The sequence below is a fragment of the Bos indicus genome, chromosome 6 (genome assembly GCF_029378745.1).
Source record: "Bos indicus isolate NIAB-ARS_2022 breed Sahiwal x Tharparkar chromosome 6, NIAB-ARS_B.indTharparkar_mat_pri_1.0, whole genome shotgun sequence".
NCBI lineage: Eukaryota > Metazoa > Chordata > Mammalia > Artiodactyla > Bovidae > Bos > Bos indicus.
This window is the reverse complement of record NC_091765.1, coordinates 66020449-66283975: the sequence shown is the minus strand read 5'-3', so window position 1 is coordinate 66283975 and position 263527 is coordinate 66020449. Positions and strand designations below refer to the sequence as shown.

At 37.6% G+C, this 263527-nt stretch overlaps 3 protein-coding genes across 5 annotated transcripts; all 3 read left to right on the top strand.

Annotated features, from left to right (window-relative positions):
- Window positions 1–20730: 20730 nt before the first annotated feature.
- GABRA4 (gamma-aminobutyric acid type A receptor subunit alpha4) lies at window positions 20731–258909 on the top strand. Of its 3 annotated transcripts, XM_070791382.1 has the most exons (11): window positions 20735–21291; window positions 21704–21822; window positions 37019–37086; window positions 38015–38235; window positions 38396–38478; window positions 40810–40953; window positions 42395–42547; window positions 51093–51352; window positions 125124–125246; window positions 177453–177508; window positions 258833–258909. In XM_070791382.1, exons 1-10 carry the CDS (start codon window positions 21206–21208, stop codon window positions 177465–177467), a joined length of 1272 nt encoding a protein of 423 aa, XP_070647483.1. In that variant the 5' UTR covers window positions 20735–21205; the 3' UTR covers window positions 177468–177508; window positions 258833–258909. The 3 variants fall into 3 exon arrangements, with proteins under 3 accessions (XP_070647484.1, XP_070647483.1, XP_019818249.1); XM_070791383.1 differs by lacking the exons at window positions 177453–177508; window positions 258833–258909 and adding an exon at window positions 165170–165302 and having other exon boundaries at window positions 20731–21291; XM_019962690.2 differs by lacking the exons at window positions 125124–125246; window positions 177453–177508; window positions 258833–258909 and adding an exon at window positions 95212–100045 and having other exon boundaries at window positions 20737–21291.
- LOC109560439 (histone H4-like) lies at window positions 172142–172612 on the top strand. Its single transcript, XM_019962689.2, has one exon. It carries the CDS (start codon window positions 172268–172270, stop codon window positions 172577–172579), a length of 312 nt encoding a protein of 103 aa, XP_019818248.2. The 5' UTR covers window positions 172142–172267; the 3' UTR covers window positions 172580–172612.
- COX7B2 (cytochrome c oxidase subunit 7B2) lies at window positions 258892–259354 on the top strand. Its single transcript, XM_070791384.1, has one exon. The coding sequence runs from the start codon at window positions 258892–258894 to the stop codon at window positions 259129–259131; it is 240 nt and encodes a 79-aa protein (XP_070647485.1). The 3' UTR covers window positions 259132–259354.
- The last annotated feature ends 4173 nt before the right edge of the window (window positions 259355–263527 follow it).

The window sequence follows — 263527 nt, the reverse complement described above, 5'->3', positions numbered from 1 at the left end:
GATATATATCCTTTATTGCTCTCCCAATGCTGTTAGGATATGAATACCTTAGGATGACTTAAGCCTTCTTATAATCTAGATTCTGCCCATCTCTCTGGTTTCTTGTTCCGTCTCCCTAATTTTTCTCCTTTCTCTAGACGGAGTTTCTAGTTATCTATTTACTATTAACTTCTACCTTAATTTCATACCCATCAAAGAGTACAGTTGATACGATTTCAGTCTCTTGACATTTGTTTTGGTTTGCTTTAAACCCCAGCATGTGGCCACTGGGGGTGGTGTCCCATGTCATTTGAAAAGAATATATACTTTGCAGTTGTTAGGTGAAACGGTCCCCTATGTTTTTAAGATCCAGTTTCTTAAGTGTGCTATTGAAATCATCTACATGCTTATTATGTATTTTGTCAGTTCCATTAGTTTTGGAGAGAAAGTATGTTAAAATCTCCCACTATGATTCAAAATTTTGATTTTGTCAATGTTTCCTACGGTGTTTTTAAGCCTGTAAATTGAAGTACAAACAAATTCAGAATTATTATATCATTCTGGTGTGTATATGTCTTTTTTCAATATGAAACATTCACCTTTATTTCTAATGATGTTTCTTGGAGATTAGGTTTCTTTTATTTGATATAATGACACTTGAAAACATGGGGGTATACTTTACCTTAAAATTATTTGTGTTTTACCTTCAAAGTAAGCCTTTTTTTTAAGTGGCATATACTTAAGCTCTTTTTGTTATTCAGTCTAACAACTTTTATCTTTTTTAAAGAGATATTTGTTTGTATTAATTGGAGGATAATTACATATTGTGATGGCCTCTGCCATACGTCAACATGAATCAGCACCCTTATCTTTTAGTTACCATATTTACTTTAAAATTTTAATGTAATTATTGGAGTATTTGGTTAAAATTTAACATCTTACTACCTTTTCTATTTGCCTCACATATTGTATGTTTCTGCTTGAGTTCACATGTCACAAAATTTTGTTTTACAGGCAAAGTCAAATATGCTGAAAACAACATATTAATTATAGAATCTTATGCCAAACACATATATAGTACTTTTTAACACTTAGCCTTTATAATTCCATATTTCAGAAGACGTTTGCCTACGGGATACAGGCTTTATCATAACTAAAGTCAATGTAATCAGAACCAAGTGAAGCAATTTGATTTTGGACTGATTTTGTATTCATGATCCAAGACAAAGTATAGATATAGTAGATGTGCCAGACCCATAAAATTACAGTATTCTATCTTTATGATTATAACTGGGTAATTTTTATACATTTTCATTTTTTACTGCAAACTTTGTGGGAATATACAATCTGGAATAATGAAATAAATTATAATATGTTAAATATCTTTTCCAAGAGCCAGACTATTTCAGTATAATATAATGAGGGGGCTGTTTGTGAGGGTTAGGAAGCCTTATGAAATTTCTGGAAGCCAATCCTGACCTAAAATAAAAATGTATGGTCATTATTCGATATGGAAGGGAACAGCAATAACACAGTTTTTATTATAATTCTGTTGTAAACAACTCAATTGAAAGGACTCCATTTCAAAGAACATCTAAAGGAGTTAGAAAAATAGTTTTTATCTTACCCAGGAAGGAGAAGACAAAAAGAAATCACTACTTTTTTATTAGATGACTTAAAAAACATAACAAAAGTCTCCCTGAATCAGATACTTCCAAGTTTCAAATAATTTTTAAAGAACAGCAAGAAGAAAGGAGAGAACATTTATTCTCTTTGTTGTTGCTCAGTCGCTCAGTTGTGTCTGACTCTTTGCGACCCCATGGACTACAGGATGCCAGGCTTCCCTGTCCATCACCATCTCCCAGAGCTCACTCAAACTTATGTCCATTGAGTCAGTGATGCCATCCAACCAACTTGTCCTCTATTGTCCCCTTCTCCTTCTGCCCTCAGTCTTTCCCAGCATCAGGGTCTTTTCCAAGGAGTCAGTTCCTCGCATCAAGTGGCCAAATTATTGTAGCTTCAGCTTCAGCATCAGTCCTTCCAGTGAATATTCAGGGCTGATCTCCTTTAGGATGGACTGGTTGGATCTCCTTGCAGTCCAAGGGACTCTCAAGAGTCTTCTCCAACACCGCAGTTCAAAAGCATGAATTCTTTGGTGCTCAGCTTTCTTTATAGTCCAACTCTCCCATCCATACATGACTATTGGAAAAACCATAGCTTTGACTAGACATAGACCTTTGTTGGCAAAACAATGTCTCTGCTTTTTAATATGCTGTCTAGGTTGGTCATAGCTTTTCTTCCAAGGAGCAAGTGTCTTTTAATTTGATGGCTGCAGTCACCATCTGCAGTGATTTTGGAGCCCAGGAAAATAAAGTCTGTCACTGTTTCTCCACTGTTTCTCCATCTATTTGCCATGAAGTGGTGGGACCAGATGCCATGATCTTAGATTTTTGATTGTTGAGTTAATAGCCAGCTTTACTCTTAGAAAACCAAAATGCAGTTGTAAATAAGTTTTGTGTGTGTGTGTGTGTCCTCCATCATGTCTGACTCTTTGTGACGCCATGAACCGTAGCTCGCCAGGCTCCTCTGTCCAGGGAATTCTCCCAGCAAGAATACTGGAGTGGGTTGCCATTACCTACTCTAGAGGATCTTCCTGACCCAGGGATGGAACCCATGTCTCTTGCCTCCTGCATTGACAGGCAGATTCTTTACCACTGTGCCACCTGAGAAGCCGCAAATAAGTTGAGTAGAGGGCAAATTAAATGACAACATCTCTTAACTGAGCTCTATATGCTACAGCTTGCCCACGGTCAGTTTTCGGTAGAAGAACTGATAGTCATCACAGAGACACTGGCTCCTAATTTTAGAAAATTTGCAGAGGGAGAAGTAAAGTTCTCTTTGACGGAAAATTTAAAAAGGCACTTTTAGTTCTTGTATCTTTAGAAAGCCTTTTAAAAGCTGACTATAAGGTAAGATAGGAGTTCTCAGGTAAAGAATCCACTTGCCAATGCAGGAGATACAGTAGACTTGGGTTTGATCCTGGTTTGAGAAGATCCCCTGGAGAAGGGAATGACAACCCACTCCAGTATTCTTCCTGGAGAATCTCTTGGACAGAGGAGCCTGGAGGGCTACAGGGGGTCATAAAGAGTCCAACATGACTGAGCAACTGAGCACAGCAAACACAGAGCGTAAGTTAAGCTGGACCATTGTCAGTCTCTACTTTATAAATACCGAATGTGCTGCTTCACTACTCTCACTTTCCTGTTTCTTTCAGTATCAAAGAGTTCCTTCCCAGAGATTCTGTTCAAATCACATTTGCTACATTTCTAGCATTCACTAAAATTTAAAATCTTAGTGAATTTTATTCTTTACCAAGAACCACTTTTTTTACTTTTAATCACTTGGGGAGTGTTTCTGTCTATGAGATATTAACCCTTGGCAACACGAAGTCAGATGTTGTTTGGCCTCAGCTGAGGACTATGCTTGGCTTAGACCAACAAAGTGACTGGCTCTGCCTGCTTCCTGGCCTCTCAGCATCCACTATTTATGTTTACACTTTAACAGAAATTACAAATAACTGTGTGCCAGACACCATGGGAAATGCCAAAATTAGTGAAACTATAAATGTTAAGGCTGAAAATGCCAAAACATTTTTTCCCTAGAAATGTAGTTTCCGAAGATGAAGAAAAAAACAAAACAACTGGATGATATGGCAGCAAATATACATTCAAAGATGTAAACTGATTCTGGATTTTAACCTGCATATCTTATTAAAAACACATTCCAAAAGACTATGTCATTTATTTTTATAGTGACATTCTGTGGATTTGGTTAAAAAACAAGGTATGGACTTCCCTGGTGGTTCAGTGGTTAGGAACTGGCCTACCAATGCAGGGAACACAAGTTTAATCCCTGAATCAGGAGGATTCCACATGCCATGGGGCAGCTGGGCCTGTGCACCACAATTACTGAAGCCCTAGCACCCTATAGCCCATGCGCCACTGCAACAAGAGAAGCCACTGAAAGGAGAAATCCACACACTGCAAATAGAGTAGCCCCTGCTTGCCACAACTAGAGAAAGCCCTCATGTGGCAAGGAAGACACAGTGCAGCCAAAAATAAATAAATTAAAAAAAAAAAAACACAGCAAAAGCAAGGTAAGTTTGGAGAATCTCAAAAACCTCCTACTCAGCTCTAAAGGATATCCCTTAATAGTCAAAGAAAGATAACAGAAATTATATTAGAGAGTCTATACTTTTCAGAAATATTAATAATGGGGACTTAGCCGGAGGGTCAGTGGTTAAGACTCCATGCTTCCACTCTAGAGGCCATGGGTTCAATCCCTAGTTGGGGAACTAAGATCCTACATCCTGTACAGTGTGGCCAAAAAAGAAAAAGGTATTAATAATGATGATATCCTAATGCTTATTGTGCTCATAATCTTGACATGCATGACTTGCTGTTTCCTTAGGGTAAATTCACACAACAGTTGGCACAAAATCAAGCACTTAAGAAATTTAAATATACAGTTGACCTTTGAACAATGAGATGCAGTAGAGAGGTTTGGAGGCATGGACACCCTCACGTAGTGAAAAATTCCTTTATTACTTTAGAGTCGGCCCTCCTTAATGGCAGTGCCATATCTTCAGATTCAATCAACTGTAGATCTTACAGAACTATAGAATGTATTTATGGAAAAAAAATCTGCATAAAATCGGTGCAGTTCACACTATATTGTTCAAGGTTCAGCTGAATTTCATATTGTCGTATAACATAATTAACGATTTCTTAAGTTGCCTGTAAATATGTATAGTTTAGGTCATGAATCAGGGCTTCCCTGGTGGCTCAGATGGTAAAGAATCCACTTGCAGTGCGGGAGACCTGGGTTCAACCCCTGGAAGAGGGCATGGCAACCCACTCCCGTACTCTTGCCTGGAGAATCCCCATGGACAGAGGAGCCTGGCAGGTTACAGTCCATGGGGTCGCAAAGAGTCGCACACGACTGAGCGACTAAGCACAGCACAGCACAGGTCATGGATCAAGTACAGAATTCAGATCCCTAAAAGAGTATTTAATTTTTACAATCCAGTTCTCTAGAACTAAGATTTCTCCTAAAAGAAGTCGGGGATTAAACCAGTAGAGTAAAAACCTCGCTGATGAAGTGTCAGTTGATAGGGGGTCCAAATACTAATTCCAGTAGTTATTAGTTGTAGAAACTTGGGAAAGTCCAAGATTCTTTCTGAGCCTCAGTCTCATACTTAAAATTTTGTAGCATAACTAGGTGATTTTCTGGTTCTAGTTTGGCTTTGTGATTTGTGATGGAAGTGGGAAATTTAAAACATCAATATGTCCATTTTCTTTCTCCAAAATCTCCTTCTGTCCTTGTTTCATCTGTTGAGTGTAAAATGGGGAAGGTTTCCTTTGGTTTAAATTTCCTAAAGAACAATGAACTTCCTGGATTCATTCCTTACTGGAATATTTATTCCTTCCTGGATTTATTCCTTCCTGGATATATTTACTTAAATATATATTAAATGCTTAGAACTCGGATCTTAAAAGGATAAGTAGGGCACCAACACCTCTCCTGAGGAAGTCAACCAGTCATGAATAAAAACATTATGTAAATGATAACAGACTAGCAACAGCAGTTTCTAGGGATGGATAACTGAGCCTTCAACTAGGACTGCACAGATGGACTTCTCCAGTGAGGTACCATTTAAGCTAAATTTCTAAAGGTATACAAGTGTTTGCCGGGTAGATAAAATAGAAGAGTATTTCTTGGCAAATGGCATGTGAAGATACATGGATGACCAAAATATTTAGTAAATTCAGAAAAATGATTACATCTAATTTACCACTAGAAGAAAAAAAGTACATTGTCTTTTGTGCTGTAAAACAACTGGGTGATATGGAGTTCTTATGCTGTTCAAAGTATTATTTAGCATATATTTAACTTTTGTCCATTATAGATTGTTTCCAAAAAATAACTTTTTATGGTATACTTTTTTATTGTAAAGAAAGTTCCAAATCCTTCTTTGGTTTTTATCCTCATTCATTCTTAATATTCATCAATACTACTAAGGTTTTCTCTAAAGTATTTAGTTCTTCTAACTTTCTTTTAAAATTATGGTTAATGCCACTCCATGCAGTAGCCACCAGATGGTAATGAAGAGCAGTCTAGCTTCGTAGTCTTCTGTGGACCAAATATAGTAAAATTGCTATTGTGTCATGTTATGCGTTCCTAGGTTTGTTTGGAAAATTTAGTTCCAAATGCTGGGTTGATGGCCAGTCAGTATACACCTGTGATACTTTAATTGTTTACTTTGTGTGAATCTGATTTATGTGTTAGATTCTGTACTGAAGTTTAAAAAAGCACTGAAAAAGACATACAAATATCTGACATTATGCCTGTCTTCAAAAGTTTTTGGTATTAAGCATTTTAAAAAGCTAATATATTTGTGTCTACAATGATTAGTGAAAATAAATACATCCTTTAGGTTAATTTAATTTTTCTTCTAGTTATGAATATATTTTAAGTAGCAGGTCTCCTCATATCACTAGTAAAAAATTGATAAAATAAAAGTAATGTAAGTACATACAATAAATTGCATAAGATACACAATGTATTCCACATCTTTACTACCTGGACTTATTCAGTTGCTAAATATATTCACTATATACAGTTTTTGTTAAAGTTTATAAAGCAGATGGCAATAATTTTTTCAAAGAGTTAAGCCCTTTTTTTCCTTAAACCAAGTTAAGAAGTGCCTTATTTGAATAATTGTATTTTACATAATTTTGGGGGGGTTTGCTAGTTCTTTGTATTCTCCAAAATTTCATGTGTTATTTGACTGACTTAAAAATCAAAAAGACAAAATTCAAATAGAGTGATTTATCTAAAGCCTCAATTATGACTCATCTATTTTTAAGATTCGGAGAAGGCAACGGCACCCCACTCCAGTACTCTTGCCTGGAAAATCCCATGGATGGAGGGGCCTGGTGGGCTGCAGTCCATGGGGTCGCTAGGAGCCGGACACACTGAGCGACTTCCCTTTCACTTTTCACTTTCATGCATTGGAGAAGGAAATGGCAACCCACTCCAGTGTTCTTGCCTGGAGAATCCCAGGGATGGGGGAGCCTGGTGGGCTGCCGTCTATGGGGTCGCACAGAGTCGGACATGACTGAAGCGACTTAGCAGCAGCAGCAGCAGCAGCATGTTTAAGATTTATATGTGTTCACATATCACGAGTGAACCCTTACCTGCATCACAAAAAAACTCTCCATCTTAAGAACAACAATGGCAATAATATATCATATTATAAGATAATATTCAGGACTCTAAAATCATTTCATACTACTTATTTGGGGAAGGATTTAGTGGCATTTGAAAGGCAAGAATATGTTTACTTGTTGAATGGATACAACATTAAATATTTCTCATACTGCAGAGGTTCAACAAGCATTTAGTCTTGTATCACCATACCACTTGTGTTAGATTAGGGTTCTGCAGAGAAACAGAACCAATAGGAACTGAGAGAGAGAGAGATTGATTTTAAGAAATTGGCTCACACAATAATGGAAGCTGGCAAGTTCAAAATCTATAGGAAAAGTTGGCAAGTTGGCAATCCAGGGAAGAGCTACAGTTTAAATTTGAAGGTCTCCTGGCCGAATCCTCTCTTCCTTTGGGTAGGTCAGTCTTTTTTTCTTTAAGGCTTTCAACTGATTGGGTGATTTACTCAAAACTTCTGATTTAAATATTAACCTCATCTAAAAAGTACTTTCACAGAAACATCTAGAATAATTTTTGGCCAAATATCTGGGAATTGTAGCCAAGCCAAGTTGACACAGGAAATTAATCTTCACCACTGGTGTAAAATGCTATTCAGTTTTTCCATGAACTATTTCAGGCCTAGAGAAAAGTATATATGGTAGCTAGTCTTCAAAGATGGCCATTCAGTGAACCATGCCTCCCATGGGTATCCTATTTGCATGATGTGGTTTGGTCCTGTAACTTGATTTGACCAATAGAATGCAATTGTGGTGACACTCTGTCTTCTAAGACTTGTTTTTAAGTCTCACAGCAGCCAATTGCCATGTAAAAAAGTTTGACTGTCCTGAGACCATCATGTTGTGGGGAAATCCAAGCTAAGTAAGTAGTGAAGCAAAAGATAGAGGAAGAGAGGGATCCAGTCAGCCCTCCAACTGCTTCAGGTATTCTGAATGTTGTGTCAGTGATGTGAAGCCATAAGTTATCTTCATAGCCAGCTCAGTCAAACCTTTAGATAACCACAGCCCCAGTTAGCAATCTAACTGCAGCCCAGTTACTGCAACAAGGTGAGGCACTTCCAGAAGTGCCAGATGTTCTGGGAGAACTGCCAGATGAGCCTGGTCAAACCATGAACGCTGAGAGATAGTCATAAATTTCTTGTTTCCAATCAACAAGTTCTGTAATGGTTTTTTATATAGCAATAGATGGTCAGAACAATACCTAAAAGTAAAAATATGGAGGCTCAGGTCTTTACCACTGAATTTGTCAGTATGTAACATTTTGCCATATGTGCTTCATTAGATAAATAATTGAAGTAGCCAATGTTCTATTCTGTTCCTCTCCTCCACAGACAGCCATTATCTCTAATTTGGTATTTATTTTTTCATGCAAGTTTATGACTACATGCATACTCATAAACAGCATACAACATATTCTTGGCATATATCTAAATTGATATATATATATATATATGCACCTGATTTTCTTAATTTTAATTTCTTTATTGCGCTTCATTTACAGCACAATACAATGTATCCAATACAATACAATGTACTTAACTACTTAAGTACTCTTTCTTAAAGAATTCCATGGACAGATAAGCCTGGCGGGCTATATAGTTCATGAGGTTGCAGAAATCAGACACAACTGAACAACTAACATTTAACAGTCTTCATTGTTACAAGCAATACACTGTTTTGTAGGTCTCGTTTGAGAGCTTCAGTTCAGTTCAGTTGCTCAGTTGTGTCCGACTCTTTGAGACCCCATGAACTGCAGCACGCCAGGCTTCTCTGTCCATCACATATAGGATGTGATTGAATATTTAGGACTGATTTCTTTTAGGATTGACTGGCTTGATCTCCCTGCAATCCAAGGGACTCTCAAGAGTCTTCTCCCACACCACAGCTCAAAAGCATCAATTCTTCAGCACTCAGCTTTCTTTATAGTCCAACTCTCCCATCCATACATGACTAACTGGAAAAACCATAGCTTTGACTAGATGGACTTTGTCAGCAAAATAATGTCAAAAAATATTAAAAAGCAAAACAATGCTTTTTAATATGCTATCTAGGTTTGTCATAGCAAGCATTTTTAAATTTCATGGCTGCAGTCACCATCTGCAGTGATTTTTGAGCCCCCCAAAATAAAATCTGTCACTGTTTCCATTGTTTCCCCATCTATTTACCATGAAGTGATGGGACTGGCTGCCATGATATTAGTTTTTTGAATGTTGAGTTTTAAGCCAACTTTTCCACTCTCCTCTTTCACTTCATCAAGAGGCACTTCAGTTCATCTTTGCTTTCTGCAATAAGGGTGGTGTCACCTGCATATCTGAAGTTATTGATATTTCTCCCAGCAATCTTGATTCCAGCTTGTGCTTCATCCAGCCTGGCATTTCACATGATATACTCTGCGTGTAAATTAAGTAAGCAAGGTGGCAATATACAGCCTTGATGTACTCCTTTCCCAATTTGGAACCAGTCTGTTGTTCCATGTGCAGTTCTAACTGTTGCTTCTTGACCTGCATACATATTTCTCAGTTAGTCACTCAGTCCTGTCTGACTCTTTGCAGCCCCATGGACTATAGCCCTCCAGGTTCCTCTGTCCATGGAATTCTCCAGGCAAGAATACTACAGTGGGTTGCCATTCTCTTATCCAGGGGATCTTCCTGACCCAGGGATTGAATCTGCATCTCCTGCATTGGTAGGCAGATTCTTTACCATCTCAGCTAGCATGGAAGCCCATCTCTTTAAGAATTTTCCAGTATGTTGTGATATACACAGCTTCAGTGGGCTATAAAATAGGCATGGGATGGCCTGATCATACGTTATGATCATGTTCAATGTGTGTATATGTATCACTAAGTGACTTCCCAAATTGTTGCATTAATCCTGTGTTACTCTTGAAACAAGATAATTCAGACAGAGAAAGACAAATGCTGTATAATCTCACTTATATGTAAAATTTAAAAATTGAACTCATAGAAGCAAAGTGGATTAGTGACTGTCTAGGGCTGGGGGTGAGGGAAATGGGAAGGCATTGGTCAAAGGGATTTCAAGCTTTGAATTAAAAATATGTTTTAAGGATCTAAAGTATAGTGTGATAACTATAATTAACAATGCTGTATTGTATACATGAAATATGCTGAGAGTAGATCTTATCACACACATACACACACAAAAGGTAACTGTGTGAGGTGATGGATGTGTTAACTAACATCATTGTGGTAATCATTTTACAATATACACATATATCAAATAAAACTACAAAAGTAAATTTTATTAAGTAGTTCCACAAGGAAATAGAATAAAATCTTGACCTTTCCATTTTCTGGTCATGTAAGTACAAGCAAAATTTTTTAGCATTTTTAAGCTTTGGTTTCCTTATCTATAAGATGTGGGGAATAATACCTAACCAAAAAATTTTTTTGAATATTCAAATTAGATTAACTATTAATAACTAATTGATACTATCATGGGCTTCCCAGGTGGCCCCAGTGATAAAGAACTCACCTGCCAATGCAAGAGACATAAGAAACAAAAAACAGGTTTGATCTCCCTGGGTTGGGAAGATCCCCTGGAGGAGGGCACCTCAACCCACTCCAGTATTCTTGCCAGGAGAATCCCATGGACAGAGAAGCCTGGCCAGCTATGGTCCATAGGGTCGCAAAGAGTGGGACAGGTTTGAAGCAATTAGTATGCATGCACACTCTCTTCATTGTCCAACTTCATCATGGACAATCATAAAAATATTTAATCAATAATTTTATAATTTTAATATAATAGCTGACTTTCCAAATTTCATGTATAGAAATTATTCAGATAAGATACACATATTGCTTAAATTATTTTCTCTTTCAAGTAATCACATTGAAACAACTAAACCTGCATTAACTATATGGCAAAGAAAAATAAATATTTTGGGAGAAATAATCAATTAATTTTATGATTTATTTGTTCAAATAGATTCTGTTAAGATACCCCAGATTATGCCATTTTTAAAGTAATAACTATTAAAACAATAGACACAGTTTTGAGATGTCTTAAGAGCAGAAATACAAATCTACAACTAGACAATAACAACAGGCCAGCATGCTGGTCAATTTTTGTAAAATCACTGTTTTAATACAAATAAGGAAAGACATGACCAGAGAGCATCAAACAATTCTTCTCACCTATTTTAAATATTTAGTGCAGAGAAATGCATTAATGTAAAAATAGTGAATAGCTTTTACATTCTCAAAACTGAAATGTTTCAGCTAGGTGGATATCCATTCCTTCAGAATTTACAGTAATTCACACCATTACCCTCTTCAAATAGTTTAAATTGGTTCAATATTTTACCAGAAATAATTAACAGAAAGAAAGAGAAACAGATTGAAACTTTTCAAATTATACATTTTATTATTGCTCAAAACTCTGTGTGCCAATTAAGACCATTGAATAAATTGACAAAAATTGGGCCAAGCACTTTCAATGTAGACTCAAAGTCTACATAATAGTCTATAGAAACTGGTTGTTGTTTATCAAATGAGGTAGAGATGTTTGTCACACATTACCTACAAATGGATATTCATTTCTTTGGTTAATTTTTCTATTATATATGTCATCTCTTATGTGAAAATATTAGTCCATACTGTAGTTTTTTACAGGCTTTGAGAATCTAATAAAAGTTATGAAGAGCACACAGAAAAATGCACATATTTACATGAATACAAAATTTTTTATTAATTTTCTGGACATTTTTTAGGCATCATAGACAAAGTATCCATCCTAAGACTTTAACAGTAAGGTGATACGCATTATTTGCATCCCTCCATACCAAATGTAAACCTTTATGATACATTTATAATATGTTGCTGGCTTAACGTCATGATGTTTAGGGGGTAGTGCATTTGAATATAGCAAGCAGAGACTTAGGTTAACTTTAAAGAAGGAAATTATGGGTATAATTTTAATTTCTTCATATTTCTACACAGCTATTTATAAGAAAAAATTATTTACAGCCTGGATCTTAATGGATAGGAACATTATATCATGTTCATAATATAGCACATAATATCATGTGCTGTGATGTTCTTACTTGCTCAGTCATGTCCGACTGAGAATGGACTGTAGCCCTGTGGACTGTAGCCCTCCAGGCTCCTCTGTCCATGGGGATTCTCCAGGCAACAATACTGGAGTGGGTTGCCATGCCCTCCTCCAGCAGATCTTCTCAACTCAGATCAAACCCAGGTCTCCTATATTGCAGACAGATTCTTTACTGTCTAAGCCACCAAGGAAGCCCAAGAATACTGGAGTGGGTAGCCTATCCTTTCTCCAGGTAAACTTCCTGACCCAGGAATCAAACCTGGGTCTCCTGTATTGCAAGAGGATTCTTTACTAGCTGAGCTAACAGGAAAGCCCCAAATAATAGCATATTGAGTGATATTTACAGGAGTAAATTGTAATTTTTGAATACTGGATTTATTTTAAAGTTCATAGTGATAAGATATATGTGGGGACCCAAGGAAGAAAGAGCAGATAAAACCAAGGACGGTCTTGGAATGCAGGAATGGAAAAAATAGACCCTTATCATCCTTCCCTTCCCCATGTTGTCACTATGAACAGATTTCAGGTTCTCCTGAGCCGTATAACCTGTCTCCCCTCCTACCCCATAGGGAGAATATATCTTCCTTACTCCCCCACCCAACACAGGATATGTACCTCATCCAATCAGCAAATGGCCCACAAGACCCCTATCCCACTCCTTGTACCCTGGGCATAAAAGTGGATTAAGGACCCCTGTTCAATATCGGTTCTGCCTTGAGCTGGCCCATTGTTCTAATAGAGTCTCCCACCGTAATAAACTTTATTTCCCTCTCATTCTGTCTATTGTCTGGAAATTCTTTTCCAACTTGCCCCCAGACCACGACTATATATATATATATAATGCCGGGCTGGATGAAGCACAAACTGGAATCAAGATTCCTGGGAGAAATACCAATAACCTCAGATATCAGATGACACAACCTTTATGGCAGAAAGCGAATAAGAACTAAAGAGCCTCCTGATGAAAGTGAAATAGGAGAGTGAAAAAGTTGGCTTAAAATTCAGCATTCAGAAAACTAAGATCATGGCATCTGCTCCCATCACTTCATGGAAAATAGATGGGGAAAAAATGAAAAGAGTGTCAGACTTTATTTTTGGGTGTGCTCCAAAATCACTGCAGATGGTGATTGCAGCCATGAAATTAAAAGACACTTGCTCCTTGGAAGAAAAGCTATGACCCACCTAGACAGCATATTAAAAAACAAAGATATTACTTTACCAACATCTAGTCAAAGATATGGTTTTTCCAGTAGTCATGTATGGGTGGGATAGTTGGACTAAAAAGAAAGCTGAGTGCCAAAGAATTAATGCTTTTGAACTATGATGTTGGAGAAGACTCTTGAGAGTCTCTTGGACAGCAAGGAGAACAAACCAGTCCATCCTAAAGGAAATCAGTCCTGGGTATTCATTGGAAGGACTGATGCTGAAGCTGAAGCTTCAGTAATTTGTCCACCTGATGTGAAGAACTGACTCATTGGAAAAGACCTTGATGCTGCAAAAGATTGAAGGTTAGAAGAGAAGGGGACGACAGAGGATGAGAGGGTTGGATGGCATCACCAACACAATGGACATGAGTTTAAGCAGGCTCTGGGAGTTGGTGATGGACAGAGAAGCCTGGCATGCTGCAATACATGGGATCACAAAGAGCCAGACCCAAGTGAGCGACTAAACTGATGATACATACATGTGTATCAGTTCAGTTCAGTTCAGTCGCTCAGTCATGTCTGACTCTTTGCGACCCCATGAATCTCAGCACGCCAGGCCTCCCTGTCCATCACCAACTCCCGGAGTTCACTCAAACTCACGTCCATCAAGTCAGTTATGCCATCCAGACATCTCATTCTCTGTCGTCCCCTTCTCCTCCTGCCCCCAATCCCTCCCAGCATCAGGGTCTTTTCCAATGAGTCAACTCTTCGCATGAGGTGGCCAGAGTACTGGGGTTTCAGCTTTAGCATCATTCCTTCCAAAGAAATCCCAGGGCTGATCTCCTTCAGAATGGCCTGGTTGGATCTCCTTGCAATCCAAGGGACTCTCAAGAGTCTTCTCCAACACCACAATATACATGTGTATAGATACATATATTTTAAACATTTAGACTGTAAATCCAACATGTAACTTCTTTAATAATATATGAAAAAGGTGAAACTGAAAGATGCTCGGTCGTGTCTGACTCTTGGGACCCTATGGACTGTAGCCTGCCGGGCTATTCTGTCCATAAAATTCTCCAGGCAAGAATACTGGAGTGGTTAATCTTTCCCTTCTCCAGGGGATTTTCCCAAGTCTGGGATCCACCGAGGTCTCCCGCACTGCAGACGGATTCTTTACCATCTGAGCCAACAGGGAAGCCCTTCAGTCCAGTTCAGTTGAGTTCAGTCGCTCAGTTGTGTCCAAATCATTGTGACCCCATGAATTGCAGCACTCCAGGCCTCCCTGTCCATCACCAACTCCCTGAGTTCACTCAAACTCATGTCCATCAAGTTGGTGATGCCATCCAGCGATCTCATCCTCTGTCGCCCCTTCTCCTCCTGTCCCCAATCCCTCCCAGCATCAGAGTCTTTTCCAATGAGTCAACTCTTCTCATGAGGTGGCCAAAGTATTGGAGTTTCAGCTTTAGCATAGGTCCTTCCAATGAATACCCAGGACTGATCTCCTTTATGATGGACTGGCTGGACCTCCTTGCAGTCCAAGGGACTCTCAAGAGTCTTCTCCAACACCACAATTCAAAAACATCAATTCTTCGGTGCTCAGCTTTCTTCATAGCCCAATTCTCACATCCATACATGACCACTGGAAAAATCATAGCCTTGACTAGACAAACCTTTGTTGGCAAAGTAATGTCTCTGCTTTTCAATATGCTATCTAGGTTGGTCAAAACTTTCCTTCAAGGAGTAAGCGTCTTTTAATTTCATGGCTGCAGTCACCATCTGCAGTGATTTTGGAGCCCCCAAAAATAAAATCTGACACTATTTCCACTGTTTCCCCATCTATTTCCCATGAAGTGATGGGACCGGATGCCATGATCTTCATTTTCTGAATGTTGAGCCTTAAGCCAACTTTTTCACTCTCCTCTTTCACTTTCATCAAGAGGCTTTTGAGTTCCTCTTCACTTTCTGCCATAAGGGTGGTGTCATCTGCATATCTGAGGTTATTGAGATTTCTCCCGGCAATCTTGATTCCAGCTTGTGCTTCTTCCAGCCCAGCATTTCTCATGATGTACTCTGCGTATAAGTTAAATAAGCAGGGTGACAATATACAGCCTTGACGAACTCCTTTTCTTATTTGGAACCAGTCTGTTGTTCCATGTCCAGTTCTAACTGTTGCTTCCTGACCTGTATACAGGTTTCTCATGAGGCAGGTCAGGTGGTCTGGTATTCCCATCTCTTTCAGAATTTTCCACAGTTTATTGTGATCCACATAAAGGCTTTGGCGTAGTCAATAAAGCAGAAATAGATGTTTTTCTGGAACTCTCTTCCTTTTTTGATGATGCAGCGGATGTTGGCAATTTGGTCTCTGGTTCCTCTGCCTTTTCTAAAACCAGCTTAAACATCTGGAAGTTCATGGTTCATGTATTGCTGAAGCCTGGCTTGGAGAATTTTGAACATTACTTTACTAGCATGTGAGATGAGTGCAATTGTACAGTAGTTTGAGCGTTCTTTGGCCTTGCCTTTCTTTGGGATTGGAATGAAAACTGACCTTTTCCAGTCCTGTGGCCACTGCTGAGTTTTCCAAATTTGCTGGCGTGTTGAGTGCAGCACTTTCACAGCATCATCTTTCAGGATTTGAAATAGCTCCACTGGAATTCCATCACCTCCACTAGCATTGTTCATAGTGATGCTTTCTAAGGCCCACTTGACTTCACATTCCAGGATGTCTGGCTCTAGGTCAGTGATCACACCATCATGATTATCTGGGTCGTGAAGCTCTTTTTTGTACAGTTCTCCTGTGTATTCTTGTCACCTCTTCTTAATATCTTCTGCTTCTGTTAGGTCCGTACCATTTTTGTCCTTTATCAAGCCCATCTTTGCATGAAATGTTCTCTTGGTATCTCTAATTTTCTTTAAGAGATCTCTGGTCTTTCCCATTCTGTTGTTTTCCTTTATTTCTTTGCATTGATCGCTGAGGAAGGCTTTCTTATCTCTCCTTGCTATTCTTTGGAACTCTGAATTCAGATGCTTATATCTTTCCTTTTCTCTTTTGCTTTTCACTTTTCTTCTTTTCACAGCAATTTGTAAGGCCTCCCCAGAAAGCCGTTTTGCTTTTTTGCATTTCTTTTCCATGGGGATGGTCTTGATCCCTGCCTCCTGTACAATGTCACGAACCTCCATCCACAGTTCACCAGGCACTCTATCAGATCTAGTCCCTTAAATCTATTTCTCACTTCCACTGTATAATCACAAGGGATTTGATTTAGGTCATACTTGAATGGTCTAGTGGTTTTCCACACTTTCTTCAATTTCAGTCTGAATTTGGCAATAAGGAGCTCATGATCTGAGCCACAGTCTGCTCCCGGTCTTGTTTTTGCTGACTGTATAGAGCTTCTCCATCTTTGGCTGCAAAGAATAGAATCAATCTGATTTCGGTGTTGGTCATCTGGTGATGTCCATGTGTAGAGTCTTCTCTTGTGTTGTTGAAAGAGGGTGTTTGCTATGACCAGTGCATTCTCTTGGCAAAACTCTATTAGCCTTTGCCCTGATTCATTCTGTTCTCCAAGGCCAAATTTGCATCACTCCAGGTGTTTCTTGACTTCCTGGTTTTGCATTCCAGTCCCCTATGTGGAAAGGACATCGTTTGGGGGTGTTAGTTCTAGAAGGTCTTGTAGGTCTTCATAGAACCATTCAACTTCAGCTTCTTCAGTGTTACTGGTTGGGGAATAGACTTGGATTACTGTGATATTGAATGGTTTGCCTTGGAAACGAACAGAGATCATTCTGTCCTTTTTGAGATTGCATCAAAGTACTGCATTTCAGACTCTTTTGTTGACCATGATGGCTACTCCATTTCTTCTAAGGGATTCCTGCCTACAGTAGCAGATATAATTGTCATCTGAGTTAAATTCACCCATTCCAGTCCATTTTAGTTCACTGATTCCTAGAAAATCGACGTTCACTCTTGCCAACTCCTGTTTGACCACTTCCAATTTGCCTTGATTCATGGACCTGACATACCAGGTTCCTATGCAATATGTCTCTTTACAGCATCGGACCTTGCTTCTATCACCAGTCACTTCAGGGCGGCGGCCAAGAGGAGCTACCACACGCCCAATGTCAGGGGCAGCAGCCGAGAGGTGCAACTCCAGGTCCAAGGAGCGGTGGCTGTGCGAGCTTACGAGGGCTGAGAGGAGCTACTCCACGTTCAAGGTCAGGAGGGGCAGCTGGGAGGAGATACCCCTTGTCCAAGGTAAGGAGCAGTTGCTGTGCTTTGCTGGAGCAGCCGTGAAGAGATACTCCACATCCAAGATCAGAGAAACTCAAGTAAGATGGTAGGTGTTGTGAGAGGGCATCAGAGAGCAGACACACTGAAACCATAATCACAGTAAACTAGCCAATCTGATCACACAGACCACAGCCTTGTTTAACTCTTGAAACCAAGCCACGCCATGTGGGGCCACCCAGGGTGGGCGGGTCATGGTGGAGAAGTCTGACAGAATGTGGTCCACTGGAGAAGGGAATGGCAAACCACTTCAGCATTCTTGCCTTGAGAACCCCATGAACAGTATGAAAAGGCAAAATGATAGGATACTGAAAGAGGAACTCCCCGGGTCAGTAGGTGCCCAATATGCTACTGGAGATCAGTGGAGAAATAACGCCAGAAAGAATGAAGGGATGAAGCCAAAGCAAAAACAATACCCAGTTGTGGGAAGCCCTTAGATAGTGTAAATAAAAGTCTGTGATGTAAAAAAATGAAATATAAATGTCTCTACTATTATCTTTAGTTGATTTTAAGTACTAGACGTCAGTCAGCAAAAATAAAATTGGAAATAGCTATATGAAGGAGAAATCTTCTTTTTATATTTTGTGAGGTTTTAGTTTTACGTACTTAAAATTAATATTTTAAGATGATTTGTTTTAACAATATGGAACTTCTTTTCCCCAAGGTCATAGTTTTCTATTGTTTATTTTATATATAAGCAAGTAAGTGTTAGTCACTCAGTCGTGCCCGACTCTTTGTGATCCCATGGACTGCAGCCCACCAGGCTCCTCTGTCCATGAGATTTTCTGGGCAAGGATACTTGAGTGGGTTGCCATTTCCTTCTCCAAGGGCTCTTCCCAACCCAGGGATCGAACCCTGGTCTCCTGTACTGCAGGCAGATACTTTACCAAGTGAGCTACAAGGGAAGCCCTGCGGTTTTGTATATGCATATTTAATGGCAATTGTAAAGAAAAGTAAAGAATACTGAATTAGATTTTAGAAAGTGTAGGAAAGCACTAAGATTGGAGAAGTAATATAGTTTGATATAATAATACAGTTTGATATAATAATAATATAATGTATTAGCATCTTTTATGTAGATAATCTGAGGAGACAAATGTTTTCATGGCTTATTTGGGAAATACACTAGTATTTCCATTTTTTTTCCCCAAGAGCTTGCCTGAACTTGAGTTTCTTCCAAGTTAATTAAGATGGACTTGGAAACAAGCTATTCATTCATTTAATTGTTCATTCAATAAATATTTTTTGTCCTTGTACTAGGTGTCATTCACTGTAATAGAAAAAAGTAAACTCAGATAAGAAAAGTTACCCAGCTCCGGACCTCCAGGAGATTACAGTCTTTAAGAGAAAGATACAGACCGAATTAGAGTGAGATGTAATAAAAGCCAGGAAGGAAGTAGTACAGAATATAGTGAGAGTGTATACCTCTGGCTCTTCTGCATTTTTGGCAATCAAGAAAGTCTTCCTCTTTGTAAGAAAAAATTTAACTAGAAGACTGAAACAAACAAGTTTCAGTTTTGTATTTAAAAAATATAAATACAACCTGAAACTAGAGAGTTATTTTATTTGGTGGGAATGTTTGGGACTCTGATCCTAGGAGACAGCATCTCAGTAGCTCTGAGAAAACTGCTCCAAGGGGGCAGGGGGAAAGTCAGTCTATACACTAGTTTGCAACAAAAGGAGCAGGCAGTCTGAACATCAAAGATCAGGTATTAAGGAATTTAGCATTCTACGTATAGGAAGATGCAACCCTCTAGGCTCCCTGAGTTCATTCCTTTCATATGCATCTCAACTATCTGGAGCCATCCTGTTTTCCTTAGTCACCTAGCTTCTAGCATTCCCCGGGCTCCTCAGCAATCACCCTGGGGGTGGCAGCATCCAAAGCCTTGAAGCTAGTGGAGCTTGCATTCTCATTTGGAGGCCAGAAGTCGCTGATGGCTGTGACATTTCTTGTTGATTAATATGGCAGGAGAAATTTGCATTTTACACACACACACACACACACACAAACCCCAAACTCCCTTGGTTTGATTGTTTCCATATCAAATAAGTCCACCAGTCATCAAATTGTGAACAAATCATCAAAGGTCTAAACAGAACATAATTATTGGTGGTTCTAGGGACCTATACAGAAATTTACTTAGGTCACTGATTCAACATGTAAGTATTTCCATAGGAATCACTATTAAGATGACAGACACCTTTCCTTCTTGGAATCAATAACTAAAGTTTTTAAAAGTTCTCCTGAAAGTGCTTATCTCTGTTCAATACAACACTAAAGTTATACTGCCAAGTGTTTTCAAGTCATGAGTGAACTTTGAGGCGTCCCTTGATTATCGGCTCTCTCTCAGACACACACACACACACACACACACACACACACACACACACACACACACACTCTTTTCCTACTCTCTCCTCTCCCTTTCTCCAGACATCCTTTCCCTCCTCCCGGATGCGTTCTGGATGTGGAGTCAGCTCTGCAGTGAAAGAAAAAGTGTCAAGTGTCTCAAAAAGTGAAAGTGATTTTGACCTGCTATCCCTTGTTTCCACTTCTCTTCCCTGCAGGGAAAGGATGGAGCAGCAAAGCAGGGGGCATGCGCGTGCCAGGCGGCGGCGGGTAGCATAAAGGAATTTGTTATCTTTGCAGCAACAGCTTGGCAAAGGAGTTGACAACACAATGAGGCTCAAGTCCACCTTCTAACAGTTTGGCGAGAGAGCACCAGTGAGTTGCAATCCCTTTTACTAGGAAGATTTTTCTTTCCTCCGCCGCCCCACAACACCTGAAGGGGAGAGTCCCAGAGGTTGTTTCTGTCCAGACTTGATTTCCTCCTCCCCATCAAGATGTCCCACCCCTTCGCCCAGAAAGCCCATCCATCTCGCCATTTCTCCACCTCCAGCCTTAAAAATGGGTACAGACAGGTCCTCGACAACCTAAAGAGAGAAGGGCTTCAAGGGTTAAATCCAAATGCCACCGGAGGGAGAAGCGGAGGCTAAGCTTAGCCGTGGGCGGGGACACACTTGGCGCCGGGGCTCCAGAGCTCGAGAAGAGGCTGCAGCCCCTGTCTCACGCCCAGGAGTTAAACGTCGGAAAGAACTCGGCTCAGCCTTTCGGTATCAGTGCTCCAGGTGTTAACTCTGGCCGCTTCGGGGTGCGGGCAAGAAAGAGTGTGAGCGGTATACACAGCTCTTCATACACTAGAGAGCTCGGCGAGAAAAGGAGGGGGCGAGGAAAGGCAGGATCCGCCTCCCCGGCCCGCGTGCACACACGCGCCCACCGCGGCTGGGGCTGGCTGAGCGCGGGCGAGTGTGAGCGCGGGCGAGTGTGAGCGCGAGTGTGCGCACGCCGCGGAGAGCCTCTGCCCTCGCCTCGCACCCTGCTCAGGGCATCTGGAGAGCCTGGAAACCTGAACAGGCTTAAAGTATGGCATGTTGCAAAGATGGTTTCTGCCAAGAAGGTACCCGCGATCGCGATGTCCTTCGGGGTCAGTTTCGCCCTCCTGCACTTCCTGTGCCTGGCGGCTTGGTGAGTTCCCCGGGGTGCTGGGGTCAGGGGAAGATGAAGAAGGGGCCAGTTCTGGGTCTCCTATGGCCACCTGCCCCTCCCAAGGCGAACCAGACCCTCTGGTCTCCGCTGTAACGTCAGGGTCGCGGAGCCCGGCTTTGCTCTGAACGCGTAAACGCCAAGAGCAGCAGGGGCGCGGGGTCCGAGAAGAGTGTGGATACTGGGGTCCGTGTGTGCGGGCTGCGCCTCCCCGGGCCATTTCTCTCTCCTCCATCCCTCAGCCCTGACTCCTATAGTTTGGAGCGAGAGACTCTTTTCCTAGAACATAAACCTGTTTCCACCTGTTCGTTGATCAATTCTTAAAATAACCCCTCCGCCTGTTTTTTTTGTTTTTGTTTTTTTTGTGTGTATGTGTGTGCGTGTGCATTTGCAGTTTAAACGAATCCCCAGGACAGAACCAAAAGGAGGAGAAATTATGCCCAGAAAATTTTACCCGCATCCTGGACAGTTTACTCGATGGTTATGACAACAGGCTGCGTCCTGGATTTGGGGGTATGAACGATTTCAAACGCGCAAGTGTGTCCTGTGTATGTCTCTCTCTGCGTCTGCCTGTCTGTCTGTGGGAATATCATTAGGTATGCCTGGAATGCAAAAATGAAAAATCTGTTAGTCTCTCTCTCTTTCTCGCCACCTCCCCCCCCCCCCCCCCCCCCCCCCCCCACCCCCCCCCCCCCCCCCCCCCTCCGCCTTTCCCTCCCCGTCTCTTCTCTCTCCCTCTCCCCTCGTTTGACAAGACCTCTGACAAGAAGACCGCCCCCACCGGTACTTTCCCATCTCCCTGCCCGCTCAGCAGCTTTGCGTCTCCCCCACACTAATTACCTCCTGGGACCTGACTGCTGGGCGGGGGAGGGTGAAGGGAAAGAGTCAAAAATGGGAACCCGGGGCTCAATTGGCCCGCTGCTCTGCGCCCTGAGAATGGACTTCTCCCAACTTGGCCACTTTGCTCCGAGCAGGTTGCACTTGGACAGCTGATTCTAAGTCCCCTGTCCCCCCACGTGGTGTTAGTTCCTCAGCCAAAACCTCGACCCTGTTCTACCTAGGACACGAATCTAGGGCACGAAGCTGTCTGCTCTCCTAGAGAACCCAGTCCTTGCCTATTCTTTTCTACCCTGGGATCAAATTTTACTTTATTTGGAGAGGTGGCTGTTTACTTCCCTCCTAAGACTTTGAAGTCAGGGATGTTTCTGCTATATTTCTTCCTAAAGTAAATATGTATAAAGGGTCTAATGGAGGCACATCCATTCACAGCATCGTTGCTCTCTTTTTCGTATTCATAGTCCCTTTGCTTATGTAATGAGAATCTCAAGCATTGTGCTAGGCACCAGGTTCACAGAAATCTCAAGATACTATTCTTAACCTTAAAAACCCTCTCAGTCCAGTTCAGTGAGAACAATCTTCACCTAAAGCCTCAGCCCATGTCTCCTGACCACCAAGTTCCTGTTCTTTCCACTAGTCTGATCTAGTTACTTCTTGGGAAATGAGTCGAATAAGACATAGGCTCTACCTTAAAGGATAAGGAACCTTACTGTTTAACCTTACAACAACCCCGAGAGAAAGGTATTACTATCCTTGTTTTACAGGTGTAGAAGTTGAGGCTTGGGAAGATAACCAACTGGTCCAAGTTCAGACTTAATAAATGGCATGGGCAATATTGGAACCCACATCAAGCTGTGTACTTAAAAGACAAACCCACAAAGATTGGGATGCCATCAGATACTTTCTGATGAATATCATAGTATTAGAAGCACTGAGGCATTTGTGCTTCCTTTTGAGGGTTTTAGGAGATAAGGATGGGGAGTGTAGAAGGTAAATGGGAGCAGGATGTTTCTGAGAAAAAGAACAGAATTAGATATTATTCCAGAGGTGTTTGGTCCCAGCTTAGAAAGAATTGTTGAAAATAAAAGAGAATTGTATGGGTTTTAGGAGTCTAACCAGTCTTGTTTTTCTCATGTAACAAAGGAGAATGTTTGAAAGAGAAAGTGATTTATACTGAGAAACAGCATATTAGGCTTCTCTGGTGGCTCAGGTGGTGAAGAATCTGCCTGCAATGCAAAGGACACAGGAGACTCAGGTTCAATCCCTGGGTTGGGAAGATCCTCTGGAGGAAGGGAATGGCAACCCACTGCAGTATTCTTGCTTGGAGAATTCCATAGACAGAGGAGCCTGGCAGGCTGTAGTCCTTGGGTTCCTTAAGAGTCAAACACGACTGAAAGACTAGCATAGCATATTAATGATAGACTGGAATCCAGTCTTCTGAAACCAGGAGCCCACTTTATTCCTTATTTCTGGATTTTATTGAGAAGGTTACTGGGAGCCATTGAGGGATTTAATTCATTTTTTTGTTTGTTTTTGCATTTTGACAGTGATAAAGATGGGTCAGAGGATGAAAGATTCTCCCAGTTCTTCTCATGTTGCCTCTCTAGGGGTAGGATGCTTAGCCCTGCATTTGCCTTCATGCAAATCTGAAAAAAGGCTTCCTTACAGAAGTGAATCATTTGTCAATGCACGATCTTTCATAAGTGACTGGGAAATTATCACTTTAGATCAAAAATAACTGTGTGGAGAAAGTTTCAGATGATGTGATGCCATTTAAGGCTGTATTATATCAATAAAAAAGGATTTATCTGCCCATAAAGTTTTTAAACTTGACATTTTAAGTAAAGGAAAAAAATAATAGAAGTATCAAATCACATGTAGTTTAAATATTCATTAGTGAATTGATGTCCCTGAACATAAATTAAAGCACAAAATTATTGAAACTGTATGATTTTATTATTAAATGTGGAAAATTAAAATCACATCTGCCCAGTTGGTTGTAATGCAAGTTGTAATTCAAAAGGGAGAAGGGATCCATTGTAGATGCATCATTTTTTTACCAGCTACCTTCTCCCATGATAGTATATAGACAATAAAATAAATGAAATCCACCTATAGAAGCCATTGCTCGATTTTGGTTAGCTGCAGGACTGCTAAAATGTTTCAAGGGCATTAGTCATCTTGTTTGTCTCTGCCAAGTGATATTCGTTGCCCACTTGGAGGTTCTTTTATAGCTTTATGGGAAGGGGTTGAATTTGCATTATTTTAAGTGTTAGTAGTCAATTCATTATTAATAATTTACCATGTAGCACAATTTTGGGGGTTGTTGCTCATAAATATTTGTGGTAAATGTGATTCATTAATTAGAAGTGGGTCATTCTCTGTAAATATGTAGTATTCCAGATGTAACAGAGGAACAGTAATTCTCACCTGCAGAAAAATGTGTAATCTGTTTACATGGTGTTATAAATGAGCATCACAGAAAATAATAAGAACATTCATTGTTAGCAGAAACTCTTGAATGCCACAGGTTTGATGCCTTCCTGGACATCTTATATCTTGTGGAAAATTTGGCATTTTTGAAATGAAATGAAAATAATTCAGATTTTGACCATTGTGCTATAAATACAGATTTACTTCCTGGTTCCCTTAATCCTACTTCTGCTCTTTGTAGATCATTTACTTTATATCTGTTTATACAGCTTAGCAGTGTTCCCTTTAAAATAAAGCTAAAAGCAAAGATCTGAACTGAGATGGGAGGGTTTGTGATTGCTCAGTAGGCCAGGCAAAGGTTGAAATAGACTTGGAAATGAAATTACATATTTTTAACTCAGCAGCACAGCTTGCAATGGGGAAGTAAAAGGAACTGAAATGGTTCTTTCTTTTCGTCCCTCCAGGATTCCCTCTCCTTTGTCTCTGTTGGAAGAGGAAAGGAGAAAGGTGAAAAGGGAAGGATGGGGGCAGAGTGAGGGCACTTAGACTGGGACATCTGAAAAGGCAGAGTTCTTCCAGACTGCTACCATCTGGAAGGAGCTTGCACCAACCTAGAAGCAGCATACAGTAAACCATTCCACAGTAAAGAGCATCCCCTGGGCCTCTAGCCACTTCAGCACTGTTATACACCTTCTTAAAAATGCATAGCTAAGGTACTAACCACCTGTAGGAAGCCAGTCCTTATCCACTTCCATTGATCGAAGGATTACACAATCCTTTCGTGCATCTCTGCACAAAATCTGGAATAAATGAGGCACATGATCTGGAATAATAAATGCTTCCAGAGACATACAGATAGAGATAATTGCCTTGGTTCATCTTCCACAATCTCTCTGAAACGGCAGTGGAGCACTAGGGTTTTGCAAGGTTGTTCATCAACACTGTAAGACTTCATGTGAGTAGGGTTTTCTGCACTTTTGAAAACATTTTCACATACGATTTCTAATAAGATGATCACAACCAATGCAAAAAGATAAGCAGGGCATGCTTTTTTCTTCTCTTAGAGAGGAGGCTGGGAAAATTGCAGTGAATTACCCAAGAATCCTGCGTCTTATAGTTGACAAGACAAGATCAGAACTCACACTTCACTCTTTAAAACCTTAGTCAGGCAGCTGGTCTTTTGCTTCAACCACTTCTAAGACATTTTTTGCATCCTTCTGTTGACCAAGAGTCAAATTTTCATGAACATACCTTCCTGTTACAAAGTAGGTCATTACAGTAAGCAAAACACCATTGCCCCCAGAGGAGTAAAATGAGAACTTTTATTTTAAAGACTTAATAACAGTTTTAAATGGAAAAGTAAACATTGGGGGAATATATCGTTGTTGTTCAGTCACTCAGCTGTGTCCGACTCTTTGTGACCCCATGGACTGAAGCACACCTGGATTCCCTGTCCTTCACCATCTCCTGGAGCTTGCTCAAAGTCATGTCCATTGAGTTGGTGATGCCATCCAACCATCTGTCCTTTGTTTTCCCCTTCTCCTGCCTTCAATCGTTCCTAGCATCAGGATCTTTTCTAATGAGTTGGCTCTTCGCTTCAGGTGGCCAAAGTATTGGAGCTTCAGCTTCAGCATCAGTCCTTCCAATGAATATTCAGGATTGATATCCTTTAGGATTGATATACATTAGGTAAATTTGGAATAATTTTCCCACAGAAATGCAAATATGCTTGAAATGTTTTAAAATGATCTGTTGTTGTTTAGTCGCTAAGTTGTGTCCGAATCTTTGCAACCCTATATCTCAAGCTAAAAATTAAATTGATATATCATGCCAGCTTTATTAATTGAATGTTGACAGAGAATATATTTTTAAAAATATATAAATGAAAAGAACATTTGAAGTCCACAGTTCAGTTCAGTTGTTCAGTCATGTCCGACTCTTTGCGACCCCATGAATTGCAGCATGCCAGGCCTCCCTGTCCATCACCAACTCCCGGAGTTCACTCAAACTCATGTCCATCGAGTCCGTGATGCCATCCAGCCATCTCATCCTCTGTCGTCCCCTTCTCCTCCTGCCCCCAATCCCTCCCAGCATCAGGGTCTTTTCCAATGAGTCAACTCTTTGCATGAGGTGGCCAAAGTACTGGAGTCTCAGCTTTAGCATCATTCCTTCCAAAGAACACCCAGGGCTGATCTCCTTTAGAATGGACTGGTTGGATCTCCTTGGAGTCCAAGGGACTCTCAAGAGTCTTCTCCAACACCACAGTTCAAAAGCATCGATTCTTCAGCGCTCAGCTTTCTTCACAGTCCAATTCTCACATCCATACATGACCACAGGAAAAACCATAGCCTTGACTAGATGGACCTTTGTTGGCAAAGTAATGTCTCTGCTTTTTGAATATGCTGCCTAGGTTGGTCATAACTTTCCTTCCAAGGAGTAAGCGTCTTTTAATTTCATGGCTGCAATCACCATCTGCAATGATTTTGGAGCCCCAAAAAATAAAGTCTGACACTGTTTCCACTATTTCCCTATCTATTTCCCATGAAGTGATGGGACCAGATGCCATGATCTTAGTTTTCTGAATGTTGAACTTTAAGCCAACTTTTTCACTCTCCTCTTTCACTTTTATCGAGGGGCTTTTGTTGAAATCCACAGGGAAAAAGAAAAATAAAGCTTCATTCTCTTCAAACTTGTCACTTTCATTCATTGGTTAAATCAATAGATAGTGAGAAATTGTTTCGAGCTAAGAACAATGGAAAGTTGTAAAGATATAATTCTGAATCAGACACAGGCTAAGCAGTGTAGAGAGAGAAAAATAACAGGGAAACAAATAATTAAAGATAATGCTATGGAACAATCCAAATGCTAAGATAAAGAATAAGTTGAGTGAGAGATCTATTTCAGATACAGTGGATGAGGTAGATGTTTAAGCTGAGACCTAAAGGTGACAGACTTGGGAAGAGTAAATAAAACTTGTCTCAGGCAGAAAAAAAGAAAACAAAAAACAAATGCAAAGATTCTAAGTTAAATAATAATGTGATTCAGACAGTGAAGGGTGTCCAGTGTGCCTGGAGTCAGAAAGCAAGAGGAAGAATCTCATAGGCCTAGCTTAGTGCTGTTAGAGGAGGTCGCATTATGTAAGGTCTTTCATAAAGGAGTTTTCTTTTATGAACCTCAATTCTATTGGAGTTTTTTAGGTAGAGGGAATGACATGGTATGACTTAGATTGTAATATGATATCTCTGGCTGCTGCATAAAGAAAAGAAAGGCCTAGATATGGAGTTGAGATGATATTAGAAGCAAGGAGACCAATGGGGGGAAAAAAAAAAACCTTTTATTCTCTGGTTGTCTCCATTTAGTTAATGATGGCTTGGAATAAGATGGTAAATGCAACAAAGATGAATATAAATAGATAAAGGTGAGATATATATTGGAGGTATAATTCAACAAAAAATTGGTGATGGATTCCTATAATGGTGGTAAAGGAGAGGGAGAAACAAGAAATGAGTCCTGGATTTTTTATTTTGAGAAAATGGACAGGGAATAGTGTTATTTAAATTGGAGAGGATTGGAGGAGGAACAGTAAGGGGAGAAGGGTGAAATTTAGAGATCATGTGTGGATATTTGAACTATGCTCCTAAGTAGAAAAGAGCCTAAGTTGTCTTTAGGTGGGGTCTTCTGGTGACAAGGAACTACAGATGCAGACTTGCTGAGAATGGAAGTGTCACTGCATGAAGGAGTGGAGTATGTCACTGCATGGCTGAGGAGTAAGAAGGGGTCAGTGTGATACAAGGATGAGGTTGTATAAAGCTTCGCAGACTGGTGAGAGCTTTGCTTTTACTCTGAATCATATCAGAAGTATTTGGAAGGATTCCACTAGGGGTGAGACCTGAACTGGCTAATTTTCAAATGCTCACCTTGGTTGCTGGATTGAGAACAGTAAGTCAGGGTCAAGGGCAGAAAGGTTTTTATGATCAACCAGGCAAAAACTGATGGCCATTTTGACCAAGTTGGTGGCAGAGGAGCCTGTAAAATTGTAAGAAATGGTTGGCTTTTGGCTATTTTTCAAAGTTATAGTCTACTGGTGACAGCTAGGCTATGAGATGTGAGAAAAAAGGGACACATGAGGTCTGACTCAGGAGTTTTAGATTGAACAGCTAGAAAAATGGAGCTGCCAAAACTGGCTGAAGCAGCTTGGGGATGTAGTTGAACAATTTGCATGTGGATATGTTACATTTGAGCTGCTTATTGGCTGTAAAATGAAGATAGTCTTGGAATGCAGGGATATTGGATATGTCAATGTGTGTGGTATATAAGGCCATAAGACTGCAGAGAAAACCAAGGAATTAATGGCGATAGAGAAGAAGTACAAATATTGAGCTCCAAAGTCCCCAGTGTTAAGAGGTAGGGAAAGAGGAGGAGGAATTTCTGTCTCAGGAAGACTGAAAAGGAATGGCCTTTGAGGTCAAAAGAAAATATCCAAGAGAGTGTTTAGATTGGATGTAAAGAAAAAAAAAGGTATTTCAAAGTGGAGGCAAGACTGATCAATTATATCTAATGCTTCTGACAGATAAAGAAAGATAAGAACATCAAGTGGACCTCTAGATTTAGCAGTATCTACATCTCCAGTGATTTTGACAAAGGCAGCTTTGGTGACGTGATGAAAGTGAAAGTCTGATTGCGTGTGTTCTGGAAAGAATGAGAGGAGTTTCTTTCTGGGATCTGTACAGGGGAGCAGAGAAATGAGCTGGTAAACGGGAGAAGTAGCATCAGGAGATCTTTTTTAAAAATGAGAGAAATAAGATTATTTTAAAACTTTGAGGGAATGATGCTGTAGATAGGGAAAAAAAACCTTATAATACTGACAAAAGCAATTTTAGTGGATCCTAAACATGAAAACTAGATTGTAATAGATGATGGAGTGAATAAAAAGAAAATTCCAGGCAGTCAGCATAGCCTTCTTTTCCCCTCAAAGTTTACATATGAAAGAGAAGAGGAAGAGGGAAGGTTACCTTTTCCAAATAATTAGAAATACCATAAGCTGTTTGTGTACCACTGGAAACAGACAAGGAGAGAATAACTTAATATTAGAGTGGAGGGAAAGGATAACTGAAAGAAAGATGCCCTTGAGACAGCAAGAGACTGTGGAATCCAAATCACAAATTTACTTTCTTATGCTCTTGATTTAACAAAAAAGATGTACTGGTGCTAATATACACATAGGTTCCTTAGGACAAGAATATGCAAAATGTATTTTTTTGTTTCCTAAGATAGGCACTAAAAACCTGGTTATTAATAACTGTTCATTTTCTCTTAGATGAAAAATTGCATCAACTTTATTTTATATATCATTAAGCAAATAGCTGCTTTATTATCTAGGCCTTTTTATGTATTTGTTTTAAAAAGCTTCTGCTACACATAATAAGATTCTGGATTAAAAATCCTTGGTTCATGATACATTTTCATTATTGGTCCACAGATAGCCTTCTTTATATCTATCCATCTATTCGTTCATTTGCTCTAATAAAATAAACACCCACTTAAATAACTAAACAGCACAACCTTGATAACTTACTCTGCTATATGGTCTCCCTCATCCTATTTGCCTGTTTTCCCCACCCAAAATAACCATGATTCTGAGACCTTTTTAAGTTATTCCATAGCTTTATTTGAATATTGCTTTAGCTCAAATTTACTCTTTTAATAAAGACATTGAAATTTAAAAATTTTCATTTGTTTTGAACATGCTATTATCTTTTGATGCTTTTTCACTTGTGTATTTCTAAAATCTATTCTTACCATCGTGTCTTGCTATAGATCATTCATTTTAACTGCTGTGTGATATTCCCATTGCATAGGAACTAGCTGATTCATCTGCTGCTCTGTTGGCAGTAGGCATTTTGCTTGTTTCCAAGATTGTGTTTCTGTGAATATTCTGGCCCAAATTCCCTGCTGTAAATGTGCAAGAGTTGCTTTTGCATATATATCCAAAAGTGGATTTTTCTGGATCTTAGTGTAAGTGGGAGTTCAATTTGATGAGATAATGCCAAACTGTTTTCTGTGGTAGTTTTACAAATTCAAATCCATTTACAGTGAATATGAGATTCAGGATCCACAAACCTTTCAACACTTTAGAAAAGAAATGGTATTTTAATGTGAAATGACTTGTATTTTCCTGATTTCTACTCTGATTGAACATCTTTTCAAAATGTTATTGCTCACAAGAATTTTCCTTCTATGAATAGCATTTTCATCTTTTGCTCATATTTTTTTTTTGTTTAGGTACTGTTATTTGTTTATTTGATAGCTTTAATATTTAAGAAGTAGAGCTGGATTCATGGAAGGATCATAGCATAAAGGAGGCACTAATCTTTAATGTCATCTAAGTAAAGCTCTATACTTGTTTGCTTTCTCAACAGTATCAATAGACATCTGTTCCTTCTTTAATATACAGGAAGGCTAGTTTTTCTATATTTTGTAGGTGACAGAGAATTAGAGATTTCTTTACATATTACACTGAGATTCATTGTTGTTATCATACATCTTAAATATTTTAAGTCTCTTGATTTGGGGAGACATTAATAGTGTTTTATGAGATGTAGCTGGTGCACGGATTTAGGTGACTGAAAACCCAGAAAACTTTCAAGTGCACAGCTCAGAAGGCGATTTGGAGAACAGGAGTTGACTCAAATGTATCTGCAAAACAGCTTAAGTGTTTTTTCCTGGGTATGACAGCAAGTTGGACCCTTTTACTAGAGAAGAAATTAAAAAGTGATATTTTTGTCCAGGTCTCTAAAGCTAAAGAGTGGGAAATTGTCTAAGACCTTGTTAATTGCTTTCCCACTTTCCAAGCAAATTGGATTCATTAGTATGATGGGAGTATTCCTATGAATTTGATCCTGGTCGTCTCGGTTCCTTTCAAAACTGTTGAAGATCCCTTTGCCTTAGGAATTGTCCACTATGTTGGGGGGAATAAAAACTATTTCCTTATTATCAAAGAAGCAAGATTTTAAAAGATTCCTTTATGTTACGCAAATGCATATAAAATTATGAGAAGTCCTTCCAAGATCAAAATTATCTGGTTTCTATGTAATTATACTCTTAGGAACATTGATCTGAACATCCTAAACTGCAGTGTTAGAGGAAGCGTCTCTAAGAATTATTCTTAATTGCATAGCGACCGTTGTTCATTGAGCACTGATTTATTAGAAATCTATTACATTTAAGGCCTAAAATCTGTTCAGGAAGAGGATACAAATATAAATAAAACATGGATTCTACTTTAATCAGGAAACATTTGTAGCTTAGCTAATGTAACGAATGAATCCCAGAATTTTTTTCCTTTGGTGAGATTTTAAAACCACTACTAGGGTGATAACTGGGAACACAATCAAACACATAGTTATTCACCACCTGGTATGTGAAAAACACTGTGCTCGTTTGGGATTTCCAAGAGAATTAAGATTCACCTTTGCTGTTAAGGACAGAAAGACTCAAGCAGGCTGTAATAAGAAGAAGAGCAAATGCATACAAAGAGCTACAAGAATATAGTTCAGAAACTACTTATGAAACAAAACAAGAAAGATAGGTATGGCATGTTATGTACTAGATAGAAAATTATATGTATATTATTAACAATGGATTTACTATTTAATGACATCATTAACATAGTAAATCTAGAATATGTCTTGTAGATCAACACAGGAAGGTTATAATTCTGGCTCTGGAATATAACATTTAACCTCTGTGAGCTCAGTTTCCATATCCATAAAATTCTCTTAAAATATCATTCCTGGAGAATATTATGAAGATTGAATGAAAGAGCATATGGGAAGAATTTAGTACCCTGCTTGGCACATGCAGGCATACCTGCTCAGTCTCTCATTTGTGTCCGACTCTTTGTGACCCCATGAACTATAACCCACTAGGCTCCTCTGTCCATGGGATTCTCCAAGGTAACAAATCTGGAGTGGGTCCATGCCTTCTTCCAGGGGTATTCCTGATCCAGGGATCAAACTTGTATCTCTTGCATCTCTTGCATTGCAGGTGGATTCTTTACCACTGAGCCACCAGGGTAGCCCACTGGCACATAGTAGGCCTTAAATAAATACTAGTATGTTTGCTTATTGTTCTTTGGAAACAGCCCGGTCGCTTGGGAGCAGTTCCACACATACATGCCCCTTGATTCGTCCACTCTCCATCCCTACTGCCACATCCCTTGTCCAGGACACTGTCACCCGTCACCTGACTTAGTACAGCAGCCTCTTAGAAGAGATTTCTTCAGTTGGTTGTGTGTGTGTGTGTGTTAGTCACTCAGGTATGTCCAACTCTTTGTAATCCCATGGACTGTAACCCGCCAGGCTCCTTTGTCCATGAATTTCTCCGACAAGGTTACTAGAGTGGGCTGCCATTCCCTTCTCTAGGGGATCTTCCCGACCCCAGGATTGAACATGGGTCTATTGCACTGGAGAAGGAAATGGCAACCCACCCCAGTATTCTTGCCTGGAGAATCTCATGGATGGAGGAGCCTGCTGGGCTACAGTCCACGGGGTCGCAAAGAGTTGGACACGACTGAGCGACTTCACACGCACTACTGCATTGAAGGTAGATTCTTTACTGCCTGAGCCACCAGGGAAACCTCCTTCTACTCCTGCTTCCCTATAATTCAGTGCCCATACAAATGCCAGAGTGATTCAGATCATATATTTTCCTTACATCAAACTTTTCAGTGGTCTCCCAGTGATTAAGGAATACAAATCAAACTTCTTACCATAGCCTATAAACAGAGGCAGAGCTGGACTGCCTATCAGAGGGAGAAAACTTGGGGGGAAAAAAACAGGACAAATGATTAACCTCTGTATTCATTCGCTTCAGCTGCCATAACGAAGTGCCATGGACAGAGTGGCTTCAATAACAGTAAATTCATTTTTTTCACAATTCCTTAAGCTAGAAGCCCAAGATCAATGTGTCAGTAAGGTTGATTTCTTCTAAGCTCTTTCCCCTTGGCTTGTAGGTGGTTGTCTTCTCTTTGTATCTTAGTTTTTCTTCTGTGTGTTTCTGTGTTCTATTTCCTCTTTTTATAAGGACACCAGTTATATTAAATTCAGGCCCAGCCTAATGACTTCATTTTAAGTTTATTCCCCTTGTAAAGACCCTATCTCAAAACATAATCACATTCTGAAGTACTAGATGCTCAACATATGATTTTAGGAGAATATAATTCAGCTCATAACAATCTCTTTCACTGGGATTTCTACAAGTTTAAAACAGTGAACTTAACATATAAATAAGTTGCTTAAAAGATACCACTTTCAGAATATGGACAGCGAAGGAGGTGTTCTGTCTGAGTTTTTCCCCTTGAAGTTCTCCTACCTGAAATGCATTTTCTCAGCTCTTCCAATGTCTTGTGATCATTCTTCAGCTCTGTTTGAAAGTCACTGCTTTGGAGATTGGTATGACATTGTAAATCAACTATGTGCTGTGTGCTTAGTCGTTCAGTCATGTCTGACTCTTTGCAACCCCATTGATTGTAGCCTACCAGGCTCCTCTGTCCCTGGGGATTCTCGAGGCAAGAATACTGGAGAGGGTTGCCATGTCCTCCTCCAGGGGATCCTCCCAACATGGATCGAACCCAGGTCTCCTGCACTGCAGGTGGATTCTTTACCATCTGAGCCACCAGGGAAGCCCACTATACAGGAAATCAATTATACCTTAATAGAAAAATAGAATTTAGAAATTAAAAATAAGTCACTGCATTGAAGAGTGGCTAAAAAATCTACAATGGCTTTCCCAGACTATTACCAGCCTGTTTTGTTTCTTTTATGAATGATAGCATTCTTTCATTTAATTCATTTCCTTATTATTTATTCTTTGACTCCCCCAATAGCATGTTAAGTGCCTGAGGCAGGAAACTTCAGATTTACCACTGTAACACCAGAACCTAGCATGGAATGGTGTACATCAGGTGGCCACTCAATAAATGTTGAATGAATGGGTGTCCAAATGCAATTTTTCTACCAATTATATATTTTTAGGCTCTCATTCAATCTCAAAGACCTTTTTGATTGTGTAAAGTAAATACTGAATAATGTCACAAATAATCAAGGTTGTAATTCTGAACATAAAGCATTTTTCAAGAATCATTGAAAAAGTAACAATGTTATGTCAGAATTTGAAAAGATTGGTTATCATGGAGTCATTATAACTTTAAGAATTAGCATAAACCCACACACCTTAAAATAAATGTATAAGGAAAAATATGATTGGCTTAATCCCTCCCTTTCCTACCTTTCCTGCATGTCAATAGAACACCTGTGGTATTAATGTTTTACAGGACACAATTAGCTAAATAAATACTGTTCTAGGAAACAGATAAACATTTTCTGTGAACTAAAGTGAACAGCATCACCTAGGAACTTGTTAGAAATGTAAATTTTCAAGCCCTACTTTAGACCTACTTTACGGCAAGTCTGAGGTAGGCTCCAGCCATGTGTGCTTTAATAAACCTACTGGGTGGTTCTGATCCAGTTAAAGTTTTAGAACCAGTTTCCTAAATTGATCTTCAAAGTAACTGAATTTCTCAAGATTCTCATCAAACAGTCTCACTGTCGAGATCTACTCAGCCTTAATTGTTCTGGGTAACTTATCACTCCTTGTCCTGACTTGCACTGAAGTAATGTTTTTAACACTTTAGCAATTGTCCTTAAGAAGCTAGCAGAGTGATTTCTCTCACTTTTGAATTTTTTTGGATGAAATCTCCATCTAGTAGGGTTTGACACACATTATTTGCTTCCTGGATTACCTATTTCTGAAGCACTTTGGCTTTCATAAGCTTATTACTATCATATTTTTGTTGTTGCTGTTTTCAATTTCTCAGTCAACTTCTCACACTTATTCTCTGTTTTTTTTTGTTACTTTTTAAAAAATGAAAAAATTTTTTAACATTTTAGAAAATATTATTTTTACAAAATGAAAACTCGTGGCAGATCAGCATTATTTATACTTTTTCTCTCACTGTACTTCCAAAGGATATATTTTTCTTAGGATACTTATTTAAGAAAGAATTTTCTTTCTCCTTCAGACTATTTTTCTTTCTGTGGTTCAGTCTTCACCATGTAGAGGGAGAAATACTCTCATTTGTTTTATGAAGATAACTTTAGACCTAGGGCATAAAGCTATTCCAACTGCTCTGTGTTCTTTTTGGCATAAATCCAATTGCCTACCCAGTATTCAAGAGAAACAGTCCATCTTGATAACAGATGTTGTTCTTTCCAGTATGGAATAGGTAGCCCCTGGCCATCCAGTGTTATAAACCATCATATAAGAAATGATGTTCAAGAGTGCAGCAATTTAAAATTTTTATTAGTAATTAAAATTGCTATTATGTACAATAATAATTACTATCATTATTGAGCATGTTATGTTCTGGAGACTGGGACAAGTGATTTACATGTATTATTTCAGCTAATACCCATTAAAACCTCCTCTGTATCTGATGATGTATGACTTGACTAAGATCATGCGATTAGAAATTATTAGAGCCAAATTTAAACTATGGAATTTCTCATTTTAAGCAACATGCTAAACCTGGATTGCAGCAGTTTCCTCTAGAATCTGTGTCAACCCTATTGTCATGATGCTCCCATATTTTGCTTCTGCCAAACACACCCATACACTTGTTCCTGAAACAGTCTTATTTAGAGGTAGGAAAGACCCTCAATAGCAAAGAAAAGCTAATACTTGATAAATACTTTCATGAAAGTGTAACTGTGTTCAGGATCTCATAGGAGAAATTTCATCTGATCCCCATCAATAGTCTTGTCTGATAGGTGAGGTTGCTGTCATTGAGGAGTTAAGTAACTTGCCCAAGATCACACAACAAGTAAATGGCAGAACATACATGGGTTTGACTTTTAGGAGAGCTTGTTTTTGATCTTAATTACCAGTGGATGATCTTCCTATTGTTAAAAGTGACCTGAATCATTTTTGTGTTTATTTACCAATATCCTCAACTCACTGAAAATGTGTTCCTTACAGCCATTATGGTTTTTCTCTACTTTACTCTTGTGGTTAAGTTCCCTCTTTTTAACAGCTCACTTCTTTACTAAAAGCCAATCAGATGATGAGCTATAAAAAAAAATCACAAAAGCTAAAAGCTTTTGTTCCCCGCACTGCCTGTTGTAACAGTGCCCGGGGGTGATGTATCTTTGAAGAACTAAGAATCACAGTAAGTAATTGGGGTTTCTTTTTGCCTGTAAGTAAATATTGCTTTCTGGTTTTGTTGTTCTTTTGTCTACATTTTTTGGAGAGATACATAATCTCACTGAAAACATAAGATGCTTGTAAAAACATGATTTATCTGTCTTTTTAATTATCAAACCCTCCTTGCCTGTAGGATTGGTAATTATCTTTTCACACTTGTTTAATTCATGCCTACTAGGTCCTGTTACAGAAGTGAAAACTGACATATATGTCACTAGCTTTGGACCTGTTTCCGATGTTGAAATGGTAGGTATCTGGGAAATTAAATGTACTTTTTGAGGTTTGGAGAAAATATGCAGAAAAGAGGGCAATTAACATTTATCTTATAATCGATTACACAGAACTAGAAAGTGAAAGAACAGCCTAAAAAGTTTAAAAAAGTGAGACATTTAATTTGCATTTCAGCTGTAATAGTTGAGGTTTTTTTCTGGTTTGGAGTCATTCTCAACAAAGAAAAGAACATTCTGTCCCCACAATACAATGTTGTGTGTAATATTTTTTCCCTTAGAAAGTTATTGCGGAGGAGAAAATTAGAGAGTGTAATTAGTTTTGGTATGAAACTATATTGTAGTCTTAATTGCATTTAGAATTCCTTGTTGGCCCTCTTGCTCACCACCCCTCCTCCCACTTCCATAGAACATTAAGCCCTGGTCAGTATAAATTCAGTTTTGCTTTCTAATATTAAATATTTTCAGTTTCCAGGTCAAAGAAATGACCCTAGGTGAACGTTAATAAAATCTGTGGATATAAGATTTCTCTTTTACATACTTTACATACTTTGTCTTAAAGAGATGCCTATAATTTTATGATTAATTATGCAATGTTATTTGTTACACATAAAGTAATTTTGCCACTTGATTTAAAACAAAGTACAACTGTAATTACCTGGTGGCTGGCAGTTTTATTAAATTAGAGTAATTATTCTGGAATGATTAATATGTATGATAATTTATTTATCTAACAAATGTAGAAGATTAACGTATCAGATGGACATAACATGCTTTAATTGCTGACACTCCTTTTGCTCCATTGATTTTTTTTTTTTTTAATTTGCTCTTATTTGTTTTCATCTGGGGTAGTCTTTTCTGAGGGCAAATCTAGAATTTAATGAATTTTTCTGCATATTTATGTGTAATCATCTGTGATTGATTATGTCACAAACTAACTTCCCTAGGAATACACAATGGATGTGTTCTTCAGACAGACATGGATTGACAAAAGACTAAAATATGATGGCCCCATTGAAATTTTGAGATTGAACAATATGATGGTAACAAAAGTGTGGACTCCTGATACTTTCTTCAGGAATGGAAAGAAATCTGTCTCACATAATATGACAGCTCCAAATAAACTTTTTAGAATTATGAGAAATGGCACAATTTTATACACAATGAGGTAGTCTTTTAAAAAATTTTTTTAACTGTTTTTTCTTTCTTCCCTTCCTTCCTTCCTGTCTTTCTTTTTCCTTCCTTTCTTCCTTCTTCCTCATTGAGGAATCTATAAAATTATTTTTTTTTAGTTTTGATTTTATTTAATTGCCTTTTTTCGATCATAGACTCACCATAAGTGCAGAATGTCCCATGAGATTGGTGGACTTCCCCATGGATGGCCATGCCTGCCCTTTGAAATTTGGGAGTTGTAAGTTACAATCAGATTGTGGTTAGGATTTATGGTTACCTCATGCAAGCTGATGTTTTTGTATGTTCATGATTTTCCATAGTCTAACATTTAAATCATTGTCCATGACAATGACTTGTCTGAGGTTTGACTTTTAGGAGACAGTTTATTACCTAATATATTTAAGTTAAGAGGTAAAAACAACCCCTTTCCCCTCACCAGAAGCAAAAATTATTTCTATTTGCTACCTAGATAGCCTAGGTAGATTGAGTCATAGTTAATAGGTTGGTGATCAGTGGTGAAATTTAGGGACCACTGAACTCCTTGTGTTGGTAGTGTATCAGAGAAAGAGTAAATGATTTTTTTCATTTTTTGAATTTAACAGCTTCTGTTACAACCAGAAACCTTTATGGCAGACTTGAAAAAAAGCAAAAGAAGGTTCAGGGCTTCCTGACATGACATGGGTTAGAATAACATAAGCAGCGCTATTAGTACAAAAATGGCTGAAGCATGACCAACACAGATTAGGAGGGATGGTCTGATATGTAGGCAGAACAAGATGGTATAGTACCTTATGGGCTACATTAATTTGTTTAGATATTATTCTAAGTGCTATTGGATGCCTTTGGAAGGTTTTACTAAGGGTGGTTGAGAAAGGACTTTACCTAGATTAGAGCTATCTTGAGTGAAATGTCAATTATTATAGTACAAATAGTTTTCAGTTCTGGCCCCAGTAAGATCATGCTTTCTGTTCATTCTAGGGAGACTGGATTGTAGAAACAGAGACGAGCTGGAGGCTGTGTCTTGGTGATGATGTAGACTAGATTATAGTATCAGAGGAGGTGTAAGACACATGGATTTGGGATATTTTGTGGTGGTGAAGGCAAAAGGATGAAATGAATGGGTAGGACAGAATAAGGAATCTCTTTTACCCGAGCTCCCCTCTCAGAGATGGCAGCAAAATGTGCTTGCCTCTTCTCACGTCTGCCTCAAATATTTGACTCAATCAGAAGCTACCAAAAATAGATGCTGACTTTTACTATTGCTTCAGATTCTCAGTCACAATGATTGTGAAACCGTTGCCTGCTGTTATTATTGCTTATTGCTTAACTTAATGAGACTTGGCAGTCGTCATTCTTTTTATAACCCTCAGTAATCACAATATTCAAGTTGGGTTAACTTGAAACTAGAGTGAGTCCTTTGCTCTCCAACCAGTGATTTGATGAGAAAAGATAAAAACAGAAAAATACACGGACAGAAAGGATACCTGACTTAAAATATCATGGACAGGGTCTTAGCATTCTGAGACTTTAAATGTATAATTTAAGCATGAATATACTTCAGAAGATAAACCTTGAGACCTGATTGTACACCACTAAATGACAACACAAGCCTTATAGCTTGTTTTGCAAAGTCGTTTGTAGAGATAGTCTCCCTAGGTACCAACCTCTTTTGCAGAATTAAACATTTTCACTGAGGGCCTACTGTGCTCTAGCCATTTTAGGAATCTTTGCAGAGGGCAGCACACAATTCATCTTGGTTCTTTTGAACTCATTTGTGTATGAGCCAAGCTATCTGTTCTGGGTAGGCTGGTAAGCAAGCAGCTGGTCTCCATGTGCACTGAACACCAAATAATAGAAAATGGGCTTGAATTGCCGCTGGGAGGGATTTGCTGAAGATGGAAGGGAAAATGTTCTGATTGTGAGAGTTTAAAGGTAGTGGAATTGGTTCTGTAAGTACGTTCCCTGGAGAGCTTTACAAACTGCATAGCCAGTTGTCACCCGCAGAATGGTTCCCAAACAGCATGGGTATTGCCCAGAGGCAGAGTCTGGAATAGGTGACCCATGGAGAGCGCTTCCAAAGTAGGATTTGCTTTTGTTTTTGTTGTTGTATTATTATAGGCAGCATCTGGTATGTTTCTAATTGAGAGAGCTGTATGAGGAAGGAAGATGTCAATATTGGTCAAGTATTAGAAGTGAGTTAGAAGGGAAAGGAATAGCAGTTGGACAGTACTTTGGGTGGGGGTTATTTTTTCTGCTTTTCACCTGTTTATCCTATTAGTATGGAAACATATCCAAGGACACTGATGCATAGATCACATTTTAGTTGCCTTAGTTTTAGTCTCTCCTCCTGTAAACCTCTGGCATAAAAATGAGAAATATGCCCAGTTGCAAGACTGCTTATTTAATCTCTACAGTTTTCTCAATCTTAAACATGTTTGAATAAATCATAATGATTCTTGTTTTCATTTATTCCATCTTTCTTGAACATGTGTAATATTCTTAATCATTGACTGTCAGTGCAGATGGAAAAGGAGCCCTGACTCTAACCACCTTCTCTGCTGTCCTCCAGATGCCTATCCGAAGAGTGAGATGATTTATACCTGGACGAAAGGTCCTGAGAAATCAGTAGAAGTTCCAAAGGAGTCTTCCAGCTTAGTTCAGTATGACTTGATTGGGCAAACTGTATCGAGTGAAACTATCAAATCCATCACAGGTGAGACATTCAGTAATTTAAACCAATATGCAACTTGGCACTAGCTTCTTCATTGAAATATCTTGTGTTTTCAGGGTCCAGCTAAAAGTTTCCAGAAATAGAGTTGATGCATAGCTCACAGTTGAGAATTCTCTTTATTTATATTTAAATCTTATTTTAGTTTGAAATAAATTCTGAGTTGGTGAGATGCAAGAAATGAGTTGGTTTTCTTTTTCATAAAAAAAGTCAATGATCAAATATATCAAAACTATTTTCAACAGAATTCTCAGATAGGAAATCTGATCATTGATTTTTTTGAACACTGAATTTTCTTTGTTTTTTAGTACTTTCTCCAAGTCTGTTTTTTATATCTTGCCAATTTTTATGGTGCTACTCTATCCTCTTTTCAAAAATAAAGGCAAAATATAAAATTTAATTATAAAATATGTTAAGGGCATATATTAAAGCTGTCATGTGAGTAGATGGATGATTATTATTGAGGATTCTTGGTCTGTATTTGTTTTGGGGATGTGAATGGAAAGAATCATAGGACTTAGTTTTTGTCATATTCAGTGTGAGAAAAATAGCTGATTATTGCTTGTTCTTAAACTATTCCTTATGTATATGTATCACCAGGAAAAGTATTTTTTGAAAACATGTATTTTCCAGCCTGTAAGTGATTATAAAAATATGTTTTGGGAAGATTTGAGTCTTCAATCTGAGAATAAGGCTACTGCTTCCTGAGTTACTTTCTTAGCATGTTACTTTCAGATGTAATATTAAATATTTTATCAAGAGCTACGAGAAATCTTATGATATATTTACTTATTATCTTTTTTAGGTTTTTGTCTAAATGCTAATAAAACATACCTGAACTCAGGGATGTTATGGATGGGTCTATATGTGTTTCTTTATATATTTTTTTCATATATATCACATTTAGAAAGAAAGTTTTTTCCTGAAACTAAGACAGTAAGACAACCTTTCTCTAAGCATATATGTATATACAATGTATAGCTGTGTATTACAATTCTTTCTAAAATGAGGCTTTATATTTTCATACAGGTGTGTGTATTTTCATGGTTTTTTTCCAAGTGATTTTCCATAAAAGTTAACTCTAAAATCTGCTCTTACAAATGCTGCAAATGAAGTCTAATTGCTTTTGCAGTGTTAGATCTTTAAAATAGAAGGCACTGCAAGAATTTTTATAAAATTATAGCCCAACTTACTAAATTGCTTAATCACAATGCAACAACAGAAATGTTTTTCTATGTAATGATGCTCAGTATTGTTTTCCCCTTGTTGGGAACTTCATATTTCTCAATGCTTGTGCTGTCATGCCGAGCAGATACTTTCTTTGCCTAGAATACTGTTTGTTATTCTGAAATATGATTATAAAACCATTGAATATTTGCTCACAGAACCTATTAATATAACAATTTTCCTCATGCTTCGTTCACAGGTGAATATATTGTTATGACGGTTTATTTTCACCTCAGACGGAAGATGGGTTATTTTATGATTCAAACATACATTCCATGTATTATGACAGTAATTCTTTCTCAAGTTTCATTCTGGATAAATAAGGAATCAGTTCCAGCTAGGACTGTATTTGGTAATTATAATTCATTTCTTGGTTATTTTTGTTCACTTTACATTTTGATTGTGATTCATGGGACTAGCCTTTAGATATATCATCTCTGAGAAGATATTAAACAGTAATATATCTAGCTGTGCTAAGTAAAGAATCACAAAAGATTTCATTCTTATCAGCTAATACAAAGTAATAAAGCTTGAGAGGATAAGTGCATTCCTTTCCTTCATTTGGGTCCCTATCAGATTTACTTTATTGTAAACTGGCAGGTGAAGACCAAGTATGAATCTGGATATAATTTCACTGTGGGTGATATTCTTGGGTACCTAGCTTAATGCTGTGTAATTGAATTAAAATCATGTCTAGGTGTTAAAATGAAATGCACCGGGAGTTTAAAATAAAAGTCATGGATGAATGAATATGAAAGCCTTAGAAATATTTGCCTTTTAATGAAGAGGAACAAAAGGTTTAAATGCATTGAATTGAAAGTATTATATGCTTAGTTTGTTAACTCATTGTTGTAGTCTATCTACACTTTATTTTCTGAATATGCCACATTTTTTCTTTTTGTTTATATACTGGCTTCCTATATATCATTCGTCATTGTATCAAATCCAGAACACTTGAGTTTTAATTTTTTTAGCTGTTAATAAGCCTTTGCATATCAGCCATGCTTTTGGCTGATTGTAAAATATTACAATTAGTTATAATAATATTTAATTTAATATTTTTCTATTCTTTTTCTATTGATTGTGAGTGGAAAAGGCATTCAGTTGTAGGACAAAAAAGAAAATGATCAGAATTGCTCTGGAATGGAGGTATAGTCCCCATGAAAGATGCCAACTTCCCATTGCTTTTTTCTCTTTGGTAGAAAGCCATGATATAATACCCCTCATCACACAAAAGCTGAAAGAATGCTGGTAAGAAGGAGCTGAAGAGCGTGGGGACTTCTCACTCAACCCCAATCCATTGAGAGACTTTCTGATGAGGGCCATCTTAGTGTTCTCAGAGGACCTGAATGTGGGGACATATTCCATGGACACCGCCACCGCTTTAAGCTTAGGTTCACTCAAGGAGGTTTTGGAATCCTACTGGGGAAACTCTTAGAGGAGGGTTAGTGCTCCAGGCAGAGTGTGACCCCAAGAAGGCGTTGAGCAGGTGTAGTGGGACTGTCTACTTCATAGAGTTGTGAGGGTTCAATTAAAGAATGACTGCACATTGCAAGTGTTGAAAAATTCAGCTATTGAAAATAGATGGGAAAATGAAGAGAGAAAACAATGTAGTGAAGTTTATTTTCCAGTAGGTCAGGTTTTAAAACCCACATTTGCCACTTATTTTCTCCATCCATAACATTGTGATAAAATGTCTCTCCTTCCTAGACTAGTAAAGATGTAGAGTAATGTGTGGTGGTCATTACAGGGTACATAGCACACTTAGCACATACTTGTTACTCCCAGATGTTCTACTATACAGGGGAGAATAATTCTGCTTTGACTTTGTTGCCTTGATTATTAACTGCTTTTAAAAGAAAACATGCATCTTTCCATTATGTAATGCCATACACTCTGCTAAATTCTTTTCTTTAAATTGAAGTACAGTTGATTTGCAACACTGTGTTCAGTTCAGTTCAGTTTGTGACCCCATGAACCGCATCACGCTAGGCCTCCCTGTCCATCACCAACTCCCAGAGTCTACCCAAACTCATGTCCACTGAGTCAGTGATGCCATCCGACCATCTCATCCTCTGTTGTCCCCTTTTCCTCCTGCCCTCAATCTTTCCCAGCAACAGGGTCTTTTCAAATGAGTCAGCTCTTCACATCAGGTGGCCAAAGTATTGGAGTTTCAGCTTCAACAACAGTCCTTCCAATGAACACTCAGGACTGATCTCCTTTAGGATACACTCGTTGGATCTCCTTGCAGTCCAAGGGACTCTCAAGAGTCTTCTCCAACACCACAGTTCAAAAGCATTAGTTTTTTGGTTCTCAGCTTTCTTTATAGTTCAATGTCGCGAACCTCCGTCCATAGTTCATCAGGCACTCTGTCTATCAGATCTAGTCCCTTAAATCTATTTCTCACTTCCACTGTATAATCATAAGGGATTTGATTTAGGTCATACTTGAATGGTCTAGTGGTTTTCCCCACTTTGTTCAATTTAAGTCTGAATTTGCCAATAAGGAGTTCATGATCTGAGCCACAGTCAGCTCCCAGTCTTGTTTTTGCTGACTGTATAGAGCTTCTCCATCTTTGGCTGCAAAGAATATAATCAATCTGATTTTGGTGTTGACCATCTGGTGATGTCCATGTGTAGAGTCTTCTCTTGTGTTGTTGGAAGAGGGTGTTTGCTATGACCAGTGCGTTCTCTTGGCAGAACTCTATTAGCCTTTGCCCTGCTTCATTCTGTTCTCCAAGGCCAAATTTACCTGTTACTCCAGGTGTTTCTTGACTTCCTTGTTTTGCATTCCAGTCCCCTATAGTGAAAAGGACATCTTTTTTGGGTGTTAGTTCCAGAAGCTCTTGTAGGTCTTCATAGAACTGTTCAACTTCAGCTTCTTCAGTGTTACTGGTCGGGGCACAGAGTTGGATTACTGTGATCTTGAATGGTTTGCCTTGGAAATGAACAGAGATCATTCTGTCATTTTTGAGATTGCATCCAAGTATTGCATTTTGGACTCTTTTGTTGACCATAATAGCTACTCCATTTTTTCTAAGGGATTTCTGCCCACAGTAGTTAATATAATTGTCATCTGGGTTAAATTCACCCATTCCAGTCCATCTTAGTTCGCTGATTCCTAGAATGTCGATGTTCACTCTGCCATCTCCTGTTTGACCACTTCAAATTTGCTTTGATTCATGGACCTAACATTCCAGCTTCCTATTCAACATTGCTCTTTACAGCATTATTACAACATTATTACAACATTGTGTTAGTTTCAGTTATATAGCACAGTTACTCAGATATATATATGTAGACATATATAAAAATATATATGTATATTTTTTTAGATTCTTTTCCCTTATAGATTATTACAAAATACTGAGTATACAATAAATTCTTGTTGTTTATCTATTTTATGTATGTAGTGTATATGTTAATCCCAAACTCTTAAGTTGTTCCTCCCACATCTTCTTCTCCTTTGGTAACCATAAGTTTCCTTTCTGTCTATGCATCTGTTTCTGTTTTATAAATAAGTTCATTTTTATCAGTGTTTAGATTCTACATGTAAGTGATATCCTATTAATATATAGTTTTCTTTCTCAGTCTGGTTTACTTCCCCTCAGTATGATAACCTCTAGGTCTATCTGTGTTACCAACAAAAGATTAATTTGCTAAATGCTTGGTGTTTATTGTCTCATTAAGTGCAGTGAACACTCAGTTAACCTTGGCTGTATGCATCATCTATAAAGACAACCTAACTGGGCAGAAAGTTAGGGGCTGAGAATAAGGTCAAAGTCCCTGAACTTTCCCTTGTACAAATAATATTAATGTTTCCGGAACTATCATCATTGAAAATAAAAATAAAATCACTTCCACATGTATTACCATCTTTATCTTATGCTCCTAAATAATTTCTGCAACAGAAAATATTGCCCCATTAATGATGCCTTTGATTAAGAGGCATCCACGTCAAAAAGTGCAGACTTCGGAGCAAGATGGCCTAAGTTGTAACCTAAAGTCTACCGTTTATTAGCTGGGAGCCTTCAGTGAGGTATTTCTGCCGGTTTCCTCAAGTGTCACAACAGGGTGAATTGTCACTACTGCATAAGGTGGCTGTGAGGATTCAATGAGTTTATTTGGATACAAAGACTACCACAGTGAATACTGTTGTTAGTGTCATTGACTATTATGACAGTCCGTGCTGCCTTCTCTCTCATTTTGAGACTCGCTACTTGATACTATCATGTGAATGTTCTCTTTATTTTATAGTTATTGTGATTGCTTGATGAGCTTTGAATGCTTTCTTGGTTGATTACAAACTCATAGCCACTGTTCTGTCTCATTTGTCCCCAAATAATAGAAATTTCCAGTGGTATGTGTGTGTGGGGGGAGAGCATTAGTTATAGCTGTATCCATCCAATATTTCCTATCCAGATAAGCCAGCGTAAGGACATTATGTATCATACAGTAAGGATACTGCTTCTGCTAAGTCGCTTCAGTCGTGTGTCCGACTGTGCGAGCCCATAGACGGAAGCCCTGGTAACACTAATAATAATGATAATAAAATTTGCCATGTACTGATAGAGATCATCTTATTTAATCTTCAGAATAACTCAGCAAGTTAGGCATTAGTAATTTTATATGGATAAGGATATAGACACAAAGAGATTAAGAAACTTGTATAAAATCATATATTGAAGTGATAAACCCCAAACAATTTCTGCCTGACTTTGAGAACTCCCTCATGTCCACTCTACCATTCTGTCCTTATGTGGTAGGGGTGGGGTGGGGGAGGCAGTCTGGGGACCTGGGAGCTTGTGGATGATTTCAGAGCTGCTGAGTGGATGTGTATGGCTGTGTGCTCTGCATACTTTGTGGGAACTCTTCCATTTGCTTCTGATTGTGCTCAGGCACCAAGATACTGGTTTGGATTGACCAGGAAAATTATGCCCAATAATGAAGTCTTCTAAGACCTAAGATGTGCCAGAACAGTAACTATTTAATTGTTTGTTGAGATTTTCAATGGTATTTTCTTAAGGAAGTTAAGTTTTAAGTATGTGGGGAGTGGGGAGTGAACAGTCTATTTCATATGAGATTCAAATAAAAAGAAATAATTCTGGGCTAGCATTTATCTGTCCCATTTCTCATTTTTCTCTTTACTCAAGGAAGAATTTGCTGAGTAAGAGACGTCACTCGAGATCACGCAAAAAGAAAAACTAATAAAGATTAGTGTAAATATGAGAAGTAGCATGTGCCAAATTCTCTGGAAAGGTCTATTACTAAAGATGTATGCCTCTTAAGTTTTCTAATTATTCCAGTATAGTAAAACATGAAATCTGCGTAAATGCCAGCTGGCACATCTACATCATTACTAGTTCGTTTTCTAGGAGTAGCTAACCCAAAATTCACTCCTGTGTATAGTCTTAGCCTACTTTTAAATGTCCTCTTCCAGCTCCTGGGCCAGCCAATATGGTGCATATTCAGCATTCTAAAAACGGGGCCTGGCATCAATATCTGAACTTGTCAAAAAAGTTCCATGGTTATTATTTTCAGGATAGATGTGGTGACAGATATACTGCCTTCCTAGATGCAGAAGGAGCATGGCTTCTTATCTGAGAGGTTACGTCTGCTTGCTGTTTTGTTGGTGTCCATTTAACCAACTGCTTCACCTAGACACAGGTGTAAGAAGCCCATTCCTGTTGTGCTAGTTCTTTCTTAGAATTGAACTCCAGACAGAGAAACGTTTTAATGTCTAAAGGGATGGCAATTTCAAACACTCAGCCAACTGTTTATGCCAGTTACTTTCTTAATTTTCCCAAGTCATAAAATAGGAACCATAATATCTGAAAGACCGTTCTGCAAACTTTTAAATCAAGTGTACTCTAGACAATAAAAAAGAAATGCAAAGCAGCCACATAGCCATATATTGTTGAAAGTGTTCATAAACTTGGTGATGTACCCTCCTTAACAATCAGAAAGTCATTTTTGGATTCACAACTCAATAATTGCATTAATATTCTGCTTAGTTGTCATTAATGATGAAATTTCTTCTCATACTGCAGGAGAGAAAAAGACCATTACTGCTTATCCTCAGGAGAAATTGCTCTATTGCCAAAAAAATGTTCAAAGCAACATGAATAATCTTAAATTGTCTTAAATAATCTTAAATAAATAATCTTAAATTGTCTTAAATAAACTTATATTTGAGTTTCAGATACCTTTTTGATTACATTATGGTCTCTGTAAAACTTTCTGATTTCTGAGTAGTATTCTTAGTTAAATGGCATTGTTTATATTTTATTTTCAAGCTCTTTCAGTATAATTTCTATGCTATTAGAGGAAATGTACCTAATAAAGTTGTAGAACAGTTTTGAATTCTTAATAGGTCATTTAACCTGCTATGAATAAGAAGAAAAACTTTGATTTATATTTAAATTTTGCAGCTAGAAGTTTTCAGAATTAATTTAGGGTTTATTCACTATCTCATAATGACCATAGGGATGGTGCCATTTTCCTGAGATTTAAAATAGAAGCCTATACATCAGTGTTTCTTTTGCTGTCTCGTACACAGGGTTATTGTTACCATCTTTCTAAATTCCATATATATGCGTTAGTATACTCCAGTCCAGGTTCAATGCATGATACCGGATGCTTGGGGCTGGTGCACTGGGACGACCCAGAGGGAGGGTATGGGGAGGGAGGAGGGAGGAGGGTTCAGGATGGGGAACACAGGTATACCTGTGGCGGATTCATTTCGATATTTGGCAAAACTAATACAATATTGTAAAGTTTAAAAATAAAATAAAATTAGTTAAAAAAAATAAAATAAAATAGAAGCCTAAAAATAAAAATAAAATAAAAAAGAGGCCTAAAAGTCCTGTGGTCTCTTTCCAAAACAAAGTCTAATAAATTCACAATATTTCATTTTCATAGGCGTTTAGGTATTTATATATTTGATTGAATAAACATATTTTAAGTCTGTTTTAAACTTATAAAATATTAAAAATATCACAAACATTTCTTTTCAAAAAGAATACAACCAAATTCTCAACTTGTTCCCTCTGTATAGTTTATGGAATATTTTTGAAAGATCCATAGCTCAGAAGTTGTTCTAATTTCTCATGTTTTAAAACTGACAATTCAGAAAGGATTAGAAAGAAAATGGATTCCTGAAGAGCTGAAAAATGTATTTTTATTTATTACACATTTATCATGTGCTTGGCACTATGTGAAATACGGTAAATTCCAAAGCGGTGTTAAATATTTCAGCCCTTAAGGAGTCAATGCTTAACGAAGTTGTGGAAACAAAGCTCACACAAATGGAAAAATTAAGAAACAATACAAGGTAGAATATAATTAAGTGCTGAGTTGAAGAGACAATGTAATTTCTCCCTGCATCAAAATATTTTTATTCCTTCATTATTGCATGGGGCTCACTGTCCCTTCAGTTTAACATGTGACTTTAGGCTAGGGATTGGCATGGATTGGAATAAATAGTTTATGCCTTCATCATTGTTATTGTCTTCATCATCATCATTCCCAAACATCTGAGTGTATCAATTCAGGAGATTTCCTAGGTATTACATAGAATGATTTAAATGGATATGGTAAATCTCCAAATAAATTTCCAAACTTAACTACATAACATGGATTAGATCCACAGAGAAACAAAGATGCAGAAAGGGGCAATTGTGCAAATATTTAGCATTCTTAAATAATGCATTTCTCTATAGTTTCAGTAGCAAGTGGGATTTTTCCATTGAGAATGGGGAATGACATTTTTCCAGGCTCTGCAGAAAAGGTTTTTCTGGAGATGATATGCTTCAGAAGCTTATTGATGGGAGAGAAATACTGTTATTCTTGTTACCAGTATTTTCCTGCCAACCATAAACTGAAGGGCAGTAGATGTCCAATCAGAGGAAATCAGTCCTGAATATTTATTGGAAGGACTGATGTTGAAGCTCCAATACTTTGGCCACCTAATTTGAAGAACTGACTCATTAGAAAAGACTCTGATGCTGGGAAAGATTGAAGGCAGGAAGAAAAGGGGACGACAGAGAACGAGATGGTTGGATGGCATCACCAACTCAATGGACATGAGTTTGAACAAGCTCCAGAGTTGGTGATGGACTAGGAAGCCTGGCTTGGTGCAGTCCATGGGGTTGCAAAGAGTTGGACATCACTGAGTGACTGAACTGAACTGAGATGTCCAATATTTTTAAAACCAAATTGTTCTAGAAATCTATTTCTTGGGAGCATCCTTCTGTTTTATATAAATTGAGCTATTTTATAACTAGTACATTTATTATTTTAATTAAATAGGTAATATTCAGGTAAAGATTTTGAGTGTATATAACTTGTGATTTTTCTGGTAGAGAGTTTCAATAACATGGGCCATGCCTACCCCAGACATGAAATTCTGATACTTTAATTTTCAGTGCTACCATCTTCCCACTGCTGGTTGAGAATCAGTGCTTCAGTGAGTCACACTTCCTGTTAGGTGTTGAGTTTCTCAGGTATATTGGCCTGGGTACTAATATCATATGTACCCATATATGTACCCATAATAACATATGGGTATATGTTAGTTGCCTTACATACTTTAAGTCTTCATAGTAAGCTCAGTAAGTGGGCATCAAGTGAAACCCAGTGTGTTTTCCTAACTTAATCCAACTCACACTGAGCCAGTGATTGGAGGAGTAAGTATTTGAACCACATCTGTCTCTCACTCCAAAGCCTGTGCTACTTTTACTGAACCATTAGGATTGGAATCCTATCAAAGATGGTTTGTTTTGAGTTATAAACTTTGTTACTGCCATCCCACCAAATTTCCAGATCTGTTTGTTTGTTTGTTTTTTTGCGTAGAAATAACCATAAAGTATTTTGTCTCTTTGTTCTTTTCCCTTGAAGGAATAACCACAGTCCTGACCATGACCACGCTGAGCATCAGTGCACGGCATTCTTTACCCAAAGTGTCCTATGCAACTGCCATGGATTGGTTCATAGCTGTCTGCTTTGCTTTTGTATTTTCGGCCCTTATTGAGTTTGCTGCTGTCAACTACTTTACCAATGTTCAAATGGAAAAAGCCAAAAGGAAGACATCAAAAGCCCCCCAGGAAATTTCAGCTGCTCCAGTGCTGAGAGAAAAGCATCCTGAAACACCTCTGCAGGTATTTGACTTAATATCCTTTAGCTCATGATTTTAGCATCTTGGTCAAATTTCCATTGCCAGGGGAAAAGCTAGGAAGTTGTTGAAAATCCCAATGACAATTTGTAACTCATTTAAAAATTCAAAAAAAATGTTAAAGGATAATCATAAATTTCAACTTTGAAACTATGATTAATGGCTTAAAAATTAAACAGCTCTGGATGAGATAGATGTACACAGACCTGTTCAAATGAAAGTTCAGAATTTAAAAATTTTTAATTTTTAGGGGGCAAAATCTTACGTATGCACTTAAGAGAAACCTGTGGATACCCTTAAGTAGGTCGGAAAAGCATCTTAGTAGAGTTCATTGAACAAAATAAAGCAGTGATTCTTAGCATGGCTCCACATTAGAACTGCCCCCATGGGGATGTGCCCTTGTATGAAAAAAGAAAAGAAAACCAATGAACAAGAAGACTCATAGGTGCAGGTGATATCCTTCCAAGACTGAGAATTTTTGTCCTAAAGAGACAGATCTAAAAGGATATGAAAGTATATAAGAGCTACTGTAATTTACATTGGGCACATGAGTGATTCTGCAAATTAAAAAAAATTAAAAAGTGACTTTTGGATACCAGTTGTACAAAAATAGTAAACCATCATGAAAATGAGAAAGCAAGCAATCATCACCTCCTCTTCCTCCTCCTCCTTCTCTTCTTTCTCTTCCTCCTCCTCTGATACTCTACTATCTCTCTCTCTTTTTCTTTCCTGAATCAAAGAAGTATCTATGGTCAGTTATACACAGCCTTATTGTAGTTGCCACAAATGAGTCAAAAGCTCCTTTTGTCTGCATGTACCCAAATCAAAGTGTATGAAAGTCACCAACTCTATTCTCTATGGTAATAACTCATCCCCTTAATTATTCAAACATGCATTCATTCTTTTTTTTCACTCATTCACCAAATACACATTTAGCATCAACTATGCACCAGACACTGTTGATGATCTGAGAAACAAGGGCACACAAAGCCCTCTGACAATTATCTTACTCTATGGACTTAGATTTAAGTATGTAGGACAGGGGAGACAGAAAATTTACAAAAAATGTATATATATATAGCAAAACCGGTACATTAGATGGTGCATTGCTTTGATAGTGCTGAATCACCAAAGTGGGAAGAAAATGTTAGGGCATTGTGACAATAGTAGAATTCAGTTCCGGGACCAGGAAGTCCTCCCAGAGAAGATGCCAGTAGAACAAATTAGGTTAGCTGTTTACCCTGGGCTTCCCTGGTGGCTCAGACGGTAAAGCGTCTATCTGCAATGCGGGAGACCCAGATTGATTCCTGGGTTGGGAAGAGCCCCTGGAGAAGGAAATGGCAATCCACTCCAGCACTCTTGCCTGGAAAATCCCATGGACGGAGGAGCCTGATAGGCTACAGTCCATGGGGTCGCAAAGAGTCGGACACGACTTCACTTTCACTTTCACTTTACCCTGGTAGGTATAAACTGTTAAGGGTCCTTCACTTTATAGCTGTCTTTCCCAGTGCAGGGATAAGGGCACTGGTTCTCTAAGAATGACATATGAGCTGATAGAAAAAATTATTGTCCTTCCATTAAAGTAAGTTTGGATAGCTTACATTTTCTTCTAAAGAAATCAATTTCATCAAGATTTTCAAAATTATTAAAATGAATTTTGTTTACTATTGTCAGATAAAAAACTCATTATTTATTCCCTTTCCCTTTCCCCATAAGTAATTTTGTGTCCTTTCTGCCTTTTATTGTTGTTTTGTTGTGTTTGTTGTTTTGCTTTGTTGTATTGAGGCCTTGGTAGAATAATTCTATCTACCGTTCCTTTAAAAAATCATCCTGTGTTTATTTATTTGCTTTTTATTCTTATTGTTGACTTAAGATTTATTTTAATTTCATCTTTCTGCAGATTAATTTTGTTACTCTTTTTCTAGCATTTTGAGTTTAGTTCTTAATTTATTTTCACTGTTTCTTATTTAATAATAGTGTTTCCTTTATTGCAATGAGATTTCCTTTGCATACAGCTTTGGCCATAATTCATAACTTTTTGGTGATGTATTATCATAATTATATAATCATATAATTCTGCAATTATGCTGCTATTTTTCTATATAAGCTCGTAATTATTTGGAAGATAATATTATAAGTTCCAAATGGGATATTGTTTGTTTATCTAGTTTCATTGTATTTTTAGCTGAACCACCTTATATTCAGAAATGTTACCTGTATAGATTTGAATGTTATTGATATTTTCATTGTGGTCTGAATTATACTAAAGCTTATAAATGTTTGATGGAAATTAAGGAGTTGACTACTAGTTACTAATTTTACCTAAAACATTATTATGTCACCTCTAGTCACTTCTTGTCTTCTTGATCTTTCAAATACCAAAAACGTTAAGAAAAATTCTCCAAAAATGAGATTGTTTTAGTTTTGCATTTTAACTAGTTTTGTTTTATGCATCTTGATGCTATGATACTCAACATGTAAAGATTTATAACAGCTCTATTTTCATTGAACTCTGTGAATTTGATCATAAAATAACCTCTTTGGGGAGATTCCATATAGTACCCCTTGAATTCTATTTGGTCTGATTTCATTAACTTTTACATTCTTTCTTAATATTAACTTTTGTAATACATTTTTATTGCTTAATTTTCACATTCTTTATTTTTTCATATACTTTGAAAGCTATCTGTCCTATTATAACCAGTGTTTAACTTTTAAAACAACGTATTTCAAATTATAATTTTCTAATATTGTGGAAGTTATTAAATATATTGACTTTTCCTTGTAGCTATTAACTCGCCCTGATCCCAGGATTGCTAAAGTGTAAAGATTATGCATTTGGAGACATATATATATAAATACACACACACACACATATATATAAATATGTAGTTTTTTTCTGTTTATAATGAGTTAATGTGGTTCTCTTTTCATTTTTGCAAGGTGATAAGACTCCTTGCATAGTGTTATTGTATTTACTTGAAAGTACTGCTTAACTAGCATAAAACTATTCTGCAGAATTTCCAAAGGTGGGATGAGAACTAATACCTCCTTGAAACATTTTTTGACTGTAACAGTTGTTATCACTGATGAATGCTAGGTTTGGTGTGTCCAGTTGGCTAAGTCCGCTTGGATTCAGTAACTCCTCTTGGCAGCATGGGCCTCATGCTGTGTGCAAATGGCATAATAAAGAATAAGATGATGAAATTTGTTTGTGAAGGGCATAGAGTCACAGTCTTTACAGGTTTGGAAGGAATTTATAATAAATTTCATCAAAATATGTGTTTCACATCCTCTACAGTGTGTAACCATGTATGTATTACAACTTAGATCTCCAGAGCAGTTTCCTTGAAGAATCTGTGTTCTAAGGACAGTGATTAATGAATTGACCATCCATCCTCCAGAGTACATATTGCTGCCAGAACACACCTGGCTTTGGGGCTTCAGTTGTCATTGAATACTTTCAGTATTAAGTTTAGCTTTGAAGGTTGAGAATGCATTAAAATTGAGGAAGGGAAGGAGACAGAGAAAAACATAGATAAATAAGGAGAAGGAAATCAAGAAGGGGAAAGAGTGTGTTAAGAGCAAAATTTTAAAATATGTTCCTGGTAGGAAATATTCTAATTATCTTAGTAAGTTGAAATTTTATTATTCTAACGTGTTCCAACTTGTGTAGCTATTTGCTTATTTGAATAACGCTGCCTTTGTTTAAAATGTGTTTAAACTCCTCATTTAAAATTGCCTTCAGTCTGCACAATATTTGATAGTTCACCGGTCCTTTGGGTAAGCTCACTAGTCGTTTGATTCATTGTCACTATATGTGACCTATGGACTCTTAATGGCCTAGCAGAGTATTATGGTTACCATTTTTATTTCTTGGGAATTGGAAAGCTTATGCTTTATGGAATATTCATGAAGCAAGGAGAAAAGGCCGATTGGCAGACTCTAAGAGCAGCTACGGGCAGCCTGAGTATGTTTTTAGGCATCTCAGGAGGGAAAGTGGATGTTTTGCTTCTGCGACATTACTGTAATTCTGACTTTGACTTTGCCCTTCCAGTATTTAAGCTGAGCTCTGTTTTTGTGGTTCTATCTTTCCATATCCTTACTGCTTCTTAGAGTACCTACTTGCTCGCTGACACAGGTGATCTGGACTAATAGGATGGTTTGGACAATAAGTAACTATAAAATGTGGAGATTTCTTAATAAAATCATATTTTAACAATTATTTGAAAATATATTTCACAGTTCTTGTTCAGTCAGAAAGTATACATTAATGTATGCACATTATATATTGTTAAAAATATCCCATGATACAATGACTAAAATTCCTTGGACTTTTATATTGTGTCAGGTACTGTGTGATATGCTTAACATGTGCTAATTAGTTGCAAACTCACAATAACTATTTGACAGATGAAGGAAGTGACCCTTGAAGTTGTTAAGTGATATATTCAAGATAACGAAACTAGAAAATGGTAGACCCAATATTTAGCTTAATTTAGTTGTGTCTGAGTGTAGGGTTTGTTCTCTTAAATTCTGTTTTATAGTATTTAATTTATAATATAGCTATACAGATAGACATTAGAATGTATGTGTGTGTGTGTATAATACATGTGTATAAAATGATGAGCCTAACACAGAGTCTTTTGTTTGTGTTTCTATGATTAAATAACAACAGCAAAATATTCCAAATGCTTTTAGTAAGAACTTTTACAGACATTGTAGATACATTTTAATTTTAACAACTTATAAAATACATTCTATTTTTGTCCATGTTTTACCAATGAGGATATTGCTAGTTAGGGATCAAGCAATCCGCCCAGAGTTATTTATCTGGTAAGTGGTAGGACTGGGCTTGCAAAACTCAAACTTCTCATTTCACATCTTAATGACTGATTAGATATTGGGACAGGGAAATGAAGGATGAGATAGATGGTGGTGGCATCATTCATTAGAACAGAGAAGAGCAGTGAAGCATGTTTAATGAAGACGATACTTAGTTCAAGTTTAGACAGGTGGACTTTTCCATAGTGGGACATTTTCTCCTAACCCGTGATAGGATGGGATGTAAATGGGTACTTTTCTGAATACAAGTGCATACATCTCCACTGTGCACCTTTCCTGTCCCATCTACCTAATTGCTTTGTCTGTTTACATTTCACTGTAGCTATTCTTCATGGACTTTTCACTGTTAAAGTGCTCATAGATTCTTACAAGGATATTTGTAAATTAAATAGCTATTTGCTCCACTTATAATCTTTAAGAAAAAGATGATATTAAAAGAGTATATAAATAATTCAAGATGCACCTTGAATTTAGTAATTCAAGTGCATTCCTGAAAATCTCCTTCTTTACTGTCTATTCTTCAAAGTCAAACTCTAGCCCTATTTCCCAGATGAGGATCATTTTGACCAAACTTAAGGATCTCAAGAACATTGTGGCAAGAGTCCACATCTACATAATGTGGGTAATAACAAAATAAGAGAAAAAAGAATAGAAAAAATAGGAACTATTTGTCTTTCTCTGTATGACTTATTTCACTAAGAATACCCTCCAGACCAAGCCATGCTATAGCAAATGGCAACATTCTTTTGGTGGTTAAGTAGTGTTTCATTGTGTGTGTGTGTGTGTGTGTGTGTGTGTGTGTGTATACGTATATATATATATATATATATATATATATATATAAACATACACATATATACTACATCTTTTTAATCCATTAATCTATTGATGGACACTTAGGTTGCTTCCATATCATGGCAACTGTGAATAGAGCTGCAATGAACATGCGGGTACATATAGTTTTTCTTTTTTTTTTTTAATTTTATTTTATTTTTAAACTTTACATAATTGTATTAGTTTTGCCAAATATCAAAATGAATCCACCACAGGTATACATGTGTTAGTGTTTTTATTTCCTTTGGAAATATACTCAGGAGTGGAATTACTGGATCATATGGTAGTTCTATTTTTAGTTTCTTGAGAAACCTTCTTGTTCTTCATAGTGGCTATACCAATTTACATTCCCTCCAATGGTGTACAGGGCCCCTCACTAAACAGGGTCTCCACACGCTCTCCAGCGTTTGTTATTTGTGGTCTTTATGATGATAGCCATCTGACAAGTGTGAGGTGCTATCTCAGATGGTTTTGATTTGCATTTCCCTGATGGTCACAGTAGCTGTGATCATTATCATTGTTTATTTCCTTAAAGCATCTTTGATATCTAACGCATGCACCACACATAAGTTATCATCTGTAATATTCTAAAGTATTTTGAATAAATTATTTCATATGTGATTACTTTGTTTACCTACATGGATGGTGAACTCCTTAATAAAATTGATTATGGCTTCATTCTGTCTTCCCATACAGCACATAGCACAGTGTCTAATAGTCACAGTTGTTTATTATAATCAGCCAACCATAGTAATCAGACAGTAGGAAATGTGGTGCCTCTAAAAACCAATACATTTATCACCAATTTCCAAAAGCACTTGCATTTTTATGTAAAATTCCTCCTTACCACAGTTAAGTGTGAACTTTAGGTGGATATTAAGTGGTGAGCTAGAATCAGGTCACTGTGAGGACCAGGAACAGCAGATAGTCATTCTGAGACATGCATGTCAACAGTTGGACTTAGCTAGTGGACAACAACAGAGAACTGAGGAGGACACTTTGAAAACAAAATCAAGCAAAATGAAAAGTCTCTGTAAATCTATAAGTGCAGCCATGCATTATGAGGAGAGTACAGTTTGTTGTTCTTGGATCATTTTTGTCATCTCTTTCACTGAAAGTGAAAGTCGCTCAGTCTTGTCCAATTCTTTGCGACTCTATGGAGTATACCATGCATGGAATTCTTCTGGCCAGAATGTTGGAGTAGGTAGCCTTTCCCTTCTCCAGGGGATCTTCCCAACCCAGGGATCAAAGCCAGGTCTCCTGCATTGCAGGTGGATTCTTTACCTGCTGAGCCACCAGGGAAGCCCAAGAATATCGGAGTGCATAGCCTATCCCTTCTCCAGAGGACATTCCCAGCCCAGGAATTGAACTGAGGTCTCCTGCATCGCAGGTGGATTCTTTAGGAGCTGAGCTACCAGGGAAGCCCACACAGATATCGGTGTCTGTGAGCAACACCAGTGTTAAGTACAATGATTTCCCAGTGCTTGGTAATCACAAACCTCATTGCCTTCTAACAGGCTCTATAAACTAGGCCAGTTTCAGATTTTCATCTCAATCATTCTCAAAATTCCTCTTAGAAATGCTGTGCTTTAAATAGTTTAAGCTAGCACGCAAAAAAAAAAACACCTAGTTTTCTCATTTATCCTTATTTCTTTCACTTCTTAACTTAGTTTAAAATCTCCTTCCATGGCAGTTTGAATAAGGATGTGAAGAGGTACTGTCATTCCACCTGACATTTCAGTTTGTTGATGACAGTAGTAGTTTAATGACTTCTTTAAGTCTTATATAAATTGTACCTCTCTGAAGCCATACTTTTTTCTGTACTGAATGTTCTGTAGTTAGTAATGCTCTTTAGGCAATGAGTAATTGTTTAATCGCACAATTATTAAACTGGATGATTTAAGTGTCATGAGTATCAGAATTTTGTTTAATTTCCAACCATGTTTTTCATCTGTTACTTTTATTATGTGTCACATGCTGACTCATGAGAAATTGTCATTTTGCTAAAGCAAGAGAGCCAAATCTCCGTTAGCAATTTAACAACTGTTTCCAGAGCAACTACTGTGCACTAGTCATTATGCAAGGTGCTGAGGAGTCAAAGAATAGAAAACCTGGGAGAATAGTCTTAAAGTGAAGGAGAGAGGATATTATTCTTATAATTGACTATATGTAATATGTAGAATCTTGGTTTTAGAATAATTCAAGTATGTTTGTAGTAGTATAAGCTTACCCTCAAATATTCACTGCTACTTTAGACCTATGTGCTGGAATATGGATCCATGAATTCAATTTCCTACTGGGAACCTATTTATTTATGGCTATATTAATGGAACACTTGTTAAGTGTAGTAGTTTGGGAATACTCTGAGGGTAGTGTAGGGGGTGACATTCATCACTTGACTTCAAATATTTAAATAATGATATGTATGTGAATGTGAATAAATGAATGTGAACGTGAATGAATAAAAGTGAAAAATGCTTTGAAGGATGTTTGAGAGGGTGATGATAAATTAAATCAGAAAGAGTTAAGCTGAGACTTCAAATTAGCCTTTGAAATGCAAAAAGTGACAAGGTAAGAGACATTATTCAAAATGACAAAGGGAGGAGAAGCGATCAGTTTTAGTAGCTTATTGAAGTAATACTATGCATATCTTGGTAATTATTTGTAATAACATCACATGGGAAGAAAAATGCCAACATTAGCATCATAATTGAAAATTTAGGCTATTTTCTCCTCCAGAAGGGGAAATGCCATAATTTCAATGCTGCATTAGGAAGGCTAGATATTAATATATTAGCTAGTATTTAAGGAAGTATTAAGGCATCTTGTAAACCTAGTATAATACAATGTAGGAGTGTGTGTATGTGGTATGGATATAGATTACTAGTAAACTTTTCCATTTATTTTCATGTATTCTATGTTTGCAAATATGACAAAGGAAGAAGCTGGAAGTGTATTTATATAATATGTAGAATTTTGGGATTTAGTAAGTAGCTTGTCACCATCATAATCCTCATTGTTATTTTAAAAATTTTATTTATTTTTGATGTCAGGTTTTAATTGTGGCACATGGGTTCAGTTGCCCCTTGGTATGTGGGATCTTTAGTTCCCTGACCAAGAATCAAAACCACATCCCCTGCATTGGGAAGTGGATTCTTAGCCACTGGACCACCAGAGAAGTCCCCATCATTGTTACTTCTGTGCCCTATAGGGCTTCCCAGGTGGCCATAGTGGTGAAGAACCCACCTACCAATGCAGAGACATAAGAGATGCATCCATGGAGTTGCAAAGAGTTGATCACAACCGACACGACTTAGCACACACACACATGTGCCGTATATATATATATTGTGCTAGTTACTTTACGTGTGTTATCTCTGATTTCCACAAACACCCTAAGATAAGTCGTGTTGTTACATATACAGTTTTATGGTTGAGGACACTGAGCCTTGGTGAAGTGTTTTGGATGCTTTCAGGTGCACTGTGCTGACTCTCAACTAGAGAAACCAGCCAGGCATTGAGGGATTTTTGTCTCTACTCTCAGTTTTCTGGCTTTTCTTTGATCACACAACCTAATATCTGAGTGTACATTTCTCTGTCTGTTACCTGATGATGTTAACCAAGATTATATCCAAATTCCCTTCTAATTTAAAAATCTGTTACTACAAACTCATCCGTATCTGTAACCAATGCTAGCTTGCTTTATACTCTTTAACATATGTTTACTTTCATAAGCATGGCTACAAAGAAGGATGGTTCTTTTTGGGTTCACTGAGTCAGGTCAAACTAAATATTCAGGTTATTTTATGTACTCTTACATAGCAAAAGTCCATACTGTTCCAAAAGCAATAAGAACATCAACTGATCCTGTGTTTAGTAGCACCAGGGAGTATTTTAAATATTTTGCATATATTACCTTATATAATTGGCATAGCAATCCTGTTCTAGTTTCATCCTCTTTTGTAGATGACTAACTGAGACACAGAGAGGTGTAAGTGATTCGTCCAAGCACACACCTCCTAAATAACTGAGCCAGGATTTAAACCCAATAGTCTGGCTCCAAAGTCTAGATTTACAACCTGTATAAATTGTTTCCCCTCTCTTGTAACCAAATACCACGACTGGTGACTCTTTCCTGTGCCTACCCCCACAGCTTCACTCCCCACCCCATTCCTCATTTTTCTGAAGGTTGTCAATGTTTATATTGTTGAAAGTGTAAGCCAGACAATAAAACTCTATCCCATTTATAATGAAGCCCAAGCAGTTCAGGGCTGGCAGTTCAGTTTACATAGAAGCTAAAGTCTCAGAAAATTAGACACACTCTCCAAATGTCTAGCTTTGCACAAAATATATGTGGATTTCCTCAATGCTAAAAATCACCAATTGATTTAGCTCAGTCACTTTGACTATAGGCCAATCCATAGTTTTTCCAATTTTTTGACATTTTAAACATCTAAAAAATGTTAAAAGGTATGTCTTTGAATTTTTGGTTTGAAATAACCTGCCTGATATGTACTAGTACATTCAATTAACAATATTTATTTATAATATATTTCAAAAGAATTCTATTATAAAGGTGGAGAGGAAAATTTTAAAGGATCTTAAAAGAGAGTTTTTGCCCTTACTGAATTTATACTATGTCAGGTGACAGCATAGGTATTCTGTAGGGGCCAAGAGATGTAAAAAATGTGGTGAATTTTGGGAGGAGCTGGTGAGAGAACCTAGCCTGGCAGTGAGGTGTATTTTACTGATGGTCAGCAGATAAAGGAGAGTATCAAAGAAATGAGCCACCTCATTACTATAAATATCATCAGTTTAGTTTGTGATTTTTATGCGTTAGCTTAAGGATTGCTGTAGAATTGCTCTATAATTAGTAAACTTCTGTCACGTTGTTGATATTTTTATTACTTCTCCATTTACTCTGTTCCTTCTCCAGTACATCTGGCACAGATTTGCTAAGAATCTAGCAGGTGCTCAAGAAACAGCTACTGATTAATTTCACTTCTCATATAACTGAGATAGGTGTTCAGTTGTCAGGGAGAGCAATACATGAAGGAGCCATCCATTTCCCCGCGTGAAATTTTTGCTCAGTTTTTTTCTTAATGGTGTTTCCCATTATTATTAACTTGGTGAATCTTTTTCTGTGTTACTACGTGAGTGGGCCAGCACTTCTTTTTAGGGGGAACACTGTCAGCTTCAAAAATATGCAGATGCTTGAAACAAATTCCCTCAATATTTGGCTGTATTATCCAGCAAGTTCTCATCCCTCAGCTACTAAGTAAGAGTATTCGTTCCTTCTGGTTTATTTGGCTAAGCGGCCAATTTCCCTTCTGCTATTTTGAGGGGCTAATTTCCCCACAACATAATATACATCGCTAAATCTCCAGCCTTTCTCTCAGCCTGTGATAATTTAGAAGTTTCAAGGTGCATCAGTTTGGGTATTACTTGTTTCATTTCATTTAAATAAATGAGAGGATATTATGCATATAAATGTCTTTGGTAGAGGAAAATTGTTATGTATTTTGGCCAATTAAAGGAGAGGGCATTTTCTTTTCAGATTGTGTGGGATGGTGTGTTTTTCTTAATATTTGCTACTATCTCATCTTCCAGGAGACTCTTACCCTACCTAACTTCTTTGTTTGAATAATGTGTCAAATTCTTTCCCAATGTCTTTTTTGGTGCTTTTATTAGTGAGCCTGAATTTTCACATTCCTCTTGCTTAATTATTCTGTAGAACTATTCTTTCCCCTTCATTTGCTCTATCTTTAATTTTTTAGTTGTTTTAGTTTTCTTTTAGTTTTAAATTTTTATTGAACTATAGCTGATTTACCATGTTGTGTTAGTTTCAGGTATACAGCAGAGTTAATGAGATATATCCAAATATATATATATATATCTCCTCTTTTTTAGATTCTTTTCCCGTATAGGCCATTATAGAGTATTGAGTAGAGCTCTCTCTGCTATACAGTACGTTCTTATTAGTTATCTATTTTATATACAGTAGTGTATATATATCAATTCCAAACTCCCCATTTATCCCTTCCCTTGCTTATCGCCTGGTAACCTAAGTTTGTTTTGTACATCTGTGATTTTACTTCTGTTCTGTAAATAAGTTCATCTATACACTTTTTTTTAGATTCCACATATAAGCAATATCATATATATTTGTCTTTCTGCATCTGATTTACTTCACTCAGTATAATAGTTTTTAGGTTCCTCCATGTTACTGTAAATTGAATTATTTTGTTCTTTTTTATGACGAGTAATTTTTAAAAATCTAATGTTTTCATGTAGACAACTAGCTTGGGCATTTCTTTATTCCCTCCAGTCTCATGACTCCCTAACAATGTAGTCCAGTGAATTTTGCTTCTTTCTCAAACTCTCTCCCTCTTTTAGGAGTAGTTTTGCTGAAGCCACCTTTTTTACTTACTTTTTGTTTGGCTAATTGAAAACAGTTGTAGATTTCTTTCAAAGAAAAGTTTGCTTATAAGGAATTCTAAAAGAAGGTTCAGTTCAGTTCAGTCCAGTCGCTCAGTCATGTCCGACTCTTTGCGACCCCATGAATCGCAGCACGCCAGGCCTCCCTGTCCATCACCAACTCCTAGAGTTCACCCAAACTCATGTCCATCAAGTCGGTGATGCCATCCATCCTATCTCATCCTCTGTCGTCCCCTTCTCCTCCTGCCCCCAATCCCTCCCAGCATCAGGGTCTTTTCCAATGAGTTAACTCTTCGCATGAGGTGGCCAAAGTATTGGAGTTTCATCTTCAGCATCAGTCCTTCCAATGAATATCCAGGACTGATCTCCTTTAGGATGGACTGGTTGGATCTCCTTGCAGTCCAAGGGACTCTCAAGAGTCTTCTCCAACACCACAGTTTAAAAGCATCAATTCTTTAGCGCTCAGCTTTCTTCACAGTCCAATTCTTACATCCATACATGACTACTGGAAAAACCATAGCCTTGACTAGATGGACCTTTGTTGGCAAAGTAATGTCTCTGCTTTTGAGTATGCTATCTAGGTTGGTCATAACTTTCTTTCCAAGGAGTAAGCATCTTTTAATTTCATGGCTGCAATCACCATCTGCAGTGATTTTGGAGCCCCCAAAAATAAAGTCTGACACTGTTTCCCCATCTATTTCCCATGAAGTGATGGGACCAGATGCCATGATCTTCGTTTTCTGAATGTTGAGCTTTAAGCCAACTTTTTCACTCTCCTCTTTCACTTTCATCAAGAAGGTTAGGGGTTTGCAAGTAAGGATGGGGGTTAGTTTCCCTGAGAGTGCTTCTATTTTTGCCTCCTTAAAAAATTTTTACTGAGTCCAGGCAGTTTAGTATAGATATCAAGGGATCACTTAAAAGTAGAAAATCTCATACCATGAAAATATTAGACAAAGGGAAGAGGGAGGGAGTACTCCACTGTTTAGGACATCTGCATTTCCTTTTTGGCCAGTTTGTTGGCATGCGTGGGAGCTCAGTCCTGTTTGATTCTTTGAGATCCCATGGACTGTAGACCTCCAGGCTCCTTTGTCCATGGAATTTTCCATGGAATCCACTAGAGTGGATTATCATTTCCTACTCCAGGGGATCTTCCCCACAAAGGAATTGAACCTGCATCTCTGGCACTGGTAGGCAGATTCTTTACTGCCTGTGCCACCTGGGAAGCCCCCAGTTTGTTGGCACCTGAGGATTAACATTCCCAAAGAGGACTTAGCCAAAGGTGGTGAGACCTCTGTAGCCAAGGAGCAGAAAGTCAACTCTTCATATATAAAAACAAGCATGTTATCCTCTCCAGCTTATCAAACTGTGGACATTTGTGTACATCTGGGATTAGTCTGTTGAACAGATTTTCTTTTAAAGAAGCAATTTGAAGAATACAAATCATAAGACAAATGCTTAGCACAGAGCCTGGCACCCAGTAAATGACCTTCCAACCTTTGTATACTGAGTTAATGAATGAAAGAATGAATGCAATATAGTCTCTATGAAATATTGTTACTGCTAGTAATGATAGGAAAGAGAAGTCCTAGATGATAACAATAATAGAGAAAAATCCCATAAAACCATCCCAGCATTGCTTTTTTTATTTTTTGAGGTTCACACAGAGCTTTGGGATTACTGAAGGAAATCTGGATAACACGACCTCAAACTACCTGGTTTCTTTGGAACTCTTCCCTGTGAAGGAGCTGCTTATCCCTGCCTTTTAATTGTCCATTTGTTTGATTCTTAGTTTTGTTGTTGGGTTTTCTTTGTGTCCTAATGTAGATGGGCTGCTAGAGGGGAGATGAGAATCGTGCTCAACTCTGCTGTTTAGGCTAAATTAGGCATGTTCTCTGGTTGCCTATGGAAAAAGGGAATAATCAATACTCTTCTGAGAACTGGTTTAAATGGAGAAGCTCTGGGAAGAGCATTTTGCTTGGAAAGTGATAAAAAGAAACCTCTGTGGAGCTTGGAAGGTACTTCCCTGGAAAGTGAGCAAGAGTCTAACAACCATTTAGAAACTTGCTAGCTATAGTCTCAAGAGCTGATCCTTAACTAAAGCAGCATTAACAGCAGCAATGAGTTGACAGCTGGGCACTTGACCTTCCCTGGCTGTCTCTTCCATGAAGCAATGAGCCTGTGGTTTGTTTTGAGAAAAGCCAGGTTTTATTTGTTTGAACCATGTAAAAGCACTGTTTTTGCTTGGTTTAAAATGATTTTTAATAATTAGCGATGTTGAGTATCTTTTCATGTGTTCATTGGCCATCTGTATGTCTTTTTTGGAGAAATGTCTCTTTAGGTCTTCCTCCCACTTTTTGATTTGGTTGTTTGCTTTTCTAATATTGAGCTGCATGAGCTGCTAGTATATTTTGAAGATTAATCCTTTGTCAGTTGTTTAATTTGCAATCATTTTCTCCCATTCTGAGGGTTGTCTTTTCATTTTGTTTATAGTTTTCTTTGCTGTGCAAAAGCTTTTAAATTTAATTGTTTATTTTTGTTTTTATTTCCATTTTCCAGGAGTTGGATCAAAGAGGATATTTATGTGATTTATGTCAGAGTATTCTATGTTTTCCTCTAAGAATTTTATAGTTTCTGGTCTTACATTTAGGTCTTTGATCCATTTTGAGTTTATTTTTGTGTATGGTGTTACAAAATGTTCTAATTTCATTATTTTAAAAAATATTTATTTTTTAATTGAAGGATAATTGTTTTACAGAATTTTGCTGTTTTCTGTCAAGCATCAACATGAATCAGCAATAGGTGTACATATGTCCCCTCCTTGTTGAACCTCCCTCCCATTTCCCTCCCTATCCCTCCCCTCTAGGTTGATACAGAGCCCCTCTTTGAGTTTCTTGAGCCATACAGCAATTCCCATCGGCTATGTATTTTACATGCCGTAATGTAAGTTTCCATGTTACTTTCTCCATATATCTCACCCTCTTCCTCCCCTCTCCCTGTGTCCATAAGTCTGTTCTCTATGTCTGTTTCTCCATTGCTGCCTTACAAATAAATTTCATCATACCATCTTTCTAGATTCCATATAGATGTATTAGTATACAATATATATTTTTCTCTTTCTGACTTACTTCACTCTGTATAATAGGTTCTAGGTTCATCCACCTCATTAGAACTGATTCAAATGCACTCCTTTTTTATGGCTGAGTTATATTCCATTGTGTGTATGCACCACAACTTCTTTATCCATTCATCTATTGATGGGCATCTAAGTTGCTTCCATGTTCTAGCTATTGTAAAGAGTGCTGCAATGAACATTGGGATACATGTGTCTTTTTCAATTTTGGGTTCCTAGGGTTCAATTTTGTATATGCCTAGGAGTGGGATTGCTGGGTCATATGGTGGTTTTATTCCTAGTTTTTTAAGGAATCTCCATACCATCTTCCATAGTTGGTATATCAGTTTACATTCCCACCAACAGTGCAAGAGCATTCCCTTTTCTCCACACCCTCTCCAGCATTTATTGCTTGTAGACTTTTTGACGATGGCCATTCTGACTGGTGTGAGGTGATATCTCATTGTTGTTTTGATTTCCATTTCTCTAATAATGAGCAATGTTGGGTACTTTTCATGTGTTTGTTAGCCATCTGTACATCTTCTTTGGAGAAATGTCATTTTCCCAGTTTTTGATGGGTTGTTTGTGTTTCTGGCATTGAGTTGTATGAGCTGCTTATATATTTTGGAAATTAATCCTTTGTCAGTTGTTTCATTTGCTATTATTTTCTCCCATTCTGAAGACTGTCTTTTCACCTTGCTTGTAGGTGTGCAAGGTTTTTAAAAGTTTAAAAGCTGTGCAAAAACTTTTAAGTTTGATTAGGTCCCACTTGTTTACTTTTGTTTTTATTTCCATTACTCTAGGAGGTGGGTTATAGAGGATCTTGCTTTGATTTATGTCTTCAAATATTCTGCCTCTGTTTTCCTCCAAGAGTTTTATAGTTTCTGGTGTTACATTTAGGTCTTTAATCCATTTTGAGTTTATCTGTCTGTATGGTGTTAGGAAGTGTTCTGACTTCATTCTTTTACATGTAACTGTCCAGTTTTCCCAGCACCACTTATTGAAGAGGCTATCTTTTCTCCATTGTATATTTGTGCCTCCTTTGTCAAACATAAGGTACCCATAGGTGTATGGGTTTATCTCTGGGCTTTTTGACTTGTTCCATTGATCTATAGTTCTGTTTTTGTGCCAGTACCATACTGTCTTGATTGCTATAGCTTTCAAAACTACATTGAGATTCACCTCACACCGGTCAGAATAGTCATCATCAAAAAAAAATCTACAAACAATAAATGCTAGGGAGTGTATGGAGAATAGGGGGTCCTCTTGGTTGGAATAGAACAGTATGAAGAATCCTTAAAAAACTAGGAATAAAACTGCATGTGACCCAGCAATTTCACTATGGGCATATACCCTGGGAAAACCATACTTGAGATAAGACATAGGCACCCCAATGTTCATAGCAGCACTATTTACAATAGCTAGGACATCTAGGAAGCCACCTAGATGTCCATTGATGGATGATGAATGGATGAAGAAGTTATGGATCCATGCATACAATGGGATATTACTCATAGCCATAAAAAGGGACACATTTGGGTCAGTTCTCATGAGTGGATGAACCTAGAGCCTGTTATACAGAATGAAGTAAGTGAGAAAGAGAGAAACAAATTTCTTATATTAATGCATATATATGGAATCTAGGAAAATGGTACTGATGTACCTATTTTCAGGGTACAAATAGAGATGCAGACACAGAGAACAAACTTTGGCAGCAGTTGGGGAAGGAGAAGGTGGGATGGATTAAGAGAGTAGTAATGAAACATACATTACCATGTGTGGAGTGGGTAGCTGATTGGAGGTTGCTGTATAGTACAGGGAGCTCAACCTGGTGCTCAGTGATAATTTAGAAGGGTAGGATTGGCTGAGGGATTGGGGAAGCTCAAGAGGGAGGGGGCATGTGTATACTTATGGCTGGTTCACATTGTTGTATAGGGGACGCTAACACAATATTGTAAAGCAATTATCCTTCAATTAAAAAGAAATTTAAAAAAACAGAATGATTTTTAGCAAGTCAAAAATGATCTTTTGAAGTGAAGATGAAGCCAAGATCTGGCTTTTAATTTCCTTTACCAGCTGTCTCTTTCTGACAGCAAAACAGGTAATTAATAAGAAATTGTGCTAGTGATTATGGTGATTAGCATTTTAAAATGTATTAGTTTGTTTTTAGGACAAAGCTTGAGTTTGGAGCTAAGGATGTCAAAACCTTGGAGCTGTACTCAGTGTGCCTGGGGCTGATGGGGATACATCCTCTGTGGGCATCTTAATGCTCTCGGTAGGACTGTTTTGTTAGTTTGTTTATTTGATTTTGACTTGAAGCTGTTCAGGCTTGTGCAGAGGAGGAGCTTCAACAGTCACTTTCCCCTGTGCTGAACTCACTCTGGCTGCTTCTGCAAGCAAGAAACCACTTTGCTAAAGCCTTAGCTGATCCTGAAAAATGTTAACATGCTTTCTGCTTAATGTTTGCCAACGGGCTGATCTAAAAATGGCACCAAGGAGGTTACCTATTATCCACAGAACAAGAATACATTTCAGGACTGAAATAGATTATGGTCAATGGAGACTTGATTTGCTGACAGGAAGTTATATTAGTATCCCTGAGCAATTCATAAAAATAGGAAGAGATTTTTATGTGGTGAATCTTGTTTTTTTTTTTTTTTTTTAATTAAACAAAGACTCTCTCCTTTAGTAGCTTTCAATATTTAAGTTTTTTTTCTTATTTTTTCAGTTTTCTTTATTGAATTCATATGCATTCATGGTTCAAAACTCCATAAATCGTTCATTTTTGCACATGTGTGATGGGTTTGTCAATGGCACCCCCACTTCAGTACTCTTGCCTGGAAAATCCCATGGGCAGAGGAGCCTGGTAGGCTGCAGTCCATGGGGTCGTGAAGAGTCGGACACGACTGAGCGACTTCCCTTTCACTTTTCACTTTCATGCATTGGAGAAGGAAATGGCAACCCACTCCGGTGTTCTTGCCTGGAGAATCCCAGGGATGGGGAAGCCTGGTGGGCTGCTGTCTATGGGGTCGCACAGAGTCGGACACGACTGAAGTGACTTAGCAGCAGCAGCAGCAGATGGATTTGTACAATAGTCACATTTATTTGATCAAATTCATTATTACATATACTTTAAAGATGTGTACAGAAGCACCAAATTCTATAAAATTTGGGATGATTTAAAAATAACTTTTTAAGTGAAACTTGCAATTATTTCCTGTGTGACCTTCAAGTTCCATGTGATAGATTGGAATTTTTGATTATTTTTTGCAGTTAACCTATGATGGATAGATTGTCTTTGCTTGTAACAACCCACATTTATACCTTTTGACCTACCAGCTAACATTTGTTTAGGACAGAAGTATCCTGGCTTTTGTCCAATAGAGTGGATAGTTACCCTAATAAAAGCAAATATAAAAAGCAGTCTTCCTCTAGGATTGAAAACTTGTAATGTATTTCAGTTGAATGTTACCAAACGGCAATCTTAGTATATATGACATATGTTGAGTTAGTATTTTGTTGTTGTTCAGTCGCTAAGTCGTGTCTGACTCTTTGCGACCCCATGGACTGCAGCAAACCAGGCTTCCCTGTCCTTCACTGTCTCCCGAAGTTTGCTCAAATTCATATCCACTGAATCAGTGATACCATCCAACCATCTTGTCCTCTGTCGCCCTCTTTTCCTTTTGCCTTCAATCTTTCCCAGCAGCAGGGTCTTTTTCAATGAGTCAGCTCTTCACATCAGATGGCCAAAGTATTGGAGCTTCAGCTTCAGCCTCAATTGTTCCAATGCATATTCAGGATTGATTTCCTTTAGGATTGACTGGTTTGGTCTTGCAGTATAACAAATATAATAGGCATGCTAAAATGGAGTTAAAGGTTAAAGTTACAACCCGTTAGGAATTTCAGAATCTGATGAGACAGTTTGAGATAATCATTGGCTACAGTTAACTTCTTGGTTACTATCCAGTCATTCTAAAGCCATTAAGTGGAACTAGCTACTCACAGTATTAGAAATTATAGTATCTAAGTGATGTAAATTCTTAGTTCTATGTTCCAAGAACTAAGAATTGAAGAAAAAAGAGGAAAAAAAGTCTCAAATCTTCGTTGTAGGTGAGGTAACAATTGTCCTAAAAGGTACTGTTGGCTTTATTCTCAGGGATTTTGTTATCAGAGTATATTCCTCATTTTAGGGGGAAAAAAGATGGAGAAAGATGTAAAATTTGGAGCTGAAATATGTGGGATGAAATCAGGAGTATGAAAGTTAGAAGAGAACTACCGAAGAAAATATCTTCTCTTCTGTGTCACTTGCTGGGCTGCTGCCCATATATTACCTAAAGTAAAAGTGCAGTCGCTCAGTTGTGTCGCCTCTTTGCTACCCCATGAACTATAGCTTATCAGGCTTCTCTGTCCATGGGATTTTCCAGGCAAGAGTACTGGAGTGGGTTGCCATTTCCTTCTCCAGGGGATCTTCCCAACCCAGGGATTGAACCCAGGTCTCCTGCATTGCAGGCAGATGCTTTACCCTCTGAGCCCTTCATTTTTTTTTTCCTCCTTTGAAGCACTAACTGAGGAAATCATAAAGTTTCAGCATATGTGTTGACCTGAATGAGAATGGAATGCTGGACTTGTACTGGGAAGAGAGAGATACAGATCCAGTTGTCATGTTCTGGATAGAACACTGCTGTTATTTGGGATTCTGGGATTCTGTCAGATAGACCTGAGTTTGCACTTAGTATAGCCTGATTAGTTATAGAGCTGCTCATTTTAGCAATAACTGTATTAAATATGAACATTGTATATGTTTTTTTTCCAGCCAATCTACAAGCACAGTAAAGCAAGCACAATCATACACTCTCAGCAAGACAAGCAATGATACAGATTTTGTTGTTGTTTTTTCACTAGCTTGCCATAATGTACTTCTCCAATTTGAATGCTTTGTGCAATCTGGTTATTGTGTTTACTCCATGGTGTTCATTCTTGGTGTCAATAATATCCTATTTTCTGGCTGAGGTTCTCTTTATTTATGATAATAGTTTGTTAGATTTCTAAAGGATAAACAAATGTGAATACTTTAATGGTTCAAGTACAAATTGGTGTTGAGTGGCAGTCTTATGGCTGTTTCAGATCAGCTGGATATATTCATGGCCTAAACCCAGCTAGGTTCACTATTAGAGTCATGTTAAAGAGTGCTAAAAAGATAAAGACATTAGCTAGAAGCCTCTTGATATATTGATGGTAGATGATAAAGATGACAAGAACAAATGACCAAGGGGACTATGTTATCCTTTGTAACAATTCGTTTGGTGATACCATTTCCACATATGCACTCCCAAGCTCAGCAGTGCATGCATACTCAGTCGCTCAGTCGTGTCTGATCCTTTGCAACCCCATGAAGTATAACCCATCAGGCTCCTTTGCCCATGACATTTTCCAGGCATGAATACTGGAGTAGGTTGTCATGCCCTCCTCCAGGGGATCTTCCTGGCCTAGGGATGGAACTTGTATCTCTTGTGTCTCCTGCATTGGCAGGAGGATCCTTTACAATTGTGCCACCAGGACAGCCCTATGCCAAGCAGGTATACCTGTAATTCATGTAGTAAACTCACATCTATTCAGGTACCAAAAAGCCCAAAAAGCTAAATTAGGTAAAAGCAACTTTTTGGTAATGTTGTAGAGTGTTAACATATGTAAATATGCCACAATATAATTTTAGTGCAGTTAGTGTTTATATCCAAATGCTTTGAAAGGTGACAATGCATGAGCAAAAAGACTCTCTGTTAAGAACAAAAAAATTAATCAGAAACTCATTCCAAAGTTTAATTTCAGTGTTCAGCTTCTTCCCTCCATAATTCATCAAGATGGCATTAAAAGTTGTTCCATTCCTCTTTTTAGACTGATCATTTTAACTGTTCCATCCTTAATTACTCCACCATGCAGACAAAAAGAGCCTGTGAAGCCTCACTCCCAGGCTTTTTGAGACATTAACGAATATTGCAAAAATTGTGTTGGGCCAGAAATCATTTTTCAAGATGGTTGTAATGAGAACCCCATTCCCCACCCCCACTACTGGCCATCCATCCCACATGCATTTCTTACAATGTATGGTGGACTCTTTGTTCCCTTCTCCTTAAAACCTGGGCGGACCTGTGGCCACAAGAGAAGTGGTGCTTTATGACTCTGAGGCTGGCTGTCTTGGGACTGCTTTCTTGGATCCAGCCAACATGCTGTGCTCTAGGGAAATCCAGTCCACATGCAGAGAGCACAGGTAGGGCCTGCCAGCTGACAGTCCCAGCATCAGTGGCCAGACATGTGAGGAAGGAGACTCCAGTACCAGCTGCTTTGACTGAAACCAGGTGAGAGGTGCTGAATGACGGAGAGCAGCCTGAGTCCAGCCAACCTCCAAACCTGTGAAAGATGGTGTTAAGATGATTGCCATTGTTTAAAGAAAGACATGATCATTTGGAGTGATTTGTCATGCAGCTCTAAATGGCTAAAAAACACATGCTTTTAAGTCAGACCTACTCAAGTTTGAATATTGACCCTACTTCCTGCTAGTGAGATGTGTCAGCCAAGATCTCAAGTTTCTCTAATTCTTTTTGTTCCTGTTACAGATGTTTAATCTGGAATATTGCAGGTGTTCAATGAACATGAGTTTCCCCTCCACCTCCCCTTCTGGTTTTCCTCCCTTCTTTCCCTCCCTTTTTCCTTCCCTCCCTCTCTCCCTCCTTCCCTTCCTTCTTTCTTGTCTTCCTTCCATCTTTTCCTTTTTGCTTACTTACTCCTTTTCTTTCCTTTCCTTCCCATGTAAACCATGTAAATTTAACGGAGTGCAGCTGCTTTGGTGGTAGGCCATTTTAGATTGGAATATCTTAGGGCCAGGTGTGGATTTAATTGGACCCTTACTTAAAACGCAAGCAGACAGAATTCAGGATTTTTTTTTTTTTTTTTTGGTGAAAACTGCTGAATCACTGGTTCCAAAATTGGCAGAAAATATGCTCAGACCTTCCACAGACAGTGCGTGTGGTATGATCAAGTGCCTTGGGGGAGTGGGGTAAACACATTTTTTAAAAAAGAAATGTTTCCATCAGTTCACAGTGAACATTATCTGAATTCAGTTCAGGCGAAGAATATCTTAAAAAGCTAGATAAAGGAAATGAAGGCATGAGCAACATGTTATTTGTAGGAATGACATACATTATCTCCTTGGCAACTGCAGGGTGGCATGCAATTTGGCGCTCTCCGTTGTGTCATCTCGGATGCCTGGAAGTCACTGTTTCCTATGGAAACAAAGGAAAGAACAACATGAGAAAAAGAGTTCTGATTTTAGTATGCTGAGAAAGTATTTTAAAACTGAGGGACCAGCAGGCTTCCACAGCAGAACCAGAACTCAAAGTGGCATTCAATTTTCATTTATTAATTCCTTAGTGCTTTAGAATATGAGTGAGATCCAAATTTGTTTTGACCGCACTGAACTTTTTATTCATGCTTTGTGATCAAATGATGACTCCAAACATTTGTGTGGAAGTTTCAATGCCCTGGCGTGTAGTAAGTCTTTCATAAACATTAGGATGTCAGCATTATTCATGTTCATTTATCTATTCATTCAACAAATATTTGTGGACTGTCTAATTTGTGCCAGGCATTGTGCTGGGTACTGAGGTTCCATAAACCCCTTGCCTTACGTCTTATGACATTATTCTGCCATATTCACGGGATATTGTGGTAGTTCTTTGCTTGAAGTGACTCAATAATTTAGCCAGCATTCATTTAGCCTCAGCCTGGAGAGGTTATTATTACATAGGAGCTAAGAGATAGCGAAATGAACCGCATGGCCTCACACTATTGATGGGATCTCATCATGGCTTTTCTTTGGTCAGTGATTTCGGGGAACTTTCCTAGGTGCAGTCAGCTTGTTTTCATCACCAACTTCCAAGTAAATGGCTCCAAAATATTTATGATAGTGACTCATGCTCAATATAATTTCATTTGGTAGGTAATTTGATGAAACTGAATGTCTTAAATGAAGGAAATTCAGATTGCAATATAGCTGGCTAAAGTCGTAGTTTCCACCTTGATGACATTCAAAGAGTTATCAACATTATAGAATGCTGCAGGGGCAGCCAACACCGTTGCAGTGGACTGCTTGATCACTGCAGGAGAATGATACACCGGTGACATGAGATTAAAGCCTGACATCGATGCTGCCAGGATCACCAAGGGGCTCCTGGGAATTTGTCCACAGTGGTGCTGGAGAGAAGGACTGTGGAACAGAAACCTGGATTCCAGAGTCTGTTCTTTCCAAGGATGATCTTGCTTTTCATTAATCTATCCAGTATCTCCAGAACGTGGCCTTTCCTGCTAATTCTATATTCGCTCCCTACCTCATCACAGCAGAAGGTTATGTGCATTTATTCACATTTCTGAAACCTATTAAAGAATGACTATGAAATAGACAGCTAATGTCCACCAAAGAGTCTCACAGGAAAAACCTTCTAGGCTGACTATACTAAATAGTGATTTCAGGTGTTCTTTTAGCTCTAAGGAGTTGAAGCCATATGGCTGATTTTATAATTTCAGCATTAAAATTAAAAACCAAATTTCACTTCCTGGATTATTCTTCCCTAGGGTCTTATTTTACTATGTCCCTCTCTAAGAGCAATATTTTAGCTTAGAATTTTCTTGGATTTGTGGATATATTCATGGAAGATTTAAATAGCATTGCAGCTGTACAGAAAAGCTGTTCTTGTGTGTGCTTTGAAAATCAGCTTTTCAATAACTGATAGCTTTAGAACTGTGATTGAGAGGAAAAATCCAGTCCTTGTTAAACAAGCTATTTCAGCTACTGGATGCATGCTTCAAACCGTTTGAAGGAAGAGAGGCTCACATCACCTCATCACTTTGCTCCCGGAGAGGCAGGTTGGTGCCCATGGCCCTCATGCATTTTCTGTGTGGGAGCAGAAGGCAAGAAGAAGGTGGGGCTGGATCTGGGAGATGACTCTGCTGCTCCATAGCAATCACTCAGCCATACTTTTAAACAGGCAAATTCATGAAATGGGAGAGGAAAGGCATTTAATTCTGGTTATCAGTTAATATTCCAGGATTGACTCATTAAGCAGTCCATTAACTACTGTAGTGGTCCAGGAAGTATAATCTGGATAGAATAAATGACTGTCATCTGGTTTTCAAGTGGATTTAAATGGGCTGCTTTTGGCTATATAGCTTTGCCAACTACTTATCTCTCGAGACATATTGTGTGAGACTCATCTTTGCTGTTTTGAGTGTACAGGAGGGAATGATTATGTTGTTGATTTATTTCAATACAGTTTATTCATTATTATTTCTTCATCGGACTAATTTTTATTGAATATTCATAGTGCTTAGTACTGTGCTAGTCACTGGGGGGAAGAAAATGATAAGACCATATTGCAACCCCAAAGAAACAGTAGAGATGGGCTCTCATACAGCATGCTGCATTGCTAGGCTGGGAAGAAACATCAAATGCTGTGTGAAGATGTCACAGCCCAGATGAGCCATCTCTGTGGTGGGAGATTCTGAAGAGGGTGGTGGGGCTGTCAGGTTAAATTTCTCAGAGGAAGCAATGACTAAGTATGATATCAGAAAACAGAGAATGGAGGCAAAGGAGATGAGGAAGCAGAGTGAGAAGAAAACGTGCCAAGACCCAGAAGCAAGACAATACAGCTCATCCTTGTAGAACTAAATGAAGACATCCTGGCTAGAACCCAGGTGTTTTAATTGGGTTTCCCCCAGACCAGACTCTGTTTCAAGAATTCGTGTGCAGGCAATTCATATTTGAGGTGATCCCAAGAAGCACTGCAAGGAAAATGAGATGTCAAGGAAGACAATCCAATAAAGTATGACTAATGGAACAGATTTACCACTGTGTGCTCATCGCCAGAGGCTCTCCCAGAATATGTGTGGAACACACCTCAGAATTGTCCTGTTGCGGGGCAGAGAAGTTGAGGTACTTATTTATCAGCTCTTGCCTCTTGTTCATTATGTTTATTCAGGAGATATTAACTTTCTTCTACTTCTGGTCAAACCCTCTCTCCCATTCCAGTCAAGCTCCTGTAGACAGATTATTACTTAGAGCAGAAAAAGGTAGGAAGCCATCAGTGATGTCTAAGTAAACCAAACAAATACAGACCAGGCACTCATAGCCTATGCTACACCAGGATCCCTGGAGTGGGTCCAGAGGAGGGTTTGGGAATAAATGGGGAGATGTACCTGGACTTGGAGGCAGGACCAGGTCAGGGAGAATGTTTTGTTATATAAGTGTGCTTGTTTCAGGAAAACAATAGGTTCATAAGGATGTTAGTTCTGAGAACTTTAATAGCCTGTGTGGTAGCTAAGTGAGAGATGTTGAATGCTATTCTGTGGCTTTGAAGAAGAATAGGCAGATTGGAAAAATCCTGAGGAAGTTGGATGGAAAGGAATAACACAGAGAGAGGCAAAAATCAAAGTTTTGTGGCTTGCAAAGTTAACTGGATTGTGTGCTAGTCTCTAAGATCTAGCATAGAGTACGAAGTTTGTGTTTGTTTGGATAAATACACTGAACTCCTTGGATATGAATAAATTTGTACCTGGTTTGACTTTGGTCACGAGGGTTTCTTAAGGGTAAGAATTTGGGGCTTTTCTCCACCTTTCATATCACCAGAGTCAGAACAGTGCCTGACATACAAATCAGATCAGATCAGTCACTCAGTCATGTCCGACTCTTTGAAACCCCATGAATCGCAGCACGCCAGGCCTCCCTGTCCATCACCAACTCCCGGAGTTCACTGAGACTCACATCCATCGAGTCAGTGATGCCATCCAGCCATCTCATCCTCTGTCGTCCCCTTCTCCTCCTGCCCCCAATCCCTCCCACCATCACAGTCTTTTCCAATGAGTCAACTCTTCGCATGAGGTGGCCAAAGTACTGGAGTTTCAGCTTTAGCATCATTCCTTCCAAAGAACACCCAGGGCTGATCTCCATCAGAATGGACTGGTTGGATCTCCTTGCAGTCCAAGGGCCTCTCAAGAGTGTTCTCCAACATCACAGTTCAAAAGCATCAATTCTTCGGCGCTCAGCCTTCTTCACAGTCCAACTCTCACATCCATACATGACCACAGGAAATATAAATAGGCACTTAAATATTTGTTGACTAATGCCTCTTGTGTTCCATAAGCCTCTTATCCTTCTCCATCAGAGGGCAGACAGACTGAAAACCGCAATCACAGAAAACAATCCAATATGATCATATGGACCACAGTCTTGTCTAACTCAATGAAACTATGAGCCATGCTGTGTAGGGCCACCCAAGACAGAGGGATCATGGTGGAGAGTTCTGACAGAGTGTGGTCCACTGGAGAAGGGAATGGCAAACCACTTCAAGTATTCTTGCCTTGAGAACCCAATGAACAGTATGAAAAGGCAAAATTATAGGAACACCGAAAGATGAACTCCCCAGGTTGGTAGGTGCCCAAAATGCTTCTGGAGATCAGTAGAGAAATAAGACCAGAAAGAATGAAGAGAGAGAGCCAAAGCAAAAACAACACCCAGTTGTGGATGTGACTGGTGATAGAAGCAAAGTCCGATGCTGTAAAGAGCAATATTCCATAGGAAACTGGAATGTTAGGTCCATGAATCAAGGCAAATTGGAAGTGGTCAAACAGGAGATGGCAAGAGTGAACATCGACATTTTAGGAATCAGAGAACTAACATGGACTGGAATGGGTGAATTTAACTCACATGACCATTATATCTAGCACTGTGGGCAAGAATCCCTTAGAAGAAATGGAGTAGCCATCAGAGTCAACAAAAGACTTTGAAATTCGGTACTTGGTTGGATGCAATCTCAAAAATGACAGAATGATCTCTGTTCATTTCCAAGGCAAACAATTCAATATCACAGTAATCCAAGTCTATGCCTCGACCAGTAACGCTGAAGAAGCTGAAGTTGAACGGTTCTAAGAAGACCTACAAGACCTTCTAGAACTAACACCCAAAAAAGATGTCCTTTTCATTTTAGGGGACAGGAATGCAAAAGTAAGAAGTCAAGAAACACCTGGAGTAACAGGCAAATTTGGCCTTGGAATACAGAATGAAGCAGGGCAAAGGCTAATAGAGTTCTGCCAAGAGAATGCACTGGTCATAGCAAACACGCTCTTCCAACAACACAAAAGAAGACTCTACACATGGACATCATCAGAGAGTCAATACCGAAATCAGATTGATTATATTCTTTGCAGCCAAAGATGGAGAAGCTCTATACAGTCAGCAAAAACAAGACTGGGAGCTGACTGTGGCTCAGATCATGAACTCCTTATTGACAAATTCAGACTTAAATTGTAGAAAGTGGGGAAAACCACTAGACCATTCAAGTATGGCCTAAATCAAATCCCTTACAATTATACAGTGGAAGTGAGAAATAGATTCAAGGGATTAGAACTGATAGACAGAGTGCCTGAAGAACTATGGATGGAGGTTTGTGACACTGTACAGGAGACAGGAATCAAGATCATCCCCAAGAAAAAGAAATGCAAAAAGACAAAATGGCTGTCTGAGGAGGCCTTACAAATAGCTGTGAAAAGAAGAGAAGTGAAAAGCAAAAGGGAAAAGGAAAGATATACCCATTTGAATGCAGAGTTCCAAAGAATAGCAAGGAGAGATAAGAAAGCCTTCCTCAGTGATCAGTTCAAAGAAATAGAGGAAAACAATAGAATGGGAAAGACTAGAGATCTCTTCAAGAACATTAGACATACAAAGAGAACATTTCATGCAAAGATGGGCTCAATAAAGGACAGAAATGGTATGGACCTAACAGAAGCAGAAGATATTAAGAAAAGGCGGCAAGAATACACAGAAGAACTGTACAAAAAAGATCTTCATGACCCAGATAATCATGATGGTATGATCACTCACCTAGAGCCAGACATCCTGGAATGCAAGGTCAAGTGGGCCTTGGGAAGCATCACTATGAACAAAGCTAGTGGAGGTGATGGAATTCCAGTTGAGCTATTTCAAATCCTAAAAATGATGCTGTGAAAGTGCTGCACTCAATATGCCAGCAAATTTGGAAAACTCAGCAGTGGCCACAGGACTGGAAAAGGTCAGTTTTCATTCCAATCCCAAAGAAAGGCAATGCCAAAAATGCTCAAACTACTGCACAATTGTACTCATCTCACACTCTAGTAAAGTAATGCTCAAAAGTCTCCAAGCCAGGCTTCAGCTGTACATGACCCATGAACTTCCATATGTTCAAGCTGGTTTTAGAAAAGGTAGAAGAACCAGAGATCAAATTGCCAACATCCATTGGATCATGGAAAAAGCAAGAGAGTTCCAGAAAAACATGTATTTCTGCTTTATTGACTATGCCAAAGCCTTTGACTGTGTGGATCACAATAAACTGTGGGAAATTCTGAAAGAGATGGGAATACCAGACCACCTGATCTGCCTCTTAAGAAACCTGTATGCAGGTCAGGAAACAACAGTTAGAACTGGACATGGAACAACAGACTGGTTCCAAATAGGAAAAGGAGTACATCAAAGCTGTATATTGTCACTCTGCTTATTTAATTTCTCTGCACAGTACATCATGAGAAACCCTGGGCTGGATGAAGCACAAGCTGAAATCAAGATTGCCGGGAGAAATATCAAACACCTCAGATATGCAGATGACACCATCCTTATGGCAGAAAGCGAAGAAGAACTAAAGAGCCTCTTGATAAAAGTAAAAGAGGAGAGAGAAAAAGTTGGGCTTAAAACTTAACATTCAGAAAACTAAGATCATGGCATCTGCTCCCATCACTTCATGGCAAATACATGGGGGAACAATGGAAACAGAATAGACTTTATTTTTGAGGGCTCCAAAATCACTGCAGATGGTGACTGCAGCCATGAAATTAAGATACACTTGCTCCTTGGAATAAAAGTTATGACAACATAGATGGGCTGTTAAAAAGCAGAGACATCATTTTGTCAACAAGGTCCGTCTAGTCAAGGCTATGGTTTTTCCAGTAGTCATGTATGGATGTGAGGGTTGGACTTAAAGAAAGCTGAGCACCGAATAATTGATGCTTTTGAACTGTGGTTTTGAAGAAGACTCTTGAGAGTCCCTTGGACAGAGAAGAGGTCCAACCAGTCCATCCTAAAGGAAATCAATCCTGAATATTCATTGGAAGGACTGATGTTGAAGCTGAAACTCCAATACTTTGGCCACCTGATGTGAAGAAATGACTCATTTGAAAAGCCCCTGATGCTAGGAAAGATTGAAGGTGGGAGGAGAAGGGGACGACAGAGGATGAGATGGTTGGATCGCATCACTGACTTAATGGACATGAGTTTTGAGTAAACTCCAGGAGTTGGTTATGGACAGGGAGGCCTGGCCTGCTGCAGTCCATGGGGTTGCAAAAAGTCGTACATGACTGAGTGACTGAACTGAACTGAATTGAATGAATATATGAATGGATAAATTAAAACTTTGTTATGTTCCTGAATCCTGTTGCTGTATGGGTCTTCAAGTTGGATAAAAATTTGAGAAATAGACATTGATTTTATGATACACATATAAAGATGGTAATCTAAGCCTCTGGACTAGTTTATTCATTTCCTGAAGACTGGAAGAACTGAAATGTCTGAGGGTTGAGCCCTCTGGAAATGTAACATTTTAGGATTCGTATTTGAGGAAGAGTATTCCACACTGAAGAGAGTATGTAAATGGAACATGCCTGGATTGTGGAATTTATTGGACCCATTTAACAGAGAAAGAAATAATCAGCAGTGTTAGATGCTGCCAAGGCAGTATGTAAGTTGCAGATATTTAAAAGTTCTTATTGGATTAAAATACAAAAAGTTGCAAGGGAAAGATGGGAAGGGAAATTAATAAACAGTGGGTTGAAGAGTAAATGACCAGGGAGAAGTGGAAACATTAAGTGTAGAAGATGTTTCCCTAAACTGGCAATGATAGAGTGGAATCTGGAAGGGATCAAAGGTTAAGGAGTTGTGGGACTTGATATTTTCATCCCCTTCTTTGTAACATGAGATAAATTTTAGTATGTTCTATGTTGGGAAAGTGCAAATATTTTTTAATTGCTAGCATGATTAAGTAAAACAATATTCCCAGGATTGTTGATTTTATGCTCTCCTCAAACATCCATCAGCCCAGAAGGAAACCTTTTAAATGGGAGTCCTTACTTATCTCTTCCTACAACTGTCAGATCAAGGCAAATTGGGTTTTAGCTGATGCTTAGAGAAGGCAATGGCACTCCACTCCAGTACTCTTGCCTGGAGAATCCCAGGGACTTGGGAGCCTGGTGGGCTGCATCCATGGGGTTGTGAAGAGTCAGACACAACTGAGCGACTTCACTTTCACTTTTCACTTTCACGCATTGAGGAGAAAATGGCAACCCACTCCAGTGTTCTTGCCTGGAGAATCCCAGGGACAGGGGAGCCTGGTTGGCTGCCATCTCTGGGGTCACACAGAGTCGGACGTGACTGAAGTGACTTAGCAGCAGTAGCAGCATTGCTCTGAGGAATGGAGATGATTGTCTTCACCGAGGAATAGGAAATAGCATGAATTTTGAAAAGGACACCCAATGTAGTGTTCCCATATATTTCCAACATTTTCTGAGGTAGATATTTACAGTATTCATTCAACATTAGTTCTATTGAAAAAAATACAATGAATATCTGAGTATAGAAATAATGGAAACTTCTATTATAATAATTTATCTCACAGGGACTATCTACATTTTTGTTCTAGAATATGAATAGCAATATCAAAATGATATTTCACAAGTATTGATCACTTACCAACTTCAGGTAAAGTGTTAAGCACTTTATGAATACTACTCCATCAATAACTCTAAGAAGTTATGATTATTATCTTCATTTTAGCCAGGAGAAATATGTAGCACAGAGAGGCTAAATAATTTCTCCAAGGTAACCCAGCTAGTATTTAGAACCTACAGTTCTGACATTGGTTTTTAACTTTCAATATACTGCCAACAAGGATAAAAATGAGGATAGATATTTGGCAGCTTTCAGTTTTAGAATTTATTTTGTAGATGTCTGTAGAGGGCAAGGGCTTCCCTGGTGGCTCAGTGGTAAAGAATCTGCCTGCCAATGTAGGAGATGTGGGTTCCAACTCTGGGTCAGGAAGATCCCTTGGAGAAGTGTACAGCAACCCACTCCAGTATTCTTGCCTGGGAAATCCCATGGACAGAGGAATCTGGTAGGCTACAGTTCATGGGGACCCAGAAGAGTTGGACACATCTTAGCAACGAAACAACAACAAATAAAGGGCACATTTCCCTTGCTGCATACCAGATATTTGTGTCTTTTAGTTTCTGGCCTGCTAGGCTGAAGTAGTTATGTTGGTGATATACATTAATGTGCTGATGAGCCATTTACCATAAATTGCAACTCAGCTACTGGTTTAATTCCTGCTAAATTTGCAATCTGCCTTTACTGAAGTGCAAAATTGGCTTTCTTGTCCTAAAGTGGTAGAACATGCAAAAGAGTCTAATACCTTATTTTCTAGCTCAAGTAAGATTATCTAGGCTCAGAGAAAGTTTTAAAATTTTCACTTTGGATGAACAGCTGTTTCAACATGAGAGCCTTATTAAACACCAAATGGTCTTGCTAATACCTCATTGAAAACTGCAGGTAATAGCATGGCACTTCCTCCTCAGGATAAGTCACATTATTTCCTGGAGAAAGTCCAAATGACCTCAGCGATTTGTGGGGTTATCTGTTTGACAACTGGTGTTGTGGTAGAATATCAATTTGTTCTGCTGACTGAATATGCTGTTTTACTATAGATGGAGATTTGTAATGAATTGTGTTTAAAAGGTAATTCAACATACGCTTTTATGACCAATTGACTGTGCTTCCATTCATAAAGTCTAGGGAATGGGATTGATGTTTAAAATACAAAAGCATATGCAATAGGTACTTAATGAGTCCTTTTCTGCTACATGCACATGTGTGCACACATTTACTTTATATATAATTTGGCACATGCGTTGTTGAACTTCATTTACTTTAATTATTTGCAGATAATTACATGTTCTCTTCCCTTGTGGTTCAGATGGTAAAAATTTCTCTTGCAACGTGGGAGACCTGGGTTTGGGAAGATCCCCTGGAGGAGGGCATGGCAACCCATTCCAGTATTCTTGCCTAGAGAATCCCCATGGACAAGAGGAGACTGACAGGGATGGGAGCCTGACAGTCCATGGGATCACAAAGAGTTGGACACAACTGAACAACTAAGCACAGTTTGAAGAATCATTTTCAAGTCAGAAACTAGAGCTAGTGTTTATGTTGATATCTTCCCTGGATTACAATTAAAGTTGAAATTGCAGTGTCCTATGAACCCGAGGGGGAGATGTTTTAGTTTTTCCATAATTTTGAGTAGCAATTTTATAAGCATCTTTCGAAAATTATATATTCAAACCGAACGTAAAGTCTATGGAAGGAAGTTGGAACACAGCTTCCTTTTTGCAGAAGAACTTCATAAAAATGGTTCATCATACAGAAGATGTGTATTTTGAATGACGGTGATGGTTCATTTTTCACACAACCCAAAGAGAAGTTTTCTTCAATTAAAAAGAAATTTTGCACTGCTAGTTTACCTTTGTGGTTAAGATAAAATTTTCTATACAGTAAATCACCAAAATGTGGACCTATTTGTAAATATTTATTTAGGTCTGACTGTAGACTATAGAAGGTATATGGGAAACAACGTATTATCTGTAAGCATATTATGACAACTAAGCACCAAAGAAGTAGGGCAAATATTAGGAAGAACAGAAAAATTCGTAAGAATTTTACAATTTTTACACATACTGGAAAGGAAGGATTAATCAGAGGAAGATTTTTTTGTGGGATAATGTGGGTCAAACATTAGTACAGTAGTTACCTTATAATAGAAATTGGATTAATGTAACTAAAATCCAAATCTGAAAAACCAAGCTGTTTATAAATGTTGCTTAACCTGGTTTGGGTTGTGTGCACATATTTCAGATAAGTTATGCTTTCTTCCAACTCCATTATGGTAGCTTTCTAACATGGCAAATTAACATATATTCTGTAAGCAACTTCCTGAAGTGGCTAAAATTGTTGCTTTGGGATGCAGATTATGACTGTAGCTCATTTTGACTGTCTGGTCTTAGAAGTAACCAACTTTCCAAGGCTTCAGTGTCCTTATTGGGAAAATAAGAATATTAATACTATTATATTACCTGGGTGGCTGTAGATAATGTTTTAGGTTATTAGTGTAGGGCTTGGTCCATAGTAAGTGCTCAATACATGGTAGAGATGTTGATAAAGATTCAAGACTTCTGTTTGGCAAGTGCTAATATCAGACATTAATTATTTAGAGTAGCCTGTGAATGTGAAGCATTGCTTTAACAGTCTATTTCAAGAAAATACAAGGGTAAAAAAAGAAAAGGAAGATTTTAGAACGTCCTCAAGGGATTTCAAATTTTAACTGACAAAGAAGGTTATTGGCCTTCTTTATCCTTACACCATAGAGAGAAATCTTTGAAAATTGTCCTCCTGCCAGCAGGCAGGCCAATTTTCCTTCCTCTAGCATCCCTCTTCCCTATGGTTAATACTTGTGCATGCGTGTGTGTTCGGTCTAGTCCAACTCTTTGCGACCCCATGGACTGTAGCCCACCACGCTCCTCTGTCCATGGGATTTCCCAGGTAAGAATACTGGAGTGGGTTGCCATTTCCTTCTGCAGGAGATTTTCCCAACCCAGGGACTGAGCTTGTGTCTCCTGCATTGACAGGTGGATTGTTTACCAAAGTTTACCAAGTCTTAACTGCCATCCAGGAATGTGGTTAAGACTTAATCATCCCTAAATTTCAGCTTATGTGTTACTTTTACGAAGAGACTTTCCCAGCAGTCAGGCTATGTCATGTACTCCCTAATTAAAAATTTTTTCCATGATAGAATTTATTGCTTATTATAACTTCTTAATAATTCCTGGTAGAAGTTGTAAGGCCTGTGCCTTTTCACCTCTGTACTCCCCATGCCCAACAAGATACTTGAAAATTTAGACACTCAATACATATTGTTCAATGAATGAATGAATTGGGTAGATCAGTGCCTTTGATAAGTCCTTCATTGCTTTTCAACTTAAATGTAGATATTCTGTTACTCATTTCCAACGAGAGAGGAAGCATGCAACCTGAGCCTTTTTTCCTAAAAATAAATCTGTTAAAGTCATCATGAATGTTTAGATTCAGTGGGTAAACATTATCTAATGTTCCAGAGAAAGTCGGCTTCCTTTAGGTAAGGCTCTTGGCTCATCAAAGGCTTCCTTAATGCAGAATGGTTGTGATTTTACTAAATGACTTGGCTGCTAATTCTTCAGCTTTAGAACTTTCTCCCCAAGCAGAAGTACACTGCAGATCTAGTCCTGATAAATTATTTCTTTTTAGACATTGCCCCTGTTGTCTTTGCTGAGGCAGATAAAATTGTGACTCAGACTGCTTGCTATGCCAGCCTCCTATAGGATTGGCAGGGATCTGAATTTTTCTGCATGGCTATTTATTATAGCACAATTTCATTTTGATCAAATCATATGAAGTCTATATTAAGAAAAGCATTGTCCAAATGTTTTCTAAGTTCAAATACAATTTTCTGAATATTTTCAAGCTGAAACAAATCATTTTCATAGGATGATGTGGTTTATTAAAAAAATGAATTTGTTTGGACACCCAAGTTAGAAATTAAAAACCATGGTAAGATTTCTTTTGTAATATTTTATCAGGTATCTACATATATTACCTTTAATTTTAAGTATTAAAAATATCCTTAATATAAAATATGAGCAAAAGTTATAAATTATTTTTAATGACATTTTTTCAATACTTAAACACATGTATGTTTTGAAATCCACGATACATGTACATACATTGTCACATGAAAATCATCATCTGAAAGGAAAATAAAAATATTTTATGAAAAATATTGAGTAGTTAAAGAAGGACCTGGAGCTAAGTCCAAATTAGAAGCTTAAATGAAAATCCTGGTTGACTCAAGTCCTCTGATTAGGATTAAGGAAAACTGAAAGGAACTCAAGAGATATCGTGGAGAATTCATATCTAAGCAACTTTGACCAGTTTAGAAAGATGATGTCGATGCCCCCCTGGTGGATATATGGAAGTGTTTTCATTCGTTAAGGACAAAATTTAAAATGTTACAAAGAAATCCATGCTTAATTCCTGTCAAAAGCATCTCAATTTCTCTACATATCTTAACTCAACCTAGGATTTGGGGGGTTATCAAAAGAGGATACTCACTCAGTGGAGAAGAGAGAACAAACTAGAAACAAAATACCTGAGAAGAGAGAACTGTTTAGGTTTTGTTTTTTTTTTTTTTTTCCTATGAGAAAAAGTTAACATTCATTATTTTAAAATATTAAGATGTATGTCTTAAATGTATTAAAGTTAGATGATTATCTTAGATTCCTGAGGTTGCCATAGCCAAATAAGATAGATCAGTTGAATTAAATAACAGAAATTTATTTTCATATTTCTAAGGACTAGAAAATCCAAGATCAAGGTTCTGGCCATTCAGGTTTCTGATGAGAGCTCTTTTTCTGTTTGCAGGTGACTGCCTTCCTGCTGTGTCCTCAGATGACACAGAGAAAGGGTTTGCTGGTGTCTCTTTCTCTTTCGTAAGGACATTAGTTCTGTCTGATCAGGGCTTCATTCTTATGACCTCATTTAATATAACTTCCTTAAAGATCCTATCTCCAGTATAGGACCTTGAGGAGTTAGGCTTCCAACATATGAATTTTGAGGGGCCATAATTCAGTCCATAGCAATGATTACAACTTTTTAATGTTTCACTCTACCTTTTTTTGACATTTGTTGCCTTCTGCTATCCCCAGTTTGGTGTCTTTCATTGTCTCATTTCTTCTAATTTAAATGTGGAAAAAAGTCCTTTGGCTACTGTCATTTAAATAAAAAAAAATAAAAAGAGTGATACTATAATGCCAGACCAGTATTTCCACAGATACAACTCTTTTTAATATTCCATTATATTGAGAAAGTGGGCCAGCCAAACTGAGTTGCCAAAGTTCTAATTGTGAGCCAACATTCTGGGTATGTCTTTTCATAGCATAGTGAAGGGTGAATATCATCCTATAGGTTGGATTACAACAGTTCCTCCAGTCTTTTCCCTGGTTACCAGTTTCTAGACTTTACTGGTAGTTGGAATGTTTCAGAAAGAGATCAGTGAACTGATATGTTAATACATGAGACGCTTTTTAAAAAATATAATTCACATCTTTTCTGGACATTGAAATACTTGTGGCTATTGTTTTTCTTACATATAGCTTTGGCATATGGTTGTGTTTGTGGTTGTTGTTCAGTCAGTAAGTCATTTTCGACTCTGCAACCCCAAGGATTATAGCATGCCAGGCTTCCCTGTCCCTCACCATCTCCCAGAGTTTGCTCAAACTCATGTCCATCAAATCGGTGATGCCATTCAACCAACTCATCCTCTGTCGCTCCCTTTTCCTCCTGCCTTCAATCTTTCCCAGCATGAGGATCTTTTCCAATGAGCTGGCTCTTGGCATCAGGTGGCTAAAGTATTGGAGTTTCATCTTCCACATCAGTCCTTCCAATTAATATTCAGGGTTGATTTCCTTTAGGATTGGCTGTGTGAGTCACTCAGTCGTGTCCAACTCTGTGACCCCATGGACTGTAGGCCACCAGGGTCCTCTGTCCATGGGATTTCCCAGGCAAGAATACTGGAGTGAGTTGTTATTCCCTTCTCCAGGGGATCTTCCTGACTCAGGGGTCGAACCCAGGTCTCCTGCATTACAGTCAGATTCTTTACTGTCTGAGCCACCAGGGAAGCCCAGGATTGGTTGTGGTAGTTGGTTAATTAAAAGCATGTTAGGTAAGTGTCAGGTGCAGAAGAACCACTCGGTAAAAATTAACCATTATTGCTGCTGTTGCTGTTTTCCCAGATGAGCTTTTTATATTTGTCTTATACCATAGGATTTACTCTAGAATTAATTCTTACCTTTATTATGTCTAAAATCTGTTTTAATTTCATTATTGCATTTTATATTTCCTTGTATTTATTCTAATTTTTGCCAGCAACATCCTTTTCATGGCTGACTTCATCACAGACTGTCTTCAGCTCCCTCTACCTTTCTGATTATTCAAAGCAGGCACATTACTTTTATAGAAACATAGAAAAAATTTTCTAAAATCTTGTTGTCTGTAATGATTTGTTCTTGAATGACATATCTTTTTATTTCAGAAACAGGATCTTGTTATCTGCCTTCTGAATTATTTCTATACAATATCCTTTGATGCCTACTAGGTACTGAGTGCCTTGCATGCATTGTCTTATTTATTCCTTATGAGGAAGGACCATTATTACTCCTGCTTTAATAAGAACTTTGAGGTTTCAAGAGATTTAGTAAGTTGTCAAATATCCCACAGCTGATAAATGGCAAATTCAGTGTTCGAGTCCAGGACAGTCTGATTTGATGACTCACAATTCAGTTTAGCCAACGTTTCCCATTTTCTAATCCCTGATGACTGGCGGTAGCATAACTAATAAATAACATGTCCTCCAAATAGGGTCGGAGAAGGCAATGGCACCCCACTCCAGTACTCTTGCCTGGAAAATCCCATGGACGGAGGAGCCTGGAAGGCTGCAGTCCATGGGGTCGCTGAGGGTCAGACATGACTGAGCGACTTCACTTTCACTTTTCACTTTCATGCATTGGAGAAGGAAATGGCAACCCACTCCAGTGTTCTTGCCTGGAGAATCCCAGGGACGGGGGAGCCTGGTGGGCTGCCCTCTATGGGGTCACACAGAGTTGGACACGACTGAAGCGACTTAGCAGCAGCAGCAGCAACAGCCATCTATTTAACCTACAAAGTCTTGGCAAATAAAAAGAAGCACTAGGAATCACTGTGAAATAAAACTAACCAAAGATCACTTATCTTCAAGAAACCCTACTTCTTTCAACTTCTAAATATGCAAGACAACATGAATGAATTCTGTAAGACCATATTCTCTGGTAATTCCAAATTGAAAACATAAATTTCTTATCCCAGTGCCTGATATTGAAAGTAATATTTCTACAGCTTATGGAAATGCAAACACTGAATTAAAAGCTAACATTGGGAGGAAATGAAATACAATAAATAGAGAACTCGGCATTTTCATTTCTACATTTTGTTGTTCAGTGTGTGTTGGAATCCCCTGGTAACAACTGATGAAATATTTAACATGTTTATTTGTAGGGAATGTTTTTCATTTCTGTTCGGTAACATTTAAAAAAAAAAAAAACACTACTGAAGGTCTTCCATGAATCATTACCTTGGGATTTAGTTTTTCATCTGCTCTTACCATTTATTGTTTATTTCTTTATTAAATAAGATGTGTGTCTGACCCCTGAAGCCCTGTCAGAACAGGCCTTGAATAAATGTCTTTGCATGATTGGATTTTTTTTTTTGGTACGTGACTCATTGATATTCTAGAAGATAAACCTGTTCATTATTAGCCTTGTTTGTTTTTAATTTAGAAGGGTTAAATTACATTTTATTAAACTTCATTAGCTTTTCAAATAAGCAAGATGAATGTGGCTTGCGTTCTGCATAGTCACTTTATCTCATTGCTGCTAGAGTAATAAGTTGAGATGAATTTTCTCTTTGCAGTTGATAATACTTCTTTAGAAATCGTGTCAGATCACAGTCATGATTGACGAATTGCTTGGATTTGCTCCTGTTTGCCTGTTGCTGCTTTAATTTGTTGGTAATGTTTAAATCTGCCACCTCACATCTCTATCCGACAGTTTCCCTTGCTTCAGGCTATTGTGACTAATGAAAAAATGATCTCAAACTAAATCATTTTTTAAAATTCAAGTGAAGCTTAGGTGCTTTTCTTGTTTGTAACCACTGTACATCTGCTGAATACTGATAGAGATACTCAACCCTGTGCATGAAACATAACCTCACTCTGACTGACACATTGGTGGCTCCAATACTTGAAGGCTGTGTGGATATTATTCCTAGCGAGTCCTGTGCCAGTTAGGTTAGCAGATTTCTCAATCCTTTTAGAGTTTGTCATCAGGGAAAATGACAACTACTTTTTACATTGAGGACCTTTAGACATCAATGCAAAATAACTTCAGTATCATTTGACTGCCTGGCAAAGAGCAAAGATTTAAGCCTTGAGTCAGTCTAGTTCTTCTCTGCTTTTGTAGGTTATGATATTTAGAGTATTGAGACTTCTTAGGCATTCTTAGTCAGACCTGGGTTCAAGTCTAGATAATTTATACACCTTAGGTGTTATCTGCAATATTATGGACATATGTGCGTAAACAAAGAGATAGTCATCTGAAGGTCAGATAGAAAGTTTCTGAAACTTGCTCTTTAATCTGAAAAGGAATCTTGACTCTGTATTATATCCATTTCAGTGAAATTTATTAAAAATGAAGTAGATGCCTGCTATGTGCATTAGCTTACTATGATTAATAAGATAGCTTTCTATCCTAGAAGTTCACTAATACTGTAAAACTGGGAATAAAAAGATTTGATTTTTTTTCAGATGGTAATCCTAGTGGCATACTTCATACTGCTTCCTCTACTTTCATAAAGTCTCATGCTTCATTGATTCTTTTTTCCAGTCACAGACTGATTCTGCCTCTTTGACTTGAACTCACTGTTTTCTCGAGACATATTCTTCAAGTCTGTGCTTATATTACTTTGATATTTAAAACTTGCCAGGTAGTGGGTAGTGTCAATATAATTTTCAAAACATCAAAAACATGAGTCATACAAATATGGAATTAATCTATGTCAAGGTTTTGTCTAATTCATTAATTAAGGGGGATACTGCTGCTGCTGCTGCTGCTAAGTCGCTTCACTTATTAGTAAAACTGGCTCAAAATCTTTTTGGGAGGAATGCCTATAAGTAACCATTATTATTGTCATTTGAAAAGAACACTAGAATGAGACTGCTAGATTAGATACAGAATTAGTTAATATCCTTCAGGGAGTCAAAACCATAACCTTTGGTGCTCCTTTCCACTGAACAGTAATCTAGAAGTTAATATGTAACTCACAGTGTTTGGGGTCAAATCCAATATTAAATAGCAGAATCAAACTCAAGTATACTCTCCACGAGACTTGCTAATCCTTGGGCAGACTTTTTAAACCATGCTCCACAATGACATTGCAGGGACATGCTGTATTCCTTTCTGATTTCCAAGTCTTGAATAATTTTTAAACAATATACTTGACTATTACAAATACTTGACTAACTCCTGTAGGTGTAGTTTATGAAGTTCTTTAATGTCTCCCCCATATTTGAGTATCCAGAGGCTGTACAACATGGCAGAACACTCAGTTAGTCACTCACTCTGTGACTTTCATGCACCATAACCCTTCTTCTGTGATTCTTTTCTACTGCTGTGAGCTGCATGCATGCTCGGTTGTGTCCCATGGACTGGGGCCCGCCAAGCAATTCTGTCTATGGGATTTCCCAGCAATAATACTGGAGTGGGTTACCATTTACTCCTCCAGGGGATCTTCCCGACCAAGGAATTGAATCCGCATCTCTTACATCTCCAGCATTGGCATGCGGGTTCTTTACAACGAGTGCCATGTGGGAAGCAATCAGTTATATTAGAACATAACTCACAGTTGGTATTTCAGAATATTTCAAAAGGATTCTAATCTGGAAGAAAGGAAGACAGGGTCCTACAAATGTTCTTGTGCTTCCTTCTGAGGCACAGTTAAGTCACTTATAGTTTCGCCTTTTAAGATCTCACTTTTAAAATTCATTAGGCAGGATTGAAACAGTCTGTGGAGCTAACTATTCCATATTACTGAGGCAAGGCTCTTCTGAGGACTCCACCAAATGCTACCTAAATGTTGAGATTTTCCACTATGTCTGGAGGGAACATGCGCTCTTCCTGGCTTGGTATGTGCTGTGCACTGTTTTTTCTAATCCTGTCAGGTGGTTCTTTTTGCCTTGGGTAGTTAACTCATGCTCAAAAGTGGATCTGTGCAAGCAAAATTCTCACTGGGGACTCTTCGGGATTTTGGGGCATTTTTTTTCCCCCAGTATCAAATTCTCTGCTATTTTTTCCTGTGAATTCTAGCCACCTTGATTTCATCACGTTCTCAGCTTCATCTCCTCAATGTAGGGGGTCTGTCAGATTGCTCGTGTATTCTTTCCTCCACCACAGCATGTAAACTGAGTTTTGTTTTTTCTCTCTCAGTGATTGTGTCCTGTGTTCTCTAATGCTCAATCTCTTAAAAAACAGTTGTTTTACAAATTTTTTTTTTGTCATTTCCTATGAGACAGTAAATTCAGTTCCTGTTGCTCCATTTTGGCCAGAAGCAGAAATCTCCAATTCTTAGAATTTAGTCTGAGGGAAAATAGGAGTTTCTAAAGATTATGGGCAACCCAATTTTTGGTGGAAGAAGGCAGTATGCAAATATCATGCTGTATTTGAAAAGATGTATTTCTCTCTTGCTTCTCCAATCAGCCCTTTATTACTTTCTTCCCTTCTTTTCTTAGTATATTTAATATTTTGCCACAGCTTGACCCTTCATTCTATTTTACTTTTTCTTATATTTTTGATTGCATCATGTGTGTGGGAGTGCATATTATCTTCCCAATGATAGTATAAACTCTTTAAATGTTGTGGATATACCTTATTATTTATATTTTTCATCTTGAATGTAACATCTTAAAATTAATTCTGTAAAAAGGGATTTAAAATCTGAGGATTAATCAGGTGATGTTTATTTTTTTTTAATTTTATTTTAAAATTTTACAATATTGTATTAGTTTTGCCAAATATCGAAATGGATCCGCCACAGGTATACATGTGTTCCCCATCCTGAACCCTCCTCCCTCCTCCCTCCCCATACCATCCCTCTGGGTCGTCCCAGTGCACCAGCCCCAAGCATCCAGTATCCTGCATTGAACCTGGACTGGCAACTCATTTCATACATGATATTATACATGTTTCAATGCCATGCTCAACATCACTCATTATCAGAGAAATGCAAATCAGGTGATGTTTATAATGTATCTTGTACAGGAAAAGCACAAGGCAAATAATGATACCTTTAGCTTTTAGGTTGATGTTAATTTTGGTTTCACTTGTTTCCACTCAAATTATGTGACATATGTGAGACTACAGTTTTTCATGAGTTCAGCTGCAACCTGTTTAGAAGAATACTCCAGGCTGACATGAAAAATACTTCCTAAACCTTTTCAGATCCTGCTTTGCCTCTGCCTGTTGCAAGGCTTTTTCTTCTCTCTCTACTCAGGGAACTTGAGGCCATAATTCACAAGTCTATGAGATATGTATGGACTGAACGCTTTCAACTTGTTCAATAAGTGTAGTATTGGAAAAATATTTTACATGTAAAATAAATATTTCTCTGTAAAGGGAGCTCACAAGTAATTTTGTATAATATTATCCATAAAGTTCCTTGCAAGTTGGCTCCTAATCATCCACTTGTGAGCTTTTCTTCATCATGTGTCTCTCTCCTCTGTACTTCTCCATCTCCTTACCCACCATTTATTTCATAAAATGGTGGGAAAAGAGGGTGGAAAAAGCAATTACAATATACCTTTAGTATAACTTAGAATAAACATAATCAAAGAGGAAAGATTGTTGCAAAAAGTCACAGTATCTTCTAAAGATAGACATGATTATTTTGGGAATTGTTTGAGCAATTGCTTTCCTTCATTAGTATGGACAATCTATAGTTGGCTCTATGGTTATTTATCATGCCTGTCAAAATATAAGAATTTTAATGCTTACCATCTGTATTCAGATACAGTCTTATTCTATACATAAAATCATTTTATGGAAAACGGTGAATTCCATTTTGATTTAAACACTATTGGTAAATAGTTTGAACTCAGATATTAATGAATGATATGGTGATGATATTTATATTATAATACAACAGTTTATTTAAAAATTATTTTCCTTTCTATTCACATTATTAATTGTGGTGAAAAACTAAAATGCATTAGGACTTCTAGATTTTATATAATAATGTCAATGTAAGATTATGAAAATAATTCCCAGAGATTTAGAAAGTAAGGTTTTGGAGTTCCTGTCTTTTTAAAGGAATATTATACACATATAGATGGCTATTGTTTTTATTCTGTGCACAAAAATAGATATCATTCTTGTTTATAAAGCAAACATTTACTAAACTCATTGAAATGTATACAGCATATCAGTAAAACTGTAGAAAGATGTTGTACAGTTATCATCATGAACCCTTAAAGTAAAGTCAAGTATAAGTCTAGTTCAAAGTTCTAAAAGCCTAATCTTTCCATAGATTTAAATTCTAATTATTCATAAGAATGGAAAATATTTTGAAATAGAAGATGCTTCATTCAGAGTTTCAAATATATATGTGTCCTTTTTAAGTTAGATATTCTTAAGCTTTCACAAAAAGCTGAATGACTGTAGCACATTAATAAAGGCTTATGAAAACAGCTAATTTGTAAGTATTTGATCCATTTAAATTTTGTATAATTGCATAAAATTATGTAACCAATATAATTTTTAATATACCTTTTCAGAACACAAATGCCAATTTGAGCATGAGAAAAAGAGCCAACGCCTTGGTTCACTCTGAATCTGATGTTGGCAGCAGAACTGATGTGGGAAACCATTCTAGCAAGTCTTCCACGGTTGTTCAAGGATCTTCTGAAGCCACACCACAGTCTTACTTAGCTTCCAGTCCAAACCCATTTAGCCGTGCAAATGCAGCTGAAACTATATCTGCCGCAAGAGCAATTCCATCTGCTCTTCCTTCTACTCCTAGTAGAACTGGGTATGTGCCCCGACAAGTCCCAGTTGGATCTGCTTCTACCCAGCATGTGTTTGGATCAAGACTGCAGCGAATTAAGACCACAGTTAATAGCATAGGGACTTCGGGGAAGTTATCAGCCACTACTACTCCCTCTGCTCCACCACCTTCTGGATCTGGCACAAGTAAAATAGACAAATATGCCCGCATTCTCTTTCCAGTAACATTTGGGGCATTTAATATGGTCTATTGGGTTGTTTACTTATCTAAGGACACTATGGAGAAATCAGAAAGTCTAATGTAATTTTGTTGCTATAGTAGTTTCCTAAAAGATGATGAACTTCACACAGAATGTCTTTTTAAATGTTTTTAAAGATAAACAATTGTTCTTTACAAAAATAAAAATTCCATGTAATTTTTCCATTTAAAAAATTCAAGCCAGTCATTGGGAGAGTTAATTAATTCCTTAGTGAAGGGAAAGTGAGCTATCTTTCATTTCAGAAAGATGATTTAAATAGAATCAATTCAGTATTCAAATTAGATGGAATACAGACTATCCTGAAAAGTTGGGACAAGCGAAACAGGGCTATTAGAGATCCATGGTGCATATTTATGCATTGAATTTTGAAAATAGTCTATGGTATTTTCTAATGCACACTATGAATATCAACCAACCACTCTAAATTTCCCAGTGGCACTGCTCTTAATCAGAATCGTTGGATATGATATGCCACAGTAACTTCTGGAGATCCTCTTAGTATCTTCAAGAAAAGGACTTTTCCTCTTATATGAAACAATTTTAAAAGGCAAATGGAACACAACAAATACTGACCAATAGAGTGAAACCTCTGCTGCAACAAAGACAGAGACCAGGAGAAATGTGTTCCTGCCATGTGCTGGCCAAACAAGAGTTAACAGTTGACTAGAAAATCTGTACTTTGAGCCAAAGTTTAACTTATTGTATGAATTCCTTTTGATAATAGTTCATTCAGTTATATATCCTTTCAACATATAGTTATTCAGAGCCTACCATGTTCCAGGCACTATGTTAGACACTGTCTCTCTAGAAAAGCTCTTTCACCTTTACCTGCACTTTTACTCAAATAGGAGAGTGAGTGCATGCTAATGAGCCATCAACTAGCAGAGGACATTGCTTTCTTTAGTGTAGGAGGTTTATTTAGAGTCTGATGACATAATATTCATTTCTGCTATATTGATAGAGGATTACAAGTGTATTATTCACATAGCCACTTTTGAGATTAGTACACATTAACGCAACTTCAGCAAGTGACTTCAATGTATAATTAAAATGTGGTAAAGATTGTTCTCTTAGTGAAAAGCACTGTGTACCTCAAAGTAGTAATCTGGGCACTGTAGGACCCTATAGATTACCTGTCTCAAACTTGATCAGAATCACATATAGAATTTGAATAGAAGCAGAATAGAATTTGATTAGAATCACAGAATCATCAGAATCAGGAATTCAGTACAAAGCCTTTTAGATACTTTTCCCAACATAGAGCTATATCAGCTGGTGAAATACTAAGCTTCTAGGGAGTTTTTGTGTCCATAGTTCATATTTTTGGGAAGTTTTATGTTTATTCTTGGGGGAGTTTTTATATAGTTTCATAACAAAGGTGAGTATTTTAAAATTATAAGAACAGTAAAAGAATGGAGTAAAGGGAAAAAAAATCATGACTTGGGGGTAGGATGCTACTGAGGCTGTTATGCAGTTTATCAGGATTTTCATGTGCTGATTTTCCTTTTTTTTATTAGGTAGGCTTAACAGCTTTATTAATTTTCTTTCAGCAGTCCTATGCCTCTAAATCTAGGCCTAGTTTTTTTTGTTGTGTTACTTCCAAGATTTTTCTTCTGTACTTCTCTCTTCCTGATCTGGGGTATGTGAATGAATGTGTTCTGGATGTTTGGGGACTATTTTGATAGAAATGGCCACCTTGTCAACAGTATTTCTTATTTTTTTAGAAAATATATATATTAATTTGCATTAGTTTTTTAGTTGTTGAATTGCCTTGAAATGGTTGTATATGAGACCTATAAAACGTGCAAATACTAAATATTAATTTGAATCATATCTGAGAATTCCTTCTTGGCTATGTCTCTAGGTGTTTCTTAGAATCATCAATAATTTTAAGGCTGAAGAATATTTTAGAAATCATCCAATCCAAACTCCTCATTTACAAATTGATGCCAGTAGTATGAAGCCCAATAAAATTTGTATATGTGTATATATTTAATAAAGAATACTTATAACAAAAAAGCTGATAATAAATTATTTCATGAATGTGAGTAGATTTATAGCCTTCAGGATGATGTTTGAAATTGTGGTCAGAAGCTATGATTGTTCTTTATTCCAACAAAATGACCGTATTTTTTTGGTGAGGAAAATGCTCCTTGCTTGTCAGTTGGCCTATTCTTAAGAATAGTTCATTGGCTTTCTTTTTTTTTTTTAAAGAAATTCTTCTCCTATCAATTCTTGCAGATTTTTAGGGAATAAAAAGAAATGGTTTTAGATTTGTAGATCAGTGATACAGGTGGATTCATAATTTTGTCTTTACCTTTGTATGTGAAGAAGATTTTTAAAATAATTCAGGTAGCCAAGCAAAGAGAAAGGACAAAACTAACCAAAGATTCTTAGTTGTTAAATGGAAGAATAAATTGACCAGAATGTTTAATCATTCTTGTGAAAAGGAATTATTTCTATTGCCCACAATGTTAGTAGTAAAAATATACAGTTTGTTTTTCTTAACTCAATTCCATCAAATTAATTCAAAGCTAACTTTTTAAAATGATCTTTTCTATCTTTTCAATAACTCAGAGATGCATTAATGGAACATTCTTGTGAAGAACCAGTCACATTTCACCATGAGAAAATATCACAAGTTATTAGGAGAGCCCAAATCCTGGCAGTTTGTGGAAAAGAATGACTATAAATGGTACCTTTTTATGTCTCTATCTTTTTATTTTTGGCTGCATCTTATTTGCGGCACTCAGGATTGTCATTGCATTGTGCAGGAACTTTTGTTGCAATGCACAGACTATACATTTGTGGCAAACAGGCTTCAGTGTGCTGCGGGCTGTGGGATCTTAGTTCCCCGACCAGGAATCAAACCCACATCCTCTGCATTGCAAGGCAGATTCTTAACCACTGGACCACCAAGGAAGTACTTATCTCTATCATTTAAAGATGAAATTCAGAATTGTTTCCTTCAGTACCAGGATCTATATTCACTAGCTGCTACGTAATTACTTCCAACTTCCAGGTATGACTAGGGATGATAATATATACTTACATGATTAATCCACAGTTGAAAAGGGCTTGCATTTTGTGTATATACAGAGTATTTGAATAATGTGTACTTTAAATTGAACCTCACAAACCTTGAATTTGAGTTGGCAGAGAGTAGAATCACCCTGTTTTACAAATGGACATGAATCATAGAGAAGTTAGTGACCAAGATAAAAGCAAAAGTGCTGGAAAGAACTCTGAAAGGTCATTTTTCCATCATTTAAAATCAAAATTAATGCAAAAATTGATGATGAACAAAATGCTTAAATTTTAAATAAATATGGGATTGGTATTAATAATTTATCTTTTTGCATCAGCCTCTAATATTGCTTGGCATGGCACTGGTATAGACAGTGAAAAAAGAATGCAAGTAATTGTATGTCTGTTGATGGAGAGAAAAAAAGAGTGATGGCAGGGAAGGCTTCACAGAGATCTTAAACTGAATTTTGTAGAATAACTGGGAGTTCTTATCCCTCTGCCTACTCCCACAAACAACAAAAGCATATTTTCACCACCCTCTGAGGCATGAAAAGAGATACAGATTTTGAACTTCAAGAGGAAACTCTTTCAACAGATTGTTCACAGTACTGGGAAGCAAGGTAAACATGAGGAAGTGAGAGTTGCTGATGTTGGAAAGACCTGCTGGGACAGAGAGAGTTTTGTGTAAATTACTAAAGAGAATAGATATGATCCTGGATTAGTGGGAGTTTAATGAAAATCTTGCAGGATAATAAGATGAAAATGAACATGCTATGCTTCTGTTTCAGAGAAATTATCTAATTGCCATAAGAGCTATGAAATAGACGGCCATAAATCTAGAATTAGTAACAGAATGGTGATATCTCATTTTTCTTTTCTCTCAATCTTTGCCTTCTAATTCTTTTTTTTGTACCCCAATGAGTTCATTGTCATTCATAAAAATATGTGATTTAAAAAAAATAAATATAGGTATCACAGAAAATTAAGAACCATCTCAAAATCCCACTGCAGAGAAATTGTTAATATTTCATGAATATTGTGCTAGATACTTTTGTACAAGTGTTTGTATTGAAGACTAGAAAGACCGATTAAAAGACAGAATCCTGTAAATTTGAGCCAAATGTTCCATAAATGAATGCTCTTAAATAATTTTTAAAATATTCCGTTTATCTTTATCTCAACTTAAGATAGAAATACAAGGATAAGACCGAAGAAATTATTGAAATTTAGATAGTCAAAGCAAAAGGTTTGAAAGATACCATATCTTTTTACCCTAGATTTCAGAATTTATTTCAGGATTTTTCCCCCTATTATGGGTCTAAATCGCATTTTTTCAAAGTGTTCTTTTGTTTCTCTAAAAGTGTTTAGTTTTGTTTGTGTTTGTTTTTTAACCCTCTGTTGTAATTTTCAACTTCATAATGGTTTTGGTTTTCTTCTTTTCCCTTCCTTTCCCACTCTGTGTCATTTCAATTTTTCATTTCTCTCTTCTTGTTTTTATAGTTTCTGTTAAATTTTTCTTTTTGAGCTTTTGACTCTCTTAATGAGATCATGTCTATAATTTATTTGAGGCTATAGAGAATTATTTATACAAACTTTTCCTTCATTTCCACCCCAAAAATGTTTTCTCTAGTATGAACCTCATCTGCATTTTCATTGTGCTTTTGTTCTTTGCCTTCTGGGCTGATTTCTGTTAATCACTGAATGAAGTCAGGTATTTAGCCAACTATAGTGTGGGAAGTTGGAGAAGGCAATGGCACCCCACTCTAGTACTATTGCCTGGAAAATCCCATGGACGGAGGAGCCAGGTGGGCTGCAGTCCATGGGATCGCGAAGAGTTGGACACGACTGAGCAACTTCACTTTCACTTTTCACTTTCATGCATTGGAGAAGGAAATGGCAACCCACTCCAGTGTTCTTGCCTGGAGAATCCCAGGGACGGGGGAGTCTGGTGGGCTGCTGTCTATAGGGTTGCACAGAGTCGGACACGACTGAAGCGACTTAGCAGCAGCAGTGTGGGAAGTGGTAGGAGAATGATTAGCCCACAGCAGCTTTTTAAATCTCAGGTTTCAAGCTCATCTCCCCAGATTTGGTTTATCTTCTGCCTAGAGACCATATTATTTCTCTGCTGTTGACATTTGGGGGGGTCAATGTGCCTCACAGTGTAGAACTCTCGGTTTTACTTTCTCCATGTTGTTGGTATTTTAGTGGTTATTGCTGCTTTCCCCAGCTTTCCCACTGTAATGCCAGTGGTCCGTATTATGCTGCAGTCTGTGTCACAGCTATTAGAGTCTACCAGCAATTTTGTCTTTACCCCCATATTCTACCATCTGGGAATAAACAACTGGAAACTCATGAAGACAGGATTGTTTTTCTCTTACTTTTTCACACTCTATATTATGGTTATTTCAGTCTTTGGAGGACAGTGTAGGACTGTAACATTCAGTGAAATCCACATCCTGTCAAGATATGTGTGCCAGTCAATATTCTTTCTACTGTAAGTACAAATGTTTCTCCATTTGAAAGCTATTTATTATAGTTTATGGTCAATTACTTGTAATTATAGATGTGTTTTTCATCCCAATTTTTCATTATTATATTTTTGGGAAGGATTTCTTAGGAGCAAAGTGCATTATAAATGTCTGTATTTCACCCTTTTAAATTGAATCCATCTATCATTTTTATTTCCATTAGATCAAGGTTGACCAGATTATGATTTGCTGATATCATTTACTGACAACCAGAGCTACCTGGTTTTCCCTTCTGCTTATCAGGTGTCATTGGAATCAGGTATTCAACCTACATTAAATCTGTTATGACAGTGTTGATAGAAAACACTTCCCTTTGGGGGAAGGAAAAGAAACTATAATACTAGAAAATAAATATTATTGCAGTTAACCATTGACTGACATAGTCTTTCTCAGCCATCTATATTTGTGAACAGTAGTCTACATTCCAGCTTTGCAGGTTTGCTGATATAATGGAACATGTTTGTTGTCATTTTACTGATTCCATACACTGTATTCCAATTTAATATACAATAAACCAGAGCTTTCATTTTTTAACATACATATAAATTAGTATTGGTCGATGAGGTAAGGGTCTATGATTTTAAGGAAGCGTTACTGTAAATTGAATTAAAATCCAAAGTGTTCATGCCAAACTGTACTCTGTGTTATAAGACATTGAATGGCCATAGTAAATAAGAAGCTAAATTTTCCATTGGTTTACCCTTAATGATGAAAACCTCTTAACAATTAACTGAAGAAGAAATTAAGTATTCTGTCTGGCTTTTCAATTGGAATGTGGCACAAATTGAGGAATAAAAGCTTATCTGCTTGCCCTCTGACTGATTTTGTTTCCTTAATTGTACAATTGAAAATATTCCTTATCATGAAAGTAAAGAACAGTAATAACACATATTTTATTTTATCATAAAAAACTAAATTTGTCCTCCTTTGAGCTTCATTATTCTTTTTTAATCAGAATAGCAGATAGTTAAGTGTGGTATTTAAAACAGCTCAAAATTCTGTAATAGATACACATGTTTTGATTTCATGGGGATGCAGTTTTCTTACAAAGTACCCAGTTCTGGAGCTTATAGCAACCACATTTGCCCCTGTGAAACTGATGATTTTATTCCTGTAAGCATATTATGTATTTTAATGAGTATAATACAAGGAAGAGCACATAGTCATTATGATTGTGCTTGGGCAGATTTCTTTTGAAAAAGGGATATCAAATATTGGTTTCGTATTTTAAATAATTCATCAGGAGATGAGTTTTTAAAACTCTCTTTAAGCAAACTTTCCTTGCTTCTCAAAGTTTAACTTGTTACTAGAGGTACTTTTCCTTTGCTTCTTAAAAACAATATACTTGAGCATGGCATGGTGAATAATTCAGTTTTCAATTTTCACTGGAGAGTGAGTATTTAAAATATTAAGGATTAAAATTTCCATAAAATTTGATCACAGATACTTATGTCTTAAGAGACATATTTTGGAGTTGAACTCTGGAATCATTAAAATACAAACATTGTATCTCTCTAATGCAGTTTTCTATTTAAAACAATAAATATAAATATCTTTGGAATATTTGGGGGGGTGCTTAAGAACTTTTCTTCTGTTTGTAAATATGTTTTCTTTAAATTGGTCACAGTATCGTTAGTGACAAGATATGTCACTTTTGAAGCCCTGCCCGTATCATGAGTATTTCTAGTTTTTCTTACCTTTAATTCCCTGCATAACCCATACCATCATCTAGGTTATAGTTTTGCCAAGCTCTCATAATTGGGGAATTTATTTGTGGGTGATGTGGTTGAAGGTAATTTATAAGGCCCATGAGATCTGATATAGCACAATAAAAGCCTGTAACTAGCTGGTTTTGATTAAAGAGGTATCAAATTTTCTAAGTCAAAATAATGTATAGCTGTCCATGGTTTAATACTAACTTGTGAAAACAAAATAAAATTCTGAGAACCTAAACAATGCTAACTTATAAAAATATGTGTGTTTATGTTTTTAAATATATAGCTCAGAATAATAGTGTAATTATTTTGATGAGATGAAGCACTTTGAACGTTCTGATGGTCTTTAATGAAATTTTTAAAAAATATAATGTATTTTGAAGCACTTTTTATGTAACCCTTCTTACTCTAAAGCAACTGTTTTCTGAAGAAAAATTCAGCTTTCTGAATTATACCTTTTAAAAAGGAGAACACCTGAGAGATAAAAAGTTGACCACAAATTTTCCGTGATGTACAAGCACATGTGCATATCTGAATGCATACTAATAAATTACATAGTATTTTTGTTTTGGTTGTTTACTTTTCAGTTCAGTTCAGTCGCTCAGTCGTGTCCGACTCTTTGCAACCCCATGAATCACAGCACGCCAGGCCTCCCTGTCCATCACCAACTCCCGGAGTTTACCCAAACTCATGTCCATGCAGTCAGTGATGCCATCCAGCCATCTCATTCTCTGTCGTCCCCTTCTCCTCCTGCCCCCAATCCCTCCCAGCATCAAGGTCTTTTCTAATGAGTCAACTCTTTGCATGAGGTGGCCAAAGTACTCGAGTTTCAGCTTCAGCATCAGTCCTTCCAATGAACACCCAGGACTGATCTCCTTTAGGATGGACTGGTTTGGACCTCTTTCACTTTTACAAGATATTAATTTAGTCCCTTCATACTTAACTGTATTTATTCAGTTAAATGTGATTCTTGTTGTGGACTGAATATTTGTGTCACCCAAGATGCATATGTTGAATCTTGACCTTCCATGTGATGGTGTTAGGAGATGGGGTTATGGAGAGAGAATTTGGCTTACATAAGGTTGTAAGAGTGGAACCCTTATGAATGGGATTAGTGCCCTTATAAGAGTCAGATGAGTTTACTTCCTCTCTCTGCTGTTACATGAAGATACATTAAGAATTTGGCAGTCTGTTGGACTATGTGGGCACCTGATCATGGACTTCCAGCCTCTGTAACTGTGAGGAATACATCTCTGTTGTTTAAGCTACCCAGTTCTTCAATCATGTCCAACTCTTGTGACCCCCATGGACTACAGCCCGCCAGGCTCCTCTATCCATGGAATTCTCCCGGCAAGAATTCTGGAGTGGGTAAGCTATTCCCTTCTCCAGGGGATCCAGAGATGAAACCCGGGTCTCCTGCATTGTATGCAGATTCTTTACACAATCTATGTTATTCTGATATGGCTGCCTAATCTGACTAAGGCAATTCTTTACTCTTGGGAGAATATTTCTATTAAATTTTTAATATTTAGATTTGTGTGAGTGGTTGTTCAGTCTCTCCATCATGTCCGACTCTTTGAGACCCCATGGACTGTAACTCTCTAGGCTCCTCTGTCCATGGGATTTTCCAGGCAAGAATATTGGAGTGGGTTGCCATTTCCATCTCCAGGGTAGCTTCCCCACCCAGGGATGAGCGCATACATGTTTCCTGCATCTCCTGCATTGGTAGGTGGATCCTTCACTACCGAGCCACCTGAGAAGCCCAATATTTAAATATGTAGCCCCTTTGTTGTGTAGTGATTTGTGTTCTGCTTTAAAAAAAAAAATTGAAAGTTATATTGATCACCAGATCCGATTTCCAATTGAAATTAATTTGCATTAGAAAATACCTGCCTTTTATAGTTAATATTGATCATAGAGAAGTACAGCTAATGTAAAAAAAGTCAAAGTCAAAATCAAACAAACAAAGCTATTCTGAAACACAAGGTGATAATGCCACATATAGAGTTTATGACTTTTCAATTGTTATGGCATCAGTTGTTTAAATTATACCAATTTTGTTTGTTTGAATCTTCTATGAATAATTTCTACATAGCTTATATTTAAAGGTTAATTTTCTTTCTGACTAATTGGAAGCAGAAGCTCAATGCTGGCCACGTGGATATGAAAATACACCCTGCGGCAATTCAGTAATTGTGAGCTTGTTTACAATATTACCTAATCCGTATTATCATTCTCTGTGCATTTTGAAAATTAATCTCTCTCCTGAGGAAAATTATATTAAATTCTTGCTATTATATCCTCATATGTTTTCTTGATGTCAAATATGCATCCATCGTGTGAGTTCTTAAATGTTATCCCTCTCACTTTATTCCAGAGAATGTAAAATAATGTCATTCATTTAATGTTGTTTTGGATTATGTTCTCATTTAAAAACTCTTTAGGGTAACATTCATCAACTTGGTATTCTAAGCAAATGAATTCAGGAATCTGTATCATTAGCATTAAGATAAATGCTAATCAGTGGTATCATTTATTAAGTAAGACCCTTATGTCTGCTTTTGAAATAATAATATTGTTAAAATGCCCACATGCATCTATCAGCTGAAAACTAAACAGACTTATACATAGGTACTTTTAACAGAAGGAAATCTCTGAATTGGCATTTACTCCAACATTCTGATACATTTCCATTTCTTCCTTCAGTCTCCTATATTTTGCCTCCTTGCTCGTTACTGTAAACTTATGGTACCCAAACTCCTTCCCTCAAGTTTATGGTGTTCCGACTAGTGTCATAGAGAGAAGAGATTAAAAAAATATCTTTTTCTCCTGAATGCAAAATGGAAAGGGTATAGGCATCATTCTATTTTTGTGTGCATAATTGTTTAACCAATACATCATATAATACTCCCCCATAAGTGAGACCAATACATTTTTATTCAGAAGTAAAACTTGGTTTAATGTTTCTTTTAGCAGAAAAGCAAATGTGAGGGGGAAAGCTATCGCTTTTTATTTTGGAAAAGGTTGCATTGTGAATAGAATAATACCTTCTGGCCACTCTAAGAATAAACCATAGAATTGAAAATGCCCTGTAGAGACTTGTGCTAACTGAATTATTCAAATACATCCTTTAAAGAGAAGATCTAAAATGCTGGCATTCATCATAAAAGTTGAGTGATACATAATCCATTTTTCATTACACAATTACTCCTTGCATTTCTGCCTAAGTGATGGCCTTATTTAAGCTCCTTGATCTTAATGTCTATATAGTCTGTAATGTCTATATAGTCTCACCCTTCTACATGCTGATGTCAGAATATTTCAGCTCATTTTATATTTACCTCTGGCTTCCCTGGTAGCTCAGCTGGTAAAGAATCTGCCTGCAATGTGGGAGACTTGGGTTCAATCCCTGGGTTGGGAAGATCCCTTGGAGAAGGAAATGTCACTCATTTCAGTATTCTGCCCTGGAGAATTCCATGGACTGTAAAGTCTATGGGGTCGCAAAGAGTCAGACACGACTAAGCGACTTTCACTTCACTTCACTTTAAGTTTCTATTGGCTGGTTCATCACCTGTGTGAAAAAATATTAATACTGACCATGACATTCAGGTTCCAGTTCTGATGTCGCCTTTATCCTCTCCTTCCACCTATTCTACCATCCAGCCACCCAGGACAACATGGAATTCTCTGGACATATATGCATTGGTCTCTTTTCAACCTAAATCCTTTGTTCTGATTGCCTTTCTTATGCTCTTGTCTTGTTGATGACCTCTTATAAGTATTAGCTCTAACATCAAAAATACATGTAAGAAACACAAGGAAGTCCGTTTCTCATTCTCATTAGTAGAATTAATTCATGGCACTTCCCCATATTTCCTACATCTATTTTTGTAGTAACTTTCATATGGAATTATGATTATTTGATAATATTTGTTTTTAATTTGTGTTTAATTTATAAATTAACTACATTTAGATAATGGTGTGAAGGGGCTTGGCTCCTTGATCACAAGTTCAATCTTATTTCATCAGTGTAACAGGATTAAAATTAATGTGTATATTGTCTTATGGACTTCCCATGTGGCACTAGGTAAAGAACCGACTGGCCAATGTAGGAGGCGTAAGAGATGTGAGTTCGATCCCTGGATTGGGAAGATCCCTTGGAGGAGGGCACAGCAATCCACTCCAGTATTCTTGCCTAGAGAATCTCATGGACAGAGGAGCCTGCAAAGAGTCCATGGGGTAGCCAAGAGTCAGACACGACTGAAGCAACTTAGCATGCACACATGCTTATTGCCTTATAACAAACAGGATCATAGCATATTGGTTGGTAATTCATAGGTTTTTTTTTTTTTATTTTACCTTATTTTTTTATTGAGGGATAATTGCTTTACAGAATTTTGTTTTCTGTCAAACTGCAACATGAATCAGCCATAGGCATACATATATCCCCTCCCTCTTGAACCTCCCTCCCATCTCCCTCCCCATCCCACCCCTCTAGGTTGATATGGAGCCCCTCTTTGAGTTTCCTGAGCCATACAGCAAATTCCCACTGGCTATCTATTTTACATATGGTAATGTAAGTTTCCATGTTACTCTTTCCATATATCTCACCCTCTCCTCCCCTCTACCCATGTCCATAAGTTTATTCTCAATGTCTGTTTCTCCATTGCTTCCCTATAAATAAATTCTTTAGTACCATTTTCTAGATTCCATATATGTGTGTTAGAATATGATATTTATCTTTCTCTTTCTGACTCACTTCACTCTGTATAATAGATTCTAGTTTTATCTACCTCATTAGAACTGACTCAGATGTGTTCCTTTTTATGGCTGAGTTATATTCCATTGTGTGTATGCACCACAACTTCTTTATCCATTCATCTGTCAATGGGCATCTAGGTTGCTTCCATGTTCTAGCTATTGTAAATAGTGCTGCAGTGAACAATGGGATACATGTGTCTTTGTAAATTTTGGTTTCCTCAGGGTATATGCCTAGCAGTGGGATTTCTGGGTCATATGGTGGTTTTATTCCTAGTTTTTTAAGGAATCTCCATACCATCTTCCATAGTTGGTGTATCAGTTCACATTCCCAGCAACAGTGCAAGAGCATTCCCTTTTCTCCACACCCTTTCCAGCATTTATTGTTTGTAGACTTTTTGATGATGGCCATTCTGACTGGTGTGAGGTCATATATTGTTGTTTTGATTTGCATTTCTCTAATAATGAGTGATGTTGAACATCTTTTCATGTATTTGTAAGCCATCTGTATGTCTTCTTTGGAGAAATGTCTTTTTCCCAGTTTTTGATGGGTTGTTTGTGTTTCTGGCATTGAGTTGTATGAGCTGCTTGTATATTTTGGAAATTAATCCTTTGTCAGTTGTTTCATTTGCTATTATTTTCTCCCATTCTGAAGGTTGTCTTTTCACCTTGCTTGTAGATGTGCAAGGTTTTTAAAAGCTTAAAAGCTGTGCAAAAGCTTTTAAGTTTAATTAGGTCCCACTTGTTTACTTGTTTTTATTTCCATTACTCTAGGAGGTGGGTCATAGAGGATCTTGCTTTGATTTATGTCTTCAAGTATTCTGCCTCTGTTTTCCTCTAAGCGTTTTATAGTTTCTGGTCTTACATTTAGGTCTTTAATCCACTTTTGAATTTATCTTTCTGTATGGTGTTAAGAAGTGTTCTAATTTCATCCTTTACCATGTAGCTGTCCAGTTTTCCCAGCACCATTTATTGAAGAGGTTGTCTTCTCCCCATTGTATAGTCTTGCCTCCTTTGTCAAAAACAAGGTACTGATAGGTGCATGGGTTTATTTCTGGGCTTTCTGTCTTGTTCCATTGGTCTATATTTGTGTTTTTGTGCCAGTACCATACTGTCTTGATGACTGTGGTTTTGTAGTATAATCTGAAGTCACGAAGGTTGATTCCTCCAGCTCCATTCTTCTTTCTCAAGACTGTTTGGCTATTCGGGGTCATTTGTGTTTCCATATGACTTGGAAATTTTTTGTTGTAGTTCTGTGAAAATTGCCATTGGTAATTTGATAGGGATCACATTGAATCTGTAGATTGCATTTGGTATTATAGTCATTTTCACAATATTGATTCATCTTACCCAGTAACATGGAATATCTCTCCTTCTGTTTATGTAGTCTTTTATTTCTTTCATTAGTGTCATATAATTTTCTGTGTACAGTTCTTTTGTCTTCTTAGGTAAGTTTCTTCCTATATATTTAATTATTATTCTTTTTTTTTTTTTGCAATGGTGAATGGGATTGATTCCTTGATTTCTCTTTCTGATTTTTCATTATTAGTATATAGAAATACAGATGATTTCTGTGTATTGATTTTGTATCCTGCAACTTTTGCTAAATTCACTGATTAGCTCTAGTAATTTTCTGATACTATCTTTAGGGTTTTCTATGTACATATCATGTCATCTGCAAACAGTGAGAGATTTACTTCTTTTCTGATCTGGATTCCTTTTATTTACTTTTCTTCTGATTGCCAAAGCTAGGACTTCCAGAAGTATGTTGAATAATAGTGGTGAAAGTGGACACCCTTGTCTGGTTCCTGATCTTAGGGGGAATGCTTTCAGTGTTTCACCACTGAGAATAATGTTTGCTGTAGGTTTATCATTTATGAGACTTCCCTGGTGGCTCAGATGGTAAAGCGTCTGCCTACGATGTGGGAGACCCAGGTTCAAACCCCGGGTCGGGAAGATTTCCTGGAGAAGGAAATGGTAACCCGCTCCAGTATTCTTGCCTGGAAAATCTCATGGATGGAGGAGCATGGTAGGCTACATTCCATGGGGTTGCAAAGAGTTGGACTTTGCAAAGAGTTTGCAAAGAGTTCGACTTCACTTTCTTTCTTTCTTTCTATCATATATGGCCTTTACTGTGTTGAAGTAGGTTCCTTCTATGACCATCTTTTGAAGAGTTTTAATCATAAATGGTGCTGATTTTCTCAAGGGCTTTTTCTGCATCTATTGAGATGCTCATATGGTTTTTTTATCTTTCAATATGTTAATATGGTGTATCACATTGACTGATTTGTGTATATTGAAGAATCCTTGCATTGCTGGAACAAACCCAACTTGATCATGGTGTTGGAGATTTTTGATGTGTTGCTGAATTCAGTTTGTTAAAATTTTGTTGAGGATTTTTACATCTATGTTCCTCAGTGATATTGGCCTATAGTTTTCTTTTTCTGTGTTGTCTTTGTCTGGTTTTGGGATCAGGGTAATGGTGATCCTGTAGAATGAGTTTGGAAGTGTTCCTTCCTCTGCAATTTTTGAAAGAGTTTTAGAAGGATAGGCATTAGCTCTTCTCTACATGTTTGATAGAATTCTCCTGTGAAGCCATCTGGTCCTGAGCTTTTGTTTTTTGGGAGAGTTTTGATCACAGCTTCAATTTCAGTGCTTGCAATTGGGTTGTTCATGATTTCTATATCTTCCTGGTTCAGTCTTAGAACATTGAACTTTTTTAAGAATCTGTCCATTTCTTCCAGGTTATCCATTTTATTGCCATATAGCTGTTCATAATAGTCTTTTATAATCTTTTGTATTTCTGTACTGTCTGTTGTAAACTCTCCTTTTTCATTTCTAATTTTATTGATTTGGTTCTTCTCTTTTTCCTTGATTAGTCTGGCCAAAGGTTTGTCAATTTTATCTTCTCGAAGAACCAGTTTTTAGTTTTATTAATCTTTACTTTTGTTTCTTTCATTTCTTTTTCAGATGTTTAGGCTCAGATCTTTATGATTTCTTTGTTTTTACTAATTTTGGGGGTTTTTTTGTTCTTCTTTTTCCAATTGTTTTAGGTATAAGGTTAGGTTGTCTATTTGATGTTTTTCTTGTTTCTTTAGGTAGGATTGTATTGCTATAAACTTCCCTCTTAGAACTGCTTTTGCTGCATCTCATGTGTTTCGAGTTGTTGTGTTTTCATTGTCATTTGTTTTTAGAATTTTTTTATTTCCCTTTCGATTTCTTCAGTAACCTGTTAGTTATTTTAAAATGTGTTTTTTAATCTCATGTGTTTGTGTTTCTTACAGTTTTTTCTTATAATTGATATCTAGTCTCATAGCATTGTGGTCAGAGAAGATGCATGTTATGATTTCAATTTTCTTAAATTTACTGAGGTTTGATTTGTGACCCAAGATGTGGTCTATCTTGGAGAATAGTCCATGTGCACTTGAGAAGAAGGTATATTCTTCTGCTTTGGATGGAATCTCCTGAAGATATCAGTGAGATGCATCTCATCTAATGTATCATTTAAGACTTGTGTTTCCTTATTTTCTGTTTTGATGATCTGTCCATTGGTGTGAGTGGGATGTTAAATTCTCCTACTATTATTGTGTTCCTGTCAATTTCTCCTTCTATGTCTGTTAGTGTTTGTCTTATGTATTGAGCTGCTCCTATGTTGGGTGCCTAGATATTTACAATTGGATTGATCCCTTGATCATTATGTAGTGTCCTTCCTTATCTCTTGTAATCTTTAAGGTCTTTTTTGTCTGATATGAGGATTGTTACTCCAGCTTTCTTTTGCTTCCCATTTGCATGGAATATATTTTTCCATCCTCTCACTTTCAGTCTGCATGTGTCTTGAGGTCTGAAGTGGGGTTTCTTGTAGACAGCATATATATGGGTCTTGTTTTTGTATCCATTCAGCCAGTCTGTCTTTTGATTGGAGCATTTAATCCATTTACATTTAAAGTAATTATTGATATATATGTTCCTATTGTCATTTTCTTAGTTGGGGTTGATTTTGTAGATCTTTTTTCTTCTCTTGTATTTCTTGGCTATATAAGTCCCTTTAACATTTGTTGTAAAGTTGATTTGGTGGTACTGAATTCTCTTAACTTTTGCTTGTTTGATAAGCTTTTGATTTCTCCATCAATTTTGAATGAGATCTTTGCCAGGTACACTAATCTTGGTTGTAGATTTTTTCCCTTCAGTACTTTAAATATATCCTGCCATTCCTTTCTGGCCTGCAATTTCTGCTGAAAGATCAGCTGTTAAGCATATGGGATTTCCCTTGTATGTTACTTGTTGCTTTTCTCTTGCTGCTTTTAATATTCTTTCTTTGTGTTTAGTCTTTGTTAGTTTGATTAGTATATGTCTTGGTGTGTTTCTCCTTGGGTTTATCCTTTATGGGACTCTTTGTGCCTGTTGGACTTGATTGACTATTTCCTTTTCCATGTTGGGGAAATTTACAACTATAATCTCTTTAAAAATTTTCTCATACCCTTTGTTTTTCTCTTCTTCCTCTGGGACCCCTATTATTCAAATGTTGCTGCATTTGATATTGTTCCAGAGGTCTCTGAGACTATCCTCAGTTCCTTTCATTCTTGTACTTTATTCTGCTCTTCAAAAGTTATTTCCACCAGTTTATCTTCCAGCTCACTGATTTGTCCCACTGCTTCAGATATTCTGCTACTGATTCCTTCTAGAGTATTTTTAATTTCAGTAGTTGTGTTGTTTGTCTCTGTATGTTTATTCTTTAATTCTCCTAGGTTTTTGTTAATTGATTCTTGCATTTTCTCAATTTTGTTTTCAATGTTTTTAATCATCTTTACTATCATTATTCTGAATTCTTTTTCAGGAGTTTGCCTATTTCCTCTTCATTTATTTGGACTTCTGTGTTTCTAGTTTGTTTCTTCATTTGTGTAGTATTTCTCTGACTTTTCATTATTTTTTAAAACTTACTGTGTTTGATGTCTCCTTATCTGAGGCTTCAAAGTTCAATTCTTTCTTCCATTTGGTTTCTGCCCTCCTAAGGTTTGTCCAGTGATTTGTGTAAGCTTCATATAGGGTGAGATTTGTGCTGAGTTTTTGTTTGTTTGTTTTTCTTCTGATGGGCAAGACTGAGTGAGGTGGTAATCTTGTCTACTGGTGACTGGATTTGTATTTTTGTTTTGTTTGTTGTTTAGATGAGGAGTCCTGCACAGGGTGATGTGCAGGTCTTGGTTGGGTGATGCCTGGTCTTGTATTGAAGTGGTTTCCTTTGTGTGATACTTTTGATATTTGATACTCCCTAGGGTTAGTTCTCTGGAAGTCTAGGGTCTTGGAATCAGTGCTCCCACTCCAAAGGCTCAGGGCTTGATTCAAGATAGACCATATTCTGGGCCATAAAACAAACCTCACTCTCAAGTCTTTAAGGCTGTAGTTGCCATAGCATGCAAACAAGAGATGAAAGGAGCTTTTCTCTGGTGTCTGCCAAACTCCTCAAACTTCAGAAGCTGAAGTCATTGCTAAACCCTTGAGGTTTGCCAATGCTCCTCTCAGCAACTGATAGATTTGTTTCATTCAATAATTTGAATTAGTTGATTGCCAAAGAGGACAGTAAGCCAACAACAGATTTCACTTTTTATATACATAATGATAAAATATTTAATTATCTAAAAAGAGTAGGATAAAACAAATTCCTTCATATAATTCCAATGTAAGGTTGTGTACTATGATGAAAACACCCTTTTTTAATGTTGAAAACTTCTCCCCCAGTTTTATTGAAGTATAATTGATGTACATGAGTGTATAAATTTAAGGTGTATGTATAATGATTTAACTTACATACACCATTAAATGATTACCACAAAAATTTTAGTGAATAGCCATTATCTCATAAAGACACAAAACTGAAGAAATAGAAAACGTATTTTTACTTGTGATGAGAACTCTTAACAACGTTGATCTACAACAAATAGCAGTGTTGTTCAGTCGCTCAGTCATGTCTGACTTCTGCCATCCCATTCACTGCAGCATGCTAGTCTTCTCTGTCCTTCACCATCTTCCAGAGCTTGTTCAAACTCATGTCCATTGAGTTGGTGATGCCATCTAACCATCTCATCCACTGTCATCCCCTTCTCCTCCTGCCTTCTCTCTCTCCCACCATCAGGGTCTTTTCTAATGAGTTGGCTCTTTGCATCAGGTGGCCAAAGTATTGGAGCTTCATCTAAAGCATCAGTTCTTCCGATGAATATTCAAGATTGATTTCCTTTAGGGTGGACTGGTTTGATCTCCTTGCAGTCCAAGGGAGTCTCAAGAGTCTTCTCCAATGTCACAGTTCAAAGGCATCAATTCTTCAGCACTCAGCCTTCTGTATGGTCCAACTCTCACATCCATACATGACTACTGAAAAAAACCATAGCTTTGTCTAGACAGACGTTTGTTGGCAAAGTAATGTCTCTGCTTTTTAATATGCTGTCTATGTTTGTCATAGCTTTTCTTCCAAGGAGCAAACATCTTTTAATTTCGTGGCTACAGTCACCATCTGCATTGATTTTGGAGCCCAAGAAAATAAAGTCTGTCACTGTTTCCACTGTTTCCCCATCTATTTGCCATGATGTGATGGGACTGGATGCCATGATCTTAGTTTTTTGAATGTTGAGTTTTAAGCCAGGTTTTTCACTCTCCTCTTTCACTTTCATTAAGAGTCTCTTTAGTTCTTCTTCACCTTCTGCCATAAGGGTGGCATCATCTGCATATCTGAGATTATTGATATTTCTCCCGGCAATCTTGATTCCAGCTTGGGCTTCATCTATCCTGCATTTTGCATGATGTACTCTGCATATAATTTAAATAAGCAGGGTGACAATATACAGCCTTGACGTACTCCTTTCTCAATTTGGAACCAGTCTGTTGTTCCATGTCTAGTTCTAACTGTTGCTTCTTGACCTGCATACAGGTTTCTCAGGAGGAATGTAAGGTGGTCTGGTATTCCCATCTCTTTAAGAATTTTCTATAAATATAATGAATTAATAGGAATGTTAATTAGATTTATTATGTTTTACATTATATCCCTAGTACTTATTTATTTTATTTATTCTATAATGTACCTAGTCTGTACCTTTTGAATGCTTTCATCCAATTCTCACTCCACCGCACTCTCCACTCCTGGTAACCACAAATGTGACCTCTTTTTCTGCCTTCTTTTGATCTTGTTTCTCAGTCTTGTTTTGAAGTATAATTGACCTGAAACATGTTAGTTTCTATTATACAACATAGTGATTTGATATTTCTATACATTTCAAAATAATCACCATGAAAAGTGTGGTTATGTCACCATATAAAGATATTACAAAGTTATTGATTATATTTCCCATACTGTGTATTTTATAATCATGACTCATTTATTTTGCAACTGGAAATTTGTACCTTTCTCCTCATGTTTCTCTCCTCTGACAGTCACCTTTTTGTTCTCTGTACGTACAACTTTTTTTCTCTTTTATATTTTTTCATTTGCTTTGTCATTCAGAATCTACATATAAATTAAATCATATAGTATTTGTCTTTCTGTCTGAGTTACTTCATTTATCATAATATCCTCTGGGTCCATACATGTTGTCACCAAATGCAAGATTTCATTCTTTTTTATGGTTTATGGCTGACTTATATTCCATTGTGTGCAGATTGATATATGTATCTATATATAATTACATATCTCATATCTTCTAAATCAGTTTGTTGATAAGCATTTAGGCTGCTTCCATGTCTTGGCTATTATAAACTGTGGTATAATGAACAGAGGAGTGTGTATGTCTTTTCTAATTTTTGTTTTCATGTCTTTGGATAAATACCCATGTGTGGAATTGCTGGATCATATGGTCATTCTATTTTTACTTTTTTGAGGAGTCTCCATACTGTTTTCCATGGTGGCTGCACCAATTTATGTTCCCACCAACAAAGCAAGAGGATTCCCTTTTCTCTACATCTTGGTCAACACTTTTTATCTGTTTTTTTTTTTTTTTTTTACAATAGTCAATCTAACAGGTATGAGGTGGTATCTCATTGCAGTTTTGATTTGCATTTCCCTGGTGATTAGTGATGTTGAGCATCTTTTCATGTGTCTGTTGGCCATGTGTATATCTTGTTTGAAACAATGTTCAGATCTGCTGCCCATTTGGAGAAGGAAATGGCAACTTGCACCATTATTCTTGCCAGGATAATCCCAGGGACAGGAGCCTGGCAGGCTCCAGTCCACGGTGTCACAAAAAGTCAGACGTGACTGAGCACACACACTCAAAGATAGAAAAGAAACTGTGGAAATAAAGACAGAGTAAGGGCAGAGAAGAAAATAAAATGAAATGTTTGTTTCACAGTCATGTCTGACTCTTTGTGACCCCATGAACTGTAGCATGCCAGGCTGATCCAGTATTTTACTTTCAATGTGTTTATATTACTTTTAAGTCTACATGATATATGGATGGATGAGCACTTATATACCCGTGATTTTTATTCACTTACTTTACTAATTTGAGGAAAGAAACATGTCTGGTACTATGTAAGTAATGGAAACATTTGTGTATGATATAGATATATTTTTGTATCAATACTAATGATTTTACTTTTAAATTTAAGATTTACAGTGTCTTCAGAGTTTATATATGTCTTGTCATCTGATATGATGAAGCTGAAAATATTTTTAATTAAGTCAATGCATGCTGGCACAAATTATTAAGCAGGGACACACATATACATACAAACACAATATTGTAAATGAGAGACAACAAACTAAGATATTTAAGGTGACAATCTACTACCTAGAAGTAGGTTAATATAGTGCTAGTTCAGGGGCTCTAGGTTCATAGATCACTTAGTAGCGTGTGACATTAGACTTATCATTTAATCTCATTGCTGTTTAGTCTCCTCATCAGTCAAATAAGAATAATCACCTGAAGAGTGATTTTGATGTGAATCAACTCACCTCATAAGTTGATTCATGTGAATATGTTTTGAAAAATACCTGGCTCATAGTTAAATGCTCAATAAATGATGGGTTTTATTCTCAGTTATCAATTGAGCCTAACAAACTTCCCTGACATTTGGTGGCTTAAAAACATCAATTTATTATTTACCTTTGTTGTTCTTTTGGCTCAACTGAGTGGTTCTCACTTGCAGTCTCAGATACAGTTGCAGTCAAACGGCAGGTGAAGATGGGGCCATAGGAAGTTTTTATACTCCCAGACCTAATTCTTGGACTGAGAGGACCACAATTATGGTGGTTATTTGAGGATTCCTGTCTGTATGTGGCCATTTTGTGCCTTCCCATGACAAGGCAGTTTCATTAATCAGATTTTATATAGGGCAGCTAGCTTTCCCTGGAGCAAGCATTCCAAGAGATAGGAAGTAGAAGCAGCACGTCTATCAATGTCCATCCTACAAACTGGCACAAATATGGTGCTTGTGCCATGTTCTCTAGGTCAAAATGGAGTCCTTTCAGATTCAAGAAGAGGGGACTCAAACCTTACCTCTCAGTGGGATGTGTGTCAAAGGATTATAGCCATCTTTAATCTATCACATATATTAACATTATTCAGTGGCCTATTTAATGAATACCAACATTTCATGACTTCTTGGCAGTTGATGACCTCTGTGGAATTTAGATACATTTGCCCTAGATTCTCAATATTACAATGTTAAAAAAAATGGTATTTGAACAATTAGCATTATAATCACTGGAGAGTTCCAACCTATGAAAAAGACAACCCCAGCTTTATCCCCCATTGGCTTGCATCATGTGGAGTGCTGTTGTGTATACCACCATTACCTAATAGTTAAAGATCAATTCAGAGAAGAAACATTTGTTTTTCCATAAAATCCATTGAGGATACATCTCTCTGTTTTAACACATGAAACAAGATTGTGAGAGAACTGGGTACATATGTTGCTGTCAACAGGGTATAAAAATTAGAGGTCATTCAGGTTCCAGGGAAAAGAATTACTGGGGCAGGGTGGCTTCTTCCTAAACCTTAGCTAAAAATGGCAGCACAGTTAAGTAAAGGGAGTTCAAAGTTTGGGATGGTGACAGTGGAGATATGTTTTTCTGCTCCTGTTGCACCAGCCCCTTAACCATCCCTTTATTTAGCTAATTGACTCCAGACCTTAGTGAACTGGCACTTGAGCCAGTTAAAGTGGCAATTTGAAACAAAGAAATTTTAAAATTAGTTTTGGAGGTTCAATTCAGTTCAGTTCAGTCGCTCAGTTGTGTCAGACCCTTTGCGACCCCATGGACTGCAGCAGCCAGGCTATCTGTTCATCACCAATTCCCAGAGCATACTCAAACTCATGTCCATCAAATCGGTGATGCCATCCAGCCATCTCATCCTCTGTGGTCCACTTCTCCTTCTGCCTTCTATCTCTCCTAGCATCAGGGTCTTTTCCAATGAGTCAATTCTTGCCATCAGGTGGCCAAAGTATTGGAGTGTCAGCTTCAGCATCAGTCCTTCCAGTGAATATTCAGGAATGATTTCCTTTGGGATTGACTGGTTAGATCTCCTTGCACTCCAAGGGACTCTCAAGATTCTTTTCCAACACCACAGTTCAAAAGCTTCAATTCTTCGGTGCTCAGCTTTCTTTATGGTCCAACTCTCACATCCATACATGACTACCGGAAAAATCCTAGCTTTGACTAGATGGACCTTTGTCAGCAAAGTAATGTCTCTGCTTTTTATATGCTAAGTTGGTCATAGCTTTTCTTCCAAGGAGCAAGCATCTTTTAATTTCATGATTGCAGTCACCATCTGCAGTGATTTTGGAGCCCAAGAAAATAAAGTCTCTCACTGTTTCCATTGTTTCCCCATCTATTTGCCATGAAGTGATGGGACCGGATACCATGCCATGATCTTCTTTTTTTGAATGTAGAGTTTTAAGTTTTTACACTCTCCTCTTTTACTTTCATCAGAAGGCTCTTTAGTTCCTCTTTGCTTTCTGCCATAAGGGTGGTGTCATCTGCATATGAGAGGTTATTGATATTTCTTCCTGCAATCTGGATTCCAGATTGTGCTTCATCCAGCCCAGTATTTTGCATGATGTCCTCTGTATATAAGCTAAATAAGCAAGATGACAATATACAGCCTTGACTCCTTTCCCTATTTGGAACCAGCCTGTTGTTCCACGTTTTGAGGTTCAGTATCACAAATTTAGACAGGCGGTTCCAATGACCTAAATAAATGGAGAAGTCATTTCTGTCTAATATCCTGCACAGTATTAGCTATAAAGAAAATAAAAATAAAAACTTGCCAGGAAACATAATCTCTCAAGCATTCATGTGGTACTAATGTAGTTAGATATTTATTTTTAACCTGAATCACTTCTTGATGACGATATATTATTTTATGACATCTCCTACTAAATTCCATTGTTTGTTTCATTAAAAATTTTTTTTTGATTTTTTTTTCAAGTGTATGATTCTACTGCAATCATACACTTGCAGTAGAGTGGTTGTAGAATCACAGCACAGCACTCAAAAATCAATTTCCAAGTAAATTAATTTATTCACTTGGATTTCTTAAACACCTTGAAGTGTATGCATATAATAAAAATGAACCACTTAAAATCTCCTCTTATGTCCTATCCCTTTCCCCATATTCCACAGTCATTCCCATTTCCCTGCCTCCAAAAGTCTTCATAAATGCCTCCTTAAGGACCTATATCATTCACCTCTCATTTTTTACAGCTTTCTGCCTAACTCTCTAGTTTGCTTCTTCTTCATATTCCATTGTTCTTTAAAACAAAGCATCAGACTTTACTTTCACCACCAGACACATGCACAACTGGTCATCGTTTCTGCTTTGGCTCAGCCTCTTCACACTTTCTGGAGCTATTTCTCTCCTCTTCCCCAGTAGCATATTGGACACCTACTGACCTGGGGGCCTTATCTTCCAGTGTCATATCTTTTTGTCTCTTCTTACTGTTCATGGAGTTCTCAAGGCAAGAATACTGAAGTGATTTGCCACTCCCTTCTCCAGCGGACTACGTTTTGTCCTTGAATATTCATTGTAAGGACTGATGCTGAAGCTGAAGCTTCAATACTTTGGCCACCTGATGTGAAAAGCCAACTCATTGGAAAAGACCCTGAAGTTGGAAAAGACTGAGGGCATGAGGAGAAGGAGCGACAAAGGATGAGATGGTTGGATGGCATCATCGCCTCAATGGACATGAGTTTGAGAAAACTCTGGGAGATATTGAAGGACAGGGAAGTATGGTGTGCTGCAGTCCCTTGGGTCACAAAGAGTTGGACACGACTGAGTGACTGAACAACAACAACATATTCCATTATGAACAAAATAACCCATCAGGCAATTGACAAAATTTTCTTCAGAGAATTTCGATCATTCCTTCTCTCCAACTTGGATTCTGAATGGATCTAAATTTAGAAGTAGGAGTAGTGTGATCAGTTTTCAGAGATAGAAAAAAGAAAAATGTAGGAAAAGAAGAGAGGTAATACAGGGTGCCAATTTTCACTTCTGAAGTTAAGCTCTATGATGGAACAACAACAACAAAAAATCTACATGGTTAGAAATAACTATAAAGGGAGGAAAGTACATAAAATATATGTAGTTGAGTTGGAGAAGATCTTTTGAAAGGGGATTGCTTCCACACCTTTTCTGAAGACTTTCTGAAAGTGTCAGGCTCACAGAAGTGTGCCACAGAAAAGATTGTATATCCCATTTCTTGGCATCTTGTCCAAAATAGTATTTATCCTAGATTTTAAATTTTTGATTAAAAATTAGTCTTTATGTTTGTACTAAAATAAGTCAGCTATTTGTTAGATCTTAGCCTTATTCTTCTGACTTCTACCATGGTCTCATTTAGAAACGTGAAGCATGTATAACAAACAAAATTCTGATTTTGTTTGTTATGCATGATCAAACCTCAGAAACAACCAATAGTAGATTGTCTCTGGTTCTTGTCTTTCCAGACCCAATATAACCAACATCTTTCCATTAAGAATATTAGGTAAGATACTAATAAAGCAACATGATCTGGGACACTAGCAGCTTAGGGCAGCTAAGAGAACTAACTTCTGGTCTTGGGTCATGGTGAGCAAGCTTTCTGATGCTGTTCTTCTTACTGTCCTGTTGGGGTACCATCCTGCTGTGACCTGGTTCAATAGGCCTTTGAGAGACAGAGGTCCTCCTTTAGATGCCAAAGGATGTACTCAGTGAAACATTGCAGATAAGGTACACAAAACAAGCCTGGGCAACTGAGGCTAACTTATACTACTCTTGAGCTCATGAATAAGCTGAATTTTCTTGTCACAGTTGTTTTGTCATTTATTATATATTATAATAAAGTACTTTATTATTTAGTAAAATTTTAACTTGCAATAAGCCTTTTCATAAACAATCAGACTTAAAAAAAGGAAAGTGTATATTAAATGAGATTTTAAATATTAAATTTCTGTTTTTAAGAAAGTTCATAAATATTAAGTACACAAAAGAGTTTTCACCATTTATCATCCATAATGAGAACTTTGGTAGTGATATCACTACCAAAGCCAGAAGCGATAGATTTGCAAAAGAATCATCAGCATTTACTTCAAAGGTTAGTAGTTATTCTAAGAAGACTGTACTGGAAGATAAGAAATTAACCCACACATGGCTACAGAAGGTGCATCTATACATTTCATTGTGAAATAAATATTTTCCTTTAGAGCAAATGACTATTTATCTAGTTGTTTTTATTATATTTTTAATCCCAAATATTTTAGTGCATGCAGTTTGATATATTGGCTATTACATAAGGCCGGTTTTGTATTATATTGCTATTTGGTGCTTCAGATAAATTCCCATGCTTTTTCTTTACTATTCAGCTTGTGGAATCACATTAAAACCTGAAAATTCATTCCTCAAAAGTAAAACATCTTCTATTTTTGTGAATGTCATTTTATATTAAGTTAAAAGGATTATATTTAAAATTAACTTATCTTCAGTGATATGAATTTAAATTGGGCAGGTCATAAGATCATAGTAAAAGATAAAAATTCTTACTGAGAAATATATGCAATGACTATATCCTCAGAATTGGTGGTGGTATGTACATAATTCATAAATGCATCCAAACTGCAATTGACTTGTGAGCTATTAATTGTCAAACTTCACAAATAATGTTAGGTGCAGATATACCTTGGTTTTTTTTGTGTGTGTGCTTCATGTCACTGTGTTTTGTAGATACTGAGTTTTTTGCAAATTGGAGGTTTGTGACAACTCTCCTTTGGGCAAATCTATTGGAGACATTTTTCCAACAACATTTGATCACCTCGTGTCTCTGTGTCACATTTCAGGAATTCTTGGAATATGTCAAACCTCTTCATTTTATTATATTTGCTATAGTGATCTGGATTAGTGATCTTTGATGTTACTACTATGACTTGCTGAAGGCTCAGATGATGGCTAGTATATTTTAGCAATACAATATTTCTTAATTAAGGTATATTTTTAATTTTAATTACGGTATATACATTGTCTTTTTTTAGATATAATGCTATTGTACATTTAATAGACTACAATGTACTTAAACATAAATTTTATATGTGCTGGGAAGACAAAAAGTGTGTGTAACTTGATTTATTTGATATTTGCTTTGTTCTGGTGGTCTTGGGCTGAATTTACAATATCTCTGAGATATGCCTGTATGTAGATGACCTTCAGCATCTGCAGATTTCACATCCACAGATTCAACCAACCAAAGATTGAAAATATTTGAAAAAAATTTTCAGAAATTTATGAAAAGCAAAACTTAAATTTGTGGTACACACGTAGCTATTTATATAGCGTTTACATTGCTTCAAATATTGTAAGTAATCTAGAGATAATTTAAAGTAAATGGGAGAATGTACATAGGTTATACACATATTCTATGGAATTTTATATGAGGAACTAGAGCATCCATGAATTACTACTGTATATAACAGTTTGATGAATTAAACTATAAAACATTTTGTGATAAAACCAGAATTGGCTACCCCCTCCAAAAAAAAAAACAACAACACTCAAACATAATAGCATATATTTTCTCTCTTTAGTTTCTCCTTAATAAGATTTTATGAATATTTAATTCTTTAAAAATACATTTTAAAATAAATTTAATTATCTAAAAAGCTACTGAATTTTTTATAAACCAAAGTTAAAAATTTTGTTGCATTGTTTAAAATTCATTTAGAAATTTTAAACAGTTCAAAAGCTGTGCTAATGGAATTCAGATTTTTGAAGATATTACAGTTATTGAAAAAGTGCTTGTGACACAAGAAAGACATTTATATTTACCTCTCCAAACTAAATAACCTAATCAAGTTCACATGAATTTTAAATGATGCATAATGTAAGATTTAATTTTGACATTCTATAATTATTTCTTGGGATATTTTAACTCATATGAAGAATCTTTTGATGGAGTGCTTATTAAAACAGGATAAATTTGCATTCTTAGAGAAAATAAATGAAATTTAAGAGGCTCTCCAATTTGCAGCATCTAAGTTTGGCAAAACCTTCAAAAAGATCATAAATAATGGAAAACATTTTATGAAACTTGTATCATACAAATGTTTGCTGAAGATTGTTACTTTGAGTAGAGACAAAAAAGACAGTACTTGGGAAAATATTTGGACTGGAAATTATATATTTTAAGAAAAACTGGAAATGAGATTTTCTGTTTAGCATAATTTCTCTGAGTTTATTTTCTAAATTTAAAATATTATCTACAGTGAGGAGTAAATTAAAGATGTCAAAATTTCCCATATATCAACCATAAGATACATATTTGACAAGACTGAAGGCAATTAAAAATTTTTAAAACAGTAACACCATATTGGGAAAGGCAATGGCAACCTACTCCAGTACTCTTGCCTGGAAAATCCCATGGATGGAGGAGCCTGGTAGGCTGCAGTCCATGGGGTCGCGAAGAGTAGGGCAGGACTGAACGACTTCACTTTCACTTTTCACTTTCGTGCCTTGGAGAAGGAAATTGCAACCCACTCCAGTGTTCTTGCCTGGAGAATCCCAGGGATGGGGGAGCCTGGTGGGCTGCCGTTTACGGGGTCGCACAGAATTGTACACGACTGAAGCAGTTTACGGAGAAGGCGATGGCACCCCACTCCAGTACTCTTACCTGAAAAATCCCATGGACGGAGGAGCCTGGTAGGCTGCAGTCCATGGGGTCGAGAAGAGTCAGACACGACTGAGAGACTTCAGTTTCACTTTTCACTTGCATGCATCGGAGAAGGAAATGGCAACCCACTCCAGTGTCCTTGCCTGGAGAATCCCAGGGATGGGGGAGCCTGGTGGGCTGCGGTCTATGGGGTCGCACAGAGTCGGTCACGACTGAAGCGACTTAGCAGCAGCAGCAGAAGTGACTTAGCAGCAGACTTAACAGTAGCAAAAGCGACTTAGCAGCTGCAGCAACAGCAGCAGCAACACCATATTAAAAATGTATTCTTCAGGAAAATATTAGTGACAGTATTACAGACAATAAAGGCTGAAACTAATTAAAATACATTAAGATTTGCCAAGAATTACCATTTGCTGTTTTTTAATATTAATGAAGACATCTTCAAGTTTTTGCTTAAATATAGTTTAACTTTGAGAAATAATTTTATTTTAAAAAATGAATTTTGAATTGCTGTCTATACTAAATTCGCCAATATAAAATCTCAAAAATTTATAAATTTATTTTATTGTCCCCTTTCACTTTCAGGGGTCCTAGCTTGGAAAACATGGTTACTGTAATTAATCGGAGAAGGCAATGGCACCCCACTCCAGTACTCTTGCCTGGAAAATGCCATGGATGGAGGGGCCTGGAAGGCTGCAGTCCATGGGGTCGCTGAGGGTCGGACACGACTGAACGACTTCACTTTCACTTTTCACTTTCATGCATTGGAGAAGGAAATGGCAACCCACTCCAGTGTTCTTGCCTTTAGAATCCCAGGGACGGGGAAGACTGGTGGGCTTCCGTCTAAGGGGTCGCACAGAGTCGGACACGACTGAAGTGACTTAGCACCATAATTAATAACTTGGCATGCTTAGGAGAGGTCAGATACACTGCAAGACTTGTGGCTCATTCTCTGATTACAGGCACTTTCAAATTTCCCTCACGGCCAGGTGGGATTAAGATATAACTGAAAGAAACAACCGGAGAGTTTGCCATAAGATCGCTGTGACAAAGAAGGAAAAGATTCCCACCGGAAAGACCATGCATCATGTTAAGGAACAGGAACCCTTGTCCCAGTGCTGTTTCCTTTACATGGAGGGACACATACAAGAACAACACCCTTAACGGTTCTCGATCTTTGGACTTCTTCCTGTATAGCCTGTGGCAATTAGCTATCTGATTGGTCAGTTCTGAAAGAGGAAGTCGGGATGTGACCCGCCCCTTTATTTCCTTTTAGGGAGGAGCGATTTCTAATAGGTTCCCACCTCACTCGGCACTCAGGCCCCCAGGCGGTAAAGTTGACAGGCGACGAATTTGCTTCTGCGCCATCTTCCGTTGGACGCTGTCTGGCCAGTGTTTGGTAAGTCTAATTCTGGAGTTCAGTATCAGTAAGCCTGCGGTTATAAGCCATACTTAATTAAGTACCTTCTCTAGCAGTTGTAAGGAAATATTTTGGTTTTCCTGCCGCTTTTTTTTTTTTTTTCATTTCTCTCAAGGGAAGAGAGAGAGTTTACTTACGGGACCCTTCTCACATGCAGACATCTAGAATATAGAGTGGGAGTAAAGAGAAAACGAAAAAGAGAAATCTGTGTTTTAGAGTGTTTATGGAGTAACACTTCGGGTGCATGCTTATGGCATGGTTGGAGTGGGAGGTATTGGACAGTGTTGGACTAGGCACTGACCACATATTTTCAGCAGTAGGGAGCTGTGACAACGTATTTTCAGTGGTAAGGGGCTGTTCCAGCTTATGGCAATTTTGTTTACAGGAGAGTGGCTGTTTTTATATAAGCAGACGCCGATTTCTGTAGCGGGCAAGTCTGCATACTTTGGGATGTAAGCAAAGGTAGGCAAGCTTTCAAGGGCTCAGCAAGAAAATCTGACCAGTACCACTGAGATATCCTTATTAAATGCATCCTAGCCAAATAGTTGCTGCTGCTTGACCTTAAATTCTACATATTTGATTATTTCTAAGTAGCCTTGTCAGAGACAAGGGTTTGATTATAGAGAGTCTTTTCGTGTACCAGCCTTTTTTAGGTCTCAAAGTGTTTCTACTGTAATCAGCAGTATCTGCAGGATGTATTTAGTGCTAGGCTTAGGTTGTGGCAGAGAAAATATGAAATTCTGGTTATTTTTTGTATTGTTTGGAGTCCTTTTCAGAGTCAAGAGAGGAAACAGAGGGACAAATCTAGGAGTCATGTGACTTGTTCCTATGTTTAAAAGTTTCTCCTATCTCTTTGGGGAGATACAACAGGACTTGGTGACTAAACCACCACCACTTATCTCTTGATCTCAAGTGGCCCTAAATTTGATAATTTCATACAGTCTGACCATGACTTTTCACTGCTGAGATTCAAATTGTGACTCCACCAATAGGAGGTTGATGGATACCAAAATTAAAAAAAAAAAAGAGAACCCTTACTGTAAAGAGTATCTTGTTGTTTAGTCCCTCAGTCATGTCCAACTCTTTTATGACAGGCTTCTCTGTCTGTGGGATTTCCCAAGCAAGAATACTGGAGTGGGTTCTCATTTCCTTCTCCAGAGGATCTGCCTGATGCAAGGACTGAACTTCGGTCTCCTGCATTGTGGGCAAATTCTTTACCGCTGAGCCACCAGGGAAGCCGATAAGGACCATATAACTTCCTAAATTCAGAAGGAAAAATAACTCAGTAAAACGATTGCAAAAATAGTGTCTAAGAAAACAAGTCAGATAGGCTTGTGCTTGGGAATCTCTGGTTCTAATGATTGCATTTGCTTAGTTTGAGGTATTCAAGTAATTTAAAATTCGTGCTCAGGTTAATATAGAACAATGGAAACAAATGAACAATGGAAACAAAAGAAAAACTGGCGGAGAATAAAACTTATTTTAGAAGAAAACTTGAGAAATTATGAAGTGAATTGACAAAGGTGACGTAGAAAATTACACTTTGAAGTTCCAGTAGACATCTATAAGGGAGAAATAGAGAGTCAAGGGGATGTAAATGCTGTTCAACAGAGTATAAGAAAAGGGAGAGGTGTTTAGTTGTTACTAGATTGAAATAGGTCCCCAGGTCCCAAATTAATCAGAAAGAGAAAGAGGCAGGGTCTCAAATGGAATGTCTCCTTCAAAGAGAGTCAAGAAACAATTGAGGTAAGAAAATGATATAAAGTGCATTAGAACAGAATCTTAAATAGTGAGAAAAGTAGGAAGGTCTGTAGAATATACAGAGTATCATTAGGTGATTTTCAGGTACTATAGTCTTTGTAGATTTGCAGAGAGATATACTTAGTTTGTGCCTTAAAGGAATATGCCCAAGAATTAGGACTGAAGACAAGGCTCAGCAAGATAAGGCACATTGCAAGGAACAAGGCAAGAAGATGAGTTAAATTTAAGCTTGTATAGGCTTGATATCAGTCTGATGGGAGAAAAGTCTTTTTTTGTGGAATTATCCATCTCAGAGAAGTGGGGGATAAGAAATCTGTTTAAATAGTAGATACTTTTAGTAAACTCAGAATGTAGTGATTTCATCATTGATAGTTGAAATGATTCTGGAATTTAAGAAATGGAGGAAGAAATTAGAAAAAAAACAAAACAAAACCCACAAACCCTGATGTCTGGAAAAGATAAAAAGGAAGGCAAGTATTCATTTCCAGCAAACAGCAATAATCTGTTATATTTTGGAGAACAGACCAAATTAATAAGCAGGTTAAGCAGTTAGAAACTCAACTTTTGAAATGGATTAAATGGTTAACAAATTAACTCCAACTTTCTGAAAGGTATAGGAAGATAAAAAGTAGAGGCATATTTTATTGCTGTAGAAAAATGTGTAGCAGAAAAAAAATGCTATTCAAGGCCTGAACACTTCAGTGATGAAAGGCACTGCCCGCAGGAGCATATGGAAGGGCTATTAGTTCTCAGTGGGCCCCTAGGCTCTCAGGCTTCAGAAACATCAATTGCAGCTTCACTTCAGGAATCAACTTTTGAGAGTGATTTTTCAGCCAAAATAAATAAGATAAAAAGGAAACCCTCTCTGAGATACAGGTTTCACCAGCTAAGCCATTCCGTAGCAAGAGGCAGTGGAAAGAGCCACTGTCATATAGGATTGAAAATATCTGCTTTCTGGAGGTAGTAAGGCTTATTTCATGAGATAGAGTTTCCACTTCCAGTAGTAACAGAGTGTCAAAAACTGGAAGTTAAAGGAGAGAACAGAAATGAAGAGGTTTTAAAAATATGTTGCAGAGGGAAAAATTATACTTCAAGTAAAATCTGGTGATCTTGACTGCAGAATTTTAAACTTTTCTGAAAGTCAGGAATGTCTGAAATGTCAGTCCAAGAGAGGCAGTGGTATGCTAAATGCATTTTTGTGCCTAGATTGATGAGTCCATAGTGTCATAATTAATGTACTAATAGTTTCCTGGAATCTGTACTGCTCACACAGACTTACAAGCATCCAGATAAAGCTAAAACCAATAATATTTCCAGGTATACTTCTTCCTTTTCGTGCATACTCAGTCGCTCAGTCCTGTCCAACTCTTGGTGACCCTATGGGCTGTAGCTTGTTAGGCTCCTCTGTCCAGGGGATTCTCCAGGCAAGAATACTGGAGCGGGTTGCCATTTCCTACACCAGGGGATCTTCCCAACTCAGGGATCAAACCTGCATCTGTTGTGTCTCCTGCTTTGGCAGGTGGATTCTTTACCGCTTGTGCCACCAATTCTGATTTTTAAGAACACAGTGTTTTAGGGGAATATCTAGTCTAGAATCTGGGAATGTCTTATATTTAAGTTTTAGTGCTCTGGGGCCAGTTTTAAGTTTATATGTTAATTTACTTTTGTTTTTGAACCATACATTCCAAACTCAAAAACTTGTAATTCAAAAACTAAAAAAATATACATTGATAAATCTAATTTCTGTTATATTTCTTTCAAGTTGTACTTACTGATATTTACTTGTTTAACATGGGATTCCCAGGTGCTTCAGGGGCAGAGAATTTGCTTGCCAAGCAAGAGACCCTGATTTGATCCCTGTGTAGAGAAGATGCCCTGGAGAAGGAAATGGCAACCTAATCCAGTATTCTTGCCTGGGAAATTCCTTGGATGGAGGAACCTGGCAGGCTACAGTCCAGGGAGTCGCAAAGAGTTAGACACGACTTTGCCACTAAACAGAAGCAGCAGTTGTTTAACAAACATTACTGTAATTGTTAGTAAATGCCCAATATTGTCCTGTGTACTTTGCAGTTGTTAACTCATTATTTTTGTGTATCAATCCCTAAAGTAAGAATTCCTACAATTTCCATTTTATAGATCATCTAAAAGACTTTAATTAATTTGTAAGTGTGAGAGATAGACCCAGGCAGTTTGGTTTGAGTTAGACTATGTGGGAAATTCTTAAAGAGATGGGAATACCAGACAATCTTACCTGCCTCCTGAGAAACCTGTATGCAGGTCAAGAAGCAACCGTTAGAAACAGACATGGAACAACAGACTGGTTCCAAATTGGGAAGGAATGCCTTAAGGCTGTATATTGTCACCCTGCTTATTTAAGTTATATGTAGAGGACATCATGAGAAATGCTGGGCTGGATGAAGCACGGGCTGGATGAAGCACAGGCTGGAATCAAGATTTCTGAGAGAAATATCAATAATCTCAGGTATGACAGATGACATCACCCTTATGGCAGAAAGTGAAGAGGAACTACAGAGACTCTTGATGAAAGTGAAAGAGAAGAGTGAAAACCTGGCTTAAAACTCAACATTCAAAAAGCTAAGATCATGGCATCCAGTCCCATCACTTCATGGCAAATAGATGGGGAAACAATGGAAACAGTGAGAGACTTTTTTTCCTTGGGCTCCAAAATCACTGCAGATGGTGACTGCAGCCATGAAATTAAAAGACGCTTGCTCCTTGGAAGAAAAGCTACAACCAACCTAAACAGCATACTAAAAGGCAGAGACGTTACTTTGCCAACAAAGGGCAGTCTAGTCAAGGCTATGGTTTTTCCAGTAGTCATGTATGGATGTGAAAGTTGGACCATACAGAAGGCTGAGCACTGAAGAATTGATTGTTTTGAACTGTGTTATTGGAGAAGACTCCTGAGAGTCCCTTGGACTGCAAGGAGATCCAACCAGTCCCTCCTAAAGGAAATCAGTCCTGAATATTCATTGGAAAGACTGATGCTGAAGCTGAAGCTCCAGTACTTTGGCCACCTGGTGCAAAGAGCTGACTCATAGAGAAGACCCTGATGCTGGGAAAGATTGAAGGCAGAAGAAGGAGATGACAGGATGAGGTGGTTGGATGGTATCACTGACTCAATGGACATGAGTTTGAGCAAGCTCTGGAAGATGGTGAAGGACAGGGAAGTCTGGTGTCCTGCAGTCCTTGGGGTTGCAAAGTTTAAATGCAAATGTATGCATATATGAATACATATTTTTAATTTTGCCTTTTCTCTACAAAAGAAATCAAATTTTATATACTGTTCTACATCTTGTTTTTTCCCTTAGTTGCTCATTCTAGAAATGCTTCCATATCAATAGGTAGAGAGCTTCTTTCTCATGGTATAAAATATTAATATAGCGTAACATGAATATTTGCTATGTGAATGTATCATAGTTTATTTAAATATTCCCCTGTTGATAGACACTTGAGTGATTTCCCTTCTTTTGCAATTAAAAATAGTAGTTTGGTAATAAGCTTATATACTTCTCATTTTTGGCAAGTTATCTATAGTATAAATTCTGAGACTTGATTTTTTGGATCAGAAGTTAAATGCATATATAACGTTGTTTGGTGATGGTGGTTTAGTCGCTAAGTTGTGTCTGACTCTTGTGACCCCATGGACTGTAGCCTGCCAGGCTCCTCTGTCCGTGGGATTCTCCAGGCAAGAGCATTGGAGTGGGCTGCCATTTCCTTCCCCAGGAAATCTTCTTAACCTAGGAATCAAACCCAGGGCTCCCACATTGCAGGCAGATTCCCTACCGACTAAGCTATGAATAAATGATTTCAAATATTACTAATGGACCATATATCTAATCAGTTACAGGTTCCTTTATTCATCAAATATATGTTAAACTTAGCTACCAAATTCATCCAAATCTTACGTATGGAATTTTATTCAGAAACTAATGCTCTCCATTTCAAGAGACCAATATTGTCAACACTTAAGCACTTAATATCCAATTCTTCACATGATTTTTTTTGTCTGATGGACCACTGTTAACTTTTCTCATGAAGTCTGAGCAATAAAATTATATTTCATAGATGTTCTTACAGTATTTGCAGTAGATAGCATTGTTTATATATTGCTAAATCTCATAAGTCTTTTACATTTTGCATTCTGCTTATATGCCTCACAATAGCCTTATTAACAATATTATGAAAGGTTGAGATTTTTGCCAATCTGATAAGTGAAAAATGTTACTTCAGTGTTGTTTTAATTTGCATTCATATAATAATAGGACACAAAAGAGTTTGATATCTTTCCATTTGTTTAAGGGCCACTTGAATTTTTCTGGGAACTGGCTCTCAGTTTTTGTCCTTTTTCTAGGGAACACTTAGTGTTTTATTTCTGTTTGATATCCAGCTGCTCTTTTTATATGAAGAAGATATTACTTTTGTCTCTGATGTGAGTTTCACATGTTTTTCCCATGTCAGTCATTTGTCTTTTGACCCTACTAATTTTTTTAATGTGGTAAAAATATATCTATTTTATTTTATGAGTTTGGAGTCATATTTAGAAATGTATTTCTCCAAGTTTATAAAGAAATTTATTTTCTTTAGTACTTTTATGGTTGCTTTTTTTTCCTTTATACATTAAATTTTTGATTCTTTTTGAGTTTGTCAGTGGTCATGAAGTAAGATACAGATTCAACTTTATTTTTTTTCAGATGACTACTTTTTGGACTCTTTAAGATGTTTGTAGTAAAAACATGTCTTTTTACCTGTCTTTAACATGATACAATTTATGAATCCTTGAGGAAACTATACCCATTTTAGACACTGAGAATACCTCTGACTGAGAAAAAGTAGAATAAATTTATCAACATGAGTTTTGGACTTTGTACTAGCAATTTGATTTTAATATTTTCAAACTGCAGCTCACAAAGGCCTGAGACTTTGACCATAGACATTAAATTTCTTTCAACCTTAAAATTTCTTGTATTTAAACTTTCAAGGTTATCTAATTTTTGGACTTTAATTTATCCTTGGGATTTTAATAATTTAAAGAGGTTATTTTCAAGTTTGGAATATGTCTATAATGTCAGAATTTTATTCTTAGAATTTCAGCCTTTTGATAAAATTGCAGGACTGCTGATGAAAATGGTGAATGTGCTGGTCAAAATTTGGGATAAGAAATAGAATTGGGATTAAATTTTCAGCTTTAGATTTAGAATGACTACAGATTTACTTCAGTTAATGTGGTTTTTGACCTGTTTTGAAGGATTCTGAGCTTGAAAATCTAAACTGGAAACACTGGCTCTAGAAAGATACCCAGAGTCATAGTTGGAGTGGGTGACTCAGTGGTGGGAGCAGGAATGTCTTGATAAGATACTCATTCCTTTCTCTAGGGGAAAGCCACTCCTCAAGCTGAGCTGAAGCTTAAGATTAAGCTTAGAGGTTTAGAAAGAATAGAATGCTGCAGAATATTGGTGTATGGGAGGGACCATAGAATGCTTCCTGCCCACCTCTGATGTTTCCTTTACATGTAAGATCCATTGTCATAACATGTCTGAAGTAGTTCAGGGAGTTATTTGATTGTTGAATTGATAAGGAGAAACTAGGAACCCCTTTATTTTCACTTGTTCTTGGAATTGAACTGTCTTTAGGAAGCTGCTCTGCTCTCTTGTTTTACAAGGGTAGAAGAAGGACTATCGCCAATACCTTATTTCTGAGACTAAAAGGGAAAAAGCATAATTTTGGATTCAGTACTAGAAAATATATTAATAGATAAACTGCAGTCTTCACTATCTGCTTTAGTTAGTTCAGTCGCTCAGTCATGTCCGACTCTTTGCCACCCCATGAATCGCAGCATGCCAGGCCTCCCTGTCCATCACCAACTCCCGGAGTTCACTCAGACTCACGTCCATCAAGTCAGTGATGCCATCCAGCCATCTCATCCTCTGTCATCCCCTTCTCCTCCTGCCCCCAATCCCTCCCAGCATCAGAGTCTTTTCCAATGAGTCAACTCTTCGCATGAGGTGGCCAAAGTACTGGAGTTTCAGCTTTAGCATCATTCCTTCCAAAGAAATCCCAGGGCTGATCTCCTTCAGAATGGACTGGTTGGACCTCCTTGCAGTCCAAGGGACTCTCAAGAGTCTTCTCCAACACCACAGTTCAAAAACATCAATTCTTTGGCGCTCAGCCTTCTTCACAGTCCAACTCTCACATCCATGCATGACCACAGTAAAAACCATAGCCTTGACTAGACGAACGTTTGTTGGCAAAGGAATGTCTCTGCTTTTGAATTTGCTATCTAGGTTGGTCAAAACTTTCCTTCCAAGGAGTAAGTGTCTTTTAATTTCATGGCTGCAGTCACCATCTGCAGTGATTTTGGAGCCCCCCCCCCCCCCCCCCCCCCCCCGCAAAAGTCTGACACTTTCCACTGTTTCCCCATCTATTTCCCATGAAGTGATGGGACCGGATGCCATGATCTTCGTTTTCTGAATGTTGAGCTTTCCAACTTTTTCACTCTCCTCTTTCACTTTCATCAAGAGGCTTTTTAGTTCCTCTTCACTTTCTGCCATAAGGGTGGTGTCATCTGCATATCTGAGGTTATTGAGATTTCTCCTGGCAATCTTGATTTCAGCTTGTGCTTCTTCCAGTCCAGCGTTTCTCATGATGTACTCTGCATATAAGTTAAATAAGCAGGGTGCCAATATACAGCCTTGATGTACTCCTTTTCCTATTTGGAACCAGTCTGTTGTTCCGTGTCCAGTTCTAACTGTTGCTTCCTGACCTGCATACAGATTTCTCAAGAGGCAGGTCAGGTGGTCTGGTATTCCCATCTCTTTCAGAATTTCCCACAGTTTATTGTGATCCACACAGTCAAAGGCTTTGGCATAGTCAATAAAGCAGAAATAGATGTTTTTTTGGAACTCTGTTGGTTTTCCATGATCCAGTGGATGTTGGCAATTTGATCTCTGGTTCCTCTGCCTTTTCTAAAACCAGCTTGAACATCAGGAAGTTCACGGTTCACATATTGCTGAAGCCTGGCTTGGAGAATTTTGAGCATTACTTTACTAGCATGTGAGATGAGTGCAATTGTGTGGTAGTTTGAGCATTCTTTGGCATTGCCTTTCTTTGGGATTGGAATGAAAACTGACCTTTTCTAGTCCTGTGGCGACTGCTGAGTTTTCCAGATTTACTGGCATATTGAAAAAAAGAGAAGGATAAATAGAGGTTGAAGTATTGATAATATTTATTGGAGGAGATGGTACATGATTTGGACCTTGCTTTTTATAAGTAAAAAAAGAAAGCATATAGGGTGTGGATATTAATATGAATTAAAGCCATTTCTTGAACATATAATAACTTTCTTCTCCAACTATAGAGAAATATAGCAATAAACAAAAAGTGATGAACAGCCCCTTTTCCCTGATTTTACAGTGTGGTAATTTTACAATACACTGTGATTTATTGATTATTCCTGTGATTAGGGAACAAAGGAGATATGCTGTCAGCAATGAACTTACCAGGTTAGACCAAAGAGTTTAGGATAGATGCTATGCATTATGTAGGATCAACAAGAGATTTTAAACCAGAAAGTGAAAGCATGAAAAATGGTACTTTAGAAAATTTGGTTGTTGGTAAATTGAATGGAGAGAGACGTAAGTCAGGAAAATCAATTAGGGAAATAGTAGAATAATCTAAGCAATAAATGATGATAATAATTTAATTTTGACTTTTTCAACAGAGAATTCAAAAGAATCAGTAGTTCCTTTAGGTTTAATTTATGAATGGAAGAGGTAATTCAGCTTCAGGATTTGTAAAAAGGTATAGAAATTTGGAAGAGAAGTAGTTAAATTCATCTTTATATACAATTGGATATTGGTCAGTGCCTATATACAGGAGAAAAATCCCTATATAAATATTAATGTTTTAATATTAAAAATGTTATAAAAATCAACATTATAAAATTTAATTTTGTATTTTAGGGTGGCCTGCCTTGAACCCCATCACTTGAGAGTGGACAGTAATAGGCTGTTTCCTAAATTAGTGTCTGCTAGTAGTACTGGTAGCTACTTTGTTTCTTAGCAGAAGTCCAAGTGGTGTTTTTCTGCCTTAGCATTTTCTTGTTATAGAGAGAAAGAATGCCAACTGAGCCAGGAGAGATATCACCTCCTTTTCTTTTTAAAGATCTGAAACAAGCATGGGGGTAGGTGAAGACAGGGGAGAAAAGAGCTGGAAACTAAATTTTATGAAAAAACTAGCATTTCTTAATAGGGCCCACAGCTTGAGTGACCTGTATTTCCAGACAGTTGCCCCTGTCTTGACCTGTTCATTTCCGGTTTGTTGTCTGTGCCCCTGGGGTGAGGCTAAAGACAAAGGACAGTTGGGAAGCCAGCCCTGGCCCACAAAATAAGCCTTCAATTGTCATTTTAATGGCTCTACCATTTCACCTTAATTTAATTTCCCTACCTCCAAGAATATATCTTGTTTTGTAAGTTCACAAGCTGACACATCATCCAGAGAGACTATTTATTTTTCCTATCTTCTCCACACAAATGCTGAGATTATTCTAGCAACAGTAATCAAGATCTTCTGTCTTTGGGTTGCAAAGAAAATGCATTCAACTGTACTTGAAAGAGGAAATTGAAATTTGGCAACAGATGATAAAGCACATTCTCCTCTCTTTCGATTCTGTCTGCTCTTATCCACTGAACTGCATTAATAAAAGCAAAAGGGGCAAATATACAATATTCAGTTGCCCAAAACTATGTTTTAGGTGTGTTGTGGTTATTCCTATTACAGAACCTTGTGCCTCTAGTCATTTTTTGGGTCAGTGCTAGCATGGTGCAAAATGAACCACGAAAATAGTCCCTAGAGGAAGGTTTTCCCACTAGCTTTAATAGCAGAGCTACTGTGAATTTTCTAGAAATATGATCAGATCTCAAATATGATTGTCTTACCTATCTGCTAACTGTAGCCTTTTCACATTTACTGGGGTAATTATTTTAGGAAACAACCCTGTAAATTTATTAGCATGCTTAATGCTAGCTTTAATTATTTATTGCATTTATTGGGTATGCAAGTCATGAAATTGCCACTGGGTACATTTACCAATAGCACAACCACCACAATAATAAAAGGCATCCAAAAATAAAAGTAGGTTGGTGCCTCTGAGAGAGAGTTCCATAAATAAAGGGCGTACTGCAGATTTTTCTTTTCCCCCATCAGACATTCTCATGGTCATGATGATTGTGAAACCATAGTCAAATTTATAGAAATGCATGAGTAAGGGCAAAATAAAAGTTCATACTCACGTACACTCAAAATAATCCTTTATTGCTAGCCCTGTAATAGGTGGGTGGCACGAGTCTAGGCAAAATTTTGAAGTAGGAATAGTTCAATTTCAGGTGCTTCTAGTTTGAGAAGGAATGGCAACCCACTCCAGTGTTCTTGCCTGGAGAATCCCAGGGATGGGGGAGCCTGGTGGGCTGCCGTCTATGGGGTCGCACAGAGTCGGATATGACTGAAGTGACTTAACAGCAGCAGGCTCCTCCTTGTGTACCTACTAATATTTCCTTCTCCAGAAGCCTCATTTATTTTCTCTCCCCTCCAAAATTATTTATTCTCAAGAGGAGATGAGATGCATTAACACTGGGGTTTAAATGATGAAGGGGGCTCTCTGATGCTAAGCAGCCCTAGTTTCAAGTCCATTTTTTATTATTTTCCATCTATGTGATTTTAATGAATGATGTCTACCTCAGGGAGATTGGGTGTTGGTACAGCTTGAGCTTATGCAATTTAGAGGACTCTTTTTAGAAAAATACAAAACTGTCTATACATTTAGGTAAGAAAGTGAATATTTATAATTATACTTTAAAAATGACAAATACATCAAAATTCAGGAAAATAAATTTTACTGGCCATTCACCAATCATATTTGTCCATAAAAATTTTTCTACAACAACAACAAGAATACCTTTCCAAGATAATGAGTGGTCTTGGGATACAGTGACCTATTCTGATTTTCTGAAGATGTAGGACTACTTTGATTTTCTCTCCTCTTAATGAGTCATTTTTTTCTGATAATGAGAACTGATGTGGGGAAGATGGGTAAAGTTTGGGATGAGTCAGGCACCACTGAGTAAGTCACGTCTTCAAGAGCACTGAGCTCTCCCTTTCATGTAAGCTGGTGGCAAGTCCCCAAAGTAACTCTTGTGCAAGGAATGCATGTCTTTGCCTTACTTCCTGAATCATGGCCAAGCCAATAAACTGCTTGTAAGATGTATCATAAAGTCCATAAAGAACTATAGAAATAAAGGTAACGTGACAGTGATTTCAAAGATGCTCACCTATACTGTTTACCTATATGTGACATTTCCAACAGACTTCTCCCAGTAACATCATGAAAAGTATCACTTAAGTCCAATACCGCATGTGATACTGCTTGTCTTTTCTTTTTAGCCTATATTCTAACCTGTAACAGTAATACCAACAGTCCCTGCAGTTAATATCAAAGTCAGGAAGAAGACTCCCAGGCCACCAGAGTTAGCAAGAAGTCTTTGACCCTCCTGAGAGGAAAGGTATTCTTTCCTTTGACATTGATGCATTAAGCAGGCTGTTTTTGGAACCTTTGGGTTGTACTCAATTATAGTCCTTAGTATTTGTCTCTCCTAAAGGATGCCCAACAATAGCTAAAAATAAATTTAACTGAATAGGGTGAAAGAGTAAGGAAATAAAATGAATACATAAGAGGTCCGTTGCACAGAGCTGGAACAAAAGAAACCTACTTATATCTGAGATTCATTTTCTCTTCACTGCATCAGAATAACATGCCTGAAATTTAATTTGATTTTACAATGCTCACAATCAAGCTTGGCTTTCAGGATGTGTTATTCTGAAAAATCTGTGGTCTCTTCAGCTTTTGCTGAATCCAGAGTCATTCTCTAGTTGAAAGAGGAGAAGGGAAAGAAACAAGAGTGGGCTCAGAGTAAGCAAACTAATCCATAACGAGGTGGCACAGTATTTACTAGTCTACTACATAGATTTCCCCCATGAGAATTGGGGAAACTGAGACCTGATGTAAACTACTGTCTTTTCTCCAAGGCTCTGAGATCAGAGACAAGACACGGGAGTTTTACATAGTTGTGTTATTCATCATATGTGAAACGAATCACCAGTTCAGGTTCAATGCATGATACAGGATGCTCGGGACTGGTGCACTGGAATGACCCAGAGGGATGGTATGGGGAGGGAGGTGGGAGGAGGGTTCAGGATGGGGAATACCTGTACACCCATGGTGGATTCATGTTGATGTATGGCAAAACCAATACAATGTTGCAAAGTAATTAGCCTCCAATTAAAATAAATAAATTTATATTTAAAAAAAAACAACAACAAAGTGCATTCTCTTAGACTCTTTCAGTTGGTTCTGGGGGCATCTTCTAATCTTCTCCTTGTCTCGTTGGTTTTCCCTTTCAGTCCTCTCTGCTGGATCCTCTTTTTCATTCTGGCCTTAAATGTTGAAGTGTCCCAGGACTCCGTCCCTTGACCGTGCCTGTTCTTTAGACACATTCACTCCCTAGGTGATCTTTTAATTACCACTCTGACACCGAAGGCTCCCTAGGTTCCATCTATGGCCTGAATCTTTGAGCCCCACATCCAAATGTCTGCTTAAACCTAACGTAACCAAACTTGAATTCTCGATTTTTCTCTACCAACTCTGTTTCTCTCATAGTATTCCCCTTCAAGCAAATGATAATATCTAGTTGCTCAAGTCAAAAAATTTGCCATCATCCTTGACATCACTCTTTGTTTCATATCCCGCATCAGCAAAACTGTTGGTTGCGCACTTTTGAATCTGACTACTTCTCTCCATTTCTGTTGTCACCACTTTCATTCAAGCCACCATCATCTATTGCCTGGACGTTTACTTAATCCTCCTACCTCTTATGTCTTCCCTTGCCTCCATTTAGCTATATGTCTTACATTGCCAAAAGTTCCATTTAAAATGTAAATATGCTACGACCCTCTGAGTAAAGCCCTTGAGTGCATTGCTATCATACTCAATGAAGTAGAAAATCCTTATTCACCCGAAGGCCTTAGATTATGTGCCTCCAGACTCCCTAGTTTCTGTCCTTACTTCCTGTTCTCCAGCAGCTCTGCTGCTCCTTTGCACTCGCTGTTCTCCTGTCCAGAATGATATTAGTCCGTGTGGCTCGCTCTTTTATTTCTTTCAGTCTTTGTCAGCTTGTCAGAGAAAACTTCACTGCTTGTCTTGCTCAAAGAAGCAGCTTTATCCTGCTTTATTTTTCTTTAAATCTTTATTGTCTGCATCTCCCAGTAGATTGTGAGATCTATGTGGAAAGAGATGTGGTCTGATTTGTCTTCTTTTATATGCCCAAAGTGTCAGATGTCGGGCATAGTGTAGTCAGTAAGTAAATATTTGGAGAGAGAATGAATAAGTCACCATTAATGTTCTTGGGGGGCTCCATTTGTTTTAGAGCAGCCTCCTTTCTATTGTGTAGTCAAGTCCATTATAGTTCCCAGCCAGTTTCCAGTCCTGGCTTTTAGTAGCTAATCTCTACTAGAACAGATGCCAAATCCTAGTGATTGTGAAAACATGGCATGCACTAAGGAAGGCCTAGACTTAGGCTACATTTCTGCCCAGACACACCAGAGTAACAAAGCTTCAGAGCTCATAGCTGTCCTGCTCTCTTCAGCTATAAGTCATATTTTCAGAGCAGGGACACCTGGCTGTGCTGGTTGAAGGTTTCAAGGCTTAGTGACTTCCTGTAAGAAATGCTGCTGGGATTTATTCCTTTGTGTAAATCAATTTTCCTTTGTTATAAAAGTAACACTGACTAGATGAATGAGGAAACATTGGCAAAATAAGAATTGTAGAAAAAAGTAGAGAAATAATTATTCAAAATTCCACTACTTGCTGTGTTTCTCATTAACTTTATTTTAGTGTTTGTTTATATGTGTGTGTGTGTGTGTGTGTGTGTGTGTGTGTGTGTGTATGTTTACACAGTCGGGGTAAGCCAACAGTATTTATTGAGCACTATTTGTTGCCCTGGCGGCTCAGGCAGTAAAGAATTTGCCCACAATGTGAGAGACCTGGGTTCAATTCCTGGGTTGGGAAGATCTCGTGGAGAAGGGAATGCAACCCATTCCAGTATTTTTGCCTGGAGAATTTCATGGACAGAGGAGCCTGACGAGCCCCAGTCCATGGGATCTCAAAGAGTCAGACACGACTGAGTGACTCACACACACATTTTTATTCAGAGCCTTCTGTCCCTGTCCTAATGATCTTAATAAAAAAATGAGGGGTTTTGACTTTCTGTCCTCAAGATGAATACTCTCCAGGAGGCATTCCTTTCACATGAAATTAAACTTCAGTCTTTCCACGTTACCATTACCCTGTGCTGAATGTACATTTGTCCTTTTAGTTACCTATCTAGTCTCTCTCCCTCTCTGAGAGGTAGTACCCCTAGAAGCCTGCTCAGATATGTTGGAACAGTGTTGGAAAACAGAATTCCAGTGAAAACAAGAAAAATGTATGTGAGAGTGTCATTGACTTGAAGAGGAGTCAAGTAGTATTGTGGTGTCAGGCTTGGTGGATATAGGGAAGAGTTGAATGTTAAGGAATATTTGTGACTGAACCTAAATTCAGGGAGCAGATAGCAGGTTTAAGGCCAGACCTAACAAAGAAGATGTGAAGTCCTAGCCAGAGAGAATGCAGATAGTAAACATAATGTATAATGGAAATGTGAGGACGTTTTATAGAGGTAGATGAATTAGTTCTACCAAATGGACTTTTCTCCTTGGGTTTATTAATATATGATCATTATAGAAACACTAGAAAGTGCAGTTAAGTAGCTGTCCACTTGGTGCTTGCTTTGTGATATTAGTGATGTCTAGGGTAGGGATTAGAGAAAGAGAGAATTGGAAATTGGAAGAGGTAGGGCTTCCCTGGTGGCTCAGATGGTAAAGAATTTGCCTGCAATGCTGGAGATCCGAGTTTGATCCCTGGGTCAGGAAGATCCCCTGGAGAAGGGAATGGCTACCCACCCCAGTATTATTGCCTGGTAAAGTCCATGGACAGAGGAGCCTGGCGAGCTACAGTCTGTGAGGTCACAAGGAGGCAGACATGACTGAGTGACTTTTACTAAGAAATGAAGAGGGAAACACATCATTGTAATATAATCATTCAGAAAGAAATAGTAATCTGTCATCTTTATAAATATAGTAACCTGTACATCCCTGCTGCTTGACTTGTTATGTATTACTTTTGTGATTTGAGTCAAATCTGTTACATTTAAAAAAACACTTAAATTCATAAATTGGCATTAAGAAGGTGGAAATAGACCAGAATTTAAATGCTACTTATTTCCTATAATTCTAAAAGAATTCTTTGAAATCTTAGTGGAATGCAGTGTCTAATACCTGAGGGCACCCTTCTGAGATACCTAAGTCTTTGCCTCAAAGGAAAGCGATGGGCTCTTGTGGCTGGGACCACTTTGTCACTCTCATTGTGCTCTGAATTCACAGTACCCGGCATGTGATTTATTGCTTATTAGAGAAGCTCTTACTGTCACTGTGAAATGTTGTTCTCCAGATGTTTGAATCATTAAGAGTGGTGTCAGCACAGCAAGCAAGCCTTCCGTTTTGGAACATCAGTGCCTTCTGCAGGGGTCGGCAGCCAATTGGTTCTGGCCTGATTAATAGTTGCAAACAGAAGTGAGCTGTGTCCAAGAGGTGGCGAAAGAATCCCTGGACCAGGCTAAGTGCTTCCTTTGTTTTTATTCTTCAAGCTGCCTCCAGTGTGTGGAGGCTAATTCTGCTTTGGTGAGGCAATTAGGGAATAGTCAGATAGTAAGACTGCTTTCTTAGCTGGTAAAAATTGTCACACAAGCCTCAACTGTCTTATATCTGTATGAGATATTTACTTTGTAAAGTAATTTTACACACATCTTAGATGAAACCTATGAGTCCTCGGTGGCAGACAGTGTACAGATGAAGGACATAAGAACCTTTTCTCATGACCGTCAAACTGGTTAGGGTTAGAATGAAGTTTTGCTTCTTAAATGAATGTATTTGCATTTTGATGTTGTTATTTGTTAGTACTCTTGGGCTGGGAGGACATAGTATCTTTCTGTGGAAAATGCACATGAAAATCTATGCCCTAAAATGCTTCTCAGCAAAAAATGAACAAAGTGAAACATGAACAGTTTAGAAAGAAGAGATGAGATTCATTCCTTCCTTCCTTCCCTCTCTCCTCCCTTTCTCTCTTTTTTCCTCTCTCCCTTCCTTCCTTTCAGTTTGATTTATATTAAACCCTCCTAGATTGAGGTCCACTTAATGACGCCTGCCTCTTGTTAGAATTGTAATGCTAATTGTTTTTTAAAAAGCAAATTATATTTTCATGTTGCTGAGAGGATTTCTGCCTCGAGTATAAGACACCTGCTTGTGAGTTTTTTCCCCATACCAATTAACTGTTCTGTCCAGTAGGTGGACTCCTTCATGAACATATAAGGGTTTTCTTTTTCCTTTAATCAAGTGTTCCTTAACTCTGTGAAAAAGCATTTCCTCATATTGAACTTTTGATTTCACCAATTTATTTTCTGAAAGGCTGAAAATAGATTCTGGAATACTGCCTATTCCTGTTGAGAAATGACTTCATCTTTAGTTATTTTTTAAAATTTCATTTTTGTTTTAGTCTATATCTTGACATTTTTTATTTATAAGTCAGAGCTTCTTTGCAGTAACTAAACTTCATCTTCACTGGATTCTCTTAAACTGCATTTCTGTGCTTATATTCACTACCATATACAAATATATGATTAATGCAAATTGACACCAAGGACTAATAATTACGTTTGTTATGATAATAAATCACTTTATAGTCTCCATAGTTGTTTTCTTCACCTTGTTCTGCAGTAAATACTTTTTATAATGGTTTTTTCAACAAGTAATCTGGCACTTGGGTCATTTGTAAGCCAGTCCCTGAAACTTCCACTAATTACTGCCCCTAGGCTGATTTGAAGTCAGGTGTTTTTAGCAGTTTCTCTACGGCCTCTGGGACAAGTGCAAATTCTCATTTTAAGTTATGTCTTTCTTTGTCCCTAAATTCTTACTTTGTTCTTTGAAAATCTTATCATATCATGTACTTATAGACACAGATGTTGTATGCATGAAAATTACAGTAGTTGATTCAGTACTTTTATGTCAACATAAAGGAGAAATCTTTTGAAATGGAAATCCAATTTAGGAAAAGCTTCATTTGGGTAACCTTTGTGTGCTATTTCTCTGTGACTGAGCCAGTGAGCATAGCATGTGATCTGAAACCAAATTTCTCTAGTAATTCATTGCCTTTAAATATATGTTCCACCTCCAGTGAAAGATTAAAATGTCAAAGATAAGTAGAAAAAGAAAAGACAACCTTTTTCTTATATAATCAAGAGCAATTTTGCTGTTTTTATTCTAGCTTATAAATTTGTTGAAAGAGTTGTATCTTACTCATCTTTATATTGATCTTAGTATCTGATATCAAACATGGAGGTATAGCTGAACAGAATGTGTTCTATTACTTTAAAAATTGAAGTAACTTGAATTAGAACCTTCTATTAAGCAGAATAATTAAGGATGTCATTATAGAAACAGAAATTTTTTAAACCCACACACAGATTTTCAAGACAGGCAGGTACAGTTTTGACTCATGACTCCTTTTATTAGCTGCCTGACCCCGTACAAGTCATTGAACCTCTCGGAGCTTCAGGTTTCTCAGTTTCTAAAATGGGATTAACAATACTTAGAAATAATCAAGAACAAGATATTATATAAATTATCCAATAATATGCTACAAAAATGATTCAAACCTAGCTCTTCTGATTTATTTTATATAACACTGAAATTGTCTTCCTATACTTTAAGCACTTATAAGGACAGGGATTAGAAAATTCTCCACACTAGTTATGATAATCCTGTTCTACGATGATACAGGGAGAAGAAAATAGGAAACTTCATTCTGAAAGCAGATTTGAATTTTGAGACCTTTATACTCTCTGAATGTTTGAGTCCCCTTCAAATTCATATGTTGAAATCCTAAGGCCCCATGTGAAAGTATTAGTATGTGGGGCCCTTAGGCAGGGTGCTTAGGTCATGAGGGTGGAGCCTTCATAAATGAGATTAGTGCTTTTATAGAAGTGACCCCCATAGAGCTCCCTAGCCTCTTCCACCATGTGAGGATACAGTAAGAAGTTTATAACAGGAAGAGAACCCTCAGCCAACCACACAACCTGACCTTGGACTTCTGGCCTCCAGAACCATGAAAAATAAGTGTTTATTGTTTATAAACCGCCTGGTATATGGTAGTCTGTTGTAGCAGCCCAAATGGGCTAAGACAGATCCTGATAAGAATTTTAAACTGATATTCAGGCAATGCAATAAAATGTTTATAAATTGGTAGATAAGAATTATTTTTAGAGAAAATTTTTAGTGTGAAAAAATGTGGAATGATGAGGAATTCTGCAAGGAACAAATCTGAGATACTATTCTAAATTAAGTCAAAAAACCAAGATATATGCCAAGCCATTAAATCTATGAAGTAATTTCAAGAAAGCATGAAGAAAATAAACAATCAGAATTGTCAGAGCAATTGATAACATCTTTCACATGGTTAAACATTTTCTTCTAGAATTGAAAATTTTAATCCAGATATGATATCAATTTAATTATACTCAAGATTGGTACTAGCCTTATCTAGGATTCAACTGAGTATGAAAATATAATACACCTTGATTTTTTTCTTTACCAAAAATTTAAAATAGAGATTTTATTTCCTACTACCTATCAAAAATAAGAGGGAATTGACTTTATTTTTTATACTATTATAACCTTCAGATTTGGTTGCCCAAGATCCTGAGTGAAGTGAAAGTGAAAGTGAAAGTGTTAATCACTCAGTCGTGTCCAACTCTTTGGTACACCATGAACTGTAGCTTTCCAGGCTCCTCTGTCCATGGAAGAATACTGAAGTGGGTTGCTATTCCCTTTTCCAGGGGATTTTACCAACCCAGGGATTGAATCCAGGTTTCCTGCATTGCAAGCAGATTCTTAGCATATGAGCTGCCAGGGAAGCCCATAAAACCCTGAGTAAAGGATATTTACTATATGTCTTTTTCCCATTGCAAAACTAGGAATAGTACAGATATGTGATAATAATGATAATTGCATACAAAAAATGATTAAGAACCAAGGTTATGGGACTTTTCAAGGAAATGAACAGAGTCTACAATTTGATTCTTACTCTTCACTGCAGGCACTATATCAAAAGCATTCAAAAGATTCAGTTCAGTTCAGTCACTCAGTTGTGTCCAATTCTTTCTGACTCCATTGGAGGGCAGCACGCCAGGCTTCCCTGTCCATCACCAACTCTCGGAGCTTACTCAAACTCATGTCTGTCAAGTCGGTGATGCCATCCCACCATCTCATCCTCTGTCATCCTTTTCTCCTCCTGCCTTCAATCTTGCCCAGTAGCAGGGTCTTTTCTAGTCAGTTCTTCTCATCAGGTGTCCAAAGTATTGGAGCTTCAGCTTCGCCATCAGTCCTTCCAGTGAATATTCAGGATGATTTCCTTTAGCATTGACTGGTTTGATCTCCTTGCAGTTGAAGGGACTCTCAAGAGTCTTCTCCAACACCACAGTTCAAAAGCATCAATTCTTCGGTGCTCAGCTTTCTTTATAGTCCAGCTCTCACATCCTGGAAAAACCATAGGTTTGACTATATGGACCTTTGTTGGCAAAGTAGTATCTCTGCTTTTTAATATGCTGTTTAGGTTTGTCATAGCTTTTCTTACAGGGAGCAGGCATCTTTTAATTTCATGGCTGTAGTCACAATCTGCAGTGATTTTGGAGCCCAAGAAAATAAAGTCTGTCACTGTTTCCATTGTTTCCCCATCTATTTGCTATGAAGTGATGGGACTGGATGACCTGATCTTAATATTTTAAATGTTGAGTTTTAAGCCAGCTTTTTCACTCTCTTTCACCTTTGTCAAAAGTCTCTTTAGTTCCTCTTTGCTTTCTGCCATAAGGGTGGTGTCATCTGCTTATCTGAGGTTATTGATATTTATCCCTGTCATTTGATTCCAGCTTGTGCTTCATCCAGTCTAGCCTTTCTCATGATGTACTCTACACATTAAATAAGCAGGGTGACAATATACAGCCTTGATGTACTCCTTTCCCCATTTGGGACCAGTCTGTTGTTCTATGTCTGGTTCTAACTGTTGCTTCTTGACAAGTGTACAGATTTCTTAGGAAGCTAGTAAGGTGGTTTGGTGTTCCCATCTCTTTAAGAATTTTTCACATGTGTTATTCAAAAGATTAGGCTCTACCTAATATCCTTTGGGCTTTGCAAATCTGCATGCTACATTGGGAAAACCTCATCTTACAGGATATCCTGTTCAAGCTGTACTGTAAAGGCAGAGAAAGAAATAGGTCCAGGCTTTCTGTCAGGACTCCTCTTGAGATATTAATGTATAAATTTACTAATGTTGAATTACAACCCAGGTTCGATTGGATCCATTAAAATGGCTTATGGTTCTGAGTAATTTATCAGATTTTTATATCTATTGGCAGAAATTGTAGTGTCATATAGACCACATACACATTGAGTTGGGGAAAGAAATCAATCCTTGTCATCCTTTAGTCTCTTTTGTCTTTGAGATGTGGCAGAAGTAGTGCTGAATGAAAGCCAAGTAAGCCAGAATCTATCCTTCTGTTAGAGTGACTTGGGATAAGCTCTCAATTTTCACATAGATGTTATTTTTAAAATACTGAGTTTAGAAAGAAGAGAGCTTTGATTGTCAAGGAGATATTTTTATTATCCTGGGATACATACATCTCAAATTCTGGGACTTTTCAGTAAAAAATTTCTGCATAGCTTCCAATCAATTGCACCAGCTGCTTCTTCAGAATACCTCTTGTTCAGTATTGCCCATGACACTGGAAGGAAAGGAGAGAAACTTTCTATACATTAGAAGTGGAATCTCTGCTAAGAGATTTCTATATCCGGTGTTGGTCTGAAGCTTTGAACTGCTCCATTTTTTTTCTAATATTTCTTATTAGATCAAGAATGTGTATTTTTATGGTATTTTATTTATCTAAAAAAATTTTATGGCTCTTCTAGTTCAGTTCAGTTAGTTCAGTAGCTCAGTCGTGTCCGACTCTTTGCGACCCCATGAATTGCAGCACGCCAGGCCTGCCTGTCCATCACCAGCTCCCGGAGTTTACCCAAACTCATGTCCATCGAGTTGGTGATGCCATCCAGCCATCTCATCCTCTGTCGTCCCCTTCTCCTCCTGCCCCCAATCCCTCCCAGCATCACAGTCTTTTCCAGTGATTCAACTCTTCGCATGAGGTGGCCAAAGTACTGGAGTTTCAGCTTTAGCATCATTTCTTCCAAAGAAATCCCAGGGCTGATCTCCTTCAGAATGGACTGGTTGGATCTCCTTGCAGTCCAAGGGACTCTCAAGAGTCTTCTCCAACACCACAGTTCAAAAGCATCAATTCTTCGGCACTCAGCTTTCTTCACAGTCCCACTTTCACATCCATACATGACCACAGGAAAAACCATAACCTTGACTAGACGGACCTTTGTTGGCAAAGTAATGTCTCTGCTTTTGAATATGCTATCTAGATTGGTCATAACTTTCCTTCTAGTTAGCAGAAGACAAAGTCAGCCCACCATATTTGGACCTTAGTCATTACCAGGCTAGACTAACTGCCTTTCCAAGATGAATTTAACAAATAAACAGTGAACAACCAAAGTTTTTCTAATAAAAATCAGTTGCATTTAGCCCTAATTAGATGTAGTGACTTTTCAGAGTAAAAATGTCTGATATGTTTTCAGCATAGATGAAACTTCACAAGTACCCTCTTGGGTACTTGCATCAACCTTCCCTGCTCTAATTTATTTTATATACATGTGGCTTTACATTAACCTGTTTTAAAACATTGTAATTTTTTTTTCAAAGTATCTGTTGTTAATACTTTTCTTATAGAATTTCAAACTTAGAAAAATTAGAAGCACAGTACAAATACTACTTTCTTCTCCTGAACCATTTGTAAGTTACTGAATTGATTCTTTATCATTCCCAATACTTTAGTGTTTAAACCTTATAAAGAAGGACATTCTCCCACATAATCATGGTACTACCTTCAAAACCAAGAAATCAACTTTGGTACATCAGAGAAATCTCAGCATCCAGCATCCAGCATCCAGCAAAAGAATCCAGCTAAAATTCTCATATTGTATTTAGCTGTTTTACCTCTTTTGACTTCTTTATTCTGGAACATTTCCATGATTTTTCCTTTGATGCAAGCTCTGGGAGTTGGTGATGGACAGGGAAGCCTGGCATGCTGCAATTCATGGGGTCGCAAAGAGTCAGACATGACTGAGTGTCTGAACTGAACTGATTATGACCCTAACACTCCTGAAGATTGCAGACTAGTTATTTGGTAGAATGCCCCTTTAATGTGAATTTGTCTGATGTTTCCTCATGATTAGATTCAGATTAGGAATCTTCGTCAGAAACCACAGAAATACTTCCTTCTTTTCATTGCAGCCTATCAGGTGGTACATGATTTCAGTTTTACCTTTTACTCATGATATTCACCTTGATTACTAGATTAATGCAGTATCTGCTAGATTCCTTCACTTTTATAAAGCAACTCTTGTCCCTGTTTATATTTTGTGGGAAGTTACTTTGGTGCTGCTGCTGCTGCTAAGCTGCTTGAGTTGTGTATGACTCTGTGCAACCCCATAGACGGCAACCCACCAGGCTCCCCTGTCCCTGGAATTCTCCAGGCAAGAACACTGGAGTGGGTTGCCATTTCCTTCTCCAATGCATGAAAGGGAAAAGTGAAAGTGAAGTCGCTCAGTTGTGTCCGACTCTTCGCGACTCATGGATTGCAGCCTACCAGGCTCCTCCGTCCATGGGATTTTCCAGGCAAGAGTACTGGAGTGGGGTGCCATCGCCTTCTCCGGGAAAGTTACTTTGGAACTGTGTAAATATCCTGTTCCTCATAAATCTATTCTTTAATTTGTTAATTTAGGTCAATATAAACTAGAGACTTTCTATTTTATTTTTGTGTTCAAATTGTCCCAATTTGGCAAGCAGTAGCCTACTTAAGCTGGCTTCTTTGTTCTTAGGATATGCATATTATTTGAGTACTTCCTTTTTGTGACTTATCTTTTACATTTTTTTCCAGCTCTATTGAAACTATGACCAACAGATACAAATTGTTTTTATTTAAGGTGTATGGTGCAATGATTTGGTATATATATACCTTGTGAAATGATTACTACATTAAGAAAATTAACATACCTGTTAACCCACAGCTAACTTTGTGTGTGTGTGTGTGTGTGTATGGTGAGAAGACTTAGTATCTCTTCCCTTAGCAAATTTCGAGTAAACAATACATTATTATTAACTGTAGTCACCATTCTGAACTTACTCATCTTAAAACTGAAAGTACCTTTTGGCCAACATTTACCCATTTTCCCTAACCCCCAGGCTCCAGTAACCATTCTTCTGCTCCATTTCTATGGATTCAACTCTTTTTTAGATTCCATATATAAGTGGGATCATGCAGTATTTCTCTTTCTGTGTTTGGCTTTTTTCACTTAGCATAGCGTCCTGAAGATTTCTTATGTTGTCACAAATGGTGACATGTTGAATACTATTCCATTGCATGTATATGTATATCTTTATATGTATTTGTATATTATATATAAATAATAATACTTATATGTGAAATATATATTAATGATAAATTTATGCATTGTATATAATATATATATGACTGGATATGGAAAATTTGGTTTATATATATATAATTTTCTTTATTCATTCATCTCTTGATGCACACTTAGGTTGTTTTCATGTCTTGGCTGTTGTAAATGATTCTGCAGTCAGCATGAGATGCAGATATCTCTTTGAGGTATTAATTTTATTTCCTTTAGATATATACCCATAAGTAGAATTTGTGGCACATAGGATAGTTGTTTTTAATTTTTTGAGGAACCTCTCTACTATTTTCCTTATGGCTATAACAAATTACTTTCCCACCAATAGTATATAAAAATTTCCTTTTCTCCACATCCTTGCCAACACTTATCTTTTGACTTTTTGATAATAGCCATTCTGACAGGTTTGAAGTATCTAACTGTGGTTTTGATTTGTGTTTCCCTAATGATTCCCTAATGGCTGTCTGGGGACGCCTTACAAATAGCTGTGAAAAGAAGAGAAGCAAAAAGCAAAGGAGAAAAGGAAAGATATAAACATCTGAATGCAGAGTTCCAAAGAATAGCAAGAAGAGATAAGAAAGCCTTCTTCAGCGATCAATGCGAGAAATAGAGGAAAACAACAGAATGGGAAAGACTAGAGATCTCTTCAAGAAAATCAAAGATACCAAAGGAACATTTCATGCAAAGATGGGCTTGATGAAGGACAGAAATGGTATGGACCTAACAGAAGCAGAAGATATTAAGAAGAGATGGCAAGAATACACAGAATAACTGTACAAAAAAGATCTGCACGACCCAGATAATCACAGTGGTGTGATCACTGACCTAGAGCCAGACATCCTGGAATGTGAAGTCAAGTGGGCCTTAGAAAGCATCACTACGAACAGAGCTAGTGGAGATGATAGAATTCCGGTTGAGCTATTCCAAATCCTGAAAGATGATGCTGTGAAAGTGCTGCACTCAATATGCCAGCAAATTTGGAAAACTCAGCAGTGGCCACAGGACTGGGAAAGGTCGGTTTTCATTCCAATCCCAAAGAAAGGCAATGCCAAAGAATGTTCAAACTACCACACAATTGCACTCATCTCACATGCTAGTACAGTAATGCTCAAAATTCTCCAAGCCAGGCTTCAACAATATGTGAACCGTGAACTTCCTGATGTTCAAGCTGGTTTTAGAAAAGGCAGAGGAACCAGAGATCAAATTGCCAACATCCACTGGATCATGGAAAAACAAGAGAATTCCAGAAAAACATCTATTTCTGCTTTATTGACTATGCCAAAGCCTTTGTGTGGATCACAATAAACTGTGGGAAATTCTGAAAGAGATGGGAATAGCAGACCACCTGACCTGCCTCTTGAGAAAGCTATATGCAGGTCAGGAAGCAACAGTTAGAACTGGACATGGAACAACAGACTGGTTCCAAATAGGAAAAGGAGTACATCAAGGCTGTATATTGGCACCCTGCTTATTTAACTTATATACAGAGTACATCATGAGAAATGCTGGACTGGAAGAAGCACAAGCTGAAATCAAGATTGCCAGGAGAAATCTCAATAACCTCAGATATGCAGATGACACCACCCTTATGGCAGAAAGTGAAGAGGAACTAAAAAGCCTCTTGATGAAAGTGAAAGAGGAGAGTGAAAAAGTTGGAAAGCTCAACATTCAGAAAATGAAGATCATGGCATCCGGTCCCATCACTTCATGGGAAATAGATGGGGAAACAGTGGAAAGTGTCAGACTTTTGCGGGGGGGGGGGGGGGGGGGGGGGGGCTCCAAAATCACTGCAGATGGTGACTGCAGCCATGAAATTAAAAGACACTTACTCCTTGGAAGGAAAGTTTTGACCAACCTAGATAGCAAATTCAAAAGCAGAGACATTCCTTTGCCAACAAACGTTCGTCTAGTCAAGGCTATGGTTTTTACTGTGGTCATGTATGGATGTGAGAGTTGGACTGTGAAGAAGGCTGAGGGCCAAAGAATTGATGTTTTTGAACTGTGGTGGTGGAGAAGACTCTTGAGAGTCCCTTGGACTGCAAGGAGATCCGATCAGTCCATTCTGAAGGAGATCAGCCCTGGGATTTCTTTGGAAGGAATGATGCTAAAGCTGAAACTCCAGTACTTTGGCCACCTCATGCGAAGAGTTGACTCATTGGAAAAGACTGTGATGCTGGGAGGGATTGGGGGCAGGAGGAGAAGGGGACGACAGAGGATGAGATGGCTGGATGGCATCACTGACTCGATGGACGTGAGGCTCAGTGAACTCCAGGAGTTGATGATGGACAGGGAGGCCTGGCATGCTGCGATTCATGGGGTGGCAAAGAGTCAGACACGACTGAGCGACTGATCTGATCTGATCTGATCTGAATGATTAGTAGTGCTGAGCACCCTTTCATATACCCGTTGGCCATTTGTATATATTCTTTGGACTCCCACGTATACATGTCCTCTTCACATCACTAGGGATCTTATACCCCATCCCCATTTACATCATTCTTCATTGAAAGGAGCTCACCACCTCATTTGGATTCTGACACCCAGTGCTACACTGCCTTCACTTACAAATATTTTCCTCTCTGCATTTGGGCTCCTGGTTCTCCTTGTTGGACCAATCTCTGTCTATACAGAAAGATCCTTCTCACTCTGCTGGAGCTCTGACATGACACACAAAGCTATGCCCATGAAGAAATACCCTTCTCTTCTTGCTTTGATGCTGGCATCTCACGTCAGTCCAGCTTCCCACAGGAGTCACTGCTAACTCTTGTTCTTAGTGCCTACATTGGCTTCTCCTCTTCTCTCTTGTTTGGATGTTCCCTAACTCACTCCAGGTTGCTATTCCATGAGGGAGGCCCTCCTCACATCAGACTCTGATACTTCATCAGAGGGAGATTTTCCCTGTGGATATCCTTGCTTCTCATTCATGCTCTGATACACTGCTCTGGGTTTCTGTTGGTACCCTTCTCACAGCAGGCAGACATATCTATTAATATTTTGCTTTCCTCCTGTATCTTTTTTTAACTCCTACTTTAAAAAATAAAAAAGCTTTCTTTTTTAAAAGAACAGGACTGAAACCTGTCTGAAACTTTGGATGTGAGGTGGTCCTCTTCTGTTTATAAAAATAAGATTTCTACTTAATCTTTTTCAGAGAAAATACATTTGCCCCATTCACATATCATATGCAATCATTAATTAATCCATAAGTAACACTACAATTAGAATTTTATTTTGTAAACCTTTTTTAAAGATGATGATGTCATGTCCACTTTGTGTTCTCATATATCTAGTGTGTTTCCAGCAATAAAAAAAAAATTGGTAATAGATGGCATAGGGTACTATCTCATCACCTCAAGTTGCTCATGATCTTTTTGGATTAGCAGTAGTTCCAAAGGATAAAGAAGGCAGCACAATATATAAACTTCTGTGAATAACTTAGACAGTTGGTAAGTATGGTGTAAATTCCAAGAAAAATATGACTTGTGGTCTGGAGCAGTTGAATTTTCTTATAGGAAATGTCTAAAGGGTCATCACTTCAGTTGATTATGAACAGTAAATGGGATTCAGATAGATGAATGGATGGGGGGAAAAAGAAGAGGCAAACATCAGGAAAATCACAGGTAGAATAAGCATAGCACATGGGGGATGCAAAGAAATCTATTTTGATGGGAGCAACAGTAAAGGAGAAAGTCATAGGAGGTTAGATTGATAACTAAAATGGGGGCTATTTCCCACACCGTGGAACCTGTCAGTATAAAGAGTATGATCTTTTTTCATAATCACTAGAACCACAGTGAGATCTTGAGCAGTATTATGACATGATGAAAGTTGTGTTTTAGGAAATTTAATCTAGAGGTTGTTTCTACCTTGTGTGGATTAGAGTTGGGGAAAATTGTCACTTAGGCAGTTAAAAATGAATTGGGAATGTCCAGAGCCTAAAATTCAGCTATGAGACTGAGGATGGAAAAGATGAAACAACTCAGAGCTCTTTTCAAGAACAACTGAGAACACAGTGTAACAAACCGAAAAATGAAGGGTAAAGAGTGGCTTCGGAAGACATCAGGCAAAATGAGTGGACATTGCATCCTCTGGAAGAAACATTAACATCTAACATTTTGCACTTGCTATTGGATTTAAATGCTTTTCTTTAACTTCCTTGTTTAGTAATTATTTTAATCCATGACTTTCCAGAAAATCTGCAGAATGTTGATTTTAAAAAGCAAAATAGGAAAATTAAAAAGAATTGGTAATGAATGATCCAAAACACATACATGAACAGAAGTTATATCTTTATGCAGTGTAGCAGTTACCCACAGGAGGTACGTGTTAGGCAGCTTTAGTTCCCAGCCATAGTCTTGGAAGCAGATGGGAGATTTGAAATATTTTTAATAAGCATTTGGAGGCGGGATTGAACCCATAATTTTCAGAGAATACTTAGGAGACCAGCTGATATATCAGATTGGGAGCCCTTTGGTAAATGGTAATATGATTATATCTGTGTACAAACAAACACACAACAGAAGAGAAGCAACCAGCATAGAATTGCATGTGTCAGTCTTAGAAAATACAGAAAAATATCAGTGTTGAGAGAAAATCTAGGAAACATCTTCATTTGCAGCTATTCAGCCAAGTTTACAATTTTCTCTTTTTTTTTTTCTTTTAAGCTTCGACTAGAAGTCTACATAGAGAAAAAATACTGTGGTTTCAGAGGGCATCAGGGACTATATACAACCTACTTATCAAAGCATAATGTTTATTTTGAAATATTAATATAGATGAAAATACATTCTATTCTTGGAACAAAAATAATACCCAAAGAATCAATGTGATGGGCCATGTATTATTTGGTAGTTATAAAATGAAACATAAAATGAAGGCTAGTTAGTTTTCAGTTGTTTTTTAGTTATATATATATTGAATGTTGCAACTGAAAAAAATATATTCTCAGTGAAGGTATTAGGGGTGAAATTCTACTCACTGCTGCATTTCATTTGGTTCTTATTGTATCTTGACTGCAACTAAAATAACCTCAAATTTGCTTTAAGTATATTTTGTGAATCCTAAAAGTATCTCAAATGTAAGCAAATTCCAACTCCCCCCCCCCCCAAGTATGTTGCTCTTACTTGAATAAAACAAAATTAAATGTTGGCTTTTGGTTGTAGGTTGTAAATTATGCACTGAATTTAGTTTTCTCTGAAACGTGAGCCAAAAAAAAATTTTTTTTAAAGCAACAAAATAGATGGATAAGCTACAGTTTCCAAACTAAGAAAAGACTTGCTTCTGTTTGAGTTGGGACACAAAGTAAATGTAATCTGAAAGGAAAATATATTTTTTTCTCTTTATATTTTATAATATTTTAATTTATTTACCAACTGGGTATCAGTCTCCTGATAATCTGACCAAAAAGATGTGGCTGAGGTTTAAATAAACAAGGAAATAATATCTCTACTAACAAATAATAACAAAATTTATTGAATTCTTATCATAATTTAAGTGCTTTCTATTTTCTATTTAATTAAATTAACACCACAACTCTATGAGGTGGGTAGCATTGCTGTTGCTATTCTAGGCACAGAGTGAGTCAGTAAATTATCCAAGTTTCCACAGCTAGGAGCAGGTGAAGACAGAAACTCTGACATTCTGACCTTTGAGTTCATTTCCTTTTCTCATGCTATAGAACTTCTCTGTTTGACATAATTTGTGAAGAATTACCTTTCTGAGATAGAAATAAGAAACACAGATATGTATTACCTAGAATCAGATAACTTGAGGATACAAAATGTCATTAAAGACATAGAATATAATAGCAATAGCTACTAGACATACTTCTTAGGTTATCATACGTTAGAGCTTTTTACTTATTTTCTTTCCCAAGCACCATTTTCCAGATGAGGAAACTAGAACTCAGATACATTATATACCTTCTTCAGTATCACAGAGCTTGTAAATGTCAGATTCAGAATTTAAACACAGATCTCTGACTCCAGAAATCTGTGTTCCTTTTAATAGGAACCTGTGAGTCCAAAAAAAAGGGAGCTGAATAAAGATTTAGGAAAAATATAAGATGCTATATCTGTGGCAAGGGCAGTAAGGAAAAGGAGGAAGTTGGTAGATCTGAAATATGGATTGTTAGGTTGGAGACAACCTCATTGGCAGGAAGAGATATTTCTGGTGAGACAGGGGCTTTTAGTAATCTCACCCTTTTATAGAGTCCAGTGCGAGGGCTAATTCATCTAACCATGCATTTCTCAACATATCCATCCACATGTTTTAAATACAATACACTCTCTATGACACTCTCTATGAGTATTTTTTCCACCCTAAGTCAGCAAATATAAGATGAGGTTCTGAATCTGCCAGCTACTGTATAATGATGAGGAATATCATAAACACACACTTTTCAGCATTCATCTTCCAAGGTTGAAGTAAGGAGCAATCAATGATGTTTGTGAAATGACTTTAGGAAAGTGGTCAGTGTGTCATACCTGTTAGTTGCTGTCATGACTAGCTTAAGTCTAGGACAGTGATTGTCAATCCTTACAACCTCCAGAACCCAAACAAAGGTACCCATACACACACACACACACACACACACACACACACACACACACACATACACGGTACCCATCAGAATCTTTTAAGAACTGAGGGAAACAGAGCTGTATTGTTTGGTAAAATCTCCTGGTCCCAGGAAATTCTTAGGTATTACTCTTGGGTATGTCTAACTGTGGGATTCCCTGGTGGTTCAGGTTTGATCCCTGGATTGGGAAGACCTGACTCTGGATTTAGAAAAGGCAGAGGAACCAGAGATCAAATTGCCGACTCCATTGTATCATAGAAAAAGCAAAGGAATTCCAGAAAAACCTCTATTTCTGCTTCATTGACTACACTAAAGACTTCCTGTGGATTACAACAAACCATGGAAAATTCTCAAACAGATGGGAATACCAGACCACCTTACCTTTCTCCTGAGAAATATGTATGCTGATCAAGAAGCAACAGTTAGAAATGGGCATGGAATGATGGCTGCTTCCAAACTGGGAAAGGAGTACGTCAAGGCTGTATATTGTCACTCTGCTTATTTAACTTATATGCAGAGTACATCATGCAAAACACTGGGATGAAGGAAGCACAGGCTGGAATCAAGATTGCCAGGAGAAATATCAATAACCTCAGATATGCAGATAACACTACCCTTATGGCAGAAGGCAAAAAGGAATTAAAGAGCCTTTTGATGAAGGTGAAAGAGGAGAGTGAAAAAAGCTGGCTTAAAACTCAACATTCAAAATATTAAGATCATGGCATCTGGTCCCATCACTTCATGGAAAATAGATGGGGAAACATGAAAACAGTGGCAGACATTTTTTTCTTGGGCTCCAAAATCACTGTGGACCGTGACTGCAGCCGTGAAATTAAAAGACACTTGTTCCTTGGTAGAAAAGCCATGACAAACCTTGACAGCATATTAAACGACAGAGACATTACTTTGCTGACAAAGGTCTGTATAGTCTAAGCTATAGTTTAACTTGGTTTAACTATAGCCATAGTCTAAGCTATGGTTTTTCCAGTAGTCATGTATGGATGTGAGAGCTGGACCATAAAGAAGGCTGAGTGCCAAAGACTCAGTGCTTTCAAGCTGTAATGCTGGAGAAAACTCCTGAGAGTCCCTTGGACTGTATCAGGCCAAATCAGTCAATCCTAAAGTAAATCAACCCCGAATATTTATTGAAAAGACTGATGCTGAAGCTGAAGCTCAATACTTTGGCTGCCTGATGTGAAGAGCTGACTCATTAGAGATCTTAATCCTGGGAAAGATCGTGGGCAGGAAGAGAAAGGGATGACAGAGGATGAGATAGTTGGATGGCATCACTGACTCAATGGACATGAAAGTTTGAGCAAAGTCTGGCACATGGTGAAGGACAGGGTAGCCTGGCCTGCTGCAGTCCATGGGGTTGCAAAGAGTTGGACACAACTGAGCGACTGAACAACAAAAAGGAACCTCCATACTGTTCTCCATAGTGCTGTAACAGTTTGCGTTCCCACCGACAGTGTGGGAGGGTCCACTTTTCTCCACATCCACTCCAGCTTTCATTGTAGATTTTCGGATATATAAGGTGACTTATGTAAGGTGATACCTCACTGTAGTTTTGATTGCCATTTCTCTAATAATTAGTGATGTTGAGCATCTTTTCATATACTTTTTAACTATCTGTGTATCTTATTTGGAGAAATGGCTATTTAGATTTTCCACCTATTTTTGATTGTTTTGTTTGTTGCTTTGATATTGAGTTACTTGAGGTGTTTGTATATTTTGGAGGTTAATCCCTTGCTAGTTCCTTTGTTTGCAAATGCTTTCTCCCATTCTGAGGGTTCTCGTTTCATTTTGTTTATGGTTTCCTTCGTCCCGCAAAAGCTTTTAAGTTTTATTAGGTCCCATTTGTTATTTTTGTTTTTTTCATTATTCTAGGAGGTGGATTGAGAAAGATCTTGCTGTGACTTATATCTGAGAGTGTTTTCTCTATGTTTTCCTCTAAAAGTGTTATATAGTCTTTAATTCATTTTGAGTTTATTTTTGTGTATGGTGTTAGGATGTGTTCTAATTTCGTTGATTTACATGTAGCTATCCAGTCCAGCACCACCTTTTGAAGAGACTGTCTTTTCTCCACAGTATATTCTTGTCTCCTTTGTCTTGTATTAGGTGATAATAATTGCATGTATTTATCTTTGGCCTTTCTATCCTGTTCCAATGTTTTTGTACCAGTACCATATTCTTTGTTAATGTGGTGTATCACATTGATTTGTGCATGTTGAAGAATCCTTGCATCACTAGGATAAATCCCACTTGATCCTTTTAATGTGTTGTTGGATTCAATTGGGCTTTGATAGTGGCTCAGATGGTCAAATGTAGAAGGCAATGGCACCCCACTCCAGTACTCTTGCCTGGAAAGTCCCATAGATAGAGGAGCCTGGTAGGCTTCAGTCCATGGGGTCACGAAGAGTCGGACACGACTGAACGACTTCACATTCACTTTTCACTTTCATGCATTGGAGAAGGAAATGGCAACCCATTCCAGTGTTCTTGCCTGGAGAATCCCAGGGACAGGGGAGCCTGGTGGGCTGCTGTCTATGGGGTCGCACAGAGTCGGACACGGCTGAAGCGACTTAGCAGCAGCAGCAGATGGTAAAGAATCTGCCTGAAATATGGGAGACCGGAGTATTCAGTTTGCTAGCATTTTGTTGAGGATTCTTGCATCTATGTTCATTAGTAACATTGGCCTGTAAATTTATTTTTTTGCGATTTCTCTGTCTGGTATTGGTATCAGGGCAAAGGTGGTCTTGTTGAATAAGCTTGGAAGTGTTCCCTCCTCTGCAGTTTTTTGAAAGAGTTTCAGAAGGGTAGATGTTAACTTCTCTAAATGTTTGATAGAATCTGCCTGTGATTCCATCTAGTCCTGTACCAGTCATCTAATCCTGAACTTTTGTTTGTTGGAAGATTTTAAAAATACTTTTATTGATATATTTTTGGCTGTGCTGGGTTTTCGTTGCTGCATGGGCTTTTCTCTCATTGTGGTGGGTGGGGGCTGCTCTCTAGTTGTGTGGTGTGGGCTTTTCATTGCCCAGGCTTCTCTTGTGGCAGAGCATGGGCTCTAGGCACATGGCCTTCAGTACTTTGTGGTACATGAGCTCAGTAGTTGCGGCTCCTGGGTTCTAGAGCACAGGGGTCAGTAGTTGTAGCACACAGACCTAGTTGCTCCACAGCATGTGGGATCTTCCCAAATCAAGGACTAAACCTGTATCTTCTGCATTAGCAGGCAGATTTTTTTATCACTGAGCTACCAGGGAACCTCCTGTTGGATGATTTTTAATTGCAGTTTCAATTTCATATTTGTGATTGAATGTATTCATATTTTCTGTTTCTTCCTGGTTCAGTCTTGAAAAGTTGTATCTTTTTAAGATTTGTCCATTTATTCTAGGTTGTCCATTTTATTGGCATATAGTTGCTTATAGTAATCTCTTATGATTCTTTGTATGTCTGTGGTGTCTGTTGTGACTTCTCCTTTTTCATTTCTAATTTTATTGATTTGGATTCTCTCCCTTTTTTTCTTGATGAGTCTGGCTAAAGGTTCATCAATTTTATTTATTGTCTCAAGGAATCAGCTTTTAATTTCATTGATCTTTGCTGTTGTTTTCTTGATCTCTGTTTCATTGTAGTTTTGCTCTGATCTCTGATTTCTTTCCTTCTACTAACATTGGATTTTTGTTGTTGCTATTCTTTCTTTAGTTGCTTTAGGTGTAAGGATAGGTTGTTTATTTGCTATTCTTATTTCTGGAGGTAAGATTGTATTGCAGTAAACTTGCCTCTTAAGACTGCTTTTCCTGTGCCCCATAGGTTTTGAGTTGTCATGTTTTTATTGTCATTCATATCTAGGTACTTTTTGATTTCCTCTTTGATTTCTTCAGTGATCCATTGATCATTAAGTCAGATATTGTTTTGTCTCCATGTATTTGTGTTTTTTCCAGTTTTTTCCCCCTATAATTGATTTCTAATCTCAGCATTGTGGTCAGAAAAGATGCTTGATACAATTTCAGTTTTCTTAAATTTACCAAGACGTGATTTGTGACCTACCCTGGAGATGTGATTTGTCCTGGAGAATGTTCCATGTGCACTTGAGAAGAAAGTGTATTCTGCCACTTTCAGATGGAATGTCCTATAAACATCAATTAAGTCTATCTGATCTAATGTATCATTTAAGGCTTGCATTTCCTTATTAAGTTCCTGTCTGGTTGGTCTTTCCATTTATATAAATGTCGATGCCCCTTTTATGGCTGTTAGCATTTGTCTTATATATTGATGTGCTCCTGTGTTGGATCCATATATATTTATAATTGTTAGATCTTCCTCTTGGTTTGATCCCTTGATCATAATGTAGTGTCCTTTCTTGTCTCTTACAGTAGTCTTTATTTTAAAGTCTATTTTGTCTGATAAGAGTATTGCTTCTCCAGCTTTCTTTTGACTTCCATTTGAATTGAATATCTTTTTCCGTTCCCTTACTTTCAGTCTGTATGTGTTTCTAGGCTTGAAGTGGGTCTCTTGGAGACATCATATGTATGAATCTTGCTTTTGAATTCATGATGAAGTATTTTAAATCTCTAGAATAATGTCTATATCTTTTCTCTTTCTCTGTTTTAAATGTATTAATACAGAGATAATCTTTTTATGAATGAAAAATTTCCAGAAACCCACATGCTGCTTGGGCTGGCTTATTAAAATATATTAAAATCTAAGTGATGCTACAATATTTTCTTCATTTTGATGGAAAATTGGGTAAGGGGAACAAAGAATATTGTACTAAAGAAACTTAACAAGTGATTTTTCTGTTTCCCAAATGTAATTAGCAGTCTCTTTCCTCCTCACCCTTGCATAAGCCATTCCTACACAAAGTTTCTTAGAGCAGTGCTTGAACATTACTCCTTATCTTCCCTGCTCTGACCCAATCATGGCTAATTTCTGAATTTCCTTTAGGGGGTCTGCAGACTTCTGGATTTTTATTTTTCTAACCTTATAAGTTATTTTCTTAACTGAGCCAAGATTTTAAAAATTGAGGCTTTACATTAAAAAACCCCTGCTTTCCAGTTTTTTTTTTTTTTTTTTTTCTTTAAAGAATATCAAAAGTTCTAACAACACTGGACTATCTCTCCAAGGCTAGATCTGAGATAAATAACCTTACTCATGAGAATATTATTTTAGATTTTCCCACAAAGCTTAGGTAATTTTAAGGAAGATAGTATAATTTTATTTTAAATCAAATTTAAAAGGGATCAGTGCCTTCTTTTTGTGGTTTTGAAATTAACATTATTTGTTTAAGAAAGTAGACTAGTTTCATTGTGATCAAGGCAGTTCTTAAACTTTTGGCTGGGGACAGATCATACTCTCTTGCAATACCATTGTCAGACACTTTGTGGGGAGACTGGGTAATCTCTAGATGAAATTAAGAAATGTAACTTTAAAATAATAATAACATTAAAATAATAATAACATTAAAAGTTGTTGATCATTATTTGACACTGAAGATTAGCAGGAATAGAAAAGAATAATTTAAGTTTACTAGCTTTTGATGTTCTGTTTTGTGTCAAATGTTAAATTAAATGTTATCTATGTATTATATATAATAGATTTTTCCTAGTTCCAACTATGAAATGTCTACCAGTCCAGTTTCCAAGTTTATCTCTAAAAATACCATGCTCATTCCTTCCTCCAGTATTCACATATTGCCTATAACTAAAACCATTTCATATCTCCCCTTTGGATACCCAGATCTTTCCTACCCTCCAGGGTCTAAAATAAAGTTCTCTTTTTTCATGCATCTTTTTTTTTTTTTTTTTAAATCAAAAAGTATTGCCTATTAGAAAGGATAGGGACTTGAGAGGTAGACAAACTCCTGAGAAATCTGTATGCAAGTAAAGAAGCAACAGTTAGAACTGGAAAAGGAACAACAGACTGGTTCCAAATCGGGAAAGGAGGACGTCAAGGCTGTATATTGTCACCCTGCTCATTTAACTTATATGTTAAAGTACATCATGAGTAGAGTACATCATGAGAAATGCTAGGCTGGATGAAGCACAAGCTTGGAATCAAGATTGCTGGGAGAAATATTAATAACCTCAGATATGCAGATGACACCACACTTATGGGAGAAAGCAAAGAAGAACTAAAGAGCCTCTTGATGAAAGTTAAAGAGGAGAGTGAAAAAGTTGGCTTAAAACTCAACATTCAGAAAACTAAGATCATGGCACCTGGTCCTATCACTTCATGGGAAATAAATGGGGAAACAGTGGAAACAGTGACAGACTATTTTGGGGGGCTCCAAAATCACTTCAGATGGTGACTGCAACCATGAAATTAAAACTTGCTCCTTGGAAGAAAAGTTATGACCAACCTAGACAGCATATTAAAAAGCAGAGACATTACTTTGTAGTCAAGGCTATGGTTTTTCCAGTAGTCATGTGTGGATGTGAGAGTTGGACTATAAAGAAATGTGAGCACTGAAGAATTGGTGCTTTTGAACTGTGGTGTTGGAGAAGACTCTTGAGAATCCCTTGGACAGCAAGGAGATCCAATCAGTCCATCCTAAGGGAAATCAGTCCTGGGTATTCATTGGAAGGACTAATGCTGAGGCTGAAACTCCCAATACTTTGGCCACCTGATGCGGAGAGCTGACTCATTTGAAAAGACCCTGATGCTAGGAAGGGTTGAAGGCAGGAGGAGAAGGGGATGACAGAGGATGAGATGGTTGGATGGCGTCACCGACTCAATGGACAGTTTGAGTAGGCTCCGGGAGTTGGTGATAGACAGGGAAGCCTGGCATGTTGCAGTCCATGGAGTCACAAAGATTTGGACACGACTGAACTGAACAGAAACTTGGTTTTGAAACCAAGTCTGCTTATTTATGTGACTGTGTAGACAATTTTAGCTTTCCTGATCCTCCATTTCCCCATAAAATCATAAAGTTGGTGTAATAATTGCCTCACTTTTTATGAGAAAAATGTTACAACATGCTAAACATCTGAAGATTCATAAAGTGTTAACATATTTTCTCTAGCATTTAATAATCCAAAGTAGCAGCTCACAAGATGCATAAGCCTCAAACTTGTGTCTGTTTGATTTACCCATGTTTTAAAATGTTTACATTAATTTCCAGCACTAGAAAAATATTGATGTTTTAAATAAACCTCTAAACTCTTGTTTCTGTTTAGAAAATTTGAAGATCTGGGAACCCTCGACCTCTGTTACTAAATGGCAGCAATCCATGGGTAGCTTTTCTGAGAAAACATGTTTCAGTGTGGCTCAGTATCTACTTTGCCCATTGCGTGCACTTATTTGCCTTTTTTGGGTCTGATTATCATTTGAATTTGCTATCCTAGTGTTAAGCCATTTATTTTTGTATTTGAATATATTCTACCTTTCATCTTTTACTATATGTGTATATATATATTTCATAGTCTGTGCATGCATGCTTAATTGCTCAGTCATGTCCGACTCTTTGCAGTCCTATGAATTGTAGCTCACCATGCTTCTCTGTCCATGGGTTTTCCCAGGCAAGAATTCTTGAGTGGATTGCCATTTCCTTCTCTGGGGGATCTTCCCGATCCAGGGATTGAACCCTGGTCTCCTGTATTGCAGGCAGATTCTTTACTGCTGAGCCACTGGCGATGCCCATCATAGTCTATAGTGTTTAAAAATACCATATATTTTAATGTACCTTGTTTTATATATAATGTATATTGTATGCCTTATTCTATTATATGTTATAAACATATAAATGGGGCTACCCTGATAGCTTCATTGGTAAAGAATCCACCTGCAATGCAGGAGACCCTGGTTTGATTCCTGGGTTGGGAAGACCAATGGAGAAGGGATAGGCTACCCACCCACTCCAGTATTCCTGGGCTTCCCTTGTGGCTCAGCTGCTAAAGTATCTGCCTGCAGTGTGGGAGACCTGGGTTCGATCCCAGGTTGGGAAGATCCCCTGGAGGAGGGAATGGCTACCCACTCTGGTATTCTGGCCTGGAGAATTTCATGGAGTGTACAGTTCATGGGGTTGCAAAGAGTCAGACATGACTGAGCAACTTTAAGGACTTCCCTGTAGCTAAAATGGTAGAGAATCTGCCTGTGATACAGGAGACCCAGGGTTCGATCCCTGGGTCGGGAAAATCCTCTGGAGAAGGGAATGCAATCCACTCCAATATTCTTACCTGGAGAATCCCATGGGCAGAGGAGCCTGGCAGGCTACAGTCCATGGGGTTGCAAAGAATCGGACACTACTGAGTGACTAGCACACAGACATATATAAATAAATTCCTAGATGGCACATATGAGATTTTAAGAAATCTTCAAAACTCTACCAGCTTCTGGTTGTTATGTCACATCATAAGTTAATAAATACTGGTTAAATTATAGTATAAGGTTAAAAGGTGTAAAGATGTAATGTGTCCGTGGAGTTAATTTTATCTATCATCAGTGTACCTTCCATCTCTCTATGAAACTATGAAGGAGGATACATGCAGAGGGGGAAAAAACTTATTTTTTTTTTCTTTTCAGCATCAGGATTGGTTTTTCAGGGTTTTTATTCTGTTCACTGAAACTTTAGTACGCATACATTCTGAAAATTCTTTGTTTTGATCAGTTTTTACTTCTGTAGCTCTCCCACTGGGAAATTTTACTTGCTCTTTGTTTAATTTAGCTGTTACATAAATATGTTGAAATGATCCATTATTTCAATTCCTACTGTGAAAATATTTTGTAAGCAGCAGTATTAAAGCACTTTTTTTTTTTTTCCTCTCAGCTGTATAGATCATAGGAATTTGAAAGCAGCCAGAGAATATAAACCTTATCCAGCAGACCTCCTCATGACACCACTGGGGCTCTGGAAAGAAAATGTCCACAGCTCACCTCTAGATTGAAGAACCTCAAGTAGGGCCTAGCATACATGACTCCTGTTCCAACCAGTGTTTAAATTTTAAATAGTAATTCAGCTTTTTATGATGATGTGAAGCAAATAAAATGGATTTCACTGAAATAGTTATGTTTTCAACCTCATAATCTAAATCAACTAGTATTTATTAAACTTACTATGTAGTTTTATTTTATTTTCACAAGAGCTGTGTGGGATATGTACTGTTATTATCTCATCTTACCGCAGGGAAATCTGAGTGACTTTTTGAGAGTTAGAAAGCTAGTGATGGTGGATGTGAGATTTCCACTCTGGCCATCAGACTTCAGCTTCCATGTCTGTAACCACTTAGGCCACCCGCTTTGTCATCATGTGCTTATTTTCTCTATTCTGTCTTGCATTTGTCATGTCCATGTGTAAGAACTGATACAACGTTGACAAAGTTTTCAGTCTATCTGTGATTGTTTGAATGTTAACTTCTAAAGTTAAAAATTTCTACCTTCATTACACAGTTCTATCAAACTGTATCGCTACTGTTCTGATTCACCATTTCACCTATCTGTGAAATTCTGAAATTGCTATAGTGGTGATTTTCTTCCTCTGCAAATACCTCTACTGATGTTTGCCACTTTAAAAACAAGCAAACAAAAACACTTTAGGTATGATGACTTTGGATGAGCAAAATAATTCTTTTAATGAGTATGCCTCAAGCCTTTTCTCGATTGCTCAAAAAAATCTCATTTCCCATAGAAATAATTTTGGTCTTCAATTTTCAGTTTCACCCTTTTTATGTAAAGAGTGCCTGATGGGATGAAAAGCTGTGTACTTTCAAGAGAGGGTTTTTCATTCAACTTGTTAATGTCTTCATTTTTACAGAAGCTATATCCAGTGCTGGATGAGGCACTATGTAGGAGACCAAAGGATTGGAAGTTGGACTTCACAGTTGAGAATTAAAACATGTGAACAATTGGTTAAATAACTTAAATCCATATAAGGTGACCCTGAGCAGTGAAAGTCAGTGTTATAGTCCTCTAGTGCTGAGCTAAAGAGAGTATGTGAAATAAAGCACAATTGAGTCAGGTGATGTTAATCAAGGGCTTTGGAAAAAAGTACCATCCAGTTCTGGTTCTGTAGTCATATCCTCTGCCTGGCTTTCATTTCTCACTGATCTGTAAGAAATTGGAGGAGGCACATAAGTAAGATTCTGGGCTATCTTTTTTGTAACACTTTATTTTTCTGACTAGAAAACAAAACCAGACTTAATTGTGAATATTTAGAAACTATAAAAAAGTATGAAGAAAAATATTGTCATCCAACACCCAGAGAAATCCATTGTAAACAGTTAATTTTCTATTTTTCCAGGTCTATGTGCTTAACTGTTTAAACATCTCTTTGTTGCCTTTATATTATATATGTTCAACAAATTTAGGATCGTATTGTTTATGTACAATTTGTTTATTTTTAGTTCACTTTTTCTCACTTAGCCCAGAACTCAGAGGAGCATGAAATGCATGACTAGTTTGCATACGTTTAGTATTGCTCAAAAGGATGTTTTAATGCATTTGTCATGTTTTCTTCTGTGATGATTAGTGTATTGTTATTCTGCTATTACATCTTCTCTCTTCATTTTTTAATTGAAGTATAGTTGATTTATAATATTATATTAGTTTTAATTGTATAACATAGTGATTGAATAATTTTATAGATTATACTCCATTTAAAATTATTATAATGGCTGTATGTGCTGTGCTATACATCATATCCTTGTATCCTACTTTGTAGATAATAGTTTGTACTTAGTCCTATATCTCTGTCTTGCCCCTTTCCCCTTTCTCTCTCCCTGTTGGTAACCACTAGTTCTCTCTATCTGTAACTTTGTTTCTGTTTTGTGTTTCTGTATTCATTTATTTTTTTTATTTTTTAGATTCCACATATAAATGATATAATACTTATCTTTCTTTCTTGACATATTTCATTGCGCCTAATGCCCTCCAGTTTCATCCGTATTATAAATGGCAAAATTTTATTTTTTATGGCTGAATAATATTTCATTATATATCTCTCATATCTTCTTTATACATTCATCTGTTGGTGGAAACTGAGGTTGCTTGCTTTCATATGGTGGAAATTGCAAATAATGCTGGTAAGAACATTGGAGTGCATATATCTTTTTGAATTAGTGTTTTCATTTCCTTCAAGTACATATGTATTAGTGGAATTGCTGGGTCATACGATAGCTACATTTTTATGGTAGATAAATTTTGAGGAACCTCCATACTATTTTCTGTAGTAGCTACACCAATTTATATTCCCACAAACAGTGTTTTAGGGTTCCCTTATCTCCGTGTCATAGCTGATATTTGTTATTTGTATTCTTTTTGATGATAACCATTCTGACAGGTGTGAGGTGATACCTCACTGTGGTTTTATTTGATTTCTCTGATGATTAGTGATGTTGTGCATCTTTTCATGTGCTGGTTGGCCATCTGCATGTTCTCTTTGAAAAAAATGTCTAGTCTGTTCTTCTGCCAATTTTTATTCTGTTTATATTTGGTATTGAGTTGTATGAGTTGTTTGTATGTTTTAGATATTAATCCCTATCAATCATATAATTTGCAAATATTTTCTCCCATTCAGTAGTTTGTCTTTTTGTTGTGTTGATGTTTTCCTTTGCTGTGTAAAAGCTTTTAAGTTTAATTAGGTCCCATTTGTTTATATTTGCTTTTGTTTTCTTTGCCTTAGGAGGTGGATCCAAAAAAATATTATGGAAATTTTTGTCATTGAATGTTCTGCCTATGTTTTCTTTTAGGAATTTTATAGCTTCTGGTCTTACATTTAGGTCTTTAATCCATTTTGAGTTTATTTTTGTATATGGTGTAGCCATATGGAAAAGGTTTGGCGATTCCTCAAAAAATTAAAAATTGATCCCTGGATTGGGAAGATCCCGTGGAGAAGGAAATGGCAACCCACTCCAATCCTCTTGCCTGGAAAATCCCATGGACAGAGAAGCCTGGTAGGCTACAGTTGATGAGGTCGCAGAGAGTCGGACACGACTGAGGAACTTCACTTCATTTCATAATCCAGCAACTCATTTCTAGGTGTATATCCTAAAGGAATGAAGTCATTTCCATAGGGAAAGATAGCTGCACCCTCATGTTCATTGTTTCATTATTTACAATAGCCAAGGTATGGAAATAAGTATCTGTTGATGGGTGAATGGATAAGGAAAATATCCTGTACAGGTTTCTCACACTACTTGAAAGCAGAATGTTCCTATGAAACCTTTCTTAAGCTGAAATGGCCTAAAGTAAAGCAGCAGTTACCTTATGATACACACATCTCACTAACAGATGCATGAAATAAATCTAGATAAAGCACACATGCTCACACACAGTTCAAACTATGATGACTTTATGCTAAGATACTGAGTGTAGTTAATGGGGAAGAAGCTTGGTGGTGCCACTCTAAAACAGATGCTGAATGCTATTTTCACTTTTTGCCTTTTTTCATATATGTGAAAAGTCTTCTCTGGATTTCTTTTAACTAACAAAAACTGGTACTAAAAGCCAACTGGTGTAAAGCAAACCTTTGAAAAAGCAGGATTCTATATATCCTGGAGGATATGTATCTCCTGGAGGAGGGCATAACAACCCACTCCAGTATTCTTGCTTGGAGAATCCCATGGACCGAGGAGCCTGGTGGGCTACAATCTATAGGGTTGCATAGAGTTGGACACAACTGAAGCGACTTACCACCCAGTATGCACTAATATAGTATGTTGATTATTGATACTCATAACTAATATATAAACATTGTGTAATATAATTATTATATAATATTTTCTAAATAATATAAACTTATTCAACCATAAATAGAAGAAAATTCAATTTCAAACAACAAGGATGGATCTTGAGGGCTAAGTGACTTAAGTCAGAGAAAGTACTGAATGATCTCATTTATATGTGAAATAAAAAAAAATAAACTCAGAAACAGAATAGAGTTGCAGTGGGGAGAGGGAAATTGGGTGATAATGGTCAAAAGGTACACACTTCCAGTTATAAAATGAGTAAATTAGGGGGATATAATGTATTATGTGCTTGAAAATTGCTGAGAGTGTATCTTAAATGTTCTTATGCACCCACACCCACAGTGCCCTACACACATGTAACTGTGAGAGGTGATGGCTGTGTTAACTGGCCTTACTCTGGTAATATTTTGCAATATATTGTTGTTGTTCAGTCCCTCAGTCATCTCCAACTCTGCACACACCAGGCTTGCAATATATATATCTACCAAATTGGCACATTGTAGCCATTAAACTTACCCTTTGTTATATGTCAATTATATCTCACTAAAGCTGGGAGAAAAAAGGCGTCTTCTTATTAGAACACAGATGAATTTGTACTGAACTGCAACGCAGGTGCTCTTGGGGGCTACCTACTTTGTTGGATCCTGTCATAAACCAAAACACCTCCAGTGGCAACTCTACTATCCTCAATGCCTATATTCCCAAGTAACATTTATTGCCTCTTTATTCCTCTGTCATTTTCAATTCCATCACTGCTCAATTTCCTTGTCATTTCTTAGTTTGAATCCAAAGAGAAAGAAGTACATTGGCTCCAGCATTTTTTAAACTTGAACCAGTTCTCATTTATTGTCACAAGCCAACCCAATGAATTCACTGTCCTTGGATTAGATGCCTAGCCCAAGATGACTGACTTCTGTTTCTATGGGGACATGGAAATGTGGTACAAAGCCTGGCTGCCTAATAATTGCACTCATCAGGAATAATGGTTTCAGCAGCCTGCTATGGTACTGGCAAGCAATGCATTTGGCCTATGGAGAACAGCAATTTATTCTCACTAATATATGACTTGGTAAATAACTATACTTTTTTTTTTTTTTTACAATGTTAGTAATTAATTTACATTTCTGCAGTGTTTCATAGGCTAAAATTGTGTTCACTTATATAATTTCATGTGATACTTCATATTACATTTTAGGGGAATAGAAAATGGATCTTAAGATATGTTTTCCATGTGTGATATCTATACTATACATATTATTCTGTATTTGGGAAATTTACAAGATACTTATGTTCATTTAGCAATCTGTTTCTTTTTCTTGAAAATGCTCACTAACTTGTTCTAATAAATAATAATTATCCCTGGATGTAGGAATAATTAACACTAAGAATGATAGTTGATAGAATCACACAGTTGATAGAATTTCTGGAAAGAGCTGTATACCTCACTCAATTCAACATCTTCATTTTAACAACGCTGTGTCCATTTATCCATCTTTCTTTAGATCATTAAGGAAGACATGCTCTGATTTTTAATTATCTTTGCAATAAATTCTTGGAATTAATCACCTAGGGAAAAATGTTTTCTTTCATAAAATGAAATACTTATTTTTGTTGGAAATAAGGTTACAGAACTTGTATTTCTGTCTTTGTAATAGCTGTGAGAAAGCACAGGGCTGGATTTAATTTTCAAAACAATTATATGGGCATATTTTTCAAAACAATTATTGTCTTCAATTCATTAGACAAATTATTGAGTGAACAAAACTATGGGTTAAGCATTTTGTAGGCCCTTATATTTAGCTGTAGTTTGTATATGTTTATCTAATGGTGTATTTCCATTTGATTGTGTAAATGCATATTTCCATTTTCATGCAAGCCACCTCAGTCATTTGGAAAAGTAGTTTTCCAGTCAGGTAAATCTTATCGAGCACATACTGTGGGTTCAAAAGTATTTCAGTGAAAAGCTAATAGGAGTAAATACTGTGGAGGGATATATATTCTAGTGAGGATTGGACAAAGAAGATTAGGAAAACTGTTAGTAGTAAAATAAGTTGAAAACGCCTCCATGCCATGATATAATTCCCCTTGCTTCATGGTGCCAAGGACATTACTGAGAATAATGAAACCTGCTAACCCAAACAAAATGAAGTATATCAGCAGTTGATTTAACTTTTAGCATTAATAATGGAGTAAAACCTTGGGAAAAGCTGATGGTGCAAGATGGAGAGTTGCATTGCTAGCTTAGCAGAATATCTATAGAGAAATATACTATAAGTATATATATACACACATACATATGTATATACCCACATAAAATATATTTATATATATGTGTTAGGCAGAGTAAATGCATATATAATGTATATGTTTACAGATATAATTGACCCTTGAACAACACAGATTTCAACTGCATAGATCCACTTATAGGCAGATTTCTTTCTATAGTAAATGCTATAATACTACCTAATGTGAGTTTGGTTGAATCCACAGATGTGGAATTGAGAATATGGTGGAACCATTAATTCAGAAGGCAGACTGTAAAGGTATAGAAGAATTTTTATATGTGCTGATGGTTGTCACCCTAACTCCTGTGTTGATTAAAAGAGTTAACTCTGTATAATATACACGCACATATAACACATGTATACACACATATATATAGATACCACATATTGCATATGTAAAATAAAAGGGAAACATTCTGCACGTTTTGGATAGTATTGTTTTCTAATAGAACAGGAATAATGAATACTTGTGTATCTTTTATACAGTTTGCCTCTCTATTTAACTAAGTAAGTGCTCAATATATCTTCAGTGAATAAATGAACAAGAAAGAAACTGCTTTCAAAGCATTATAGGAAAATAGGATGCTCACCGTAGATAAATGTAGATAAAAGCTGAATACTAATGATACTAGGGCACAACATAGGTTTTGATTATGTGACAGTGTTTTATAAATAGTATAAGTTTGCTTACAAATTATAGATGTTCAAAAAGTGGCAGGGCAGTTTCTTTCACTGAGACATACCTAGTTAATTCAGGGCCTTTCACATAATACATGCTCATTAGATTTAGTTGTATTAATTTTTAAAAAATGCACATTAAAAGCTAATCTGAGCATGTCTAAAAACAAAAGTTTAAAAATAAGTTGTTAGCTCAGAGGTTTTCTGACCAGCTCAGTCATGTCTGGAAGAGGAAAAGGCGGCAAAGGCTTAGGCAAGGGTGGTGCTAAGCGCCACCGCAAAGTCTTGAGAGATAACATCCAAGGCATCACCAAGCCCGCCATTCGGCGCCTTGCTCGGCGTGGGGGAGTCACACGCATTTCCGGCCTCATTTACGAGGAGACCCGAGGCGTGTTGAAGGTGTTTCTGGAGAATGTTATTCGGGACGCGGTCACCTACACAGAGCACGCCAAGCGCAAGACGGTCACTGCCATGGACGTGGTCTACGCGCTAAAGCGGCAGGGACGCACTCTCTACGGCTTCGGAGGTTGAGTTGCTGCCCCTGTGCTGTGTGTGACGACAATCTCAAAGGCCCTTTTTAGGGCCAAAAAAAATAAATAAATAAATAAATAAATAAAAATAAGTTGTTAGCCACTTAGTAATTAAAATGAACTGACTTTGATTAATATTGTTAACCAGTTTTGAAATACCAACTTTCAAAGCCTTATAAACAGTGAAGTAGCACAACTCTGGCACTAATTGGGTCTTCCTGGGAGCCTAATAAGGCTGAATGTCTTTTACTTAGGAATGCTACTTAGTGCTTTCTCCTCAGAAGGAGGCTGGAGTGAAGGTGGCTGGGACTTTGCTTCTTGTGTCCCTTCCAGTGATGATCACCTATAAGCTGGCTAGAACACTAAGACCCACCTCTTCACAGAAACATCTGCAGGGACACTCATCATTGCTTAAAAAACTTAGTTTTTCATTGAAAGGACTAGTAGTATTAGTGAATGACCTCCTAAGGCAGAAGGAACTGAATGCTTACTGGCTTCTACCAATGTCCACGCAGAATCACTGCCTCTTACCACTTTCTGCCAGCAAGGTAGAGGATTCCAAGGCTGGAATGGAGATGGCTCCCCTGGTTTCCTTGTTCCTGTAATTGGTGATTACCCCCTGTGCCCCTAGTAGGTCAGAGGACTCAACTTTCTCTTTGCTCTTTATCTCTGTGTCAGATTTGTCTGAAGAATCTGGAGAAATGGAGAAATGCTTTTCTCTTGGTTTTCCTCCTACCTCACTAGTCTCTCTTCGTTCGTCTTTTCCCTGGCTTTTTCATAATTCCTTAGCCTCTAAATTTTGTAGTAGCTCAGGACTTGCATAAATTTCTACTGATGCATAAAAAAATTACATCAAAGTTGGCTCAGATGGTAAAGAATCTGCCTGCAATGCAGGAAACCCAGGTTCAATCCCCAGGTGGGGGAGATCCTCTTGAGAAGGGAACGGCTACCCATTCCAGTATTTTTGCCTGGAGAACTCTATGGGCAGAGGAGCGTGGTGGTCCCTGCTTGGGGTCTTTGGTCTTTGTGTCACAAAGAATCAGAAAAAACTGAGCAACTGACACTTTCCAATTGTTTTAAACAGCACACATATATTATCTCACAGTTTCTTTGGGTCAAAAGTCTAGATGCAGCTTAAGTAGGTCTTCTGAAAGACTGCAGACAAGGTGTCAGCTGGTGTGGAGGTAACATCTGAATCTTTACTAGAGAAGAATATATTTCCAAGCTAAACAGGTTGTTGGCAAAATATATTTTCTTAAGGCAATAGAAGTGAGGGCTTCATTTCTTGGCTGAAGTTCAGAGACATTACAGGAAGCCAGATAGAGGCTGCCCTTGGTTCTTTGCCTAGTGGGTTCCCCAACATGGCTCTTGCTTCACAGAAATCAGCTAGCAAGGGAAAATCTCCAACACTGTGGGCACTATATACTTTATTGTAATACTGTGCTCACAGTGTCAATCATGTGCATGCTGTCATGTATTCTGTTGGTTAGAAGCAAGTTACAGGTCCTGCCCACATTCTAGGGAATGGGAATCAAACAAGAGCATGATCCCCAGGAGGCAGGAAGGAGTGAGGCATCTTAAGAATCTACTCACCCCTAAGGCTGGTCTCTGTCATCTTTCTTCTCTGTCTGTTCTCACTTCCTCTTGTATCTCATGTCTTTATACTATCAATGAGTTTACAACCCTGTTTTATATTTAAAACTTGATATCCTTCTGTAAGGGGCTTCCTCTGTAGCTCAGCAGTAAAGAATCCAGTGTTCTCACCAGGAAAAATCTCATGGACAGAGAAGACCGATAGGCTAACAGTCTGTGTGGTCACAAGAGACAAATGTGACTGAGTTGGCATACACAAGCACATACAAATCCTTCTGTAAACTCCACACTGATAAGACGCTGCATTCTTTATATTGTTTCTTTTGAGTATGTCTGATAGATATCTAAAAAATTCAAATATCGAAAGTCAAAATAATTGTTTCCCCTAATAGTAAAAATAATTGCTTTACCAGTGGTTTCACAGTCCCACTAAATGGCAGCTATATTCTATGCTTTCAGTTCCTGAGATCAAGAAACTTGTGTCATTCTTGACTCTTCTTCTCTCGTATCCAAGACCCAAGTTATTAAATCTCTTACTTTTTAATTAGTCATTTCTTGATTATGCTTATCAATGTAAAGAAATTTAGGAAAACAATAGAATGGGAAAGACGAGATCTCTTCAAGAAAACTAGAGATACCAAGGGAATATTTCATGCAATGATGGGCACAATAAAGGACAGAAACAGTATTGACCTAACAGAAGCAGAAGATATTGAGAAAAGGTGGCAAGAATACACAGAAGAACTATACAAAAAAGATCTTCATGACCCAGATAACCACAATGGTGTGATCACTCACCTAGAGCCAGACATCCTGGAGTGCAAAGTCAAGTGGGCCTTAGGAAGCATCACTACGAACAAAGCTAGTGGAGGTGATCGAATTCCAGGTGAGCTATTTCAGATCCTAAAAGATGATTCTGTGAAAGTGCCGCACTCAATATGCCAGCAAATTGGGAAAACTCAGCAGTGGCCACAGGACTGGAAAAGGTCAGTTTTCATTCCAATCCCAAAGTAGCACAATGCCAGAGAATGTTCAAACTACCACACAATTGCACTCATCTCACATGCTAGCAAATTAATGCTCAAAATTCCCCAACCTAGGCTTCAGCAGTACGTGAACTGAGAATTTCCAGATATTCGAATTGGATTTAGAAAAGACAGAGAAACCAGAGATCAAATTGCCAACATCTGTTAGATCATAGAAAAAGCAAGAGAATTCAAGAAAAACATCTGCTTCATTGACTATTCTAAACCTTTGACTGTGTGGATCATAAGAAACTGTGGAAAATTCTTAAACAGATGGGAATACCAGACAATCTTACCTGCCTCCTGAGAAATCTGTATGCAGGTCAAGAAGCAACAATTAGAACCGGACATGTAATAACAGACTGATTCCAAATAGGGAAAGGAGTAGATCAAGGCTGTATATTGTCATCTTGCTTATTTAACTTATATTCAGAGCACATCATGCGAAATGCTAGACTTGATGAATCACAATCCAGTTTGTGATGAATCACAAACTGGAATCAAGATTGCAGGGTGAAATATCAGTAACCTCAGATATGCAGATGACACCACATTTATGGCAGAAAGTGCAAAGGAACTAAAGAGCCTCTTGATGAAAGAGGAGGGTGAAAGAGCTGGCTTAAAAACTCAACATTCAAAAAACAGATCATGGCATCCAGTCCCATCACTTCATGGTAAATAGATGGGGAAACAATGGAAACAGAGATTTTATTTTCTTGGGCACCAAAATCAGTGCAGATGGTGACTGCAGCCATGAAATTAAGAGACGCTTGCTCCTTCGAAGAAAAGCTGTGACAAGCCTAACATATCAAAAAGCAGAGATATTACTTTGCTGACAGTGGTCATGTGTGGATGTGAGATTTGGACCATAAAGAAAGCTGAGCACTGAAGTTCGATGCTTTTGAACTGTGGTGTTGAGAAGAGTCTTTTGACTTTTGAGTGTCTTTGGACTGTAAGGAGATCAAACAAGTCAGTCCTAAAGGAAATCAGTCTTGAATATTCATTGGAAGGGCTGATGCTGAAGCTGAAGCTCCAATACTTTGACCACCTGATGCAAAGAACTGATTCATTGGAAAAGACCCTGGTGCTGGGAAAGATTGAAGGCAAGAGGCAAAGGGGACAACAGAGGATGAGATGGTTGGATGGCATCACCGACTTGATGGATATGAATTTGAGCAAGCTTCAGAAGTTGGTGATGGGTAGGGAAGCCTGATGTGATGTGGTTCATGGGGTCACAAATAGTTGGACCTGATCCTTATGTTCAGGTAGCACTGGGACCTGATCTAAAATATAGGTCCCTTGGCGACTCTGGCAACTGGAGTCATAATGAGAAGTAACCTCTATCTGTTTTCTACCAGCCAGCTCAGCGCCTGCTTCTACTGGGATGGACCACGTGACACTCCAACCCCTCAGCTTTCTGACTTTGCTGCTGATGGAAACTCTTGTGATTTTACAATGTGTCAGAGTTGCCTCTCAGCAAACAGGTCTGCTTTTGCCTTAATGAACCTCTCAGTACAGAGTAGGAGGTGCAGGTAATGGGAGTCACATACCTCCTGTCTTAATATACTCTGTCTTCAGGGTTTTCTCTTCTTGGGCCTTCCTGCTTTTCTTCCATTATTCTTTTTGTTTTTCTTTCATACCCACATTTTGGAAAACTGTTATTATCTGTTTCTGGTTAGGTAGGGCTTCCCATCATCCATTTACACTTTGGTTGAAAGTATTGAATAAATATATCATTTTCTCCAGGTGTGTTTTTATAGAATAGAAAAAAAGTGTTCCTGTGACTAGAATTTGAGGCATTAAAGTGGATTTAGGGCACAGACAGTAGAGACGTTCATAATTGTTTCCTTGAACTTGCATGGATGAGGTAGCTGCCTATATTTGTACATATCAGGTGAACCTTGATCAGAACTCTGCCTATTTGGGCTTGGACACAGGTAAATGGTGACTCATGGAGGCAGCTGACAGATAAAAGAGTGTGGTCTCTACTACATGGGTTTAGAAAATTTTACAGACTCCTTCTGTATCTCCATAGGAGGGCAGGAACCATGTCCCCTTCCTTTCATATGCTTTGCAATTCTTTTCTTTGTACTTTATTTCTTCAGGTTTGTTTAATCAGGTGTTGCTTGTGTAAAATATTTTGTTGGTGGTGGAGTTGTTCTATGGTGATTTTCTGGATAATATAACTCACTCTTTACTTTTTGCCTTTTTCTGTTTCCTTGAAACCTCATACTAATTCTCTAATTATATTTTTAGGAATCTGAATCTTGAACTTTGTGAGGAAAACATCTGAGCTTCAGTGTTCCTGTCAGGTAATGATAAGATATGGAAAAGGCCCATAGCGCCATGATTAGAATTTCACTATGAGTGTCAATTTTAGATAATTTTCAGGAACCCATTTTTTTATGGGGGGGGAAAAAAGCTAAAGTGCTAGTAAGAAATTATAAACATAAAATTAACAACAAAGTCGGGGTGAAAAGTTGTATGTACTTCTAAGCAGTGTATTTATTATTCAGAATTAGTCCCACCACAGAAAGAATGGGGGGCATATGTAAATAGGTAAATGTTTCCAAAATAAGATTAATTCCTATCTGTCAAAAATGTTTTATTTGAGAGATTAATTTGATAATCTTAAAATGAAAGCAGTTGGATGAAAAATAAAATGTGTTTACTGCCAGCAAACATTTTGGAGAGGTAAACACTTATTGCAAGTACTGTACAGGCTTAGAAAGATCATTTTTTTAGCTAGCTAAGACCACCATTTGTTTTAAAATGCCATCCATCATTTCAGTGTTAAGAGCGCCCCCTGGTGTGATTGTATAATCATGCTTATGAGAAATTTGGGCACTATCCTTTTTCATTTTAAAACATTTTTATTGAGTACTCTTTTATTGATACATATAGTTGATTTTTAATATTATCTTAACTTCAAGTATACAGTACAGTGATTCAGAATCTTTGTATATTATACTCCATTATAAGTTATTAAAAGATAAAACTTAAAATTCTGTGTCCTGTACAATATCCTTTGTTACCTTTTTTATATACTGTTTTTTAAATCTCATTTTTCTTTTTTTTTTTCATTTTTCTATTATATGGTGATAGGACTTCTTTTACTGCTATGCCAGCCAGACCACTATGATGTGTAACTATCTGAAGAAATGTGAATTTATTTTTTTCCTTGCCCTTATCCATTTTTATATCTGGAATCAGTGGTGAACCTGAATGTAGAATTTGGGAATACTAAGCCGTAAACTCCTTAAGTTAAAGTTAATGATCAGTAATATATGCTTTGGTAAATATTAAATTATATACTGAGATAAAATTTTACAGGATAATAAAATTCTTTGATGGTGATAGCTTTGTTCAGTGCCAAATTTCTATAAACAGTTTCTTTTTGGTAAACTCATGAACATTTTAATAATTAAATATGAGAATTAAGACATCACATTTTACTTTTGAAATATTCATTGTGTGAAAAAATTGATCTTAAGTTCTAAGTTTTTTTTTTTATATTCTAGTACCCTCCTATAACCACAGAAATTCCAAATATAAACATAATAATTCATCCTTGAATCATAAACAGAACTCTTACCCACCCCCTGAAATCACCCTCACTCCTGTAAATTATCATTCAAATGTGGCAACAGATTGTCTATTTTATAACTTCATTTTCCCTTGCATTTAATATTTAGTCCTTGGGGTGTAATTAAACCATCCTTGCAAACTGAAAATGTGTGTATTATTCTAAACTACATTTCTGTAAATTTGGTAATTGCAGTTATATTCCCTCTACTGTCTCTTCTCCAAACTTAAATTATCATGATGATTTTAACCATTTCTTTTAGGTTCTAAACATGATCATTTATAGGGCTATCACACTGAACTCTTTGGAGTAAACTGGTTTTACTTTCATTTTCTTCTATATGGTACCTCTTTCATTGAATTCTGAAGTTAGAAGTTCAGCACAGGATTTATATTATGTCCTGGCCTGTTAAAAGGATATTTTCTAAAATATAGAATTAAAAAAATCAGAACAGTGAACCTATGATAGTTGACCTGTATTTGAATCTGTTGTTGAAATTTACTAGCATTGTGACCTTGAATAAATCAGTATCCATCTCAGAGCCTTAATCTCTCTGTAAAAGGGGAATGCAAATTGCTACTTTGCAGAATATTGTTAATTCGTCATTTATATTAATATGCATTTAAGATTTACTATCTGCCAGATTTAAGGCTGGATGCCTTGTGAGCATTTCATTCTCAAAATAATTCTGTGAAGTGGGTGCTGTTCTGTGTTATTGATGAGGCTTAGGCCAAGATTTCTATTGTTGTCTTTCTGATTTAAAATGAGCTTATAAACACTATGCTTTGTATTTGTTTAAATCATACTTACTCATTTCTGTTAATTCATTGATTTTATTGTCCTTAAGGTCAAATCATCTCCCAATATACAAACATACAAGAACCCAATCTTTTGAAAAAGAAGAGCTGGATCTTTTAATATGGATGCTCTTTATATTTGGAAATCAGAATTACTTTGGGGATTTATTCTTCTACACAATTTTTTCAAACCAGGCAACGCATTAAGAGGTTATTAGCATGGTTGAGCTGATAGTAGTGACAAGGACTATTGGGTTAGTGAACTTTGAGGTACGTTTATGCATACTATAAAGTAATAAATGCTAATCATGCTTCCAACTCACCATTTCTGCTGGTTTTCTCTGGAGCTGGAACCATAATCTATTCCTTTGTGCCTTATTGTTCTTATTAGTATTTAAGTATCTAATTACTAGGAATGGCTTTGTGAAGGCTACATCATTTTCCTTATGGTTTAAGAATTTTCCCTCATGTTTTAGATACCAGATTTTATTCTTTAATTGCTACAGAAGCTAATATAAGTTTCTCTTTTTGCTAATAAGTTGTTTTGAAGACTACTAAACAACTCAGTAAGGAAACGGTGTGAACAGGCTTGTTCTTTTGGAACACTATCTCTAGGAAAATCATCATTATTGAATCCATGAATGAGTGAAGAAATGGGAGTTGTTTTAGTTTTCTACCCTCATTTCTGTCCCATTTCTGAACTTAGTCTCCTGCCTGCCCATTACATACACATACACACACAGCATTTGGTGAGTTTATTCTTTGACTTGTTTAATGTTCATGGAATCCAGTCTCTTTTTTCCCCCAAATCCTATATTTTTCATTGTAACAATTGGAATACTCCTTTATTTTTCATATTTTTCATTGGAACAATCATATTTTTCATGGAAACAATCATATTTTTCATTGGAGCAGTCGGAATACTCCTTTAACTGAATTCTCCCTCCAGTGTTACCTGTCTCCTATAAATTGTCCCCGGTAGCACCAGAATAATTTTCTGAAAACTTAGAGCTAGTAACAGCTTAAAATTATTCATTGTCTCATTGTTCAAAAAGACTCTTTGGTTCTTGCTTACCTGTCTTCTGATTTGCCTCACTACCGTTGTCTTTACTCTTTGAATTCTGTGCTTTGCACTACTGAATACGTTACACATCCCAGAATGCTTTTCACTTTCTTTGTCTTCCTGAGCCTTTATGCACTAATGCATTTGCCTTTATGCTGGTAACATCCTTCTGCATTTCATCTGGTAAGCTCCACTTTTTCTTCTCTGACAGTCAGTCCTTCCCTCTCAAAACTCACCCCACAAGCACATAGAGAGTCTAAGTGCTTCTTTAGTGGACAATTGCAAGATCCTGTGCTCACTTCTGTTGTTACAAAGTTTAGATTAAGGAGGGCAGCTTTAAAGCAAATATTGTGTTATATTATTCAACATACCACAGAGCCAGATATTTGGAAAATGCTCAGGACTACTTTATTTATAAAGCCCATAAAGAGGCTTGATGAAAAATAAATATTGTGTTAGGATTCCCATGAAGATCCCATGCCTCAGTCAGGCTTGTGGATCTGATTGATTTCTGTCAGCTGGGCAGGATAGTGAAGCAGCCATCAGCTGACTTTATATGCTCTCTTTCATTTACATTGAATCTTTTACATTTTCACTTAAATTGACTTTTTCCCAGCACTCATGCACTTCTCAGTACCCCTGTGTGACAGCAATTTCTTGTGACTTGTTCTGTACTCATTCTCTTCTTCTTACTTGTGGAGTCAAGAGAAAGAAAAAAAACCCCACAAATTCCCCATTATCTCATTCTCCTTGTTGCTATGGGAGACAATCTGCCATAATTCTGTCTAATGAAATATAAACAAAAATCCGATGAAATTCCTGGGAAATTTCTGCATTCTTGATGTTGATTTTCTTGTCTTCCTTCTGGCCTTTTCTTTCTTGTTCCTGGAAGGTGCTCATGATGACTGGAACCTTGCTACTTTGAAAGATTAGGAATATTGCTGAAATTTTAGCCATGACTTACTTGAACTTCCAAATCAATATCAGTAATCTTCTTCCCTTGAACTTATTATGCGAGACAAGTGTCACCATTTTGTGTTTAAGTCATTGTTATTTGAATTTTCTGTTGCATCAACTGACTCGGTTCCCAAATTGATACTTCTTACAGTTGAAATGAATGCCTTGGAAGTTAGTGGTATAAGTTTTTCACCTGTTCAAGTGTTTTGTATCTGGTAACTCAACAGCCATGTATTTAGACCTATTGTCACCATATACTACACTAGACACTAACGTATAAGGTCTAGAACACCATTCCTATGTAGATGGCTTACAGTCCCATAGATGCATATAAACATAAAATTAATTGTGATATTATATATGAACTATGATGAATTATGACAATAGAATATGAAATAGAATATATAATATGGTAAACACCTCAGCAGTATATGTAAAAAGCCTAAGTGTGTACAGAAGACAGTATTTACAATTTGATCAAGCTCTCCTAAAAACAAAGCTGCAATTTTTGAAATCAGAGAAATGAACCTCTTTTCTGGGATTTCACGCACCTTGGACAGGACAGTGTGGGTGGTTACTTACCTTTATGGGTCTGTCTTCTGACTCTCACTAATAATTAAAATGAACACAGTCTCTGAAACCAGAGATAAAAATCTACACTTTGAATTGCTGACAGGCTATCTTTGGAAAGTCAAATTGGTGAAAAGCAATCTGTGGAGAAGGAGTGGCAAGAAATGACACAGGAAGTTGCCAAGGATTCTATTGACACAGAATAGTAAGCCAAGAGCTGTGACAAGGATGGCAGTAAACAAGGAACTGAAGCTCGGTGGTTGAAAGGCAAGAGTTAGTTAATGGAGAGAGACATCAAAACATCAGGCAGCCAACAGCCCGGAACAAACTCACAATGAGGGAGGGCTAGGGAACAAGCCTCCTCAAGAGAGCACAAAAATAGGCTGCTCTTCTCCGGGACTCTCGGCAAAGTCTGTGAGGAAAGCCAGAAACAGATCATAATAAGGACACTATTTATAAAATTACAGCCACTCAAAGGAGTTAAAATGAGAAAATGGTCTCAAAATAGAGCATAAAAATTTTAATCAGTCAATGTTTTGAAAAGCACTAAACATTCAAAGAACTTGCTTCAAAAAGAGAGTCCAGGGACATTGGCATTGATTTCAGTGCTTGATCTTGAAGTGATGTTTTTTTGGTATAGATTTTGAAATGAAAAAATGTTCAGGAAAGGCAAAAATCAATGTGGAATAAAATTTCTGGGCTTGGGCCAAATGCCATTCAGAATTCTCAGGTCTTGGGCTAAACTACAGAAGGAAATTTGAGCACGTTACTATTTCTTTTAACTGTGACACAGGGTTTTCCCAGAAGATGAATGAGAGGAAAGCTGCCAGTGATCCAGGTTTGAATAATAAGGACTGGCCATCTCTAGTCTACCACACACTTGAGAGAAGCTATGAATACCAATCAGGCAACAAGACATGTTGTGTGATCACAGAATACTCCATACTTTTGCTCTACTCAGGATTAATGGACCAAGTTATGCTTTGATAGATGACTCCCAGGGTCTGATAGAAAATTATAGACACTTTTCTGTGGTACAGTTCCAGTCTTCCTGAAAAAGAAAAAAGAGGATAACTAACAAAAATAAAGAGATATTTTGGCTTCTATGACCATATTGCATCTGCATTCTTCATCTAATGAAGGATGCTAATTACCTTGTTAAAATGGAATTTGATCAAGAGTGATTTTCTGGTGTGTGTGTGTATATATATATATATTTCATTTTTATATATTTTTATATCTGAAATATATTAAATCATTTATTATAAATTAAATTATTTCTAATGTAAGACATATAGATAGTTCATTCATTTTTTTTTTTAATAGCTTTTAAAGTGCTTGCTGCCTCTGAGGAAGCATGATTATTTTGCATGATGTCAAATGCCACAGAATAAGGGTTTGACCTAAATACCTTTTACCTTTTCTTCATAATTTGATGCTTATCTAGAATATGCAAATTCATCTAAATTTTCTAGGAACTATTTTGCTTGTAGTTGGCAGGCTGCTTTGCTTCATCTGTGAAACACTAATGTGCTTTCAAAGAGTATACTGTTTTCTAGATTTATGTTCTAGGCATCCAGAATTCAGTAAATGCCTATGTTCACTTTATTCATGTCTTCTCTTTTTGAAGTAGCTTCAGTTATTTCAACCTCAGTCTCAGAATGAGGAGTTTTGACCTTTGGTGTCTTTTCATTTATAAATCTGTTCTATGGTTTATTACTATTATTGTCCTTAACCAAACCTTACCTTCCTTTTTAGTATTTCTGAAATGTAGCAAACAGCATGAGGCTGTATGTGTGCATACATGCTCAGTTGCTCAGTCATACCCGATTTTTTGTGACCCCATGGACTACAGCCTGCCAGGCTCCTTTATACATGGGATTTTCCAGGCAAGAATATTGGAGTGGGTTGCCATTGCCTCCTTCAGGGAATCTTCCTGACCCAGGGATCAAACCTGAATCTGCTGCATTAGCTGCATTGTCAGGTGGATTCTTTAACACTGAGCCACCTGGAAAGCCCATGAGGCTATATAGAAACACAAAAAAGAGAATGTTATAAAAAACTCTTGGTGGATATATAATCATCATTACTTTTCTAAGAGCACTGTCTCTTCCTGTTGATGAAACCTATCTCCAAATAATATATTCCTGATTTTGATAAACAAGGTTATGATTATAGTGAGTCATTAATATTTGATGAATATAACTTGAAAATTACGTTAGATTTCCAAAAGAGATCAAGGTCATATAATAATCAGGAATTAATTACAAATTTGCAAAGAAGTTTTATTTAAAGAGGCATTTTGTTTTTAACTTCTCAGTATCTTCCTTAGATTATTTATATAGGAAGATATTTTTTTCTTTCAAGAGTTTTCACCTATAGAAAACCAAAGGTAATGTTTTCATTTATTTGTGCCTCTACTTGTATGTTTGGGTTGGATCTCACTTATATGTTGCACAGGCTTCCCCAGGTAAGTCTGATGCACACCAGTATTATAAGAACATTCTAAAATACTCAATAAATGCAGAGTGAAAACTATTATAATGAGAATATACTTAAAAATATGTTTAAGGTTTCTGTGTTGATTTCAAATTAAATATAATTGCAAAGTATGTGTTGTGGACTGAATGTTTGTGTTTCCCCAGAATTCATTTGTTAATTCATTCATCAAAATTCATTTGATGGTATTAGGAGGTGGAGCCTTTCGGAGTTCCTTAGTTTAGATGAAGTCATGAGAGTGGAGACCCCATAGTGGGAACAGTGTTAGATGTTAGAGGATTATCAATATAATTAATATAAGAAGGGGAAGAGACTAGAGCTCTATGTGAGGACACAGTGATCTGTGATACACTGCAAGCCAGGAAGAGAGCTCTCACCAGGAACCAAATCTGCCAGCACTTTGATCTTAAACTTTGCAGCCTCCAGAAGTGAGAAATTGTATTGTTCAAGCAATCCAGTCTATGTATTTTGTGTTACAGTGGCCTGAACAGATTTAATGGTATGAATTGGAAGCCAGAAACAAATTGAAAATTTAAATACCTTTTTCTAACTAAAGTTGACTACTAAACTTAGAGCTGCCTCAATAAAGAATGTAACCAAATGACCAATAGTAGGCATTACAGAAAAGATGATCCATTAGGAAACAGAATGTTTGGAAAATGTAGTGCAGATACATCCTATAGCTAAATTTAAATATGGAGAAACGTAGTTAAGCAGAATGCCTAGAGAGACATTGTTCTAATTTAATTGGATCTTTGATAAAAGTTGAGCTGAATGTCCTTTGTGACTCAGTCATTGCTGACAACTTTATCATCAGTAAAATGTTATCCTTATCTGCTCTCCCTTAAGGTAATCAGAATTGAATTGTTTGCTTTTGGAAACTTTACCCTGAAGCATAGTTCTCATTCCACAGTACTATCAAGGGATGAGGATTAAGAGCCATAAGTGTTTGTAATGGGACTCTCTGACATTACCTTTGTGTGATTTGTCACATTATGTTATTAATGGAATATAGAGAATTATAGATAAATAATTCAAGTTAATGATTTTAGTGAAAGAACTTTTATTTATTTATTTATTTATTTTTTTTTTTGAAAAAACTTTTAAATCTTAGCTGTTAAAGGTGTTTATTCATCATAATAGTCATTAATTTAGAGAAAGAATTTTGTAAAACAGGATTTAGGAGATTGATATAGTCTAAAATATTTAAAGATGTATCCTGATTCTGCACACTACTTTTTAAAATTAATGGAGGTTTAAATGGAGCTCTATCTATAGTACTTATTTTGTGCTGGGCATTGAGTTAAATGTGTATACACATAAGCATACACATATAAAATCTCATTGCTATATAATATATATAGTCTGGTTTCTGTAACAGCCTAGAAAATTAATGTATTTGTGAAAATGACATGAGTTTGTGTGTTTGTATGTGGATTTGAGTGTTCAGAGCAATAGCAAACAAAATTGCTCTATTATCAACTGGAACATAATTGTATTTATTATTATTATTGCTGTTGTTAGTTAAGCTTGTTCTAAAACTTGAAGAAATAAAATGAAAACTTAATAGAACTCTCAGAAATAAAGTGCTACATTAAAAGCATGGAAAAGATAAAAAAAGAAGCACTAGAATTATCAAAATAGTGTATTCAGAGGAGTGAGAATCAGGAACAGGGCAGAAACAGTAGAAGACTTATGTTTTATCTCGTAAACCTATTTTAAAAAAACATTTGATTTTTTTAAAATATGATTTTATAAATAGGTTTCAAATGTAACAAAAAAATAATTTTATGAGTTAAGAAAAAGAAATGAAGTGCTTAAGATACAAACTGTCAGAACCATTCTAGGTCGCTTTAGCATCAGGTAGGAAAGAAACAAGTTCATCAATTAGGTAATTACAAATTAATTAACTTTAAAGTAGCAAGATGTGTAAGATCTTTCTTTTTTTACTACCTTTACTTGATTCCTTGTCTCCATTGGCAGTCCTCTCCACTCTTACTCATGTTAGATTTGAGTTGAATGTATATTTGAAAATTGTATAGTGTTACTCTGCATGTATGTGTTCATGTGTTTTTAGTTTACATAAATTATGACCAGTGGGCTTCCCTGATGGCTCAGCTGGTAAAGAATCCGCCTGCAGTGCAGGACACCCCAGTTCAATTGCTGGATCAGGAAGATCCGCTGGAGGAGGGATAGGCTTCCCACTCCAGTATTCTTGGGCTTCCCTTGTGGCTCAACTGGTGAAGAATCCGCCTGCAGTGTTGGAGACTGGGTCTGATGGCTGGGTTGGGAAGATTTCCTGGATGAAGGGAAAGACTACCCACTCCAGTATTCTGGCCTAGAGAATAAATGAAAGTCAGTCACTCAGTCCATGGGGTTGCAAAGAGTTGGACATGACTGAATGACTTTCACTTACTTATTCTATTTAATAGGTTTTCTGATCAGCCCTGTTTTTTCTTGTGATTTATTAATTCTCTTAATAGTATTCATCTAATTTTATTCTTCTGATTGTTCCCTTGAGTTTGTCTCATGCATATACCACATTTTACTCATCTTATCTCTTATGATTGACACTTTGTATTACCAAGAGGATTCTATAGGTCACATGTGGATATAATTTTACTAAGTACTAATTGGTTGCTTTTCTGAAATAGTTTATAGGCCTAACAGTAAAACCTGGAAGCTTAACTTCACTCTTATATTTTCTAACATTTGTACTATGCAACTTCCTGATTTTTGGCACTTTGAAAATTGGTATTTTGAAATTTGTATTACTTAGTAGTGAAGATGAGCCTCTTTTTCACATATGTAGCCTTTGTTCATTCTTTTGGGTTTCTTGTGTTTTCCTTGACACTTTTTAGGAGCTTCTTATATATTCTCGATTAATACTTTGCAACATCTAGTCTTTAATATCTTTTAATTTTGCTTATAGTATTCTTCACTGAACAGAAATTCTGCATGTTTTGTCAAATTTAGTAGTTTTTTGCTTTATATATATCTTAATCAAAGTTAATAAGGTGTAATTTATATACAGTAAAATGCACTCATGCTGAGGATACAGTATGGAAATTTTGACAAGTATATACATCTGTGTGCTTACCATCACAATGAAGATACAGAAAATTTCCATCACACCAGAAACTACCCTTGTGACCCTTTGCGGTCAATTTCTTCCTTTTGTCTCCAGCCCCAGACAACTAATGTTCTCTTTTCTGTTGTTAAAGATTAGTTTTGCTTTTTCTAGAATATCATATAAATGGGATCATGCAGTGTGAACATTCTTTTTCACTTCTTATACTCAACATGTTTTTTAAAGAAATTAAAAGGAGAAAATGTATCTCTACATACATACACATACACATATATGCATGCATACGTATATGTGTATGCATACACAGTTAGATGTATACATACTATACATATATGTACAGTTTATATTTCTTCTTGTGTATCTTATATATCATTTCTTTTTAATCCTTCAGACTTCCTTTAGCATTTCTTTTAGTGAACCTCTGCTAACTCATTAAAAATGTTTTTCAACTTTATTTTGGAAGAGTAGTTTCACTCGATATAGATTAGTTCTTAGCTGAATTGTTTTTTCATTTGTGCTACGGACACATCGTTCTCTTCTGGAATCCACTGTTTTTGATATAAAACCCATTGTTGATTGAATCACTATCGACATCTATGTAATATGTCAATTTTTCCCCTGCTTCCAGAGCTTTTTTTTTTTTTTTTAATCTGTAGCTTTCAGAAGTTGACTGTGCAGTACCTGAGTGTGATTTTCTTTGTGTTTACCCCACTGGGAGTTTGTTAAACTTCTTGGATATGTAAGTTAATAATACTTTTTTCTTTCTTTTTTCCTTTATATTAAGTTTATGAAGATTACAGCCCTTATTTCTTGAAATAGTTCTCTTTCATTTGTTGCCTCTATTCTCCTGGTACATTGAATCATTTGATGTTACCCCAGAGTTTCTGGGGCTTCCCTGATGGCTCAGACAGTAAAGGATCTGCCTGCAATGCAGAAGACCTGGGTTTGATCCCTGGGTTGGGAAGATCCTGGAGAAGGGAATGGCTATACACTCCAGTATTCTTGCCTTGAAAATTCCATGGACAAAGGAGCCCAGTGGGCTACAGTCCTTGGGGTCACAAAGAGCCAGATACGACTGAGTGACTTCTCACTTTCTGAGTGAGTACTCAGAGTCTCTGAGCCTTTTTTATTTTCTAAAGTTTTTGTCTCTTCAAATTCTATTCATTCTAATGATCTACTTTCAAATTCATTGATTCTTCTTCAACTAGTATTGACCGCATTTAGTAAAATTTAAATTTCAGTTTACTTTTCAATCCAGAATTTCCATCTCATTCTTTTTATAGTTTCTATTTCTCTGCTAAGATTCCATGTCTGTTCACACATTGAAGTGTTTTCCTTTAAGTTTTGAATGGTGGTGTTTAGTTACTAAGTCCTGTCTGACTCATTGTGACCTCATGGACTGTAGCCTGCCAGACTCTTCTGTCCATGGGATTGCCCAGGCAAGAATGCTGGAATGGGTTGCCATTTCTTTCTCCAGGGGATCTTCCCCACCCAGGCATCAAACCTGTGTGCTCCACTTCTCCTTCATTGGAAGGTGAATTCTTTACCATATCTCTCTTTAATTCTTTGAACATGTTTGTAATAGCTGCCTTGAATTCTTTGCCTGGTATGTCTAGCATCTGTGCCTGTTCAAAGTCAGGTTATATTAAAATGAATATTTCATGAACAGGGGTCACAGTTTCCTGCTTTTATTGTTATTTTATTGCTTGCCTACTAATTTTTGGTAGAAAAGTGGACATTGTAAGTAATATGCTTTAATGACTCAGAAACTCCTTTTTTTCTTTCCCTGATGATGATGATGGTGATTATGACTTTGTTCATCAGAAAAAATGGAGAAAGCCCTTATAAGTTAATTTGTTTGGAATCAAATTTTGAAATCTTATTTCTCCTTCAATGTTCATCAGCCTCTGATTTTTTCTTAGCTTCTGGCTGTTGCTACTGCCTCTTTGTCCTCCTATTCTCTCCTTGTTCTTCTTCCTTTTCTCTTCATTTTTCTTTTTCCCTCTTTTTGTCTAGCCTCCCAGCTCTAACCTGAGCATGAAGTTTAGCAATTAATCAAATATCTTATGTGCAGAGTTTATACTCAGATTCTGGGGCTCTGTTAGCTTTTTACCAGTCTGTTTGCTTTGTCTTTAGTTATTGACATAATTTTTTTACTTTATTATCTTATAATTGTGCATTACATTGGTTAGTTTCAAATATAAAATCAATTTATATATGATTTTTTCCCTTTTTATATATTTCTAGATTTGATTGATATTGTTAAAGTATTAATGTTGATTTTTATGTAGTTTTTTTTCCTCTAATAATGTCTTGATCTACTTTTGATTTCAAGATAATTCTGGAGTCAAAAAATGAGCAGAGATTTATTTCTTCCTCTCATTGTAATATTGCTTTGGCAGGGTTTCTATTTTTTTTTTTTTTTTTTTATGTGTTTGGTAAAACTGTCAGTAAAGCAGTTTATCCTATAGTAGTCTTTGTGGGGAGTTATTAAGTTACAAATTTAATTTCCCTAGTATATATAGAGCTATTTAATTTTACGATAATTTTTGAGTTAATTGTATTGTAGTCATGAGGAACCAGAGCTCAAATTGCCAACATCCATTGGATCATGGAAAAAGCACAAGAGTTCTAGAAAAACATCTACTTCTGCTTTATTGACTACACCAAAGCCTTTGGTTATGTGGATCATAACAAACTGTGGAAAACTCTTCAAGAGATGGGAATACCAGACCACCTTTCCAGCCTCCTGAGAAATCTGTGTGCAGGTCAAGAAGCAACAGTTAGAACTGGACATAGAACAACAGACTGGTTCCAGATTGGGAAAGGAGTATGTCAAGCCTGTATATTGTCACCCTGCTTCTTTAACTTATATGCAGAGTACATCATGCAAAATGCTGGACTGGATGAAGCACAAGCTGGAATCAACATTGCCAGGAGAAGCATCAATAACCTCAGATATGCAGATGACACCACATTTATGGCAGAAAACGAAGAGGATTTAAAGACCTTCTTGAGGAAAGTGAAAGAGGAGAGTGGAAAAGCTGGCTTAAAACTCAGCATTCAAAAAATGAAGATCATGGCATCCAGTCCCATCACTTCATGACAAATAGATGGGAAAACAATGGAAACAGTGAGAGACTTTATGTTTTGGGTTCCAAAATCACTGCAGATGGTGACTGCAGCCATGAAATTAAAAGACACTTGCTCCTTGAAAGAAAAGCTATGAAAACCCTATAAAGAAAAGCTATGACAAAGAATATTAAAAAGCGGAGACATTACTTTGCTGACAAAGGTCCATGTAGTCAAAGCTGTGGTTTTTCCAGTAGTCATGTATGGATATGAGAGTTGGACCATAAAGAAGGCTGAACACCAAAGAATTAATGCCTTTGAGCTGTCGTGTTGGAGAGACTCCTGAGAGTCCCTTGGACTGAAAGGTGATCAAATCAGTCAATTAAAGGAAATCAGTCCTGAATATTCATTGGAAGGACTGATGCTGAAGCTGAAGCTCCAGTACTTTGGTCACCTGATGCAAAGAACTGACTCCTTGGAAAAGACCCTGATGCTGGGAAAGATTGAAGGCAGGAGAAGAAAGGGATGACAGAGGATGAGATGGTTGGATGGCATCACCGATTTGTTGGATATGAGTTTGAGTAAGCTTTGGAAGTTGGTGATGGACAGAGAATCCCTCAGTGCTATAGTCCATGGGTCACAAAGAGTCAGATGCGACTGAAGGACTGAACTGACTATAATATTTGTGATATGAACCCTTTAAATGACTAGTTTTATGGTATATAATTTTTTAAAAAATGATTAGGTATAAAGTTTCATAAATGTCATCTAGATCAAGTGAAATTTTCTCAGTCATGTCTGACTCTTTGTGATCCCTTGGATTGTAGCCTGCCAGGCTTCTCTGCCCATGGAATTCTCCAGGCAAGACTACTGTAGTGGGTTGCCATGCCCTCCTCCAGGGGATCTTCCCAACCCGGGGTTCAAATCCAGGTCTGCATTGCAGGCATAATGTTTACCCTCTGAGCCACCAGGGAAGCCCAGTTTATTAATAGTGTCATTCAAAATTTGTATATTGTTAGTAATATTCTGTTTTGTTTAGTCTAACACTTGTGGGATCATATGGTAAATATATGTTTAACTTTATGAGAACATGCCAAACCATTTTCCAAAGTGGCTGTATCATTTTGAATTCCCACTCTCAATAAACGAGTGCTCTTTTTGCTTCAAAGGCATTTTTTATAGAACTAGAAGAAAAAATTTACAATTTCTGTGGAAACACAGAAGACTGCAAATAACCAAAACAGTCTTGGGAAAAAAGAATAGAGCTGCAAGAGTCAAGCTTCCCAACTTCAGACTATACTACAAACCTATAGTAATCAAGAAAGTATGGTACTGGTGCAAAAACAGATACATTATATAGCTCAATGGAACAGGATAAAAAACCCAGATATAAGCCCATGGACTTACAGTATGTGACTTCACTTGTAATGTGATATTTTTATTTGGTATAGAATTCTTTGTTGGCAAGTTTTTGTCTGCTTGTGTTGTTTTCTCTTAACACAAGAAAGATATCACTCTATTGTCGTCTTGCTTGCCTGGTGGTCTGGATCCAAACCATCAATATATTTGAAGTATTCCTGTAACTGTTTGTGTTGAGACCTCAGTTCTTTGGTGTATTAAAGATAATTTTTAATTTGCTGTTTGTCTTATTTTTGTTTCTGTCATGTAAATTAGGAGTGAGGCTCTTTCTAGTTCTATTGAACTCTAAACTATTATTTTTAATGTACTAGTATATTATACAGTGTGTGAACTGTGGGCTTCCAGATGTTCAAGCTGGATTTAAAAAAGGCAGAACCACCAGAGATCCAACATCTGTTGGATCATAGAAAAAGCAAGACAGTTCCAGAAAAACATTTACTTCTGCTTTATTGACTATGCCAAAGCCTTTGACTGTGGGGATCACAACAAACTGGAAAATTCTTCAAGAGATGGGAATACCAGACCACCTGACCTGCCTACTGAGACACCTGTATGCAGGTCAGGAAGCAACAGTTAGAACTGGCATGGAACAACAGACTGGTTCCAAATTGGGAAAGAGTACGTCAAGGCTGTGTGTTATCATCCTGGTTATTTAACTTATATGCAGAGGATATCATGCGAAATACTGGGCTGGATGAAGCACAAGCTGGAGTCAAGATTGCCCGGAGAAATATTTATGACCTCGGATATGCAGATGACACCACCTTTATGGCAGAAAGCAAAGAAGAACTAAAGAACCTCTTGAGGAAAGTGAAAGAGGAGAGTGAAAAGGTTGGCTTAAAACTTAACTTCAGAAAACTAAGATTGTGGCATCCAGTCCCATCACTTCATGGCAAATAGATGTGGAAACAATGGAAGCAACTGAACTGAACTGATTGTTATCTAGTAATCTATGTTTGCTTTCATAAATACTTTCCTTATCCTGTTTTAGAATATGTATTGTCAGTTCAGTTCAGCCGCTCAGTTGTGTCTGACTCTTTGCAACCCCATGGACTGCAGTGTGCCAGGCTTCACTGTCCCTAATCAACTCCCAGAGCTTGCTCAAACTCATGTCCATCAAGTCGGTGATGCTATCCAACCACCTCATCCTCTGTTGTCCCCTTCTCCTGCCTTCAATCTTTCCCAGCATCAGGGTCTTTTCCAATGAGTCAGTCCTTTGCATCAGGTGGTCAAAGTATTGAAGCTTCAGCTTCAGCATCAATCCTTCCAATGAATATTCAGGACTGATTTCCTTTAGGATTGATTGGTTGGATCTCCTTGCTGTCCAGTGGACTCTCAAGAGTCTTCTCCAATACCATAGTTCAAAAGCATCAATTCTTCAGTGCTCAGCTTTCTTTGTAGCCCAGCTCTTACTTGCATACATGACTAAGGGAAAAACCATAGCTTTGATTAGCTGGACTTTTGTTAGCAAAGTAATGTCTCTGTTTTTTAACATGCTGTCTAGGTTGGTCATATCTATTATCCCAAGGAGAAAGCATCTTTTAATTTTATGGCTGCAGTTCTTTCCATAATATAAGTTGGTAGAATCATTTTTTTTCTGTAAGAATTTATGTGACATAGATATTAACTGTTTTTAAAAACAATATGGAGGGAGGTGGGAGGGGGGTTCAGGATGGGGAACACGTGGACACCTGTGGCAGATGCATGTTGATGTATGGCAAAACCAATACAATATTGTAAAGTAAAATAAATAAAAAAATAAAAAACAATATGATTGTGGAAAATCTAGGATTTTTAAAATTGTTGGAAGACATTCCTTTAATTTCATTTTGTGTAAGTTTTTCTATTTTTGTTCCAATTTTGCACAGTGCTTCTGTTTTCCTGCCTATGATGGGGTTGGGCAAAAGTTACATCATAAGGAAGAAAAATAACACATAAATAGATATTTTCCCCTATCCCTCCATAGTCCTCTCTCCACCTGCACCTCCTTCATGTTATCTTTTGTCTCTCTAGATGTTTCTTGTAGTTTTCATGCTATATTCTGGGCTCTTTTCATCCTTCCTTGTCATTTTTGAAGCATATCCTGTGTTGTTTTTGTGGACAGGATCTAGTTCATGTTAGTGGCCTTTTCCTTGAAAGACAGAATCTCTCATAATTTCTATTTAAAAATAGAAGAAACTGAGTTCTTAAAGTATATTAAACACTTGACATCTATTTTGGCAGTGTTAGAGAGACATACTTCATGATTTCTGTTTCCTAGGCTTAGTTTATCGGAGAAGGCAATGGCACCCCACTCCAGTACTCTTGCCTGGAAAATCCCATGGGCTGAGGAGCCATCTTTGGGGTCGCACAGAGTCGGACAAGACTGAAGCGACTTAGCAGCAGCAGCAGCAGCAGGCTTAGTTTATAGACTTCCCGGGTGGCACTAATGGTAAAGAACCTGCCTGCCAATGCAGGAGATGTGGATTCTATCCCTGGGTTGGGATGATTCCCTAGAGGAAGGCACGACAGCTCACTCCAGTATTCTTGCCTGGAAAATCCCCTGGATAGAGGAGCCTGGCAGACTATGGTCCATAGGATCACAGAGTCAGAAATGACTGAAGCGACTTGGCACACACACATGTGGTTAATCAACAGAGATCCCTCCATATTCCATTATCATCCTAAGTATTTGACCTTGATAATAAATATTTGTGAGAGTGATGATTATTCAGCTTCTATATTTAAATAATACTTCAGGTTTTATACTACTTATACATTCAGTTGATTCTCTTTTCTGCAAGTGTGAGCTAAGATACTGTTGTCTGCGTATCTAAGATTAGAGAATCTGATGCTGATGGGATTAAATGATCTCCCTAATATAAAAAAGTGAATGGTAGAGCAACCACCAGATCTTAATATTCCAAACCCAGTCCTGCTATTGCTAAAAAGACTGCTGCATGTGATCACCCTTCTTGGCTGCTTATGTTGTGTCTTAATTTGTCAATTTACATACAGGCTGTAACATGGAGTCAAAAATACTTAAGGATTCACTGAAAACTTCAAAGAATGTTTCTGCTATATACAGTTCATGTTTTCTTCTGGAAAAGTAATTTCTGTCAGAAGGAATTATCTATGCTAACTGATATTACTTTCTTGATGAGAGTGACTGAATTCTGTCTGGTACAGTTTTCAAAGTGCCTCTCATGACTTTGACTTCACATTTTCCTGTTGTATTTATGACATCTTGTTAAAGAATAATTAGAAATCCATATTTGAGTTGAAGTCAGAGCAGAAGAACCTCAACAAGAACAACTAGGTATGAAACTCAGAGTTGATTTTTAAGTCAGCATATGGTAGTGGATCTAATTTTAGTATGTGGAAAACTTAATTGACAGACCTAAATTAAAATTCAGATTCCTAGCCTTCAACTATAGTAATTCTGGTTGGCTTTCTGTGATGGGCTGTTGCATCTAAATTTTTACCCTTTAGAGATGTGCTACCTAACTTACTCTTCTGTATAAGCCAAAAGCAAGTAAGCAAAAAGCAAGTCATCAGATTAGATAGAGAATTATATTAAGCTGAATAGCTAGCAATCAATCTTGCAGAAACAGTGCAATTGCCTTTTGAAATGCAGACAGTGGAAAGATCTGGAATTCTACCCTGATCTAGTTTCTATCTGGGACTAGATCAGAATTTCCTGTCACTGCTCGGTTTTACTTTAGCATTTAATTATGGTTTGTAACACTTATTTGTTGCTTTAATTTATTTCTATACCTGTGGATTGTAAAATTCCTGAGAGTGAGGTATTTGTTACTGTTTTCCTTTCAGCCCTTAGGATGGGAGCTTTAATTCCATATGTAGAAAGAATGAATGAGGTGTGACTATGAAATGATACCACCAAAGGAATTTTTGATGAAAAGTTCAATCAAGAAGTTTTCCAAATCAAATTTGACCTAATTTTGCATTTTTTGTCTATCAAAAATACTCAGTAATCCCTATTATGCAAGGAACTCTTGTCACTTGTCAGCCAAGAGAAGCTAACATGCTAGGAAAAAAAGACTTTGTTTTAAAAAGGGCAAAATTTGAAGTGATTGTGAACATGCGAAAGTGACACTGAAGATGTATTCATTTTATTCAGTCATTCATTAAAAAATAGTTTTTGAGCACTTATATAAGTAGTTTTGAGCACTTATATTAATTTACAGGTAAATTAATTAATAGGTAGAATAGGTAAATTAATAGGTAGAAATAATGGTCACTTCGTTTTTGAAGCTTACGGTGTTTGGAGGAAGAAAGACAGCCAAATGAGTAGGTAAAACAAAGGAGGGGCTTTCTGCAACATTGAGATATCTGAAGTATCACAGAACAGAGCCTCCAAATTTATGGCATAGATAAGACAGATATGGAATCTGTGGTCTGCTTCACACAGATGATAACACATATGTATGCCATGTCTAAGAGAACTACTTACAGTAATGAGAACATTTTTGTTACTTGGTTTTCCATTACACTGAAAGATGCTTAAAGTCTGCCATGCTTTGCTAAGTTACTTCAGTCATGTCTGACTCTTTGCAACCCCACCAGTCTCCTGTGTCCATGTGGTTTCTCCTGCACTGGTCCATGCCAGAATGGACTGTTTGAAAACATCCAGAAAGTTGTGCAACTGAGGATAAATAGAGAGAGAAATTACGTCAATTCTCAAATTATTCAATGATCTTATAGTACTCAGTAACCTTTATTGAATTTACTGTCTTATTAATCCTTTGTACTTCCAGCAGAAGGTAAGAAGGGTCAGTTTGGTTTTTTGTTTTGTTTTGCTTTTGTTTGTTTTATTGGAGTTCCACTCTATTCAGAGTATTCCAGTGAACTTCGTAGAGAATGTTGGTATTGTTTAGTTACTAAGGGGATCTTTCCGATCCAGGGATCAAACTCATGTCTCCTGTGGCTCCTGCACTGCAGGCAGATTCTTTACTGCTGAGCCTTATGCTCTTGTATTTTTCACAAGGGTGGCTAAGTGGTAAAGAATCCTCTTGCCAATGCAGGAGATGCAAGTTCAGTCCCTGAGTCGGGAAGATCACATGGAGAAGGTTACTGAGTATATACAAGATCATTGAATAATTTGAGAATGACATAATTTTTCTCTTTATTCTCACTTGTACAACTTTCTGGATGTTTTCAAACAGTCCATTCTGGCACAGGTACCAGTGCAGTTATCCTTTGTAAGGGGCTTAATAAGACACTGGAAGCCACTGTACACTATTTTGGGAAGAAGTCTATCTTCTTCAATTTTGAATTTTTCTGAAATTTAAATTTCTAATCAGTTCTTTTTCTTTGTTCTACTGAGAAATGCGTAGGTTCAAAGAGTTATTCAGACATCTCGTGTGCAAAGCAAGTTCTGAAGTTGAGGGATAAAATGTGTTTGAAGAGGGTTTCAATAAGGTGACCCTCCAACTCTGCTCACTACCTAAACTCTAATCTACTGAGATGATTAGAGTGTCTAGGCTTTTTCAGCCTAGTTTGAGGCTTTTCCCCCTATCTCCTGGTTTTCTTTAAATTTCATTGAGCCTGACTCTGCAACCAGACCCTAATCCTCTTTGAGGCTTCTTTAACTTCATCCTGTTTCCTCAAGATGGGAAAGTATTTCAGAAAGTGCTTTTTACTCTGTGACCTAGGATTATGCTTTGATTATGTGATTATTCAGAATATTTAGAGCTTGTAGTTAGTGAATTACAGTCACCCAATTAAAGAATGTCAGAGAGAAGTAATAGAAAAAGCACAGTGACAGTGAAAATGTCAATATTCAGATTGTACTTGATTTTTTCAGCATACTATAGTAGAGAGATCATAAACTGAGGAACTGATGGGATGAACTGTGAACCTGGCTTGTCTACTTACCTTGTACGTATACTTAAATCCCTAGTGCCTCAGTTTCTTCAACAATGAAAAGAAGGAAAATGATTCTATCAGATGTTAGAAAGGAATAAAATAATTCATGTAAATCACTCAGCAGAATGTCTGGCTCTTGTTAATATCTAATGTGTTAACTTTTCTCTGATTCTTACTTTGCCTTTCTTCCTTCCACACACAGACAGACTCTAGCAAAGACTGATGACATGTTATTAGTTAACCACTTAATCTGTGTAGTTGAGGTTTGAAATTTACTTGCTTCCCTTCTATCCTCTTTCTTGTCTCATTTTAATTTCCCATTTATGTTATGAGCTTAAAGCCTTGAACTAAGGTTTTATTTTTTTTTAATTTTTATTTATTTTATTTTTAAACTTTGCAATATTGTATTGGTTTTGCCAAATATCGAAATGAATCCGCCACAGATATACATGTGTTCCCCATCCTGAACCCTCCTCCCTCCTCCCTCCCCATACCATCCCTCTGGGTCGTCCCAGTGCACCAGCCCCAAGCATCCAGTATCGTGCATCAAACCTGGACTGGCGACTTGTTTCATACATGATATTATACATGTTTCAATGCCATTCTCCCAAATCCTCCCACCCTCTCCCTCTCCCACAGAGTTCATAATACTGTTCTATACATCAGTGTCTCTTTTGCTGTCTCGTATACAGGGTTATTGTTGCCATCTTTCTAAATTCCATATATATGTGTTAGTATACTGTATTGGTGTTTTTCTTTCTGGCTTACTTCACTGTGTATAATAGGCTCCAGTTTCATCCACCTCATTAGAACTGATTCAAATGTATTCTTCTTAATGGCTGAGTAATACTCCATTGTGTATATGTACCACAGCTTTCTTATCCATTCATCTGCTGATGGACATCTAGGTTGCTTCCATGTCCTGGCTATTATAAACAGTGCTGCGATGAACATTGGGGTACACGTGTCTCTTTCCCTTCTGGTTTCCTCAGAGTGTATGCCCAGCAGTGGGATTGCTGGATCATAAGGCAGTTCTATTTCCAGTTTTTTAAGGAATCTCCACACTGTTCTCCATAGTGGCTGGACTAGTTTGCATTCCCACCAACAGTGTAAGAAGGTTCCCTTTTCTCCACACCCTCTCCAGCATTTATTGCTTGTAGACTTTTGGATTGCAGCCATTCTGACTGGCATGAAATGGTACCTCATAGTGGTTTTGATTTGCATTTCTCTGATAATGAGTAATGTTGAGCATCTTTTCATGTGTTTGTTAGCCATCTCGTATGTCTTCTTTGGAGAAATGTCTATTTAGTTCTTTGGCCCATTTTTTGATTGGGTCGTTTATTTTTCTGGAATTGAGCTGTAAGAGTTGCTTGTATATTTTTGAGATGAGTTGTTTGTCAGTTGCTTCATTTGCTGTTATTTTCTCCCATTCTTAAGGCTGTCTTTTCACCTTTCTAATAGTTTCCTTTGTTGTGCAGAAGCTTTTAAGTTTAATTAGGTCCCATTTATTTATTTTTGCTTTTATTTCCAATATTCTGGGAGGTGGGCTTAGAGGATCCTGCTGTGATGTGTGTCGGAGAGTGTTTTGCCTGTGTTCTCCTCTAGGAGTTTTATAGTTTCTGGTCTTAACGTTGAGATCTTTAATCCATTTTGAGTTTATTTTTGTGTATGGTGTTAGAAAGTGCTCTCGTTTCATTCTTTTACAAGTGGTTGACCAGTTTTCCCAGCACCACTTGTTAAAGAGATTGTCTTTAATCCATTGTATATTCTTGCCTCCTTTGTCACAGATAAGGTGTCCATATGTGCTGCTAAGGTTTTATCACTCTCTCTCTCTCCATACAAAATCTAAAAGGCAAAATGAAGCAAAATCTTGAATCTAACCCCCATTTGAAAAACAAAATTCTCAGAGGCTCAAAAAAAGCTGTAAGCTATTCAAAGTAGGATGCCAGTAAATTGACCACAACACAGCAAATAATACACTAGATGCCTTGTATGAAGGTCCACTTCTAGCCCACACATAACCAGGGTTATGGTGAAAATGAATCAGTGAGATATGAAGTATTCTAGTGAAAGTGAATACTGTGCTATTTCATGAATTTTTATTATGCAAAATAATTTTTCTTGTTGTGGAAAATCATCCTAATGAAAATAATATATTATTTTGAAATTAAATATTTCTTAAAATTAAATAATATTTTCAACATTTGATTTGCATTTCTGCCATGTACAGGATATTTCACAGAGAAAAAAAAAGTCCAGATACCAAACATCATTTCAAGGTGATTACAGTATAGTAACAGGATAACTATTAAGTAATTATAAGCCAGACTAGATCATTTTAAAGTTTCTAGTAACATACTATGAGAATTTAGAGAAGAACATGATTACTTCCTCTCACCTAAACAAGAAAGTAAAAATTTTAAGTTCTTAATTCACTGTTTAAGCAGAACTGAATCTGCATTTCTGCAGTTGTAAGTGAAGGCAGAATGTGTCCATTTTCTTACTTTGCTGAGATTTCTTTTACTAGAGTCAGGGCAGTCTTTAATTTCAAAGGCTAAGCTCTGAAATTTTCTTGGTTAGCACTGAAGAGTTGCATGGGGAAGTCAGATCTAAGATGTACAAAAGGTACACTATAAATAGGGAAAGGCTGTATTAGAATTGCTAGCAAGTAGGATTGTTAATGATCACATTGGAAGCCATAATGTGACTATCATGATTTCTATTGATATCTAAATAGAGTCTGCATAATTTTACTTTAATAGGCATAAATTCACTCATTCTACATTAATTGACCATTTATTTATCATTTAAAAGAAGAGTCTACCCTTAGCCCAACTGGAAATAATTTTTACTCACTATCTGAATAATTTATATGCCTCTCAATGACATTTTTAAAAACCAAATTTGTATACTAATAAATAGAAGAATGATAGGATTGGCAGATTTGGTTTTACCAATGCATCCAAATTCCCTAACGTCTAAAATATAACTACTGTAGGAAATCATAACTCATGCTGATATCTCTTCAATGAAAGAATCCAATGGCAGTCAGTACATCAGTAACACACAGTTATAAAAAAAGACTGTCAAAACTTATAATACAATCTTTGAAATCATTCATTGCCAACAACCTCGTAACATATCACCATTCGTTAGTATAACTATGACTTCACATAGCAAAGAGGGTGTTTGCTGTGACACATGGACATCACCAGATGGTTAATACCGAAATCAGATTGATTATATTCTTTGCAGCAAAAAATGGAGAAACTATACAGCCAGCAGAACAAGACAGGGAGCTGCCTGTGGCTCAGATCGTGAATTCCTTATTGCCAAATTCAGACTTAAATTGAAGAAAGTAGGGAAAACCACTAGACCATTCAGGTATGACCTAAATCAAATCCCTTATGATTATACAGTAGAAGTGAGAAATAGATTTAAGGGACTAGATATGATAGAGAGGTGCCTCATGAACTATGGACGGAGGTTTGTGACATTGTACAGGAGACAGGGAGCAAGACCATGCCCCCAAAAAAGAAATTAAAAAAGCAATGCAAATGCAAAAGCAAATGCAAAAAAAAAAATGGTTGTCTGAGGAGGCCTTACAAATACCTGTGAAAAGCAGTGAAAAGCAAAGGAGAAAAGGAAAGATATACCCATTTGAATGCAGAGTTCCAAAGAATAGGAAGGAGAGATAAAAAAAAAAGCCTTCCTCAGTCATCAGTGCAAATAAATAGAGGAAAACAATAGAATGGGAAAGACTAGAGATCTCTTCAAGAAAATTAGAGACACCAAGGGAACATTTCATGCAAAGATAGGCTCAATAAAGGACAGAAATAGTATGGACCTAACAAAGCAGAAGATATTAAGAAGAGGTGGCAAGAATACACAGAAGAACTATACAAAAAAGATCTTCATGACCAAGATAATCACAATGATGTGATCACTCATCTTGGAATGTGAAGTCAAGTGGGCTTCAGGAAGCATCACTATGAACAAAGCTAGTGGAGGTGATGGAATTCCAGTTGAGCTATTTCAAATCCTGAAAGATGATGCTGTGAAAGTGCTGCACTCAATATGCCAGCAAATTTGGAAAACTTAGCAGTGGCCACAGGACTGAAAAAGATCAGTTTTCATTCCAGTCCGAAAGAAAGACAGTGCCAAAGAATGCTCAAACTACTGCACGAACACTCATCTCACACGCTAGCAAAGTAATGCTCAAAATTCTCCAAGCCAGGAAGTTCAACAGTATGTGAACTGTGAACTTCCAGATGTTCAAACTGGTTTTAGAATAGGCAGAAAAACCAGAGATCAAATTGCTAACATCGTTGGATCATCTAAAAACCAAGAGAGTTCCAGAAAAACATCTATTTCTGCTTTATTGACTATGCCAAAGCCTTTGACTGTGTGGATCACAGCAAACTGTGGAAAATTCTGAAGGATATGGCAATACCAGACACCTGACCTACCTCTTGAGAAATCTCTTTGCAGGTCAGGAAGCAACAGTTAGAACTGGACATGAAACAACAGACTGGTTTCAAATAAGAAAGGAGTACGTCAAGACTGTATATTGTCACCCTGCTTATTTAACTTCTATGAAGAGTACATCATGAGAAACACTAGGCTGGATGAAGCACAAGCTGGAATCAAGATTGCTGGGAGAAATATCAATAACTTCAGATATGCAGATGACAGACACCACCGTTATGGCAGAAAGTGAAGAAGAACTAAAGAGTCTCTTGATAAAAGTGAACGAGGATTGTGAAAAAGTTGGCTTAAAGCTCAACATTCAGAAAAACAAGATCATGGCATCTGGTCCCATCACTTCATGGGAAATAGATGAGAAAACAGAAGAAGCAGTGGCAGACTTTATTTTTTTTGGGTCCCAAAATCAATGTAGATGGTGACTGCAGCCATGAAATTAAAAAACGCTTGCTCCTTGGAAGAAACGTTATGACCAACCTAGATAGCATATTCAAAAGCAGAGACGTTACTTGGCCAACAAAGGTCCATCTAGTCAAAGCTATCGTTTTTCTGGTAGTCGTGTATGGATGTGAAAGTTGGACTATAAAGAAAGCTGACCACTGAAGAATCAATGCTTTTGAACTGTGGTGTTGGAGAAGACTCCTGAGAGTCCCTTGGACTGCAGGGAGATCCCACTGGTCCATCCTAAAGGAAGTCAGTCCTGAATATTCATTGGAAGGACTGATGTTGAAGCTGAATCTCCAATACTTTGGCTACCTGATGCAAAGAACTGACTCATTTGAAAGGACCCTGATGATGGGAAAGATTGAGCGTGGGAAGAGTAGGGTACAACAAAGGATGAGGTGGTTGGATGGCGTCACTGACTCAATGGATATGAGTTTGAGTAAACTCTAGGAGTTGGTGATGGACAGGGAAGCCTGGCATTCTACAGTCCATTGAGTTAGAGAGAGTCAGGCACGACTGAGCGACTGAACTGAACTGAACTGAACTTTACATATACATACCTTTAAAGAAGGACTCTCTTAAAGTTGCTTTTTTTGAATAATCACTGTAGGCTTAGTTCATTTCCTAAAAGGAACATATTATTTTAAAAATACTCCATAATTTGCACTGAAATCAACTATGTATTTTTAGTAGTAATTTTTCAGTAGGAAGATGATTCTGTCCAGGAAGGATACACTTAAAGATACATATTACATGTCACTTCCCGAGGTTGAGCCAACTAAAGGAAAACAGATGATGTATTTCTTTGCACATGGCAACTTCTCTGGTGAACTACAGAAAGCAAAGTGGAAGTTTCCTTCTGAAATCTGCAAGGCTACAATATCTTATGACAGACTAATAGTTTAGGCAAATAAGAAATATTTTAAAAAGTTTGTCATATGATTAAAGAAGTATCATCAAATTAACCTCAAAATTCACATGTAGCTAATGGTACTATTATAGACATTGCTGGTTGCTGATCAAAATCCATGTTTTAATTGTCTTTCTAGTCACACTGATAGTGCTTGCCAAACTTTCTTGTGAATAGGCATGCCATGTGACTGAGTGCCACCAAGTGGAATGGGAGCAAAAGTAAAACATGCCACTTACTCACTTGAAAATGAAATTAAACTTCTCATGTTTGTGCTTCCCTGTTTATGACTCTTTTCAACAGCCTGGAATTGAGACTCCATTTTGCATGGGAAGTCAGCTCTACTGTTTACCCATCTAATGCTTTTATGTGAACAAGAAACAAATTTCTAATATGCTTCACTCATACTATATTTTTGAGTATATTTGTTATAACCATTAGACTATCCTAACTCATATAAATATGTATTGTAGTAATTAAATAGAATATTATTCGGTTCAGTACTGAAGCTAGGGGAGCCGCACAGTTTAAGTCCATATTTATTAAAAGGAGCAACAACAGCAACAACAAACAGATCTAACCGATGATGGTTACATGAAAGTATGGAAGGGTATTCCTCTTACTTTTATTTTTCATGATAGGGAAAGTCAGTTATTAGCATTGTGATTTTATTTTTCCAATTAAGGCCCTAAGCCATGCTTCTTGTCATTTGACTTGGTTGGTTATTAGAACATATTAAAATGGTGTATTAAAATATAGATAATCTGTTACAATTGAGATGAATAAAAGGAGAATGATTGTAAGGGCATAGTTAGGGCCAGTACATTAAGGACCAGCAGAAACCCATGTAACCTAAAATAGCAGCAAAGAAATAAGATGAATACACAATGACAGGAAGATTGAAATTGAACCAAACAAGTATTTCTTATGAGGCAAATTAGAAAGGCACAGACAGTGCCTCTTGAGATGTGTGTGTGTGCATGTATGTACACGTTGGATATGTGCATGCTTGCACCTACCTGTCCGAATTGATTAAGCATATATGCTGTATGAAGAATTAGAAACATAAAGGAAGCGGAAGAAAAAGATCAGGACTCCAGGTGATCAAAACATAAGGCTATTCAAGACATCTGGTAAAGAGCTTGTATCTTCCCATTCCTTCAAATATTTAAAGATTACATGAAGACATGGAAGGTTTTTATTTTATTTTATTTTTTTGAAACAACATCAAATAGAAGCATAAAGAGTAAAAACATAAAAGATCTTATTTACCTATGAAAATCTACAAAGTGGCTGGAAATATGGGGGGAAAGAGGACATTGCAAGAAGATAAATGAAGATAGCATGAAATGACAGAAGGAAACAAATGACATCATTAAAATATTATATTTGAAGTCTTTTAAATTAAAAAATATTGAAATATAGTTGTTTTACAGCCATATTTCAGGCGTTAGTTTCAGGGGTACACCAAGTTAATTATATGTATATATATATATTCCTTTTTTTACTTTCTTTTCCCATTACAGGTTATTACAAGATATTGAGTGTCATTCCCCTTGCTATGCAGTAGGTCCTTGTTGATTTTCATCTATTTTATATGTAGTAGTGTGTATCTTTTAATCCCAAACTCCTAATTTGTCCCACCCTCTCCTTTAGTAACCGTAGTTTGTTTTCTATGTCTATGAGTCTTATTTCTATTTTGTAAATAAGTTTATTTGTATTATCTTTTTTAGATTCCACATATAAGCATATCATATGATATTTGTCTTTCTCTGTCTGGATCACTTCACTTAGTATGGTAATCCCTAGGTCCATCCATGTTGCAACAAATGGCATTATTTCATTCTTCTTTGGGGGCTGAGTAATATCCCATTATAATATTTGAAGTCTTAAAAAATCTAGGCTTAGCCCCTACACCTTCCATTTGTTGGACATATAACCTTTGATTTCACCATTCTTAATTTTAGTAGTCCTATTTGTGAAAAAGAAACCAGAATTCTTGATGTATTTATCTTGTAGGATTGTAATGAAGGTGAAACAGGATAATGGGTGTGAAAGAACTTTACAACCTATAACATAGTCTTACGTACGTAGGTTTTGGAGTATATTGTTTGGTTAACATGTAACATCTTGAGTTTTTTTGGAAGGAGTGTAGTGATATTTTCCTAACAGAGACCTCCAAGGTAACACAAAGGCAAGATTCATAGGGAACATAGCTTATGAAAGTCTCATTCTGATTTTTTTTTTTTTTTAATGAGGGGGGTGTAAACTATAATGAATACTTGACTTTGTGGACAGCTTTATGTGTTACAAAGTAGAGAAAGCAGTGAAGTAAATGAGGTTTAATTTTTGGACAAAGAGCAAGAATGATTGTGATTTGAAAGCACTGAGGAAAGAAAGAAAATGGAAAGAAAGTGTCCAATTTATCTGAGAATAAAGATTTGTACTATATTTATAAATGCTAAACATTTGGAGTAGGGGGTAGTGGGAGAAAATGTAAAGAAATTGCATTGTCTCAGATTCTTAAAGGAACACTGGCTCAAGTCAGATGAGAATCTTAAAATTATTGAATCTAATGAAATAAAGTATTTGATGAAGAAATGGGAAGCACGGTAACTGGACAAGGAACTGTAATTGAACTCATATTTTTAATAAAGATCCAGAGAAAAGATGAAAAGAGGCTCAGTTAACCCCACAGCATTGTGAAAGAATACCAAACAGAGCTCAGATTGAGCTACAATTTGAGAAAAGTGCTAAATTCAAGAAGCAGGAAATTTTATTTGTGATTAAGGAAAGTTGGACAGGATTCTAACTCTAGGAATGGATGTCATGATGTTAGCACCTGAAGCAAGAAGTCATAACACCATGGTTTTATTTGAATTCCATCTTCTCCTATAAAGAGGAAGTGGTTGAAACATAGAATCCTTTTTCTCCACACAGCATATTTAGAACCAGTAGAAAAGTTACCTCAAAAGAGGTGCCATGAAAGGTGGAACATGGTATAAATTTTCAGTAACTGAAAATCTGATGGTCTAGCCTAGAAGGTAGTGAAACTTCCATCTCTAGAAGTATTCAAGTAAAGGTCACATGGTTAATATCATTATTGAGTGGAACTTAAGTTGAAGTAGTTATGTTCACTCGCTCAGTCATGTCTGACTCTTTGTGGCCCCATAGACTGTAGCCCTCCAAGCTCTTCTGTCCGTAGGGTTTCCCAGGCAAGAATACTGGAGGAGGTTCCCATTTCCTTCTCCAGGGAATCTTCCCAACCTGTGTCTCCTGCTTGGCAGACAGATTCTTTACCACTGAGCCATCTGGGAAGCCCCCAAAATACAGGACACCTGGTTAAATGTGAATTTTAGATAAACAGTGAATAATTTTTTAGTATAAGTATATATAAGATATTTTATCTAGAAAGCCTTCTTCTAGACATTTTTTTCCCCAATGACTCTCTGGGTCAATTTTTCCTGCTCTCTTATTATACAAGGAATAGGGAAGAAAGAAATTACCAGCACAGCACAGCCCAACACTACTTACAGACTTGACTCCAGGGGTTTTCTCAAGATTATTAAGTTAGAATCCATAGAATCACAAAATTGAAAGGAACTCCTATGTGAAATCTGGAAAAGTCCTTAATTTTAAGAGGAAAATGAATGATTTGGCTTCTCCAAGACAGAACATAATGATGTAGAAAGTTGTTTGCCACAGTTATTGGTTGCTAAGAAAGTTTATGGATTCTCCTTTATTGTAGGTGATTCAAAACCATTTAAAATTCATCCTTGTGCTTGTGGGAATGGAAGATAAACTTCTCCAGGTACATTTTTGCTCTGGAAGCCTATTTTTAAGCCTTACCAGAATTCCCCTGACGTATAATCCCTTCACAGTTTTATAGGACTAAGTTTTTCAGCTCATCGATCCCTGAAGTTCCAGTAATTTCACTACAGATAGTTGTGGGGATAATTTAAGCAAGTCCCATTTCCCCCCAGTTTCCTTTTCCACAACTTTACAAAATAACCCAAGCGTGGGACATTCTGTAAATGTGACAGCCTAGTTTTCAGCCTCTCCTGGGGTTAGAAGCTCTTGTGGCTAACCTTTGAAGAACTAACTCAAAGAAGAAATCTCTTAAATAGTTTGTTGTTGTTCAGTCACTAAGTTGTGTCCAACACTTTGCATCCCCATGGACTGTAGCCCACCAGGCTCTTCTGTCCATGGAATTTCCCAGGCAAGAATACTGGAGTGGGTTGCCATTCCCTTCTCCGTTCAATAGATTGCAAACTGTAATTCATTTTTTGTTGCTTGAATAACATATAAAATGATAGTAATGTTGCTGGGCATGAGGGTGGGGTGAATATTTGACTTATAATTAAAGCCATGTACCCCGAAAAAGGACATTTTAAAATATCCTGCAAAATTTTCTATTATGCATGATTTTTTCAATGTCAGCACTTCCATAAAACCATTTTACTCATTCCATGAAAGAAGCCATAGAAATTAGCTAAAATTAGCAAGTTTTTGTCATATTGAAGGACACCTTCCAAGATGTTTCATGCACATTCAACCTAATTCCCTTGTCTACTCCTGCATATCTCCTTTAAACTAATAGACTTATCCGTGTAACATGTAGCCAAAATCACTTACTATAACCCTAACAATCCTTTGAGCTTCCCTGGTGGCTCAGTAGTAAAGAATCTGCCTGCATATAAGAGAAGCAGATTTGATCCCTGGGTTAAGAAGATCCCCTGGAGAAGAAAATCTCAACCCACTCCAGAATTCTTGCCTGGGAAATTTCATGGATGGAAGAAACTGGCAGGCTATATAGTTCATGGGGGTCACAAAAGAGTTGGACACGACCTTAGTGATTAAACAGCAACAACAATCATTTGAGCTCTTGGGATTCTCCTCTTCATCTAAGCACTGGCTCTTTAGACTGACATATCTGCCTGGTTTGTTCTAACCAAATGAATGGAAACCATCTTAAACTGAACTCTCAACTCTAATACAGAGGTAACTCCTATGCTGGTTGTTTTCTATTGAGAGGTCCCCTTAAAGTAGGAAAGAACTATAAAGGGCTGTCTCTGTTAACATCATGTATGGAACTCACAGTGCTTAAAATAAATATATCTGCTCTAAGCTCTAAAGACCTGTGCATACAAGGGATATATTCAGAGCTTCCTGAGGCAAATTTTGTATGAGTTCTTTGATCTTCCTGGCAAAGGCCCCAATACTTTTATGTTAAGAAAACAAATGGGGAACTCAGAGGCAACGAAAGTACTAAGTACTTAATTTAGGGCCTGGGTTGTTCCTCAGCCTTCTCAACTGACTATGTCAGATGGGATGGTGAAGGTTAGAAAATTCACTAAACTTCCAAAATGACTCTTAACTCATTGATATCTGCTATATGGCACCCCACTCCAGTACTCTTGCCTGGAGAATCCCATGGATAGAGGAGCCTGGAGGGCTGCAGTCCATGGGGTCGCGGGGGGTCGGACACGACTGAGCGACTTCACTCTCACTTTTCACTTTCATGCATTGGAGAAGGAAATGGCAACTCACTCCAGTGTTCTTGCCTGGAGAATCCCAGGGACGGGGGAGCCTGATGTGCTGCCATCTCTGGGGTTGCACAGAGTCGGACACGACTGAAGCGACTTAGCAGCAGCAGCAGCAGCAGCAGAGCAATAGATGTTAGAGTATTTAAAATCTGATTTGGGTGATGGCAGTGCCAAATGCTTCATTTGGGTTACGTGATATATTAAAACATGGGGCTTCCCAGGTGATACTAGTGGTAAAGAACCTGCCTGCCAATGCAGGAGATGTAAGAGATGTGGGTTTGATCCCTGGATGGGAAAATCCCCTGGAGGAGGAAATGGCAACACACTCCAGTATTCTTGCCTGGAGAATCCCATGGACAGTGGAGCCTGGCAGGCTACAGTGCATGGGGCTGTGAAGAGTCAGACATGACTGAAGTGACTTATCATACATGCATACCATGCATGCATGCAATATATTAAAGATTACAGTGTCTAATAAATCATATTCTCTTTGGCTTCTTAGAATCTGGGATAGGAACAATAGGTCTTGGGAATGTCTTGCAAAATCACCTGATTCAAAAAATATAGAAGTAACTTCAATGACATCTCCTCTGGGTCAGTATAGATTCAAGACCTTTAACTAGATTCTTGTTTAAGTATCTGAAGGTCACAGTCTTAGGCAATCTGATTGGGAAACTGGAAGATTCTAAGCAAAGTATTTGCCCTCCTAAAGGATCCCTGATCTATCAAGCACACATAGGAGTTCTGCCTCTCATGTTGAAACCTACTTCTGGAAGTTAATCAGGCATGTTTCACTGGATCTTTGTGATAGCTGAAATATTGGGGGAATTTGAGGTGCTCTTTGTATGCATTTGAACAGTGTTATTGCATTTCATTGGTGTGTTCTAAAGTCAGAGTTGAAAACAGCTGTTAATTGTCATATCATCTTTTCATGCAGTGTCTAAAGACTTGGGTGATACCAATAACCATTCCTGGGTGCAAGCTGGAATTCAGGCAGGAGGGTCAGCAGATAGAGAGGTCCCTTGTTCTTTCAGAGTCCCGTGGAAAGGAATGCTTGGGTATGAGGGCAGCTATAATGCTCTGTGGGTTTGGATTCCAGGAGAGGGACTCTTAACAGCTGTTGTTCTCTTTCAGTAGGGCAAATGTGAGAACAGCTTTGCATGGGAAGAAATGGACAATTTGGGCTTAGGTGCTGGGCATTTGAGTGTTAGAAAGCCAGATGCCCAGCCCTGTGGGATCTAGGAAGCTCCTGGTCCCCTTGGGAGTTTTAATTTGGAAAAAGGAGAGCTACTTGGTCCTAGCTACCTAACTGCAAAGCAGTCTAGAGGAACCTCCCAGTGTCATTCACTAGATTATCCTATCTAACACAAAGTAAAAGAGACAAATGTATATCTGCAGGTTAGTCAAGACTCACCTACAAATCTACTTAAAATCCACCACTCTTGTTCAAAATAGTATCATTTTGTTAGAATTATAAAATATTATATGTGTTTCCTGATACTGTTTCCACTTGAAAAGGTGCTCAGTCACACAGTTTGTCAGACTCTTAGTGACTCCATGGACTGTAGCTCTCTAAACTCTGTGGGATTTTCCCAGTAAGAATACTGCAATGGGTTACCACTTCCTACTTCAGGGGATCCTCCCCATGCAGGGATCAGACCAACGTCTCCTGTGTCTCCTGCATTTCAGGCAGATTCTTTACTGCTGAGCCACTGGGGAAGCATTTTTACTCAAAAAACTCGGTGATTAATTAATATATAGTATAGAGTTTCACACAGCTGAGAGACTAACACTTTTCTCTTTTTTTTCCCCATTGGACTGAGGGTGAGATGAAGTATCCTTCCGGAGCAAACTTAACTTTTTTTGTACAATGGAATTTCACTCTCACTGAGGACATTCAGGAAAAAAAAAGAACAGAAAAATGAGAATAAGCTAGGGCTTGATGCTTAATAAGCAACAAGAATGACAGTGAGAAGTGAAAGTCGTTCAGTCATGTCTGACTCCTTGCAACTATACAGTCCATGGGATTCTCCAGGCCAGAATACTGGAGTGGGTAGCCTTTCCCTTCTCCAGGGGATCTTCCAAACCCAGGGATTAAACCCAGGTCTCCCACACAAAAATAGGGTGTTTTAATAAACAGAGTTGGGGCATAATAGATGGTTCCACATGGTAGATGGAACCATAATAGATGGTCAGGCATGTGCCCAGAGCTCATCTGGTAGACTTTGTCTCAGCAGACCCTATTGAGACTGATAATGCATTGCTTTCTTTGGACAGATTTGTTAGGAATAGTAAGAGTCTGAGCTTATTAGAAATTCCAGGAGGATATAGGGAACTAGAACAGACATGGGCTGAAAATAATTAAAATGTATTGGGAAGTGGGATACCATAGGCAGAGAATATAGTTTGGGGTGACCTTGTTTGTCTTTGTCTGAAATGGCACAGTCTTGATCTGGGATCAAGTAGTGACAGTGAAAGAGGAGCAAAAATAAGACAGGCATAGCAATAATAAAATAATATATATGTAATATGAATTTTGAACATGAAGTCACCAAACTGCTGATCAAAATATTATTCAAAACACTACAAATGTTAGATACATACCTTGAAGACTCAGGAATCTGGCTCTTTAAGGGCTATTTAGCTGCCCCCTCCAAATGAAATAAACCCACACATTTAGGGTACAAACTATGAGTCATCTATAGAGCTTAGCCTTAGGCCAGGGCTTAATAAATATTCGCTGAGTAAGTTAATAGAATTGCAAAGAGCACACCTACTTTGCCAACAAAGGTTCGTCTAGTCAAGGCTATGGTTTTTCCTGTGGTCATGTATGGATGTGAGAGTTGGACTGTGAAGAAGGCTGAGCACCGAAGAATTGATGCTTTTGACCTGTGGTGTTGGAGAAGACCCTTGAGAGTCCCTTGGACTGCAAGGAGATCCAACCAGTCCATTCTGAAGGAGATCAGCCCTGGGATTTCTTTGGAAGGAATGATGCTAAAGCTGAAACTCCAGTACTTTGGCCACCTCATGCGAAGAGTTGACTCACTGGAAAAGACTGTGATGCTGGGAGGGATTGGGGGCAGGAGGAGAAGGGGTCGACAGAGGATGAGACGGCTGGATGGCATCACTGACTCGATGGACGTGAGTCTGAGTGAACTCCGGGAGTTGGTGATGGACAGGGAGGCCTGGCGTGCTGCGATTCATGGGTTCGCAAAGAGTCGGACACGACTCAGCGACTGATCTGATCTGATAAGACAGATAAATTGTTTACTCTGTTTCTGCCTCAAATGTCCCAATGTTTCCTGATTTTAAGTAGACAATGTATAAAGGTATGCTTAGATGACAGACGTAAAAGTTAAAGACATTACATCTTTTCACCAAAAGTATACCTGATTTTAAGATATAGTATTGGTTCAAACCAATATATATTATTGCTACCTCTTTTAAAACAAACCTAAAAAATAGTTTTTAGATGCAAAATATATGATAACCTTAGTTTATTTTAGTTACTAAGAGACAGTTCCACAGAGGGTCTCACTTACCTCATGTTTCTTTAAAATTCCAAGAAGTGTCACTTTTACACTTGCTAAACCTGAACTTCTACTAGTAGGATGCCCTTTAATTGGATCTATGAAAGCAATTCCCCTAGAGTATAGTTACAACCAGTTTACAGAAACCAGTTCAGGGTTTACAGAGAGATAGGAAAAAACAATAACAACACTGAAAAACGGCAAGTCTTCCTTTGCTCAGCTTAATATTTAGAGGAAAAAGTGGGGTTAAGCTTCAGGGGTTCATCTGAATGACAATTTTTTCCTTCCTTGGATTATATGAAATAAAGAAATAAAACAATGTGTTTTATTTCTTTTTATGTAGTTTTCCCCAGTGTTTCAGGATCATGACATTATTAAAGCTGTGAACAGTAATATATGCCCACTGGCAATAGTTCATTCTAGAATTTTCAGAGTAATGATAAACAGTGTTAGATCAATGAAATTGACAGATAATTCAAAAGGGTGTTCTTATTCAGTAAACAATTTCAACATTCCAAGAGAATGCAGTTTTTAGACCTGTTTTTCTGTTGTGAGATTTTGCTTTTTGTAATGATTGTTTTTAACAGTAGTTACATACAGGTAGGAGAGGCACAGTATTGATCTGTTTTTTGATTCAGTTGTCTTGTTTACTTATTTTGGACCTTTCTGTATTTTCGTCTTATCTGGTAGAAATGCAAGTAGACAATTGAATAGTTAAAGGAGAGGCAATCAGAGGAAGAGAGGTAAATGGCTTTGATAATCCATACACTAGCTAATCATCCACCTAATTTTTGAGAATTGATTGGATTCACAAGGCGTGAAATAGAGTCCTGTAAAGTTTTTCTAACTAAATTTCAACTTATTTTTGCTTCCCAGTAACAAACTTTGTGAAGTTCAGAAATCGAATACTAAGAACACACCAGAGATGACTTAGGACCCAAAACAGAAAATAGAAAAGCAGGTATTTGGGGAAACTAGCTGAGTCATCGCAGTGCTTATTAGAAATGGTAGCCTCCACACTGAAGTCTCTACAATCCTGAGGATAAATAATTTTCTTCCATGGATCATTCATGGGCTGATGTAGGTCAACACTTTTCTCTGCTTTCCACTTGCATGTGTGCTAAATCACTTCAGTCGTGTCCGACTCTTTGCTACCTGATGGACTGTAGCCCACCAGACTTCTCTGTCCCTGGGATTCTCTAGGCAAGAATCCTGGAGTGGGTTGCCATTTCCTCCTCCAGGGGATCTTCCAGACCCAGGGATCGAACCCAAATTTCTTACATCTCTCTTGCATTGGTTGTGGGTTCTTTACCACTAGCACCACCTGGGAATAGGCAAAATCATGTTCTCCATGGGCGCATTATTTTTTTTAGGGGGGGAAGCATCATTTCAGTAAATTAGAACAATATGAATTTATTATTAGAGTTGGAACATACTGGATCAATTTGGAATTTAGATCATATTGGAACAATATGAATTTATTAATAGATTACTATTAGATTATTTTTTGTGACTTTGTTAGAAAGTTTTATTAATTAACACAACAAGAATCAATCAATCCTGGTGATTCTTAGGATCCTAAAAAGTATCATTTAGGTCAAAGCATGCTGGTTGGAAATTCTGTTTTGAAATTCTGACTCCTTATTTTAGATTTTTGACTCCTTAAAAATAGCCATTTCACTTGATATGGATTTTTTAGCTAAGAAATGACTCTTTGGTATCTAAAAAAGAGCATTAAAAAATAGAGAAATTTTTTCAAGGACACATTAATCTCATCAAAACTCTCAAAAGGCAACTTTTGCCTTTTGTTATCCTGTTATGTATAATGTTTTTATTGTATGACAGAAATAAAATTGGTTTTTCATTTCAGTTTTTATTATGTACTATCCAGCCTTGCTTGGTTTCATTTATATTGATGTAAATATAACTAGACTGAATGTAGGTGACCAAGAATATGGAACATGTTAAACTATGGAATTGGGGGCTTCTCTCTTATTGGATACCTTGTTCTACAATGTTGTTCTATAACTTTTCCTTTACTTTTCTTTCCTGGGCTTTTGTTTGTGCTGTTTTCACAATTTGGACGTATTCTCTCTAAGTCCAAGTGCCCAGCTCAGTTTGTTGAAAGCCTTGTCTCGTAAGTCCTAAGCTACAAGAGAGATAGCTGTAGAATAGAGTTGATATCATATTTAAACAATATGGTACACTTTATAGATGTGTTAAGAGGATAGATCTCATGTTAAATATTCTTAGCACAGTAGTTTTTAAAAAGCAGGAGGGAGAGAGTTTTAAAAAAAAAGGAATTGCGGATCACAGGTCACACATGTCAGGACTAAAAAGCCATTCAGGAGTCTTGGAGAGAGAAGGATACACTTCGAGTGATGGAATTACCTGGGTGGTCAGGAACTGGCTAGGTTGAAGCCACTAAAACTAGAGTAAACTAAAATCTTGGGAAAGAAAATAAGGAGAACACCAAGTACATAGAGCCAATGCAGGGTGTGAAAGTAATTTCAGAATTTATTTCTAGCTTCCCTGCAGTTTAATGAAGTCCTACTGAGCAGGCACTGAGTTCTACTTATTTTGAGGTCTGGCTCAGCCAGACACTGCCTTCTAGGATTTTCATCTCAGACGGTTTCTCTTCGATGCACTCTCTTTGGTATCCCCAAAGCTACAATTAATATATCCCCTCAATACTCCACCAATATTTCCATTGTATTTTTACTTTCTAATTCAGTTTAATAAATATTGAGTGGCTACAGTGTTTCAGACATTCTGCTGGGAAATACCTTGTCATTTTTTATTGGTCTCCCATTTCCTCCTAAGGCTTCCCAGATGATTCAGTGGTAAAGAATCCGTCTGCCATGCAGGAGACATTTGATCCCTGGGTTGGGAAGATCCCCTGGAGGAGGAAATGGCACCCCACTCCAGTATTCTTGCCTGGAGAATCCCATGGACAGAGGAGCCTGGTGGGCCAGGGTCCATAAGATCACAGAGTTGGACATGACTGAGTACGCATGCACATTGTTCCCTCCTAACATCAAAAAGGAGAATTTGCACTTATTAGAAAATGGAAGAAGATTTCTGACTGGTCTCTTTGTCATGATTGTTAGTATCATCATCTTTTCCAAGCCCACAGCAAACACTTGAAATCCAGAAACTTTATCTGTTTTCATGTATTTTATGAGGATTCAAGTTTCTAAGGTATGCTATCCTGCAATGATACTCTCTTAGATATGGCCACCTTGGGGACCAACTATGGTCTATAATACCAAAGGTACCTCATCACTCAGTCATGTCCAACTATTTGCAACCCCATGGACTGTAGCACGCCAGGTCACCCTGTCCATCTCCAACTCCTGGAGTTTACTCAGACTCATGTCCATTGAGTTGGTGATGCCATCCAACCATCTCATCCTCTGTCCTCCCCTTCTCTTCCTGCCTTTAATCTTTCCCAGCATCAGAGTCTTTTCCAAGGAGTCAGTTCTTCACATCAGGTGCCCAAAGGATTGGAGTTTCAGCTTCAGCATCAGTCCTTCCAATGAATATTCAGGACTGATTTCCTTTAGGAAGGACCCGTTGGATCTCCTTGCAGTCCAAGGGACTCTCAAGAGTCTTCTCCAACACCACAGTTCAAAAGCATCAATTCTTCGGCACTCAGCTTTCTGGATTCCAACTGTCACATCCATACATGACTACTGGAAAACCATAGCCTTGACTAGATGGGCCTTTGTTTGCAATGTCTCTGCTTTTTAATATGCTGTCTAGGTTGGTCATAGCTTTTCTTCCAAGGAGCAAGCGTCTTTTAATTTCATGGCTACAGACAGCTTTTTCTACAAGCAGGTATCCTTACCTTAATGTTTTCCACCCTAGGGTATCTCATATAGTCTTCTGAATGATTTTATGCTTTTTAAAAAGGACATGCTTCTTAGGTTGCTTCTGCTTTCTACCCAGCTGTAAACCCCAAGGGGAAGAATTACGAAGCCAGATTATCTCAGTAAAATGGGGGAAGGGAAAAGAGAAAATATAGCTGAAGTTCTCAAAAATTTACTTCCCAGACAGATATTGAACAAATGACTATTATAGATGAGAAAAATAATTATAGTTATCAGATCAGATAAGTCGCTCAGTCATGTCCAACTCTTTGCGACCCCATGAATCGCAGCACGCCAGGCCTCCCTGTCCATCACCAATTCCCAGAGTTCACTCAGACTCACGTCCATCGAGTCAGTGATGCCATCCAGCCATCTCATCCTCTGTCGTCCCCTTCTCCTTCTGCCCCCAATCCCTCCCACCATCACAGTCTTTTCCAATGAGTCAACTCTCCACATGAGGTGGCCAAAGTACTGGAGTTTCAGCTTTAGCATCATTCCTTCCAAAGAAAATCCAGGGCCGACCTTCTTCAGAATGGACTGGTTGAATCTCCTTGCAGTCCAAGGGACTCTCAAGAGTCTTCTCCAACACCACAGTTCAAAAGCATCAATTCTTCGGCGCTCAGCCTTCTTCACAGTCCAACTCTCACATCCTTACGTGACCACAGGAAAAACCATAGCCTTGACTAGACGAACCTTTGTTGGCAAAGTAACGTCTCTGCTTTTGAATATGCTATCTAGTTTGGTGAGAACTTTCCTTCCAAGGAGTAAGCGTCTTTTAATTTCATGGCTGCAGTCACCATCTGTAGTGATTTTGGAGCCCAGAAAAATAAAGTCTGACACTGTTTCCAGTGTTTCCCCATCTATTTCCCATGAAGTTGTGGGACCGGATGCCGTGATCTTCATTTTCTGAACGTTGAGCTTTAAGCCAGCTTTTTCACTCTCCACTTTCCCTTTCATCAAGAGGCTTCTGAGTTCCTCTTCACTTTCTGCCATAAGGGTGGTGTCATCTGCATATCTGAGGTTATTGATATTTCTCCCAGCGATCTTGATTCCAGTTTGTGTTTCTTCCAGTCCAGTGTTTCTCATGATGTACTCTGCATATAAGTTAAATAAGCAGGGTGACAATATATAGCCTTGAAGAACTCCTTTTCCTATTTGGAACCAGTCTGTTGTTCCATGTGCAGTTCTAACTCTTGCTTCCTGACCTGCATACAAATTTCTCAAGAGGCAGATCAGGTGGTCTAGTATTCCCATCTCTTTCAGAGTTTTCCACAGTTTATTGTGATCCACACAGTCAAAGGCTTTGGCATAGTCAATAAAGCATAAATAGATGTTTTTCTGGAACTCTCTTGCTTTTTCCATGATCCAGCAGATGCTGGCAATTTGATCTCTGGTTCCTCTGCCTTTTCTAAAACCAGCTTGAACATCAGGAAGTTCACGGTTCACATATTGCTGAAGCCTGGCTTGGAGAATTTTGAGCATTATTTTACTAGCGTGTGAGATGAGTGCAATTGTGCGGTAGTTTGAGCATTCTTTGGCATTGCCTTTCTTTGGGATTGGAATGAAAACTGACCTTTTCTAGTCCTGTGGCCACTGCTGAGTTTTCCAAATTTGCTGGCATATTGAGTGCAGCCCTTTCACAGCATCATCTTTCAGGATTTGAAAGAGCTCAACTGGAATTCCATCACCTCCACTAGCTTTGTTCGTAGTGATGCTTTTTAAGGCCCACTTGACTTCACATTCCAGGATGTCTGGCTCTAGGTCAGTGATCACACCATCGTGATTATCTGGGTCGTGAAGATCTTTTTTGTACAGTTCTTCTGTGTATTCTTGCCATCTCTTCTTAATATCTTCTGCTTCTGTTAGGTCCATACCATTTCTGTCCTTTATCAAGCCCATCTTCGCATGAAATGTTCCTTTGGTATCTCTGATTTTCTTGAAGAGATCTCTAGTCTTTCCCATTCTGTTGTTTTCCTCTATTTCTTTGCATTGATCACTGAAGAAGGCTTTCTTATCTCTTCTTGCTGTTCTTTGGAACTCTGCATTCAGATGTTTATATCTTTCCTTTTCTCCTTTGCTTTTTGCTTCTCTTCTTTTCACAGCTATTTGTAAGGCCTTCCCAGACAGCCATTTTGCTTTTTTGCGTTTCTTTTCCATGGGTATGGTCTTGATCCCTGTATCCTGTACAAGGTCACGAACCTCATTCCATAGTAGATCAGGCACTCTATCTATCAGATCTAAGCCCTTAAATCTATTTCTCACTTCCTCTGTATAATCATAAGGGATTTGATTTAGGTCATACCTGAAGGGTCTAGTGGTTTTCCCTACTTTCTTCAATTTCAGTATGAATTTGGCAATAAGGAGTTCATGGTCTGAGCCACAGTCAGCTCCTGGTCTTGTTTTTGCTGTCTGTATAGAGCTTCTCCATCTTTGACTGCAAAGAATATAATCAATCTGATTTTGGTGTTGACCATCTGGTGATGTCCATGTATAGAGTCTTCTCTTGTGTTGTTGGAAGAGGGTGTTTGTTATGACCAGTGCGTTTTCTTAGCAAACCTCTTTTAGTCTTTGCCCTGCTTCATTCCGTATTCCAAGGCCAAATTTGCCTGTTACTCCAGGTGTTTCTTGACTTCCTACTTTTGCATTCTAGTCCCCTATAATGAAAAGGACATCTTTTTGGGTGTTAGTTCTAAAAGGTCTTGTAGGTCTTCATAGAACCGTTAGCTACCTAATAAATTTGGAGGATTTATTTCCCCCAAACAGTCAAACACACTAGTATTAAGTTACCTTTATGTCTAGCATTGGCGAAGGAAATGGCAACCCACTCCAGTACTCTTGCCTGGAAAATCCCACGGACGGAGGAGCCTGGTAGGCTTCAGTCCATGGGATTGCGAAGAGTCAGACACGATTGAGCGACTTCACTTTTACTTTTCACTTTCATGCGTTCGAGAAGGAAATGGCAACCCACTCCAGTGTTCTTGCTTGGAGAATCCCAGGGACAGCAAAGCCTGGTGGGCTGCCGTCTGTGGGGTCGCACAGAGTTGGACATGACTGAAGTGACTTAGCATGCCTAGCATGTTCAAAAGCAGAGACATTACTTTGTCACCAAAGGTCCGTCTAGTCAAGGCTATGGTTTTTCCAGTAGTCATGTATGGATATGAGAGTTGGACTGTGAAGAAAGCTGAGCGCTGAAGAATTGATGCTTTTGAACTGCTGTGGTGTTGGAGAAGACTCTTGAGAGTCCCTTGGACTGCAAGGAGATCCATCCAGTCCATTCTAAAGGAGATCAGCCCTGGGTGCTAAAGCTGAAACTCCAGTACTTTGGCCACCTCATGCGAAGAGTTGACTCATTGGAAAAGGCTCCGATGCTGGGAGGGATTGGGAGCAGGAGGAGAAGGGGACGACAGAGGGATGAGATGGCTGGATGGGATCACCGACTCGATGGATGTGAGTTTGAGTGAACTCTGGGAGTTGGTGATGGACAGGGAGGCCTGGCGTGCTACAGTCCATGGGGTCACTAAGAGTCGGACTGAGCAACTGAACTGAACTGAACTGAACTGATGTCTATCACCAACCCACTCCAGTAGTCTTGCCTGGAAGTCCCATGAACAGCGTCACAAAGAGTGGGACACAGCTGAAGAGACTTAGCATGCATGGCTTGGCATGCCTATCACAGAGTCACTTATTAGAAAAAAAGACATAGATATTAGTGCTCAGTAATGAGAGTATTCAAATAAAGTGTTCAAATAAAGTTACATCTGTAAAAGGATGTAGTTCATGCATGGGTACATGGGCATTTAAATGATGGTGATATTGACATTAGAAAATTAATATATATTTATATGCAAAATACAGTTTACAAAGAATATGATTAACAAGATACATACCCATGTTATACCAGTGGTTATGACTAAGTAGTCCATTTAGTGGGAATTCAACAGTTTTCGGCTTTATTCTTTTTGTTCTCGCATTTTAAAATTTTTCTCCAAGGAATGTGTATTGTCTCTTAACCATGAAAATAAAACTAATGAACAATTTTGAATTTCAAAAAGATCTAACTGCTTCCATCTAGTAAGTGTTTATTGTGTGTGGTCACTTTGGTAGGCACTTTACATACATTATTTCTATTTTTCTCCCCAGTGTTAAGAATTGGTATAAAATGGAATTTTTTCCTATTTATTTCCTTTATTTGTTTCTAGAAGAGGAAGTGTTAATCAGATTGGTAGATGAGAAAGCCCTGTTTCCTTCTCGGCAGGGTTGCTGTATAGTAACAGGCTCTTTTCTCACAGGCCACCCCCCTTCTGCTCCATCCATGTGATTAAGTAAAGAAGAACCCTCCACCCATGGCTTTCTTTTTTCCTTTCTCTATGATTATTATCTTAACATACTTGCTGTAATTTGGATAAAATGTGGTGATGAAGGGACTTTAAGTATGGAGTAAGAAGAAGAAATCTGATTTTTAAAAATTTAACTGTGGAGGAATTTCCACACAAATGGCTGCATTAGATTTTATGGAATTCATGTATGTTTGTTTCCCAGCAAGGGGATAGATTTCTCAGGAAAGCAGCATTGTGTTAGTTCTACATCTTTGGTAGTATTTTCCATTTCAGTGATGGCTATAACTTTGCTTAACAGTGTATCATCCACTAATGGGCATGTAAGTGAAGCTCTACTAATTGGAGAATCAAAAAGCTGCACAAGCAATGAGACATAAAGTGATAAAATATGTGCCTTAACTGATGATTTTTAATGCTACTGAAATATATTTTTAAAAATCAGAGTAATAGATTCTGAAAATGTATTGCAATATTTTAAATTTCTTTTATATTTACAATTTTATGCCAAATTCTTTTCATGTACCTAAATAAGCATATTATATTGGGCTTCTCTGGTGGCTCAGATGGTAAAAAAACTGCCTGCAATGCCGGGGACCTGGGTTCGATCCCTAGGTCAGGAAGATCCCCTGGAGAAGGGAATGCGTATGGATAAGATACCCATTAAGTCATGAGAATTACAACCTGTCATGGCCTAACTGATCCTTATATATCTAACGTAGATCTTGGAGTTGAAAATTTCACTCCAGTTGGTTTTTAGTATATAGAAATAGGTCATTCACTTGATTCACATAGCTCGTTTTATTTGTGTAAGTCTATTTAGTCTTTACTGTCGTCGTTCAGTTGCTAAGCTGTGTCTGACTCTTTGCAACTCCATGGACTGCAGCACAGCAGCTCCTCTGTCCTCCACTATCTCCTGGAGTTTCCTCAGATTCATGCCCATTGAGTTAGTGATTCTAACCATCTTTACTACCTAAGCCTGAATTTATATGGCTGTTGTTGTTCACAACAACAACAGTGATGCCATCCAACCATCTCATTCTCTATTGCCCCCTTCTCCTCTTGATTTCAATCTTTCCCAGCATCAGGGTTTTTTCCAGTGAGTCAGCTTATCTCATCTGGTGGCCAAAGTATTGGGGTTCAGCTTCAGCATCAGTCCTTCCACATTTCATTTTCTTGGCCTCCAAAATCAACATGGACAGTGACTGCAGCCACAAAATTAAAAGACGCTTGCTCCCTGGAAGAATAGCTATGACAAAACTTAACAGTGTATTAAAAAGCAGAGACATCTATTGTCAATAAAGGTCTGTATAGTCAAAGCTATGGCTTTTTCAGTAGTCATGGATGGGTGTGAGAGTAAGGCTAAATTTATATGGTACTTTATACTTTGCAGTGTAGTATGTTTTTTAATCCACTGTTCAATTTTTGTCTACCGAGTATCAATCTTGCTAATACTAGTACCAACTTCTTTGTACTTTACCACTCCTCTATTCCATGAGGTTCTGAGGGGACTGCCATTCTCCAAGGTAATTTGATAGTGTAGGAGGCTTGTAAGGTACTGGAGATCTGGCTGTGATTACAATGAGGACATTTTTAACATTGAATGAAATACTATATACAAACACTGGGAAATAGAAGAAAAGTTATGATATTGTCTCAGTCATGTCCTCTGCCAAAGAGAGGATTCCAACCATTAGTAGAAAAGATAAAGAATGAGGAAAAGGAAAGCTAACAAATTCTGAGACCTGGCATTTCTATCTTATCACTCTATGTCTGTTATAGGTAGCATTTCTAACCTTCCCAGTTAAGTAAATTGGTAATTTATTTTTTAGCTTGTTTCATATTATTTGCATACAAAATGTGAGTGACCTCATAGAAGTGAAGTCGCGTAGTCGTGTCCGACTCTTTGCGACCCCATGGACTGTAGCCTACCAGGCTCCTCCATCCATGGGATTTTCCAGGCAAGGGTACTGGAATAGGTTGCCATTTTCTTCTCCAGGGAATCTTCCCAACCCAGGGACTGAACCCGGTCTCCCGCATTGTAAGCAAACACTTTACCATCTGAGCCACCAAGCTTATGCCCAGTATATGTGACTTTTCATTAGTAAGACCCTACTTCAAAGAAAGGTAAATAGAATGACCTACTTTATAGATGCAGTCATTCTGCTTCCTTTGTCAATTTGGGGTTTATTCAGTAGGCTCATTTACAAAGTAGAAAAATAGAACGAGTATGGAGATGCTGGTGTGCTCAATAAAATGGACTTCCCCCTTACCAAGACTGACCTGGCTACATCCACCGAGAGTGCCTAATTTTCCCAAATTGTTGACAAACATCACCTAATATGAAATGATATTTCTAGGAGATCAGCCAACTACCTAGTTATGGGTCAACTACATTGAATTTCTTTCATTTTAAAATGCCAACAGTCTACAACCTCAAAAATACATATTTTGAATTTGGTTTTGTTTTCTTACCTGTAATGTTTCTGTCAGAGCCATTATTCATCAATTTCCTGAATGTTCTAATATTGTCAAAATATTCCACACAAACCATCTTTTCATATTCTGTTTGACTTCACAGTGGAACAAGGGATGTAGTGGACCAAGGCCTTGGGTTCCCTAGACTTTTCATGAATCCCACTTGAGGTACCAGGTTAGAATTTATAACTGTTTCAGTAGTGCAAAAAGAACTAAGTTGAACATAGAACTGGTGATGGACAGGGAAGCCTGGCATGCTGTAGTCCATGTGGTCACAAAGAGTCAGAAACGACCGAGTGACTGAACTGAACACAGAATATGTAGGAAAGGATTGAAGGGAAGACTTGAAAACCAAGCCTTGAGGTGTTCAGAAACTAGAGCAGTTCTGTTTTTGTCTACAGTAGATGATGCTGACTGAATCTCTAAGGCACTGTCATCAGAATCTCAGCTCTAATTTTGGTTTCTCTCTGTGTGTGTTTTTCCAGACACTATCATTTCTGGAGTGGAGAATCTGGTTGGCTTAGTTTGGGTCTGTGCTTACTTCTGTGATAAATGTGGGGAGAAAGAAGTATATTAAATATTAGGCATCCAAGGACTGGACTGTAGTAGCTATTACTTTTGCTTCCTCAGGATGTTTCCTTTGTGTCTCCCTCTTTTCCCTGCTGCCCACCATTTAATAATAGAAAGTTTGTTCTCCTAGCTATATGGTTGAACATATGATCTGAGCTATTGATAAGCAAATCTAGCTGTTACTGTGGTGACTGTTTCTAATTTCAAAAGGATAATAGTCATTCTTTGTCTATCATATTGAAATTCATCATAAGCTATAAAATCTCCTTTGCAAGGATAATTTACAGTTAAAAATATTTTCATATGGTTTATAAGTTTATTTTCTTAGGTGTAATAAATGAAGACATTGACTTCACATAATAAAAATGATGTGGAGTTGTGGAGTAATGCACTATTTTACGGAGAAGGCAATGGCACCCCACTCCAGTACTCTTGCCTGGAAAATCCCATGGATAGAGGAGCCTGGTAGGCTGTAGTCCATGGGGTCGCTAAGAGTCGGACACGACTGAGCGACTTCCCTTTCACTTTCCACTTTCATTCATTGGAGAAGGAAGTGGCAACCCACTCCAGTGTTCTTTCCTGGAGAATCCCAAGGACAGGGGAGTCTGGTGGGCTTCTGTCTTTGGGGTCGCACAGAGTTGGACACGACTGAAGCGACTTAGCAGCAGCAGCACTATTTTAATTTTATTAATTTTATAGAGAAGATGAGTATGGATTGCCTCCAAATTACTTATAATGTATAAACAAAAGATTTTGCAGTTGTTCAACTAGATGATAAATTGGAGCAAAAGAGTGTAAGCATGCTAACCTGAAGACAAAGAAAAAAAGTCAAAACAATTAGGGTTGTATTTATGTTTCAGATATAGGTAATCACAGATCTGATGTTTTAATTCTTAGGGAACCAACCAAATCCTGCCAGAGATTGTATGCCTGAATAATTCTGTACTTTTTCCTTAGAGTAACTTATTATATTGGTTCTGAAATTTTTGGTTTTATGTTCTTTGTCCCCATATCACACAGTGAGGCAGAGACTGTCATTCATTTCTGTATCTCATAATCTACTCTTTAGTTCAGAACATGACAACACAGAACATAATGGTCACAGACATAACACATGAGTTTTGGCTTTAGTGAAAGCTGTTTGATTATTGGATTTACCAAGTTCGAGCCATGTAACCAGGAGTAAATTGTTGACCCTAATCATGCTTATTACATTTTTATATGTGATCTGGGAATAATATTGCCTCTTTGGGTAATGTAAGAATTAGGTGTGATAATGTAAATAAATTCCTAATCACAGTCTTGACATAAATTTTAGATGAAATATAGTTAGTAGCATTGGTTATCCAATAAATATTTTTGGCTTCTTAAGTGAATGGTTATTTAATTCTTCTTGGTAAAATCTGTGTTTTTTTGTCTAAAAATTATATCAATGAATGTAAATATTTCCGGTATCTACAATGCAAGAGTATTATCTTGTGTTTGATATAGTATTTTTGAATGTATGCAGTTATAAAAATGCAGTATTACTGAGTAAGAACACATGCCTACTGCATAAAATATTGTTACATAAGAAGAATGAGTCTTGTAATTGAATAAAATAGGCACAGGGACCATTGAACTACTACAGTGAAAGTTTGGTTTCATTGATTACTCTGCTAGCTGAATTAACAGATGCTATAAATACTAGCAAATATCTTAATGCTGATGGAGCTAATTGATATATCAAACTATTCAGTGGATCGTCAGCTGATGTGATTAAATATGCAAGATGTAAGTGATATTTTAAAATGTCTACTAATTCTATATGCTTCATCTCACACATTAACACCACACATTTTTAAATTTGAGTGTAACAGTGGCAAGCTGTTTAAGTATGTCATTCATAATTGCAATTGATATATAGTGCTTATTTTTCTTGTTCTGCTAGTAAACAAATATTTTGGTAGGGTAGTCATGAAAAATAATGAAACTTAAGATCTGCATGCATTTACCTGTAACTATGGTATTACTAGGAGAAAATACTGATAGCATAGAGAATTCAGAATACAACTTGTTTTGCCAAATGCATGTTATTGTCATAGTTACTTTATATTGAGAGAGAAAAATTAATGAAAATAGCAGATTTTGTAAATCCCTTTAGAAGAAATACAAACAGTAAGGATAGTGATACGAAGGGTTTTAGCCTTGTTCTGGATACTCCCGAGAAAGAATCTGGACCTTTTCAATGTATTACAGAATTTGATTTTTAGATCATGTCTCTCACACCTGCTTTCCCCTCACCTCATAGCCACTTTAACCACAAGGAAGGTCTTGTCTTTGTTGTGGGAAGGAATCATTTCACTCTGAATCAATGAGGATAGTGTTAAAATTAGTAACTGGTGGTAATAGTAATAGGTCACCCTTTTTGAATACTTATTCTGTGTCAGGTACTATGTAACCACTTTTCAGGTGTTATTTATTCATTATTAGTTCTGTGCCTACTAAATCTTGGACATTTAAGAACTAGGAATATAACATAAAATAGGAAAAATGATGGAAATTCATGTCAGAGCTTATATTTTGTTGAGAATATATTGAAAAATAGATTGCTGTGTTATTTAATCCTTTTCCTCTTTATTCATTTGGTTCCAGTATTATCTTCATCTACCATTGAAGAAATGGAGGTTTAAAAGAAACCCACAATGCTGTGGCTCAGATTGTAAAGAATCTTCCTGCAATGCAGGAGACCCAGGCTTGATCCCTGGGTCAGGAAGACCTCCTGGAGAAAGGAATAGCTACCGATTCCAATATTCTACCCTGGAGATTTCTATGAACAGAGGAGCCTGGTGGGCCTGTAGTTGTTCTATGGGGTCCCAAAGAGTAGGAATGATGGCAAGACTAACACTTTGTTAATTTGCTTTACAGTTCAGTTTGGTCCAGTCGCTCAGTTGTATCCAACTCTTTGCGACCCCATGGACTGCAGCACACCAGGCCTCCCTGTCCATTGCCAACTCCTGGAGTTTACTCAAACTCATATCCATTGAGTCGGTGATACCATCCAACTATCTCATCCTCTGTCCTCCCCTTCTCCTCCTGCCTTCAATCTTTCCCAGCATCAGGGTCTTTTCAAATGAGTCAGCTCTTCGCATCAGGTGGCCAAAGTATTGGGGTCTCAGCTTCAACATCAATCCTTCCAATGAATATTCAGGACTGATTTCCTTTAGCATGGACTGGTTGGATCTCCTTGCGGTCAAAGGGACTCTCAAGAGTCTTCTCCAACACCACAGTTCAAAAGCATCAATTCTTTGGCACTCAGCTTTCTTTAGAGTCCAACTCTCAACATCCATACATGACTACTGGAAAAACCATAGCTTTGACTAGATGGACCTTTGTTGGCAAAGTAGTGTCTCTGCTTTTTAGTATGCTGTGTGGGTTGGTCATGACGTTTCTTCCAATGAGCAAGTATCTTTTAATTTCATGGCTGCAATCACCATCTGCAGTGATTTGGGAGCCCCCAAAAGTAACGTCTGTCACCGTTTCCCCATCTATTTGCCATGAAGTGATGGGACCAAGTGCCATGATCTCAGTTTCCTGAATGTTGAGTCTTAAGCCAATTTTTTTACTCTCTTCTTTCACTTTCATCAAGAAGCTCTTTATTTATTTATTTATTTTTAATTTTATTTTATTTTTAAACTTTACATAATTGTATTAGTTTTGCCAAATATCAAAATGAATCCATCACAGGTATACATGTGCTCCCCATCCTGAACCCTCCTCCCTCCTCCCTCCCCTTAGCATCCCTCTGGGTCGTCCCAGTGCACTAGCCCCAAGCATCCAGTATCGTGCATGGAACCTGGACTGGCATCTCATTCATACATGATATTTTACGTGTTTCAATGCCATTCTCCCAAATATTCCCACCCTCTCCCTCTCCCACAGAGTCCATAAGACTGTTCCATACATCAGTGTCTCTTTTGCTGTCTCGAACACAGGGTTATTGTTATCATCTTTCTAAATTCCATATATATGCATTAGTATACTGTATTGGTGTTTTTCCTTCTGGCTTACTTCACTCTGTATAATAGGCTCCAGTTTCATCCACCTCATTAGAACTGATTCAAATGAATTCTTTTTAATGGCTGAGTAATACTCCATTGTGTATATGTACCATAGCTTTCTTATCCATTCATCTGCTGATGGACATCTAGGTTGCTTCCATGTCCTGGCTATTATAAACAGTGCTGCGATGAACATTGGGGTACACATGTCTCTTTCCCTTCTGGTTTCCTCAGTGTGTATGCCCAGCAGTGGAATTGCTGGATCATAAGGCAGTTCTATTTCCAGTTTTTTAAGGAATCTCCACACTGTTCTCCATAGTGGCTGGACTAGTTTGCATTCCCACCAACAGTGTAAGAGGGTTCCCTTTTCTCCATACCCTCTCCAACATTTACTATTTGTAGACTTTTGGATTGCAGCCATTCTGACTGGTGTGAAATGGTACCTCATAGCGGTCTTGATTTGCATTTCTCTGATAATGAGTGATGTTGAGCATCTTTTCATGTGTTTGTTAACCATCTGTATGTCTTCTTTGGAGAAATGTCTATTTAGATCTTTGGCCCATTTTTTGATTGGGTCATTTATTTTTCTGGAGTTGAGCTGTAGGAGTTGCTTGTATATTTTTGAGATGAGTTGTTTGTCAGTTGCTTCATTTGCTATTATTTTCTCCCATTCTTAAGGCTGTCTTTTCACCTTGCTGATAGTTTCCTTTGATGTGCAGAAGCTTTTAAGGTTAATTAGGTCCCATTTGTTTATTTTTGCTTTGATTTCCAATATTCTGGGAGGTGGGTCATAGAGGATCCTGCTGTGATGTATGTCAGAGAGTGTTTTGCCTATGTTCTCCTCTAGGAGTTTTATAGTTTCTGGTCCTATGTTTAGATCTTTAATCCATTTTGAGTTTATTTTTGTGTATGGTGTTAGAAAGTGTTCTAGTTTCATTCTTTTACAAGTGGTTGACCAGTTTTCCCAGCACCACTTGTTAAAGAGATTGTCTTTAATCCATTGTATATTCTTGCCTCCTTTGTCAAAGATAAGGTGTCCATATGTGCGTGAAATCTTAAAAATTAGAGCAGAAATAAATGCAAAAGAAACAAAAGAGACCATAGCAAAAATCAACAAAACCAAAAGCTGGTTCTTTGAAAGGATAAATAAAATTGACAAACCATTAGCCAGACTCATCAAGAAACAAAGGGAGAAAAATCAAATCCATAAAATTAGAAATGAAAATGGAGAGATCACAACAGACAACACAGAAATACAAAGGATCATAAGAGACTACTATCAACAATTATATGCCAATAAAATGGACAACGTGGAAGAAATGGACAAATTCTTAGAAAAGTACAACTTTCCAAAACTCGACCAGGAAGAAATCGAAAATCTTAACAGACCCATCACAAGCGCAGAAATTGAAACTGTAATCAAAAATCTTCCAACAAACAAAAGCCCAGGTCCAGATGGCTTCACAGCTGAATTCTACCAAAATTTAGAGAAGAGCTAACACCTATCCTGCTCAAACTCTTCCAGAAAATTGCAGAGGAAGGTAAACTTCCATACTCATTCTATGAGGCCACCATCACCCTAATACCAAAACCTGACAAAGATCCCACAAAAAAAGAAAACTACAGGCCAATATCACTGATGAACATAGATGCAAAAATCCTTAACAAAATTCTAGCAATCAGAATCCAACAACACATTAAAAAGATCATACACCATGACCAAGTGGGCTTTATCCCAGGGATGCAAGGATTCTTCAATATCTGCAAATCAATCAATGTAATACACCACATTAACAAATTGAAAAATAAAAACCATATGATTATCTCAATAGATGCAGAGAAAGCCTTTGACAAAATTCAACACCCATTTATGATAAAAACTCTCCAGAAAGCAGGAATAGAAGGAACATACCTCAACATAATAAAAGCTATATATGACAAACCCACAGCAAACATTATCCTCAATGGTGAAAAATTGAAAGCATTTCCTCTAAAGTCAGGAACAAGACAAGGGTGCCCACTTTCACCATTACTATTCAACATAGTTTTGCAAGTTTTGGCCACAGCAATCAGAGCAGAAAAAGAAATAAAAGGAATCCAAATTGGAAAAGAAGAAGTAAAACTCACTATTTGCAGATGACATGATCCTCTACATAGAAAACCCTAAAGACTCCACCAGAAAATTACTAGAACTAATCAATGACTATAGTAAAGTTGCAAGATATAAAATCAACACACAGAAATCCCTTGCATTCCTATACACTAATAATGAGAAAACAGAAAGAGAAATTAAGGAAACAATTCCATTCACCATTGCAACAGAAAGAATAAAATACTTAGGAATATATCTATCTAAAGAAACTAAAGACCTATATATAGAAAACTATAAAACACTGGTGAAAGAAATCAAAGAGGACACTAATAGATGGAGAAATATACCATGTTCATGGATTGGAAGAATCAATATAGTGAAAATGAGTATACTACCCAAAGCAATTTATAGATTCAATGCAATCCCTATCAAGCTACCAACGGTATTCTTCACAGAGCTAGAACAAATAATTTCACAATTTGTATGGAAATACAAAAAACCTCAAATAGCCAAAGCGATCTTGAGAAAGAAGAATGGAACTGGAGGAATCAACCTACCTGACTTCAGGCTCTACTACAAAGCCACAGTTATCAAGACAGTATGGTACTGGCACAAAGACAGAAATATAGATCAATGGAACAAAATAGAAAGCCCAGAGATAAATCCACGCACATATGGACACCAAGAAGCTCTTTAGTTCTTCTTCGCTTTCAGCCATATGGGTGATGTCATCTGCATACCTGAGATTACTGATATTTCTCCTGGCGATCTTGACTCCAGCTTGTGCTTCATCCAGCCCAGTGTTTTGGATGATGTACTCTGCATATCTTTTAGGCAATGGCTATTTTAGGATTGAACCCAGGAACTAAAGCCCTGCAGTGTCTTGCTCTACCATGATATTCTGTTTTTCCTAGTCTACTGCTTCTTTCTTTACAGCCCTGTTCATGTCTTGAGAAAACTGAAGTTTCTCCCTGGCAGCATCTGTTATCCACATATTCTGTCTTCATTCTAATGATACAGATGAATTTTCTGTGTGCCATTCTGGAGCCACTTCCTCCGTTTGTACCCAGGATCCCTCTGCTCTTGTCTAGTTAAGGACCTTGTTCTAGCAAATTTCCCCTTTCTTTCCTGCATTAGTATTTTCCTCTCTCACTCTCTCTCTAGATCTACTGGATCATTCCCAATTAGAAGACATAAATTCTATTATTTTCTGTTATTTAAAACACTTGTGCATGCATGCACATGGGCACACATTCTCTTTACCTCAGTTTACCCTTCAGTTACTGACTCATTTATCTGTTCTTTGTTAAAAGCAGAATTTCTCATGAGTAATCCATACTGGTTGTATTCAATTGCACTTCTTCCACATTTTCTTAAAACCATTACATGCAAGCTATCACTCTTATTTCACACTGAAGTTTCCTTAAGTCCAAAGGCTTCTGAATTCCTAAATCCAGGTGTCATTTGTCAGTTCCCATTAGCTTATTATTGACATTTGGCACAAATAATAACTCTCTTCTCCTTGAAATTCCTTCTATACTTAGTTTCCAGTTGAATACACTCTTCTGTTTTGTTATTTAGTGGTAGCTTTTTCTCAGTCGCTTATCAGTTTTTCTTCATCTGGTCGTCCTTCTAATGATAAAATGAGCCTGGGCTCAGTTTCTAATAATTTTACTTCTTTTGCTGCTATACTCATTTGATGATCTCATCTAGTCTTGATTTTTAAATACAAATATATAATCTGTGATAAACTATACTATTGCACTCACTCACTCATTCTTCGTGTTCTTGCAACAAGGTTTCACATTCTTTTCTCTTGTAGCACTGTTTTATCTTCAGGGCACAGGAGAATTCCTAATGGAAAGTAAATATATCTTTGGATAAATTTTCTCCAGTTAAAATAAACATTCTACTGTCTTTTCTAAAATTGCCAATAATTGCATCTAGTCTTTTGCCAACAACTTGGAAATAATGATAGCCATTGTCCTGTTTAGTGCTTGGATTTTCTATCAACTTCAGGCTTCTTTTAACACCTCGGAAAACAGGGATCTCACTACCTCCAAAGGTTCTTGTTTCCTCAAAAGATAGCTTTAATGTTTATAATTCTCTTCCTTGTGTTGAGCCAAAATCTCTCTCTAAAGTTCTGTTCTAATTTGTCTTACTTTTTCCCCTTTGAACCCCATCTACTGTTTTTGCAGACCTCATAAATAATGGAAGGTTTTGGCTGTCTATATATCTTGCTGCTATAACAGATTTTACTTTGTATGTGGAGAAAATGACATTATTCAGGAGCTTCGTATTATACATCAATACATAATGCAGGGCGCGGTTCATTGCAATATGACCCAATTAGAAAAAAGCATTTAAATAACATATTTATCACTGAACAGTAAGATATTAAGCTAATAAAAGTAGTGCACAGTTATGTGCAATCTATTTGAGGGAAATGTAAGATTCTAAAAAGTGGACATTATGGTTTCCATGATGAAAGATTTAAAGTCATCCTAAAGTACAGTGACTTTTTGCAATCGCATTAGAGCACCAAACTGAATAGAGATGATCCCTTTAACAATACATGACTATAGTGCTAAAATTTGGCTCCAGAGGGCCCAATACTCTGGTTTGCAAAATACAGTCTTGTAAGATAGGCTTTGCATAACATACTGGAAGTCCTCTTTTACTTTCCTATAAAGAATATAGCTTGTCTTTTCTTAGTCATTTTCTTTAATAGTAATAAAGAATAACTAGCAAACCCTGTATATTTGCTGTATATATATATATTTTTAAATTTTATTTTATTTTTAAACTTTACATAATTGTATTAGTTTTGCCAAATATCAAAATGATATTTTTAAGTATCAAGCAGTATCACGTATAATATCTAGGTTAAGGTTAAGTCACTTCAGTCGTGTCCGACTCTGTGCGACCCCATAGACGGCAGCCCATCAGGCTCCCCCATCCCTGGGATTCTCCAGGCAAGAACACTGGAGTGGGTTGCCATTTCCTTCTGTCTAGAGTAGGGCTAATTATGTAATTGAGGTAACAAATCAGAATATTAAAAGTTTCAGAAGTCTAATTTTATTTCAAAGATGCAGAAACATCATTGCATATTTGACAGTAAATGATACCTCTTTATTTATATTTCCAAGTAAAAATAACCTGCCTTATTATATAATGCCTTGTGTTTCTGAGTGAATAACTTGCTGTGTGAATTGAATAGTCAAAGTGTAAATTTTACATGTAGTTAAATCTCTGATGCATTTAACTGTTCTCCTTTTGGAGTCAAGATCAACCTTAGGAAAAGTAGTCCCTTCACTGCTCTCAAGAGAGTTTGTTATCAGCTACTGTTTTTACTCACCAGTGATAAGATTTGAGAAGAGGAGAGGCTCTGGTGAAAATGGAGCTTTCAAAATAGATGGAGATGTGAAAGTAGGGTATATAACAAAGAAGGAGGAAAGAAAAGTCATCGATAACTCTCTATAGCCAATCAGTCCAGCAAACCATAGTTCACATGGAATTTGGAGAAACAGATAATAGTCTACCAATGGAAAAAGAGTAAGATAGACATCACCTTCCTCCTAAAGTCAAGTATTCCATTTTGTGCCAACATAATAAGACGATCTGGAGAAGGCACTGGCAACCCACTCCAGTACTCTTGCCTGGAAAATCCCATGGACGAAGGAGCCTTGTAGGCTGCAGTCCATGGGGTCGAGAAGAGTCAGACACGACTGAGTGACTTCACTTTCACGCATTGGAGAAGGAAATGGCAACCTCCTCCAGTGTTCTTGCCTGGAGAATCCCAGGCAAGAGGGGAGCCTGGTGGGCTGCCGTCTGTGGGGTTGCACAGAGTCTGACATGACTGAAGCAACTTAGCAGCAGTAGCAGCAATAAGACTATCCACAAAAGATTTAGAGTGGAAAATTGGTGATAGGCATGAAAAATTAATAAAACTAAAGCACTGGAGCAGTACTGTATAGACTAATGGGGAGTTAGTATAATTTCTCTGCATATGAGGACATGGTCAGGCAAATTTAAAATCCAGGGCAGAATCTTTGAAAGTAGCCATTAATAGAAGAATTGAGTTCTAAAATAATGAATTATAATTGTATGGCTAGCCAATGCAAGTAAGGAAGGATGCATTTGTAAAATCATCTGCAAAAATTGGAGGCATCTTTCAAGAAGGGATTATTGGCTATTTGAACTGTTGAAAACAATAAAAGGTGAAAGCCTTAACTGAAAAACAGCTATGAAAAACATAACCTAACCAAATCTGTAACAGACTTTTTAGAAACTGTTAATGGGCTAGATTCCTGAAAGAGCAATGCTTAAGAGCAAATATCCAGGTCAGTTTAAAGAGAAAAACTGGATGAGGGAATTAGGAGGCTATGTGTTTCCAGTTACTATAGGCAATACAGCCTTCTCAGGATCATGAAATTAAGTTTACTCATTGTCTGACTGAAACATCCTTCTCAGTCCATTCGGGTTGCTATAACAAAGTGCCACACATGGAGTAGCTTATAAACAATAGTTCTAGAGATCAGAAGTTCTGAGATTTATTTCTCACAGTTATAGAGGTCGAAAGTAAGAGATCAGGGTACAAGCATTGTTGGGTAAGGGCCTTCTTCTGCATTGCAGACTGCAAGCTTCTTGTGCTATGTCCTCAAGTACTGAAAGGGTTGAGGATCTCTCTGGAGCCTCTTTTATAAGGTACTAGTACTCTTGCTTGGAAAATCCCATGGACAGAGGGGTCTGGTAGGCTGCAGTCCATGGGGTTGCTAGGAGTCGGACACGACTGAGCGACTTCACTTTCACTTTTCACTTTTATGCATTGGAGAAGGAAATGGCAACCCACTCCAGTGTTCTTGCCTGGAGAATCCCAGGGACGGAGAGCCTGGTGGGCTGCCGTCTCTGGGGTCGCACAGAGTCGGACACGACTGAAGCGACTTAGCAGCAGCAGCAGCAATCCCATTCATGAGGGCTCCACTTTCATGATTTAAGTACCTCCAAAATGCTCCATCTTCTAATACTGTTACATTTGGGGGTTAGGATTTCAACATGAAATTTTGGGGGAGGCAAGCATATAGACAATAGCAACATTCCTCTAGATAAGGTCTTACAGAGGCACTCCATAGACTGAATATGGCCCTCAAATGTGTTTTGTTTGCCCTACACCTTATTTTTTAAAATTAAACCTACTCTTGAAAGTCAGAATATTTCACATTCATAATCTGGATGTTCAGCTTCTCTTTAAAAAAATGAGATCTGGAAAACCATCTCAAGTCCTAACAAGGCAACAGTGAAATAAAGTTTCCATTTGTGGAAAGGATTTGATTTCATTACTTTACCATGGTTTCCAACATAGCCTATTTTTCCCCAGCACTAAAACTTGGTGTCAGTTCTGAATTTGAATCATGCTTACACCATGGATTTTCTTTGTAACAGTATAGAAATATTTTTCTGTGCCCACATCTCTATCTAGAATGGAAAATCTAATCAGTGTAAAAATCAACATATTTCATATGTTACAAGGAAATGGAGAATACATGTATTGGGGGGCTTCCCTCGTGGTTCAGTGGTAAAGAATCCACCTGCAATGCAGGAGACACGGGTTTGATCCCTGGGTAGGGACGATCCCTTGGAGAAGGAAATGGCAACCCATTCCAGTATTATTGCCTGGGAAATCTCATGGACAGAGGAGCCTGGCGGGCTTCAGTCCATAGGGTTGCAAGAGTCGACTAAACCACCACCACCACCACGTTATTTTTGTTGAAATGTAAAAATGTTCTGCCTAATTCGTATGAAAATCTTTAGACCCTTTGCCATGTTTCCATTATTTTTCTAGCTTCTGTGGACGTTTAAGTCTATGCCTTGTGTAGTGGTCTCAATAGTCCAAAGTTTTAAAAAACAATCTTACTTAAAGTTCACGACACAGAGTCATTAGGTAATTTCGGTGTTCTTGAGTCAGGTACTCTAAATAGTGCACTAAGGAGGCGCTGGCAATAAATCATCCTGAACATCTGAAACCTAAACAATCTGCATACGTTGTTGGAAAGAAAAAAGACCTTCTGTGCAAATGAAAATGAGGTACTGGATTGTGATCACTCCACTTAAGCACATAATATAGCTGACTGCTATTCTATTCCTTGACATTTCTTTAAGTGAAAAAAACATATTTTGTTTCTATGTGTATATGCATATATTAATATATTTTATCTATAAACCCATATATGGGTATATGACATTTGAATTCTCTGATAGCTTCATGTTTAGTTCATATAATTGAAAGGTTGATTTTCCATTTAAGAAATCATATAGAGTGTACACCTTGTTCCTGCCTTGGGCTGGATTTCTTGCCTCTTAAGTTCCTATGATTTGGCAGGGGTGGAGACATGATTACTGAGGTACACATAGAGTCTGATTAAGTTAGTGTGAAATTTCGTTGAATTAAGATCATGTTCATGAACTCTGGTAGAAATGGTCAGGAGCAGGATCAAAGACCTTATTTTGTGCTTGAAGATTTAAATGTTGTAGTCCTTTAGAAAATATATCAAAGACAGTTTGAAGTCCAACTAGACCACCTGAGTCACTGTTGGTAAGAATAAGATTCTGTCCTTGGGTCTACTCTAAGACCATTTAATGGAAAGGATCACATATGCACAAAAAGGGGGAAATGGGACATGTTTTTTAGGCTCATGAAATTATAACCTTTATAGAAAAGGAAACTGAAGCCAGCTGTTATATATATCTATATGTGTATGTTTCCATTTTCCTGAGGTGGCATGAAAACTGTAATGTATACATCCCCACTTCTTGGCATCTCTGTTAAGGTGCTATAGTTGGACACTTACTGACTTAACACTATCAGAATTTATTCACTCAGCAAGGATTTATTGAGAACTTTTATATTCAAGATACTCTGTAGGTGCGAGTAATTAAAATATGAGTTGAAAACTACCTATTTTTAGTAAGTTTATTATTAAGTGGGAAAATATCAGATGGCAGGCCTTATTAATAAAGTTTAGAATGTATAACTATAGTGCTAAGAGCCTTCTTGTTCTGTGTTGGACACTGTATTTCATTGTCACCTATTTCTACGCTGATTAAACCTTTTATAAACTATTTCCCCTAAGACTGCAACAGTTATTATTATCCTTATTTATATATTAGGAAAATTAAGCAAGGAAAGTTTACAACCTGCCCAAGGTCACATAGTTACTAAAGTTGCAGAGTTGAGACTAGAAATTCCTGAATCCTTCACCCAGGATCATACTATTCATGTGGTTATGTGCAGTCTCAGCAAGATAGTCTAAAAAAATAGCAGATAAATATGACAGTCATGATTAAAGGTATCAGTAAGGTGCCTTAATAAATGATGGAATTTTTAGGTCTTTTATATTTCACTGTTCTCAACAACTTTGACCTATAGTTAGAATTTCTGATCTCTCCTGGGTGCTCTTGATTTTTAATCCCGAATGTTTCCAAAGGTCTGAGAAGGGCATAACAGAAAGCAATTCATCATGTTGGCCAGCAGAGATCCATATTTCCCTGGGGCAAAGCAATGAACCTTTGAGTTTCAAACTGCTTGGGATATTGAGTCCAAGCATTCTGATTTCAGACGTAAAACTAAAAGGAACTAATAGTCTCTGAAAAATGCATTTTCAGCCTTAATTCTGTTCATACTTTCTCAGCAAGAAGCAGTGGTACGAAAACGCAAAGAGGAACAGTTCATCTCTCTCCCACCTTTGGGACCAGGAGAACACAATGTAATCTATATGTGGAAGGAAGAGGAGACTGTATTTGGTAAAGGCCGTTTCTAATGTGCCTCTGGTAGCTGTGCCAGATCTTTAATGGGTACCATGGCCGCATGAAAACTGCAGGGAACTATATTGCACTCCAGATGCTACCATTTAGGTGGTCCCCTGCTACTGGTTCTGCTGACAAGCAAGTTGTGCAAATAGAAGGAAGGGCTATTTTTCAGGGAGCTCTGGCTTCTGTTGGCATAGTGTTCTTTTTAAAGCTGTTTCTAGTCACTTAAAAAAAAAAAAAAAAAAGTGAAAGTCGCTCAGTCATTTCCAACTCTTTGTGACTTCATGGACCATAGTCCATGGAATTCTCCAGGCCAGAATACTAGAGTGAGTAGTCTTTTCCTTCTCCAGGGGATTGTTCCAACCCAGAGATCGAACCTAGGTCTCTTGCATTGTGGGAGGATTCTTTACGAGCTGAGCTACAGTTCAGTTCAGTTCAGTCGCTCAGTTTTGTCCTACTCTTTGCGACCCCGTGAACTGCAGCACGCCAGGCCTCCCTGTCCATCACCAACTCCCGGAGTCCACCCAGACCCATGCCCATTGAGTTGGTGATGCCATCCAACGATCTCATCCTCTTTCGACCCTTTCTCTTCCTGCCTTTAATCTTTGCCAGCATCAGGGTCTTTTCAAATGAGTCAGCTCTTCGCATCAGGTGGCCAAAGTATTGGAGTTTCAGCTTCAACATCAGTCCTACCAATGAACACCCAGGACTGATCTCCTTTAGGATGGACTGGTTGTATCTCCTTGCAGTCCAAGGGACTCTCAAGAGTCTTCTCCAACACCACAGCTCAAAAGAATAAATTCTTCAGCACTCAGCTTTCTTTATAGTCCAACTCTCACATCCATGCATGACCACTGGAAAAACCATAGCCTTGAATAGACAAACCTTTGTGGACAACGTAATGTCTCTGCTTTTTAATATGCTGTCTAGGTTGGTCAAGACTTTCATTCCAAGGAGTAAGCGTCTTTTAATTTCATGGCTGCAATCTCCATCTGCAGTGATTTTGGAGCCCAGAAAAATAAAGTCTGACACTGTTTCCACTGTTTCCCATCTATTGCCATGAAGTGATGGGACTATATGCCATGATCTTAGTTTTCTGAATGTTGAGCTTTAAGGCAACTTTTTCACTCTCCTCTTTCACTTTCATCAAGAGGCTTTTTAGTTCCTCTTCACTTTCTGCCAGAAGGGTGGTGTCATCTCCACATCTAAGGTTATTGATATTTCTCCCGGCAATCTTGATTCCAGCTTGTGCTTCTTCCAGCCCAGCATTTCTCATGATGTACTCTGCATATAAGTTAAATAAACAAGGTGACGATATACAGCCTTGACGTACTCCTTTTCCTGTTTGGAACCAGTCTGTTGTTCCATGTCCAGTTCTAACTGTTGCTTCCTGACCTGCATACAAATTTCTCAAGAGGCAGATCAGGTGTTCTGGTATTTCCATCTCTTTCAGAATTTTCCACAGTTTATTGTGATACACATAGTCAAAGGCTTTGGCATAGTCAATAAAGCAGAAATAGATGTTTTTCTGGAACTCTCTTGCTTTTTCCATGATCCAGCGGACATTGGCAATTTGATCTCTGGTTCCTCTGCCTTTTCTAAAACCAGCTTGAACATCAAGAAGTTCACGGTTCACATATTGTTGAAGCCTGGCTTGGAGAATTTTGAGCATTATTTTACTAGCGTGTGAGATGAGTGCAATTGTGCGGTAGTTTGAGCATTCTTTGGCATTGCCTTTCTTTAGGATTGGAATGAAAACTGACCTTTTCTAGTCCTGTGGCCACTGCTGAGTTTTCCAAATTTGCTGGCATATTGAGTGCAGCACTTTCACAGCATCATCTTTCAGGATTTGAAAGAACTCAGTTGGAATTCCATCACCTCCACTAGCTTTGTTCGCAGTGATGCTTTCTAAGGCCCACTTGACTTCACATTCCAGGATGTCTGGCTCTAGGTCAGTGATCACACCATCGTGATTATCTGGGTCATGAAGATCTTTTTTGTACAGTTCTTCTGTGTATTTTTGCCATCTCTTCTTAATATCTTCTACTTCTGTTAGGTCCATACCATTTCTGTCCTTTATCGAGCCCATCTTTGCATGAAATGTTCCTTTGGTATCTCTGATTTTCTTGAAGAGATCTCTAGTCTTTCCCATTCTGTTGTTGTCCTCTATTTCTTTGCATTGATCACTGAAGAAGGCTTTCTTATCTCTTCTTGCTATTCTTTGGAACTCTGCATTCAGATGTTTATATCTTTCCTTTTCTCCTTTGCTTTTCACTTCTCTTCTTTTCACAGCCATTTGTAAGGCCTCCCCAGACAGCCATTTTGCTTTTTTGCATTTCTTTTCCATGGGAATGGTCTTGATCTCTGTCTCCTGTACAATGTCACGAACCTCATTCCATAGTAGATCAGGCACTCTATCTATCAGATCTAGGCCCTTGAATCTATTTCTCACTTCCACTGTATAATCATAAGGGATTTGATTTAGGTCATACCTGAATGGTCTAGTGGTTTTCCTTACTTTCTTCAATTTCAGTCTGAATTTGGCAATAAGGAGTTCATGGTCTGAGCCACAGTCAGCTCCTGGTCTTGTTTTTACTGACTGTATAGAGCTTTTCCATCTTTGGCTGCAAAGAATATAATTAATCGGATTTTGGTGTTGACCATCTGGTAATGTCCATGTATAGAGTCTTCTCTTGTGTTGTTGGAAGAGGGTGTTTGTTATGACCAGTGCATTTTCTTGGCAAAACTCTATTAGTCTTTGCCCTGCTTCATTCCGTATTCCAAGGCCAAATTTGCCTGTTACTCCAGCTGTTTCTTGACTTCCTACTTTTGCATTCCAGTCCCCTATAATGAAAAGGATATCTTTTTGGGTGTTAGTTCTAAAAGGTCTTATAGGTCTTCATAGAGACCTACAGTAGACAGAGTCAGGACAAATTGAACTGTAAAATGAAAGTACTATTTCCAGTTTATCAGGCTACTGTGTGCGCCAAAATTTCATTCTTCATCAGTGCAAGAGTATTATTAGACCTAATGTAACATTTCTAGTGAACCATGTATCTTGTTGTTGTGGTTCAGTTGTTAAGTTGTGTCTAACATTTTGAGACCCCATGGACTGCAGCATGCCAGGCTTTCTTGTCCTTCACCATCTCCTGGAGTTTACTCAAATTCATGTCCATTGAGTTGGTTATTCCATCCAACCATCTCACCTTGTATCACCCCCTTCTCCTCCTGCCCTCCATCTTTCCCAGCTTCAGGTTCTTTTCCAATGAGTAAGTTCTTCGCATCAGGTGACCAAAGTATTGGAACTTTAGCTTCAGCATCAGTCCTTCCAGTGAGTAATCAGGGTTGGTTTCCTTTAAGGTTGACTGGTTTGATCTCCTTGCTGTCCAAGGGATTCTCAAGAGTCTTCTCCAGTAGCACAGTTCAAAAGCATTAATTCTTTGGCACTCAGCCTTCTTTCTGGTCCAAGTCTCACATCTGTACATGACTACTGGGGAAACTATAGCTTTGACTCTGCAGGCCTTTGTTGGCAAAGTGATGTCTCTGCTTTTTAATACACTGTCTGGGTTTGTCATACCTTTTCTTAGGAGCAAGTGTCTTTTAATTTCATGGCAGCAGTCACTGTCTAACTCATATTTTCATTGAAAAATTATTTCTAATATATTTTATTCTAAATAAGCCCTCTGATATATATTTCTATGATTATGTGCTGGGTGCATATGTAATTATTCCTGAAATGTGCATTTCTGACTGCATGCATGCTAAGCCACTTCTGTCGTGTCTGACTCTTTGTGACCCTATGGACTGTATAGCCTGCCAGGCTCCACTGTCCATGGGATTTTCCAGGCGGGAATACTGGAGCAGATTGCCATGTCCTCCCCCGGGGAATCTTTGCAACCCAGGGATCGAACCCACGTGTCTTATGTCCCCTGTATTGGTAGGTGGATTCTTTACCACTAGTGCCACCTAGGAAGCCCATGCATTTCTGATTAATAAAATTCAAATGCTAACATCCCCTAGGATATAAACTGAGGTTAAATCATTTACATATATATTATACTATTTTTATTTAAACGTTTCAACAGTAAGTCATCTGAGAGTCTAATAAAGATTTGTCAGTGTGGATGTGATACAGTCATGTTTCTGCTTTTAGAAGATCGCTTATGAAGGAGGGTTCAACATATACAAGTCAAAAAAATGTGATACAGAACATTAACAAAATGAAAGATGAAAATCATATGATCACCTCAATAGATGCAGAAAAGGCATTTGACAAAATTTGACATCATTTTATGACAAAAACTCTCAAAAAATTGAGTATAGCATCAGTTCAGTTCAGTCGCTCAGTCGTGTCCAACTCCCTGCAACCCCATGAATCGCAGCACTCCAGGCCTCCCTGTCCATCACCAACTCCCGGAGTTTATTCAAATTCATGTCCTTCGAGTCGGTGATGCCATCCAGCCATCTCGTCCTCTGTTGTCCCCTTCTCCTGCCCCCAGTCCCTTCCAGCATCAGAGTATTTTCCAATGAGTCAATTCTTCACATGTGGTGGCCAAACTATTGCAGTTTCAGCTTTAGCATCAGTCCTTCCAGTGAACACCCAGGACTGATCTCCTTTAGAATGGACTGGTTGGATCTCCTTGTAGTCCAAGGGACTGTCAAGAGTCTTCTCCAACACCACAGTTCAAAAGCATCAATTCTTTGGCGCTCAGGTTTGTTCATAGCCCAACTCTCACATCCATACATGACCACTGGAAAAACCATAGCCTTGACTAGACAGACCTTTGTTGGCAAAGTAATGTCTCTGCTTTTGAATATGCTATCTAGGTTGGTCATAACTTTCTCAAAATAATAGAGACCATGTATGAGAAGCCCAGAACTATCATACTCAAAGGTGAAAAGCTGAAAGTTTTTCCTCCGTGATCAGGAACAATTCAAGGGTGCACTCTTTTGCCACTTTTATTTAAAATAGTATTAGAAGTCCTAGCCAAACAATCTGACAGGAAATGTAAATAAATTAAAGGCACAAGTTGGAAACCAAGAAGTAAAATTGTCTCTATTTTCAGATAACATGGTACTTCATGTAGAAAATTCTGTAGAATCCCCCCTAATTTTTTTTTCAGTAAAGTTGCAGAATATGAAATCAACATACAAAAATAAATTACATTTCTATATATTAATGAACTATCTATAAAAGAAATAAAACAATTCCATTTACAATATCATTAAAAACAATAAAATATCTAGGAATAAATTTAACTAAAGAGGTGAAAGACCTCTGAAAACTGTAACAGTGATGAAAGAAATTGAGGGAGACACAGATGAAAGATATCACATATTTATGGATTGGAAGAACTTAATATTATAAAAATGTCCACACTACCAAGTGATATATATAGTCTATGCAATTTTCCCAAATACCAATAGTATTTTTCAAAAAAATAGAAAAATAATCTTAACATTTTTATGGAACTATAAGGACCATAATTACCAAAAGCAATCTTGAGAAAGAACAAAACTGGATGCATCACACTCACTTATTTCGAACTGTATTATAAACCTATAGTAATCAAAACAATAGGTACTGGCATAAAAACAGACACATAAGACCAGGGGAACTGAGCAGAGAAGCCAGAAATATACCTACGCATATATGGTCAAATAATTTTAACAAGAGCACAAAAAACACACACTGGGGAAAAGATAGTCTCTTCAATAAATGGTATTGGGAAAATTGTATATTCACATGCTAAAGAATTAAACTAGAACCCGATTTTATATCACTCGTAAAATTTAACTTGAAATGGATTACAGACTTAAATGTAAGACCTGAAATCACGAAACTCTCCTATAAGAAAGCATATGGAAGAAGCTCCAAGTTGTTGGTCTTGGCAATGATTTTTTAAATTTTGAGACCAAGCCACAGGCAACAACAACAACAAAAAAAATAGAGCTATATCAAAGTAAAAAGATACTGTAAAGCAAAAGGAACAAAATGAAAAGGCTAGTTGTGGAATGGGAGAAAAATATTTGAGAACCATATATCTAAGGGATATATATAAGAGATAATATACAGGATAAGGGATTACTATACAGGATATATAAAGAATTTATGCAATTCAATAGCAAATAAATAACCCAGTTAAAAAATGGGCAAAGAATCGGAAAAGACATTTATCCAAAGAAGATGTACAGATGGTCAGTAGGTACATGAAAACGTGTTCAAGGTCGCCACTCAGGAAAATGCAAATCAAAACCATAATGAATTATCACCTCACATATGTTAGGATGAGAGCAAAGTCACTCAGTCATGTCTGACTCTTTGCGACCCCATGGACTGTAGCCTACCAGGATTCTCCATCCATGGGATTTTCCATCAATGTGTATTTTCCAGGCAAGAGTACTGGTGCTAAGTCACTTGAGTCATGTCCGACTCTGTGCAACCCCATAGACGGCAGCCTACCAGGCTGCCCCGTCCCTGGGATTCTCCAGGCAAGAACACTGGAGTGGGTTGCCGTTTCCTTCTCCAATGCATGAAAGTGAAAAGTGAAAGTGAAGTTGCTCAGTCGTGTCTGACTCTTAGCGATCCCATGGACTGCAGCCCACCTGGCTCCTCCATCCATGGAATTTTCCAGGCAAGAGTACTGGAGTGGGGTGCCATTGCCTTCTCCAGGGGATCTTCCTGACCCAGGGATCGAACCCAGATCTCCTGCATTGTAAGCGGATGCTTTACCGTCTGAGCCACAAGGGAAGCCCCATGTTAGGATGGCTACTATCAAAAAGGCAGCAGATACCAAGTGTCTTGGAAGATATGGAGAAAAGGGAACACTAGTGCACTGATGGTGGGAATATAAATTGGGCTGGAAAACACTATAGAGGTTCCTCAAAAAATAAAAATAGAAATATTATATGATCCAGTAAATCCCATTTCTGGGTATACATCCAAAGGAAACAAAATTTGTGTTTTGAAGAGAGTTTTGTACCCCTATGTTTATTGTAGCATTATTCACAATAGCCAAAAATGTGGAAATAATCCTTCTGTTGACAATAGGTAAGTAAAATGTGGCATATGTTCAGCTATAACAAAAAGGGAAATTCTGCCATTTGGGCCAACATGGATTAACCTAGACTGCATTATGCCGAATGAAAAAGTCAGAGAGAGAAAAACAAATACTCCATAATCTTATTTATAAGTGGAAACTGGAAAAAAACACACAAACACAACTGAACTCATAGCAGCAGAGAGTAGATTGGTAGTTGTCAGGCACAGGGGATGGGGGAAATTGAGAGATGTGTATTCAAGGATGCAAATTTCCAGTTATAAGTTTTGAAACTCTAATTGATAGCTTGTTGTGTATACTAACAATTCTATACTGTAAAGCTGAAATTTGAAAGTAGATCTTAAATGCCCTCATCTCTCTTTTCCTGTCTCTCCCTCCCTCTCTCACACACACAATGACAACTATGTGAGGTGATGGATGTGTTAACAACCTTCATTGTTGTAGTTCATTTTGCAAAGTACACATACATCAAATTGTCACACTATGTAACTTAAATATGCAATGCCATATGTCATTTATACCTCAATAAAACTGGGGGAGACAAAATCACAAAAATCTCAAGCAAAAAGAAATCACTTATGAGCAGTTGGGAGAATAGATAGAGAATGTGGGATGGCAGAGGCACCATTTATGGAAATCATTCACCATTTATGAAGAAAAGTTGAGCTATGATAGAGGCAGTTTGGATAGAAAAAAATTAATGGATTTGAGATGTTTTTAGGATGAAAATGTAAAAGAATCCAGTGCTGTATTAAATGTTTCAAGGGAGTTGAAGGTGTCAAGAATCATTTGTAAGTTTTAAGTTACTCCACCACGTGTGTGGAAGTAATCGTTGCTAGGTTAGGAAGCATTAATAAAGACCAGGTTTGAGTGTAGAAGGGAATAAACACACTTAGACCTGTTGATTTTGTAGACATCAAATTATTTTGGATTATTTCATAATATATTTGAATTAGAATTATCTCAGAGATGTTAAGAAGGCAGTTTAATGTATTGCCCTGTATCTAAGAAGATAGCTTATATGTGGAGACATAATTTGGGAGTCATCTAATTGCCCATTGATGGTATGTTTATTAGTGTGCCTAGGAGTACCTAGCGAGAGAGAAAGCATATATATTCTTGAAGTACTCCTTCACAAAGGACCTATTAGAGAACAACGAGTTTGTAAAGAAGAAATAGCCATAGAAATAGAAAACTTAAGAGATATTATAGAAGCTAATGGAAGAGAAGGTATTCAGAAGAGGGGTGCATCATTGGATTTTATTGTAGCAGAAAAGTCAAGAAAAGGGATTTACTATATCATTTTAGAGACAGAAGAGCCATTATTGCTCTTTGTAATATCTATTTATATTGAATGAGGGGAAACCAGATGGGGTGCAAGGGAAAAAAACTGGAAACTCAGGAAATTTTCAGGGTTCATTAATTGTTTGAAACTAGATCTCTCTTCCATGGAATTGTGTCCTTCTATACATTCTTACATTGTGTGCATGCATGTATGCTAAGTTGCTTCAGTCATGTCCGACTCTGTGCACCCCTATGGACTGTAGCCCATCAGGCTCCTCTGTCCATGGGACTCTCCAGGCAAGAATACTGGAGTGGGTTGCCATGCCCTCCTCCAGGGAATCTTCCTGACCCAGAGATCGAACCCACATCACTTACGTCTCCTGCATTGGCAGGTGGGCTTCCCTGTTGGCTCAGACTGTAAAGAATCCACCTGCAATGTGGGAGACCTGGGTTTGATCCCTGGGTTAGGAACATCCCCTGGAGAAGTGAATGGCTACCCATTCCAGTATTCTTGCCTGGAGGATTCCGTGGATAGAGGAGCCTGGCAGGCTAACAACCCATGGGGTCACAAAGAGTTGGATACGACTGAACCACTAAAGCACAGCACACCACAGCACCACCTTGGAAGCCCTTCACATATATCTGCAGTTCACATAATGTAAATCGCTGTTTTGGCTTAAGGCTTCCCTGGTGACTCAGACGGTAAATAATCTTCCTGCAATGTGGGAGACCTAGGTTCAGTCCCTGGGTTGGGAAGATCCCCTGGAGGACGGCGTGGCAACCCACTCCAGTTTTCTTGCCTGGAGAATCCCCATGGTCAGAGGAGCCTGGCAAGCTATAGTCTGTGGGATCAGAAAGACTTGGACATGACTCAGCAACTAAGCATAGCACATTTTGTTGTTGTTCTGGGACTGTTTTCTACAGTCAAATAAATGAATGTTTTATGTAGGAAATCCCCAGCATCATCTAGCTGCTGGGTTTATGTTGTATCAGTAATTTTGGATTTTCCCCATATTTTGACAAATACCATTTGTAGGCGCTCACCTAATGTGTGACTTTGGATGTTAGGCATACTTAAAGGGAATACCTTCACAATCTAGCTTAAATTCAGTCCTGGATGAAGCAAGTGCCTATGAAACATGGCTATCATTTATTATCCCGGTATCAATTGCAAGATTTTCTTAGTTATTCTTTCTGGCTCTTTAATATAAATTATGAAGTTATAGGTGACCCTGTAAAATCATGAACTATGAAGTAAAAGTAGGAGCTTGCTTCACTTTGGATATTATTAATTCAAAACACAATTAGATTCTAACAGTCTTAATTATAATTATTTTGTGTCTGTCCAGTCTTATAAATTGCCTGTATTTGTTCTCAAGTCTCTCAGGTTTATCTGCTATTATTTCTTGGAAACATTAACAAGTTTTTATGATGATTACAATATGATGTTCAGTCTAGATGAAAATGTATTATAGAATTGGCAAAAAGTCAGAAGGAGCTTCATTCCGGTATGATGTTTATGTGCTCCCATTACCGGTGCTGTTGTTATAAATTTGACATTAAAGGAGATCCTCTTAATCTGTACATCATCAGACCTGAAGATCACCTTTAAAGAGGAAATGTTTGAAAACTAAATTTTAGTTTTGCTAGTTGGAGAAAAACCCTCAATAAAGCTTTCCACCACCGTTCCTTTACATCTGGTTGAGCTTATTTATGAATTTTAGCTCACTCATCCAATACTCCAGGAAGCTTTTACTGAGCTCTTTGGCTGGCGTAGATGCCTTTTTTTTTTGGTGGCTTAGCATCTTGATCATATTTGTTATAGAACTTTTCATATTGAAACCTTATCATTATCTGTCTTTCCCACTGAGCGTTCTTGGAAAGAATGGACCTTTCTGATCCATTTTTGTAACTCCAGTGTGTAGCAGGCTGCAGTCACATAATAGGAGCTTAATTGAATCATATTTAAGCATAGAATAGTCATAATACTATTTAGGATTTTCTAGAGGATCATTTCATTATGCAAAAATCTTGAAATGGAAATTTTCAGTTCTGTAAATAAGCGGCAGAAAGCAGAGTGTACATGCTCCCATCCTCACAGTCTCAATTGCTCCTTTTACTGACTTCTCTCTGCCAGTGCAGCATATTTATTTGAAACTTTTGATAATAGAAATAAAATGTTATAGATGGAAAAAGCTGGAGAGAATCTAGTCCATGGATCCCTGTCATTTAATGACTGCATTGCTGTGTTTCCACTCCCTTTCCAATGGACTTGCATTTGGATCAGCTTTTTCTCTCAGTATAGTGGAGATATTTTTTGGTTTTGGTTTTGTTTGTTTGTTGTTTTGGTTTGCCCTTGCCCATTCGGTATGCATTCCACCTTCTTCTGGTAACAGTAACCCATTGCTTATTCAGTGTCCTGATCTAAGGGAGGGCAAAGGATTCATACCTGTTTCTATACTTTGATCTTTGTGCCTCTTTTGTAACTAGCTTACATTACATGGAGAAGGAAATGGCAATCCACTCCAGTATTCATGCCTGGAAAATCTCATGGACCGAGGAGCCTGGTGGGCTGCAGTCCATGGGGTCACAAAGAGTCAGACACGACTGAGCAACTTCACTTACATTAGAAAAATACATACATGTGTTTGATTTTCCCTCAGTTAGAATGTGAATTCAGGAAAGGAGTAGTTTAATCTCTGTATTTACTCTACTCTGTCTTCCTATTTCTACCCATGTTTTTCCTCAACATTTATTTATAGTACTAAGTCATGAATGACCAATCACCAAAAGCTGACTATAAGCATTAATTATCAATTTAAAGTGATGTCTGGGTCTTTCAGATCTTATGGTTTGGATTCAATGAATGTGATAAAATACATAGTCTATATAAGAAGCCCCACAGATCCTCATCAGCTAGGTTCTAAGCTATATATAAATTGTGAAAGTGAAAGTCACTCAGTCCTGTCTGACTCTTTGCGACCCATGGACTATAGAGTTCATGGAATTCTCCAGGCCAGAATTCTGGAGTGGGTAATCTTTCCCTTCTCCAGGGGATCTTCTCAACCCAGGAATCGAACCCAGGTCTCCCGCATTGCAGGCAGACTCTTTGCTAGCTTAGCCACAAGGGAAGCCCACATAAATTATATGTATAATCAAATTATGGCCTATTTGCATATTAATCTTACTTTTCAAGTTAACAAATGTTCAAAATGATTTAAATTATGCCAGGTTAGTTTAAGAATGCCCATTTAGTCTGTGAAATGTTAGACTCCATTAGATTAAAGAAAAAGAACGTGAAAGTAACCTCTTTGAAACCAGAATTCTAATTGGAAACCTTAAGATTTCAAAACAAGAATCTGTGTTCTGAATTTCTGTTGCATGTGCTTGGATGGGTAACCTCCCTCAGACTTGCTTTCTTCTTTAGCCTCTTTCCCTCAAGGATTTAAAAGAAAAACTAAAACGAAATATCAGTTCACTAAAGCAGGCACCCTGCCCCAAGGTTTGGCAAAATGCATCCTGTCTTACTGTGTCTTCTGAGGCATCTGCAAGGGAAAAAAAAATCAGTTTACTAAAGTCAGCCCCTCTGGCCAAAGTCTTTCTTACTTCCAAATAATGAATTCTAAATGGAAAGGAAAAAAGAGTAGAATACCAGCATCTTGTTAAAAGTTTCCAAAATTTTATGAAAGCAAAAATAAAAAAATAAATTGTACTGAAAGAACTGGTAAAAAACAACTTGCAAAGTGATCACAGTTACTACTTGAGGGCTGTGAAGTGCTCATCTCATCAAATGATATTTCTCTGCAAATGCTCCATAAGTTGCCCAGGTGATGGCAATAACAAAAGTCTTATTCTTAAAGGTTTTATTTGCAGATATATTTTGAACAGAGTTTAGCAGGACAGAGATAGTCCAAGTAGGAAATAAAATCTGGATTTTTCAGAAACAAGGATGAAAGGATTATTCTGCAGCACTCAATATTCCAATCTAAATGTGGATTTGATCCGAATTAACTTCTGGAATAGACCATTACTGCCCTAATTTTTGACCAGTAGCTGAAAACAATTTTCATGAAAAGTAGAGACACTTTCAAAATTAAAATGTGGTTGATATCTAAAAGTTAAATATTAATATTTTAATTTTTCTCTACTTTTACGTGAATATGAATAAATACTTAAAGACAGGAATACCTTGCACGTTTTTATTTCAAGATTTAAATGAAAGTTTCACATTATGCAAAGAGGGGTCATTGATGCAACTCTAATGGCCATTTAAGAATCATACAATCTTTCTGCTCATAGAGTGTTTAATGAATAAAAAGGTAGATAGGGAAAAACATACACACAAAATATTAAAACTGTAGAAGTCAGATTCACATAGTAAAGGCTAGAGTTAATTGCTGAGAGTGTTAAGATACCCCCAGGCTTACCACACACTCTATACTCCCTGAGTCATATGTTGCAAGTCCCCACAAGGAAGTGATTTAGTTTGCAAGATGCCTCCTGGAGCTATTAAACTATTTAAAATGAGTACAGTGATGTAACAGCATTGAGAACCAGAGACATCCTTTGGTGTTCCCCAAAGTGCGTTCTGGAAAACACTAATATGGAAATATGCTCCAGAGGAAGAAAGCGTGCTGGCTCAACTAAGTTTGGAAATCTCCACATGGCATTCCTCTCAGAGAATCACTGTATGCGTTAGCACCATACAGGTTTGGGAAATACTTCAGTAAAAAAGAGTTTGACTTTATTACCTGCATATTTACCAAATTTAGATGACACTGAAGTCGTTTAAATAAATAACACTCACTAGCATCAAACAGAGATACTGAAATAGGCATATCTTTAGGGAAATGCTGATAGAAGGTTACTTTACTACTGAAATCAGTGTCAGGCAAGTTAAAAGATATATTATGTATTCCAGTCACTGGATTGGGATATTATTCTTTTAAAGTTTAGAAAATAAATTCTCACATTCCGGTTTCTATGTCAAGTTCTGAGAGTTCCATTGGCATGAGGTGGATGCTCATCTTTACATGCCTTTGCAACCAAAAGAACTGTGGTCTAGTGCTGCAGAGCAAAGGACTGGATACAGAAATTTGAAGACTGCAGAAACAAGGGACTGGCATGTTTTAAGATCTTGATTGGGTGAACTATCCAAGTTCTAATCATTCATCATTAACATTTGCATTATTCCCTTGCAAACTCTTCCCCACACCAGAGTAATGTCTAAGGTGCAATGTTGACCCCATAACTCATGTTCCTAATGTCTCTCAATGGCTCATTTTCTAGATAAAATTTTCAAAGTTTCTGGAATTTATTAAAACCACATTCTTTTTCTTTAAAAAGAAACCACTCTTTCCTTTCCAAGATTAAGTTGGATAAATGCTACACATTTCTCCAGATGTTTCAGTTTACTGAATCCATAGACTCTTTTAGCTGGACCTGACTCTACAACAACCTACAAGCCTTGGAATGCACTTAATATAAAATCTTTTGGGAGTAAGCACAGCAGCTTCCTTTCTGACATTAATACATTGCCTAAAATAACAAGGTCACTTATTTCCAATGTTTGAAATGGATCGTAATGTAAAAATAACATGGAACTTTGCTGGATCTACTAGAGTTTAAGGGCTTCCCTGGTGGCTCAGCAGTAAAGAATCTGCCTGCAATGTGGCATACTTAGATTTGATCCCCGGGTTGGGAAGATCCCCTGGAGGAGGAAATCGCAACCCACTAAAGTTTAATAAAAAAACAAGATAAAGTTTAACAGAAAACAGTCATGCCATTGACTTGTAGTATGGCGTGGAGAAGAGCCCCCAACCTCTGTGTAACAGTTTTGTTCTGTTATACGTAACTATCAGAAAGGGAGAAAATGAGGATAGTTGAGAGTGCTTTGTGACTAAAGAAAATATAATGGGCACTTCAGGAGAGAAGCACATTAATGTAATCAGTTACATAAAAGGAATTGCCTGAATGAACACTATGGTTATTCTGAGGATGGATAGAATTGAATCCTTTCAGCATTCTATATAAGATAGAAATAGTCTGCTCACTTTGGCTGTGAGAAGTACCTGAGGGAGAATATATACGTTCTATCCCTTCACTCTTCAAGCACCATTTGCCATTTGAGGGCATTGGCTGGCAAGTTGTCCAGTCTGTCATTTCTCCCTCCTGGCACAATAATCCACCACTGTAATCTGCCTTTGTGTTTGTTCAGGTGACATTCATTTGTGTCACTTTTAGGCTTAATAAAGTGACATAATCCACACCCTTAAACAAATGGCTGCACCATCCATCGATTGAGTAACTCAGGAGGCGATATCATTACATATGAAGTAGACAATTGTTCAACATTTCCATCAGGGGCACTGCTTCATGCAGGTTCCCAGATCTCCTGTTAGAAAAAGGCTGAAGGCTTAATTGTGATGGGTGACACCACATCGTGTACACTTAATCCCTCCTTGAGCAGCCTAATTTTCTGAGAAATACATAAATGAACAAAGACACTGCCAATTTGGTGCATTTTTTGCGTCAGTGTTCTGAAGTCGTTGACGAAGAGTAGAAGAGTAGAAATAAAAGGTGGAAATAAAAGTGTTGCAGTTGAGTAATGGAGTCTAGGAGCCTTAGCTTTGAAAGCATATTATTCGTTATACAGCAGAACACCCGTGTTACTAGTGCTTTTAATGTTTTTAAATGCTACCAAATGTTTCGTTGACTAACCTATTCCCAGGGGTTCCGTATAACTCTTTCAGGTCACTCAGGTACTGCTTTCTAAATTACCGTGGTGGTGAATTCAATTACTGCTGTACTCTTTCAGTGGCCTAAAAGAATAAATGGTCTTCCTAAAATGTTTTTCTCTTTGGAAAGGTCTAGAGTGTTAGGGCTGAATAGGACCTTAGAGATGATCTGATTCAGTGTTCCATAAACTTGTCTGATGACAAGATTCTCCTGAGAACTTGTTTTCAAAAATATAGATTCTCAGGCTTCTTCCCTGGATACTCTGTTACAATATATTTGACATGGGGCCCAGGAATCTACATTTTGTGATGAAGATTCCAAATAACTAAGGCGGGTTTGGGAAAAGCCAAATTAGTTCCACTTTTTAATTTTATGGATGAAGAAGCAGATGCCTAGATAGATTAAATGATTCATCTAAATTATACTGCACAGAATATTTTGAAAAATTGAGATTATTTCAGGACAAAAGTTGTGATGGGCAACTTACATGCATCTCATAGTAGAAAATGTATTTTCTTAAAATTTAAGCCTTCTTTATTGAATAGAACAGTGCTATTTAGAAGATTGTGACAGTAGTGATGGAAGACACTTGACTGCATACGACAGTGGTTCTCAAGAATGATTTTGCCCCACAGGTGACATTTGGCAATGTCTGGAGATACACTTTGGTGTCACAGCTAAAGAAAAAGAGGTACTACTCGTATGTAGTGTATAGAGACAGAGATGCTACTAAACACACTGCCACACACAAGACATCCTCCTACAGCAAAGAAGTACGTGGACCACCGTGTCAATAGTGTCCAAGTTGGGAAACCCTGGTATTAATTGCTTCTTGAGCATTATCTCCCTTTGAGATACTTAATAGGCCTATCCGGGCACATTTGAGAAGTAGGATACAGTTTCCAATTTTCTTCCTGAAATTAGATAGAAAGTCTTATACCAAAGTTAAGCAGGTCATTTATTGACCCATGTCAGGCTATTCTTAGGCTGGGTGAAATTCTTTTTTTTTTTTTTAATTTTAGGACGATACAGTAAAATCCTTTTAGGATTCTTCGTCTTTCGTCTACTCAAATATCTAGACCTGTCATTCCTAGTACACCTCAATTATGTCTGCTTTGACCTTTCTGCATTCTGTATCTAGATCACCCAAATTCTAATTCCATGGGATCAGCTAAAAGCTACAGTGTCAATGTCTGCTGAGTTTTAACAGAAATTGAGACAGTTTGGGGCATAATCTTAACCTAAAAGCTAAAGTGAATAGAATACAAATTTACTTAGAGTAACTTATTTTCAAATCAGTATGATTTTTTCCCCTAATATGTCTCAATTTTATCTCCTCTCTGTCGTCAGTACTTAATTCAGATACTCATCATCTTTTTAGTAAACCATTGAAAGAAACACTTAACTAACCTCTTAACTTTTCTGCCACTTTTGCTGTTTTCTTACCATTTTTTCACCTAATCTAATTTGTAAAGTGCTTTTTCCTCCAGATTTTCCCCCACCTTAAAATTTTCCTGATTAAACCAATAGGTAGTTTCTCCCCATCAGTAGAATGTTTCTCAATTGTGGATTACATATGGAATCTTTATAAAGAGGAAAGAAATCATTTTATCTCAGCTGATATCTACTTAATTTGATTGTAATATCATGTATTTATGTATAAACATAAAATCAAATTCTTCTTTATGTTTAACGTTTAACACAACTATGAAACCAAAACAAATTTTCAAATTAAAAATGAACCAAACTATTCAACAAATAAAATTCAAATTTGCAATATAACTCAGTAAGACAGTTAATATTGTCTTGAAACTAAAGCATTGCTTTCAGTGGCCTTGTGTTCGTTATTTTCAAGTGCCTGTGCTATATGGTAAGCTGTGGTGTGACTGTTCATCTAATTCTTTATTCTGTCCCTGAAATCAGTGCATTATTTAAATATAAAACCTGCCTCTATTCTTTTCATATTAGCCCAGGACAGATAAATGTACACTAGTGCAATTGAAATGCAAAACAAGGATAAACACAGGTACTAGAAATTGATACATCAGCCAGTTCTCATATTATTTTCTTGTATTTATTTATATTGTATTATTATAAAGGGAAAAATCACAGAATTAAGAATTCTTGTAAATTACAGGAAAGGCTTTGTGTTTGAGCACTGTTTCCTCAACAATGGGAAAGACTGACCTATAGAAGTGAGTCCAGATGCCACAGCAAGGCATGTAAAGTCTTCAGTATCCACTGCTGTTCTTTTTTCATCCCTCCAGGCTCATCCATGGTATTTGCTGTTTTAGTACTTATTACTTAGTGTTACAGAGCTCATCAGACTGCCTTGCTCCCATATTATTTCACCTCTCTGTGCTTTTGCTTGTGGTACTTGGTCTACATTTTTTTCCTACCAGTTTTGTTTTTTATGTTTCTTAATCATCGTTCAGATCAAGCCTAGATATCTTTTCCTCTAAAACCATTTCTAGAACCCCGGGGTGAAATGTACCTCTCCTCTGTGGATTAAGGGTACCCAGTGACCTTCCCTAAACTGTCTCCTCCCTTGTGACAGTGCTCTGTCCATCACCTCCCTCTATCAGAGCTACAATAAGAGTAGGGATGGTGCCACTAGCCCAGGTCCTGTCATACCAGGAATCACTCCAGAAATATATGCATGCATGTATGCATGTATGTATAGTAAGCTGAAGTGACCCATTTTAAACTGAAGACCCATCTCTGGTAACCAGGCTAGCTTTTGTTTCTTTTGTTTGTTTCCAATGCTCAGAATTGAATGTACTTTAAGAAAACATGGCATAGTTGAAAATGCACAGTATTTAAAATCAAAGGACTTGATTTCACATCTTGCCCTGTCATTTATTCTTGTGTGTAAGATGGAGATAATCACCATCTCACACTCTTTTTGTGGATGTGCAAAATTTTGGCATAATATTTGGCAAACAGGCATATATGCAATAAATGTTCGTTTCTTTCCTATGTTATTGCTTTACTTCTTTTTATGGGCTGTAGGTATTTAAAATTGTTATTGTTACCAGTGAAGTTTCAGATTTATATACCTCCTTATTACAGTTAGATTGAGGACCACTGTTAGTTACATTTTCCTGCACTGTGCTTCTGCTTTACTGTATAAAATAGATGGGACAATCCATCTTTCCTTTTCATCCTCACAGGATACCTCACTCCCTGTAACTATTTATATTTATTCAGAACATATTTTTTTTCTTTTATTGCCACAGGCATGAGAGAACCTCTACTTTGTTCTTATTACCTAGAAAAATCTGTCTTCTTCCTTCTCTTTGTAGTCCATTTTCATCAAAAAGCATCTACTTTGAGAAGCATTCTCTTTACCGGCATTGTATTTTTGAATTTTCCTTTTTTATGCTTTCATACAGTTATGAGAATCTATAGCTTCAGTTCTTTGGGTAATAGACTTAAGGCTCTTAGATAACACAAAATTTATTGTAAAAGTAAGTCATGTGGAGTTCAGCAAGATGAAAAATTTCTCTAATCAGTAGGTTCCCAGCTCTTACATGTGTTTTGTAAACAAAAATAGATCAAAGGTAGATATGAAAGCAACTGATTCTGATTTAGCTGATGCTTACAAGGAAAAACAAAGAATGAAAAGGTGGCAGTTTTTTTATTATAGAATGAAATGACTGTAACTACATAAAGCTACAGAAAGCATTCCTAATATGAAATTCTTAATAATGGACACTTATTGGTACAAGAAAATTCAAACTAGATGGAAAAAAGTGTCACAGATCTGGTGATAGCCAGAGGATGAACTAAGCAGCAGAGGGATACAACCAAGTGTCACTAGAGACAAAGTATTTGAGTTTCAACTTAACATTGAGAGGATAGGAATAGTGAAACCAATTTGTCATAGAGCAGCAGGCATGAGTTGATGACCCACAGGACATGCCTATTATCACGAATTATTCTCTGGTTCCGTGCCTTCTTAGAGACTGAAAGCTCTGTGGCGCAAGCGCTTTTGTATTGTATTAAGGCTGCACCTGTCATACTCTGATCCATTTCACCTTCAACCAACTCTCTGAACGCCACTCAGACTAAAACTGCAGTGCTTTTTGGTGAAGAGAGTCATGACTAACAGAAAAAAAAAAAAAAAAAAAAGCTATGAATACTTGAAACATCAGAGGAAATGCATTTGGTTCTGTTTTTACCCTGTTTGTCACAGTCATGAAGAGTACCACTTTACCATCTGGTAGGAAATAAAAGAGAACCTTAGGGTCTTGTTTTCTAAGTTGGGAATAAAATAATTTGAGTTGGAAAATCTCAGTGAACAGTTGAAAGTTCACAAGTACTGACCTCAGGCCCTTTTGTATCCATGTTGCCTGCATTTGGGGTTCAGTTAACGTATGTCATTGCTAGAGACTGAGCACTGTTTGACAGCTTGCACAGAGAAGAGAAATTAATAGAAGGGACTCCTCCATGCATTTCTGCTTCTATACCTCTTTTCAGTGTAACTATCTGTTTGAAAAATTAGAATTATTAGGGCTATTATGGTCATGTACATCTGATTTCATGATTTGGGGTCTTGTTCTCAGTTGGTTTTAACTTCTTATGAGAATACCAATGTTCATTTATATTTCAGATTGACTCAAAAATGTTCTTTCTTAATTTTCATGTCAGCTACTGGGTATGCAAAATTACATTCTTTGTTCTTGAAGATTTTCAGATTACTGGAGGAGAATATAAAGATAATTCTTTAAGAGAATGACAAGACGAGCCATCGGCTGTAAGAAAATATTTGCAAAAGACATATATGATAAAAGACTGTAGATTCATTGCAACAAATCTAACAAATGTGCTATGCTGGTGCAGGATGGTAAAGGCACAGGTTATATGGAGACTTTATACTTTCTATTCAATTTTTTGTGAATCTAAAACTAAAGAACTTAAGTTTGTTTTAAAAATGATTAAACCAATGCATCATGCCAGATGGTATGAAAGAAGGGTTGTAAGAAGTGTAGAAGCCCAGAGAAGAAGGGCTTATTCAGCCTAGAGGGGTTTCAAGAAGACTTCATAGAACCGATGGCCTTTAGACCAGGATTTAAAGGTAAATAGAAGTTGCCCTGTAGCAAAGTGCAAGGCAAGAATTACAGGTAGAGGAGAAGAAATGAGGAGGTTTCGAAGGGAAGAAAGGAGCAAGAAAAAAAAGAGATATGACATACTTGTGAATGCCTTTTAATTCTGACTGAAATTAGAGTTTTACTGTAGACATAGGCAGGTCATTGGACTAGTGTGGCATGTTGGAAATCTAAGCCATTTTATCAGCTGGACATTTTTGTCTCAGTTTGCCATTGAAGAAATTAAGGCAAAAAGAACTATATGAACTGCCCAAGTTCATATAGCTGGTCAGTGGCAGAGCTAAGACTCAGATCCAGACATCATGAAAACTCAGCTGCCTGACCACACTGCAGGAGATGGTGTGGGTAAAACCTTCAAACTGGGAAGAACTAAATGTAGGTCAGATGTCATTGCCCATTTTTTGTTTTTGCAGGTTTCTTCACAAGGAAATAGACCAGCAGCTTCAATCAACTTCAGTTCTGTCATACCTTCATGATGTTTCCCTTGGTCAGAAATGCACTAAGTAGTCTCAGGATCCGAAGGATTCAACAAATTAGACAGAGTCACTCGAAACACTCACCAGATTTTCATGACAAATACGGTGATATCCTACTAGCCAGTGGAACCTCTTTCTGTCTTGTTACATGGGTATTTCTAGTCACACAGATTGGCATACAGTGGGGCTGTTCCCCTGTTGGCAGAGTCACCCCACAAGAGTGGAATGAAGAGTAGCCATCACAGTTACTGTAAAACAGAATTGTTTCAAGGTCAATTTGTTCTTTAAGCACTCTGCTGCTCATTAAACTATAGCATAATTGAAGAAATAAAATGCATGTGAAACTGTTGAAAAGTCATTGAAAATAGTCATTATTGTGCGTGAAAGCAAGGCAGTAGTGGTATGTATAGATTCCAGGGCATTATGAAGAATAAATATGTGAAAGTAGAATTAATGAAACATGTACTTTTCTGGTTTAATAATTTACATATCCTTCAGCAGATATACATACATAGGTACTTTACAGAGGGGCTTCCCAGTGGCACTAGTGGTAAAGAATCTCCCTGCCAAATCCAGGAGCTGCAGGAGACTTGGGTTTCATCCCTGAGTCTGGAAGATCCCTGGAAGAAGAAATGGCAACCCACTCCCATATTCTTGCTGGAAGAATGTCATGGACAGAGAAGCCTGCTGGGCTATAGTCCATGGGGTCGCAAAAGAGTAGGACATGAATGAGCATCTGAGCACACACATACTCTTTACAAATTTTACAAATTTTTGTCTGGCAAATCCTATTAAATCTTACTTTAAAACAATTCATAATTGACCATTTTTCCTTCCCCAATCTGAACCAACATACTTTCACTGGGATTATTATAAAAACTTCCTAGCCTGTCTCCTTTTCTTTACACTTGATGACCCCCAAGCCTGCCCCACACCCCCCAACCCAGTCACACACTATTTTAAGGACAACAGCAAGAATGATCATTTCAAAACATTAGTCTAGTTGGGCTTCCGTGGTGGCTCAGACAGTAAAGAATCTGTCTTCAGTGCAGGAGACCTGGGTTCAATCCCCGGGTCAAGAATCTCTCCTGGAGAAGGGCATGGCAACCTACTCCAATATTCTTGCCTGGAGAATCCCCATGGATGGCGGAGCCTGGCAGGCTGCAGACCATGGAGTCGCAAAGAGTCAGACATGACTGAGCGACAAGCAGAACACAGTGATTTTACTCCTTTCTTCAAAACCCTGCAGCTCCCCCTTCCCTCCAGAGTACCTTCTCTCTTCCTGGAATGCATTTCCTCCAGACCCTGTATGACTCACTCCATCACACATTTTCTTGGTCTTGTTTGCATACTGTCTTTTCAGAGAAGGTCTCTAACTACACTTTCAAAAATTGCAAACCCTGCTTAGACCAAGCTTTGTTTATCCTGTCTACTTGCTTTATTTTTCTCTATAGGATTTTCATCATCTGACACATAGGATATATTTTATTATTTATTGTCTGTGTATTTTTTTTTCATAACTTTATCCCTACAACAGGGCCTGATAAATTAGGTCTTCAGTAATTACTGGTTGAATTAATGAATTAATGACTGATTTGAGATAATTCACAGTTGTCCTTCTTAGTCTGAAAATAATACATTTGTTTACCACGGTGGGTTTGCAGTGATTACTGGAGATTTTATTAGTATCTGTTGCTACTTTACAAAGTGCCTTAAAATTTAGTGATTTGAAATGACAGACATTTATTATCTCACAGTTGCTGTGGGTCAAGAATTTGGGTATGACCTAGCTGGATATCTCAGGTCCAGGACTTCTTCAAAGTATCAGACAGGGCTGCTGTTATTTTAAGACAAACTGAGGGAGGATCCATATCTAAATTCACTCACATGGCTGTTGACTAGTCTGAGGGCCTGACTGGATTGTGGCTGGACACATCAGTTTCTTGTCATGTCGGTCTCACCATAGAGCTTATAATGTAACAGAATAAGAGAGGGTGTCCAGGACAGAAGCTTCAGTCTTTTTGTAACCTAATCTTGTAAGTAACATTCCATCACCTGCACCATATTTTGTTTATTAGAAGTGAAACACTAAATCAAGGTCCTGCAAAAGGGGAGGGAAATTTACAAGGGCATGATTGCCTTAAGGCAAGGATCACTGGAACTCTTACGAGAGAGACTTACTATCTCTTACTAGAGTGACTAGACCACCTCCTACTTCTGGATGATCAATTTCAAGGTAAGTGTACTGTTCTCAAGCTCAAATACATATTCTTATAATTATTCTCTGGATAAAGGACACATTCCTCCCTATTATTACTATTTGAGGGTTTTTTAGAATCTTTCTGAGGTGTGTTATTTATAGGTCTTTGAGGAATGCCCATTTTCAGTTCTGTTAGTATTACTAAGTTATTCCCCAAAGTGGTTAGTTTACATTATTTTTTTTTTAATTTTTATTTTATTTTATTTTATTTTTATAAAATATTTTATAAAATATTTTATAAAAAAATATTTATTTTATTTTATTCTTGTTTCACATCCAAACTCACTCTTAAGAGTTTTCATACATTTTAATATTTTCTACTTTAATGAGCATGAAATCATAACTCATACTTTGTTTCCCTGATAATTTATGAGGTCAAACATCTTGTGTTAGCTTTTTGTGTTTGGGATTTTTTTGTGTATGTGAACTTTCTATATGTTCCTTTTTGCCATTTTTTTTATTATTTACCTTAATCATGCAGAAAATTTTGTATATTCTTCATACTATTAATGATTATATCAGTCATGATTGAATCAGAGAGACAGAAGCTGTGTGAATAGTATAGACTCTAGAGCTAGAAGAGAAGTTTTTACAAGGCTGTTGTCTTTGGTACTGAACAAGTTCTCAGTAAAGGAAGAAAGCTGAACATCAATAAAGGGAGTGCTGGGGCCAACAGGAATTGAGAAGGATGCACTGAACCATGGCTATAAACTGGAAACTATGCCTCTTTCTCACTGTCTCTTAATTGAGATGACAAGGATGCCTTATGGGAGAAGCTAGAGCCCTTCACAGTGGAACTGCACATTAACCTGGCTCAGGACTCAAAAGAGCTGGAGAAAAACAGGCGTTTAAGCAGTTACAGGCCCAGGTGCTATTTCTTATCAATCAAGCCAGAAGATCGGTAACAGCATACGCAAGCTGCCACAGTGCAGGGCCACTTCAGTGCAATTCAGTTGCTCAGTCACGTCCGACCCTTAGCAACCCCATGAACCACAGCACGCCAGGCCTCCCTGTCCATCACCAACTCCCGGGGTCCACCCAAACCCATATCCATTGAGTTGGTAATGCCATCCAACCATCTCCTCTTGTCGACCAGTTCTCCTCTCCTGCCCTCAATCTTTCCTAGATCAGGGTCTTTTCAAATGAGTCAGCTCTTCGCATCAGGTGGCCAAAGTACTGGAGTTTCAGCTTCAACATCAGTCCCTCCAATGAATACCCAGGACTGATTTCCTTTAGGATGGACTTGTTGGGTCTCCTTGCAGTCCAAGGGACTCTCTCAAGAGTCTTCTCCAGCACCACAGTTCAAAAGCATCAATGCTTTGGTGCTCAGCTTTCTTTATAGTCCAACTCTCACATTTATACATGACCACTGGAAAAACCATAGCCTTGACTACATGGACCTTTGTTGGCAAAGTAATGACTGCTTTGCTATCTAGGTTGGTCATAACTTTCCTTCCAAGGAGTAAGCGTCTTTTAATTTCATGGCTGCAGTCACCATTTGCAGTGATTTTAGAGCCCAGAAAAATAAAGTCAGCCATTGTTTCCGCTGTTTGCCCATCTATTTGCCATGAAGTGATGGGACTGGATGCCATGATCTTAGTTTTATGAATGTTGAGTTTTAAGCCAACTTTTTCACTCTCCTCTTTCACTTTCATCAAGAGTCTCTTTAGTTCTTCTTCACTTTCTGCCATAAGGGTGGTGTCATCTGCACATCTGAGGTTATTGATATTTCTCCCAGCAATCTTGATTCCACCTTGTGCTTCATCCAGCCCAGTGTTTCTCATGATGTACTCTGCATATAAGTTAAATAAGCAGGGCGACAATATACAGCCTTGACGTACTCCTTTTCCTCTTTGGAACCAGTCCGTTGTTCCATGCCCAGTTCTAACTGTTGCTTCCTGACCTGCATATAGGTTTCTCAGGAGGCAGGTCAGGTGGTCTGGTATTCTTATCTCTTTGAGAATTTCCCACAGTTTGTTGTGATGCACACAGGCAAAGGCTTTGGCACAGTGTGTAGAAATAGATATTTTTCTGCAACTCTTCCTTTTTTGATGATCCAGCGGATATTGGCAATTTGATCTCTGGTTCCTCTGTCTTTTCTAAAACCAGCTTGAACATCTGAAAGTTCATAGTTCACGTATTGCTGAAGCCCGGCTTGGAGAATTTTGAGCATTACCTTACTAGCGTGTGAGATGAGTGCAATTGTGCAGTAGTTTGAGCATTCTTTGGCATTGCCTTTCTTTGGGATTGGAATGAAAACTGCCCTTTTCCAGTCCTTTGGCCACTGCTGAGTTTGCCAAATTTGCTGGCATATTGAGTGCAGCACTTTCACAGCACTGTCTTCTAGGATTTGAAATAGCTCAACTGGAATT

Bases quoted from the DNA above. Each gene is read 5' to 3' on its own strand.
- COX7B2 (XM_070791384.1), top strand. From the start codon at position 258,892: ATGATGTTTCCCTTGGTCAGAAATGCACTAAGTAGTCTCAGGATCCGA.
- LOC109560439 (XM_019962689.2), top strand. From the start codon at position 172,268: ATGTCTGGAAGAGGAAAAGGCGGCAAAGGCTTAGGCAAGGGTGGTGCT.
- GABRA4 (XM_019962690.2), top strand. From the start codon at position 21,206: ATGGTTTCTGCCAAGAAGGTACCCGCGATCGCGATGTCCTTCGGGGTC. The intron at 38,236-38,395 runs GTAGTCTTTTAA...TTTCGATCATAG, and splicing joins ACAATTTTATACACAATGAG to ACTCACCATAAGTGCAGAAT. The intron at 38,479-40,809 runs GTAAGTTACAAT...GCTGTCCTCCAG, and splicing joins CCCTTTGAAATTTGGGAGTT to ATGCCTATCCGAAGAGTGAG.